The 288358-nt window shown below is 36.1% G+C and overlaps 1 protein-coding gene across 6 annotated transcripts; it reads left to right on the top strand.

Annotated features, from left to right (window-relative positions):
* The first annotated feature begins 55370 nt into the window (after positions 1-55370).
* On the top strand, positions 55371-273861 carry Tp63 (tumor protein p63). 6 transcript variants are annotated; one of them, XM_058585060.1, is made up of 14 exons: positions 55371-55632; positions 142461-142589; positions 143356-143488; positions 198067-198321; positions 242740-242926; positions 245148-245263; positions 246307-246416; positions 247073-247197; positions 248912-248994; positions 251980-252116; positions 264002-264159; positions 266330-266474; positions 267741-267834; positions 270784-273861. In XM_058585060.1, exons 1-14 carry the CDS (start codon positions 55622-55624, stop codon positions 271078-271080), a joined length of 1980 nt encoding a protein of 659 aa, XP_058441043.1. In that variant the 5' UTR covers positions 55371-55621; the 3' UTR covers positions 271081-273861. The 6 variants fall into 6 exon arrangements, with proteins under 6 accessions (XP_058441043.1, XP_046318595.1, XP_058441044.1 ...); XM_046462639.2 differs by having other exon boundaries at positions 247073-247209; XM_058585061.1 differs by lacking the exon at positions 267741-267834 and having other exon boundaries at positions 55373-55632; positions 247073-247209; positions 270784-270948.
* Positions 273862-288358: the final 14497 nt, after the last annotated feature.

Raw genomic sequence — 288358 nt, 5'->3', positions numbered from 1 at the left:
ATTACTATATATGAGGCACTGGGCTATGTATTTGGAAAGTAATCTTCATAAGCACCCTATGAATTATGTACTTGTAATACATATTAATATTATCAGAAAATACATTAATTTATATGCATTATTTTATTTCATCCTTATACTATTCTAGAATTAGGTTTGACCCTATCCATTTTACAGACAAGGACACCAAGTCAAATCAAATCTTTATTTATTTATTTATTTTTTTGGTACCAGGAATTGAACTCAAGGGCACTCAACCACTGAGCTACATCCCCAGCCCTATTTTCTATTTTATTTAGAGACAGGGTCTCACCGATTTGCTTAGCACCTCTCTTTTGCTGAGGCTGGCTTTGAACTTGCAATCCTCCAGTCTCAGCCTCCTGAGCTGCTGGGATGACAGGTGTGGGCCGCTGTGCCTGGTTAGAACCATCTCATTTGTATTTGTCAGAGGTGAGATTTGACTGTAGGTCTCTCCAATTCCAAGTCTATGCTTCTCCTATGTATCTATAGATTCTCACATTTCTGTAATTAACTGGAAATAACTAAAAATATCAACAGGTAGCTATTGATGGTGCCAAATATAGGAAATATGCATACAGACTATGTTGGATTTGACCATAGACACAGTTGCATTGGTAGTTTGGTAGTTTTTAAACCCCGAATCTCCTAAATATTCACCAAAGGGGCTCTTGGTAAATACCTGTTTTTTGTTTTTGTTTTTGTTTTCCCTGAATTCTGTAAACTAGGTTGCACCTGTTTCTAAAGAATCTCATTCTTTCTGGAGAAAAATAAAACAAAAGAGCCTCAGTTACTAAGCATGTTCCCTTTTTCCTTCCACTCAGAAATGAACAAGTAGAACCTTTGTCCATCCTGACATGACCTATGCCCTACACCTCAGCACCTCTGTGTTTGCTTCAGATACCTCAGATGCTTTCTGCTTCTTGTCCAAAGCTAAGGTGGATTCTCATTTCAGACCTATTGCAAGCCTCACTTACCTGGTAATGCTCGCTATCCCCTTAGTGCTGAAGTACCCCAGGTACACTGCCATTACAGCTCAGCCAAACATATCCTTCCTCATTATCTGTAGGTCACAATTCAGAATCTCTTCAGGGAAGGAAAATGGGATGCAACTAAATTTTCAGGGAAAAAAAAGTGACATAAGCCTTTTTGCCAAATGGTTCCAGGGTATTTGAGGATGTTTTTTAAGCCTCAGATGAGGAACTAATTTAAGAAGTTTCTGAACAAGATTACTGTTTGTCTGATGAATTGGAGTTGTCATCACTATGTCATAATTCTTCCACAGCCTAATTCAGTAAAATGGCCAAATCTTAATTAGAATAAAGAGATATTACACATGTAAGAGTAAGTGAAGGATCAGAGGCAATTGCCATCAAAAGGTATATTTGCAGCTTCTAGCAAATTTTTATTTCTATCTTGTCATAAGAAGAAATCAGCATGAGTTTTTTTTATCTTTCTTTTCTACACAGAAATTAGACTCCTTTACTTACTTTAATTCTCATAGTAACTCTCTGAGATAGATATTATCTCAGTTCTCAGATAGATAATATTGCTCTTCTGGTAAAAATCTGCATGTAATGCCAAATCTAACTCAGAGTGAAAGAGGAAATCCTCATGATGGCCTCTGAGACCTGATGCAGTCCTATTCTCTCCTTCACATTACTTCACTGACCTCTGGTCCTTCCATCCTACTTCCTACTGCTTGCTTCATTGGGCTTTAGCAACATTAGCATTCTTGCTGCTCTTCTAACACTCCAGGCAAACACTAGTCCTGAGGACCTTGCACTGACTGTTCTTTCAACCTGGAACAGTCTTTCCCTGTTATCTTCATGGATCACTCTATCATCAGTCTTGGCTCAAATTTCCCTTTCTGATTTAGCCCAGAGAGATCATCTTATTCAAAAGATCTTCGTTACCTAATTTAGTTTTCCTTAGCATTTATTATTACCTTCTAGCATTCTATAAAATTAATTTATATATTTTGTTTGCTGAACTAATTATCTATTGGCTTTCTGCTCTGTCCCTGCCTTCTGACCTACTGCAAGCCTCACTTCCCTGGTAATGATCCCTATCCCCTTAGTGCTGAAGCACCCCATGTATACTGTCATTACAGCTGACCATGCAAACTCACATTGCATCTTTGGTTTTCTTTGAATCAACAAATACCTCATTAACACCTTGTTTGTTTGAATCATCTTACATTTATGTCTTGTGTGTGTGTGTGTGTGTGTGTGTGTGTGCTGGGGATTGAACCCAGGGCCTTGTGCATGCAAAGCAAACACTCTACCAATTGAGCTATAGCCTCAGCCCACATTTGTGTCTTTTCTAACAACAACAAAATTCACAAGTGAAGAGATTTTGACTGTTTTGTTCACTATTGTTTTCTTAGCACCAAAGCTAAACCTAATAATTTATCAAGTCTTTATTTGATTAGTTATCACCATATTAGGTATGTGAAGAATTTACTTCATTGAGAGATCAAGGAATTGCCTGAATAACAAGACAGAATCAACTCAGGTCCAGTTGATATCAAGCTGTATACATTTTCATTTGAATGGGAGATCTACCATGCCAAAGTTCTACTGCTGATAAGACAGAATGGTAAAATAGTAAAATAGAAAGAGCATTGAACAACAGCTAAGGAACCTGGGTTCGACATTGAGCTCCTGATCATGCAACCTCACATTGCCTCTTTGGTTTTCTTTGAATCAACAAATACCTCATTAACACCTTGTTTGAATCATCTTACATAGATATGGTGATACATAGCAGAAGTCATCTTCTCTAGTGATTCACCAAATACATACCCAAAGTCTTCATAACTCTACATCCTCTCTACCGTGACCCAAGGTCTTCAGGATCCTCCATCTCCTATGCAACGGCGTCAGTCCAAACCTCTTGCCTCTCCCTACCAGACTCCATGAAGTAACCAGAGTAGCAAATCATGTTTGCTGAAAATTTCATCAGAGTGCTCTCATGATAAAAAAAAACAAAAACAAAAAAAAAAACTCTTCTTTAAATGTCCATCTTTAATATAATCATCAGATCTTTCATGTTCTGGCTGCAGTTTGACTTACTAACCTCATTTTACACAGCTTTTTCCTCACCCTGTCACTCTGTACTAGGTTTCTAGAAGGAGATTTCTTTTCCTCCTGAAGACTTTTTAATATTTAGTTATCCCTTCTTCCTCATGTATTCCTACCCTGTTCTTTGCCTCGGAAATCTCTACTCATCCTCTGATCATATCTTAAGTCCTCCATGCCTGCCAGTCATGATTCACCCTTATTTTACACACTCCTCTGTTTGTTCTTTGTGGCACTTTTGAAAGTTTATAACTATTTTTAATTCATTTGTTAAATGCTTTACATTCCCCACCAGAATGAAAGCTTGATAAAAGAAGAAAAAGTACGCTTTGTACAGCAATAAATCAGCAGTGTACACCCCAGATGCTACAGAAACATCTGTTGAGTCAATAAATGACAAGGAAGTCATTGAAACATTATAAACAGAGAAGTGACTTGATCTGATGTTATTGTTTTGGGGTCATTCTGAGTTTTATTTCCTCAATGTGAAATGATGATTAGAAGATATATATATATATATATATATATATATATATATATATATATATATATAGTAACTAGCATTTCCACATCCAATATATATATATATATATATATATATATATATATATATATATATATATTGTAACTAGCATTTCCACATCCCATGATTTTGTTCTCTTGAATCTGTAGCAGAATTCTCAAAATTTATCTGGTATTTGGTTTATTATGCCTTGCTTGTGACATGGGTAAAATACTGGTGTTTGAGCTTACTTGTTGTATAAGAGAGCAATGGAGGTGAACTGACTTAGTAACTCATGGCAAATAAGACATAGTCCATATTACCAAAAAGAATTATGGCTGTAAGATTAAGGAGTTCATGAATATGATCTTGATTATTTCCAAAATGGACTCATTTTCTCCTCTGGGATTCCTTTGAGTCTGAATGAATGGAAAGTTAAGAGATATCTCAAACCCTTCAACAATGCCCTTGAATGTGGGCCCACACTTGCTTGATTTAGATGACTAGAACTCTTTGCATATTTGTTTAATCTCATTAGCATGGGGACATGCAAAATTCATGATTTATAGAGGTCTGGAGATAAATTTAACTCCCTGGATTAGTTGACATTTTAAAGAGAATATTAGATTTGGATGTAAACTGTCAGCCATTGTGCCAAAGTCTATCAGCAAGTTATGCATGTGTTGACCCAGCAAACCATAAAATTTACCATGCCTCAGACACTGTGCTAGGGCTGTGAATACAAGGATATGATACAAATGGGAATAATGAGGACTATTCAGGAAAAGGCAAAGTGACATTTGGTTGATTAGAAGAGTTAAAAATAGGAATCATGATCAGAAATTATTATCCTTTTCCACTATATCAAGAATAGGCAATCTGTGGCCCATACAGCTAAAGATTTCCCTCTACCTGTTTTATGAATAAAGTTTTATTGGAAACACACATGTCTATTTGCTTACATATTGTCTAAGGCTGTTTCCATGCTACAATGACTGAGTTGGTATTTGCAACAGAGACCATATGTCCTGCAAATCTGAAAACATTCTCTCTCTGACCCTTCATAGAAAGAATTGCTAAATCCTACACTAAAGCACAAATACTATTCATGAACTCCTTCTGGAAATTATTTTCAAGTCATAAACTTGAAAGCAGGGAAAAACAACACCTTTCTTTTTTAGACTAAAACTCCCACAAGGCATTTTCTTGACTTGTATGCCAATAATGAAGACAAAGAATGAAGTTGAGTTAGATTCATGTATTGCTTAGAACAAACGTAGGTAATAGTGGAGTTCCATCAACAAATATGAAAAAATTCATATTGAGTCAGCACTTAAAGTCATAGTGTGTTAATTGTGATTTGGTAACTGTCTCTGAATTCAATTCACTTTGAAAAAATATTTAACCATAAGACACAATTTGGGAGTTTTATTCCTAACTGTAGAGAACATAGCTGACATAGGCTTTAGTTGTGTGCTCTGACATGCATTGTAGCATTAGCACTGAGACTATACTTCTTAGCTTCTTCTCCTTAATGACTGAGAACTTTCAGTACACAAAGGGAGCTATTCCAGGATCCTTGAGGAAAGACTTTTTGCTCAAGAATTCTTTACAGCTTTAACTTGTCTTACACTTAGCCTTCTTTCCCTCTCTTCTTCATTTGGGCTTGGTTAGATTATACAAAAAAGTCTCTAAAAGAAAATTTGCTGTCTCTTATAACCTACAAAGAAAAAGCATGATGCCTGGTGGTCTTCTTGGCAATGGGCACATAATATTACACACTTAGGAATAGTATTCTGGCCTATATTTTGAGTCATTGAATGACTGGCAGACTTGAGTGGAACTAGGAGCAGAAAAGAGTTTTGCAGCCATCCATCTATAGTCCAATCTGCTGGGACACTTGGGTGAAATTATCCAGTAGACACTATGGATAATTTCCCAACTATGTCAGTGTTGGGAAAAGATACAGTATAAAGCCTATGGGAAACTCAGGTTGAAGATTTATAATATATCCCCCTGAGACTCTAGAACATGGTTGTTTTCAGCATTAGAAAATTACATCTTTTGTGACAAAGTTCTTGGCATACTACTGATCCATGGTAGAGAAACATGTTTTAATATGGAATAGCAACTGACTCTGAGTCTGGAAACATTTATTATGACTTGGATTCTGAAATACCCATAAAATAATAAAGTTATATGTGCCCAATTGTTGTCCATTATAAGATGAAAAGGGTATTTGAACCTGAGAATAATCAGAAGACATGATAAACTGGTAAGCTGGGATTGACTCTGAGCAGCACCAGAGAGCATGATAAACTGCATGAGTATGTAGTCCAAACCTCCATGTCATCTACCAGGGTTGTACCAGCAACCTTCCCTAGCTGAACCTTTGACCGTTCCTCAAAGGGGAGGAAAAGATTCAAAATAATATTACAGATGCATCATCTTTATTTTAAAATGCAATCTAAAGAGTGATAGTGTTTCACTCAGTGGTAACCCCTACACTTGAGAAGAAAAAAATCTTCCCAATGCATGGAACTGAACAATGAAATCTGTTTAAAAAACATTTTATGTGGAAGCAGATGTGTTACAAGGAAAGAGCATAGAGATATCTATAAACAGGTTTACAGACAGGTTGATTGATTTTTAGGTAGTGGCTAATGGCCTTGATGTCCAATCAAGAAAATCAGAGAAAATAGATCTGGGATGATGCTATGTGGATATATGTGTAAGGATAAGCAGAGATGTGAATATACTGTATCCCATACTTACATGCAACAGAAATCTTCTACCACTAAAGAAGTACTGAACAAAGAAGTAGAAAAATGACTCAGTTTAAGTTGGGCACAAAGAGTGCACAGCTTGGTCATGGTGGCAGAGCTGAAGGCTAGGCATCGGCTTAATGACATGGATTCCCACTTGCTGAGAATGGCTTAGCTCTTGCTGCCTCTGAATGTCTATTGTGTCAGCAAGAGAGACCAACACTGATCCTCTAATATGATTCTGTTCTTCCAGGAGACCAATTGATCGCCTGTGGCAGTTTGACTCAGGTCCCTTTCATACTGGAAAGGGTAGCAATTTGTCACACAAGCAGAGATACCTATTTCAGGCATGGATTTACATTCAAACACTTAGCTACATTATTCCAGAAGTCACCTGCCTTCAATGTGGCCAAGTGTCCTTCCTTGATGCTGTACTATTGTTTCTGTGTGCCCTAATTGTGTGGCAATTATTTACATGAATAATAATTTATACTAATAATTATTATATGCCTTATCTCATTTAATCCTCAACATAATTCTCTAAGATAGTTCCTGACAGTATTTTGGAGCTAAAGAAAATGACTGTGTAAGAGGCTTAAAGCAAATTCCATCAACTAAAAAGTGTAGAAATCACTTTTGCCATAGTCTAACTCTAGAACCCATATACTTAAACTCTGTATCTATTATTTCTCTTGAAATTATTGATTAATTTTTTTCATACGAGGCTTCCATTCATTGGCACTACTTGGTATAGAGTCTGGCACATGGTACTTCCAGATTTCTTGAATTCATAGAGGAAAAAAGGACCTACCCTTGGGCAATAGCATTTGACTTCTGAACTTTTGGGGGAGAAGAAGGAGATACAGTGCCATGACTTATAAGTTTCAGTTTCTAATTTTACTGTAGAAATAAACAACATATTAAGACATATCATGATTACTTCCTTCCCCACTCCTCTGTAGTTTCGTATTCCAGTTACCTAGGGCTAACTCACAAACCATGCCAAAGTCTATGACTTAAAATAACCATTTTATTATATCTCATAATTTTGTGGGTCAAGAAATCTGGATAGACTCAATCAAGCAATATTTTTGCTCCACGTGGCATTGATTGAAGTCATTTGAGAGTATTTAGATGGCTGGTCTAGATGGCTGATGACTGGTCTAGAGTGTCACAGACAACTTCATTCACATGTTTTATGTCTTGGCAGAGATGGCTGGGAGATTGGGACTGGTTGGAACTGTTGACAAGGGCACCTACATATGGCCTTTTAAGCATGGCAATCTCAGATCCCAGGGCAGTTAATGTTACATGACAACTCAGCACTCCCTGGGAATTACATTCCTGCAGGACCACTTGCAAGACTTCCTTCTTCTTATTCTTGCAAGTCCCAGGATTTCACTTTGGCTACACTCTATTAGCCAGACAAATTTTGAGACCAGCCCAGGGGAGTAAATGGGGATTAGTCTCTACTTTTTAAAGGAGAAGCAGTGTTTTGTGGACATTTTTAGTCAAAAAAACTTGGTTATATATTTGGGGGGGGATATTATTTTTTTAAATTGCACTATTTCTCATTTTGTTTTTCTTTTGACTACTTCTTTAAGGTCTTGGCATTGACTGCTTATGTGGAGCACCAACAAAGAAGAGCCAACTTGTGTAGTCCTAAATTTCTATGCTCCTTGGAGGACTTATGAAAAGGAAGAACACAATTTTCCATCTTTTCATTTGATGTTACTGAATTCCCGCTACATGCAGAGTAGTGCCCAGAGACAGAGAGTAGCAGGTCTAGATCTGTGATGTTGGGGGAACTGTTTAAATGCTTTGAAATTCAAGTTTCTTATCTATAAAAAAAGAAACAATGACACTTGTGTTAAAAGGTTCTTGTGAGGCTTTTAAAAATTTTATTTTTAACCAATACATAGAAATATAAAAATTGCACCTATTAATAGGGTACCATGTGAATTTTTGATACATGTATACATCATATAACCATTAAATCAGATTAAATATATTTATCTCCTCAAACATTTATCATTTCTTTATAGTGGAAATTATCTTTGCTCATGCTGCTGCAACAAAACACTATAGAATGGGTAGCTTATGAATAGAAATTTATTTCTCAGGGTTCTGGAAAATAAGAAGTCCATAATCAAGTCCCTGGCAGACTTGGTGTTCCGTGAGTGCCCATGTTTCATAGTCAGCTTTTCCTCCCTGTGTTCCCACATTGTGGAAAAAGTGCAAATGAGCTCTTTGAGCCTTTTTATTAGGTCACTAATCCCATACCTGAGAGCTCTTCCATCATGACCTAGTCACTTGTGAAAAGGACTCGCCTCCTAGTACCATCACTTTGTGGGTTAGAATTTTAGCATTTGAATTTTTGATCATAGACTCTAAAGTATGAATGCATACTGTAGAACCTTAGACATTACTTTTTTCAAAGCAAACTTGATCAATATGTCTATTAAGTCATGAAAATAAGCTATACTAGAAATGCCATATGATGCAATTACATATGAAACTAAAATTGAACACAGTATATGCAGCTGACATAAACTAGCTGAAACCAAAATCATGTCATTTTAAAGGAGAGAAAGAATAAGTCTGATCACAACAGCAAGGAGGGTTTTATGATTATTATTTAATAATTTTAATCATGCAGGAATCTAAATGAGTAATATCACTCTAATGTTCAGAGAAGTCCAAAAATCTCTTTTGTGCAGCCATAACTGAAATTTTCTGGAGGAATGCTAGACTAGGCAAAATGGCTTGGCTTCTGGAAAACTCAGCACTGTTATTAGATTTTTCTCTGTGTCTTTAATGCTAATAATAAGACAAGCAAAATAATATGATGAAGAAAGCTAAGGTATGCAGGATTTCATCAGAGAGGGCTGCACCCATGGCCTCTGGTAATTTTTGTGCTGTGGTTTGGAGCCCTGAGTGTCTATCTGGAAATCAGGAGCCCCAACACCTCAGTCATCAACCCAGCTCCACATGGCCAAGGAGCATGTTTCCTGCATTAACTACACCTTACCGCAGCACATGGACTCAGATGTGGTATTTTAATTGGCGTTAAACAGGATTATTATTTAATTAAAGCAAGAGCTAATTAATTTTCTGAGTCATTGTCTGTGCAAAAGATGCTAAATTCCAGTCAAAACCGATTTAATTGAATAATATCAAATATTCATTTTGGTGCCTTCAGGAGGCCTATTTTGTTTCCTTTATTTTATTATTGAAAGGGATATGTTTGTTAGAAATAATTTAAGACAGAATATTTAGATTCATAAATGTCACATTGCAGAGGGACTTGGGAGAGCCTCTCTAGCTTGTTCATTTTTCGATGGGAAAACTGAAACCCAGGAAGTGAAAAGCAGTTACCCAAGATCACACACCTCATTAGGGCTGGGCCAATAACTCCTGACACTCATTCCAGAGCTCATTCCCCTATATTTAGAAGCATGAGCTTTTTGTGAGAAGACCTATGGCAAGCCAGCACTAGAAGCCCCTTCACAGATCAGCCTTCCAATGTTTCCATTTCTACTTTAATTCAGAGTCCACTGAGGATCAGCAAAGAAAAAACTACCAGTCAGCCCACAAAACAAACAAACAAAAAATTGTAAGGATCTCATAGCTGGACCAGGCAGGTTAGGACCAAATTTCTACCCTAGTAATCTGTACACCAAAGCATAGTCTCTGGAGCAAGTCCTGCAGAGTGGGTCAGCCTTTTGTGTTAAAGCATCAGGATGTGAGGCTATGTCCTGCAAACCATCACTGTGGTCACTGAGCATTCTAAAACAAAGACTTTGGAAAGAAATTTATCTTTTCTCTTGGAGGGGAAAAAAGCTAACTGATGCATAAGGCTGACCCTCAATCTCCCAGACCCCACCCCTCTGCTCTAGATAAGTTTCACTCTTTCAGAGATCAGTTCTTCAATGAAGACTTCCCGGGTGTATTTTATCCTTCCCTCACTTAGTACCCCCTTGTCACTTATGTGCAGTTTGTCCCTTGTCATACAATTCTAAACCTTCTTATAAATTCCTGGATCTACCTCTCGGTGGTCATCCACAAGGAGGAGATCTCAGCTATATTATGTTTTTTCTTCACAAGTACTGGTATTCTGACATAGATATTCCATATGAACCCACTACAGTGATTTCCAAAGGACCCAGAGTGCAACCAGAAAACTAGAAAGTGGAAGTTACTTATTAAGCATGGAAGAACAGAAGTATATCTATAGTAGAGAGAGCAGAGTTTGAATATAAACTCATGCTCCTATTCACTTCTGGTAGCCTGACACTCCATTTTCTCATCTGAAAATGGTCATTTAATACCTACTTCACCATGTTTCCATAGCAATGATAGAAAACAAGTACACAAGCCACTTGCACAATGCTTGATAAATAGTAGGTACAAAGCAATAAATCCTAGTTTCCCCATTGCCTTGGAGTGTGGAGGTAAAAAGTCCACTGATGTTAGGAATGCAATGGCCCTAACATTCCCGATGCTATGTAAATTCTTGACAATGTTGCTGAGAATATGAAATAGGTATTAAGAACCATGTCTGACATCTCTGTTCCATCATGCTCTCTTCAAAATATCTTCATTACTGTGCAATTCTCAGAGTTTAATATGAAGAAGTGAATCTGTCAAAATCCATGCAATTTGTCTCAGTTCTATTTTAGGTAGCCATGTTTCAAGAAAGAGAGGAAGGAAGGTTGTTGTGTTCCCATTGAAGCTAGCACAGATCCAATAGTTATGAATTTAGCCAGAATGAGGAAAATATCCATACCCTGAAATGGTTGTCTTTGTGTGAGGCATCCTTAGTGCTGGGTTATAGGTTGCATGTAAACCCCAGCCATGCCCAGAGGAAGGAAGGGCTAGTGCCCAGCTCTGCCTTCAGAAGTATATTTATCACTCTGAACTATATATCAAGGTGAGTTGGGGCAAGCAGAGTATGTGGAAAAGGAAGGTAGGTGAAATATGTTGGCAACTGTTTCATCAAGAGTTTTATGGTGTTTCCTGTACCCAGATGCCCCATATTTGAGATTAGTAAATTGCTGGTACCTATTTCAATGCTCTGCCTTGATCTGTGAGTCTCAGCCAAAAGCTTCTGGGACTTCTTAGCTGATGTGTTAGGGTGAACTTCAGGGACAACTCCTATTTCTCAAAAGGCCTGAGGGTGATTGCAAAATCCAGGGATGGGAAGCACAGAGTGAGCTATGGATCTATGTAGAAACAAGCAAGGGCAAAGCTGAAAAAGGAAAAAACTCTCCCAGAGAAGTTTCACATCTCAGACAGAGATTTTGAGTGTGAGGAAGGAGCATAGATACTCCCACAGAATGGGGCCATAAATCTTGGTGTTTTGCAGTAACTTACCAGGAAAGATTCCCACAGGTGAAAAAAAGACTACATCAGGCTATTTCCTGCAGGATCAGGATACTTCTCTTAGTCTTCTGATGTGGAGTGAGATCTCACCTCCTCTTCCCCAGTATTCACACCAAATGGAAGCATTTTACTCTTCCATGAGCTGAAACAAACAAAATAAAGTGCACTTAACTAGTAACACAAAGTAGAAAAGTCTTGAGTTCTAAAATAAGAAAGGACCAATTTTGAATCTCAGTTCCTCTCCAACTAGAGAGTGACTTTGAGTTAAGTACTTAATAATTCACCTGGGTTTTCTCAGCTATCAGTAAAAGAGCAATGTCTTCCACAGGGTGTTGCTATGAGAATCAAATCAGATTAGATAAGTAAACACAAGCTCTATAAAACATTGCTAATGAAAGAGATAATACACTTTCTTCTTTACTTATTCAATTTCTCTCTCTCTCTTTCTGTCTGTCTGTCTCTCTCTCTCTCTCTCCATTTCACTATTATGAATATTGAGTGATGATGGAGTCAAAGGAAAATAGGGAGCAGAGATAACCAAGTCATAAAAGTAGGAAGCTCTTACCCAAAGAAGTGTTTAAATTTCCTTTCACCCAGGCAAAAGGAAAGAATGGATGGGGTTAATCTCAAGGCTTTTTCTTTGTGCTCTATGTTTTGCATGAATTATCTCATTTAATCTTTGCAAAGACCCTCTTCATTGTGCAAGCCCACTCCTGCTCTACAAACAAGGAAACTGAGGCTCAAAGAAGTTAAGTTACTTTCCCAAGGTGACATTATTGGCAAGTTAGAGAAGCTACCACTCCTAATTTCAAGCACTTTTCATTATGCTGTCTCTGAGATACAAAACAAACATATGCAATGTAGTGTTCCAAGAGATGGCAAAGGAATGGGAAGTGGGGCAGGTTTAGGAAATTTTTTTTCTGGAGGAAATTTGAGCTTTGTTTTGAAATGTATATAGTACTTGGGCCTATATAAAACTTGGGAAGATATTCTAGTCCTAAGAAAATTAATTGACAGAGGCTCAGAAATAGTAGGATACTGAGTACGTTTAGGGGGTTATACTCGAATGGTGTTAAATACCTCAATTACTAACTTTCCTGATGACCTTCAAAATCCCAATTTCTTTTCCTGATTCTATGAGATAGGAAGTGCTGGATGATACATAGAGCATCCAGCATCCTCGTAGGATCCCAGGGATCATGGGGACATGATGCACAATGCTGCTTGGAGTCTCCGAGGAATGTGAGAAGCCCCTTCAGAAGCTGCCTTCAGAAGCCTCAGACAGAAAAGAGAACCCATCCCTACTTCCTTCAACTCAGGTATAAATATTTAACTTATTTTCATTTTTTATGTTTCTGGGTAAGATTTAACATTTGAAAATCACTCACCCAAGGTCAGATTTCTAACTTTTGTAAAAGAAATAAACAAGCCCAAAGATAAAAACAATTTGCTTAAAGTCAAAATTGTTTAGTGCAAAGCTCTTATTAGAACTTAGGCTTCTAATGTGGATCCCTTTCTCCTACCTCAGTGATGTTTGTCTTAAAACTCGAGAAAATTCGAATCTCAAAATTCTGTCTTCTTCTGAGGTTTGATAGTTTAAGGACTTAGTGAGCTGGGATGTTCATCAACTGCCTGAACTTCCCCGGAAGCATCCTCAGCCATGAACTCAAGATTCAGTTTCTTGACTGGGAGGTCCAACTTCACAGTTGAAGAGTCCTCTCTGTTCATAAAGTCAACTTTATGTCGCCTTCTAATTCCCCCCGCCCCTTGTTCTAATTCTTCTTCATCATAAGAGCTTTGACATTTCTCCATGAGCTTTTTCTGATTTAAGCCGAACATCCTCAAATGCCTTCATTTCTTTTTCTTAAGACACTCTTCTGTTACTTTCAAAAGCCTAACCAAATTCTTCCCAAAATAATCCAGAATGTTTGAATTTCTTGAGAGCCTTGGTAGTTAGAACCATATCCTCGGCTTGGCCTGAACATCAGTAATCTGTATGGATACACACTTCCATGGATCTAGCCTTTTATTTGAACTTTTTTTTTTCTAATAGCCACACTACTCTGGTTGAAAATAAATTTAAAAAACATTTTAATTCTTACAACTGCATTCTGCGGATTACAGCATCCTGCACCCTCATTTTGTCCTTTGACATTTCTGTGCAGAGTGAAATGCAGACCAGTTCAGTTGTCCCTTTTCACTTTTGAAGTATTAAATGTGGGGTTGTTCTCCTACCTGGAAAATGATCCTTTGTACCCTGAATGTGTCATCTTCTGTGTCACCCCCCATGTCTCTCTGAGCTTGGCTTTAGTAACTTTATCAGTTTATCTCTTGCTTTCTTTTTCTAATCATTGGTAAGCTTGCAGCAATACTTTCATAGTAGATAATTAGCAACAGAGGGAGTCTGAGGAGATAGGAGTAGAAAGGGGGAATGTGACAGCTTTCCTCCTGCCAAGTTGGAGCTCTGACTTGCTGTTTTTGATAAATCTGACTGATTCATCAATTCATTATTTGAGATTTGAGGACGTGAGGGTTTCATTTGTCTTCTGCTACCTAATTTCCACTTCGTCTCTACTGATGATGATAATAATAATATTGTGATCACCTGGAAATCATTTCATATCCCTATAATTATCATTTCTTCTCTAAACCAATTTTTTGACTCGACTTCCTTCTTTGGGAGAATTCAAGAAACTTCATCTCAGAAACTGTGATAGCGGCCTTCAAAGATTTTAAAAGCTATTAAGGATTAGCAGAATAATCGGTGACCCCAAAAGGCAGAATGAAAAATTTCATTAGGTAGAAATTGAAGCGAAGCATATTTTACTCCAATATACAGAGAAGAATTCAAAGTTGATGCTGTGCAGAAATGGAGCTGACTTCTCCCTCCTGAGGAAGTGAGTTCTTTACCAAAGGAAAGGTTCAGGCAGAAATCAACTCTCACTTGGAAAAGGTGTGGAAGGGTCTGCAGCAGAGGAAACACTTGCTAAAATTTCTGACAGTTTTCATTAATCTGAGATTTCAGTACTTCATGAAGGCAGAGTAAATAGAAAGGAGAAAAAAAAAAGAACTTTGAATATGTGACATCAAGGGACATGACCATTTCTACCTCTAAACCCTATGAGTTCATGGTAAGCTTGGGGACAGTCCCTGGTAAATTCTCTCCAAAGAGTTACAGGCAAAATGCCCAGTGTTGCTTTATGAGCAGGGTAAATCCAGCAATCCCAAATTATGTACTTTGAATTCACCCTTCCACCCTCCCACTACCTAGGGATGATGAAAGGCCAGGAGAATCAAGAGTAGGAGGAAGCCGGGTTAACAATAGGTGATATTTAAAATATGTTTATTCATGTGTTTTTTAGGAACTTAATGCTAGTATATTTTTTCTCAGTATGTGCACAAAGGAAGAGACCTACGGAGCAATACACATCCCAGGGACTCAAGAACAAAGGTTGGTGGAAGGTATGTTTTGATACATGCTTCTATGGTCACAGATGAAAAACAGTGAATCCTTTCCTGAGGCTGGAAACATCTGTCTGGATTCCGGGAACAAAAGTGAAATCATACCACGTAGTTTTGTAATTCTCTGCTCTTTTTTCCTTCTAAGGGATTATTAAGAATCCCAGAGATAATTTCTTTTATATTGAAAGAAAATTTTGTTTTGTTTTGTTTTGGGTACCAGAAATTGAACACTGGGGTGCCTACCACTCAGCTATATTCCCAGCCCCTTTTACTTTTGATTTTGACACAGAGTTGCACTAAGTTGCCCAGGCTGGCCTTGAACTTGTAATGGTACTGCCTCAGCCTCCTGAGTTGCTGGGATTAGAGGCATGCACCATCAAGCCCAGTAAAAGAGAAATATTGTCATAGAAATTTGTTTTCTTTTGTGACTTAAGTCATAAAACAGATCAGCCAAAACATGTATTTTCAATTCTCCAAACTCTTGGAGAGAGTCACAGGTGTCCAGTTGTACTTTTGAATTCCAGAAAGCTAGGTCTGGAAACATTATTAGAGGTCACCAAACTTCTTGTTTTAGAATGTGGGAATGGAACAAAGCTCAGCAAAAATGAATTACTTAGGAGTTGGTAGTGATTCAACAATGAAGGCTTCATGACTTAGATCACACAGAAGTCTACCTAGCTCTCCCTAAAGCCTTTGTTATCCATCCCTTGCACTATTGGCAGATGTGATGTTATACTGTGTGGTAACTAGTTGCATAAATATATAGTACCTCAGAACTAGCCAAGGTCCATCAGGGGAGCCACACAGGAATAGTTATCCACAGGAAACCCCACCTTTTAAAAACTATGATAGGGAACCATAAGTAAGTAAAGAACAGTAAGGCAACTTGAGTGGGAGCAGATATGGCCATTAAATGTCAAGAGAGATCAGAAAAAAAAAGCCAAGAGGAGAGAACAAACTAAATAATGCCATGGGCATTCTGAGATCAGCCGTATTGACTGTGTGTGCCAATGGGAGTTAAGCACAACAGTGTTTGCCATGTGCACACATGCAGTTTAATTAGAACATTGTCACTGAGTAGAATGACACATGGTAGCATGCTTTGCATGTTTATGAGCTATTGTCAATGCTGCCAACTTGATTATAAAGGAGCTTTGTTCCAAAGGCTGTGTTAATTGAGGTATCACTGCAATGTTACAGATGGCTTATAAAAGATGCTGATGAAATTGGAAAGTGGAGTACTGAGCTGTCTGGTTCATCACCCACTGAGCCCTCCAAATTCCACAGCTGGGGTTACTTAATGCTGTCTGTGAGGGGAGTACTATCCTAAACTCTATAGCCAAAATTCATTCATTTTTTTTCATTTATTCATTCATTTATACATAAATACTTTTGTTAAAATATCAGCTGCATCTACTAATGGGACAGTCTTATGATAGTATGCAGTAAGACCAAACCTCCTCTATAAAACCTTTTATTAGCACTAAATTGATGACAGCGTACTGATATACTTATGTCTAGGTTTTTCAGACTGGTGATATATAAATGAAATTTCCACAATGCCTAAGTGCCTTTAGATATTGTTGCTAAAATGTAAATGGACAATGAAGTAAATTTGGATTTCAAATCTTTGTTTATACTTTATTGATATTTATAAACATGTAAGAAAGAAAATATAGCAAAAAAAATCATAGCAGAAAGAACAGTAAGCAAGATGATAGAATAGAAATTCTCACATATATCTCCTGACAGAAATATCAGTTTGATGGACCATCCATGTGGGAAAATAACTTCCCAAGAGTGAACAAATCCAAGTAAGAGATGACAACACCTGTGGGACACAGACATGGGGACAGACCAGGATGGTTTTGTCACCACCCTCCAAGCCTTTGCAGCATGGTGTAGAAAGATATTCCTTCCTGCTGCATTTCGGACATGAAATGCCCCCTAAAAACGCATGTGGTAAAGGCTTGTTCCCCAGCCTGATGCTTCATGACTTAGATCATGCAGAAGTCTACCTAGCTCAAGGTGCAATCCTTAAGCAGTGGGACCCAGTAGAAGGTCTTAGGTCACTATAGACATGCCCTCAAAGGGCGAGACTCTTTCTCTCTATCTTTGGCTTCTAGACTGCCATGAGGTTAGCAGCTTACTTCACCATGCACTCCTAGCCATGAGGTAGTGCCCCCAAACCAACAAGGCTGAGGGACTAGGTACTGAAATCTTTAATACTAAGATATGAAATAAACCTTTCCTCTGTTTAAGTTGATTATCTCAGGTATTTTGTTATGGCAGTGAAGAGTTGACTCACACTACCACAAGGAGGAAAGAGAGCAAAGTGAGCATCTAATTGTGCCATGGACCCTGGCATTAGACTTACCACATTGGTGCCACTCAAACTCCAGGTCAGACTCTGAGGACCCAGTTTCTAGTCCCACTCCAAAGCCAGGCCAGCCCCCACAGACCAAGGTGCTAGGTCAGCCTCTGTGAATCCAGGTATTAGGCCTGCCTGCAAGATGACCTAGGTACCAGGTCAGCCCACAGGAGGACTCAAACAACAAGCATGTCCACAGATCCACCAGTCACCCACACAGAACTTTTGAATCAGCTGACTGAGTGAGGGGCTTATTTTGTCCTTTAAGACTATAAAAGCTAAAATGGTGCTTATTTATTTTATTGTTGTCATTGTTCTGGGGATTAAACCCCTGGGGCTCTCACACTAAGCTATTTCCACAGCACCCCCCCCCTCCTTTTTTTAGTTTGAGACAGAGTCTCACCATGTTACTTAGGGTCTTACTACACTGCCCAGGCTGGCTTTGAACTTGTGATTCCTCTTCCTCAGACTCTGAAGTTGCTGGGATAACAGGCATGTGCCACCACATCTGGCAGGTGCTTACTTCTTAAAATACCAATGCAAGATATCTAACAGATGAAGAGAAAGGCATCAAAATATATCACTACAAAAATTAATCAATCACCAAAGAAGACAAGAAGAAAGGGAAAAAATGAACTGCAGTCAGAAAAAGTTAACAAAATAGGAATAGTAATTCTTTTCTATCAATACCTACTTTAAAAGTAGGTGAATTAAATTTTGTAATGAAAAATTTACATAGGCCAAATTAGAAGAAAAAAAATTCAAACACATGTTGCCTGCAAAAGAATAACTTTAAAGGTACAGATAGGCTGAAAATGAAGGAATGAATGGAAAAGATATTCCACACAAATGGTAGCAAAAAAGAAAGCCAGTCTGATTACAACTGTATCACACAAGGTAGACTTAGTCAAAAACTGTCACAAGAGATAAAGAAGGTCCTAATGATAAATAATCAATTTATCAAGTGACTATAAAATTATAAATATATATGTGCTCAACTTTGAGGAATCTAAATATATAAAACAAATATTGACATTAATAAGGGGAAATTAATTAAAGAGCAATATGATAACTGTAGAGGATTTCAATAACCCACTTTCAGCAATGGGTAGATTTCCAGAAAAACAATCAATAATAAAATGGCAGCCCTGAAGAACACTATAGTCAGGTGAGACTAATAGACATATACAAATCATTCCAGCTAACAGCAACAGTACAAGCATTCTTTTCAAGCACACATGGACCACTCTCCTGGGGCATGTCAGATAGTAGTCTGCAAAACAAGTCTTAAAAGTTTAATGAGATTTAAATAATATCAATATTTTTCCTACCACAATGTTATGAAACAAGAAATTAATAAGAAATAGAAAATTGGAAAATTCAAATATATATAAAGATTAAACAATCCGTACTTGATCATCTAATGGGTAAAAGTAGAAATCAAAAGGAAAATTCTTTTTAAAAATTCTTGAGGCAAATAAAAGAAGAAACATTATACCAAAATTTATGAGTCTCAGCAAAATCACATCTAAATGAAGATCATAGTGATAAATTCTTAGTTAAGGAAAAAAGAAAGATATAAACAATCTAACTTTACAGCTCAAGGAACTAGAAAAAGAAGAACAAACTAAGTCCACGCTAGCATAAGAAAGGAAATAATAAAGACCAGAGAATAAATAAATGAAATTTAGAGACTAGAAGAAGAAGAGGATAGATCAATGAAAGTAAGAGTCAGTTTGAAAAGATAAATAAAATTTTCAAACCTTTAATTAGACTAAGAAAACAGAAAAGATTCTAATAAGTAAAATTACAAATGAAAGAGGAAATATTTCAACTGTACCACAGAAAAATAAAGGGTCATATAAGAATAATATGAATAAAATTACATGTCAAAATTGAATAATTTATAAGAAACAGATAAATTCCTAGGAATATGCAACTCATCAATACCAAATTATAAAGAAATTGGAAGTCTAAAAAGACCAATAATAAGTACAAAGATTGAATCAATACTCAAAACTTACGACAAAGAAAATCCAGCATCTCATGGATTTACTGCTAAATTCTGCCCAGTACAAAAAGAATGGATATAAATTCTCTTTTTCCCAAAATTGAAGAGGAGGGAACACTTCCAAACCTGTAATGAGACTAGCATAACTTATCACAGTCAAACAAGGAAACTACAAGAGAAGATAATGTCAAGCCAATGTTCCTAATTTACATAGATGCAAAAAAAAAATCCTATACAAACTACTAGCAGATGAAATTTAATAGCTCATTAAAAGGAATATGTACAACAATCAAGTGGCATTGATTCCTGGTTTGCAAGTATGGTTCAATGCATGCAAATCAATAAATACGCTACACCATATTAAGAGAATGAAAGATAAAATCATACGACTCAATAGATGCAGCAAAAGCATTGACAATATCTTTCATGACAGACCCTCTCAACAAATGGAATGTAACTTAGTGTGATAAACACCATATATAAGAGCCCAAAGTAAACACCATACTTAATGTTTAAAAACTTTCAACTTTTGTTTTTTCCTTTAGACCAGGACCAATGCAAGGATCCTCACTTTTATCAGTTTTATGTAATAGAGTACTGGAAATCCAAGCCAAAGAATAAGCCAAGGACAATCAACTGGTATCCAAATCAGAAAGTAAGGTAAAATTGTCTGTGTTTGAACATGACATGATCTATATATATAAAACAATAAAAACTCCAAAAAAAAATTTTAAAGCTGTTAGTAAATTTAGTAAAATTGTACAATAAAGAATTATCTCACAAAAGTCAATTGAGTTTCTTCTACACACTAAAAATGAATGGTTCAACAAATTAATCAACAGCACCCAGTTACAATAAAATCAAAAATACTTAGGAATATATTTAAACAAGGGGGTGAATGATTGATACACTGAAAACAATAAAATATTGATAAAAATAATTGAAGAATATAAAAGTAAATGGATAATTATTTGTGCACATAAATTTAAAGAAGGACTGCTCTAGAATGTCCATAACATCTAAAGAAATCTACAGATTCAACATATCTCCATCAAATTTCATTGGTATTGTTTCACAAAATAGAAATAAAAAACAAAGTGGCAGGATATAAAATCAACACGCATAAATCAAAGGCATTTCTGTATATCATCGACAAAACTTCTGAAACAGAAATGAGGAAAAACACTCCATTCACAATATCCTCAAAAAAAATAAAATACTTGGGAATCAACCTAACAAAAGAGGTGAAAGATTTATATAATGAAAACTACAAAACCCTAAAAAGAGAAGTAGAAGAAGATCTTAGAAGATGGAAAAATATACCCTGTTCATGGATAGGCAGAACTAACATCATCAAAATGGCGATATTACCAAAAGTTCTCTATAGGTTTAATGCAATGCCAATCAAAATCCCAACGGCATTTCTTGTAGAAATGGATAAAGCAATCATGAAATTCATATGGAAAAATAAAAGACCCAGAATAGCAAAAGCAATTCTAAGCAGGAAGTGCGAATCAGGCGGTATAGCGATACTAGACTTAAAACTATATTACAGAGCAATAGTAACAAAAGCAGCATGGTACTGGTACCAAAACAGGCGGGTGGACCAATGGTACAGAATAGAGGACACAGAGACTAATCCACAAAGCTACAACTATCTTATATTTGATAAAGGAGCTAAAAGCATGCAATGGAGGGAGGATAGCATCTTCAACAAATGGTGCTGGGAAAACTGGAAATCCATATGCAACAAAATGAAACTGAATCCCCTCCTCTCGCCATGCACAAAAGTTAACTCAAAGTGGATCAAGGAGCTAGATATCAAATCAGAGACTCTGCGTCTGATAGAAGAAAAAGTTGGCTCCGATCTACATATTGTAGGGTCGGGCTCCAAATTCCTTAATAGGACACCCATAGCACAAAAGTTGATAACAAAAATCAACAAATGGGACTTACTTAAACTGAAAAGTTTTCTCTCAGCAAGAGAAACAATAAAAGAGGTAAATAGGGAGCCTACATCATGGGAACAAATTTTTACTCCTCACACTTCAGATAGAGCCCTAATATCCAGAGTATACAAAGAACTCAAAAAATTAAACAATAAGAAAACAAATAACCCAATCAACAAATGGGCCAAAGACCTGAACAGACACTTCTCAGAGGAGGACATACAATCAATCAACAAGTACATGAAAAAATGCTCACCATCTCTAGCAGTCAGAGAAATGCAAATCAAAACCACCCTAAGATACCATCTCACTCCAGTAAGATTGGCAGCCATTATGAAGTCAAACAACAACAAGTGCTGGAGAGGATGTGGGGAAAAGGGTACTCTTGTACATTGCTGGTGGGACTGCAAACTGGTGCGGCCAATCTGGAAAGCAGTATGGAGATTCCTGGGAAAGCTGGGAATGGAACCACCATTTGACCCAGCTATTGCCCTTCTTGGACTTTTCCCTGAAGACCTTAAAAGAGCGTACTACAGGGATACTGCTACATCGATGTTCATAGCAGCACAATTCACAATTGCTAGACTGTGGAACCAACCCAGATTCCCTTCAATAGATGAATGGATTAAAAAAAAGTGGCATTTATACACCATGGAGTATTACGCAGCACTAAAAAATGACAAAATCATGGAATTTGCAGGGAAATGGATGGCACTAGAGCAGATTATGCTTAGTGAAGCTAGCCAATCCCTAAAAAACAAATACCAAATGTCTTCTTTGATATAATGAGAGCAACTAAGAACAGAGCAGGGAGGAAGAGCAGGAAGAAAAGATTAACATTAAACAGATACATGAGGTGGGATGGAAAGGGAGAGAAAAGGGAAATTGCATGGTAATGGAGGGAGACCCTCATTGTTATACAAAATTACATATAAGAGGTTGTGAGGGGAATGGGAAAATAAACAAGGAGAGATATGAATTACAGTGGATGGGGTAGAGAGAGAAGATGGGAGGGGAGGGAGGGGGGATGGTAGAGGATAGGAAAGGTAGCATAATACAACAGTTACTAATAGGGCATTATGTAAAAATGTGGATGTGTAACCGATGTGATTCTGCAATCTGTATTTGGGGTAAAATTGGGAGTTCATAACCAACTTGAATCTAATGTATGAAATATGATATGTCAAGAGCTTTATAATGTTTTGAACAACCAATAAAAAAAAATTAAAAAAAAAAGAAACTGGAAAAACACAGTTATAATAAACTTTTTTCTTATATAACTGGCAATGTCTTGACCACAATTATGCATGATCTCCATGCATTTATGTATATCATCTCTTTTAATTTTTAACAGCAGAAAAAATTAGATAATGGTTATCTTTCTGGGTATCTAACCAAAATCTCTAGCATCTTCTGCTAATTAATGCTTTATTTTCAGTAGTGAAAGAGTCAAGAAACCTGTTGACTTTTTTTTTCTTTTTCTTTTTTGGTTGGGTCTTTATTGCTGCCAATTACAGAAAGGTGTTCTTTGGCTAACTTATACATGTTTGTTTGTATCATGTTGGAAGTTGATATTCTATTATTCTATCCATGTAGAAAGTTGTTTAGAAAGTGTGAATGCATGAAATAATGCCACAAAATAAAGCTTCACCTCAAGTTAAAAAAAAAAAGAAATAAAAAACACTAAAATTCATATAAAAGCACAAACCCCCAAATATCTGAAACAACCATGAAGAAGAAGAAGAAGAAAACTGAAGATATCACACTTACTGATTCCAAGATATGCTATAAACCTACAGCAAACAAAATGGCATGGGACTGGCATACAAACTGAGATACAGACTCATGGGAAAGAATAGAGATCCTAGAAATGAATCAAGGCATTTATAATCAGTTGGGTTTCCACAAAGGTGGAAAGAACACACAGTGGCAAAAAAGATAGTCTCTTCAATAAATGATAATAGGAAAAACAAATATCCACATGCAGAAGAAAGAAACTGGACTCATCTCTTGCAATATATAAAAATTATCTGAAAATGATTGAGAGTTTTTAAGTCAATCAACTTAAGAAGAGGAGATGTTTATTTTGGTTCTGTTTTTGAGGTTTCACATTCATGACTAATTAGCACTATTGCTTTGTGTCTATGATAGCACAGTGCCTTATGATAAGGTTGTACGGCAGAGGAAGTCCATTCACCTTATGGCAGGGAAGTGAAAAAAGAGAGTAAGAGGATAGGGCCTTACAATCCTTTCTGGGGACACACAGCTAATTACCTAAGACCTTTAATTAGGCCCCAACTCTTAAAGTGCCACTACCTCCCAATAGTGTCATAGGCTAGAACAAATTCTATACCACAGGGGCCTTTAGGAGGGCATTCCAAATTTGAAATGTAGCAGATTCTTAAACATAAGACCTGAAACTATAAAACCACTAGAATAAAACAGTGAAAATTTTCTTTATGCTAGTTTAGGCAATGCTATTTTTTGGATATTATCCCAATAGATCTCCCCACAAAAGTAAAAGCAGACAAATGGGATTATATCACACTAAAATGTTTTTATAACACAAAGGAAATGATTAAAAGTGAAAGATAACCTACATAGTAGAAGAAAATATTTTTGATTTGTATATTTCATTAGGAGTTATAATATATAAAGAACAAAATACATATAGAACACAACTCAATAGCAAGATAGCATATAACTTGATTATCAAAAGGATGTAAGATCTAAATAGACATTTCTCAGTAGAAGACATAAAATGATCCACAGTTACACCACTAACTATCAGGAAAACATAATGCAAAATGACAATATTACTTAGAGCTGATAGAATAGCTACCATCAAAAATTCAAAAGATAGCAAGTGTTGGTCATGATGTGGAGAAAAGGACACCCTTGTACACTGTTAGTGGGAATGTAAATTAGTACAACTATTATGGAGAACAGTGTGGTAGTTCCCAGTTTAAAAATAAAACTACCATATAATCTGGAAATTTAACCCCCCACTAGGGTATATATCCAAAGGAAATGAAATCAATAAGTTGAAGAGATTTCTGCACTCCCACATTCCAGGGGTCACATTTATAATATCCATGATGTGGATTCAACTTGTGTCCATCCATGAATGACCAGATAAGGAAAATGGGATAATACCCATTCACAACAGAATATTATTCAGCCTTTACAAATCAGGAAATCTGTCATCTGTGACAACAAGAATAAACCTAGAAGAAATTATACTAAATGAAATAAGCCAGATACAGAAAAAGACAAATGCTGCATGATCTCACTTGTGTGTGAAATCTTAAAAAGCTAAATTCATGAAAACAAAGAGTGGAATGGTGGTTGCGAGGCCTGAGGGTGTATGAAGTAGGGAAATGTTGGAGAAAGGGTACCAAGTTTGAGTTATGTAAGCGGAGAAAGCTCTGGAGATCTCATGTAGAGTGTAGTGACTGTAGTTAATAACAAGGTGTTGCATACTTGCAGTTGGCTGAATGAGTAGATCTTGGTTCTTAACACACAGACACATGCAGAAGGAGACAATGTGAGTTGATGGATATGTAAATCAGCTAGGTTGTGGTAATCATTTCAGAACACAAATATCAACATCATGTTCTATACTTTTAATGTTACAACTTCTATTTACAATTGTACCTTAATAAAGTAGGAGGGGAAAGGAGAAACAACAAAAGTTCATGCTATCCTTAAGGTTTTGATAAAGCTCTGGCTATTGTCATCTGGTGTCAATGAAAACAAATACATACTTATTTCATTTTCATGTAATGACATTGACTTAGCATTTCAATAGTCAACTGCTTTAGTATTTCAGATACTCAATAGGATATTTTGCATAAAATATTTTTATTCAAAAAATTTTGTAGTATGATAAACAGTTTCTGTGTAAAAACTGTCATATACCTCCTCTCCTTTTGATAATGAAATTTATCAATTAAATAATATTTCATTTTTGTATTGGTGATTTAGAAACTCAGATCCAAATATAAAGATCATTCATATTAACTCTTATAGTTTATATGTTTGCTTAATTCGCTTTTGCTTGACACTGAATTTTTTGTTTGTATTTAATTAATAAATTTCATAAATGGCCCTTTTTCTAAGCTGTCTCAAAATCTAAAATTAATGTTTAATTAATTTTAATTTAAAAATCTAAAGCAGATTAAATTGTGTATAGATTATTAATAAATTTAATTGTATATGAATTGTGAAATAATAGTCATTTACATATTGAAACTCATATAATATGCTTGGAATTTGAGTCATGATAGACTGTTTTGCATCATGTTAACCTTCCTTCTGAAGACATTTCAAACACTTTTATATCAATCATGGCATCTTTTCTGCTATTGTTGTTATAACAATAATTTTCCTGTTTCAGAAATTAATAATAAACTCTTCTAAAAGCTCATACTGTGAATGTTGAATAGGTTAAATAAATCTACCTATGATCAAAAGATCTTGTCAGAGAATTCAATCTGTTGAATTGAATTTTAATAGTAAAAATCACTATTTTACTGGAGAAATCCTTTTGAGTACCTTCAATCACCTGAAGGATTTGATAAAATTTGTTAAATTGGATAAATGCAAGTAATCTAATAATCACTGTTGGGGAAGGGAGGGGGACAAGGGGAAAGGGTCAAATTGATGCCAAAAGATTGGTCCTTGTCTCTGTTGAAAATCCTGTGGGCAGTGACACTCTTGTAGGCAGTGAAGGACAAGATAGAGATATGGTAGTCTATATTTTCCCCCACTGTTAGGGAAAGGGAGATTGGGAGGAAAAAGAAAAGGAAAAAAATGTCAATTTTAAAATAAGCCACTTGTGCTCCAGGAGTAAAGTTTGTACTCAAAGCATAAAGTAGACCCCAGCTGCATTTCCCCACTGTTAATTTCTACTTTCCCTTTCTATGGAAAGATGAGTGATGATGACTGTCTCACTGCTGAAAACAGGTGAAGAGAGGGATCCTACAATAGAAGGGTTTACCTGGTATCCTCACTTCTGGGCTTTTACTGGAAGGAATCAAGAAGTGATTCCACTCTTGGTAAGAACCTGGAAGAAGCACACTCATGTATAGCAGCTAATATTTGACTGATTTGTTGTAATACTGTTTTAATGTAGGCATTTTTTAATGCTAGAGTTATATTTCACTTTTCTTGACCTGGGGGAGCAGGAAGAGTGTCCCATATACTATTTTATAGGAGCTCAATCTAAGTACAGTTCTGGATACCATCCATATTCTGAGATCAATTAGCAACACCTTATCCCATTATAAATGAGTTTGGGGGCATAACTTAGCCACCATTTTTGTTAAGGTCTGATTCATCTTTTCCATTTTCCTTCCTGGGTCTCCAGGAAGCAGGTCATTTCCATTGAAGGTCTAATGCTTTGCTTTGCTCACTTGTTCAGTCACTGAATGGAAGAGGGGAATCTATATCTTGGGATTGGTTCATTAGGAATGTTTTAATTATTTCTGAAACTTTTTTGGCTTTGTTGGATAAGCCTTAATATATCCCGAGAAGGTATTTATCAGTACAAGCAAGTATCTTAAATTTCCCATGATATGAGGCATTTGGGAAGAATCTGTCAGTCATCCAAAGCCTGTATTTTCACATATTTTACAGTAGACTGTAACACCTGTTATTAGCTCTCCACTGGCCACTGGCCATAAAGCCGTTACCATCAGTGAAGAGGTCTCAGTCCAGCTCTGTGAGAGGATGATCAAACAAATCCAACCTACAAAATTAAACAGTCTCCAAGATTTTCAGGCAATCATGTTGTATTGACCCATGATCATCTGCTAGCAACAGGGTTTCTGTGTTTAAGCTAGACTCAATTTTAAGGTTCACAGTGAGGAACAAATACAGTAATGTTTGTCCTAGAGTAAAGCTTTTATCATCTTGGAGTATATCACAAGTGGCAGCTGCCACCCAAAGCCAGGGGTACATCCTTTTGCTGTGTGGCCAAGCTATTGTACAAATGCTCTATTGGTTGCAGTATATTTCCAAATATATTTATGAGGACTTCAAGGGCTATACCTGGTTTGCATATATCATCCCTTTTTAAGTCAGATAGATCTTGGGCAGGATCTATTATGAGGCTTTGTTTTAAATTTTCAAAGGCAGCTTGACATTGTGGGATCCAAATCAAGGGTTTTATTTTGGTTTCTTTTAAGTTCTCATACAGGGGTTTGGCTATTAGGACAAAATTAGGGATCCACATATGGTAGAATCCTGCCATTTGTAAGAACCCACAAAACTGTATCTGCTTCCTGGGTTTTCTGAGCCTCAAGATAGCCTGCTTATGATCTGGAAGATTTCTTGGCTAATCTGGAATCCCAGATAAATGACTTGTTTATAAATCTGAGCCTTTTTGACAGACACCTCATATGCACAATAAGGTTAGGTGGTTCAGTACAGTTAGAGTGTTTGAAAGCCAATGTTCATAGTTAGGGATGGTTATAAGCAGGTCATCCACACATTGCAAAAGGATTCCTTTATCCTGCTTTCACCCTTGCAGGGCTTTTGCTAGAATCTCATGAAACCATGTGGGAGAGTTTCTAAATCCCTAAGGTAGGACACTCCAGAAATACCTGGTGGATACTTTAGTATTATGGTCCTATTATCCCAAAACAAATAGTAATTGGAACTTCCTTTCCAGTGGGATACAGAAAAATGCATCCTTTAAATTGAGCACCATGAACTAACCAGATTCACTTGGCATCAAAGCAGTCAGCAGAGTGTAGGGATTTGATAGTGTGGGGTGAATATCAAGAGTGTCATTTATAGCTCTCCAGTCTTATACAAATCAGTACTCATTAATGTGAGGTTTATTATCAGGCAGGAGTAGAGTATTGTGAGGAACCAGTAGGGCCAAGGTGATCTATGTTTTAAAACATGGGTGTGGAAGAGGCTATTAATGCCTATGAAGTGGAGGTATTCTTTCTTCTTAGGGCAAGTCTCTTTCCCTCCTTAAATAAAACCTTGGTAGACACAACACTGATTGCCCTTCCCAGCGTCCCATTGGCCCGTATGGCCTTACTTACTATTTTTAGCAGACCTTAACCATAGTAGGCTTAGTTTCCTTCTCTGGTTGGTCATTTGAGTATTTAATTTACACAACAAATCTCATCTTAGAAGAGAGCTGAACAATCTGTCATGTGCAAAATGCTATGCCTTAATATTTGCTCTTCCAGCTTGAATTCAAGGGATTGGAGCATAGAAGCTGTTGATCATGACTTGTCACTCCTAGCATAGCCATAGTGTTAATTGCAGTTGGGTCCCCATTATTATTTGTACCCAGGGTTCCTCTGGGGCCATAATTTCATCCTCATATCTGCCACCGTTTTTCCTCTGGTTTGTCCCATTCTCCTGAAAGTCTCCAAGGGTGCCCCCTAACTACCTTTGCCTGGGGCCCACAAAGCCTAATAGAAGAGGTAGCACTTTGGGAGACTCTAGTCCTTTTCCCCCACCCCCAGCTTCTTGTAGGTGCATGCCCTATTGTTCTGCCTGTGCATTCATGCCAATAAGGTACTGCATGATTGATTTGCCCTAGGAGCAATTGTCCCCTGGCCAAATGGGGTGTCCTGTCGTGTCTTAAAAGTGGTGACCATTCCTGTCCCCAGGTCATAATTTACCAGTGCTGACAGTAGGGAACTTGGTGTTGCATGTTCTTCTCAGCTGGTGAGCCTTCCCAACCATACACAGGCAAAGAAAGGACTATTGAAGCTGAAAGAAGTGCCAGACCAACCAGCGCTGGGTTAAAATTAAGAAAAGGATTTAAATTTCTCTCAACATTTTTTTTTTCTGGTGACCTGCTATCCTTGCATATCAGAGGTTGTGAATTTTTCTGCACCATTAACTTGGCTTCTGGCTGTTCAGACTCTTTATAATGTAACTTCATAAATGTCAACACATACAGAATTTCTTCCATTTCTTTGACCTCTGACAGACCAACTTCAAAAACAAGATTGCATAATAATTCTGAACACCATTCAATGGCCAGAGTGTGTTACAGTAAAACACCACCTTTTTCTCAATCATAGGCTTATAATTATATATGGTTCATTCAGCCAAGATCTTTCCTAAGAGTCTACTGGTGTGGATTAATGCAGCATTGTGATATGTCATACGATCAGTAACAGATATAAACAAGACACCTAGAGAGACATACAACTAGAGGGAATTCCCCAAAACAAGTCTTGTGGACAGATAGAAGCTTTTAAGCAGACAGACCAGATAGGGGAAAATGTTCTAGGTTCCCTAGTCCCACTAAACAATGATTCCTAACCATTGGCATCCCAGAAGACCCCCCCACCACAGAGAAAAATTATATATTCCCCCAAAAGAGATCCAGATGTCTCCACAAAGGGAACCAAATGTTCCCATGGAGGGGAACCAGATGTCCTTACAAAAAGAATCAGATATGTAGAATTGGGCATCTTGGCATGCACACTAGGGGACTTACCAGATGGCCAAGTTGTTACAACTTTACTGTATTTAGTTTCCTTTTTCTGAAAGTAGACCAAATGGTAGAGCAAACCATACTCAGAGAGTGAAAGCAGGAGTTCCCTGAAGAAAAGGAGACTTGGCAATTGCTGGGAATATCCCTCAGTCTTTCCTTCTTCTTGCAGAATGGAACTTCTGTCAAAATCGTCTAACCCAAGGGGAACTCATTCCATCTCTGACTTCTCAAATGGTTGGCTCGAAGAGCTTGGCCACCTTGAATACTGAGCATGGAAAGGGCAGGCTCTCTTAGAATACCAGACCTGCTGGAGAAGGCTGATTTGAGGACTGCTCTTAGGCCCCCATATCGCATACCCATTTGATAGCCAAAACTTGGTCCTTGTCTCTATTGCCTGTCTAAAGAGGAAGCCAAGGTTTTGAGATAAAATAAAACCTTTTCAATTACTTTTCTAGCAAAGGAGAAACACCTGTCCCAGAGGTTAGGATTCTCTTTGCCAAGGGGAACAGTAGGCTTTTAAATGAGGAATACAAGGGCTGGGATTCAAACATTATCACTAAATATAATGATTATTGCCCATCTGGTGGTCTTGAAAGAGTCATTGTTCCAGTTCCAAGGTTTGGAGTCACTTTATTCTTGAGAGCAGTGATCTCTTCCAGGCAGTGGGGATAAAATACTTAGCTTAGGACAGAAAAAACACGTGAGCCTAATTTTCCTTGAGATTAGGAACATGGAAAAGGGGAAGAAGAAGGAAAGGAAAAATAAAAATGTAAGTTTTAAAATAGGTCCCTTGTGGTGAAGCAACAAAACTTCAAGAATAAAGCAGACCCCCATTTAATATGTCTTAATCTTAATTCTACCCCTTATTTGCCATATACACTTGAGTAGTGCATTTAAACTCTCACAGATTTTTTTGAACCTTGTAAATCAAAGAGGTGTATCAGTCTAAAAATTAACTCAAAATTAATACTTGCTACATGTTAAAAACTTTTTAAGAATTTTACCAGGATAATTCTTTAATTATTAGACTAACCTGAAGAGGAATGCAGATCTGTTATTATACCTATCCAGCAGATGGAAAAACAAAGGCATATAAGGCATAAGTAGTTGCCTGTAGTCTGACAGTAAGTAGCAGAAGTGGGAGTTGAATCCAGTAGATCCACTTTTCGTTATTGCAACCTACTGCCTCTTTATACTATCCCCTGCTGCTTTAGATGCTCTCAAAAGCACTTTTTCTCATTGATGTTAGATCTAAGACTACTAAAACTCCTGACTACTAGGCTAATGTCCTATTAACTGAATTAACTTGCCCTTGAGGGACTTTCCAAAGGTAGATCCAGTAAGAGTTGCAAAAAGACATCTGCAGAATGTGGCAATTGCATATTAGCACTTAATCTTCCTATCAGCTTTGACTAAATACTTCTGAGGTCACCACAAATAAATTTTTTGAGATCAGCACATATATAAATTTGAATGTCCATTAGGAAGCATACATACCATCTGATGCAGCTGTCTTTGCTATATAGAGAACCTAATTGAACCTCTAATCATGTGCTGAATTTTAGTGTTGTGTTTCTATTACCTTGTGATTTGATATTTTCACTAGATGTTGGGTAAAAAGCTTATACTTCATTTTCTGTCTAGAAAGTCACTGCTTATTTTTGGTCTCATCAGTGATGTTGCAGACCTTTCTTTGGTTCAGGTTGGATATGTTTGTTTTTTTTTTTATAACTTTATTGTTGGACTCGAACTTTAATCTTGTTAATAGCTAAAACTTGTGCTTTTAGAAAGCTCAAGATATAGGAGGAAGAAGGAACTTGAATTTATAAATTGTTTCCCCTTTTGTACTCTTCAATAAGGCCACATATACTCATTTACGCTTCTTCAGAAATATCCAAATCTAACTTCCAGAAAGGCATTCATTCACATGCCAGTGTCTGGTTGGAGTGAAGTTGGATGGCAAGAACTGGTTATCTTACTAGATTCTTTGGTTTTGGAACTCCTTGGCATCACCTTCAGCTACCATAGACACCAAATTCCTAATTTGCAGGCTACTTTAGAAACCATGGAAACTTAAAGCCAAAAATGCAGAACTTAGCACTTGGAGAAAAAGCCTTCATTCTCTCTGGTTAGTATCCTATCTTTAGAATATTGAAAGCATAACTTGTCTAATTTAAGTACATTTTTTCCTCTTTGGTGAGTTGTGTTTATATTCACATTATTCAAGTTCAGAGATAAAGAGGGCTCTGTGATTCAAATGCCTTTTTTTCTCTAAGAAAAAATAGATCTATTTCCCATATTTACTGGTATTCTAGTAACTTATTAGCAGGTATCACCCAGGGAAGCAGGAAAAATTCTGATTTGTAGTGGGTGTCTATTTCCTGCTCCCACCATGGACAACTTTAATATACCAACGGGAGGTCCCTGAAAATGGGGAGGTAAAGAGGTTGTACCCAAAATTATCTCTTGTGAGGCAGTGTGAGCTGGCTCCAGTATACCTCTGCTCCCCAAATGGGAATTTGAATGACACTTAAAATGATGCATGAAAGTAATAAGTGAGAAACGGTGGCTTTCAGCCTGATTTTGACACTGACCTAATGTATCACTTTGAAGAAAACGTTTATAAACTGTGTGAATCTCTCCTCTCCACTGAAAAATGAGGACATCTTCATTACAAAATTCTCAGGAGTTAGAGAGATGCTTGAAGTGATTTCACTGCAAATAAAATGGCTAATAAAAAAAAAAATCAGTGGTGCGGGGGGATGCATGCAGAAAAGTATATGTGAACAGGAAGTTACATGTGACCATGGCATAGGAAGGGCTGGCCAGAGTGCATATGCCAAAATGTATGTAATAATGGTAGAGGAGAATCATTAATGGATGGAACAAGCTCAGACACCTCAGACCTTATGGAGTGATCAGTGCATCACAAACATTTTCCTGGTCTGTTTAGATGTACCGTTGGAGGGAGAGTCCACAGGCCAAGAAAGAAGGGAGGAGCTCAGAGCAAGCCTGCCATGAAATCCCTCAGATCTTTTTTATGGGTGGGAGTTGTGAAATGCTTTTTGCATCTATAATTAGGGAATGAAGTGGAGCAGATGGCTACAGCGCAGTTATAATTAAAGTATAATGCACAGTAAAATCACCTTGTGCAGCCACTGATGCATCCAAGCCAGAAAATATTAATTCTCTTTGACTGCACTTTCAAGCCTCTTCCCTGGGCTGCAGGGAATGGCTGTTGCATCATGACACTGATTTCACACACTCTTTTTGTACCAGAAGTTCTGTTTGTAAATTCTGGATTGCCCCCCGTGTTAAATTATATAGCTCATAGAGTCTGCTATTTAACAGGGAACCCTCCATCATTAATACAGAGGCACATGCTTCACTTTAATAGCACAGAATTGGTGGGCTGCAATAGATACTCTCCTGGGTTGAGAATTTGTTTATAAATTTTCGGATGCACCAGTAAATAAGCTTTGAAGGATAAATATCTATTGCAAAAGAACAGAATCTCTTGCCCAGGGCTCAGTTGTTAGGTTGAAAATTAGTTTACAGTGAAACAGGTACTCATGATGTTGCCTAAAACACTAAAGATATATTTCTCTTGTCTATATATAAGCACTGGGCTAAAAGCTGATGGCTGTGGTCTTAGTCCCAAATGCCTGTTTATTCCTAGAATAGTAACTTCCTGTCTCTGGGCTTCACTTTCCTAACCTCTAAGGTGAAAAAATTTGAATTACATGATAAATGTGAACATTTTAGGTTATGTTTTCTTTTTCTCCTTGTCTTCCTCTAACACTCTTTTTTCCCCCGCCTTTCCTTGAGTTGCTTATTCCTGCAATTTCCTTTGTAGTGACAAAACTCTAGTTAATTTTACTTCCTGTTAAGATGAACATGGAAAGCATTTATATTTCTTCTTCTTTAAGTAGTTACTTTGTTTGTCAAGGAAGGTGAAGGATTGATAGGCTCATGCTGATTTCTGCCTTTTTTTTTTTCACCAGACACACCAGACAGCCATACAAGCTGCCCATAGTCACTCTTTGAAGTTTGTTGTATCCTAGTTATTATTACTGTCACAGAAATCAAAGAAGCACCATCCTGGACTCAGAAAATTTTTTTCACCAGATTATTTTTTCCTTTAAATATTAAACTACTGTCTGATTAATATAAGGAAAATATACACATTACTCAGAACCCCAGGCTCTCAGCCCTCATCTGGAAAAGAAAATTCTTTCCTTTTCATTCATCTTTCAGAAAAACCAAACAAAATAAATAAACAACAGCAAAAAACCAAAAAAAAAGTCTTTTCCTTTTCCAAGATTGGCCCAAAAGTTAATACTCCAGGCAAGTCTCTAATGATAATTTATCTTAAATAAATGATCAGCAACTGAATGAATGTGTTAGCAGAGAACTGAAAAGAAACAAATCTATTTTCTTAAGAAATAATTAGTAGAGAAGGGAAAATTGGTTTACTATTGTACAAAGACATTATCTATGAATTTAGACAGTCCTAAGTCTGAATTTTAGATCTACCACATCCTTGTGATGTAACCTTGGACAAGGTTTTTCTAGTTTCACCTTCCTCACCTGTAAAATAAAAAAAAACATTAAAAATTAAGAATAAACTGCAAGGTAGATGGAAGAATTATAAATGATAAGTATAATATGCTTGGTAGAGAAATACTTCTTAAATTCTCTCTGCTGTTTAGCTAACATCCATTTTTCTGATAGATATTTTTAATATGCCTTAATTCTCCTCCACCATCTCCCACAAAATGCTTACCTACCTAGCTAAATTGAGAGTCCTCTCAATAAAAATTATAAAGTAAAATTAGGGTTGCAAATTTCCCACACAAATTCTAATGGAAAAAAAGAGAATCAGGTTTCTTCTTCCCTTCCTTTTTCCTTTTTCCCTTCCTTTATTCTTTCCCTCTTTCCTTCTCTCCTTTTATTCCCCACCCCCTTGGCTGAAGATAACCTCTATGGACATGTAAATAAGTCTTCACTGAAAGTATGGTGGTCCAGGACCTCTAGACTGCCAGAGGTCCAAACTTTATCCTAAACTGTAAAGGCTTAGGTTGATTTAGGGGGAGGAGGGCTGAAATTCAGTTTGAGAAATGAGCCTTTTAACTCAACATATCGTATTCTCTTATCTGTTAGGTAAAAATAGGGAAAATTTTGAGAAAGCCACCTTTCAAGTATGTAGAGCTATTTGAAAGCTTTCACATTAATTATCTTACCTTATGTGATTCTCTAAGATTCTCTAAAAGTCATGTCATAAGTTCAACTTCATGTTTTAGTTACGTAGAAATCATAGAGAATACGTACATTTCCTGATCCACCAAAGAAGACAGTAGAGGGCTTTTGGAACACATAACTCCTTGCCATCCTATTTCCTATTTCCATTACCAATCTGGCTGATGGCCAGGTTCTGATATGACATTCCTTACCCAGTGACTCCTTCTGAGAATCCTGGAGCTCTCTGGCAGCTTGATTTTCTTCTAATGGTGTCTTTTCCTCCTGAGACCTCACACAAAGTGGAAAGAAAGAGGCCATGACCTCCCAGGGGCTCAATTTCCTACAAGTAAACAAAGATGTCTTCATGCCTACAGATATTATTAAAGCCAAGAAGGAAACTCAGGTTTCTGATGTTAGAACACTGAGGACTCCAAGACAATAAATGATTTAAACTTGACCAGAAGTTTAACATTAGTAAACAGTTCATCAGAAGTCTGATTTTGTCAAACATCTGTGTATGGGTTACTGCTGTTTGAAGAAAATGCAAAATTATCTCAGTTATCTTTCAAACTGTGAAAGCTAGACAAATACCATGGAGTTTTATTGTGCTAAGTTGTTTGTGCCTTTCTCTGTGCCCCCAGAGTGTTCAACCATGGGATTTATATTGTGTTATATCACAATTTGCACAATTGCCTCGCTATCAAACAGTGAGGTCTTTGAAGAACAGTGTCTGACTTCCAATGCTCAATGTACATTCTAGTACTGATATCTGGTTACTTCATATTTATCAAAAAAAATAAATCATTAAAGACCCTCAAATTTTCTACTTCGAGTAATATGGTAGTCTAGAAAATAAGATCAAATATCAGTGAAACAAAAAGTCTCTTATCTTTTTTCAAAGTTAGGTGCAATAATGAATATATCACATTGAATTTCACCATTGTGTTCATCCACAAGAAATTGATTAAAAAAAAAACTATGGGCAAATTACAGAAAGGTCAGTAGAGGGAAGAGAATAAGGGTTATGGGGAGGAAAGTGGCAGGAGGGGTACTGGGGACTGAATTAGAACAAGTTATATTCCATGCTTTTATAATGATGTCAAAATAGGTCCTATTTTTATATATAATTAAAAAGACTAATAAATAAAAAACAAAAGAGATAAAAGAAGGATTAATATGAACATGAACCTTGTCATCTTCTCCCTAACTTAATCTATACATTAAATGTAATTGCAATAAAATTGTCAAAAGAAGTAGACAATAAATTTTATCAATGGGGCAAGAAAACTTAGAAATAAAATGGGCAGTTTCTTAAATATAAAACTACAGCATTTTAGTGAATACAATAATTATAAAAGATTGAATTAACATTTTAACAAACAGAATATAAAATAATCTATATATCTAAAAATAAATAAGTAAATAAAGTTGGACACATCAGTGAACTAGGGAAAAAGTGACATATCCTCTAGATGAAGAGCAAATTAAGGTAGTAATCATGGGATGTGGTGGAATACCAAAAGCAAATTTTATTCTGATGGTGTTTATTGACCTAGGCCAATTTGACCTTTGGTGTTCATGGTTTCAAAGTGCATAAAAAAACATGAAACAAAATATCTACTCAGCCTAAGGGGTCTACTAGGATCTCTTCCTGCCATAAAACTGAGATGTCAAAGACTGTACACAATATAAAATATTGAAACAAAAGTAAACCCATGCTCTCTCTCATTTAGGAGACACTAAGGCAGGGGAAAAAGATGTTACAAGACTGAACAAACATGATAGAGGAAGAAAGCTTCACTATGTATAATTTTGACACTTGACCTAACTCTAATTGAAGTTTTCAGTGTAAATTCATACTACCTTATTCATCCAAACATCTCAAGATGAGAATTTATCAGATACTGATTAAAGATTTCTATAGGTACCTGGTAGGAACAAATAAAAATCTTCCCTATAGAAACTCACCTTCAGATCTCAAAAACAGAAAAACTCCATATATAAAACTGATTAAAATAAACAATTCACTGTCAAAAATAATAAAACACGACGTGAAGAAATAAGACCTTGTGAGTAAAAAGCAATGAAAACAACAAAGCAGAACTGGGCTTACAGAGACATCAAATATTATAATAGATACAATGTATAAAATAACTGGTTAACTAATGGCAGTTTTCTAAGATGAATCCCAGTGAACCCACCCTTAGTGTTCACTTCCTTGTGGGATTCTATCCTCTTTATTGGAGGGCTGGATGTGGTGGATTGCTTTAATTAATATGATGAAATAATTTTCATGATTACATATAACTGTGATTTCTGTCCTGTTTGTACTTTCTCTTCCATGTTCCCTTGTCTTGCTTTGATGAAATGAGCAACGATGTTGGCGAGGTCCATGTGGCAAGGAAGTTAGTGTGACTTCCAGTCAAGTGCCAGGGAGAAGTGGCAAGGAACTTAATCTAGCACAGAATTCATGAGTTAAGCCTTAACATACAGATACAGCCCTAACTGATACCATGACCACCACCTTTAAGAACTTCTGAAGCAGAGAATGCCACTATACTGTGTCTGGATTTCTGACCCATAGGAAACTGCAAATAATTAATGAGTATTGTTTAAAGCCACTATGTTTTCAGGTAACTTGTAATAGATAATTCATAAATTAGTATATTAAATAAATGGAATCAAGCAAGAAAAATACATATAAAAATTTAAAAACTATAAAGAACAACTATTTTTGGAAAAGTACCAAATAAATCTTTTCAGAAATTAAAAGAATAATAATAATAATGAAACAAACCTCAGTGGATAAGTTGAGTGGCAAATTGATGCAGCAAATGAGAGATAAATTAGAGAACAAACTTGAAGAAATGACCCAACGTGCAACATAGAAGATCAGAAGTGAAAAATGTGAAAAAAAAATTCAAAGAAAAGCAGAATAGGGAATAGACAATATTTTAAAGGATACTGGCTAATCATTTCTGGTACTGATGAAAAATAGACAATACTTTCAAAATGCTGAATAATACAAAATTGGCTGAATAAAAAAATAATTCAACTTCTAGATACATAGTAATAAAACTTCAGAGAGACAGTTGTGGATTAAAAATCACCATTATCTTTAAAAATCACTGTCATCAAATGGTACAATTTGCAGCAGAAAATTTAGGATAATTGTGGAAACTTTATTCATAGGGAAAAATATATACAAACATTATCATTCATGAAGTAAAGATTATAAGGTAAAATACCTATCACATTCTAAAATGCTGATGTATATAAAGAATACATTTTGGTCTTCCCATTCTTTGAAGACTAGCTTTATGCTATGCAAAGTATGGCAAGAATATCTTGGAATATTTAAGCTTTGCCTCCACTGGATTCTGCAAACCATTTTCTGCTACCTTAACAATTAAGTATTAGTGTAAGTTTTCCTACCCATGTCCAAAAGTTACAAGGGTCAACTTACCATTGTCGCCAATATTCATAAAGAAAATAAAAGTCAAATCCAGTTTGAAAGATGGTTAACTAAATACCTGAGGAGGATTATTCAAAAGTTTGAAGGTCATGAAATGTTAGAGACTTTGAGGAGCTGACACAGGTCACAGCTAACAAAGAGGGTCTGGGGACAGATGCATTGTGATACGCAAAACCTGGTGAAATCTGTGTAGAATCTGTAGTTGAGCTGATGTTAATTTTTAAAATTCTGAACATCAAAATTTATTTCAAACTTAGAGAGTTTATTTTTAAAAAGGTTAACAGAATAGAAAAAGGGATATTGGTAAGCATTTGTAGCATTATATGTTATTATAAATAACAATTTTCCCAATTTTGAAAATTGAAAACAAAGTTTAACATAGTAAAATAACAAAGATGAATCATTTCAAGTCAATAGGCATAAAGAAGTTTAAAAAATAATAATTTTGACTATTGGGGATATAAAAACATTTTTTTCTAGTATAAGGTTAAATAAAGAGAACATACAATAACACTGTACATATCATGAGTTTTCTAGGGATTAATTCCTTAGCTCATGGACCTGAATTTTTTTAAATTAATTTATATATGATAGCAGAATGCATTACAATTCATATTACATATACAGAACACAATTTTTCATATTCTTGAATACATGATAAGCCGGGGTTTCTGAGGCCAGGGTATCTTTTACAGTTCAAAACAGAGAAGCATGGCAATCATCAGGATATTAGATCATGGTGAATACAGATTTCACAAAGATAAAATTTGCAGGTGATGTAAAAATTTTTACATATTTACTTTTTGGCTGTTTAATGAACTTTGTTCATTTGATATCTCATTTCCAAATAACTGGGGGCATGGCTGGCTTGAATATGTTATAAAGTATTCACATTAAATTTTCCCTGAAGTTTTTTACCCTATTTATTTTTAAATTTTGACTCTAAGCAAGAGCTCCAATCAGCAATATCTAATTTGTTACCAAAATATTAATTCCTCATTATTTTGCCTGAAGTATAATTAAGAGTATTTTAATATTTTTACATAGAAATCCACACAGCATCTCAATGTTAAAATAAAAAAAGTGTACTTTAAAAACTTGATAAATTTCCTGCTTCACTGATATGTAAGTCTTCTCTCCAAGATAAGAAACATCAAGTATAAATTTATTTACTTATTTATTCATCTTACAGTGCTGGAGATCAAACCCAGTTCCCTGTGTCAAGCTAGGCAAGTGCTCTACTACTGAGCCACATCCCTAGCCCATCAAGTATAAATTTAATGAATGAGTACTAATAGTTTCAAACTTAGGACTCAAGGGGGTAAATACTGGGGCTTCATATAATGGTATTTTTTTCCTTTGTCTTCCTCTTACTATCTAGTCAAGATGTTGCCAAGCTCATTATACCACTGAGTTCTCCTATTTTCTGAATTTATAACCATTTAGGGCAGGTTTCTGACAAAAATCCATTCTATAAATTAGAAATAATTTTAGCATAAATTTTCATTATCTCTTTAAAACTCATTTTAGATGTCTTTCTATACAAGGATGCCAGGTGAATTTCACATAGCATAGAGCAAATTCTGAAGTCAGTTTCTTTAAGGAAATGCTTTTCCTTTTCACTCTTGGAAAATACTAATATTCAATGTATTGAAACTCTTAATAGAACATAAGAGTGAATTTAGTTATCATGCTACCAATGAAGATAGGATGTCATTATCACCCCTTGATGGTCTCTTAGAAAAGCAATCTGATGGACTATGTTCAGGGTAACACATGTTCTTGAGGGCTCTGTGTGCCTTTGGGCAGTATTGCCCTGTACTAACAGAACCCCAGGAAACTCTGCCTGGTTTATGTGGGAACTTACTCCTTTTCTTTTTTATTGCTTTCATTTCCTTGTAGGAAACCATATGTATATAGAATATGTGATTATACAGGTTTAATTACCCACCATTGTTTGGTTCTCTTGCTTTGCTTCAGTACCAGATTAGGAACAGAAGTTCATGTAGAATACATTAATCCGAAATTGACCGTTAGAAGTTGAATTTTTAAAAATAAGATATGGGGCAGATATTTAAGCAATGTGGTTCAGGGGGGTATCTCCTAGTATTATCTCAGTACCCGATCCTGCTGAACTCTAGGTATACCATGCCACATATGTTCTGGGAATTGAGTAGGTCAGAATGTCAGGTGCTGGAATGTCAGTGAGAGAAAGGCTGTGTCACCCACCTACACGGCTACTCCCCACTTATGGCAGACAATGTAACCTATTCACGGGATAGGTGAGGTCCTGTCTTGATTTAGGTTGTTGTTAAGCCAAATGATGATCTTAGTAGCTACCTAACTGATCCTCCTATGCCACTCTTGACCTACAGACAGGCTGGAGTAATCTCTTTAAAGCATAATTGGGTCATATCCCAGCCATGAGTAAAGACTTTCCAAAATTCCCCATTTCTCTTTGAATGTATCCCTGGCCTGGTTTAATCTGGCTCCTAAACATGTCAGTCTCCTCTTTGCCATCTCCCCCTCACTCACTCTGGCCCATATGTACTGTCTTCTTCTGGTTTCTCGTACACCCTTAGCCCTTCCCCACCTTGTGCCCCACACCCAGCATGCCCTGCTCCTCCCTCTTCACATGGCTCCTTCTTTCTCATTCTCTGGATCTCTTCTTCACAAAGACCTTTCCTGTTTAAACTGGGTTTATCTCTACCTCTTATTTTCACATCATGTTGGGTCTTCTTTAGGTTCTGTGAATGGCACTTGTCACATTGACGTGGTTTTATGTGTTTAGTTGTTTGGTCTCTTTTCCTGGGTCCTGATAAGAGTGAACTGGTGACACAAAAATCCTAATTCTACTCCCACTCTCATATGTCCATGCTCTGGACCTCCTTGCCTTCATGTTCCCCATCCCTTTCTTTCTTGGCCTCTGACAATCGAGCATACCACTGGCAACTGTTCAAGAATCTATTTATTTTAATCACCTCAGGCCATTTCTCCTTCCTCATTAAGGGATGGCCAGGTTCACCATGCACAGCTCTACCCTTTGGGAAGATCTCCTTTCTCCAGTGTCTTTCAAAGTCATCCTCAAATGTTCCTGAAGGGTGCTGCTGTCCATTCTAAGCCATCATCCACTGACCAAGTCAACTTGTCTATAACCAAGTTTGCCCTTGAGAAGGAGAAGAGTAGCCCATGACAGTTAGAAAGGTCTGCTGTCAGCTGAACCTGGCAGTGCAGAAGCCAACCTGGAACTTACCCTAGCCCTTGGTGTTCTCCAAATGATCATAATTACATTTTGATACAATCAGTATCAGACAAGAACTCTCCATGACTGTGATGAATGGAGACAAGATTAAGGCCAGTTTGTAATCTTTGATTTATACAGTCAAAAAGATTAATGTTCTTCAAATCACAAAATGACCATATACCCCTAAATTTAGCTAATATGAATTACTGCTGCCTTGTTACCACATTACAAATTTTGCTTTACTTCATGCAGCCTACCTTATGTATATGACATAAAAAGATACCCAGTCACAGAATTGCCTAATTTTATAATACTCAGTATACACACAAAAAAAAAGTCCCAATCCTTGAAACCTTCCCCAAACAAGGTAACCCAAGCCTAAACCCTATAGTAAGTCCTTTATCACAGCTTATTGAAATGCTCCATATATCCTCATGTTGCATATTGATTGTTGTTATAATAAATAATAAATCCAACTTGTTTTGATACTGGCTGTCTTTGGCTGAAGGCTTTTTTTTTTAAAGAGAGGGGGGGGGGAGAGAGAGAGAGAGAGAGAGAGAGAGAGAGAGAATTTTTTTTAATATTTATTTTTTAGTTTTTCAGCGGACTCAACATCTTTGTTTGTATGTGGTGCTGAGGATAGAACCCGTGCTGCACGCATGCCAGGCGAGCGCGCTACCTCTTGAGCCACATCCCCAGCCCAAAGGCTATTTTTTTGTTTCCTCCTTCATTTGTTAAAGGTTTCTGTTTTTTTGTTTTTTTTTTTTTAGACCCAGAAACCTCTTCAGTCAATGGATTCTAGATTTTCTAGATTTAAAGATACAATGAAGTCCAAGAATGCATTAAGAGATTGTGACTGTGTATTTGGATGACCACCCTTAACCTATCATTCCCCTATTCTTGATTTTTTTCTGGATATGGATGTTTTGCAGCATTCTTGATTGCTGTCCATTTATTCTACTCCTAGGGATACTTTGTTCTATTGACCATCTCTACAATTCCCAGCAGGTCAAGCCCCATTGACTGTGCCTCCAACCTTGTTTGATGGTCATTATAGTAATTATAATTTTCTGGTATCTGATGGGTAAGCCACCACTTGGCTTCTGTTACTTGAAGGCCATATGGATATTAATGAGTCCACCTCTGTGATCACCTCTTCTACCACCATCCTTGAGCTGCAGAGTATAACCAGAACTGTACTTCTTAGGGCATTAAAACCTATACCATGAGAAAATGCACCTAAGTCAATGAACTTTATATTATGTCTTCTTATTTCTCCAGTTCCCTCCATGGATTACCCTCAAAATCCTCTTCTGGATATTTCTTTGGATTCTACTGGTACATGCTACTTAATTCCGGTAACTCCTTTGAAATATTATTTGTGTTTTTCCTTCTTTTGACCTGCACATTTCTTTCTGGATTCTGGTGGAATGGAACCCAAGTTAGGAGTCTGACAGCCAAGAGAGGAGGTGAAGGCACTCCTGAAGTGGTATACCCGTGTGTCAGGGAGAACGGCCTCTACAAAATTGTTCAATATGAGGGAAGTGCTAGCTTCTGCTAGGAAAGGGTGCATCATCAGTACAATCTCTGAAAGGGCAGGAGAGCCTGGATAGACAATTTACCAGAGGAATCTTCTCAATGTCACTATCCTATATAACAGGATAACAGGTGTTTCCAACTAGCCTTAGCTGAGCACTCAAATGTTTCTGGAGCGCTGTGACTCTAACTACCAGGTTCTCAGTCTGGTGCTTAGTTTTGTTTGTTTTTGTAAAGAGGCCCTTGTCTCTTTGTAAGCTAAAAAGAGACCATCTGGCTCTGACACTTAACCTTTAATTGCAACTTAAGAGCCCTCAGGTTCTCAATATCTCTCTGCAGGGTGTCAATACGGTTCAGGAATAACCATACTGCACTGCTGTCCTTGTACGCACTGCTGCTCCTCTATTTCACAAAGTGTGTGTGAATCTTAGCACATACTAGATCCAACCCCTCTGACTGATGTTTTCCCAGGTCAGTGTCAGTGGAATCTATAGCAATCGGGTCCCACACTTAGCCAGGAGCTGTCCACATTCCACACACTTCAAGTGGGCATCCTAACTGCTAAATGGGTGAGAACACTTTGTGTTCTCTGGAAGCAGACCTAAACAAGGGAATGGATACGCAAAAGATACATGAGGGAGAATGTGGTGAATAAAGAAGGAGGCAGCAGAAGAGGATAGTGAAAGCTCCCCCTGACAGCCTTGGAAAGGAGAAAATGGTTCAATAAAAAGAGTTTCAATCCAAAATGCACTTTCTAGAAATGTTTGGCCAGGCTGGTGAGACATTCTTGAGTCAAGAGGGGGTATTCCAGGTAGGTTGCAATGGGTCTGGTTTAGCAGCCCCACCAGGTTCAGTTACCAGTTGGGAGTAGATCAGAGGAGTGTGGCCTAGGTATGGAAGCAGAGTGGCCCAGGAGCAGCGGTGTGACTGCAGTCATTTATGTCTCCACCTTAGGAGAGCCAGACTGTACACATCCACACTCTACATCACTCATGTTTTAACAAGGCTGTATTTTCTTTGGAGCCTGTGGTTGTCAGTAGAGAGAACTCAGTGTAAAATACTGCACCCTGACCTGGTGACCTGAGGTCACACAGTTCCACGCTCATCCACCAGCCCATCGTGGATGGGAGGTTACTGGGGATTGAACTCAGGGGCACTAAAACACTGAGCCACATCCCCAGCCCTATTTTGTATTTTATTTAGAGACAGGGTCTCACTAAGTTGCTTAGTGCCTCACTTTTTGCTGAGGCTGGCTTTGAACTCACAATCCTCTCGTCTCAGACTCCCAAACCCCGGCATTATAGGTGCGCACCACTGTGCCTGGCAGCTTTCCTATTTCTTAGTATGAACACATCTTGTAGATCCCAAGGCAGTTTATCAGGAATTTGAGATACATTCTTCTAGACTCTGTTAGAGTCTGTAAACAAGTCAGGATGGTGCCTGGCAAATGTTAGAGTCTATAAACAAGTCTAGATGGTGTCTGGCAAAATGCCAGAGGGAGTGGTTTGAGAAGTAACAAAAGCGAGCCATTAAGTGTGGAGATTCCTTATTGGTTGACTGATGTATCTAGTTTATGTTAATTAGATAACCTGTGTGGAATGTATAAATACTGCTCCTGTCCTGCAATAAACGGCTTCCACTCCTGCTGTATCAACGCACACAAGTTATTCGTCACACCCCCCCCCCCCCCGGTTATTTTGCTGCAGCCGGACTGCGGCAAGAGTCCATTCATCTTGATATAATTTTTGTCACCAGTCAATCATGCACACCTTCCAAAGACAATGACTTTCAGTTTCATAGCTTCTTATAGATTGAAACAAAGACACACTTTTTCTCTTCACACACATTTACTCCATGACTAAAAATTCCCCAGGAAGACCATTTTTAATATTTATTTCTTGTAGATTATTTGTTGATATAAAAATTATGCCTATACACTCTGTAAAATTCAAAAACAACAGAAAGTATAAATAAGAAAAGACCTGTACTGGGGCTGTGGCTCAGTGGTAGGGTGCTTGCTTTGCATGTGTGAGGCACTGGGTTTAATTCTCAGCACCACATATAAATAAATGAATAAAATAAAGGTCCATCAACATCTAAAAACATTAAAAAAAAAAGAGAGAGACTTTTTGTCCTCTATTACCTAGACTTAATTATTAAGAGTTTGTGAATTTCCTTTCCTTTGCTTTGCCTTTGTGGTAAAGTGTGCATATTCCTGCTTTGCACCATAAGAATGTTTTGTACCTTCCATTATATTTATTTTTATTTTTAAAAATCATTTTTAAATATTTTTTTATTTAAAATACAGAAAGAAAAAATAGAGAAGAAACTTGGCTAATGAGTTCTCTCTCTGTCCTTGTACATATGTTTACATATATTTATTATATATATGTAACCATTGTATAATATGTTATACATATAAGTAAATATGCATACTCTATATACATACACATATGTATACTTTATGTGATACATAAACATGTATGTGTACATGTTTTTATAAGCAAACATATTTGTACATGTATATTCATATTTATACACATATGTGTATATATGCATGCATGTCTGTCATCTATTTACTCTTCCCATTTTTCTGTGCACATAGTGTCAGAGTTTTATGATACAAAAAAGAAGAATGATTTTTACTTTGAAAATAATTTCCTTACAATCATTATCATAATATTAATGGTAGTCAGGTCCATAGGGAAAATTATTTCTTTGTTTCACAAGAATAATGTCAGAAATAATTGAACAGGAATCCAGATGGGTTGAACAGATCAGCAGCTGAGTAGCCAAACAATGTTTATTACCAGAAGGTGGCAAAGAACAGTTGTGTTTTCAGAGAGAGGTTATTCTTCCAAGGTAGTGCTTTAAATTTACCCCTCGGAAAATTGGCACAGAGATACTGTTGTAAACAAGATGCACTCAGGGGTCATCCCACAGGGATTCCCCTGTATGGAGGCCCTATAAGGATTTCCATCCCACAGAAGCATTTTATCAGTGCATCCACCCACACATGCTTTAACAGTGTGCACGACCCACATTTCAAAACAAGCAGAGTTAACATTCTTGACTCTGGGCCCAAATGTGGGTGCTCACCATGAGCTCATGCGTTCCTTTGGGGGCTGGCATTTGTGGAGCTTTTGTTATCATGGGCTAATTGGTCCAAGAAGATCTTGAGGGACGTGTGCTAGACACCATGCATAGACTGCAAGATTTAAAATGTTTATGATTGTATTCTGAGCCTTTCGGGGGTGGGTGTTCTAAGTTTGGTAATAACTTCAGGGAAATAGGTTTATTTGTGTTCAGAGGCTGCCTTAATATTATCTGGCTGAATGAATCCTGCAGACATGCCACTGTCACTTCCTGAGTAAAAGGAGAAAAGAATACCTAATTTAAATACCTCCCTGGGATTTTAGTGGTTATCTACAGAGGTAATGGACATAAAGTATTTAGTAAATGGCAAACACTATAAAAATCCTGGCTTTGAAAAATACTACATAAGAAGGGGAAGGACTGTATTTTATTTACCCTTATTTTCCGGGAGCACTGAACAATACCAAGCATATCAAAGGCACTTAATTATGTTTTATTGAGTGGATGGTTTCAATCCCTGTTAGAGCTCGGTCCACAACAGGCCACAGCTACTGATGGTTATCCAGTCTTGTGACTGAATTTGTTCTCTATGCTGCCTTGAGTCTTGCTTCTTCACACACAAATGGCAGTAATGACACCACTTGTCCCAGCCATCGACTTCACATGACAGTTGTAAGGCTGAGATGAGATAATGCCTGTGAAAGTATTCTATAAAACCTAAACCATTACAGAAAGACTTGCTAGTTTTAAGTCATTCTGCTTGCTGGGATTTTTTTCTAAGTAAATGATCTCTAAATTCCTTTTTAACTTTGAGTATAGTTCAGTTTTTTAAATGCATTTATAAATGTCTCTTTAGCCCTCTTTTGAAAGATGGGCTCAACAGGTAAACACTATATTTAAGGATGGTACACACACCAAAAAGAGATTGTCTTGCCATAGTCTTTGCAATATACAGATCTTGGCTCTCAGCCACATCCCTTCCTGCCAGAAATTGGGTCTTTTATAATTTCCTGATGAGAAGTACCTAAACAACAAGGCACAAATTTGTGAATGTGTATTTGTGACTTGTTCAGCCACAGCTGTCTCTCATGGGCTCAAACTAACCATAGAAAAGCAAATAAGAATTCAACATTCTCTTCTCTCCCACCTACACATGTACATTATGAATGCTAGTAAACATCTTATCTCATCAGTTTTAATCAGGCACCTGATACCCCAAACTAAAAGCCCAGCAGGTCTGCTGGTCATCTGTATCTCAGGGGTACACCTCAGGGTCTTTGAAACTCAAGTAGCAAAGAGGAAAAGAAAATCATTTGGAACCCTCCTGGGAGCTATCCGAACATAAGGATTGGTTCTTATTGATCTGCTTGTTACCAGCAACTCCCCGCCCATTGACTAGCACAGAGAGGAGCCCTCAAGAAATATTTGTTGCTCTTATTAATCATCCATTAAGTAAATGAGTGTTAAATAGCCCTGTGAGCAAATGATACCAGAAACCCATTAGAAATCTGGGTCTTGTCACAACATCCTCCATGGCCAGTTAGTTATTTGCAATGAGCAATCAAACAAATGCATCAGAATAAGAAACTAAAAGCTAAAGGTCAATTTATTTGGAAGATTCAGCTCATGTTATCATCTTTAAAATATTACTTCAATAAATATTTATTTTATGCCTAGCAAGTGTTAAATTTAACCAATTCTAAGCTATTACTGTGGATTTAAAAATCACATAAAAATCCACCTTAGATGTTCACAAATTTGTGGCCCTTTAACACAAGTGAGAACTTCATGTTATACATTTGTGAACAAATTCTCTCCATATTTTCTTCTTATTTTTCTTACCCTTGATATTTATTCTGATTATTGTTTTCCTCATTTATTCTACTTACGTTCTTACAATTTTTAAAAAGAATAGCAAAGATATTTACCCTCTTAATTATTTTTATGTATATGGTTCAGTAGTGTTAAGTATATTCATATTGTCATGCAACAGATCTCCAGAAGTTTTTCATGTTACAAAACTGAAACTCTTTTAAACTACCAATAAATTACCAGTCTCCATCACCCATTATCCTTATAACTCTGCTTGTGTATTTTTAATCTTACAAGTACTTTATAAACTACATTAACATGAGAAGTATTGTTGGAAGCTCTTCCTACACCAAATGAGTAACTATAATTATTCACAAACATAACTGCAAACTACCTCAATGTATTCTCTCAAACTCAAGCTAAAATCATCCCTGATTCAACTAACTTTAGGCTGGCTCCTAAAAATCTTGCAGCTGATCTTCCACTGTAGTGGCATACCCTTCTCCACAGAAAATCTTAACTGGGCTTCTCCAGAAATCTTCAGCAAGGCTGATTTTAGGACTCTTCAGCAAAAGAGTCTCTACAAAAGAGTTCAATGTAGATAAACTTCCTATTTTTGTGTTGCCATATTTTACTTGGGGGCTAGCCTGGAAGAAATCAGCACTCCAGGTGCTGGCCACCCCCTTAGTACTTTTTCACAAACATGTATCCAGTATAGTAGTTTGTAGAAATGTATGAACAAGGCCTCTGGCCTTGAGCTCCAGCTTCACAGAGATGTCTACATTTCTAAGATAAGAGAAGTTAGCAATTGGGCTTCATGGTAACAGCTGGCAAGGGGAGAAGAAGCTCTCCCCTTCTCAGGTGTTGTCTTTGAAGGATTAACTTGCCCAAAACAATGAAAGAAAAAGCTGCTTTTATGTGAACTTCTACAGACTGCAAACTCCTGAGCCCCTCCTCTTACATGCTTGGGTAGAAAATTCTGAAACTACCTGAACTCGGGGTTCAGAGGATTGACTGCTTACAGCAAAAGCTGTGCCCTCTGAGCCTGGCTGCAGCCAAATAAAACTGTTTCCTGCTATCTTCGGTGCCTTGCCTCGTCTGTCCCTACAATACCACCACAACTCATTCAGAGATTAAAAATGAGGAAGAAGAAATTGGAGTATAAAGGGATAACAAGGGTAAACAATTATGGTGAAAACATTTCACATGTGTACATTTCACAAAATCAAATGACAATGTAAAACTAAGATACCCAGAATCTTGGAAGGGAGTGTGTAAATTTTGACATTTAAATTTTTAGGTTCACGGTAAATCTGCTTTCTGAAAGGAGCCCTGGGGAAAACCCATTGGTGGGTTTTAAAAACAAAACAATTCCTGATATGATACACTGAGGCAGGACACAGCATTGCTTTTGTGATGTTTCTACCAAAAGAATATAACTAAACCTGTAACCATGAGGAAATATTAGTCAAACCAAAACTAAGGTATATTTCAAAACAACTGGCCTGTACTCTTCAAAAATATCTGTGTCATGAAATGTCATGAAACATAGACTCGAGGACTGTCCCTAAGTAAAAGAGACTAAAGAAACAGACCAACTGCATGCAAAACATCCAGGATTTTCTCTTCCTATAAAGACCTTATAGGGACAACAGACAAATCTGTGGAAGTCCTATAGAGGAGATATTTTATGGATGTTAATTTCCTGATTTTATGATTAAACTGTGATGATGTAAGATATTTCCTCATATTCAGAAATACACACTGAAACATTTAGAGCAAAGGTACATCACATCTGCAACTGACAAATGGTTCAGGAAAAAAAATCTGGGCAACTCCAAATAAGGACTTCCTGTGTTTCCCTATTTATCTCCCACTCACATGGGCTTCTAGCAAAGGAGGGGTGGGAGTGAGGAGCAGCCCACACACAGCTGTTCAGGGATGTCTGGTAAAGAAGCCCACCCACATTGCTTTTGGATACTGGGTGTGACTTAGAGGGTATCAGGTTTGTCTATTAGAGAAACTGCCAACCTCTTCCCTACCCAATTGGCCTCTGTTTCCTTGAGTGTCCTCCAAATAGAAAAGTGTCCCTTTCCTTGGGACATGCCCCCGAAGCATCTTTCTTCTCAGTAGATTCTAAGACATTAGTTTAACGATACATTTTTCCATGTGATGTATTCCAGGACCTGAAAGAAGGTGGAGGTGAAAGCAGAAGAAGCAGATGACTAAGTTTACACTGAATTTGCTTTTTCATTGAATTTTTTAAAAAAGAAAAGGCCACCATCCAGTACACTTAATTTCTAGGTCTGGCTTTACTACTATGTGTAGACTGTAGCAAATATTAGATCACTAAGTTGGAAGGATAGTAGGATCCCACCTAAAGCAGAGCTTTGTTTTCTACTTTTATAAAATATTAGGTGGTTAAACTGAAGTTATGTCAGAAAAGTATTAAGAACTAAAAAAAATTATCGAACTCTGCAGTCCTTTCAGTTTGGGCAATATCTAGAGAATTTACTCCACTCCCTTGTGTGGTTCCTATATTGTAAAGTGGTGCAGGTTTGGATGCCCTGGAGAGAACCAAGGTTCAGTTATCCCTACACAAAGGAGTTCAGCTTCTCTGATCATGCAGAGATCATATAGTCACTGAGTGCCAAGGCTGTAGGGAAGGTGCAAGGTCAACTGCTTTCAGCCTTTCTGATGGCATCTGTCCTTTTCTATCACCCTATATCTATTGCCCTCTCTTTGGTTAACAGAACCTCCATCTATTTCCTTTTCAAAACTCTTTGTTCCATCTTGGTAGACTGTTCAGACTTTTCTTGAACAAATATGGTATCTCCCTTCTGGGAATTTGAATCTTACATTGAGAAATTTGAGTTAAAAAAAAACAAAAACCTGTTCAATCTGACTTTACCCTATAGTGCTAGTGAGATTTGCACTGCTTGGGATGGTAACCACTAGTTACATGTGGTCAATGTTATTGAAGAACTAAATTTGTATTTTTATTCAATTTTAATCAATCTAATGTAGATGGTCACATGAAGTCACTCTACTTATTCCTATTAATTCAATCTTTAAAACAATCCTGGTTCCAGCCCTTTGTGAAACCAAGCTTTCCAACTTTTTCTCTTCCAGTCTGAATTTTCATGTTTCTTTTTTCCTGTTTTAATATTTTTGATTTTACTGAGGCAGTGTCTATTTCCACTATTTATGTCAAAAGAATCTGCATTGATACATACCTCCTTCTTTGAAGATAGAATCAAAAATTTGAAGAGTCTGCTAAGTTCTGCGAGTAAGTTAGGACCAGAGTCCAGATGAACCCAGGTTAACCAACTGCTTTTCAGTATATATGCTTCCTTCTTTAGAGTTGTGTGGCAGAAGTCTTACCGGGAAGGAAATACTACATTTCTGGGAAACTCAGTAGGATCAAGAAAAAGTTCTGGGATTTCTTATCACTGAGATCTTAACGCCTTATTGGACTTTGAACTCTGTGGCCATAATTAAGTATCTGAGACCAGACTGCCAGATTGTTCTTAATTGTAGGTTAAAAAAAAAAAAAAGGAATTTACATGCTGAACAGCTATAGAAAGAATGGGTCACTGATGTAGTTAACACAATTATACACATCTCAAAAGCAAAAGCATCATTAAGCAAAAAAACCTAAACAGCAAAGAATATATACTGTGTGCCTCAATTTATGTGCAGTTTAGCATTGTTTATCCAAAATGGTGGTCACTAGCCACATGTGAACATTTACATTTAGATTGAGTAAAATTGAATAAAAATACAAATCTAGTTCCTCAATAACATTGACCATGTGTACTAGTGGTTACCATCCCAGGCAATGCAAATATCAAATATAGACTATTTTCTTCTTCACAAATAGTTCTACTGGATAACATGTTACTAGAAAATGTGTACTTAAATTATAATGACAAAAAAAGGCAAGACAGTGCTTGCCTAAGGACCTCAGTGAGGGAAGATGGACTGCAAAGGAGTCTGGGGGGTCATGGAAATATTTCATATCTTGATTATGATGGTAGATAATGTTGTATAATGTATCAAAACTCCTTAAATTGAGCACTTTAAATCAGTGATTTTTCTTTTTTTAAATTTTTTTTGTAGTTGTAGATGGACAAAATGCCTTTATTTTATTTGTTTATTTTTATGTAGGATCAAACCCACTGCTTCACACATGCTAGGCAAGTGCTCTGCCACTGAGATACAGCCCCAGCCCAAATGGATGAATTTTATTATATACAAACTGTGTATCATAAGGCTAAATCTAAAAAGTCAAGTGTTTTATGGAAATTAATTTTAATCATCTGTAAAACTTATTGCTAGGTGAATTTTACAAACCTATAATCAGGTTATTCATCTACTGTGCAATATGTTGCTGGTCCTTAGATGAATCAGACAGAAAGCCTGGCTTCAAGTTGTTTGTGGTCTAGTACTAAGATGAATCATACTCAAAAATAGCTAGAATCAACGAGGAAAGTTGTAGGATCCCTGACCAAACACAAGTGTGGATATGATGATTTCAGACATTACAGGTAGGGATTTCTTTTACCTGGAGGGATGAGGGACATTTTTTTCAGTTTTTGAAGGACGTGCATTTGAGGTTTTAAAAATCTTTGGTGGAGAACAAAATATGATTTAAGGCAGGAGATCAACCAGAAAAGTACACAACCTGGAAGAGAGACTGCATAAAATAGAGCAGTAGTGAAACATTTCATGGCTATAATCGAGAAGAGCTTGCAGTATGAATCTCTCTGAGTGTGGCAGAGTGCACATTCTTAGCTGCTGGAAGTTGAGAGGGAAGAAGCACTGAATCTGGTGTTCCAGACCCTAAATGATGCTGCTTCCCTGAGCCCTTTCTCCTTGTCTTTATATAGATCAAACATGTTCACAGACATCCATCAGACAGTTCAAAAGGACAATTACCTTCTCCTAGGCTTCTATGTCACAGTCTATTACAACCTCTGCCTAAAAAACTTACAGTCTCAAAAGAGTATCTAACTTGCGTACCAAGAAAATAATTCATACATTTAAGTAGTAACCTGAGTCTCCTGGGGGGAAAAGGATGCAAATAAATATAAGAGGCAGTTATGATAATTATAGTATAATTGTCACTTATTTTCCCAGGTTGTGGATGGTTGTGTGATATTAATATGGTGTTGAAATCTAAAGAGTTTGTTATTTTTTTTCCTCCTTAGTCAAAGTAACTCTGCCCATTTATTTCTATTATGTAGTATGAACCAATATTTTTCATAATTACTTATATAAAATTGGTCCTTCTAAGTCAAGTAAATTTAGAATTTTTTATAACAACTATTGATGTCATGGCATATATTTTAAATATTTTAATATGAGTTAAGCTGTAAGTCTTTTAAAATTTAAAAAAAAACAGGAGGAATATTTGAAAATTGATTATTTGGGAGTCCACAGTTTTAGATGGTAATTTAGAATGTTTAAAATAGTCCTTTCTTACTTCCTAGAAACTTTGGATTATATATTTCAGACCTGGAAAGATCACTAGACACTGCTACTCCCAAGGGTGGTCCAAGGGCCAGCCATATAGGACTCCTCGGAAGGTGTTAAGAGATGCAGAGCCTCAGGCCCCACCCCAGACCTATTGAACCAGAATTTGCACTAACAAGATTTCCAGGTAACTCACAGGTACACTAAAATTTGAGACCTCTGCACTTGAAGCTATCATCTCCCTTGTTTTATAAATGGGAAAACCGATGACCTGTGTGACAGACCCACTTGGCCTGGTCACAGGATATTGATTATCCTCAATTTAAGAACTTTGTATTCAGGTCATTTGTAATTGCCAATAGGAGGAAAGAAAACCAAGCCCTTTAATTCCAATTAACTATCTAATTAATTAGTAAAATGATCTTCCTTTCAAGTTTCACATTTTGTAGAACAAGCTGTTTGATTTGGCTTGGGCTCAGGCCGGCATGTTTGTGAATTTCACAATTCACAGATGTTAGACACACTCGGGCTAAGTAAAGGAAGAGAATGTCAAGTTTTAAATAGCTTCTCCCTTCAATCCTGGCTGAAGCAACAAATAAAACATCTTTATGAAACACATTTTGAACCAGAATTTCTTATAGGGAAATGTCAAATTTCTTTGCAAATGACTTTAGATTGTCTCACAACTTGGACATCTTCTGATGTCACTAGTTTACAGGTGTCCTATAATTAGAAGACAAATGGAAGATGTGAACTTGCCATGTTAGTAATACTTGGGCATACTTTTTTTTTCAGTTCGAGTCTATTCTAATTTAGCTTTTGAATCATATTTCATTCAACTTCCAAATCTACAGAACCAAGATAAGTTTACAACACATATTCCAACAGGAAGGAAATTATTCTGTATGTATACTTTTCCTGATATTAATTATTAAATGCATGGATGATTTCATGGTTTTATTTCAAAGTAGGTCAAGTCAAAGCAAAACCAAAAATGAATCGGTAAAAACAGTGAACTACACTGAAATAAACTAGAACATTTTCATTAGCAGGCAATTTGAAATACTTCTGTTAAGCTTCAAAAAATGTTCTGAAATAAAATATGATTTCCCATTTTAATATCACTTTAAGAAAATTATTATATATACATGTATTGGTGTGTTTGAGGTAGAAGATTTAAACAGATCAGTGAAAGCTGTTTTATTTTATTGGGGGCAGGCAAAATTTCTAAAGAGATATGAATGGATATCTCTCTCTCTCTCTCTCAGTTGAGACTGAAGAGTGCGTTCTAGGTTAAATATAATCAAGGAATTTCCCTGTCTTTGCTATTTGAGATTGTGACCACAACAGGCGGTTGGCAGAAAGGAAGGCTGAAGGGGGGAGGAGGGGAAGAGATTTAAAAAGAAAAAAACACTTCCCTAAGCAGCCCTGCAAAACATTTTAGCCCTAGACGCAGTCACAGAAGTCCTCAAATCAAGTCAGAATCCAGATACAAGGGAAAGATATTTAGCTGGAGCGAGGTGGACACTCCTCAGCTCAGTTCTATCACAAAAGTCCAGGCTGCTGAAATTAAACTCTGATGCCATTCATGCCGACATCCAATCAGGAGAGAGAGCAGAAGTTCAGAGATGCCTCCAAGTTGCCAACAAGAGTGGCTACCATACATCAAGGACTCTAAAGCCGTGATAGAAGGGGAAGAACAACTTTAGAGAGGATGCCCAGTTGGTAAGAATCAACTGTTTATGATGTTTTAGTCACTCGATGGATTTCATTGGCTAAAACGAAGAAATGCTCCGCCTCTTTGCAAATATGTGTGAAGGGGGGAAGTGTCTAAACTTCTATGTCTGATGGCATTTGACCCTATTGCTTTTAGCCTTCTGGCTAAATATCTATATATACACAGGTATATGTGTATATTTTATATAGTTGCTCTCCGTTGGTTGATATCAAGGAGAGTTGAAGGAAATGAATTTTGAAACTTCACGGTGTGCCACCCTACAGTACCGCCCCGACCCTTACATCCAGCGGTGAGTTTAAATGTGACATAACTTCTATCAAAACTTAATTTCAGTGCCTTGTGTATTATGAGTGTTTTTGCTGTGTACAAAGAGGAACCCCTCCTTGTTTGGTCTGCACAGTGATATTATTTTGGATTTTATGTAGACTTAAAATGATCTGTGGGCATCTTTTCTAAATTTGTCATTTAATTTTATCTCCAGATCTACAAAATGACAAAGTTTGAAAACAATTCATTTTTTTTTAAATTATCATACCACTTTAAGATGTTTAAAATATATTATTTGCCTTGCCCAGCACCCACCCACTCAATAAAATGAAATTGAACTGGACAGGGATATAATAATCTATGAATAATCTTCAAGTCAAAATAAATACCGACTAGTTTTGATTTATATATTAAAAATAGATAAATAGCCATTGTTATACAAAACAGACTGTGGCTTGTCATTTTAGCTTTAAGTAATATTTTCTTTTTGATTTGTTTCATAACAAACATCATCTTTCAACATATTTGACTTTAAAAACCTGTAATTATACTGAATCTTATTTGTGTTTGTACTAAGAAATACTTGCCTAGTACTGAGAGGAAATATTATTGATAGTGCACAATTGTGTGTGTGTGTGTGTGTGTGTGTGTGTGTGTAAGAGAGAGAGAAAGGGAGAGGGAGAGAGTGTGTTTCAAATTAGAGTTTGCTATTTTTAAACTGGTAAATGAAATCTGAACAGTGTTTTTCCAGTCATAAAGTTATGGGAAATATTCAAGTCATATGGAGCGGTGTGATGTTGTTAATTTAACAGCATGAGATTTGATGTTGGAATTTCGTACTTTATTTTAAAGACGAATGAGAGAGATCCTCTGAGTGTTAAAAACGGCAGGGTTAGAAAGGGGTTAACTTGACATTTGCCACCTGTGCCTATTGGAGCCTCTACTAGAAGTGGCATCGGATGGCTCTGGACAGGACTTAGTTACAGCATATTATGAAAGATGTGTGATCTGCTTTCATTAATATGATGATGTGCCACCATGTAGAACACTGATATGGACTATGCAGACTCTTGTTTCTCTTCTTGTGAGGTTTCTATTGGGATGTATGAGAAAGTGGAAGAGGCAGAATAAGGCAGAAAGGGAATGGCACAAACAGGAAGAAGAGGGAGAAAAAGGAAAAAGTAGCTGGTCTCCCAGACTCAATTGGGAAATGTGAATGGTGACTTGATTCCTGCCTTGCTCTCTGTGGGCCACAAACAGAATGACAGCACAAACGAGTCATCCTGCAGTTAATCTTCTGAGATGACTTGAACATTAGATTTAGTTACAGATGGGTTGATTAAAAAGGCAAAACACCCCAAATTTTCTATTTCTCAGAGATTTTTTTTCATCTCAAAATTATCAACTTCATTGTTCATCTTTCAAAATAATATTTCTAAGAACATAATTTTGATGAAACATCAACCCCTTAATGTTTCCCTTGAAGACATCTTTCCTAAAGTAGGTACCTGGACCTCTAGCAGCTTTAGAAGACATTTTCTTCTACTGACTAGCACCTCACACTTCAAATATGCACATGTCTTTATAGAGACATTTCTAATGACTATCAAGAGAAGCTGATAAATATAAATAAAAAAGGAAATGGCTTTTCATATTGCCCTGACAATTTGTGAGTTCATGGAATAAATATTGTCTCAGTTTTTAACTTACTATAAAATTCTAAGGAGTAATAGAATTTTAAAATACTTTTAAATTTTCCTAGAATACCCTGAGCTTCCATCAGGGTGAGTGTCATTTTGGGGGAAAGGTCATGAACATGTGGCAATCTCTGAGATTGCAGTTCAGAATGGTCAGGGAACATTTATTTGCATAATAAATTGTTTTAGGCTAAAATATGTACTTCTCATTTGTGATGAAAACTGTATCATCAAATAAAGAGGAGAAATATTTGTTACTAAGCATCTGCTGTGTGTAAGGCACTGCAAGTACAAGATGAATAAGATGTGAATAAAGTTCATTTATGTAACTCTAAAGAATTATATGATTAATGTAAGATATTTTCTTCAATTAAACTATTTGTCAAAAAGTTTAAGGACTGAATTGTTACTATTATCCATCCTCGTTGAATAAATAATGAATAAATGAAATATCACTATAAAAAATTTAGATACTATGTATTGTCAAAGTAAGTATCATACAATATTCTCTTTGATGCTCAATAAGTGAATGGTTTTGAGTTGGTTTTTATAAGCAGACAACCCTTGCAGTTCTCAGTTTACAAAATCTATTTTAAGAAAGACCAAATTTAATCATTCCATAATCATAGTCATCTACATACTTAAATTTGTCTTTCCTGACCTTGTCTTTAGAAAGAAGTCATGAAAGAATTTCTTAAAAAAAGAAAGGGCAGGATATCTTGATATTCTTAACTACAAGCTACCTTAATTCATGAATTTCCTTTTATCACAATATAGAATAAAAACATGTTATTATTGTTAATTATGGAATATTAATGCCATTTTAAAAAGCCAGTTTTAATACACATTTAATCTAATGTGTATGCTAATCATTCTCTCAGTTAAATGAGATTTCCCCCTGTTTTTTTTTTTTGCTTTCCACCTGAACATATTAATATATATTATACATTTAATTATGCTCAGGATTGAGTCCATTTACTTAGGTCTTTGCAAAAACTTTTCTGAAAATCAAAAAGGCAATCAAAACTATGGTGATTATTAGATTTTCTTTTGGTGATATGGCTAAAATCATACATGTTATCATACCATTACTAACTTAATTTTCACAATAATATCAAAACATGGATGAAATTATGCAATATCAATAAGTAAGCAGTGGATTAGTTAACATTTCATTATACACAAAAACTGTACACAGTGAGTTCGTTTTGTTTTATTTTGTTTAATTATGTGAATTCTCAAAATGAATCTAAAATTCAGCAGATTTTGGAGCTAAATCTTTATTAATTTACTTTTGGGGATATTATTTTGATCTTTTGGTTTTTGCAAACTTGAGTTTTTAGAATTGCCATCTAGTTTGTGAAAACAGATCATTTGAACCAAGTATTTCTGAGACAGATTAAATTCTTTCCAAATATCTTTTCAAAAACTAAATCAGTTGAAATGACAAGGATGAATTAAGATTAAACTTTGAAATAATGTGATAACCAAGGTATAAGAATAAAGTAAAAGGAAACACCATTACAATGTGATCCACTCGTAAAATACTGTGTATTATTTTTCACAGTCACCCTTTACTTAAAAGCAGCAACAAACTGATAAAGTACTCTACTACGAGTTAGAAGAGTTTCTTGTGTGAATTACTTATTTGCTGTGAATTTTGTGCTTTGCTAAAGGCCAACTTGATTAATTGTGTTTCTAAATGCATCCTGAAAGGCAGCAAGGTGACAATGAACTTGTAGTTTCTAATAAAATAACATGCAGGCAGATGTAGCTCTGTGTTAGGTGTCCTCCACACACCCTCCACATCTACCTGCATCCTTCTTTGTATTCTGTGTCCAGCAAGCTGACATCTAAAGATTGCATTAAACATTTCCTCTTTCCTCCCATTTCCTGTTGAGTTCAACAAATGGCAAAGTGAAGTTGGGATACCCGTTTCCCTGAATGACTTCCTATTGGGTTATCATTAAAGACTGTAGATCCTGTCAAGGGGCCTTGTCACAGTTCGGGTCTCTTGACTTGGAGCAACTACTCCCCACCTCCCTTTCCTACGATCTCAGGGTCAGTAGCCGTTTCTAGCCACTGATAATTCTAGAGAGCCACGTCATATCCCTTACCTTTAATATCCTTTTTATCTGCCAGGATCATTGCAAGACAAACAAAAAGTTTGCCCTTATAGTGGTTTATGTGCTTTATTAAGACTTTCTAAATAATTGAGATAGCATATACTAATATAATTTCTAATGTGAGATAAATGTTAAATTCCTCTAGTTCAATGTGAAAACCAGGTATTAGCTATCACCACGATGACCAGATTTCTCTATCTGAAGGGAAGAAATGAGCCACCATGTACAATCTGTATGTTTTTATTTAGTACTTGAAATGAACCAAGGCTGAGCACAGGGAGAATATTAGATATTTCTTTAAGTAAATGAATATTGTTATGCTCTATCTGCAGGGTCTAACATATCCATTAGTCTTAAGCAGAAAAAAAAAGTGCTTCAAACTTCAATTTGCACAAGAAAAAATATTTCAAAATACCTTTATGACCAACTGTAGTTAACTAATACTACAATGCTGTTCTAATCCTGTGTGCTACTGCCAAGCTTCACATGCATTTTATCTCAGAGAAAAAGGGATGGTAGCAGAGTATGCACAGAACTTGTCAAAGATCTGGATTGTGGTCTTAACTCCACTATTAACTGGTTAGATGACCTTCATGAAATCACTTAAGCTATCTAAACCAAAGTTGCTCATAAGTTAAGTAGGGATAATCTCTGATCTGCCATTCATAACAAGGACCTCGAGAATTAAACAAACCAATGCAACTAAGAAATGCAACTATGAAAACCTTAGTGTATTGCTCAGTTCTATTGTGTGCTAATGGGCTGAGGCTTCATTCCCACAAATAATTGTTACCTCATATATGCATATCTTGAGTTCCACTATTCTGTTTATCAACTTTAAATTAAGAACAAAGATCATCTTGGCTTGTCTCTCTTAATTCTTAAACTTCAGAATTAGGGACTCTGAATCCCAGAGGAGTTCAGTGGGTTGCCAAAGATCGCCCAGCAACATACTACCAAAATTGGGGTAAGAATTTAAATCTCTTGACTCCAGTTTAATATTATGTTTACCATAGAACAGAAAATGTTATTTGATTTGTGTAAAATTTTACAGTGGAAAAAAAAATGTTTCCCTGTGGATTACATAACTGATGTACCTGGGATGTGAGCAAGTATGGTGTGCAGAATAATGGCCTAGAAAGACAGCGTCATTCTAATGCCAGGAACAATATAGCAGAGGAGAATTAAGGCTATTGATGAAATTTAGGCTAAAAATCAACTGACATTAGAATAGGTAGATTAATTTAGATTATTCCTGTGGGCATAGTACAATCATAAGATTCTTTAAAAGTAGGAGGTAGAAGAATCCAAGCTATGTGGTGTGAAAAAGAGACTTTACAAACAATTGTTGGCTTTTGGAGATGGAAGGGATTCATGAGCCAAGAAAGATGAGCAGCCTCTAAAAGTTAGAAAAGGCAAAGAAACAGATTTCCCCCTATATCCTCCAAAGGGAACACAGCCCTGTTATCCTCATGATTTCAGCTCATTGAACCTGCATAGTCTTCTGACCTGCAGAGCTGTAAGATAATACATTAGTGTCGGTTTAAACCATTAAGTTTGTAATAATTTTGTTATTTCGGCCAAAGGAGGCTAATCTACCAACTTCATAGATAGAGAAACCAAAACTAGGCCTTGCTGGTTTAATAAACTACTTCATGAATTTATTACTATTTTTATGGTGTGACCTGGGGAAGATTGAAAATACAAATAAGATACATTCCTAGACTTCAGGAAATCCAAAGTAAAATTACCTGTGTAGAACTAAATCAAAATGCAAGGAAGTTAGGAGGACTCCAGAGAAGCCATCTGAGGATAGCAGGTGCAAGCACCTGCTGTCCAAGCAGCAAATTGGAAGAGTGACTTTTGTTAGTAAATTTTGTTAAAGCTCTTCAAACTGTGTTGTGTGGAGATATTATATTTGACTGTTTGACGATACCTCTAATATTTGGGAGCCCAAATTTTGATTTGGGAAGCATAGGGATACACTTCTGATGTGGTCAGGTATGAAGACAGATGTTATATCAAGTCTTTGAGACAATGATTTCATAAATTATGTTGGAGCCTTGGAATTACACTGCAAATAAACACACAAAAAATTTTGATTGGAGTAACTATCAGACCACACTTGGAGAAAGAACTCCAGTCCTTCTTATGCTGTAAGATTTTCTCTCGATTTTAGTTTGAGATTGATGTCTTCCTCCAAGAAAATGGAGATCAAGGGAAGAAATGCAAAATCAGTGTTTTAAGCAGGTACTCTGGATGAGTGCTTGTTTGTACACCCAATTTTGAAAACCACTACCTACACTGAGACAGGCTCCCAGGCCTCAACAGAAGCTCATAAAAAGGTACCTGGAGATAATGTATAACAGAGACACATGTCTTCTCAAAGCGAGACTTCATGTTCTCACTTCACTTAAAAGCCAAATGGGTTGTCAGATTAAAGTGGCAATTTTCAATCTCTATTTCAGGACAAGAAAGTCAAGTTTCTGATTAGCTGTTTTGAAGCTCAAATTTGTCCTGACAGGGTTTCTATCTCCTTTAAAGAACTCATGAAGGACTAGTCCTCAAGCAACAAGTGATGGATGGATAAAGCACTGTAATTATGATCAAAGTCCAAAGTCTCCATTCTATGTAATTATGCACTTCCCAGCCTCTGAAAGTCACTTTGTTCCATTTAAGATAGGATGAGAAATGGGCATGAGTGATGTGTATTTATTGGTTAGTCAGGGTTTTAGAAATGACAGTTATTAACATTTCTTTTTTTCCTTAAGCCATAATATTTGGGAGATAATTTAAATGGAGAAAATTAATTGTCACTCCATTCTAATCCTTATTCTTATTGTCTGCTTTCCATTCTCCACTTATATCTGACTCTCTTATTATGAATTAGACTCTTTGAAGAATAGAATGAAATGATTAAGGTTAACAGCAGAAATGCAAGGGCTCCAAATCTCTTGCTACTTTCAAATTCCCATTATCTTTTCCTTTTGTTTCAAATGAGCAAGCATAATCTGTCACGTTGGACAGCAAACACCTATTCTCAAATTCCATTAACTTAGGCAGTTTCTCATAATTAAGGGTAAAACCAGCCTCATAATAATATTAAGACTGAGAAAGTCTTTGGTGTCAAAAGACAGAATGAAAGCTGGTGTGATAATTTAATCAGCCACATGCTTACCTAGAGTAGCTTCATAATGTAAGCTTTTTCTTTACTATAGATGTTGGCATAAATTGGAATAAATAACAACACATACAAATTTATGACAGGAAGAACACTTTGATAGAGACTCTTGCTTTTGAGGTTATGTAGATTAATCTCTCAAATTTATTGATTATATTTAACATAACTACCTGGAACATCCTGACATTTCATTGAGGTAGTCATTATTTAAAGCTTCCTTAAAAATATCAAACTTTAAATATTTTATTTTAAATTAATAATTAGATTTTTTCCTTTTTAATATTTTTCTTTTTTATATTTTTCTTTTTTTGCAGTTTATTTTTTTATTGGTTGTTCAAAACATTACAAAGCTCTTGACATATCATATTTCATACATTAGATTCAAGTGGGTTATGAACTCCCATTTTTACCCCAAATACAGATTGCAGAATCACATCAGTTACACATCCACATTTTTACATAATGCCATATTAGTAACTGTTGTATTCTGCTACCTTTCCTATCCTCTACTGTCGCCCCTCCCCTCCCCTCCCATCTTCTCTCTCTACCCCATCTACTGTAATTCATTTCTCTCCTTGTTTTTTTCCCCATTCCCCTCACAACCTCTTATATGTAATTTTGTATAACAATGAGGGTCTCCTTCCATTTCCATGCAATTTCCCTTTTCTCTCCCTTTCCCTCCCACCTCATGTCTCTGTTTAATGTTAATCTTTTCCTCCTGCTCTTCCTCCCTGCTCTGTTCTTAGTTGCTCTCATTATATCAAAGAAGACATTTGGCACTTGTTTTTTAGGGATTGGCTAGCTTCACTTAGCATAATCTGCTCTAATGCCATCCATTTCCCTGCAAATTCCATGATTTTTTCATTTTTTAGTGCTGCGTAATACTCCACTGTGTATAAATGCCACTTTTTTTTTTTTATCCATTCATCTATTGAAGGGCAACTGGGTTGGTTCCACAGTCTTGCTATTGTGAATTGTGCTTCTATGAACATCGATGTGGCAGTATCCCTGTAGTACGCTCTTTTAAGGTCTTCAGGGAATAGTCCGAGAAGGGCAATAGCTGGGTCAAATGGTGGTTCCATTCCCAGCTTTCCCAGGAATCTCCATACTGCTTTCCAAATTGGTCACACCAATTTGCAGTCCCACCAGCAATGTACAAGAGTACCCTTTTCCCCACATACTCGCCAGCACTTGTTGTTGTTTGACTTCATAATGGCTGCCAATCTTACTGGAGTGAGATGGTATCTTAGGGTGGTTTTGATTTGCATTTCTCTGACTGCTAGAGATGGTGAGCATGTTTTTAATGTACTTGTTTCTGGCTCAGTTAAACTTCTATTTTTATGCTTGAATTTAATGGCATCATTTACTTCTTAACTACATAAATAATTAGAGTATATTCATTAGAGCTTTCAGTGAGGAAACCTGCTTTCTTCAAATTTTTCCATAATACTGCATCTGCCTGTAAATAAAGAATGCTAATAAGATGTATGGTTACATTTTATTGTTCTTTTTTGAATACTTTTGTCATCTCGGACAATGAATGAAGTTTCTAGTTGACAGGATTTTTCCAACAAAATTATGAGCAATTTAAAAAGTTCTAGTTACAATGAGCTTTTTCTAGCTACTTAATTGATGCTATCTGATATGATAAATCTTTGTACCTGCCTAAGCTGTGTTTTAGTTTTCTGTAGCGGCTAATGTGACTTTGATTGAATTCCTCACTAAAACTTGACAATTAATGCATGACTTATTTTCTAGTTAGTGTGGAGTGCACACGGGTCACCCTAGATGTTCGCACTGGAAGTTTCTGCAGTTTCATATTGAGGGATGGGGAGGGATGGGGCTCCCCCTCTCGGGGGTTGCCCCTCCTCCAGGGGGATGGGGCTCCCTCTCATATATGCTCATTGAGAGAAAGCATGCAGTGTCACCCTCCCTATGACTGCTATGCTGGCCTTTCTATTGGACATGTGAGGTCCCAGCTTATCTTCCTACATAAAACTCAAATACAGTTTTACCTCTAAGTCTTAAATCCTTCAGAGGAATGAATTAAAAAGCTTGTTTTTTCTTAATACTGTCTATTCTCCCTGCCTTCCTTTTTATTTTTTTTTTCTTTCTTTCCCTGAAGCTCTGCATTTCTTTGCTTCTTGGTAATACAGAAGATTCCTGAAAAAGCTCAAAATATCACAGAGTACTTTAAAAAAAAATCAGATCAAGCTCTGCTTTGCAAAATCGAAATTGCCCCAATTTGGAAAACAAAGTAAGATATTGTAACAATAATGTACCAAAAATAAAAACACATAAACTAGGTATGGTGGCATAAAGATGTAATTCCAGCTTCTCTGGAGACTGAGGCAGAAAGATTGCAAGTATCTGAGACCAGTCCAGGCAAATCTTAAAAAATAAAAATTAAATAGAAGAGCTGGTATGTATTTTAGTGGTAGAGTGCTTGCCTAGCATGTGAAGGCCCTGGATTCAAACACAAGTACCACAAAAAATAAAATCAGATAAAATTTTAAAAATAAATAAAGCATATATACGGCTGATAAAAATATTTGCCTTTTTGATGTTACAGGAATGAATTTTTTTAGTACCTGAGTTATTAAGTAAATTTTAAAGAAGATTTGTATGCTAGTTAATATTTAAATAAACTGATAAACATTGTCTGGTTGGTGAGACAAGGGGAGATAGGAAAAGGGAAACGAGAATGCCCTGAATAGTTCAACTTCACTGTAGAGTACAAACTATTCAATAATGTTAAACAAAGATTTATGAAGTGATAGATGGTGAATATAGGATAAGAAATTTAAAAATTTGAAGTTTTTAAGTATTTGTTTTTTCTGTAGTAAATCTGGTTCCAGAATTGTCTAACTTAAGTACGAGGTAAAGGAAGATCTTTGAATCCCAGGTAGAAACATAAGTATCAGAGAACTTTATGTATTCTTAGATGAAACATATTCATATAAAAATCTGCATAACTCAATATTAATTATATCTCAATATGTATTTTTAGACAAATTATATATTTTAATAATCATGGAAGCCAATGAGGAAAAATCTAGTACAACAGTTGTTCATGTCTCCTTCTAGGTCCAAAAATTTTTTATACAGAGAAGTTATAATCATAAACAATTTCATTGTATTATTCATTATAAAAATATTATAATAAGCATTTTCCAGTTGTCATGTGTGTTTACATTTATCATACCAGTTACAGCATTCGGATCTTATCATATCAATGCAACTTCATATATTTATTATTTTCTTTATTTAGAACATTATAGTTGGTTGCAATTTTTATTATACATTAAAAATGTTATGCAATCAACTTTCTTTTCAGTTATTTCCTTGCTTGTACAAAGGAACAAATATTTGAGGAAAGTAACTCAAGCATGTTCAACCCATACAAGTTGCTATGCAATTTACCTGAGAATATAATGTTTTAGCTAATTAGTAGCTATGGTTTGCAGATGAGGGAAATGGTGCTCAGAGATAACTAACTTTACCAAGGTGACCTAACTAGTAAGTGGATAACTTCCTTGTACTTTCATTCTCACCCGAGCTGGGCCTATCTGATCCAAAATTTTGCTGCTTCCTCTGTGACATGCTGTTGCCTGAGAAGGGACAGCATTGGCCAGTAAAAGGGTAAAGGCTTGAAAGTTACTGGAAAATATTACTATTTAAATGAGTGAGCCCATATATTTTGGCAAAGAGTTCCAGTTTGGATATTATTATTTTTAAATTTTGTTAATTTAATAAAAGTAAAATGACATATGGTTCAAATTATTTTTTTTAATTAACTAGGGCAACTACAAAAACCACAATTACTAATTTTAAAATACCTCAATTTGGGATTCTATATTTTTAGAAAGTGGGGATGAGAACTGAATAGCTAAAAATCTGGTGTTTTTTGAATTCTGAATTTGTGCTCTGCATAGACTTTTCACATTTACTCCTTAAACCATTTCAGGTGTGGTTACTGGTATTATCTGCTGCTAATCAAGAGACAGGATGTGTGGTGGGGCCAGTATTCCTATTTTCACTCTAGTGAATGTTAGAGCTCCTAGCTTAATCTATTTTCTCATGTATAGATGAGCACAATAATAGTATTACCTAACTTATCAGGTTGCTTTGAGAATTAAATGAGTTAATTTTAGAAATAGCTAAAGAAAATATCTAAATATTAAACCTTATATATACATGTTAGCACTTATTATCCTAATTGTATTGATGAAGAAATTGAGGCACCCAGAGGCTATGAAATTTACCCAGGGTAGAATAGCTAGACACTGGTGATTTCTCCTACATTTTCATTTTTATGGTCAGTGCCTTAACTCTTCGGAAATTGTAGGTAGGAATGATTTTTATGATTTTGAAGCATAACACTTATGACAGGGACCCTAAAAATGAATAATTTAACGTTCTAGAGAAATGGTCTGAATCTAAAGAAGGCATGTGTTTCCAACCATCATTCTTACCATTTATGTAACCCCAGAGAGGATCATTTTTTTTCTACCTGGAAAGTAAACATTTCCAATAGAATAATGAGCACCTTACTTCAACCTTGAGGACTTGAATTTGCTCCGTTTGGAAACTTAGGGATGATTATTTCAAAAGCTACCCTTTAACTATTTTTTTTACTTAATATTTTTGCTCCCTCACCTGTAGATATTTCACAAATCTCCTTTACTAATCTCTATTATTGAAATTTGCTGACTTACATAGAGCCCTTTGAGCCTACTCTCAACCCTTTTGGATTAATCCTACCTACATTTTTATTCTGTGTCCCCTTTATTGATGTGATATCTTTCCCCCAGTGTGGTAATTTGACTCACCACCAGTTTGAACAAACTTTTCTTTCCATCTTCATCCTTTTTCTCCTTTCATTTGTTTGCCTGCCCATCTTATCTGGAAGCTGTTTTCTCTCTGAAAATACTTGTTGCCCCTCACCCCTCAGTAGAGGCCAGGACTTCCACAAGTTCTCCTTTTCATTCAGGAGGCCAAGAGAAGAAATGAGCATATTTCTTGGCCAATGCTACTGTTTTCAGATCATCCTTTACCTCTTCACTCAACAATCTCATGTTGTCTGAGATCTCTGCATCCGAATGATTCTCTGAACTTGATGACAGTGTGCTGACCTTTGGAAAACCCTCCTCTGTTAGGTGGCTAAGTTTCCCTCTTTATTGTGGCTTCTGCTGACTCTGGGAACTTCATTTTCCTTTGACAACCATCCCATAATATTTTCTACAGTTCTACTGCTTCTTCGGCTTGAGGAGCTCCCATTTCCTCTCCATTTGAGTCACCAACCCACACAACCTTCCAGTCCTAGATCTCACCATCTTACACTTTCCTGTCTATCACTATCTCTTGTACCTTCCATCTCTCTCCCATCTTTCATCACCCCTCTTCCCTCTGAACACCTTCACCAGCTTCCTGGTGGAAATTCCGTCTCTTTTTCAACACTTATCTTAATTTATATATTTCTATTTATAATGTATTTTGTGCATATTTACTTATAAGTTTTTTTTCACCTTTACCACTCAAAATGAAACATAGGGAATAATGCAAAACTGGGGGCCCACATCAATACTACTAAGTGAGAATCTGTATTTTAACAAGGAAATGCAAAGTGAATCGTGAATTTGATCAGCTTGAGAAATAGCACTAGAACCTATTTGTTCCCAAGGTGGGATCCTAAGAACATAGCAGAGGGGGCACCCAGGAATATGTTAGAAATGCAAATTCTCAGACCCATCTGAGTCCTGATGAATCAAAAATCTGAAGCTACGGCCTAGCCAATTCGTATTTTGACATACACCCTGAAGTTTGAGGCATCCTAAAGTTTGAGAAATTGACTATATATCTGATAATGGAATGGTTTGTATGGATATTTCCTGTAGGCATAGAGGAGGTATTTTATAGATTCATAGTAATCAAATAGGTGTATAGATGAACAAATGGATCAATGAAGGTTTCATTTATCTTAACAAATAAGGTGTTCTTTTCTTTCTCTAGTAACCATAGAACTTTACTTATGTTTCTTTTATGGTATGTATATTTACTGACTTCAGTGACTAATTGATTAATTATTTCTGAATATATACTTATCTCACATTGAGCCTTTCACATATAAGTAGGAAATCATTAAGTGTTCAATTCGATTGAAATGATTTTATTTTATAATTTTCTACACACACACACACACACACACACACACACACGTTTTTGTCCCATGACACATTGTTTCAGATCAAGTGAAACACCAAATAGAAAATATAAGAAAGGTGGGAACCTGAGCTGGAATCTGTCTCCTCATAACAACAGTGAAAGTGAGGAAGTGAATGAATCTGGATTGAGTTAGAGATGGTTTCTAGAAATGCTTGGTCTCCATGTTGAAACTTGTAAGCAGTGTGATGCAGCATTGTTGGAAGCTTAGGCCACCTTGGGTCATGAATGGGCTTCCTCATCACAAAGCAGTGCCAAGATTGATTGCCATTGACCAAAGAATGTCATTTAGTTTCAACCGGTTGAAACCCTGACATGAAATTGCCAGGCTAGATAACCAATTTTACTCTTGTTATCAACCTCTCATGGATCCCTTTCATTGAATAGGAACAGAATGTAAATAATATTTTCTAGCATTTTGTCAGCTTCAATAACTCCCAACAGCCTGGCAATAGATACCAATATTCTTTATCAGTTTGCAGGTGGATAGTGTGTAACACACAATGAGGAGAGTCAATATAACCTGGACTGTAACATAAATTTAAAAAGGAGCCCATGAGCCCCTTCAGTTTAGGATTTTAGGCTATGATTTTACTTTTGTTCTAGACTTTTTCTTACTGACTCCTGCCCTAAAAAGTAGGTCTTTATTGAAGTACCAAAAGTTTCTAAAAATGTGAATATCTGAGCTAAGACAATAACTTGCTCTTTATTTAAATTCCCTGGTGAAGAGTTCACTAAAATAATTAAATATGGTTTGTATGTTAGCAGCCTTTCCTAGAGATGGCCCAACTCACAGATTTTCTTGTGCTGCCCTCTTTAGTCACACAGTACAATCTAGATTGTCAATAGTGGATCAATTTATTGCACTTTCTTGTAAAACAAGTTCTGTGTGGCTTGTTCTTAGGGGTTATGGTGTCTTTTAGGAAGCCTGTCATCCTTTTTTATTCTTTTTCTTTTCATTTATCTCTTTCTGCAAGGTACAGTGGCTTGGTCATTGTATATTTTTCAGTCATCCTAGAAAGGCTTATGCTAAGTAAAGGATTATTGTTAAAAATTTTAAAAAAGAAAGAAAAGAAAAAGAGGCCTCAAATTTGCATCTCTTTACTTGCTATAGTGCTTTCTAAGAATAGAAAAGTCAGTAATAAAATCATGAGTTTCAAAACAAGTGGACTAAAAAGTATGCATTTATTTTTAAAGATACTGCTATTTATTTCATTTGCCTCGGAAATATAGCTTCTTTGAAAAAAATAGGTATTAGGGCACCTTATGAGTTCAATCAGATTTCATAATTAGGAAGCTCAAACATTTTTTCATGGAAAGAGTAAACAAACTAATTTCAAAAAATTTTTTACAGTAATATCTGTTAAAAGTATGTTACTGTAATCACCTACTCCAACAGAAATGTGTGTTAGCCAGTTTTTTCATCACTGTGACCAAGACCTCATAAGAATAATATAGAGGAGGAAAAGTTTATTTTGGCTCCTGGTTTTGGAGGTTTAGTCTATGATTGGATGATTGCACAGCTCTGGCCTAGGATGGGGCAGAATATCATAGTAGAAGGAATCATGGCCAAGAAGCATAGAGAGAACTCCACTCACCAAGGACAACATATGAATCCCAAAAGCACACACTCAGTGACCTACTTCCTCCAGCTCCACCCTACCTGCCTATAATTACCACCCAGTTAATCCATCAGTGGTTTAATCCATTGATTGTGTTACACTTTTCACAAGCTAATCATTTTACCCCTGAATATTCTTATATCATCTCATACAGGAGCTTTGCAGGAGCACTTCATATTCAAACCATAACAGAGTATAAAGTTTCCTTAATTTTAGGAAAAATATATTTATAATATAATTTCAGATTTTTAAGAAAACCTAAGAGAAAGAAAAGGAGTGTTAGTGTTCTATGATTCAGATAGCCCATGTGTTACAGTCTGAGACCCCAATTTGGTGCTTTTGGGAGGTGGTGAAAATTTTTTAGAGGTACAGCCTAGTGGCAGGTCTTCAGGTCATTTGGGGTGTGCCCTTGAAGTGGCTTATGGAACTCTAATGCTGATCTCATCTTCTTTTGCTCCCTGGCCATGAGGTAAGCAGGTTTGCTCCACAATATGCTGTTTCACCACAGGTCCCCAAATCAACAGTTCCAGTTTTGAACTGGAACTTCCAAAACTATGAGCCAGAATAAACCATTTAAAAATTGTTTAAAATTTTTATATTAAAATAAAATCTTTATAAATCTTTAAAAATTGATTGTCTCAGGTATGTGTTATAGTGAAGGAAAGCTGACTAACATAGAGGAGAGGAAGAGGAAAAAGAGGGGAAAGGAAAGCTTTTGAATGACACTGTGTGCTCAAATATCATGACACCAAATTTTATTGCAACTTGACATCCCCTTCTTTTCCAGAGCCCCTCTTCCTTATCATGCTATCTCTTCCGTATAACACACATGACCTTTCAAAATACTAGTTATTTATTTCTTTATTAAGTTTATTTTTTTTCCTATCTGTCTCTTTACACTGGAAAGTAAACACCATGAGGCAGAGTATTTGTATACTTTGTGCCAGTTTAATCCCAAGTACCCAGAACGGAGCCTGTCATACACCGGTATTCAACACAAATAACTGTTGGCTGAATGAATTATGGAGAAATAGTTATTAAAATTTGTAGTCACCATTGATTATATTGCTTTGCCTGATGATTAAGATATAATTTTTTTAAACGTTACTGAAAAACAATCTTATTGAGAAAGAAAAAGTGCTTTCCCTCTCACCATAAAAATGAGGCTTAAAAGGGTTGGGTAGTACTCCTAAGTCTTACAGTGGTTAGTAGGAGAAACAATACTAATAGTTAATATGTCATCTTTAAAATATCATGTTCTCACTAAGTCTTCCCATTTATGCTATTTGAAAGTTTAGACATCTTATTGGCCCACATTCCTCATAGATGTGTAAGATTTTGTCTTGAGAAAACACAGTGTTTGTACCCTAATCTACCATCATTTTCATTTTCTGTATAAACAAGAGGTTAGAGAGTTAGTGACTTGCTGAAGATCATACAAATGCCTAACTAATGGCAAAGGTAGAATCGAATCAACTAGGCTTAAATATTGAATATTTCTCTTTTGCTAATGTTCATTTTAAAAGGTACTGAAGAATCCCATCTCTGTGCTAAGCTGTATTCCAGGCTCTAGTGAATAAATTCTAACCCATGCTACCATGGAAATCATATTTTTATTCCACAAAGAAGCATATCATTTGATAAGCCATGAGAAGTTTCTGCATAAAAATGAAGCAAGGGATATCAAGAAAGAAGGACAGGATTAGAAAGAGTGCTACATAAAATATGATGGTCATCTAACAATTCCTCTCAACAAAAGTGAACTTTGACCTTTGGGTAAAGATCTGAAGGGAATGAGTATGTTAAGCTTGTAGAGGTGGAGCATTCTAGAGAGGGAATACAAGGTCAGAGTGGATGGAATCAAGTGAGCAAGATCAGAAAGATAGGAAAAGAGGTCCATTGTTAGGGATCAACAGTGTGGAGGGTGGTTATAAAGGAGGATTGATTTTCCTTGATAAGGGATTTTATTATCTAATATTTCAAAGAGTCACTTTATCTATGTGGTGAAAAAATGCAAAGACCCTGTCTGGGGGCTATTATTCTTTATGAAAGTCAACAGTACTATGTACTAAGGTGGTGAAGAGTGGTAATATCAGGGACATGTTTCACAATTTCAACAAAAGATTGTTGAAATTTGTGGAGATGGGCCTTATTCCAGGTGTGGGTGTCATGTGAAGAAGGGCATGTGGTTCCCACAGCTGGGCATTATCTGAACAGATGTATCAACCCAAAACTGGTCCTCATCCTTGAAAGCTTAGAAGCCTGATGAGCCACCAGGAATTTTTCTGGTTTAATAAAACATTCAGAGATTAATGTACAAAAATGAAGGGGACAGTGCATTATATCTTAGGTGAGAAATATGGCTATCTTAAATAAGTTTCTGCTGGATTCTATGGATCTCCTGGAGATATATTGTAGGAGACACCAAAATAGATTCAGTCTGTTGCTGTTTGAGTATGGCAAGGAAGAAAACCTGTAAGATAGATGGGTAACATAGTAGCTGGGTGTATCCGTCTTCCTACAGAGTGGAAAGATGTACACATTAAGGGATCCATGTAGACATCTACTCATGCTCTTGTTCCACAGTATACATATGCAGCATAGGACTGGAGTCCCTACAGTCAGAATGGGCTTCTCTCTTGTGTTTCCTTTACCTTGCCAATGACAAACACAACCTCCACTGACCTAGCTAGCACATTCTTCCTTTCGATATGTTAATATATTTTGTAGGTTTTGCTGTAGTTTGACCTGAGATCATTTCATCTCTTTAATGATTTTTCTCCACTATATTTTTTGTTTTACTTACAAAGAACAATCACCTTATTTCTCAGTTTCTGAGTTATACTGATTATACATCATTATTAGGAGTTATTGTATATTATCCTTCTAAAACTCTACTCAATAGAGTTATCTGCTAAATTTATACTAAGTGAATAAAAAAAAAGGTACAGTTATGTTTTCAAATCATTTATATGCAGGTCACTTTTTTTTTCAATCACTGTACTCAAATAAACTAACTTTATTGATGTCTCAGTTGAGTCTACTCAAGACTAAACCTTTTTAGGTATATGATAGTTAAGCTTTTCATGAGCTATAATTGGTAAGTAAAAATTCCTTAAGTGTTTAGTTTTCTTAAAGGTTTGTTCTAAACCATGTTTAATTTATAATAAGATACTTGTCTAGTTTTCTATAATCTTTATATTTTCAAGGGATTAAATCTAAATAGATTCTTATTCTTTTGTTATTTTAGCAACAATACAGTGAGGTAGGGAGAAGCATTGCAAATCTTTCATGTAGTCCTTTGTGCTTGGGGGAGAAATGGTTGAATTTCAGCCCACCCTCCAGTAGGGCTAAAGAGATTAAAGAATCAAATGATGATTAGACCCTCCTTTTAATGTGTGTTTATATTATTCATAACAAATGCCATATTCCTAATCTTCCATTTATTTGTGAGACAATTTTGTTCTTATTAGCTAAAGCTGGGAAAGCATTTGTCCCCTTTGCCAGTAAAATGTCTTCAACTATAAAACCATTTGAAATATCCTCTAAACATGAAATAAATATTTACCTAAGTAAAAGAATGTTAATACCAAACATTTTCTAAAAAAAAATTGTCTTCACTCCAAAAAATCAAAACAACAGGGATTATATATATATATATATATATATATATACTTAAACTGAAATGTGTGTCAAAGAATATAACATATTTTGCTCCACATGCTATAGGACGAGAAAATAGTTTAATCCTAGATTAAATAATTATTTTGTTCACTGACTTTGATATTAGAACACTGAGTAGCTTAATGTAATTTTGGAAATTTTCTAAGAGGTTAAAAAGTAAGAAAGTTTTCAGCTCATATATGTTCTTGGTTTTGTATAAATTAATTTTAAGAATATTTTTCATCTGTTTCTTTTTAGGGGGGTAAATGATCAATATTTATCTTTGGAGAAATTGAGATTCTCAGATACACCAATGCTCTAAAAGCTACAAAACAAACTAAAGAAATGATCAATAGAATAAATAAACTGAAAAATCTAGAAATTACAAGACATTTTTATGTGTGTTCTAATGACTTAGTAATTTAGAATTTCCAGTGTATCATGATACCCTGCACTCAAATTTCAACAAGAAATTTCCTGGCCCAAGTCTTTCATGCTATGTCATTCTATTTTCCATTGTCCCATGCCTTCTATGTAATTTCTTGTCCAGCTTGGTGAGCTGGAAGGGTTCTTAATTGGGTTAGTGGAGGGAAGCCAAATTTTAGCTTTTGCATTTCCCTGAGAACACCTGGGTGGGAAGATCATGAGACAAGCTCTTGAACTATCACTGTGCAGTAAACTTTGTAGTAGTTTAGTCTCAAAATCAATAGAGAAATCAGTAGGCAGAGATGCCAGAGCTAATCTATTCATGGACACAGAATTGGGAGAGTGAAAAAATGTTAATCATCACTTTTTAGCTACTTTAAACTATGGGAAATTGAGAGACCTGCTTTTATAAATGTCTTCAAAAATTGTTTAGAGTGAATTCTGGTTTACCTACAAAACATAAGGATCATTGAGGTTGTCACTCTCCCTCTTATAACAAGGAAAAGCTGAACAAATCAATAGCTTTTTTTCTGGAAAAGCTGAACAAATTAATAGATTTTTCTGGGTTAATCAGAGAACTGATATAATTTCTGTAGCTGGGTATTCATTCTTTGGAAACCTGAAAGTTGATGTTCCTGACTAGTGTTTAAATATATCATCATCAATATGCTTTTTTTCTCTTTTTAGTTGTAGATGGACACAATAACTTTATTTTATTTATTTATATGTGGTGCTGAGGATTGAACCCAGTGCCTCACACATGCTAGCAAATGCTCTACCACTGAGCTACCACCCCTGCCCACAGCATCAATGTGTTTTAAAAAATTATTTGAGGGCTGGGGTTGTGGCTCAGTGGTAGAGTGCTTGTCTAGCATGTGTGAGGCACTGGGTTCAATTCTCAGCACTGCATATAAATAAGTAAATAAAATAAAGGTCCATGAACAACTAATAAAAATATTTTCAAAAAATTTATTTGAGTTCTGTACAATAGGGATTATAGTTACAAGTAAAGAACAAGGTCTGGAAGGGTCTTAGAGCTGTCAAGAACCACAGAATTTGTGTCCTTGAATCCCTGTGTCTTCAATGAAGGTCACTGAGATGAGAACTGGAAGAAGAGATCTAAAGGAATAGCATCTTAAAGCATCTTAGAGAATAGTATCTCAAAGTGGTTACACTATCCTATTCATGGACCCATAGGCAGTTCATGAAGATGAGTTCCTACAGAACTAGAAGAATATCAGCACTAATTTCAGCAAAATGAACAATATTTTGTTCAAATTTGTAATTTGAATGTTTTATTTCATTGTTTATTTTCATTCTTTCATTTGCTTATGCATTTTGGGAAAATAAGATTCTAATATGTGCCAGGCACACTATTAGGTGCTTTGGATAAAAGAAACAAATACATAGCTATAATTTTTTGAATGCTTACTAAGTGTGTTTTAGCTCAATGAGTTTTAAATACATTTTAAAAGCCCCCCACAAACCTGGAGATTTAATGACATGAGAGATTAAGTCACATGTCTAAAATCTGTATGGTTTTAGAAAAGTACCGATTTGAGCTTCTAACTTAGGTCTAACTGCCACCTAAGAGCAGATTCTTTCACCTCACCTATACCCCTTAAGACCTGTCCTTAAAGAACTTAGGAGTATATAGGGAAAATAAGCATGTAAAACAACAATAAAATGTAAATAACAACTATAACACAATACTTAGCAATATTATTCAACATACATTTGACATCATTTATTGAGGACCTATCTCATTCACTAAGGCTTGAGGATGAGGTATATATGATGTTTGCAGCCATTGTAATATGCTTGCAACTATGAGGAGACTATGCCAAAGGTCTCATAGAATCTATTTATTTATTTGCAGTTCTAGGAATTGAACATAGGGCCTCACATATACTAGGCAAGTGCTCTGCCACTGAGCTACATCCTAAGCACTAGAATTTTATTTTAACTTAAAATGACAAACTGTATAGCTAGCATAGACATTCAGTATTATCTGGAACCTCCTACCTAGTTTTCAGTTGAGGATGATGTCCCTGTGGTGTGATATGCCTTGACTAGACTCACACAGGACCCATAGCCTAAGGCAAGAAACAATGACACAGAATTTGAGATTTGTGCCCATATTGCATTCAAAATGCCGTTTTCCAGTTAAAGTTTTCTCTTCATCAAATTTCAGTAAAATGTGACAGACTTACTCTTTATGTCTTTATTTTTCTCTTATTTCATAAAATATTTTGGTGAACTCAGGCTATTGTGCAATCTTACACTTGAATATTCAATATGAAAAAGTTTTGTCAACTTTTATAGTGAACAAAATGGTACTATTTATTTTCTGTAATGTTTGGTTAAGATCTGTAATCTTTTGGATGCGCATATAGTATAAAGCTTTGATGTTAATAAAGTCAGGTAGGAGATAGCTGGTGAGGGGTCAGTGGTGTGCTAGAGATAGCTCACACCTGCTCCAGGGAACTGGATATTAAATTTTTAGGAAATTCTAAAAATCATTGTGAAACATAGATGTTAATTAAAAAATAAGATATATAGTCTTAATATTAAAATGAAGATATCTATAATCAAAATAAAAATATATCACTCCTTAATTGTTTTACTATTATCTGAGCTGTTCAGTAATTTTTTACATGGATCACATTTTTACGGTAGAACTCTCCCTTATTAAGAGTATGCTTCTGTTCTTTCTCTACTTTGCATTAAGTGACATCATTTTCATAGTTTAAAGTTGGCCCCAGGGGAATATTTATGCTACAGAAGTGAATTATGATACAATCTCCCTTCATCAGAAATCCACTTAGTAAATATGTGTCAGAATGCTACTGGGAGCAGAGGATATCACAATATTGGTCAGTTCTTGCTACCTACAGAGTTGATCTTGGTTTGAGTTATACTCTGTTGTGTGTCCGCTTGTTAAACTGCTTTTGCATAGCATCAGGTTCCCATGTAGTATGTTCTACAAAAAAATCTGAGATGAATTCTAGTACAAAAGGCTTGAGGATGAGGTATATCCGATGTTTGCAGCCATTGTAATTTGCTTGCAACTATGAGGAGACATGTCTGAGGACAAAAGTCAGCATGTTGAGAATGGCAGAGCAGAAAGAATGGAAGAACCCAAGTCCTTGGTGATGATACTGAACCACTGGATTAATTAATTTTGGAATCACACTTCAGGCCTCTTGTCATGTGAAAAAAATATATTTTAAAGCCACTTTTAATTGGGATATCTATTACTTGCAGCAGAGAGTAACCTAACTAATATACCAATTACCCTTTTTATAGATAAAAGTCAGCTAATTTCTACAGCCAAGACAGTTATGAAAGTTCATTTAAGGTCTTATTAGCACTTCTATTTTAAAGGCTTGTCTTTTTATTTTTAATTTTAAGTACAACTTTGACTTAATTATAGCTTCCAGTATATGAAAGTGTTATTTGAACCTAGGTCCTTTATGTGAAATGCAACCCAGCCAGAAAGGAACTTTTAAAAAGTGTGAACATTCCAAATATGTGTTCATATAATTATGAGTACTAATGACTATGATGAATATCTAATACCTAACTTAAAGTAGTTTTCCTTAGCAAAGGAAGTGACATCAGAATCCAGTTATTCAAATATTTATAAAGCCTCTATTATTTATAGCCATACCATACTTATCAAACACATCATCAGTAAGCTTGTATACAATTATAAACTTAAGAGAGGCTTTTAATTAAACACAATTCTTATGCTTCCTTGGAAATTCTAATAATGACAGAAACAACACAAAATGTCCTAATTTTATACTATTAGAAATGTGATCATTTAATAGAGAAGCTGTATTTTGGCTGAATAATAATAAGGAAGTTATCATACTGTAACTCAAAACTCCTAAGGATTGTTTCACAAAACTAATACAAATAATACAAAAATAATGATTATAGAGTATTATTCTTTCTATGCAAGGAAGGGCAGATGTTTCATATTCTAGCAGAAACTATAGAATTGGAAGTCTGCAAAGACAACCTACAGTCTGAATTCTAATATTAATTTAATTAAACTAGAAAAAGAGGAGATGAGAGATGTGCATATTAATAAATGAAGTGGAATGGGTAAACCATATAAAATAATAATAGATAATACAATGTTGGTAAATTGGTTGTTGATTTACCTAGTGAGATGTCAGCTCCCATATGAAAGGCAGCTGAAGACATTCTTTGCAGCTTCTTAGATGAAAAACTGTTGATGCAGTCTCCTAAATTCAAATTTCCTCTATAGTTTGGTAATTATATATGAGTATCTATCAAGTAATATAAGTATAATCCCATCACTCTCATAGTTATCTATTAAAAGGTAAAAGGTTTCATGTGTAACTGTGTTTATTACATGCATTTGCCAAAAAAATGAATTTGGTATTTTAAAATGACAGTAGGGGAATTCCATTTGAGACCATATAGAAAGACGCCAATATTGGACAAAAGTAGGAAAAAAATATATTAAACAAGCCTGAAATTCTCTTAAATGAAGAAACGCTCCTGGAGTTGACCCATGATTGTCCCAACTGTCTTCCTGAGAACCATTCCTCGACTATGAGAGGGAGCCTAAGCCCCAGCAGAGCTCAACACTACAGTTACAGCAAAGGTTAGAATTAGGAGTTACTGAAGGAGCTGAAATTCAGGGGGGTAGGGCACTAGAAAGTAGGCAGTTGAACTAAATGGAGACCCCAGAATTTGTATAGGTTTTTCTGTCAAGAGTCTGGCTGAGCTTCTTAAGTTCAAAAAGAGATTGTGGGAGGGTAAACTGTAAGCAGATAACTACAGACTTGAGAAAAGAACGGAGACACTGGAGAGTGCACAGTGCTGGGTGGCCTTGATGCCACAACTCAGCCAGAGTGGAGAAATCTTGTTAGTATCCTGAACCTCCAGCTGAAACATCAGAAAGGCCATTCTCGTGTGTGCCCCTCTCACAGACCAGGGGTAAGCAAACATGTTTCTGTAAAGGGCTAAAGTATAAATATTATAAAATCTCTGATCCTGCTGGGTGTGATGGTGCATGCCTGTAATCCCAGCTGTTCGGGTGGCTGAAACAGAAAGATCTCAAGTTCCAAGCCAGCCTCAGCAAAGGCAGGACACTAAGCAACTCAGTGAGACCCTGTCTCTAAAAAAAATACAAGAAAGGCTGGGGATGTGGCTCAGTGGTTGAGTGCCCCTGAATTCAATCTCAGATAACTCCCACCCCAAAAAAAACATCTCTGATCCATATGGACTCTGTTGCATCTACTTTAACTCTGATTTTATGATGTGAAAACATCTATAGACAATCCATAAATGAATGGGTGTGGCTCTGTTCTAATAAAGCCTTAATTATAAAATTACCAGGTGTTGATCTATATTTGACCTGCAGGCCATGGTTTGCTGACTCTTGTTGTAGAGTAAGGTCTATGCTATACCTGCTTATTAAACCTAAAACTCAGCCTTGATAAGACCCACAGAAGAGAAGCTTAGAGTCTAAATACCACTAAGTTAGAAGGACTTGAGAAACACTTTAGGTATGACACTCATAGGTCCTAACAAAGCATAAAACTAAGCTAATACAAGTACAGAGCAAATAATCAATGATTGAGCTGCTTGCTTGGGCAAAATCTACAATTTAAAAAAATGCAGTATATTTAAGTCAGATCTTAAATCATTAAGTGCCCAGTATAAATCCTAAAAAATTACTACACAAAGAGAAAAACAATTAATAAAAAACAAACTTAGAGATAGCTCTGAAATTTATGTAGAAAGCAAAAACTAAGAGGGATTTATTATGAATAATCTCAAGGAATAAAATAAAAATATGTCCTTTATATGAGACACATGAGGAATCTAAGCAAAAAAAAAAAATGAAAAGCGTAAAAGGAAATGAAACAAAATCTACAACATAAATGAAGTAACTGAAAAGTTTTAAAATCCATTACATGTACTTGTATGACTAGAGATAAAAGAAGAAAGCGTCAATGAAAAAAAAAAAAGCCAGTAGAGAAAACAAAATAGAATACTTTTAAAAGTATGTAATCAAACCAAAAAAGGCAAGAAAGGAACAAGAAAACCAGAAAGGTCACGTTGAAAACACACAGAAAAATGCAAGCACATCAACATGTGCACTGAATGCTGATAAACCCTCCAGTTAAAAAGGAGATCAGTATATTGAATTAACAAATTAGGCTGGCATGCTTCACAAAATAGATTTATCAGAAATCTGGAATAAGCAAAGTAGAAATCAAGAAGAGTATTATTAAAAATGAAAACACATATAATTATAAATAGGCAATTAACCAAGAAAAAATAATAAGCTACATACTTATGTACTTAATAACTGAGATCTGAAAGAGAAGCAGAACCCAGCATATCTAGAGATGGAGCTATCCATAGTCATGTTGGTTGTTTTCATGCTCACACTGTAATTGACAGAACAACTAATAAAGGTTCAGCACAGCTACAAAAGATCTTGACCCAATGGGCATTAGAAGTGCATAACATATAATAACTGCATGATGCATGTTATTTAAAATGTTCATTGAATATTCACCAAAATAGATCATATGATGGGCTATAAAATGTCTCAAAAGATTTTTTTGTTCTTTTTAGTTATACATGACAGTTGAATGTATTTTGACATATCATATATACATAGATAACTTCCCATTCTTGTGCTTGTACATGATGTGGAGTTATGCTGGTTGTGTATTCATCTATGAACATAGGAGAGTTATATTTGATTCATTTTACTATCTTTTTCATTCCCTTTCATCTCCCTTCCCGCCATTCCTCCCTGTCCAATCCAGTGAACCTGCACTCCTCCCTCTCCCCCAGCCTATTGTGAGTCACCATCCACATATCAGATAGAACATTGATCTTTGGTTTGGGGGATTGACTCATTTCATGTAGCCTCCAGTTTCATCTATTTACTGTCAAATGCCAAAATTTCATTCTTCTTTATGGCTGAGTAATATTTAGTTATGTATATGTGCCACATTTTCTTTATCCATTCTTATATTGAAGGGCACCTAGGGTTGTTCTATAGCTTAGCTATTGTAAATTAGCTTAACTGCTATGAACATTGAGGTGGCCACATCTCTATAGTTGCTGATTTTAAGTGTTAAACACAATATTTAAAAATTACCCAAATATCTGGAATTTATTATCATCTAAATAACAAATAAATGAAAAAAATCATAAATGAAAATGTATTGAAGTAAAAGAAAATAGAAGCAGATGAAAATATATAGAGTGGAGTCAAAACAGTGCAAAGGGAAATTGTAGCTTTTAAATATCTATTTTAAAGATAAAAGTTTAAAACAAATGATGTAAGTTTCTACCCTAAACAGTAGCAAAAGAAGAAGAACAACAACAACAACAAAAACTAAGTAAGTAAAAGGAAAGAATATTAAGGTACAACCAAAAATCAATATTAGAGAAACTGAACAAAGCCAATAGTCTATTCTTTTGATACAATTAATAAAAATGATTTAAAAATACCACAAAAGCCAAAGCCAAGAGTCAGAGAAGCAATACCACTATAAAGGATTCTACAAACAATAAAGGATAATACCATAATATCATGAAAAACCTTGTCAATAAATCAAACAGCCTACATGAAATTGACCTATTCCTTAGAAACTGTAACTTACCAAATTTGACTCACAGAGAGAGAAATTTTCAGTGTTTCTAAATTTATTAGATAAGGGCCTTTGTTACCAATGACCTTTCATCACAAAATTCTTTGACCCAGATAATTTCAACTGAAGTGTTAAGCAAGAATAAATACTGATCTTACATTCATTTCTTTCAAAATATAGAGGATGAAGGAACAAGCACACCATAATTCATTATAAAAAGCAGCATATTCCTGGTGACCAGCATATTCCTGGTTTTTCATGATATTATGATGATGGAATGTGATGGACATTATTATCCAAAGTACATGTATGAAGACACGAATTGATGTGAATATAATTTGTAAATGACCAAAATATGGCAAAACCATTACAAAGGAAGAAAGAAAATCACCTTAATAACTCTTTTTTTTCCTTCTTTTAATTATTTTTTTTAAATTTACATATGACAGAAGACTGCATTACAATTCTTATTACACATATAGAGCACATTCCATCATCATTTCTAATCCCATGCCCACTCCCTTCCCCTCCCACCCCTCTAGAGCTTGCCTATTCCTCTCATGCTCCCCCTCTCTATCCCACTATGTGCTCTATTCTACTTCAGCACTGGGGAGCTCTCCTAGCATTGGGAAGAAGGAAAGTTTACGCTTGACAATTTCATCTAGTGTTACTTGGTAAGCTCTAGTCAGGGTAATAAGACAAATAAGTAAATAAACATAAATCAAAAGTATTGGAAATACACAAAGCAAATCAAAGAAATTCCTAAGAAAATTATAAAACCAAATAATCCATCAAAATTAGTCAGTAAATTTAGCAAGTAATTTAGCACATAATTTAAACATTAAAAAGTCTATTTTATTTTTGAATAAAAGTAATTAATAATTGGGAAAAACAATATTACTTACTATACCATAAAAATAACATCACAAATATTTAGCAATAAATATGATAAAATACAGGAAAGATACTATACTGAAACACTGATGAGAGAAATTTAAGCACATGTTTTAATGCCTGACATACCTGGGTAAACATTACATCACAGTTCTGTTTTCTGTAGTTGTTTTGCTTCTACAACTTTGTTAGTCTAAATTCAGTTTTCTAAATTTCTTACATCATTGCCAAAGTTCACTTTGCAGTTGGGTTGCTAATAGAATGAAAATGATAATATTGAAGTAATTGGCACAGAACTTGGGTCTTACAGAAGTTCAGTATCATATGGCTCAGGAATATGTCAGTACAAGAAAATATTTTCCTAAGAAAAGGAGATAGTATTCCAAAACCTCTGATGATGATCCATTCAATCCTGAACCATTTCACTTTAATCTGCATAACTCAGACAAAAAACATAATGGTCATTATTATTTGGAACATTCATCTCAAAATGTCTTAATTCGGGTTCCTTCAAAAGCACAGCTTACGACAAGGACTTGGGTGCTGGTTACCTTACTTAGGTGATGATCTCAAGGTGCAAGAATGAAGGAGCAGAGGAAGTAGAATAGGGAAACAGAAGAGTCATTATGAAGTGACTTATTGAGGTTACTGCTGTGGGCCATGACGGCTTGTTTCCCAAAGAATCTCTTGAGGAACATACAGAATACCTCCCACAACTTTTCCTTAGCACCCCAGAAGGCTAGAGCTTTACACACAGGCTTCATTGGTTGTAGATTGCATTAGGACATTAATGACCTGAACACTCTGTGCCTATCCTGGCTGCCTTGCACTAGGCTGAGCAAATTTCTACAGCATCAGAGAAGGCAATGAAGCAGAATATAGATGTACACATGAAGTGAATTTGAGATGAGGCTCTACCCATGTGTGGTAGATTGGAACTGGCACAGACCTGCCTTCCACAGCTGAGGTTGAAATCAGAGATGAACTGAGTTGATAATGACATTAAATAGAAGAATCTAGTACACCAAGTCTAAAAACAGGTTAAGTTTTGTTCACTCTACTAATGCTGGGAAGTGGATAATGTGTTTTGGAAGATGTCTTAATCTGCGCTGGCTGTTATAACAAAGCCCATAAACTAGATAGCTTGTAGACAACAGAGGGTTTTTTCTGCCTGGAGGCACAAGCAGATTCAATGTCCAGTGACTGCCTATTTCCTAGTTCATAGATGTGAGCTTTCTCACTGTGTCTTCACATGGTGGAAGAGGCTAGATAGCTGTGGAATCACTTTTTGTGGGGGAACTAAGCCCAATCATGACAGCAAATCCCTGATGACCCATTACCTTGCAAAGGTCCCATCTCCGAATTCCATCAACTGGGGTGTTAGGATTTCAACATCAGTTTGTGGGGGAGGGAGCCCATATGAGAAGGACTTTCCTCAAAAGATAATTACTGAATTATAATATATAATTTTCATGCTAAGTAGAAAAAAATTGCTATGCCCATAGGTCATTTTTCAAAAGAATATAAAACCAGGGAATGCAAAAGAAATTTTGATTGTATTTAGGAATATCATCTAAAATTATATTTTGATAAATTCTAGATTGGCAGTGCTAATTTGTACCAGGTCACATAGCTAATTTAGGTATCAGAAATATTACCCATATTCCAGCCCATAGATTTTTCCACTAGTCTACTCAGCCTGTCTTCATATCACCTGCCTTGACATCTAAATCAATTTTTACACATAAAAAGGTTTACATGGAAGAATGCTATCACGTAGATTTGTTCTGCTCCCCCTCACCCACCAAATGGCTGGGTTGCCTGCAATTAAAAAAAAAAAAATGCAACTACAACCTATACCTTCAGATCTCCTAAATGTCACCCCATTTAAGAGGCTGAAGAGGGAGCTTTAGTGGCTATGAAACATGCTTCACTGACTAAGAACTAGTTCTTCTGAGGAACAAAATTGGAAAATCCTGCCAGAACTTTTCTTTTCCAGTGTAGCCAGACTTTCCTGTGCCCATTAACATGTTCACCCAAAAGAATTCTGCACTTTATCAAAATTCATTATTTTATTATAAAAAAATACAAAATTTTATTTTATTGTCTTTTTTACAGATTTATTAAAGTATAATTGAAAACTAAAATTACACATATGTCTGGTATACAATGTGATATTTCATATAAGTATATGTTATTAAATGAGTACCACAATCAAAATAAAATATCCCTCACCTCACATAGTTACCATTTGTGTGTGTGTATGTGTATGTATGTGTGAATGTGTGTGTGTGTGTGTGTGTGTTAAGAAGATTTAAGATTTACTCTCTTGGGAAATTTCAAGTATACAATAGAGAATTATTAGCATTAGCCACTATGTTGTACCTTAAATCTTCTGTACTTATTCATTCTGCATAACTGAAACTTTGTAACCTTTCACTAATATCTCCCCATTCCCCTCATCCCTTACCAAGCACTATTATCTGTAGGTGTCTGGTTTATATCACTTATCATATTATTTTCCAGTTTCATCCATGTTGCCAAGTGACAGGGTCGCCTTCTTTTTAAAGTGATATAATTTTATATAGACAACAGACTTTTTTTTTGTCAGTTCAGGAGGCACCAGCAGATTCAATGTCCATCTCTGTATTATTTTCCTTAATGGCTCTGTCAATTTATATTCCCATTAACATGTACAAGGGCTGTCTTTTCTGCACATCCTTTCCAAAACTCACTGTCTCATGTATTTTTAAGAGAGAGAGAGAGAAAAGAGAGAGAAAAAAAATTTTTAATATTTATTTTTCAGTTTTTGGTGGACACAACATCTTTATTTTATTTTTTATGTAGAGCTGAGCATCGAACCCAGGGCCCCATGCATGCCAGGTGAGCACGTTACCACTTGAGCCACATCCCCAGCCCTGTCTCATGTATTTTTAATATTAGCTATTCTGTAAGGTGTAAGATAACTCCTTGTGGGTTTTCTTTGCATTTTCTTAATTATTAGTGGTATTTAACATTTTTTGTGTACCTAGTGACCATTCACAAATTTCCTGTTAAAATAAAGTCTATTTAGAATCTTTTCCCTTTTTTTTTTTAAACAGGGTATTTGTTTCCATGGTATAGAATTGTTTTAAATTCTTCTACACAGATGCTCCTCAAGTTATCAGGGCTTATGTCCCAATAACCCCCTTGTAAGTTGAAGAGGTTATTGCATCAGAAGAAAATAGCCCAACCACAAAAGAAATACAAAAAACCTAAGCAGAAAGGAATAGATAAAATTTTGTTTGTTTGCTGATGACTCATTTTAGTAGAACAGTGTTATGCTAATAACAAAGCAAGACAAAGATACTAAAAGAAAATAAAACTATAAATCAATATTCCTGTTGCATTTAGTTGCAGAAATCCTCAACAAAATAATAGTCAAATTTAACAGTACGTTAAAAGAATAATAAACCATGATTTGGTGGAGTTAGCCGTAAGATGCAAGTAGGATTCAACATATATGAATCAATAAATATGATATGCTATATTAACAGAATGGAGTATAAAATCATGATCACTTTAATTGAAGAAGAAAAAGCATTTGACAATAATATCCTTTTATGTTAAAAAACATTTCAACAAATTTGGGTATAGAAGGAATATACCTCAGCATAATAAAAGCCTGTGTATTACAAATGCACAGATAACTTCTTACTTGGTGAAAAGCTGAAAGATTTTTCTTGAAAATAAGGAATAAGTCAAGGATGACCTCTTTACCAATTCTATTCGATACAGTACTCTAGATGTGTCAGCTCATATATTTGCTATCCATGAACAAACTATTGCAATTATAATTATTTTAAATTCTTTTCACAAGGTAGTTAAAAGTGATTTAGACACCACCATTACAGCATTAGAATATTCTGAATTTGACTCTATTATTACCTTTGTGGTGAATGTATACTTTTGTAAGTTCTTATGCTTTTAGTTAATATCTTTTCTTTCAACTTTCAGCCTTTCATGTAAAGCAAATCTAGCTGTACCATTCTTTGGAATTCATCTGACTACTCATTTCCATTTCCAGTTTTGGGGAGTGTTCTGTCATCATTTCTTTGAGTATTTTTTTTTTGTCTTTTTCCTCTTTTTTGCTCCTTTTGGTACTTCATATACTTATAGTGGTTCACTTCATCGTGTTCCTAAAATTCCATTACATTTCTTCATTCTTTTTTATTCTCTTTTTTTCCCTCTGAGTTCCCCATTGGTTCTGATTGGTTCTGTCTAGTGTTGAAGGTCTCTGGAATTTTTCAGTTTTGCATTTGTCAGCATTAGTGTCTCTGGTTCTTTTTTCAATCTCTTTCTTTAACTTTTTCATGTTTTGTTTATCTGACATCATTTAGTTGTTTATCTGTGTTTTCTTGGTAGCTGAGTTTCTTTACAATGATTATTTTGAATTTTTGTCAGTCAGTTCATATTTCTTCAACTTTGTTTTTTGTTGTTGTGGTGATGGTGGCTTTCTTTCTTTTAGTTCAGATACCAGTGCTCTGTTTTATTCTTTTGATGGTGTCAGGTTCTCCTGATTATTTGTGATTATTGGTGTCTGCACACTTGAAGATGTAGGCACTTTTTTCCAGCTTTTGTGGATTGATTTTGCCAAGGAAAGCCCTTTACCAGTAAGACTATATGAATGGGCCTGCTAGTGGGGTCTGCATTGGGCTTATTGTTGGAGTCTTTGGGCAGATTAGCTTGGTGAATGTGTCAGAAAGTGGGCTGGCCTTGTTTCTGGGTCCACAGAGATCTTCCTGGTGTCTGAGTTCAGAGGAGCAGGCAGGCCTACGATCTGGTCTTGTTCCACAGGGAAAGACTTGTAGCCCGGTTCCATCATGGCAAACCTGGAGCTGGGGTTCACTGGAGTGGGCCTGGTGACTAATGTTTTTGAAAGTGGTCCTGGAGCTTTTGTATTGTGGGGATATTCTGAAGCCTGAGTCCAGGGGATCCAAATTGTAGTCTTTTGGCCTGAGTCTGTATAGCCAGACTGGTGCTGAGTTAGTCTTGTAGCCTCTGCCCATAGTGTGGGCCTGGTGTCTGAGTCTTCAGGGGATGATGGCCTAGTGCTAGGGTATATATAATAGGGCAGGCCTAGTACTTGAGTCCACAGCAAAGCTGAATGCTGGCTTCACTGTCCTTCCCCTATGTGAGTAGTGTCACTTTCCACACTGCCTTGCCCAGGCATGGGGGATAAGGGACACTGTTATTGTGAAATTGCCCTTCATAATCTTTGGAATGCAAATTTTTTCTTATTTTTGTGCTCCACTATGTTACTATGATCTGTCACCTGGATTCATTAGCCCCTATGAAGGTATTTTTCTGTATGATATTATTCAAATTTTGAGGGCCATGAGTTGGAATCTCCTATTCCATCATCTTGCTGATGTCACTCCCATTAGTATAAATTTTGAAGCTTATAATTATTTAAGTTAAAAAATTAAATATTTATACATTAACAATTTTCTCATATGTTAGCAAAATTACATGAAATTTTTAATAAGAAAATATGTTATTTAGAACAATAACATGAACATGAATTACTTGAAAATAAGGTAACAAGAAAAGTACCATTTATGTATGAGGAAGATCTCAAGAAGAAACATGTGAGCACCTGAACATATGTAGAGAGAGCATTTTCTGAATTGAAATATTTGATAGTGTAAAGACTCCATGCTATTTCTCTCTAATAAAATGAAATTCCAAGTCTAACAAATTTTATTTTGTTGTTAGAATTTGAAGGATAAAAAAGATCTAGAGACAGGCTAGGGTTATGGCTCAGTGGCAGAATACTTGCCTAGTATATGTGAGGCGCTGGGTTTGATTCTCAGCACCTCATATAAATAAATGAATAAAATAAATGTTCATCAACATCTAATTTTTTTAAAAAAAATCTATAGATGTAATTAACCTATAAAAAATTGAAAAATATAAATTAGATTTTTATGACCAGATATGAAAACACATTACAACCTTATACACAGTTGCATAGTAAATAAGAATGAAAGAATAGACAAGGAAATCAGTCAATATAATAGGAATCCAAGGAGTAGACTCTGCTATTTGTTATTATAAAGAAGAGTGCTATTGAGAGATTATTAGTGCTCATTGCTGGTGAGAAGGAAGAAAAGGTTAAACAGTCAAGAACCCAAACCAAACACACTAAAAACCAGTGCCTATAATTGTACATTTATCAAACTTTGAAGTGTTCTTTAAGTATAAAAGCAAAGTTAGATAGGGCATGGTGATGCACACCTATAATCCCAGTACAGGGAGGCTGAAGCAGGAGAATAACAAGTTCAAAGCTAGGCTCAGCAATTTAGCATTTCAGTAACTTAGCAAGACCCTGTCTCAAATAAATAAATAAATATAAAAAGGGCTGAGGATGTGGCTCAGTGGTTAGGCACTGCTGGATTTAATCTCTGTTATATATATATATATATATATATATATATATATATATATATATATATATATATATATATGAAAGAAAGGAAGGAAGGAAGGAAGGAAGGAAGAGAAAGAAAATAAAATGTAGAAGCCATTAAAAAGAAATAATTGATTTGGTCATATAAAACTCAAATTGTCTATAATTTGAAATAATACTATCGTGTAAATTGAATATATAAATTTAAAGGCATGTAGGAAAAATATTTCACTTTGTGACAGTGTTGATGTTCTTAATATGTACATTCATATACCAATGCAAAACAGAAGTTGCATATGAAAATTTAAAAAGGCATTAATAGGTAATTCCCTAAAGAAAGACTGCAGATGCCCAATGCATTATGTGAAAAATGTTTAGTTTTGCAAGAGAGAAAAATTAAGAACAAGCTGTCATTTCCTGATAAATGATTGGACACCTTTTTTTTTTTGTTTTAAAGGTAATATCTTGTGTTGTAAAGGCTTCTAGGAAGTGGGTATTATTACTATATTGCTAGTTTACAATTGTCACATCATCCTGGGGGAAACTAGAATAGTACTTTGGAAAAAACATAATAATGTTTGCCATTTGACCTAGTAGTTTCACTTCTAGCAATTGGCCCTAAGGGGGAAAAATCAATATAGGTTATGTATAAGGTTGAAGTATGTGTTATAGTAGCCAAGAATAACCCAAGGAAATCAATAATAGCTTTTAGCTAATTTACGTTATATAGAAAGCCTTAACTCTTTTTGTTTGTTTATCCTGCTCTGAAAACTCCTACTCCTCCCTCTGCGACCTCAGGGTCGTCTTTCTATACTGCTAGACATCTCTTGGCCCTATTGTTCCTCCTCTATACTGGGACTCTTAAGAGATGGAATCTTTGGATCTTTGGAGCCTCAGTTACTGCATGACTCAGGAGGATTAGAAATGATACTTGGGAGAACTTTAATGCACCAAGGATCCTCTTAGGCACTTTCCATATGTTATTTCCTCTGATATTCACAAAAACATAATGATTTAGAGACTTCAATGATCTCCATGTACAGATGAGAAAATTTGGGTTTAGTAGTTAATGAACTTGCCAGGTTCATGTAGCTATTAAGCGGTGAAGCTGAGATATAAGCCCAGGTTTATATTTTTCCATAATTCAAGCCCTTAATGAATATAAAGACATTACTACGATTAACAGCAACATCTAACATATAAACTACGTATCCGAGTAAGTGCTTTATATGTACCTATTCATTTAAAGTTTGCAACAACTCCGTGAGATACGCTATTATTATATTCATTGTACAGATGAGAAACTCAACACAAAGCAACTATGTGCACTGCCCATGGCCTTTGTCCAGTAAGTTACAAAGCCAGAATGAAGTCACACCCATTAGCCTTTACTGCTTTGTGATGACCCTGTTATCTGTGTGATGTTTCAATGACAATTTATACCATATATTTAATTTATTCACTTCCTTTTAGAAACAAATCTCTCTTTGACAACTCAGTTGTTGAAATATAAGATGCCAGAGAAGCAGAAAGACAGCAGGGGGAAAAAAATGCCCTTTCCAAAACATGAAGAGCTGTATTTCTTCCCTAGCATCCGGTGAGTCAGTTCCATCCCCTATCATATTTAGCATATTGAATGTCCCACCATATAGTTGAACAATCTCAGTTCCCAAACACAGCCAAGATGATGATTTCATCCTCTGTTCCTTTGTTGGGAACTCGGTCTCCTCTTTATACTTGAACATGAAGTCATCACAGTAGCCTGCCAGCAGTACCCTCTGCTCACTACTTCTGAATTTGTAGAATCTCTGTCTTGCATGACCTGGAATAACAACAACTCAGCACCTGCTCTCAAAGTGTTAAAGCGCCCAATGTTCTCACCAGACGGAAATCTGCAGAATTCAGACATGTCACCTAGGATGAAAAATAGGTTTAGTAAAGTTTTACATTCGAAGTTTGAGTCTAACAAGATTTGATTACATCCTAGACATTTGCAGCTTCAGCAACTGCAGGAAGGCAGTACAAGGTGTCACTGGGTGGAAGAAAACCCATAACATGGTGTAGATTTTCTATAGATTTATGACCACACCTCAAGATGGTGGAGTTATATTTTCCCTCAAAAAAATCTTCTTTTACTCCTTTATTCTTCCATTCAGTAATTCAACATTTATTTGGTATCTGTGGCATTGCTGGCTACTTTGCTGGGTGCCAGGAATACCTAGTTCAGCAAGATACTTTCATTGTTTCGAAACTTAACATCCTGTAGGGAAAAGAGATATTTATAAATTGCCAAACATATTGTAAATATTGTAGTGGACAACAGAATACTTTGAGGTTAAGCTCAAAGAGTGACTAATTTTATATTACAAAGTCAAGAAAATGGTGGGAAAGGGAATTTCAGAAAAGGAGAATTTCATGAAGGCAGAAAAACATGAACAGGGCAATCTTTTCAAAAGGGTGACACACTTTAGTGTGTCTGAAAGTAAGAACAGACATAGGAACAGAGTAAGACAAAAGGAAAATGTGGGTGATGGGAAAGGCTATATAATTAATCTGTGCCTAAGATGTTTCACAATTATTTACACTGAGGAAATGGAATTATAAAAAATGTGTATGTAAAGGTGAAAAAGAAACAGTTATTAACAATGCTAACCTGGGAATGCAGGAAAATGGAAGATTCTCATGACTTATTCTATAATCTTTCATATTATTCTGATTTTATAATGAGAATATATTCATAGATCTGTAGTAGAGATAATTAATCTAATAAATACAGAATAGAATAATTTGGGGAAAGGTGGAAGAAATAAGGAAAACTGTGAAATATAACAGGCCCTGGGGAAAGGAGAAACAACCATTTCCCAAATGTGGACGATTATTTTAATGTAATCAAAGATAGGAAGTAGTGAGTAGATTGTCATAGTGCAGAGGGACTTCAGAAAGGAGAGGAGATTACAAGGAGGTGGCCCATGAATAGGGAGTGGGACAGATGCTAATGGCTTTGGCAGAGTTAGAGACCAAGAGCCAAGTGGATTGGAGATGCTGGCTTTTGCTTTTGCTTGAGTTTGTCTTCCTGTTTTTGTCCCCAGCATCTTATCTCTTCCTGGGTTTCACTTTGTTTTGAAACCTTCCAGCATTTTCCTTCTTTGTCTTCAGTCTGTCTCTCCTTTCACCCCTCCTGCCTTTACTCTTTTCACTCCAGCTCCTCCTATTCTTTTTTTTAAAAAATATTTATTTTTTAGTTGTAGTTGAACACAATACCTTTATTTTATTTTTATTTTTATGTGTTGCTAAGGATCGAACCCCAGGGCCTTGCACATGCTAGGTGAGTGCTCTACCACTGAGCCACAACCCCAGCCCCAGCTCCTCCTATTCTTAAGGCACAGGTTTGAGGTCTCCTTCCTCTACATTCCTGTAGCATTTGCTTTGAATCCTCTCAAAGTGCCTGGCTTCCTGTGAACTCCAGTTAGTTTCATCTGTGTATTTCCAGGGGTGCTTCACAAGTAAGCCTCCAGTAACTGTGTTCATTGGAAGAAAATAAGAAGGTTAGGAAGGCAGAAAGGAAAAGCTATCTCAGCTTGTTTTTCTATAGAAATCTGATAAAATTTAATGCATTTGTATCTTCCCAACGGTCTTACCTTTAAAAGGATAACAGCATGAGTCAGAGGTCACGTATTTCTCCATCATAAAACAACAACCCTGAGAGAATATCAGCTTAAAAACTAGCTGAAAAATAAACACACAGGGAGGAGGGTTGAGCACTGAGATCAGTGCTTTGAGAAGTGGAAACTCAGTGTGCCTGTCTGGACCAGGTACCAAGCAGCCCTAGCACTTTGAATACTATACGTCACACTTCTGAGTGGCAGCTCCTTCCCCTGTGAGATGAGGAGCTTGGCTAGAAGTTCTCTAAATTGTTTGACTTTGTGGTAGAGGGACAAGGAAAGGGTGCAAAGCTCTGACTCATGATTCCAGGAAAGGAAAGTAAGAGGAGGAGGAATGTGTGTTCTGAGGCCAGGGCCAGGCCTCCATCCTGGGCGCTGATTTCTTAGTTTGTCCTCTGTACTTTTGCGTGTTTCTTTAATGAGGCAAAGAGAAAATATTTAGAATTAGTCTTGCAGCTTTTCCTCCTCAGTACCGAGGCTGGGAATAAAAACAGCGAGTGAGAAATATTCTAAACATAATCGCTAGGAACCGAACGCTCTCAGAGGTAGTGATCATATTGTCTACAGAAGTGAGATATGGCAATGCATGGCATCCATAGTTTTTCTTTCCTTTTTTTTTTTAAGTCACATTTTCATTTTTATTAACTTTGTGAACATTTTCTTCTGTAATGAGATATTACATTGTAAATTGTCTAATCTTCCTGTCCATTGCTTTCCTATGAGTTGGAAATACAGTTGGCTCTCTGTATTCATCTGTATTCTGTATCCCTCTGTATTCTGCATCCATAGATTTAACCAACCGTGAATTGAAAATATTCAGGGAAAAAAAAAACTGCACCTGTATTGAACATGTTAAGTCTTTTTCTTCTTGTCATTATTCCCTAAATAATACAATACAACAACTATTTGCATAACATTTACATTGCATTAGGTATTCTAAGTAATCCAGAGATGATTTAAAGTATATGAAAGTGTGGGCATAGCATCCTCAGTTCTTTAGGACCAAAGATTTTCACAACATTGCCCTCAAAAATTGAATGACAGGTGGTGTTTACTGTGGCTTCCTCAGAAACATAGATGACTGGGCTACTAGAGCTTAATAAGAATAAATTTTTTAAAATACCCAAGAAATAAAAATAATAATACAGTTTGCTATGTTTCTGAGTAAGGGGATACTTTACCAGTGAAACATTGCACTGAGAAGTTGGCTGAGGGAAAAGAATCAGGGTTTTAGTGGTAGAAACAGGAGGTTCAATGTGGTTGGGGTAATGAAGAAATGAAACTAGCACTCTAGATAATGGAGAAGTAGTCTATAGATAAACACAGTTGAGTGGACTAAGTCTTCTTGTTTATTGATTAGGAAGGAGTCTCAAGAGTCATTAGAATCTGGTGAACCAGGATCACTCCCTTATCAGTGTCACTTGATTTAACTCAGTTGTGATAAAACTTTAGATAGATTTTATATTTCCTAGGCCAGTATTCACATGAACACAAAGCTTTCCTTTTACATAATTCAACCTCTTCCTTTTAGAAATGGGACAACCAAGCAAGAAATGGGTAAGCACTTTCCTGTTTGGATAATCTCAGCTGTGTCAGAAACCAACTCTTATTTGACTCTTGATGCCAGAATGTTGCATGACCTCAATGACCCTGAACTCTCCCTCAGTTGAACTGTTTACTTCCTTCGTATTATGGGAACCTGGCCTGTGCTCCAAGTAATTTGAAAGGAATGTAAAGTTATAAAGGAAAATGAAATGGGCTGCTACAAGAAATAGAGACTCCCGGTAATCTAGGTTGATCAAAGGGCAGCGAGACAGTCACATGGAAAACCACTGTAAAGAAATATCAAGCTTCAGATCAGTGCTTGGATGAGATACCCCTTGTAAGCTGCCATCTAATTCTACAGCTCTGTGGTGAGTAACTTTGGGCCCTATGTTATCATTACCCGATTGTCTTCTCCTCCACCATGAGCAAAAATAATGTCTGATTCACAAAGTTCTGGAATGTAGCAGATGTTCAATAAATACCTATTAAATAACTGAATAAGCCTAACAACTGTGAAGCATTCAATTGGAGATCTCTTTGGAACGCTAGATTGTATTATGGCTCTTTATTTCAAAGAAACCCTCGTATACTGTGGTCTAAACAAACCTAACAACTAACATCTTCTATTATAGTCAGTGTGTGACTCTCTACACTGATCTGGGGGTTGGGGAGCTGAGTTTAAAGAAATATTTTAGTTGCAAGAAAAATGCACTAAAATTAAAGTCTTCATACTCTAAAATGCCTCAGAGATAATTTTGTCTAATCCCCCTAGTACACACTTTTTAGAGACAAGTAACTTGAAACCCACACAAAGGATACAGTTTAACTTAAGTCCCCAGATCACCAGGTCACAAAAAATTCAGAAACTTTTTCAGTGAATGGGACTACAAGGTGTGATCTTTCCTAAGATAAGAAAGATTTATTCCAGTCCTTTTGGTGCCTGGGGAAAGCTCCGTGATTACAAACAGACACTCAGCTGCTCAAGAGGAAGCAGTTCACACACATTTCTGACACTGAGAGTATTGACTACAACGCCCCTGTGTCCCAGAAACAGCTGTTTAGTCTCCTCTGCTTCTGAAGCTACTTCCTGACTCATTCTCTCAAAACCCAATTGAGTCCTTATCACCATGCTCTATTGCAAGTGAAGATGGGGCTTCTGATATGGTTCAACCCTTCAAAGGTTTATGGCCACTAACCTTGGTAAGGTAGCTGATGGAAAAACTGATATCCTCTGCTCCTGCATCCCTCCTGTCCTGCAGTACCCTGAGACTTTGCCAGGAGCTGTATGGTGTCTGGTCTATGGAAGTGTGGTTTGAGAGGCCCCATCAGAGCAGGTGAATCTAACCCTAACTGCTTATTAGGGAGATAAAATGATTTCCTTTACCATTTACTCTTCCTTGAATGAGGAATCTCAAAATGCTAGAGCCAAAGGGAACTCACACATCATCTTGTATTTGTTGCTCACTTCACAATTGTAGACATGAGGCTCCAGACACACACCTTGAGGCAGAGACAGGGGGGTTTTCTGACTCCTGAAATATCTTCTCCATGCTCTTCCACTTCCATTAGCAACATAAGATTATGAAGTCGCCAAGGTCCAAGTTCACCTTCATATGGGTTGAGAAACTGAGACCCTGAGGCTCATTTAATGTGTTCAGAATCACACATATCTTAGACAGTAACCCATTCACTGACAAAAATGTGTTACCTTATCAATTTGGGGTCCATCAATGGGCTTCTGGGATTGTCATGAATTGTGTGTGTGTGTGAATAGTACATCCAGATTATATGCAAAAAGTGTGCAGTTTTCTAGCTGGACATGGTGGCACATGCCTGTCATTCCAGTGGCTTGAGAGGCTGAGGTATGAGGATCGCAAGCTGAAAGCCAGCCTCAGCAAAAGTGATGTGCTAAGCAACTCAGTGAGACCCTGTCTCTAAACGAAATACAAAATAGGGCTAGGGGTGTGGCTCAGTGTTTGAGTGCCTCTGAGTTCAATCCCTAGTACCCCTCCCCAAACAATGTGTAGTGTTCTGAGGGTGTTGAAATATGGAAAGCAGTTTGGAGATTACTTGGAAAACTGGGAATAGAACCACCATTTGACCCAGCTATCCCTCACCTCAGTATATACCCAAAGGACTTAAAAACAGCATACTACAGGGACACAGCCACATCAATGTTTATAGCAGCACAATTCACAATAGCTAAACTGTGGAGCCAAACCTAGATGCCCTTCAATGGATGAATGGATTAAAAAATGTGGCATATATACACAATGGAATTTTACTTAGCAATAAAAGAGAATAAAATCATGGCATTTGCAGGTAAATGGATGGTATTGGAGAAGATAATGCTAAGTGAAGTTAGCCAATTCCCAAACTAACAAATGCCAAATGTTTTCTCTGATATAAGGAGGCTGACTCATAGTAGGGTAGGGAGGGGAAGCATGAGAGGAATCGATGAATTCTAGATAGGGCAGAGGGGTGAGAGGGAAAGGGAGAGGGCAGGGGATTAGCAAGGATGGTGGAATGTGATGGACATCATTATCCAAAGTACATGTATGAAGGCATGAATTGGGTGTCAACATACTTTATATACAAACAGATATATGAAAAATTGTGGTATATATGTGTAATAAGAAGTGTAATGCAAAAAAAAAAAACAAAGTACATATATGAAGACATGAATTGGTGTGAACATACTTTATATACAAATATATGAAAAAATATGCTTTATATGTGTAATAAGAATTGTAATGCATTCCGCTGTCATGTATTTAAAAAAATAAAATCAATTAAACAATTTTTTTTTCAAAAAATAAAGGACTTTGCTGTTACAATTTACCTGATCCTTAAGGGCCACCAGAGCATATTTTTTCAATGTCTGAAGAACATACACAGGAGCAGTGTCTTAAATTGTTGGGGAAATTTTTCCTTGAGAAAATAATATTTATATGAAAGACTCCACTTGAGATGTTGTCAGCCACTTTATGGGGAAGAGAATTGAAGGAGAAGAGAGTGGATATTGAGACCAGATAAGACAGTTTACTATTCTGATTTATTTATATATTGTATCTTTATATTTTTAGCAGGAAAAGTCCTTGAGTTGTCCATCTCCAGAATAATAGAATCCTTGCCTCCTTGTCCTCATCAATCTCTGTACCATATTGAGTCCCAAAGAGTTAAATTTGGGGACCAGATATGAAATGACCTGGTTTAAATTCATACTCTGCTACTTGCTAATTTAGTGACCTGCTTTAGGTTGCTATTTCTTTTCAAACCCCAATCTCCTAGAAAACTTTTTCAGTAGATTGTAATAAAATGTTTTCTTAGTATTGTCAGTTTAAGTCATCTATGTTATGAAGAACTCAATAAAGTAAATATAAAGGAAGTAGATTATATATTTACTTAATCTATAGAGCTCTTGTCAGTTGTGCAGGTTCTTTGGGGACCAGGATTCTGGCTGGGATATTAACTTTCTGTTTGGTATTGAACCAGTCAGCCTCCTCTGCCCCCATCTCAGGATTTACCTTTCCTTGTCTGAAAGTCCTTGCTCCTGTATTTCTAGCTCTGACATTGGGTTGTCTCTGCATCTGTCTCAGAAGTCTCATGGGGATCTGTTGAAATCATTGCCATTTCATGATTGCCCTACAGCAACACCTCGAAGAACTTTCTGCACAGTTCTTTGGCTTAATCTCAAGCAAAACGCTCACGGGCCAAGAACTGAGTTGTTTTGTTGTTGTTGTTGTTGTTGTTGTTGTTGTTTTAGAAAGAACTCAATCCCAACTAGACTGAGGGAGACAGAGGAATGATGAGTTGGGCTATGATCATCATGCTTCACTGTTTTGTAATCTGCTTCTGGTTTTTATCCTGACCAGCTCTATGAGGGTATGAATCATTTTTGTGAAATCCCTCTATTGATGCAGTTCCTGATAATTACAGAATTGTTTGTAGAAACGTATTTAATTCTTCTATTTGAACCTTGCATTTTCAACTAGCATTGCAATAACTCTTTCTCATGTGCTTAAAGTTTATCCTGAAGGTGCTTATTTGATTGGACTCTTGACCCCAGTGTGCTAATATAACAGAAAATTAGTTGAAGTTGTCACTATCGTGAGTTTTTAGTCTTTGTATCATCATGACCACCAAGATACAGAGTGACTTAAATTATTCATGGTATATTTAGTAGCATAACTTTTTATATTACTGCCAGACATACAGAAAGGTAATTCATTGTATGTGGCAACTCCATTTCTTGACCTTGGCAACTCCATTTGGGGATTTTATTCTTTGTTGTGGAGGTGGGGAACTTTCCTGTGCATTTTTACATGTTTAGCACTGTCTCTGGTCTCTTCACGCTAGATGCCAGTAACATCCCTTTTGCCCAAGATGAGTCAAACAACAATGCCTTCTGCCTCCACACATTTCCAAATGCCTAGTTAAAAACAAACAAACAAACAACAACAACAACAACAAAAAAACCCACTGCCTTAAATAATCCCTTTTTCTGTTTAAGTTTTACGGTTCCTATCTGGAAGAGAAAGTATATGCTTTACTCTAGGTGTCCTAAGGGTCTGAATTGCTGTCCACTAATATCTATAGTGCCAAAAGATTCCTCTTATTTTGTTAATATAATAGAAAAGTATTATTTTTTTCTGTTAGAACTATTTTGTTCTGCTACTATTGCCCTTTGGGTTTTTAAAATGTAAACTGTATAAAATGTATTTAAAATGTAAACTGGCCAGTTTTTGTTTTTTAATTGGTGAGTAATAAAAGCACAGACCATCATAGCTAGAACCAAACCATCACATAGATCATCAGGTCATCTGGTGACAGACACTCACATATAAGAACGGAAAGAAAATAAGCTTCTCAATGTTAAAGTAACGAATGGCAAGGACAAAACCTCATGATTTTTAACCATTGTTGCCACAGTTCAAATCTTGGTATTATTGTGGACTGTGGTTTCTGAAAGCAACTATGATCCTATTATTATTTCTAGCCTCATTTTACTTACATACAGCAATTGAGAGTTGACACCAATATGGCTGATTATTCAAACTCACCTAAGTTCATTCACATACTAGTGTTATCTTCTTAAACGCTCTTTTTGGGGATTTCAACAAATACAAAACTTCTATGGATTTTACTTTCATAATGCATGCCTCTTGGTTTTTCGTTTTCCCTTTCTTATTTCCCTTACTTCTGTTCTCTGTTTATTTATCCCTGCCTTTCTTTCCTTCTCCTATCCCCTCCCCCAGCCTTTTTTGTTTTTATCTTTCCTTTCTTCTTCTTCTCCTTCTTTTCATTTTAAATGTAGGTTATGTCTCATTCCAAAGAAATGTGACATAACTTACACTCAATAGGCTAAAAACAGGCATAGTTAGAAAACAGAGCCTTTCCTCCTTGTGTAAGTGAAAGCGAATTCTGCATTATTTTAAACTGCAAAGTAAGAAAAGCATAAACAGTATTATATGCATGCACTTCATTCCTGAACTTGAGAGGAGAAATAGAATAGTGGGGGCAGGAGCAGGGTTAGTACAGAATCATTGATTCAGAATCCATCTAGAACTGGGAGAGGGAAAAATACTAAAATGCTGGGAGCAATGACCACCAAAGCCACTCAAGCTGAATGGCTGGTCTTTCTGCTGAAATCCATCTCAGTGTGTGTCCTCTCCACCTCCTTTAGGCAGACAGAACATGGATTAAATCGCCATGGAGATTTAATTAGCAAGTGCATTGCACTCTATTTAATATGATCTCAAGGCCAGTACAAAAGACTGATGTCCTTCCTGTAAAGGGGAAAGTTTCAGAAGAGTTTTCAGAAAAGAACTTATTTGAACTACTTCTCCCCTAAACAAACAAACAACCCTCATTATTTTCAGAATAACTATGTCATAGGTATTCATTACATACAATGTTTGATTTATAGCCTCTCTGCAACATTCTCTCGTTTTAAGGCTTCACTGGTAAAGTAACAGGAATAGACAAGATGATAGTTCCTCAGACTCCAGAAGTTTATATTTTATTGCTGTTTAAAGAAAGGTGATACAGTAAATCAAATAAAGTGAGGCTCTAAGTGTATGCATTTTAGAATTCAAACTAACTCTTCCAATTCCTTATAATAACCCACTAAATGTTAGTTACTCATCCCTGCATTCATGAATACCCAGGAAATATTTTCCCTCAAAGGACACATTAATTGAAAACAAGGGAGAGAAGAACAAGGTGTGACCGTTTTTCTCTTTGAAGTAAACATGGTAAAAAGCCTGAAGTATCTGTCTTTGTTTGGGGAATGATAATAGCTAAATCCACATGTGGTTTTGCATTAGTAACCAACTACTTATTTCACAAAGGACAGAATACCATGTCTGCTAAAAAGGAATCATTGAATAAATTTGGAAAGAGGCAATTTATTTGTATTTGTACTAATCTACAAGGCAAGAGAATTGTGATAGAAATTAGGTTTTTGCTTTTGGCTTACTTGAATGGATGAGGTCATATAGTCAAATGGAAAGCCATGCAAGGTAGTGATCAAGAGCAGAGAATGTAATTGATAGGTTTGTGGTCCTTAGCTCTGTAATCTTAAATCAGATTGAGTTCCCTCCCAGTACTGGTTTTCTTAACTATAAAATATGGGTGACAGATATGGATAATATATACCTCTAGGCCTCACAAGGTTGTTGGGAAGGTCCACTGAATTTACTTAATTCCAATATACCTGTATAGTGTTCAGAATTGTTAAAAAGAAACCTGTGGAAAACAATTTTATCAACTAAATATTGGGCTTATGTACAGTTCCTTTTGCCTTAAGTCTTATGGACTCTACTAATTTCCAGAGTTTCTTAGATTAAGACCTTTCCCCCTCCATCTCTATAGTGAAGTTGTTTCATAAGTTTGTAATACAGTGACATTGTTTAGTCACATTCAGTATCACCTTCCAGAATGTCATATAATCGTAATCATACACTATATATTGTTTTTAGATCTGTTCCTTCACTTTGCAATATACATTTAAGATTCCTTCATATCTTTTTATGGTTTTTATGATCATGCATTTCTTTTTTTGGAGGGAGGGAGCGGGTACCAGGGATTGAACTCAGAGGCACTCAATCACTAAGCCACATTCCCAGCTCTATTTATTTGGAGATAGGGTCTTACTGAGTTGTTTAGTACCTTGCATTTTGCTGAAGCTGGCTTTGAACTCGCGATCCTTTTGTCTCAGCTGCCTGAGCCACCACACCCAGCCATAGGTTTCTTTTTATTGCTGAAAAATGCACTATAATATATTCTGTAGAATGAATAACAGCATAATGAATATGGCATTCATTCACCTATTGAAAGACACCTTGGTTGCTTTAAATTTGGGGAATAAATTGCTCCAAACATTTCCATGCACATTCTTATGTATAAATAGTTTTCAAATCATTTGGGTAATATTTAGAAGCAGGATGGCTGGATCTTATAGTAAGGCAACATTTAGCTTACTAAGAATACTGTCAAACTGTTTTCAAGAGTGCATGTACCATTTTGCATTCCCACCACCAATGAATGAGTGTTCCTACCGCTTCACATCTTCACCAGCAATCAGATGGCAGTTTGGGCAGTCATGCTTTGTTTAGATTTTAACCATTATAGTATAGTATAGTGTAGAGTGGTATCTTCCTGTTTTAATTTGAATTTTTCTAATGAGGGAGGATGTTAGGCATTTTTTCATATGCTTATTTTTCTTCTGTATGTAGACCTTGTTGAGGTATCTGTTCTCATCTTTTGCCCATTTAAAAATTTGGTTTTACATTGTTGAGTTTTAGTTCTAGATTGCTTTATATTGAATTGTATATTTTGGATAAAGATCTTTTATCCACTGCATTAGTAGTAGTAGTACTAGTACCAGTGATTGAACCGAGGGGTGCTTCACCACTGAGCTACATTCCCAGCTCTTTTTTTATATTTTATTTAGATACAGGGTCTTGCTGTTTTGCTTAGGGCCTCACTAAGTTGCTGAAGACAGCTTTGAACTCCAATCCTCCTGCCTCAACCTCACGAGCCACTGAGATATCCGTTGTATTTTTTTGCAAGCACTTTCTCTCAGCCTGTGGCCATTAACAGTTTCCTTCATAAAGCAGTATTAATTTTAGTAAAATTTACCTTGCAGTTATTTTCTTTTAGAGATTACTATTAGATGTTTACCTAAAAATTCATTTCCAAACTCCAAATCGTCTACATTTTTTTCCATATTTTCTTCTATAAATTTTGTACATATTTTTAAAAATTACTTTTAGTTCTACCATCCATTTTGAGATAATTTTGTGGAAGTTGTAAGGCCTATGTTAAAGTTCATTTTTTGGCATTTGGATGTCAAATGTTACAATGCTATTTGTTGAAACAGTAATTTTTCCATTGAAGATGTTCTACTTCTTCCTCTAAAGTTAATTAATGATATTTGTATTAGTCTATATTTGAACCCTTTATTCTGCTACTTTGATCTAATATGTGAATTATTTTGCCAATATCACACATCTTAATTATTGTAGCTTTACAAAATGTTTTGAAGTCAAGTAGAGTGAATCCTCTAATTTTGTTCTTCAGTATTGTGTGGATTGTTATTAATCTTTCATCTTTCCACGTGTTTTAGAATCAATATACCAATATCTAAATAATAACTTTACAGGATTTTAGTTTGGAATATGTTAAGTTTATATATCCAGTTAAGAAGAACTAACGTGTAGAGAATATTCAGTCTTCTAGTTCATAAAAACAAAATCTCCAGATTTATTTAGATCTTTCTTGATTTTTTTTATCAGTTTGGAATTTTGTTGCATGTGGATTCTGTATTTTGTTAGTTTTACACTTAAATATTTCTCTCTTTTTTTTAGGGCTGTCATAGAACTTTATAAATTTTAACTCTCAATTGCTTATTACTGATACAAAGGGAAACAACTTTTATATACCAACTTTGTCTTTTATGATCTTATTGTAGTGGCTTATTAAATGAAGTTTTTCACAGATTCTTTAGGACTTTTTATATAAACAATCAAGTCATTTGTGAATATAAGCAGCTTTATTTCTTTCTTCCAAATTTCAGGGTTTTTTTCTATGTTTTGCTGATCTTACTCCATTTTTCAGGGTTTCCAGAGCAGCATTGGATAGGATTGATGCCTGCATACATTCTTGCTTTTGTCCCAATCTTAGCATCTTAGGGTACATCTAATTTCTTGCCATCACATGGGTTAGCTGTGTGTGTTTTGTAGATGTTATTTGTCAAATTGAGGCAGTTCCCTATATTCCTAGTTTCCTGAGACTTTTTATCATACTGGGGTATTAGATGTTGTTAAATGTTTTTTTTCTCCCTCAATTAACATGATCATATAATGTTTCTTCTTTAGCCTGTTTGTGGTCAAATTTCTAAAAGTTTAAATTGAAACATCCCTAGAGCTACAATAACTGGTCCTTTCAGTATTTTCCTCAGTTCGTCTCACCTCAATTGGAGGTGAAATCATTTCTTCATTAAGACATAGGCTCTAGGTTATTCCTCAAAAGGGGAACATAGAGTAGTTCATGATAATTTCTAAAACCAAAATGCCTGAGTTTCCAGTAAGCTTTACTTTTTAAAAATATATACAAAATGAATATATATGTATATTATATATATTTCAGTTGTAGATGAACACAATACCTTTATTTTATTTATTTATTTTTATGTGGTCCCAGTATCTCATACGTGCTAGGCAAGTGCTATACTACTGAGCCACAAACCTGGCCCAGCTTTACATTTGAATTAGATATGAAACCATACAAAGATTATTCTTTCCTTGACCTATCTATAAATAGATTAGTAATAGAACTTGCTTTATGAGGATTAAATATGCTAATGCACATAATGTTCTTAGAAGAGTATATGAATGGTAGTAAATTTTATTTAAAAAATTATTACTGTGTCTCTATATTGCTTGGCACATTATCTTTCGTATTTGATAATGATCTATAGATTTTATTAAAATAAAATTATATTTAAATTGCTACTCAAGATAGTTTTACAAAATATTTCAATAATTGATACCACTTTTTTTGATGGAGTACTACTACATTGTGAAAGTGATAGTGTCTAATACAAAGGGCAGTATCTATTATATGTGTCTCATAAAAATTCTGTTGGAATAAAAAGGAATAATAGACATTAATGCAAGTGAATGAAAGCAAACTGTTTTTGAACACTTATCAAGTGCTAACCATGGTTAGCTCCCAGGCACACCATGATGAAATATTTAGCCTGGTTCTTGCTCACAGAGCTCACATTCTTGTGGGAATGGAAGGTATCAGTTTTCTTGTCAATTCTTTCCTCTATCAGTAGATAAAGCATCCTCTCTATCCCAAGTGCTGCAAATTCACTGCCTCATTTTAACACTTAACAATCACCTTTAGCAGTTACTTTTATTTATTTATTCGTTTATTTATTTAGCCATACTGAGAATTGAACCTGGGCCTTGCACTTGCTAAGGAAGTGCTCTATCATTGAGCTAAATCTCTAGCCCTTTTAAAAAAATTTTTTTTGTTTTGAGAGAAGGCTTTACTAAATTGCAAGAGGCTAGCCTTGAACTTGGAATCCTGCTGTCTCAGCCTCCTGAGTGTTTGATATTATAGCTGTGTACTACCTCATCCAGCTGAAAGGTGCTATTAGCACTCATTTTGCTGATGAGAAAACTAAGACACTGGTTGAGATTTGCTTCCAGTCACAAAATTAATGAATGATCTACAATCACTTCTCCTCACGCAATGTCATTGCTCTTTATATGCAATTCTCCACCTTCTACCCCCCAACATGATGTATGGCGAAATTATTTTTTTTTAACTTTTTACCTATTAAATGTGAACTAAAAACTCAAATTAAAAGTTTGGACATGAGGTTGGGTGTGAAATTCAGTGATAGTGCATGTGATTGGTATGTATGGGGTCCTGATTCAAATAAAAATAATAGCATCAAATAATAATAAGATAATAATAAGATACTTTGCATGGGGTTGAAGAGGCACCTAGAGACTTCATTCAAATGATGATAAAACATCAAATTTGAATGCAAGTATTATCAATTAAAAATCTAGTTGTAAATTGTTTTGTCCAAACCAGTGATATAAAGATTCTAGAGTGACTAAATTTTAGAAAATAGAAATTACCTGAACTTTATCAACTTAGGTTTGAGGTCTTTGGGTATAAAATGGCATCAGATATGTGTTTTTAACAAAACTCCTGGAGTTTTGCAAAACTATAAATCTACATCTCCTGACAAAGCTTTATGCATAGCAGCATTGATTTTTGTTGAAAGTTGACTCTGTTATTATAGAGAAGTTAAATTCATCTGTTGACTTGAAAGGAAAAGAATAAGAAAGTAATCTTCATATTTAAATTATAATATTAAGTAATTAATGAAGCTTGAGTTATAATTCCTTACGCAAATATTTACCAATTCAGATTTTAACTACTAGAGGAATGGCTTTTAGGTTATCTCAGCTTTGGCCATATCTTGTTTTAGAAACAGACAGGTTATATGTGCTGACGTTGTTTGGTGACGAGGGAACACTTGTCTGATTGTGGTGCTGAGTAGATAAATCCCCTTGTACCTTTTAGAAGTCTTAGACGCTTAATCTGCATGGACATTTGAAGTGTCTGGAGTGAGCCTCGCTAAAAGCTAGACGAACAGGTTGTGCAATAACTTGAGGTTAAATGTCTTCCCAGAGGCTCCTGAAGATGATCCTTTTGATTTTTCTAATTGATGTTGTTAAACAGCAGCTGTAGGGCAGCACTATGAAGAGCAAGAAGACTAGTAGGAAGGTTTTCTGATATATAGCTGCATCTTAAATTGTTCAGGCATTAAGAAGAAATGGTGCCGTCCTGCAGAGATTCATTTCGACAGGCATTTCTTCACTACTGCACTATGAGCCAGGCCCAATGTTTGGGGCTCCTCTGGGCTTGGTCTCATTTGACTCTCACCCTAACACTGCCTTATAAGAGTTTATTATTATCTCAGAATTACAGATAAGAAATGGAAGCCCCATGGGATGAGGGCCAATAAATGACATGTCAAATTTCTAGTTGCAAGTTCAGGAACTTTAATATGAGGCAGATAGACACCATAGCAAGAAAGTGGCATTTTCAGGATCATAGGTGCACAGGAACAACTGCCTGGGGCAGTTCTGACACACTAACAGTCTCTGTCCTTTGCTGTGACAGGTAAAACCTTAAAACCAATGTGCTCTAATGAAAGAAGTGATACACAGAGATCTGGAGACAGGAATGTCTAGTAGCACCACCTACTCCACTTCTTGAAGTCAAGATAGTGAGTTCTTTTATATCACCTAACAATTACAGGGACAATTTTAGGGGTGATTGTGGTACTGGAAACAATCCCAGCATTCTATGCTAGGAGTGTAAGACTTGAGTCATATTACTATCACACAAATCTTTTTGAAAGTTAATATATCACAGAACTTATGCTAATATATCCTCGTTAGGCAGATTACTAAAGCCTATCCAAACTAGAACATATGTGATATGTGATTTCTGAAGGGGTAAGTAATATTGGTTTCCACATTTTCTAAAATAAATGACTTTGAAGCTAGGAATTGGAATTGGTTACTTATAGTGACAAGATGAAATTTGGGACTCTTCTATTTCCATGGCTTATGATGAAGGAGTTTGAATAACAAAAGACCTTGAAAATTGTCAGGTTTAAAGCATCCTTTTGCTGCTAGCTTATTGGCTCCTTAGGGTAAGTTATAAAAACATTTTAGGTCTCAGTTTCCTAATTTGAAAAAGAAGAAAATAAATTATGCCTGTTTCATGGTTAATAAATATTAAATAATATTAATAATAATATTTATTATTTAATATATATGAAAATATATATTAAATAATAAATATTATTGAAATATATATGAAACTATTTTGAGTCTAGTACAGAATCAGCTTCAATGTTATTGAGTATTATTTTTATTTCTATCATTGCTATTCCTATTATTGCATTACATTTGAACAAAACCCTCGTATTTCGAAGATACCATTCCACTTGTTGCTCCTCACCAGTTATGTATAGCATAATTGTGAAGATATAAAGGTTATAAAAATGCTTCTTTTTAGTGTTCTTAAGGACCATAATAGATGGAAAGAGTACTAATAGAGTAGAAATGTAAGTGAGGTGTACCCCACATGAATGAGCAGTCAGAAGACAAAAGTCCAACTGAGTATTAGCAACCACCTTTTAGGAACCTGGAGATAAGGGTAAGTGAGAACTGATTGGCAGTAACTTAAGGATGTATACCACCTTTAAGCTCACCAGAAATGTGAGAGGAATGTAAAACAGAAATGATTTGGATAATATTCACTCCGCAGAAAATGGAAGCAAAAATTTCATAGATTCAGCAGGTCCTGTAGAAAGAGACCTAGACTTGAACTTGCATACAGAATTCAAACCCTTTTCTGTCATTTACTAGTTAAGTGATCCTGGATGGCTTACTCATTGTCTCTGTACTCTGGTTTTGTGAAATCAGGGGCAATAATGCCTGACACTCAGTCGTTTTCATGAATATTACTTGAATCACCCATGAATCTGAAGTACTTCCAATTTGTTTCTAGTTCTTCCTCCTTTTTCTTCTTTTCCTATGTAGATGAATACCATGTGCACAATTTAGCCTTAATAGATTAATAGATTTAAGTGCGTGCCTTTCTTGCAAGTTTGAAATTTTTGAGGACAAGTGCATTATTTGGAGGAGACCTGGGACCTCCCTAATAGTATTGGATTGGCCAAAGAACTCCTCAAATTAGCACCGAAGGGCCTATGCTTGACACTGGTCCTGCTGAATTGGCCTTTGGGGGTTCCTTGGTTCTGGAACTACATTAGTGGGTTATTCACTAAGCTTCCAGTGGGTTCTTGTTGTTTTAGTAGCTTCCCGGGGGAATTAAAGGTTTTAACTGAATGTGAAACATCAGACAGAAACTGTGGGGAAGATTTATTGAATGAATCTCAACTTTCCAAAGGTTCATTTGAAACCAACTTCCTTGTAAGCCAAAATGATTCAGATTTGAAACCCTCCAGGGGCCTCTCTGGAACTTGAGGGCATTAGGGAGCTTTTGCTGGCTGTCATAGATTATCTCTCCATTGTTTCTTGACTTGTAGAAGGGGAAGTTTGATTGGTAAGTCGCCTCTTCCCTAAGGCCTGAAATTCTTTACTCATTCAGAAGTTAAGTAGGACTCTGACAGTGCATTCCACAAAGCTTTCTACCCTGCCTTGGTCCCAAGGCAACCAGTGGGGGCCCTGCCAAGGGTGTGATGAGCAGGGCAGATGCCACAGGAAAGAGCCAAAGGAGAAAGCCACAGCTGAACAGTGCAGAAGGTTACTATGTCCACCACACTGTCTTTAACAAGGTAATAATATGGGGACTCAGTGAACCACAAAACACAGACTTGAATTTGAGTCTTAAGCTCTGTTTTTCCAAAGTAATCTTGGGAAAGCTCTCTAATGTTCATTTTTCTTTTCTGTAAAGTTTCTGAAATAATTCCTATCTTAAACTGTTACTGATATTATTGGAAATGAAGCAAGTATAAATAGCAGGAAGCTAATAAATTACATCCTTAAGACAGCTGCTAGGCACTGACTTGGATAATGCTTGCCAGGCATCATACTCTGTACTTCACGTGCATTATATCACATGTGTTCCTCCAGAGATGTATACAATAGGTGTCATTATCATTTCCATTTTGTAGATGAGGAAAACAAGTTTTGATGAGGCTAAGTCATTTTTTTCCCAACTTGCTGGTGGGACCCAAAGCCCACCCCATGTTCTTAAGCCCTTGTCACTGATGCCATGTTATGACTACTCAACCAGAAGGTTTGTCTAAATGAAAGTAAAAGAAATGGCAACCAACTGCCAGTGCATTAGGGTTTGCATGTGATGGGCTTAAGAGAAAAGGTGAAGAGGGGCAGGTTTTTCAGATTTTACATAAAAGTAGTTTTCCAAATCCAGATCCTTAAATCCTAAAACAAACAGGCAGGAGGTACAGTAACACTCCATATTTTGATCCTGCATTGTCATTGCTGGACAAGGGAATTTTTAACTCTGATACTTTATCTTTTTCTCTAAGAAGGCAATAGAAGCCCAGAAAAAAAGGTCAGGACTTACCCAGAGTCCCAAGATGAGCTGTTGGGAAAACTGAGCCAGAACAAAAACCTCTCCCGCCCTGGTCCTCCCCACCTCTGAAGGAGGAAGTGCAGTCACTGAGATAGAGTCCAGATCTGTAATAAAAATCCATCCACTGCAAAGGACCACACATTACTGTGAATAAAAGGCATTTTGTCTTTAACTCTCCCAGAGAACATTTCTCTGTGTTCACGTTTGGACAACCAACCTATATTCATCCCCTTTCCAACTACCATCTTGATTTTCCTTACACTTCATTCCAGTTCTGTGCAGTTGGCTGGATGATAAAAGTCACAGTGGTGGCAAAAGAGTCCTTTGATGCATGTGTCTGTGCATGTAGGGTGCCTCATGGGGTGTCTGTCCTGCTCTGACTTAAAAGATTAAGTGGTGAGGTCAGATTGGCTGGTGTTATTTTTCTTTGCCAAATGTTCTTTTTCTGGTTCTCTGCACGATAATATTGAATTGTCTTTGCAAACCTCAATTTCCATTACTTCCCTTGTGAAGCCACCCATAACTTACAAGTGGTTCCTTTAGCTTTCTGGAGAGTCTGATAGTTACATAACATCTACCTGTTATTCAGCTCTCAGTTTAAATGTCTGCCTCTCAGGGAAATGTACCTGATATCAGCCCCGCTAACCCATACTTTCATTGTACCCTCTGTTCTTTTCTTCATGAATTTCATGATAGTAATTACTGTGCTTGACCCAAGTCTGTCCTGCCTCACAAGGCTACAAGTCCAAGGAAGAACAAGACCTTATTTTTTTTCCTGAGGCTCTGTTTTTTCATAGCACAGAACAGACTCTTGATAAATATTCCTTGACTGTATGAGTAGTGTGTATCACTTTGCGTTTATCACTTAGTATTTTATGTAACTTCCCACACATTTGGAACTCTCCCCAAATTTTGTTTTCTTAGAGTTAAACAAAATGGTGGGGACAACTAGAAAACACACACACACAAAAAAAAATTATAGAAAGGTTTGAAAGTATAAAATAAATAAAAAATGCTAAATTCCCTTGCCATTAGAAGTTTCATAAAATCTGATAAATCCAGCCAACTAGCAAAAAAAGATTTCCTAGGAGTGGCTTATCACTTCTCCTTAGAGGAAAAGTATAAAAGTCATAGTAATCTAGTGTTCAAAATATTTGTAAAATACTGTGATTTTTAAACTATATTTTCCAAGAAATATGACTGCCCTCAAGTACTTTCCATTTTTATACTTATTGTTATCATGACAAATTTGATTTAGTGATTAGTAGCTTGGGCTTTTCAATGCCCTATCTTTTTGGAAAGCTGATAACATAGGCACAAAAGCTTGGACTTTTCTATCAGAATGAGTTATGTCTCAGCTTCTCTTACCAGATGTGTCCTTCAGGCAAGCCAGCCTGAGCCTCAGCTTCCTTAAGTGATAAATGAGGATAATAATAAAACCTTGTTTGCAGGATTAGTGTAAGGGTAAATGAGATAAAGCACAGTGTTTAGCATAACGTGGTAAGTGGTGAGTATCTGTGAACCAAAAGCAAACCAAAAAAGACTATCTTATAATCTGAATTTCTCAAGAAAATGATCTCACAGTAGCAGATATTTTATTCTTTGAAAAGTTTAGGACTTGTAGCTGCTCATCAAAAGAAACAATCAATGAAGTGAACAGAGGGCCCCCTTTTGGGGAGCAAATTTTTGCCACACACATGTCAGATAGAGCACTAATCTCCAGTATATATAAGTAATTAAAAAAACTTAACATAAAAAAACCAAATAACCCAATCAATAAATGGGCTAAGGAGCTGAACAGACACTTCTCAGAAGAAGATATACATACATTCAGTTAACAAATATATGAAAAAATGTTCAACATCTCTAGTAATTAGAGAAATGCAAATCAAAACTACTCTAAGATTTCCTCTCACGCCAGTCAGAATAGCAGTTATCAAACATACACACAACAATAAATGTTGGTGAGGATGTGGGGGAAAGGCACACTCATACATTGCTGGTGGGACTTCAAATTGGTTCAACCAATCTGGAAAACAATATGGAGATTCCTTAGAAAACTTGGAATGAAACCACCATTTGACCCAGCTATCTCACTCCTCGGTCTATACTTTAAAGACTTAAGAACAGCATACTACAGTAACACAACCACTTCAATGTTTATAGCAGCACAATTCACAATAGCTAAACTGTGGAAGCAACCTAGACACCTTTTAATAGATGAATGAATAAAGAAATTCTGGTGCATATACACAATAGAATATTACTCAGTATTAAAAGATAATAAAATGATGACATTTGCAGGTAAATGGATGGAGCTGGAGAATATCATGCTAAGCTAAATAAGCCAAACGCAAAAAAACAGGAGGTGAATGTTTTCTCTGATAAGTGGATGCTTATCCATATGGGGGGGGGGTATGGGATAAGTGGATTGGACAAATGGGGGAATGGGGGCAAAGAGGAAGGAAAGATAATGGAATGAGATGTAGTGAGATGGAGGTCATTACTCTAGGTATATGTATGATTGCATGAATGGAGTGACTCTACTTCATGTACAACTAAAGAAGTGAGAAATTCTGCTCCATTTGTGTGCAATAAATCAAAGAGCTTTCTACTGTCATGTATAAAACTAATAAAAATTTGTTTAGGACTTGTATGTAGCTCAAGGGTAGAGTCGGTGGTTAGTCCAAAGGCCAGGGTTCAATCCCCAGCACCAAAATAAATAAATAAATAGATAGAACCAGCAACAACAAAAGCATTTAAAACTGTGTGTGTGTGTGTGTGCATGTGTGTGTGTTTAAGGATTATTTAGCAGGTAAAAATGAAATTATGTAGATGTAAGTCATCTATCTTGACTGATGTTTGGAACATTAATTCTATTCAGTGTGCAATATATACACCTTCAAATAATTAATATTATGTCAAATACCAAGTTATTCCATAAAATTATTCCATACTGTAAAATCCTAATCTGTATTAGGAATATCATGACCACATAGGTGGCATCCTCGCTGCAAGGTAGTTGAATTTATGAATTGCTACATATTTTTACAGACCAGAAATATCAAGGCACTGCTAGGAGTGAACATAAGGAATATAGAAAGCAAGGACTGGGGCTGGGGATGTGGCTCAAGCGGTAGTGCGCTCGCCTGGCATGCGTGTGGCCCTCAGCACCACATACAAACAAAGATGTTGTGTCTGCCCAAAACTGAAAAATAAATACTGAAATTCTCTCTCTCTCTATCTCTCTCTTTAAAAAAAAAAAGAAAGCAAGGACTTACTTTTGTTCTGACATGGAATCCTTGAGCAAAGAAATGTCACTATGTGAGTCTTGGTTTTCTTATTAAGGAAAAGAGAGAGTTGTCCTGTGTTTTTCATCTTTCTTCCCCTTACTTTTAAGATTTTGCTTCCAATAAATTTTACTAAGAAACAAATACAGCTTAAATGAATAAAATCCTGGCTGATGATCTTGATGGGGATAGATTAAAAAAAAAGAAAGAAAGAAACAGAGGAAAAGGCACTGGACAAGCTTATCTCTAAGGCTCCTCTTCTATCTTAACATTCTACAATCTGCTAACCTGGGAGTTTCACTCTTGATTACACATTAGAAATCACGCAGGGAGTTTGTGATAAATATTGATGTTCTAACCCAACCCCTCAATATTATGAATTAATGAATATGGGTTGCAGCCTAGCCCTGGTTAAAAAAAAAATTTTTTTTACAGCTTTTCAATTGATTCTAACATGCATCCAGGGAGTTAAATAAATGTATTCATACTCAGACACACCCCTTCTCCCCACCCTCCCATATGAATCTAAAGATGGAACACTGCAATGACTAATATAGTTCAGTGAGATGATTGGAAATATTTAAACATACATGTAATTTTAAAAGATGTTGCTATAGAATAAATGACTAGATCACATAAAAATGGTGATCATGTTGTCTCTTCTGTCTTTTAAGTTTCAGTGTTGTTCATTCTTAGATATGGTTGGTGATATCTGCTACAAGTCCTTTCTACATGAATTATGATACCTTAGCTCATTGCCACCTTTCTTTCCTGGAGCAGGCAGTCTCTCTTTCCCAAGTTAAACCAGAACCTTTAGGAGGTGGAAGAGCATGTGGAGTTTTTAAAAACATGTGCTTTATAATATACAAATTTGCATTTGGAAAATCAAAATGGGATCTGTTGCTTTCAAGATGTATAGAAGAAAAATCCTCTTGGGAATAAATTGGATTATCCAGATTTTTTGTATGTCAAAAAGTAGAAAAGACCACTGGTTTAGACCTGAAAAGATACAACTGCCTCCTTAAATTGCTCATATTAGGGAGAAAATACCCATGAATCATGAATTAATAATACTACCACTTTTTTTTAACAATAGCAATGACACTTTAGGGTCTTCAGACATCCAAATGGAAGGCTAAGATTATTGTGACTTACAGAACTAAAAAATAATTTATTAATTCTGTATTGCTACTCCAAATATAATGTCCACCAGGGCATGGACCTCTCCCACCATGTCACATTGTAATATTTCACAAATGCTTCTTTGCTTTAGCTCATCAGTCCCCTCATCCTTATAAATAGCACACAGAATGACAATTATGTCAACCATTATCTTGCACAAAAAATATATATTTATGTATATATTTTATATATAGTTTTATATATGATGTGTGGGGGGGGGGTAGGTGTGTGTGAGAGAGAGAAAAAAAAATGGATTGGCAGACCCTAGTTCTTAATTCTGCTTTTCCCTGTACTGGAGACCATTCCTCTTGTCTGCCAGTGAGCTCTTAGCATCTTGTGACATTCAACTATACATCTGACACTGGGGTACCTATTCTCCATCCAACACCAATAAATCAGAATTAGCTAGCTCCTACGTATCAGTCAGGTGAAAGACAAAACTCTGTAAGACCAAAAAACACAGGTTATCACCAGCCTTGGTAGATAAGGACCAGAGAGAAGTCTTGCAACATAACAATGTAGAAGCAGTTCAGACACTACACTCCTGCTATTTCAATGGAAAACCAAATAGGCATCCAGAACTGAGGAGGAACCATCCTCAACCTCTTACATGTAATTTATTTAATGTATAAAAAGACTCCCACACTGTATAGTAGATTTTACTTTATTTTGTTTTGGTGGTTTGAAAGCATTATTTCTAGCTCACGTAAGATTTCTGTAGTATGTGTGCAGATTCAGCATTTTAGTTTTGTTGATAATTGTTCTCAACATTGATTGCATTTAGAACCATATGATTATGTTTTATAATACTATTTTATGATAACGTTATCTAAAAATATTATCTTTTAAAAAGCATCTGTTAGTTTTATAACTGAAATTAAACATTTCTATTTTCCTATGCCCTTTCAAAAATCTAACTAGATGCCTGCATAATATTTACATATATGTAATCACAGCACAGATAAAATAATATTTCTTAAATTTATTCTATATGCATTTTTTAAATGTGCGACAGTGTGATCACTTTAATAACATTGTATTATGTAGATTTGCCGGGATTTACTAAAACCAATATTTTATGTTCACTTTTAGGTGTTACATATTTTTACTATTATTAAAAAAAATCTACAGTCACCATCTATGTACATTTGTGATTTTTGTTTTTTAAAAATTTACTTTAGTGATAATTCTAGACATAGGTTTGCTGTGTCAGAGGCTATACATTTATAGCTATAGCATAATCAAATTTTCATTCTCTTACATATTTCATGATATAACCTTACTAAGTAGAATAACACTAATTAAAACTTTAGATCATTATCCTAGAAAATGATTACTTTAAAAAGCATAATAGTATTATAAATGTTGTTGTTGTTATTATTATTATTATTATTATTACCACTAGTATAATAAATTATAAGTTTGTAAGGCAAATTTAGAACCCATATTTAGAACTGTAAATATTTTACTTATGTAAACTTATTTACATTTATATGTGGATTTAAAGGATGTAGTGGTGCACAGTGGCTGTAATCACAGTGGCTTGGAAGGCTGAGGCAGAAGGATTATAAGTTCAAAGCCAGCCTCACCAAAAGCAAGGCAGGAAGCAACTCAGTGAGACCCTGTCTCTAAATAAAATACAAAATAGGGCTTGGGATGTGGCTCAGTGGTCAAGTGCCTCTGAGTTTAATTCCCAGGACCAAAAAAAAAAAAAAAGTCAATTTAACTATTATTTAGAGTGGATTTTAAAAATTTTTGACCACTAGCTATAATGAAGATGCTGCTTATGTAGCTTGTGTGCACTGTGCACACACACACACACACACACAAATATCTATCTTTACAAATTAAACAGCAAGTTTTTTAAACATTGCTTTCCATATTATATACAATGGGATGTGATCTATTCCATTTTGTTCCATTGCATTTTATTCCATTTCAGGCTCATCTATTATTTCTTTTGTTATTTCTTCTTTATTTGCTTAAGCTGCTGAGTTGCTTTCAAGATCTGGATCAGCAGATTGAAAAAGAATCCTAAAGCAGCCTTGACAATATCCAGAGCTTAAAAAGTGTTTACTAACATTGAATCCAAATAGCTATATGTACTTATCTTTTAACTTCAAATTTGGAACTGCTTACAGCAAACATTTTCTCTGCCAGTTGTAGTTGTCATGAGAAATATATTCACTTAAGGAAACCAACCTGTTGTTTTTTGAAACAAAGTATAAAAAAAAAAAACAAAAAAAAAAACACAATCTATTTTTCCTTAGTTCATTAACTGCGCCTGATTTTTGGTTCTGTCATTTGATGTTTTATTCCAAAATCTAAATTCTGGTGAATACAATGACATTCAGTTTAGTTGATAAATTTCTTCTTCTCTGGCCTGGATAAATCTAATTTCTAGGGAAGAACACAAATGGCATATCCTCATTGAGAAATAGCATGCCGATGTGTCTTGTTGTGCCTTGCATAAATTGAGCCAATGATGCATGTTTGCTGATCACACATGAACAGATTATGGAGGGGAGCATGAATATATGTGTTTAAAAAAGATATATCATGGGCTTAAACACCCCAGGCTGCTTGGCACTCTTTTATCATCTGCTATTTTACTATACTCAACAATGAACGTGCCTAAACTTCTAGAAAATAATATAATATGCAAAAGAAGGAGAACTTTTACTTTCTATAATTCTTAAAATATGATTACTCTTCGTAGACTTCTTTATCCCCACACATTGCTCCATGGTTCAGAGACACCAATAGAACAGTAGTGTTAAGAACCATTATGTTGTTTAAGAAATTTTTAGAGTGCCTGTTTATTTTCTCACGGTCCCTACAAAAAGTAATCCTCTTATATATCTGAAATGTAAGTTACTATAATATATCTTAACTTTCCCTATGTGGTAATGTAGATTTCATCTCTTTTTCTTTCATATTTGTCCTCACTTAACCTATTAGCCTATGTAACATTATCAATAAGTAAATTATTAATACATATTTGGTTATATTATTTATCTTCTACATAGTTTAAGTGTATGTCAGCTGCAATGTGGATTTTTTTCACTTACCAATTAATACTCAGTAATTAATACTAAGCTTTATTGACAACAAGGATAATATGATATCAAATAAACTATTACATTTCTCTTTTGGTATGATTTGAAATTTGCTTTTATAATTATTATGATGTTTTCCTGCTTTTATTAAACTGAATTAGAATTGCTTTTAAAATTTATGCTGTCTAATAAATGGTCCTATGGATCATTAGTCCTGTTTATGACTTATAACCCTCAAGAGAAGGCACAGGTGTGAGACAGTTTAACATGGGAAGGCTACTCTAAGGGATTGCAGAACTCGGGGTCGTAGCTCTCCTTGGAGGCGTGGGTCATACAGCTTAACCTTTGTTCCCATTTCCTCTATCCACAATACAGACACCTTTTACCATGTTTACGTTTTATAAGTATATTCTGGAAAGGTTTAAGTATGTATACATGTATCAATAAATGCTTTGAATTATTTGAAATCAAGATACTGTAATTATATCATTTTCTCTGTAATATCAAAACCAATGTGCCATGTGACACCCCAGTTGTCAAATACTTATTTGAATCTATTATGTTTTCAAAAGCAGCTTATTTTTTACTAGACTTATACAATTAAGTCGTGAAGATCTGTGTATGTGTTGGGAGAAGGAGTGGGGAGAGGAAAGAAAGAGGAAAAAATATATTTTAATTTGAGTGTCCTTTCTAAATATACTTTTTGAGGGGATCTTCCTAATAAGCCTATGGAGCAGATGCTATTATCTCCATGGGGTGAAAGAGGAAAATATAGCTCAAAGAAGCTAAAATAACTTGCCCAGTTCTCAGACTCAATAGGTTCCTAAGCTAGGATTCGAACTCAGCTACAAATTTCAACTTTACAGGACGCCAGAAACTCTCTCAGCTTTCAGATCACTGCTTTGGAAACTTCTGTTTGCAGCTAAAATAGGAAAGGGCAGGGCTAATTTAATTAAAAGACATAATTTATAACATTCACCAAAGAAATTTCTTTTTTAGCTTCCCTCAATGTTTCCATTACCATTTTAGCTGAAGATTTGGATCATTTCTTATTTTATCCTGCTGGTTTGTCCAACTCTAGTTCTTGGACTTACAAAAATACACTTGCTAAAGATGAGATAAAGGGAAGGAGTTATTCTGCAATCTCTCGGCTCAGTTATGTGTTTTATTAAAATGGTCTTCTCAGAGAGTGCCTGAAGGTTGAGGAGGGCCATGGAAGGAGGGGTGACTTGACAGAGTTAGGGAAATTCCAGATGACAAGGATTGCCAGATTTCCTGCTGGCTCTTAATTGCCAAACCCTGCCTCCTGCTCTTCTTGCACAGCTGTGTGCTTCATTAAATAGTGATGTCTACAAATCACAGCAGTGTTAAAATGCAGAGCAGGGGGAATTCCTGTATGCTGGCTGCTGCCAAGTTCCTAGAGTTTTAACAGCACACTCATCAAACTGCCTCTCTCTCCTCCAAAAACTATAAATAAGTTCAATATCAAGAGTGTTTTCATCAATTGTAATGCCTCTCTGCTGTCTTTGGAAGTTTGAAATAGCATGTAGAGACATTGGTAACAGTGCCCATGGCCAGGGCAACACGGCCTGGGTCATGTGCTGTCAGAGGTAAAGCTGGGTGTTGCCACTGTTTTTCTAATTGAGTGAGGGACTGTTAATCATTGGAAGCAGAGCCTTTTCTCATCCAGAGTTAGCTTTTCAGAAACTTTCTTGTAAAATTTAGAGTCAAGAGCCCATTTGTTATTTTGCTGAAGAGGTAGAACAGGGGTGTGCAATTAATTCAACAAGCTATGCATTTTTTTGTGCAAGGTCCCGTGCTGGATGAAGTAAAGAATGACAACATCAAGACAGGGCTCACATACAGGATCAGAGCTAAAGTGAGGGGAGCTCTGGGGATTGGCGTACTAGAGTTGCTTAAAAGATGCAATTGGAACACAGGAGTTGGGAGGATGCAAAGTCCATCTGAAGGGATGAGGGAAATTTCAAGGTGGAAGTAACATTGCTCCAGGCTTTGAAAGATGGGGAGTTTAATAGGAAAAGATGGAGATACTCCAGGTAGAGGGGAAAAGATGAAATGGAAATTACAGAGAATGGAGAAGTTTAGTGGATTGTCAGAACTCAGTGTTGCCTTGTACTGAAGTTCTACCATGCTAACTGGAAGCCCACCATCCTTTGGGCTGTCCACTAACAAAAAATTAAATAACCTGTTTATCTTCAAATGGGTACAATTTTTTTTCCCAATTAGGTCTATCACTTCTTATTATCTTCTACCAGCTGGATTCTTACACTGCTGTTATATGTCTTGTAAAGTTTTAAGTAAAGGATTGCCAGATCCTTTACTTAAAGAAGTGAAGAGAGGGAGAGAGAAGTGGACTGATGGAGCTTCCATAATAGGAAGCTGTAACATTGGGTAGTCATTGGTAGATGGACAGAGGAAGAGCAGAGGGTATGAAGGACCAAACCAGAGAGAGTCCGGAGGCCCCTGGAAGACAAGTAGTAACTGGCTGGTAGACATCTTGAGTTTCTCTTTTTCTGGAGATTTTCAGTTCTCAAGTCTAGAGAAAGAAAATAGAACAGTTTGAACTGATATGTATTTTATTGAGCACATACTTTGAGGCACAGTGATGGAGAAGATACAGCATATTTCCCCAACTATGAGGAAGGGAGATGAGCATATGAGCAACTAACTATTGCACAAGGCAGAATTCAGTAAGAGAATGTGGGGAAAGAGATTTATTTTGATCTGGGAGGAATGTTTTTGAAAAATACTGTTAAGGGGAGCTACCGGGTTATTGATAAGTATCTTAGCTCGTGCAGGCTGTTGTAACCAAATACCAAAAATTTGAGTGGATGTAAACAGCAAAATTTTATTTCTCACAGAGCTGGAGGCTAGAAAGTCTTAAGATCAAAGCAACAGCAGATTCTCTGCCTGATGAGGGCTATCCTTTGGGTAGATGGCACATTTTTGTTCTGCCTTCTCATAGTGATAAGACAAAGCAACTCTCCTAGGCCTGCTTTATAAGGGCATTAATCCTCATGATCTAATCACCCTCATCTCCAACTCTACCCACCACCCTTGGGCTCTGGCAGCATTCTACTTATTCTTTGTATTTCTGATGCTTAACATACTGCCTGGAAAGTCAGAGGTGCTCAGCAAATGTTTTTTTGAATGAACAGACAACTCCTCACTTGTTCCTAGCATGGGTTAGACTATCATTATTAGCACTTGAGTAAATAATTTACAAGTGACTATCTGGTATTTGCCCAGGAGAGAAAACTAACCTTTGATACTTTCCTTTTGGTCTTCTGGTTCTTGAATAAAAAGCTCCTCTTCCTGGGATGAGTTCCCTTAATTTAAAACAAGTCCATCTTACTCAAACCTTTAGGGAGCAGTCTTGAAGGTACATGGCCCCCAGTGGACTGATCCAGTGTTAACTGCAGAAAGCGAAGCTTCACATACCCTGATTTATTTACTCTTTGAATTGTGAAAAGACCAGAGATTGAAGACTGGCATAAAATAATAAAGTCTTTTTCCTAAAAATATTTTATAAGAGAGTATAAAATATTCTCTTATATATACCGCAATTAAGCAATTAACTTGCAAGTTCATATCTATTATTGATTGAGTCAATGGTTAAAAATCTTATATTAATTGTGGATGATGCTTTTGCAACACTTATAATTGCTTATTAGATTAATGAACAAGGCAATAATAATAATATAATTAGAAACAAGTTAGTTTCTAATTCTTTTGAGAGATTTTAAAAACCACAAATCAGAAAGAATTTGATCAAGCAAAAGTTTTTTTTTTTTTTTTTTTAAGTCTAATCTTGTTAGGGTGGTTTAACCTTGGTCTTTATTCTCCACAGTATGTTTTTAATAGTTCTCATTTATCCTTAATACCTAAACACCAAAAGCAACCTGGAAAGGTTGGATTTCCCACTCTCCATATCATATGGTTAATTCACAGGTACCCAGTGCTGTATTGTCACCTGAAAGTGAATTAAAGATACCCTTTGAATGGAAATGTGTATGCATGTATTTGTGTGGGGATGCAGGGGAAGAGGGAGAGATGAAACTCAGGCCACTCACAAGGTGGAATTTGGAAAAAGCACTATTCAGGTTTAAATATTCTCTCTTTAAGTCCTGGGCTTAAACACTCTCTGCCATGTACTTTGGGGAGGTGGTCATGTGCCCAGTGCTCCCTGATAACCTTGGTGTTGTGTTTGGTCTGAAAGCTTACAGAGACAAATACAAAGAGATGAATACTTAGAATTGTCCCAGAAGTATTTCCTTTAAGTAGTACAGGATCACTGCCCAAGCATAGATCAGAAAAGTGAATAATGCAGAGATGTCAACATCAGTACAGAAAATGACAGAGATGTGTTAAGGTGTGTGCATACCACCAATTTCCTGGACATCCTGAGAAGTTACTCTGCACATTGGTGATGTTTAATCACTTAGTAGTGTCATAGGGACCTCCCTGTAAAGATTTCAAGTCCTCTTGGTTGGAAATCAACCTTATATTTCTCCAAGTTTCTGTCAAGAATGAGAGGTCTCTGGTTTCTTAAAAAGGAATATGAAAGGAGGAGATAAATAAATGACAAAGAGTTTGGCATCCTTCCTAGTCATTTTACACACAAATTTGCACACACACACACACACACACAAAGGCATTTTTTCTAAAAAAAAAAAAAGAAAGAAAAAGAAAAAATTCAGTCTAAATACAAAATCTATAACACAACAAAACAAAAATCCAAGAACTCAACAATTCTTCCACCATGGGAGAGGCACGGAAAGAAAGACAATCCTTTATGTTTAACAAAGTATTTAATTTCCTCTTGGGCACAGTTACATATGTTTTCCAGCTTCCTTTAAAGTCAGGCATCACCATGTGACTTGGTTATAACCAATGAAATATGGACAGGAGTGCTTTATGCTGCTTCCTGATGTGGCCCTAAAATTAACATAACATCCTCCATGTGCTCTCTATTTCCTCTCCTCTTCCTATCACCCTGTTCCCTTTTCTGTACTTAGTCCTCTCTTCACCCACAGACTGGATAGAGAAGACCCATCAGAAATATCTGAGACTGGAGGGGGCAGCTGAGCCATAGATAGAAGGATTCTAGATCTTTGAGCCACTGCTTTTGAGAAAACCTCACTGGAAAGCTGCCAGCAGGGAAATATCCTCATAAGATTTGGTGTGAGAAAGAAGTAAAATTTTATGGTGCCATTTATTTGGATTATAGCATTCACTTTTTACTATAGTTAGTGTTTCATTTAAAACAGGCTCATGGAGGATATGTTCTCATCTGCTAGAAGATGAAGTCATCAGGAAAAGCACCTTTGGTCTATGAATGTGCTACCTCTGTTCTTGTAGGCAATATGCCTTAATAAATCCTAGGGCCTATTAGGTATATACATGCCAACAAAATGTGATTCTAATTACATACTGACAGTGATGGTAAATGCTTCTATTTACTTAGTATTACGTCATGGGTACTGAGTCTGAGACCAAACCTTTTATGGTATATAAATCAAATACCAAAAAATTGGAGGCAGTAACTCTGAAGAATTCAGGTACCATACATAAACTGAAATGAATCTTACTGGGAAATAGTAAAGGCTTATCATTTCATTAAAAAAATCTCAAGAGACCATACAGTTATCTGAGAAGTAATTATAAGTCTACATGAATACTGAGGCTCCGAGGAATGGAACCACATTCTTCATTGTAAGTCCTGCTCACTATTCTTGTGGCTAACTCAGCTTAGAATAATGATGACTATTACTGACAGTCTGTTCAGTTCTCACAAGTTTCTGTACTAGACACGTTATATAAACCTCATTTACTCTTTCAATAGCATAATGTATTATATATATATATATATATATATATATATATATATATATATATATATATCCTTCCTCCCCATATGAAGAAACTGAGATTTAGAAAGTTTAAGTCACTTGCTGAAGATCAGACATCTGCAGTGAATCAAAATGTGGAGTCTAAAATTCATGTTCTTAACCAATATTAAATGCTTCTGTTATTGACCTGAATAGTTCATATCTTTAATCATATTAAACCTCCCCTTTTTAATAAAATGTATTTCTATCCACTTTTTAAAAAATGAGATCACACCCCAAGGAATAGCATATCTACATATGACCATTTTGTTTTAATGAATTTACATTATACAAGTTCCTTGAGATTATTTCTCACTGGACTTAGAAGACATTATGGAAACAAGGTGATAATTTATAGTTTATGTTATCTTTTATTTATTTGGAATTTCAGTTTCAAAAAATCCTGGAAAAGTGACTTCCACGGTCCTTTCAAAGACATAAAATTTGCTAATCCTTTTCCTAATTCAGTTTCTGACTTGCAATGTAAAGGAACTTTTCAGCTTCACATTGCTAAACACAGTAAAGATGCAAGAAATTTATAACTCTTACTCTGACAAGACTGAAGAATTTTATGATAGCCTGAGTTTTATAGCCCAATCTTTTATTTCTTTCTTTATTTAGGGGTACCAGGGATTGAACTCAGGGACACTCAACTACTGAGCCACATCCCCAGCCCTATTTTGTATTTTATTTAGAGACAGGGTCTCATTGAGTTGCTTAGCGCCTCGCTTTTTGCTGAGGCTGGCTTTGAACTCTCGATCCTCCTACCTCAGCCTCTGGAGCTTCTGGGATTACAGGCGTGCACCACCATGCCAGCCCAATCTTTTTAAAGGACCCCAAATAAAATAACAGTTCTGTCCTCTAAATTGTTTTCCCTCTGTAGCCCTCATCTCTTTCTGCATCTTTTCTTCTGTCCATCTTCCTAACACAACATGTGTCTCCTCCAAGAAAGGATGGGGCAGAATCTCTTTGAGTCTTTAGACCTAATTCATACTATTGATTGAAACACCTTCCTAAAATTGTCAGTGTGTACATTTACAAAACTAAGCTGTTGGAGTGCACATGCGCACACGCGCGTGCACACATGTGCGTGTGTACACACACACACATACACACACACACATACACACACTGTTGTCTGTCCCAAATCTGCTCCTATGTTTCCACATCTCTAAAATAGTATCTACAACTAGACATTAAAACACCACACAAACACACATGCTCATCTAGATCAATCATAGATTGATGGATATTTGTTCTGCATTAGACGGTATTTGTTCTGCATTGGGATATGAAATATCTTTCACACGGATGAAGAGATCTGTTTGAGAAAGTTTTTGTCATTTGCTTTCCACAAACATAACACCTTTGAAAAATAAATGGATATAAAGTTTTATGTAATAACTAAGATGTGGAGAGCCGATATCTCCTAGAAGCAGCTGGATGGGAAGAGAAAGCAGCTGTAGGATTTTTACACAGCTCTACTGAATTTTAATTCTTCTAAGCTCTTTACCCTCGTAACATGACCTCAAAACCCTACAGGTTATAGAGAAAAATCCAAAATCAGGGATGTAGACATCTTGTTTAAATGAGGTTGCTCTCCTCATTGAAAATTAATCATGCTTTTTCAATTCCTAAGCTGTGTATTGCTTTTGTAAAATCTGAGATTTAGGCTAGACGATATTTGTTCTGCATTCGGTTAGCCTTTTCCCTTAGAGAAATGTTTATTTTCTTTTAAGCTTGAAATCAAACCCAACTTTCAAAAATCAGTCTTTACCTTGAGCTTAGGAAGAGGAGACATAAAATTAGTAGTAATAGGAATATATGTGCAAGGCATAGAATTAAAGGAATGTGTTCATGTGGGAAAAGGAAAGAAAGCTTGCCATGAAAACTGCTATTTCAGACTTTAAGAAGCTGGCACATGGGGCTGGGGATGTGGCTCAAGCAGTAGTACATTCCCCTGGCATGCGTGCGGCCCGGGTTCGATCCTCAGCCCCACATACAAACAAAGATGTTGTGTCCGCCGAAAACTAAAAAATAAACAAAAATTCTCTCTCTCTTTAAAAAAAAAAAGAAGCTGGCACTGAAAATCAGTGAGGACAGATAACAACTGAGAGGATGCTCTGGTAGACAAAGGACATATAGAAAAACAGAAAGTGCTCATTTTTTTAATATTTATTTTTTAGTTGTAATTGGACACCATACCCTTATTCATTTATTTTTATGTGGTGCTAAGGATCGAACCCAGGGCCTCAGATGTGCTAGGTGAGTGCTCTACCACTGAGCCACAACCGCAACCCAAAAGTGCTCATTTTAAGAGGATAAACTACAAGGATACTACAAAAGAATCTGTGCATAATGGACTTTGATTAATAAATAACATAGCCAATTCTCAGGGACAGCTTTGCAATGACCAGGGAATGATGATGAAATAAGAGAATGAGGCTCTTAGGATAGGAGTGATCTGTATTTATCTTTCAAATGAATTTTTTAAAGAGAAAAAAATAAACCTGAGAATACTATATTAATAACATTAAACTGACTAAGGATGAAAACCCTTGTCATGTTATTTAAAAATTTCATGGTTACTATGGGAGAGTGTTGTATTGTTAAATAAATATATAAGCATAGAACACTGTAAATTTAGCCAATAATGATAAATATTCAGTTTGCCATGGGGGCAGAGAAATTATGAATATAAGATGAGTTTGGAGACTTGGAAAAGGTGGTAGAAATAATTTTTGAAGTTTACTATGAATTATTTATGTATAAAAACTAAACCAAAAAACCACACTCTAACAATTATTTATAGAGAGAAAAGACATGTGTGTGTGTGAGTGTGTGTGTGCGCGCGCGCTGGGGATTCAACCCAGAGCCTTGTTCATGTGCTCTGTCACCAGCCTGAGAAAGGTATATTTAACAAAAATTTGGAATTAGAGAGCCTACATCCTGGGACCACATTTTTACCCCTCTCACATCAGATAGAGCACTAATCTCTAGGGTATATAAAGAGCTCAAAAAGCTAAGCACCAAAAAAACAAATAACCCAATCAATAAACTGGCCAAGGACCTGAACAGACACTTCTCAGAAGAGGATATACAATCAATCAACAAATATATGAAAAAATGTTCATTATCTCTAGCAATTAGAGAAATGCAAATCAAAACTACTCTATCATCTCACATGTGTCAGAATGGCAGCCATTATGAAGACAAACAACAATAATTAGGCGAGGATGGGGGAAAAAGGTACATTCATACATTGCTAGTGGGACTGCAAATTGGTACAACCAATATGGAAAGCAATATGGAGATTCCTTGGATATCTGGGAATGGAACCACCATTTGACCCAGCTATCCTTCTCCTCAGATTGTATCCAAAGGACTTAAAAACAGCATACTACAGGGACACAGCCACATCAATATTTATAGCAGCACAATTCACAATAGCTAAACTTGGAGCCAAAGTAGATTCCCTTCAGTGGATGAATGGATAAAAAAAAATGTGGCATATATACACAATGGAATTTTACTCAGCAATAAAAGAGAATAAAATCATGGCATTTGCAGGTAAATGGAAGGCATTGGAGAAGATAATGCTAAGTGAAGTTAACCAATCCACAAAAAAACAAATGCCGAATGTTTTCTCTGATATAAGGAGGCTGACTCATAGTGGGATAGGGTGGGGGAGCATGGAGGAATAGATGAATTCTAGATAGGGCAGAGGAGTGAGAGGGGAAGGGAGCGGGCAGGGGATTTGCAAAGATGGTGGAATGTGATAGACATTATTATCCAAAGTACATGTATGAACACATGAATTGGTGTAATCATACTTTATATACAATCAGAGATATGAAAAGTTGTGCTGTATATGTGTAATAAGAATTATAATGCATTCTGCTGTCATTTTTTTTAAATCAATAAAAAAAAGAATAAAGTGTTTGAATGCATGAATGTCTCCAGGTTAAGTGGTCTATGTGAAGAGCTCTGATGGCTGCAAGAAAATGCATTGACTTCATTGACAAATTGAAGAGCATGGTAAGAAGAAAACAGAAGCAAGACAAAAGCTACCAGTCCATGGAAAATGGTGCTCCCCATTAGTTTGGTGGGAGTGAGAAGATTTGTTCTTCAGGAAGCCAGGCTGCCCTTGGCAATTGCAACTTCCTTTTATACAGCGGTGTATGTTTCTACTTAAAGATGATCTTTGGTCATTTTTGAAAACTCCAACCCACTCTTCAGCTATAAGCTTCCTGATAAGTTCTGGAAAGATAATTTATGCTATTCAGCTTGTTCTCAGTGATTGTCCATCCTTTAGGCTTTACGGCTGACCCTTTTGTATCCAGTTTATCAGAAATCATTTTCTATCCCCCAGTTCTCTGACCAGAAAGCACACTTACCAAGTCCCTCCTTTATAATTTAAAATATTCACGACAGACAACACAGTTAAAATTTTAGTTTTTAGTCAGGGTCAACACATTTTTCCATAAAACAGAGAGTCATATGTTCAGTTTTGTAGGCTGGGCTCTGTCACAACTACTGAAAACCATCAACTATATCTATGCAAACTAGCATTTCTTAAAAACCTTCCAAAAACAGTTTGTGTGGCTAGAGCTCTATTTTAAAAAGAGTGCTTTTCTTGAGCCAATCTTTCTGTGAAACCCTTTTTCTATGGAAGCATACCCTCTCCTCTCTCTAAACTTAAAAAAACAAACAAACAAACAACACAACAACAAAACTTCTTTTCTTTTCTTGAAATATAGATAAATGTCTTTAATAATATAATGCTTTGGGAACTGTGAATGTAGCTCAGTGGCAGAGTGTTTGCCTAGCATGCATGAGACTGGGTTCAAGCCCCAGGACTGGATGAATGAATATATATATATATATATATATATATATATATGAAATGCTTTAGACACCATTGAATCTGTGGCCATCATGGGTTTGTTCTCTAAGTGGTATTACATATAACAAGCACTATAAAAGAAAGTGGAAAAAAAAACACAAAGAGATTTTTTTTAAGTCACGTAATTCCATTCTTTTAACATTTTAATTTGTTCTTAGTCTCCAGGACATTAAAGACCCACTCCATAACCTTGGGTAACACTTTCTTTTTCTTCATCTTTCTCTCCTGTTTTCATAAGCTACAATCCTTTTATCTTTCCTCCTTTAAACCCTGCCCCAAATTCCTGCCCCCAGCATATTTAGCCCACAAGGTTTTCATTTTTTCCCTTCCACCTTTGTCTCAGAACACTTTATTTAGTAGATGGACTAAAATACCCTTGCTTCTTCTGTTTGTTCTTCCCTCTTTTCCCTCTTCCATTCTTAGATACAAAATCAGGGCATCAGGCCAAGCTGGGAGATTATAGTTCACTGATGGGAAGGCCAAACCCCATGAACACTCCTGGTTTTACTTTTTTTAAAAAAATCATGTTAAATATTCTTTTTATTATCATTGTTGGCTTAAGCATATTTTATTGACTTGTGGAAAAAATACAGAGTATATAGAATGTGGTCACGGCACATGGCCTGAGAGGCCAACCTGTCCCCAGCCTCTTTACGGAGTGCATCTCAAGTCAACAAGAGAGACAGGAAGCTGGTGGGGAAGGCCCCACCATAGCCACTCCTTCTTTGCTTCACCTCTGTCATCCAACCCTTCCTGGCAGATTGAGCCATCTCTCAGTGAAACAAAGCTGACAATCAGAAGGCTATGGCAGCTGCTCTATGGTCACTCTGGTAACCACCTCCTGCCCGCAGCTGACAGCTGGAAGGCTGAGAGCCCAGGGCTGTGTGTGTTCACCCTAAGGTTCTGGAGCCACCCTCATAGGTATCTTCCTGCAGGAGGTGGAAGCCCAGAAAAGAAAGAGGTGATCACCATCAGATGACATTGCCCTCAGACAGCACTGACACGGAAGATCTCCCTGGATATTCAGAGGCCTGATCTCAAGTTTGGGCAGAGAGTTGGTATAATAAAGAAGTCCGAAGAAGTCTCAGCTGTGGTATCAGCTTACAGGGGGCCTTTGGTCCCAGGTGTGGGGAATAAATAGGTCTGCCCAGATGAGTTGCCTGTTGTCAGCTGAGTGTAGAAAGAATTGGGGCTGCTTGTGTAATCATGAGCAACAATAGACTGTGGACCTTAAAGTTATAGAATAATAAAATAGGAAGGAAGTTTAGTGACTGTATAATAATCCAATACCCTTCCTTTACACATAGGAGGAAAGAAACCTAGGGGAAAAGAGACTCCCCATAGTGATCAGGCCAGCTAGCTCAAACAAAGAATATGGCCCTGTCAAGTATTTTTATCTCTGCACAGCTCTTTATAATTAGAAATACTAAATTGGCACAGGACAAAATCAGAAGCCTGGAGCTTTTTGCAAAGACATCTAAGAGGAGGGTACAGTGATCCCTAGGGCTTTAGAGGTTCAGCTAGAAACTTGGTGGTGTTTTGTTGTTGTTGTTGTTGTTGTTTTGTACTGAGAAGTAAACCCAGGGTGCTTTACCACTGAACTACATCCCAAATCCTTTTTATTAATTTTTTTTTTATTTTGAGACAGGGTCTTGCTAAGTTGCTAAGGCTTTCCTGAAACTTGTAACCCTCCTGCCTCAGTCTTGCAAGTTGCTGGGATTATAGGTGTGCACAACCATGTCTGCCTAGAATCTCATTTCCTAAAGCAGCTTCTTCAAACCACCTGGGAGGTGTTAGGCTTCACATGCCCAGACTTCTTTCCCTGGAGTGAGGTATATCTAGCTGCCCAGGTGATTTTGATCTGTTTCTTTTCTCTCCTTGGGAATCACAGGGATAGATAGCAATGGCTCTTTGTTGTACCACACTTAGAACCTCGTGGAACTTCCAACCTTTAAAATAATACTTACTCCCTTATTCTACTCTTCAAAATTCTCATTTAATTGAACTGGAGTCATGCTCAGTCATGTGTATTTTAAGTATCCCAGGTATTCTAAAGCATTCCCAGGTTTGAAAAATGCAGGCTAAGGGAAGCCTGAGAGGTCAAGCCTGGGAGGGGACTACAGCAAGAAAGTGGAGAGGTCAGCAGAGATAGAGCAGAGATCACTGAGGATGAATTAGCTGTGAGGAAGTCCATTGCTGGGGAAGACATTGGGAAAGGAGGGGCTAACAGCTGATGGGCCTCCCGAGGAGAGACATAGGGCTCAAATAGGCTCAGGTGGAAGTACTCTGGGAGTCAGATTAAACAGAGGTTAGAAGGAGATCGGGGAAGACAGAGCTACCTTCTCTAGGCTGCAGTACTCTTGGCTTTCCTCAGCAAGAAGGAAGGACAAAGGACGATTGACCCAGAAGGAAGTGTTTTGAATTGGTAGGTAAAGAAAAATAATAATGGAGCTCTTCTAGAAGAGGGAGTACATTTTTGCTGATAGCAACCCTTGGGCCTTAGTCTTCTGTAAAATGAATGATATAATCTTTGGACCAGAGGGTCTTAGAGTTTATCAGAGTCAACCGCCTCTCTTCACAGAGGAGGAATTTGAGCCCTGAGAGGGGAGGCACTTGCCTAAGATCCCATCCAGCGATGGTATCAGGCCCCAAGCCCCTAAGGCAGGACTCTCACCTCCACCCATAGCCCTGACCTCTCTGACCTATATCCATTCCCAGGAGAGTGACCACAATGTGACAGTTAAAGGTGCCGGCTTTGGCCGAGCTCAGTGTCACATGCCCTAATTCCAGCAACTCCTGAGTCTGAGGCAGGAGGATCACAAGTTCAAGGCCAATCTGGGCAATTTAGCAAGACCTTTCTTAAAATTAAAAAATAAAAATAAAAAGGGCTGGGGATGTAACACAATGATACAATCCCCTAGTTGATGGGAGGATCAAAAATTCAAGCCTGGCAGGCTGACTGCTGAGCCTGCATTTTTTTTTTCTTTGATACGGGGAATTGCTTTGGGAAATTTATTTAGCTCTCTGTGCCATACTGTTTTATTATAAAGTGAAGATTATAATAGTAAAAATTTATGATGGGATATTGAAAGGATTAAATGAGTTAATCCAGTAAGCATTTAGAACAATGTCCAGCATGTGGTATGTGTTCTATAATATTAATTGTAATTATTACACTGAACTCTTTTATTCAAGTGTTAACTTGATATCTGAATATTGGGGAGTGTAGCTTAGTGGTAGAGTGTGCACCAACCCTGGGTTCAATCCCGAGCACTGCCTCCCCCCCCCCAAAAAAAAAAAAAGAAAGAAAGAAAAGATATCTGAATGAACAAGACTCTGATACTTTCTATTTAATGATGGTTATTTAGAGAACATACAGATTTATCAAGGCATTCTAATTTTAAAAAGTAAACAATTCCAAATAGATTGAGATTTAGGCAAATCCTGAAGCCAAGTGTAATTCTTGAAAGTGCAGAATTGTGGGTCTCGCACCAGATCATTAGAAAAATAATCTCTTGGAGGTAGGGACAGGGAATTTACATTTTGCACATGTACTCAAATGATTCGATTGACCTATAAAGTGTGATGCCTGTTGCCACATAGTGGGGAAGTGAGTAACCATCTAAGGTAATGATGCAAGGCCTCCCCTCCCCCTATTGGAAAGGTGCTGTTCTCATTCTCATGATGTCAATGTGAAAATTAAGATTTAAAGAAGTCAAATAGCTAATCCAAAGTCATTAACCTTGAAAATGGCAGAGCAGGGACTCTGAAGCTATATCCTTACATACAGACGTTCCCATTCTCATTCTCATTTTGTGTGTGTGTGTGTGTGTGTGTGTGTGTGTGATCTTGAGCATCGTCTCCTCTGTATAATGGAATAATGTTGGCATCCACCTCACAGGATGTTGTGCAATTAATCAGTGACTGTCAGGCAGATTGCAGGGTGCCCTGCTCATGGAGGCAATTAGATGGCAGCTGCTGTTTCTGCTACAGATGTTGGTTTTGCTATATGTAGTCTTTTTTTTTTTAATTTTCCTTAACAAGCAACTATTTTACACCTACTCTGTGCCAGATACTGTGCTAGAATGTAAAGCTGCAAAGGATAGAAACTAAAAGATAGTTCTTCCCTCTGAGAACTGGCAAGTTCCGTGGATAGTATGGATTAAAAAAAAATGGACCATAAGACAAAAAAGGAAAGCAACAAAAAGTGCTGTAATGATTTAAATTAAAACTTATCCTACAAAGAGTTGTAAAGAAATATGACATTCTGGATAGCCAAGTTTTCTAGAAAATTGAAAAATACACTTTTTAAATAGCAGTTTCTTTCTTTCTTTTTTAGTATTGCAGAGTAGATATTTCTCAGAATACTGCATACTTTCCTGCTTTTTGGAACCAAAAATAGCATGCACTTGTACATTTCTCTTGATCCCCCAGGATCAATCACTTAATGGGTTGTGGTATCATACATGAGTCCTTAGGCACTTCTGAGAAGTACCTACTTCTTTTCTCTTGTGTTTGGTTTTCATTTTTTTTCTGTCTCATTTCAAAATATGCACTTATTTTTTTTAACTGAAGCTATTATGATGTAACATAAAGAAATCTAGGGAGTTGGGTTGATGAAAGAGCACTTGCCTAGCAGGAACAAGGTTCGATCCCCAGCACCACGAAAATCAAAGAGAGTAGAAGTTGGTTGAATTTATATTTCTACACCAACCCTAAGGCCATTCTTTATGACTCTAAGGTCATTCATTCAACAAGTGTTCATAAATGCTCTGTTATTATGTCAGGGATTCTGTTTCATGTAGGAATGCAAAGATACATTCATGTATGTCTCTGTCTGCCTTCTAGTTTTCTTCATTCTATAGTTCTGTCGTAGAAAGGCCTAGGAAAATAATGTTTCTTCACTGCTAGTTCCTTACTTGTTAGAGCAATAGACCTGTATATACAAAAAGAAAATACCATTTCAACATGGTTAAATTACAATAGAATTAACTAAGGACAAGAACACTCAAACAGCAAAAAATAAAAATATTGCACCTTTTCTCTCTAAGTTTTGATCTGGGCATTGGCAAATGTAGAGAATTAAAGAATTGGAAATGCTGGTGGAGACTAAGAGGTCACAGTTTGAAAAAGATACAGGGTGAAAAACAACCTGTAGGCTAAATCTGGCTGAATAATTGGGACAAATAGATTTGCCTAAAGCAATAAGGAGCAAAGACCTGACTATTTTGTCAAGGGCACAAAGTAAATGACTGTGAATTCTGAGTCAGGGAAGGAATAACCTAAAGAAATGCTTTTTAAGGGAAGACTGAGCATCCCATAGGTACATAGTTTGGGAGAGAATTCTAACCAAAGGCTTAGTGGGATGGGGAGTATGAGAGAAGGAAGCTAGAGTTATATAGTTATTCTATTTCTCTCTGAATAGAGAGAAATCTGGGTCATGGTAGAGTCAAGCTGAGAGCAATCAAATCTTAAGGAAGGTCATGGTGGGGGAAATGTGTTCTGAAGATGAAAAGGAGGTCCACTAACTATGAGGAGCAGTAAGTAGAGCAGAGGAGAAATGGGTATAGAAAGGAGATTCTTTTAAGAATCTATCAATTCAGTGATAAGTAAAAAAGACTTCATTGGCTGCAATACTTTGTTGTTTAAATTGTAATACATTGAAATTTTAAGACATAACATGTGCTGTAAATGCATTTTGACCTTTAAAGTTTTGGTTACTAAGAGTGAGGTTGATATATAGGTTTGAGTTAGGATGGATGGAGAGAGAAAAAAACTACCTGGTCATTTTTCAACAGGAAATTGAAAGTGAAATTTTCCATATAAGGAAGGAAAGATATTAATAGGTCTGATTTAGAGCAGGTGAGTGATTTGGGAAGATGGATTTAAATCAAGCTTATGAATAAATTTAGTCCTCCAGGGCCCATGGAGACTATTGGGTGCTATGAAGTGATAATGCACTAAAATACATCAAGGTATTCTTTGGCATCTTTAAAACACAATATGAGAATATCAATAATGATTATAATAGAGAAAACTCAAAGATGTGAATGGTTTTGAACTAAAAATGTAAAGGAATTATATGATCTAGAATGTGCCTAAGGTCAATTAAAAAACACATTTTATCTAGAGGTTGGTGAGAAAGGCTTAACTAATAATTCCATGAATTGATAAGATTGGACGAATGAATGGATGCATGGGTGGCTGATGAATGGATGGATGATACATGGATGGATGTGTGAATGAACAGAAGAAGCAAAAGTCATATTTATTTTTATTTATATATGACAGCAAAATGCATTATAATTCTTATTATACATATATAGCACAATTTTTCATATCTCTGGGTGTACACAAAGTATATTCACACCAATTCGTGTCTTCATACATGTACTTTCGATAATAATGTCCATCACATTCCACCATCATTAATAACCCCATGCCCCCTCCCCTCCCCTCCAATCCCTCGGCCCTATCTAGAGTTTGTCTATTCCTCCCATGCTCCCTATCCCTATCCCACTCTAAATCAGCCTCCTTATATCAAAGAAAACATTTGACATTTGGTTTTTTGGGTATTGACTAACTTTATTTAGAATTATGAAGCACTTTCATCTAAGGATTAGGATGCTATCAGAGTATTTGGTCAAGTTCCCTTGAGTAATAGTAAAATCAGGTGTTTTCTTTCGCTGCATTTGTAAATCAGCTCCTTCTGGTGATATTGAGAATCTGAAAAAGAACTAGACTCTCTAAATAGTTTTCAACTACCACTACTTGTTTCCTATGCCATTTTATGCTCATCTTGTAGAAAAGGGAAGGCTATTGTGATGAGACAAAATTAATAGATTATTTTTTATAGAAAACATCCTCCTTAAAAAAGCTTATGTTCCAAGTTCTATAATGAATGAAAATTAGAAATCATAAAATCATATAAGTCATTTGATTAAGCATGAATTTGAAGTAGTATAATCTTGAATCTAAATCCCAACTTTATCATTACTAGCTGAGTCATATTCATTACTTGTTTCACATAGTTGTCCAGATAATACTCAATATCATGTTGAATCATTTACACATAAAACCTTTATTTGAAATATATTATCAGAGAAAGGCAGCATTGAATTCACAGATGAATTTTTTATTTTTTTAATCTGAGGAATTACATTACTTTTCCAAATGGCTTTCAGAAGCACCTATGATAGAAAAAAACAATTAGGCATAGATGAATTTTGAAAAACTTATTAAAATCTTTGTATTTTAATACAATTTAATTTTAAATTTTAACAACTGGTTTAGAAAATTCCAGAGAATTTAACATTCTCTTTCTGCTTATATAACATTTCTGCTTTCATTAGCTGACACCCCGAGACAATAGTGAATCTAGGACAAGTATTCTGACCTCAGCTTCTCTATGAAATGTAGGAGCAAGACTAGAAAAGCACTATCTAAGGGTGCTACCAACTTTGACACACTATGAGATACTCAAAGGTATAGACTCAAGCATGACTGCATCTTTCCTATGGGAATGTGAGCAGCAGTGTGAGCCCAGCTTGCAAGGAGACTCCTGCAAGAGACTGGGATTCCTGATGCCATATTTTCCCTCTATCAGAATGACTAATAGCCTGTCAAGGGGACTGAGGCAGGAAATCTAGTAGCAGCCATGAGCTTCTGACTCTATTTACTACTAAATGCTGTCCTATTTTGTTAGATCAATAAGGGCATGTTTGTATAGAATCAATATATCTCTAGTTTTGAAAAAGGGAATAGATACTTTTTATATATATATAAAACCTGTGTTCTCTCATTTATCATATCCAGATACCAAAGTTTGGGCAATCATGCTGAGACTTAGCTTCTGATGAAAAAAATTTATTCTTATTGTACTGTGTGTTGGGGGGAAAACAGATTTAAGAATAACAGATATGGGATGAATTGACTTTTCTTTGTTTCAGCTTTTCTATGTGTTAAATATGAAAAACTGAACTAGAGGATCTCTGTGAATCATTGGCTCTAAAATCCATCTATAAACTCAAGATTGTTCAGGACTGTGAAATTTTATTTATTTATCTATCTATTTATTTATTGGTGCTGGTGATCAAACCCAGGGCCTTGTGCATGCAAGCCAAACATTCTACTACATGAGCTATATCTCCAGCCCTTAGGACTCTAAAATTTTAAAGATCTTGATATTTGTAGGAGCTCTGGAAGAAACTCAAATTGGGACAGATGTGTGTGTGATGACTTCTAGGAAGAATAGAAAAGGCAGGAGGGGATGCAGACTATGAAAATAGTTCCCTAGCTGTTTTCCAATACCTTCTGCAGAGAACAGGGTTCTTTCCTGAATTAATACAGAAAGAGGATAGTTCATATAGGAAAAATAAGCTGAAATGGAAAAAAAATTACTTCACGCTTTCTAACTTTGGATGAGACTGGTTTGACAAAAGGCTTTCAACAGTCATTATTCCACAAGTGAATTGATGCTGAGATTCATCAAAGGCAAAGACTTGGAGATAGATGGGGTTTGCTTCACTTTTCCTGCCCAATGGCACTATTTGACCTCTTCCCTATCACTATTTGATCTCTATCCCTGTTTGCATGGTGATCCAGGGAGTAGGAAAATTAGCACTTGTTTGCAAAGGAGAGACCTTGAATCTCTCCTAACCTAGACCATTGGTCTTTCCTTTTCTTTCAAAAAAAATTTTTTTAATAAAATCATGCTCAGAGCTCTAGTGTGCATAAGAGAAGTAAAACCCAAACTTCTTGTTAATAGGAAGGGGTATCTGGAATCCCCTCCCCATTGATGACTGTTTTATGAAATATAATATGGATCAATTCCAAACTCTACCCTTGTTTTTTGTTGTTGTTGCTTGTTTTGTTGTTTTGGGGTTTTGTTTTTGTTTTTGTTTGTTTGTTTGTTTGTTTGTAATAAATCCTCTTTGAGAACTTAAGGCCCTAAGGGGAAAGTTGCCAGTTGATGTGGCAAGTCTGAGACAAAGATGATCTAGAATAAAGAGAGGCAATGGGAGCATCATTTTTGGCTCAAGGCCATAGATGGAGGATGGTTTGACTGACGAGAAATGAAGGATGATACAAGTTTTCTAATACAATTACTTTCATATGGCATGATTACAACCTTAACAGACCTTTTTAAATAAATCCTTATTAGTTTAATTTATCAGGTACAAATTATGTAGCACTTGATCTAAGAGAACCAATGCCTTTGTGACCAGACACTATATAAAAAATGAATAGCACATTATTTTAAGTCAGCCTCTCAACCACCCTCTGCAGGAAGCAGAGTTGAAGACACCAAGGTTCAAATACATTAACTAACTTGGTCATGCCAGTAGAGCCTCAAGCAGCCATAAAACTACAAGACGGATTTGAGAGGGATTTTATTGTCGAATTACTTAAAATCCTCTACAGTAGACTAATTGTCATACAAGCAAAATAGAATAAACTAGCATTGATGAGGTAAAGCAAAAGTTTGGGAAAGTTCAAAGGAGAAAGAGTATAGTTCAAATAAGGGTCTATAAAGTACTTTTGGAGAAGAGGGCACTGAGGATGGGGTAGAGTGGAAACATAGCAGGGTACAGATGCTCACCCTGTGTCGCTTTCTAGGAAGCTGAGGTTGGAAGAGTGTAGGGGGATCACCCAAGGTTTCATAGCTGGCTAGAAGCGATATTAAATACAAGGAAGGTCTTTGGGAGTCAGACAGAAATGGGGTGGGAGCCACATAAATTAATGCCATAGGGAGAAACCAGAACTTTGCTGTGGAGATCTGTGTAAGAAGTGGCATGTGGCTGTGGAATCGAGACTTTCTCTCTTCTACTCTAGAAAACACTACAGTGTCTTCTGTTTGCCTCTTTTTGAATCTGTTCCATGCTTTTTTGTTATGTAAGACCTAGGTCACAGTTACTATCAATCTCTTTAGAAACTACAATTAAATATCTGCCAACTTAAAAACTCTTATATTTGTCATATGGAATCACACACTGGATAATGCGATTGCTGAGAATCCAATTTGTGTTGCTCCATTTATTTTCGACTGCTTGCCTGGATGCTAGGCTGCAAGGTCCTGGATGCTTTGGGTACTTAGGTCTTTGGGTGTTGGAAATGGACTTGGGAGTCATGTACATAACTTCTCACATGAAAGTTGATTTGCATTCTGGGGTTTGGATAATTCATTTTTACCATTGCTTAGGAACAGTCTTTACTTTTATTTTTCCTATTTATTTCTACTTCAGTTTAGTCTAAAGATAAATGTTAGTGCAAATCAAACACATTTGAAAGTGTCATCTAAGTATTTTATAATTTTCATTTCTGTAAATTATTTTCCACTTCCATTATTTTCCACTTCCTTTCTACTTACTAATTGCAATACATAAATCAAGTCTGCCCTTCTTCTAAAAATAAAATAAAATTAACTTACCCTTTAATTTAAAGATAGTGGATTTCAAGATGCTCTTCTAATTATAGGTACATTTTCTAGATGTGGTCTTGAGAGGGACACTAACTTCCATTTTCATCATTTGACTTTCTCGTTTCATTCTCTTATGTATCTGTTCTTTAACCTCATAAAACCTTCTAGTTCCCTTTCATCCATTTCTGTCCTCATTTCTCTTCCCCTCCCCCCAAGTCTGGACCCCATACTAGATTTCAGTTTCCTGACAACCTATTCAGAGGAATAATAGGTATGGTGCTTTCTCCTGTGTCTTTCCCTACTTCAATAGCTGATAGAAACCAGAGAGAAACACAGAACTGAGAACATTGAGGCCATGAAAAAGTCACATTTCCTAATCAACTCCACCCTAAACCCTTACCTTTCTCTTCCAACCACTCAGTGACTGACCCTGCCATTTCAACTAACTTTGCCTACCTTCTGCCTCATCAAGAAACTGAAGGCATCAGCCATGACTTCTATTTGTCTTCTATAAAAACATATAAATCCACATGTCATCTTGTCTTTTTTCCTTCCTCTTGGAATGAGGGAGCCAGGGGTTTTCATTCAATACCATATTCTCCACTTAAGCCATCAACTCCTTCCTGCCCACCTCTTCAAAGATCCTTCTCCACAACATTCCTTTTCTTTCCAATATCTTTTAATTTTTCATTCTTTTTGATTTACCTTTTTGGGCATAATAACTCTATATCAAAAGAACATTTCTTTGGGCTGGGACTATAGCTCAGTGGCAGAGCACTTGCCTAGCATATATGAGTCACGGGGTTTTATCCTCAACACCACATAAAAATAAACAAATAAAGGCATTCTGTCCATTCATAATAACAAACAAAAATTGAAAAAAAAAGAACATTTTCTTCATATCTTTGTATATCCCTCAAATCACTGAAATTTTTGTGCCATCATTAATAAACAGAAAGTACTAATACCAACGTGGCTAATGGTCTTTTCATGTCAAATCTGTTTTTCAGGTCTTATCTTCTTAAATCCCTTGGTAGTGTTGATAACTTTATTACTGTTTTAGACCCTACACTTCTTAGTTAGCCAGGTCGTAGATTCTCCAAATGGTGTCCCTCCTCTCCTCATTGGATATTCTGCCTAGATCACTGTGTCCACCTTCATGGATTCGTTTTCATCCTGTGATAAGGACTTCTGTTTCTAAACATCAGGCCCATTCTTCTGCCTAAAGTTTAAGATTTATTAAACAGGCAAATTTACTTTTTATATATCCATAGGTACCTCAAACTCCACATGCAACTCAGCATCTCCTTCCTCTCCAAGCCAAATTTTCAAACTGTCTTCAGTGGAATCATCAGTCCCTCTGTTCAAAAAAGCTGGAAACATGCTTGACTATTTCATTTCTCTCCAACAGTAATAAACCCATACTTATTTAACCCTTTTCACTAATGATTTAATTTGTCTCCAACTTCTCCACCCATGCTGATTCTGTGCTACTATTGTCTTAGTTCGATTGGTAAAACAACCTCCTAAATAACCCACTTTAACTTTGAACTATCATGCTATATAAATCATTCCTCCATAGGTCTTCCACATGGATCAATGCAGAGCATATTCTAAATGTGTGTCCATCTCATGTATTAAATCCTTTAATTAATAGCATGGGGGTAGATATACTACCCTACATATGTGATAAAATTATATAGAATGAAATTCACACCATACAATGAGTATAAGACTAAGAATTTCTAAATAAGACTGGTGGATTTTATCAATGTCATTATCATGTAATGATATGTACAATAGTTTTACAAGATGCTGCCCTTGGGAAAACTGGCTAAATGATACAAGACACCTCTCTGTGTTTTTATTTATTATAACTACATGCAAATATACAGCTATCTCAAAAAGTTCATTTAAAAATCTTTCAATACAAGTATTGAATTATACAAACACTTTTTAAGATAGCATCTGTTTCTACGTTTCTCTGTTGCTCCATCCTGCAACATTATCTGTTCCAAACTTTTGTACCTTACTAACATAGTCACTTGCCATTTTCTCACATTCACCAAACTATTTTCCATTTTAGTATTTTGTTTATGCTATTGCTACACAATGCCCACTCCATACCTTTGGTTTTTACCTGGCCTGGCTAGTTTCTCCTCATCATCTGTTAATTTCCTTGGTCCTACAGATAAGGTTATATATTCAATTTTTATGTTTTCCCAGTACTGGCTATACTGTTAACCATTTTATCAGAGGCTTGTTTTCCTGCCTTATTTCTACACTGTGACTTCCCGGAGGTGTGAGACATTCCTGATTCACTTTTTATTTCTAATATCCATTATGCTCCCTGGAAAATAATAGGTGTTCTCTATATATGTAATTTGAGCAGATTAATGTACTGTTTCAGGTAGCTTAGAAATCATTATTAATAAATCCAATATTATTATCTTCTCTTACTAGACCGTAACATATATTTGAAAATTTAAGATGATGATTAACTGTCTTAGGATACTATGACTCTTTATAATATGAGCAATAATGATTAAAAGCTTAGCCAATTTTGTCCTGGGGTAAAAATCAGTCCACTGATCATTACAGTTAATCACTACTAAGATGATTTGCACATAAATATTCAGATGTAAATATTCAGATTTGGAGACTGCGTTACCTGAGAAACCTGGTGTTTCACTTCAGATGTGTGGGGGTGAGAGTTTAAAAAAAAAATACTTAAGTAAAAAAATATGAAGATCCAGGAGCAAAATGAAGCAAACAAAAATGTTATTAATTTGCAAAGTGTTCAATTGCTTGCTTATCCCTTAGTCTAACATAGAATTCTAAACTCCAATTTAGAAATACCACCTACACACACACACACTCACACACACACATCAAAGGAGCTAGTGATTAAAAATGAAAGTTTAGGTCCAGAAGTTTGAGTTTATTGTCCTTGAGTGTGATGCTAAGATTTTAGTTATGAGAGAGATGATTAACCTGAAGGTGAAGTTCTCTGAGCTCTTTTCTATTTTCTGATTCTACTTCTTACCTGCTGGAGGCAGGATAAGCAGTTGAGACACTTATAAAATGGGTTTAATGATAGGTCAGATTTGCTGTCAAATTTAATGAGGGAATGTTTATTTTCTTTTTGAAATCTGCAGAACACAGATGTTGGATCGGGGAACGATAGCACATAATAACATTATTAATTAAGAAAGATGAATTTGATAAAAGGCTTGATTGTCTAGCATGGGAAGTCTGTCTGATTTTATAGCCAAATGGATCCACAGTGCTTCCTAAAGAAACATCATTATGCAACTTGAAAAATGTACTATATATACCTGTGTGATTTTATAGACTTCCTTGATGTTTTGATACAATATGCTTTAATTTAAATATCCTGTATCATAAATGCAGAAATATAATCCTAGCTTCATTTTTGTCCTTTTAAGCTTTGTAGAAACCCCAGCGCATTTCTCTTGGAAAGAAAGTTATTACCGATCCACCATGTCCCAGAGCACACAGACAAGTGAATTCCTTAGTCCAGAGGTTTTCCAGCATATCTGGGATTTTCTGGAACAGTAAGTATCAAATAAGCAAGAGTACATTGTATTCGAACCATTAAATATAGGTAAATGTGGATAGTGCAAACATAACTCACTAGGGTGTGTTTCTAGAATTAGTAAAAAATTAATGTTGTCAGGAAAATTGCTTGCCTCCAATATTATCTCTGTGTTCAAACCCTGTGGTTGTTTGTTCAGTTTCCAATACCAAAAGATCATTATTATTCTAAAGAGAGAAATTTTTGGAAAATCTAAAAGAATCTCCTGAATTACCCCTTTCTGGTGCTCAAAATCTACTCCTTTGTCTTGAAGACTTATCCAATGTTATAAAGCAGTTATTGCCTGAAAAGGTAAAACACCCAATTTTGTTGATCATTAATATATTGCTATGAAAAATATTACTAGTTTTTTATTAAAAGTAGGTTTGAATAAGTGGAATAAAATAAGGAGGTAGTTGAGGAGAATATCAGAGCACTGAGGACATGCAGGATAGGGTATAAAATGCTTTATCATTGATCCATCTCTTCTGTTCTTCATTCCATCCAGCAATTCTTTGAAGAGTGCAGGGGTCATGATTCCCATTTAACAAATAAAATTTAGATTTGAACTGCTTGAAATTATATATCTGGTAAAGGTTGAGCCAGGATTCAAACTCTCCTGACTCTCAGCAAGTAGTGAGCCTTGCAAACTTTGAAATAGAAAGCACTCATTCTTACCAGCCTAGTGATTATATTTTAGTCCCTTCCCATTGGCTAACACACATTTTTTCTTTCCATTATATTAGGCCTATATGTTCAGTTCAGCCCATTGACTTGAACTTTGTGGATGAACCATCAGAAAATGGTGCAACAAACAAGATTGAGATTAGCATGGACTGTATCCGCATGCAAGACTCGGACCTCAGTGACCCCATGTGGGTGAGTGGCCTGGGTTTCCTCTTTAATCAGTAGACCATGCTCTACTCAATTCTATAAATCCTGTTTTTTTTAAGGTATCTAAAGAAGCAGGTGGATCTGAATAGAACATTGGAAAGAACTTATCTATTCAGCCAAGGCATGATTAGTAGTAGTTTGTGGATTTTGGGTCTGCATAACTCTCTACAATATGTGGGGAAGAGGTTGGAAAGAATCCTTTGTATATTTTATGAGTTGTTCCTAATGTCAATCCCAACTTAGAGCAGATGACACTACTCAAGATTTTCCAGATGGTAGAGACAGCATCTAGATCTAATTTGAGGGTACTTTCCACTATAGCAAACAACCCTTCTCATTGGACTTTTTTTTTTTTTTGGTATTGGGGATTGAGTGATAAAAAAGGAGAAAGTCAATTCTAGGCATATACAAATGTTTAATTACCTGGTATCAGAATAAGAAGAAAGAAGATAACTGAGATAAAGATAGGCCTTTCCTGGATTTACAACTGAGTCACTCATAACCTTAGGCCTCAGTTTCTTATTTATGAAATGGTTATCTTATATGTCACATAACTCCCAGACAAGGTAAGGAATATAATGAGTTAATTATAACAAAATACTTTTCTGAGATGTGTAGGTGACTTAGATAAAATTGACTGCATTTATGCAGTAGATAGTGCTAGTGGATTTTCTTCTCTTTTAAAAATCATTTATTTATAATATAAATCTTGCTCTTAAAATTTCTATAAAAACAGGGGAAAGAACTAGGAAAGAGTGTGGGGTGTCCTAAAGTGCCTATTGACATAATTAATGATAATGTCTTAGAAAATGCCTTGTATTTTTTTACTCAATATAAGATTTTATTGGAATACACCTTTTTTGGCATAAAATGTACTTCTTAATATTGGGAAAAAGTGAAGGGGGAAAAGGATAGAGGAAACAACCAAACATAGAAAGCAGTAACTCTGCAAATACAGTGGTGTTTTGTTGCTAAATTGAGTAGGAAAAATACATTATGTCATTGGCCCTTTTCATTTCAATACAGATTTGTTCCCAGTTATCTTTGAACTACTGAAGTTGTCAGATAATTCCAAGTGTTGGGTCATTCAGGGTCTTGGATGCATTATAAGTGAACATGAAGATGTGTAAACTCTTATTTGACTGACAGTAACTTAAAATTAGGATATTCCCAGTTCACATAAAATATTGCATTTTGATGGGTAGTACCTACTTTGGCAAAACTGTCTTTGTATTTTCTGTAGAGATTTTTCCACTGTTACTGTTGGATTTATAGAAGTAGGTAAAGACTTATAAGTTTAAAGTGGAGGATCACAAGCTTTTAAAGTTCTATTTCTATTATTATTATCTTTTTACATACTGAATCATGTGGTTTCTTAAAGTGTCATGCTGTTTTTAACTTCTTTGTATTCTTGGAAATGTTCTCCCTGAAAATACCATTTCCATTTTTTTCTCCTCTCTATCCAATTCTTATCTGTCCTTCATTGTCCTATTCGTCCTCCTTCTATGTGAATCCCTTTCATATACATTCCAACCAGTCTGAATTGTTTATTTCTCTGTTTCTAAAGGTCAGGGGCCATATTTTTCATCATGACTACTGCTTGAGGTTATATAGTAGGTCCCTATAATAGGGGATTCAGAAACAGCTGGAAAAAATGGAATAGGATGAAGGAAACAAAATAGGGCCCTTGGAGCAATGGTATGGAAAGGTATATAAAATTAGAGCAAGAATGAACTTGACTGAAAAGAGGAGCTTGCCTATCTGTGGTGGCCCTGATTTTGTCTCCAAAGAACTGAGACATTTATTCTATGTGAATCCTGGGTCTTCCCTTGACTCAGAATTCTTCCAGTATCTTCATATCGTATGTGTCTACATGTTACCATCACAGAGATGGGACTAGGTCATAATAGTCCTCAGCAGCAGAAGAAGTAAAAGGCTAGACTTGCTCAGGATACTATTAATTGGTTTTACTGTTTGTATATTAAAAGCCACCTTTTTCCTCATCATTCTAGCCTGTTGCTACAAAGGATGTGAGGATTTTTTCTTCCATTACTTAATAGCAGATTTTCACTTTTGTGTGTACAACCCATTTGCTAAATAGTTTCCAAAGTCTGCACATGAATTAATTTCCTCATCAGTATAATATTTTATTAAGTTGGGAATCTCAGCCAAGCATTCTCTTCCTATGCAAGAAATTCAACCCTTGGACATGAAAAGACGTGTCAGCTTATTAATGACAGAAATATTGACATTGGGAAATTCATTCCATTTTGTGTTGATTTTTCATGTAAACTTTACCTTAATAACTAGTTGTGATGGAATCACAAATGTTTTATTCTGATTAACAGGGGAGAGTTGAAATGAATTACAGGGAATTGTCTTTGTGTCTTGTTCTATATCACTGAAAACGAAATTCTTTGGGACAGTAAACGAAGGTGTCTCAAACAATCCTATTTTAACTATCTTTTCAAGACCTTGTTGGTTTTTGAGTCTGTCACTTAATAAATTACTTTATATTTCAGCTTTATATTATTTGTGAAATGTGTAAGCCTGCCTATCCTATCTTCAAAAGGTGAACAACTTGAAATGATTGGTACTGGCCACATTACTCTTAATTTTTGCATTTGCATATTTCCTGCACATGGAGGAAAACCCTTTAAAACTGTTAGATTTTTTCCCTAGGAAAATGAGTGGTAATTATCTAACATGATCTGTTTTTGCAAATTCTTGTTGCATGATTCCAGATAAATGTGAAGGGCCTTCACTTCTACATATTAACAGGTCAATAACCAGATATCTGGAAAGGCTTAGGCTGTAGCACCTAGCATAATACCCTGCCTCTTAAATGACACAAAATTTACATGATTTCAGTCATGCATACTGGTGTAACCACAGTAACTATTTAGCACCTACTATATGCTGTGATGTTTATGATGTGGATGAAAAAAATCATAAAGTCTCTTACTTTACAAAGGCAGGAATGCAGCATTAAAGGCAAATGTGAATAAAATTCCCTACAAAAGCTACTCAGATATATGTGTATTTTAAAAAGTTGCATTAAAAAGTAATAATTTAGTCTACCAGACAAAGAATGGCAATAGTTTAAAGAGATGGTGATTTGTATTTAGACCTTGAAGAATGACTAGAATTGATCAAAACTGGGAAGGGGAAAAGTAGTCCAAATGTGGTAACTATTGTTATAAAAATATAATGTGAAGCTTGGAAGTTTTAAAAGATAAGACTGAAAAAAATCTGGCTAAAAATTTTATATATAAAATAATATAAATTTTAAAAATTACAATTAATGATAAAGGTTTAACAACCCTAATAAAATGAATGCTTAAAAATTAATGAGGAATTTGAATCCCCCCCATAGGCAACGGGTATAGGTAATTCACACATGATGAATATACAAATGTTAAATGGACATAATATTTCCAACTTCTCAACTAATAAAAATTGTATGGGTTGAAACAATGACATATTTATCATATCTCTCTGATCAAAAAAGGTTTAAATCATAATAGTTAATGCTGGTGAGATTGCTGAAAAATAGTCTTTTCAATTCTTGGTGGGAGCATAAATTGATATATTGGAGGGTAATTTGCCCATTCTAATCTATTTAATTTTTAAGAAACTTCATTTGGCCATCAAGTTCCAGACATAGGTATTTATTCCATAAAACAACTAAGATATAAAGGACACACTCAAACACACACATGCTTATGTGCCTGGACACAAATGAGCATGCCACACACACAGAGAAATGAAAGTTTTGCTGCAGCACCATCTGTAGTAACTAAAATGATGTGACAGAATTCTGTAGATTCCAGAGCTTCAGACTTTGAAAGATAGGGAAAAAAAAAAAAAACATGGTTCAAAGCAAGTGTCAATCCCACCATTGAGAGATGATATTAGTAATGATTTATAGTCATTTTAATCCTAGAGATCCTATTCTTCATGTTCTACAGTGTGATTTCTGTATTTCTATCTTTTCTTTCTTTCTTTTTTTAGATTGTGTAATGTTGATTTTTATTTATATATTTATTTTCACATTTGATGAAATTCACCAAACAGTCTGGGCATAAGATTCCTTTTGGGGGAGCTCAGTTTCCTTTTTTGTTGTTGTTTGTTTGGTACTGGGAATTGAACACAGGGGTGCTTAACCAGTAAGCAACATCCCTAGCCTTTTTTTATATTTTATTTAGAGACAGGGTTTTGCTAGGTTGCTAAGTGCCTCACTAATCTGCTGAGGCTGGCTTTGAACTCATGATTCTCCTGCCCCAGCCTCCTGCGTTGCTGGGACTCACCATTGTACCTGGCATGAATTCAGTTTCTTTAATAGTATAGGACTGTATTGAGATTATTTATCTTAGGTGAGTTTTCATAACTTGTGACTTTTGAGAAATCAATTAATCAGAGTTGTTAATTCGTTCCCATATACTTATTTGGAATTTTCCTTTCTGATTCCTTTAATGTCTGTAAGATTTATAATGATATTATCTATTTTCATTTCTTACCTGCCTTTTCTTTGCCAGTCTTACCAGAGATTCATCAATTTCATTTATCTTTTAAGCATATCTCAGATTTTTATTTCACTTTTCTTCTCTGTTGTTTTTCTTTTTTCAACTTCATTATTTCTGATCAGATTTCCTAACTTCTCCTTTGGACTTATTGTGATCTTCTTTTTCAACTTCTTAAATTAGAATGTTATATTTTTGAGATTTTTCTTCTTTCTCACAAAGTTTAACATTGATTTCAAGAAAGTTCCCATTAGACACTGCTTTAGCTGTTTCAAATAAATATTAATACTCTGAATTTTCAGTTTTGTTCATTTTAAAATATTTTCTAATTTTTGGTCAGAATTCCATTTTGACCATTAATATTTAGAAGCATGTCATTTAATTTCTGAGCATTTGGACATTTTTCTCTTATCTTTCCATACTAACATAATTTTCTTTCATTATGATCAGAAAGCATAATTCCTATGATTTCAATTTGTCAATGTGTTAAAGTTTGTTTCATAAATCAGGATGTAGATTATTTTAGGAAATGATGGCAGGCACTTGAAAAGACTATACTTTGCTTATATTGAATGGAAAGTTCTATAAATCTCAATTGGATTCAGTAAGTTGATGCCATTGTGCAGTTTTTCTATATCCTTTTTTATTTTATGTCTATTCATTTTATTCGCTACTGAGAAAAGAGTGTTGAAGATTTTGACTATAATTATGGATCTTCTCTTTCTTCTTTCAAGCCTTTTAGTTTTTTCTACATGTATATCCAAGCTTTCTCATTGGATATATCATGTTTAAGCTCATATCTTAATGATGAATTGACCCTGCTATTATTTCATAGTATTTTCATTTATTTATGATAATGTGCTTTTCTCCCAAATTGACTTTGTCTTTGTTAATACTAATAGAGCAAATCTTTCTTTTGATTTTTTTCATGATAAATCTTGTCTCCATGTTTTTAATTTTAATGTGCTTTTATCATTATAATTTAAATGATTTCTTTACAAAATATATATTTGGATCATTTTCATGTATTCTGGCAATCATTGTCTTTTAATTTAATGTATTTACATCATTTATATATAATGTAATTATCAATATTGGGTATTTTAGGACTATCATTTGTTTGTTTTTTATTAATTGCCTCTGTTATTCTTCTGTTTCCATTTATTCTGCCTTTTTAAATTACTTGATCTATGTTTAATATTTAATTTTAATTTACCTACTCTGTTTTTTGGCTATATCATTATTCATATTCTTAGTGATTACTCTAGTGATCTCAAAACTAATACTTTTATAATATTTATTATCAATATTCCATAATCTATTGAAAATTAATCTTACCACATCAAATGAAATGTGGAAATCTTAGCATAATGTCATTTTCATCATTCTTTTCCCTTTGTATTATAGCTGTCATTCATATTACATTTGCATACATTGAAAAATCACACCAGCCACTGTTATAATTTTTACTTTCAACTGTTAAAGTAATGAACTCAAGTGAAGAATTATAGTCTATTTTACTGAGTAAGGTATTTATCAGTGTCATTGCTCTTTCCTTGTACCAAGAAAAATATGCAGCCTCATTTATTCTTTTGCTTATCAAAGTGAAATTTTTCTTTCAAAGAAAATAATGCTATATTTTCTCAGCAGGACCATAAACCAAGCCAAAGCTCTCTTTTGCCGAAATTTGAAGTGATCCAAATTTTATTAACAACACCTCCAATATCTCTCTTCTCTCCCTCTATTATGATTTGAATGTGAGGTCCCCCAAAAGCTCATGTGTGAGGCAATGGAAAAATTTAGAGGAGAAATAATTGGGTTATGAAAGCCTTAACACAATCAGTGAGTTAATCCCCTGATGAGATTAACTAAGAGGTAACTAAAGATGGGTAGGATATGGCTGGAGGAGTTGGGTCCCTGAAAGTATGCTTTGGGGTATGCATTTTGTATCAGGTGAGTGGAATCTCTTTCTGCTGTCTGATCATCAAGTGAGCCACTTCCCTCTGACACATTCTTCTGCCATAATATTCTGCCTTTCCTTGAGCCCTAAGGAGTGGAGCCATCTGTCTATGGATTGAGACCTCTGAAACCATGAGCCCCCAAATAAACTTTCCTCCTCCAACATTGTTCTGGCAGGACTTTAAGTCACAGGAGCAAAAAAGAGCTGACTAAATCACCTTCCCTCTGTCTGCATGTATGTGTACATATACACACACACACACACACACAAATTCAGTCACATACAACTCAACTGAACCACACCTATAGATACATTCTAATATTAGAGATACAGATCATAATAGCTATAAATCTTCACTTGATACATTGCAGCCTTCAAATATATATTAAGCAAATGCTCTAAAAACATAAAGTATTTTTCAGTAATTCACTAAACATTATTTTAACTTAACCACAGAAGCACAGGGGCTGATTCTGACCTTGCATCCTCTTAAAAACTGATCAGAATGAAATCCTAGCACACTGGATTAACAAGAAGCTAGTTAACCATACCACTGCGTGAGTCACTAAAACATCCTAAATCTCTTTCTCCACATGTCTACCCCTGGTTCCCCCACATATAATACATACAGTAGCCATTTTCTGTGATAAGTATCCTGGCTTCTGAGATGTGCAGTATTAGCCAGCTGTAAGTCTGACACCAATATCAAGAGCTCACTCGAAGGAGGGCATCTCTGTTTTTCCTTTTCTTCCTACCATGGTCTCCATCAAGCTTCCAGAGCTACACTTGTACCACCAAGGTCACCCTCCCTTTGTTCCTCCTGTACCTTCTCTCATTCCTCTTCACATTCTCTATTTCTCCCTCATGATTCATGCCAAACATTTCTGACAATCCAGGCAACCACTAGAATTCAGTGTAGGTAGAATTAATTAAACTTAAAATTTTTGATGAATACCTTACATTTAATATGAGGCTCATGGAATTTGTTGTTAGACACACTGGAATTAGACATAATAGAGTTAGACTCACAGTTTTAGCTGAGAAACATTAATAATCTCTGTGAAATTGTCTTTCCTCATTTGTACAGATCAATATAATATCTACCTTAAATATTATGAAAAAATTTTGATTTTTTTATTGATTTATTTTATTCAAAGCTCCCGCCAGAATATAAATATGTAGTCAAGAAAAAAAATGTTATTTTTGTTATCAGTTATCTGTTTGTGTTAATTCTATACAAATTCTTTAAAAAAGGTAATAGGTATTTTTTTAAATGAAATACAGATTAACAAAGTTTTCTGATTATAAAAGCAGTACAATTAAAACGAACTTTCAAAGTATGCAAAGCATTTTCACTTCACTATATAAAAACAATTATGGACACTAGTTTTTCTCCAGAATTTTTCCTAAAAGAGATTTTACAAAATATAATTGGAATTATGTCATATAAATTTTGCAAATATGCTCCTTTTAATTAGCATTATATGATAGACATCTTTTTCTCATTTACTAATCTTCCACTTTAATTTTAATGTGTTTTAAATTTTAACTGATCTACATAGATGTGTAAGAGAAGTATTTAAGTACAGAGCATTTGCTTACACTGGATACTTAAAGGTATAAATATCGGGTAAAATTATATGAACACCAATCATACCAAATTTTTTTTCCGTAAGTTTTTTTGTCTTTAATTATTATTGTCTATTTACACTTCCACATACTGTGCAACAATGTTCACAGACTTGACATCAGTTTTGATTCTACAGTGTCTTTTTTAAAGAGGCAAATACTCCAGATGTGTGGTGCACACATGTAGTCCCAGTAGTAGGAGACCAGCCTCAGCAACTTAGCAAGTCCCTAAGCAACTTATGAGATCCTCTTTCGAGATGAAAAATAAAAAGAGCTGGGAATGTTGCTTAGTGGTAAAGCATCTTTGGTTCAATCCCCAGTACCAAAAACTTACTTCTAGGTTATTGGATAATTCAACTGGTCATTTGCTCATCAAGATAAAATTATCCCTTTAGACATACCTTTTATTGAAATCAAAGATGTGTCTAAAGAACTAATATGGATAGTATTTTTGGTTGAAAATGTGTAAGACCTCTTGGCAATGTAACATCTAGTTGCAGAGTGAACAAACTTATCTGGGATGGGAATATTATGAGAAAAGAGATGGTAAAGGGGACAAAGGGTATTTCCAAGCTTTCACCTCAAAGTAATCTTGAACATTGGAATGGGTATAACATTTTCCTCTTTTCCTCCTAGCATTTCTTAAACCTTGTTTTTAGCACCCTTACTCCTTGACTAGTATCATTTAAACATAATTTGCCCTACGTAGGCTTTGTTATTTATTCTATAAATATAAATAAAACATGCAAACAAGAAAACATTTTCCACATAGCAAAAGCCCTCTGCTTCTTTGTGAAATGGAATTGTAATTACCTATTCCCCTTATGAGATAGCTCACTATATACTGTTTAGACTAAGTTCAGTGTCTCCTTAAGAGCAGACTTTTTCTGTTCTGTTCTTTGTATAGCATAGCCAATAGAAAAGCATCACTTTGTTCAAGAGTGCCAACTCAGGGACTTTACCTTAAACACAGGTATGCATTTCCAACCTTGAACAAACAGACTGCTTAATAAAATAAGGGAAAGGGTTTTCTTTTTTTCTTTTCTCTAGAAATTCACAAATGCGACTTGACAGGTGACAGCTCTTCCCGTACAAAAGGGGCTGTTTGCTTTTTGCTTTGGTGTTTGGGTAAACTGTAGCACACACTGGCAGAGAATTTATTGCCTAGGGGAAGGTGTTTGCAGTCCCTGTGTTTAATCTGAAAAGCAACCCCTTTCCTTCTGTCCCCTCCCTCTCTTTTTGAGGAGGGAGAATTGGAAATGATAGCCCCAGGGAAATAGTTCCCCAAACACCTGTCTCTAGTGTAACCACAGCAGTGTTACTTAAGACACTGGGCTCAGTGCGTATGCATCCAGATTGACAAAGTTGAAGAGGGCAGATAAACAGAAAGGGATTTCAGCAGAAGCACAGGGGCTGATTCTGACCTTGCATCCTCTTAAAAACTGATCAGAATGAAATCCTAGCACACTGGATTAAAAAGAATACGATTTGTTTGAAGTGGTACTACTCCTATTAGTCACATGTTCTTTCCTTCAGCAAGGAAATGTAGTTTCAATCTACAAAACTTGGAAAACTCTACAATTTTATATTTAAGAACTCCATACCTATTCTAGTTCTAGCCCAGCCTTTCTTTAAAGTCAGGAAAATCAAGATTACTGGTGAGTTTTCCAACACTTCTGATAAAATTTGTAAGAAACCCAGAGTTAAACCCAATTCTCTGGTTTTTCTAGACCTGTATTCTATAGGTAGATGGCAGACTGCCTATGTCCAAATCCAAACTTAACATTCACTATTTTGCTGATGTTGTAAAAATGACAAGATATTTCTGAGCCTTGGTCTCCTCATCTGCAAAATAAAAATGATGATGCTGGTTACATCCTGTATAAGAGTTATTTTGAGAATTGAGATAAGGCTGGTAAAGCAGCACAATATCTTACATGAGGCCAAGTCCTCGGTGGTAATGATTGCTGTCCCTTTAGAATATGAATATTTAGAAATAGTGAATTATTAGTTCTAAGTGTGATAATTACTAATATATGAATAAAAATGAAAATTTTATAGATTTTCATTTGGAGTTTTGTAAATAATAAAGTACTATTTGAAGATGTGTTGGCATGTGATAAAATAGAACTTGGCCCTCCTTTCCCACTTGAAACTAGATGAAATTGAGTTTTCTTCAAACTGCAATCAGTTTTGAAGTAGACATACTTCTTTTGAAAATCAGTATAATCTTGTGTTTGTTCAGATCTCATAGAACTCACAAAAACTTATATATAATTATGATGGTGATGATGATGTTATTTAGTTATTGTTGATATCATAACATAAGGAAGCATATATATTTTTTTTCTGATTAAGATCATAAGCTTTGGAATTGGATGTGCCTATATACCTGGCTTTAAATCTTAGCATGATAATAAAAGCAAAGTTGCATAGACCTCTACCCAGTTTAATTCAGTGGTTATCAAAATGTGGCCTCAGAACCAGCGGCAGTAACATTAATTATCCTCTTGGGTACTATTTTAGATTTGGAATCATCAACTGGAGAAAGAGTAGAGAAGCAGTCTTTCTGCAAGCCCTCCAGGTTATTATGGTATTGTAGAATCACTAAGACAATCATTATTTAGTGCCAATTTTTATAGGTAAGACAATCAGGCTTTGAGAAGTAAGTAGGACAAGGACATGCAGCTGTGATGACAAAAAAGAAACTTTTGGCCAGTTTCTACTTTAAATATTTCTATCTGTGATTCATTTAAAAACATGTGCAAGGACTCACTGGGTTACGCCACTTAGACAATAAATAAGTAAAGCTAGGTAGCAAGCACCTGTAGTCCCAACTATTCAGGAGACTGAGGAGGAGAAAACACTTAAGCTCAGGAGTTCATGACCAGCCTAGGCCATATAATAAGACCCTTGTCTCAAAAGGAAAAAAGAAAGAAAGAAAATTAAAAGGTAAATGTAATTAGGAGAAATATTTATATGTGTTTCTTAAGTGTTTGAAGTATTTGGCTATACATGTCTTTGTAAGCAAGTTTTGATATTTTTAGTGTAGTGCTGGATAGCGATTGAACCCAGGTCTTGAACAAAAAGAATGAACAAGGGGTTCTTTTAGGGAGAGAAAATCATTTAAGGCTGTAGGAAAAACTAAGGGTAAGAGAACAAGAAATAGTAATGCTTAGAAAGAATTGAAAAAATATTTGACTCCTTTAGAGCAATTTAAAGTTTCCTGGACACACAGAACACATAATGTAGGCTATCAGTTTGAGGCCCCAGCCAATATATAGACACGAATATGATAAATTGTGTAAGGAATTGAGGATTGGCTTGGGTTGGCTTGAACTCTATATGCATGACAAAGAGTGTGGGCATAGACAAAGTCCGGTTAGATGTCAGTCTAAGGAAAATGGTAATATCTTCCAACCTGATATTCTTGCTGAGCTGATCATCGTGTGGAGGAGCTTGTATGTGCTCTGCTCTCTCTCATGCTTTCCTATGAAGAGAAGTGGGTGTCCTGAGATTAGGGTTAAGTCCCTCTGGCTGACTGTTCTTTTCGGATAAGGCCCTATTGTCTATTTTTTCTTCCCCGACATTTGTCTAGAATAGACGTGTGATTTCTTAGAGAAGGAATCAAAGTGGTGTTCAATCTGATGAAGATACAGGTGTGTATCTCATTAGCTAGGAAACAATAACCATATTGGTAAAATGCTAAGATAGAGATATAAAACAAGGCTGATGAAACTAGCAGCTATGATATTATTCCCGATTGGAAGGATTATAGAAGTCATCCCCAGGTTAAAAGAAATTATTTAAAAACATGCACATGTACATGGATATCATACTTTTCCTCTGTGCAGCATTCATCTCTCATTGGGAGGGACATTGAAGATGCTCCCTTGGTTCTGCACCTTACTGGTAGACATGGAGTGCCCATCAGAAATATCTTCTCTGCAGTGATGTGAACTTAATTCTTTCCTGTCTTTTAAAACTTTCTTTGAGTTTGGGAAAGACCTATAATTCACTTATAGATAACAAAAGTGCTCATTTCCTTGCATTTATTTACCATCCTCCCAAGAAGGTAGGAGCTCTTGACAGATATTATTTAAGTCATTTTTTTGGCACATCTTCTTAAAGAGGTGGAAAAAGAGAAAGTGTTTTAACATTTGAATTTTGTACTCATTTGAATTTTGTACTCTGTAGTACAGAATAATGAAACAGAATCTAAATTAAAAATAAAACCCATATGATTCATCTGGGAAATCGAGAACTCTTTGTTCTAGTGAATGCTGCTACCTGCTTTCCTTCAAATTAAGACTAGATGGCCTTACAACATGTGTCTTTTTAAAGTGGACCTCTCTTTTAAATGTCTGGGTGGAATATGGGACCATTTTTCACTAGATAGAGCTTTACTGGTACATTATAGATTTAGTGATGTTATCTATGCTAGATGAAAGGAATCAGTATAAACCATCTCTGCTACTGCATTAAATAGATGAAACCAACTTTCAATTTAACTAAGATGTTTTATTTGCTTTTCAACAGTAAGCCTATTTAGCAAAAGAAACAAATTGGCTATTTGGAACTGACCTGATAGAAAAATAAAAAGTAAAGATATGGAGGGGGAAAAATCTTTCTAGAAACAAATATCCCAGTATGTTATCTCCTTCTCTTGAAATTCAAGGATTAACACATCATGTAGGAGATCAAGCTCTTTGGTGATCCTTTGGCCTGGGAAAGAAACATTTTTCACTTTGGATCTTTTTTTCTCTCTTTCTCTTTCCTTTCAGTTTGGATCTTTATGTTTTATACTGTCTCTGTGTTTTTAAAGGTATTCAAACTTTATCAGTTGCAAAGTGTCATAAAGTATAGTGAGGGAGCACTGGCCTAAGACTTCCAGGCTCCACACTGCTGTCCCCAGAAGGTTTTCTACTGAAAGACATGTACTTTCTCCCTCTGGTCTTTTTCTTTATGGTAAAAGCAGAGAGTTGGGGTAGGTGAAGACTCAGTTCTTTCCTACTCTGTAATGATCAATTGTCGATCCCATCTTACTAGAACTCCTCCTATGTTTCAGTGGCAATGACTGGTACCTAGTACATCTAAACACATTTTCAAGGATTATGAGTAATGTAATCCCAGCAATTTGGGAGAATGAAGCAGGAGGATCACAAGTTTGAGGCCAGCATCAGCAATTTAGTGAGTACCTAACTAACCTAGCAAGACCATTGTCTCAAAAAAAAAAAAAATAAATAAAAAATAAAAGGTTTGGAGATGTATCTCTGTGGTAAAGCACCCCTGAGTTCAATTCTCAATCCAAAAAGAAAAAAAAAAAAAATGGACATGTAAACCAGTGTAACCTGTATGAAACATTGTAAAACATAACCTTTTCTAAGTAAGACCTGTGAGGCATGGAATCTAAAGAGTTGGTGACTGTGTTGCTCTTTTCTTCCTATCCTTGGGGTGGGAGTGAGGAAGAGTATTGCAAAAACTTAAATACAAAAGCAACATTTTTATATCTGAGAAAATGAGCCTTCCTCATCTGTGCCTTTTGTGGAGGTAGGGTGGGTGGCAAAGGATTACCCCAATGAAGATTAGTCACAGCCTTGAATACTGTCTGGGGCTAGTGAAAGGAGAAGTAACCAACTCCTTCGGTTGCTCTCCCAACCTGCTGCCTCCATCTACCTGGCAAGCCCCAGGCACTGTTCCTTCCAAACAACTACTTGCCTAACCAGTTCAATGGAATGTCTTTCTACAGACTGTCTCCTCATTCAGAGTTCTGAAAATGAACCTCCCTAAAAGCATAAATCATGTTTAAAAAAAAAGGTGATAAATGTTGCACACCAAAATTTCTTCTTTGACTTAAAACAAAAATGCCCAAACCTACTTACCACTTTGAAACAACAAAAACAAAAGCAAAAGCAATTAGGACATCAGATACCTTGTTCCTTTTAAAGAGAAAACTTTTTATCTGGGTTGCATTTGTTCTTTGGGTTAAGAGGGATTAAAATCTCTTATTGTAATCTTTTCTCCTCGTGCACACCTCTTTCGATCCTTCTCCTTGAAGCCTAGGGTGATTTTATGAAAATATTAAGTATATGTTGTCTTTCCTGGTGTCTTTAGATGAATAAATTATAAAATGTGAACCAAAAGATATAAATTGCAGATGGACACAAATCTTGCCACATCAAGTTTTGCTTTTATACAAATATAAAATCATTCTTAATCGTGCTGATAAATTTAATGATTATGAAGTATATATGCTTCAAAATTTATCTTCACTGTATAATAGCATCTTGGGCAATAACTGAGGTGTCAGCGAATTTTTCTTCTCTTTTTCTAAGCCAGTTGTTCATCCAGTCCAACCAAAAAAAAAAAAAAAAAAACCACTTGAATAGTAATGACTCATATTTTCTTATTCTGGGTATGTGTAGTTGCTAACTAAATAGGGATAGTTTATGATTTAAATTCAGTGAAGAAAAAAGTAAAAATGCATCAATCTCAATTTGTACAGTACAAATGGGAAAAATTAATTGTTGAATTTCTTTCTCGGCTTAATATCTGAATGGCAATGGATGAAATCTTATTCAATAATTTTCTTTTTGGAAAAATTCTCAGCATCTTTTAAATCAATGTGAAGTTGGGTTTTCATTTCTAGCTCCTTTCCTAACAGTATCAAAAAACCAACCATATTCATCTATGAAACAGTTCAGTTAAATATTAGCTAATGTTTGGAAAACTATTAGCATCCATGCTTACTATAGATATACTTGGAGACAATAAATTGTTTGCCGGGCAATAGAAACAAACCAACATCTCATAACTGAATTACACCTGGAGAGGATATTCTGATTCAAATATTCTTATGAGCAGATTGTTGTATAGAAAAGGAGCTTTAAAAGTTTTAGGACCTAGATTCTGGTCATGAATTCTATATCATTTAATTGTATGACCTGACATATATGATTAACCTCTCCAGTTTAGTTTTATCAGTTATAAAATAATCTATATAATAAATATTCAAATCTAGATGAGAGGGTTTTTTTTTAGAATAACCCATAAATGTGAAAATCCATACACTATGCCAATGCATAAAACAAAATCAAGTAGTATTGTACTATCAGAGAATCATTTTAAAGACTAAATACTTTAGGCTCTGTTGAAATACCTGAGTGTAGAAGTAACTATTCCTTTCTCACTTTATATTTTTTTCTTTTGTTAAAATGGGATTGATACAATTATTGTGAAAACTAAATGAAATAATGAATATAAAGAGCTTATCAATGCTGTGGAGGGAGGTGTGCACCTGTAGTGCTAGCTACTTGAGAGGCTGGGGCAGGAGGATCCCTGGAACCCAGGATTTTGAAGTCAGCCTTGCAACAAGAGTGAGAGCCAGTCTCAAAAAAAAAAAAAAAAAAAAGACAGGAGAGAAATAAAATGACATCACAATAGCAAGCATAACCACTGTTGTCTTTTCTTTTAGATTTTCTTCTTCTTTGGTCAGTCACTGAACACAATAGGTGGTTTTAAGTAAACACAATTTAAGGAGTAGTTCTGTATAGATGTTAAAATGTTTTACAAGCCTCAAATTCCAATTCCCCTTTATTTTGGTAGCAGTGTTATTTCTATCATTGAGAAATAACAAAAGAAATTCTTTTAAAATATCTTGAATCACAAATGTAAATCTTGGCAAATTGCTTTTTAAAAATTTATTTGCAATTTGTGGAGGGATAATCATTGAAAACTACTCCAAAATTGTGAATGACAAATAGTAAAAAATGATTTTAAAGTCTAACACAGTTATCCAACAATTGTTTTTTCCTTCTTTATCATAAGCAATTCTGACTAAAACATCCAAAACTCAGCATACACACTAAAACTACTTCTGATGTAATGTCACCTATTGTGCATGAGGGTTGACTTGTTGAATCAATTTGACTTAACATTAGGTTGTGGCAAGAGCATATTGTTTGTCAGGGGCGTATGGATGTCATAGTGAAACTGTGTGTACAGGTTTCAATGCATGTAACAAACACAAATCAACATATGGATAAAAAAACATTGTTTCATTCTAAGGTCAGCACAAAAGCAAGTCAGTGTGGCTGCAGAAGACTTCTTCACTTACTAGTGGTGTAATATCAGGCAACCCATTGCATCTCCTTATGTTTCTTCTTCCACACTCACAGGCTGATGTACTGAATCAGAACGTGTATATAAAGTGCTAAGAACCATGCCTTGCCTTAGAAGTACTTAACTAATATATACTATTTGTTCTTCCCATCCTTGATTGCATTTATGCAAATACGTAGTTGTTTTTTTGTATCAGGGGTTGAACCTAGGGGAGCTTAACCACTAAGCCACATCGCCAGCCCTTTTTTATTTTTTTAATTTTGAGACAGAGTCTCATTAAATTGCTTGGGGATTCACAAAGTTGCTAAGGCTGGATTTGAACTTGTGATTTTCTTGTCTCAGCTTTTCCCAAGCCACTGGGATTTCAGGCATGCACCACTGCACTCAGTGCAAATATGTAGTTCTAAAAATATTTAACATGAAGGGCATTAATAAGTTCTGTCTTCCAAGACTTTGATTCCATCTAATGAACAAGCTGAATAACACAGTAGAAATTTATTCTGGGTCAAAATGAAAGTCAAATTTTATTTCCTATAATAATAGCACTGCAGATTTTCTTATTTATACACATTTTTGTTTTGATTTATAACTGAGAAGCCAGCCTCACCATCTGTTTGGATCAGAAATTATGTGTGTGGTGTATGGAGGTGTTGACTGGTCTTTACTTGGTATTCTTCTCTTTAGGTGATATTTATTTCAAGCAAAAATTTGCTCATAATTTATCTAATATATAGCATTAATATTGTCTCTGATTAAGATTATGATTATAATAAATATACTATATAAGATTTAAGTACCCTAAAAGAGTACATCAAAAGATGAATAAAACTTTAAATGCCTACATACCTTTACGCTTTCAAACATGTTTGCAAGAGTCCAGCTTGGGCAATTATGTTACTTTGGCTTCTCCTGTCACTAAGCTTATTAGGCACACACACACAAAAAGTACTCTTACTTTAATGAGAATTTTTCTATATTAGAATCATCTTACCCAATTTTTTTTTTTTTTAGAGAGAGAGAGAATTTTTTTTTAATATTTATTTTTCAGTTTTTGGCAGACACAACATCTTTGTTTGTATGTGGTGCTGAGGATCCAACCCGGGCCGCACACATGCCAGGCGAGCGCGCTACCACTTGAGCCACATCCCCAGCCCCATCTTACCCAATCTGATCACTTACTTTATACACTGACTGTGGCTGAAGGCATATTTTAAAGGATAAAAATTTGTCACCATTGATTATTTTCCAATAATGAGTCACAGATTGATTCAAAAGTTCCAACAGATTGTTCCCCAGGCTCACAGCTCCGTCAAAGCAAAAATCATATTTTTCTTTTCAATTAAACACATTACAAAGCTTGGCACCTATTAGTGCTCAGCAAATGTTTGTGGAATGGTGTGGGGGTTAGTAGACTCATCTCTTTAAATTTGCTAACTCCTTCCGGAAAGTGATGTAATCTGCCTGTCCTGTTTTTACTTTTTTGGTGCTGGGGGTTGAACCCATGGGGACTTGCACATGGTGAGCATGTGCTCTACCATTAACCTCTACCCTCAGCCTCTCCACAACATCTTGATGTAAGTTTTGAAAACTCAACAATCCTTACAGTGCTTCCTTGTCTTTCTTGTTGGATTTTATGCCATTCCCGTATGCTATCTGTTGCTTTTCTGTTTATCTGGTACGTGTAAATATTAATTTAAAATGCTTCTTTGAAATCTATTAAGCAATTTTTAATAGAATCAAGCAGCAGAAGTTGAGCATTTGGGGACTTATCAAAAATTATTGTGCCCAAAAGGCTGTTCTTTTTTTTTTTATTTTGAAGAACATTTTTCTCTGATTTTATGCAAATTCAAAGACTGATCCAAGTCATCCCTGCAGATTGCTGGGACAAAATGTTTAATGTTGCAAGTTTTTTCTTGAAATTAATGAGTCACTTCCACTGTATAATCATGTAATATGTCAAAGATTTTCCATTGAATGAACCAAAGCTAATTGCAGTAAGGGTTTTAAAAATGATGCCTATTCATCAAAAACAAACAAATATTTTATGTTTGCATTACTCTCTGCAGTTTAGTAAGTTATTTCATATCTATTATCACCCTTGATCTTCACAACAACATACAATGTATATCCAACACTATTCCAAGGGCATTACTTCTTTGGATTTTGGGTTTAATTAAATGTTATTAAAAGCTACTTAACTTCATTAATGTCAAGTTAGTATGTATGACTAAGTAAAAAGCATCCATCATATTTTACATTACTGTTAAACAAATGAAAATATGGTTCTTGTTCCAGACCTCCAAGTTAAAAAGGTTAGGATCTCACAGATAACGTGTTCTCCACCTTTGTCACGTTAGTCTACCTGGGAATAACATAATGGAAAAAAAAAAAAGGCAAATTGAGGGAGAAAGGTATTTTGGGGATTAGTTGTCTAGTTAGCTTTGAGGTTATCTTCATTTTCTTTAATTACTATTCATTGCCTTCACATCAGTAATGTTACAAATGTGTTTGTAAACCTCCCTAGTTGAATAGCTATGCATATTTGGTAGTAGCAGTACCAAAATATGATTGAATGAAGCTGTGTTTGGGTGATTATTTGATTTTCTGAGAGTGAGGCCCTGGCTCCTCTCATTTGGCAGAAGTCTGGACAGTTTCTTATGTTAAGGTTGATCAATAGTCACTTCACATCAAAATTCAGCAGATTTCTTGATTGATGCATTTCCTTTTAGAATGTGTTGGAACTTTCTATGTATAAACCCTGATTCATATGTCTATGCCCAGCCTAATGGGTTTAGTATGAATATTAGCCTCAGTAGGATTTGATAGCATATCAGAAAACTTGTTTCTTGAATATGGCAAAGTGATAAGTTGTGCTATTATTTACATGGCTAATTGTGAGGCTTGGATACATTCCTTTGATGTAGTAAGAGCATTTAATGAAGACAGTTAAATAAACAAACCATTATAGTGAGTCTAGGAGTTCATACAGATGTTTTGCTAATTTGCTTCTCATCCCTGGCCCAAACATTCATGTGTATTTTCCCATACAACCTATTTTGAATTTAATGGAAAGCTAGCTTATTTTTCTTCATAACCTAATGCTCCACTCACTCATTTAGATTGTCAGTGCTGGAGAACTGATTTAATGATCATCAAGTAGCCAGTTTTTGTTGTTGTTGTTTGTTTTGTTTTGTTTGGTTTTTTAACCCATGAGGAAACTGAAGCACAGAGACTTGGAATGACAAACCCTAGATCATGCAACCAGTTTGTGAAGGAGCCAGCCATGAACTAAATTTGCCTGAGTATAGGGTTCTTCCTATAAAAAATTAAGTACCCAAATATTATCTCGGGAAACTAACTCTGTATTTCAGCAATCAAAACTTACCAACTTGAGATTACCGAACTTTTCAGGGTAATGTTATATTTGCCCTAAAATGGTCATTTTGTGTAACTAGAGCTCCTAACTACATAGAGAAGATATCAAGACTTTTCCTCTGTTTTTTTTTTTTTTTTTTTTTTTGGTACCTACTTAGTGCCAAATTCAGTGCCTAGACTGTGTTGTGTTTGGTGAGAAAGCAGATTGAATTTTTGCCTCATTTTCAAGAATTGACTATAAGAGTGTGCTATTTCCGCCTGGACAACTTGCCCTACAGCCTTGGTGGTGTAATGAATTAGTTTTGCACAAGTCTGAGACTTCTAGAGGGCTCAGCAGGGGATCAAATCCTCCCTTTGTAGTAAGACAAGCTGCCAGAGACCTGATTGATATTGCAGACAGAAGTAGGACTTCAAGGAAGGCATAAGCAGATAAGTGGGGGTAATAAGTAGATAATACTACTACTTTGCACTTAGGGTCTTTTATCTAAGCATCTGAAAGCAGCTATATCCTCAGACATCAAGGGGAGGATAGGGGTCTCTTCTTTTACTCTGTGGCCTTCTCTATGATCAATAAATCAGTGAGAAAGTTTCCAAAAGATGATTACTGGTAAAGAGTTCTTTCTTTCTTTCTTTTTTCCTGTCTCTATGGAGTTAAGTCACTAGGATGTGAAGCAATCACTCTAAAAGTTATTTTTATCTTAATGTAATGTTTTATATGCACTTTCCCCTATAATGTTTGCATCTGAAAAAAAGAAACTTCACTATACCAAGTAAGGCATTTCCTGTATTAGTTAATCCCTTCTGATTGTGTGGAACTTCATTCCTCAGAGTAATTCTCAGTCTTGCATTTATTTTACTCCTCAAAAATTTCCCTTGTAAATCTTCTTTTAGGCCAAAGTCCTTAGATAGTAAATCTAAAAGACAGCTTCAGGCCATTATGGCTCCAAGAAACCATTGTGAACTGGATTTGTTTAATAAGGTTGATGGGCCCTGTTAGAGATCTCTGTGGGCATGCCTTCATTAATTTTGAACATATTGTGTTAATTTAGACAAAGAAGGTAAGCTGCCAAGCAAAAATTGTTTCCTTATAGCAGACCATGATTCAAAATTCAGAAGCCAGTTCCTTGGCCAGTTAGAGAATAGTCGCTACGACATGTTTTCAGGTAACTTTACTCCTTATTTATCAGAGAAGAGAATGATTTTTCTGGACGTTAAAACATAAAACACAAATGCTAAGTGACATTTAAAAATATTGTTTAGTCATCCTTTCCACTTATGGCTTTTTTTTTTCTGTTTTAACTATGTTGTGTGAGGATTCTTGTCTATATGTTTTTTTCTTTTTTCTTTTTCTTGTAGAAATCTTTGGGTTAGAAGAGATCTTAAAGGTCATCAATCTAACCACCCAAGCAGTCTGGCCTTTAACTCCATAATTACAATATGGAAGTTACTGGCCTCTAATTTCCTTAGGAGGTAAGAGGACACACATTCATGTAGTCTATCCCCTGAAGATTTAAAAAAAAAAAAATCACTGGATACTTGGGGGAAAAAAACACAAATATATCCAAAGGAAAAACAACACCACCAAAAAAAAAAAAAAAAAAAGTTAAAGATAAAATGTGGTGTGCCTGTATCTGGAGAATACAAAAACACCTATATTATTGCTTTGACAACTCAGTGTACCATTGCTAGTTCTAATTTCTATTTTTCCCTTTCAGTTTATAATTTATAAAACAGTATGTCTCTCATCTGACAACTGTTGTGGTTACTTGTGAGGTAGTATAATCCTCATTTGATAAATGTAAACATCAATTTCTGGTTTTTCCTAAGGGCTACAGACCTAGTATGTATCATAACTCAGAATTTCAGGCTGACCTGTTTTTTTCCCCTCCAAGCCAAGTCAGGCATGCTATCAAATATAGTATCAGATATAGCAAATAAATCTGTGAAGACGCAGTGCTGTACAAAATGTTAATAAATACTGTTATCAAATATATCCTTAAGACCTGGGTACTCAGTGGCCATTTTGGGTGCATATTTTCCTTCAGAGAGGATAGGAACTTATAACCTACATATAAAGATTCCATTTGCCATGATACTGAGTCCTCTTCTGACAAGGTCTTTACAACTCCAAAATCATTCTTCCCCACATCAGTATCAGTTCGCCTTTTTTAACCCCAAATGTAGACTCTAGTTCTTCCTGCTAGATTTCAGGTACTACCCCTTCAATATAAGATGAAAACTACTTTCTGCATACCTACTGAGGGCCTAATGTATCATATTTTCTTTCTTTTCTTGCTTTCCTTTAATTTGATGTTTTTGCTTGATGTTACTGTTTGTTTCTGGTTTTTAATAAGGTGCCTTCCAATGTGCTTGGGCTCTGTTTTACTCCTTTGACTGAAGCATCATCTTTTTTTCCTCTTATAGCTTACCGTTTCCCATTTGATTCAGACATTTCCTTTATCTTTTATAAGGCCCAAACTTAGAATGGGGGGAAAAAAAACAACTTTTTTTTCCCCCAGAGAACAACAGAGGTTGTCTTTTATTAGAGACTATGTTTATTACAAAACCTTTTATTGTCACGAAAATAGGTTTTAAAACAGAACTTGAGGCATCTGATTGGGGTGTGTGATATTCACTTTCAGTACATCTAGAATATTAGCCATAGGCCACATATGGAAATAAAGTATTTCTAATAGTTATGTGTCATGGGGTAATGCTAGTCTTTCAAATCGGGCATACAATACTAAGAATAAGAAGATAAGGAAAACCACTTGATGTGCATAAAATTGTTACAAAGCATTAGAACATTCCTTTTCAATCTTTGGGTTTCATATTGTTTCTAAAATGAAAAGGATTGATTATAAGATTTCTGAAGAATTTAAGGATTTAGAAAAATCCTCTAGAAAAAACCTGGAAATTGGTGTTTACATTTATTTGAGGATTTAAAATTCTGAAACAATATTCTTCAGTTCTACTTTTTAGCAGTGCTTAGCATTGCTACTCATATTATTATCACCATGAACTGTTCTTTTTCTTATTTTATATTTGGAATTGTACGTTTCCCTCCAGAGACGGTATCAGAGCCCTCTATGCCTTCCCTGCTCTTATTGCTAGGGTATAAGAAGACAACGTGACACTATCATAGATGTGTCCATTTATAGTCCTAGGAAACAGTGAGAAAAGAATTTATAAGTGAATGCTTAATTGAAAACTAACTGCTAAAGACTCATAGTCTTTCAGAAAAGTAATAAAGAAATGGTCCTTGCATTTGGATAGCTTAAATTTATCTTGAGAACATGGGTCAGCCCCAACTGAGTTAGAATCCTCCAAGTCTAGGGATCTGTTAGGAGGCCTGGTTTTGTTTTATGGGTCTAAATGTAAATGTTAGTCCCAGATAGGCAGAGTTTACCTCTCTAATTAGTCCTGCAGGTCAGTCTTTAAAAAAACAAGAGTATAGCATCCTGCAGTATAGGAAAGGCATCCTGTGTAATTGTTTGCCAAAGGTCAGAGGGCAAACACTGTTGTGACAGTTGGGTGGGTTTGGCACACTTCTTTGGGGGAAAATGAGAGGGAAAAGGGGAGTTGACGTTGATCTTTTGAGATAGCAGTAGCAGAAGACAGTCCCCAAATTTCTAGCGTCTTTTTGATATTCCTTCAGTCCACATGAAGAGTTTCCATTTTTAATCTCAGGTGTTAGAAACATAGTCATAGAAAATAAGAGTTGATCTAGCCCTTATTTTTATATTCAAGAAAGTTAAGTCATAAAGCCTTCTGGAAGCCCGAGGTTACCTTGAGGAAGATACAAAGACTCCAGGTCTCCCACAGTCTTATTCTAACGTAAGTCTTTCCTATCTAGCTTTCATCCCCCATGTCCCTCCAAGCCTCACCAGATTCTACCTTCTTGTTCTTAATATGTAGTTTTATGTCTTTGCTGTGCTGTTGCTTTAAATTAGGAAAGTCTTTTTCTCTTCTTCTTCCCTCCATATCATTCTCCATCTTAAAGATTTAACTCCTTACTTCTCCAAAGGGAATTAATTCTTCCTCTGTTTTCCCAAAGAACTATAATTTATAGCTTAACACTTAGCATTTATTTTGGTCACTATTTCACATATTTTTTTTTCAATTTTGTAAACATATCAATTTAAGTCTATATCCATAGATAACTATCTGTAATTATAGATTAATTAACTCTATCTGTAATTAAGATTCAGTACCTGTCCTTGGACTTCATCTTCCTCATATGCACATATACCTCCTCCTCTATCTGCATAGGTCTTATTGCAGGAACACATACAATAAAGTATATAATTACTGATGAAAGGAAACATGCATGTGCATAAGTGTATTGTGAGATGAAATTAAATGGTCTCTAATTGAGGGTCTTTAGTACACTTTCCAGTCTTAACAGCTTTTAAATAGATCTATGGTTTAATATTAGAATCAAATCAAATCAGCTAATTTAAACCAGCTACTATTTACATTAACCTTAACTTTGATTTTTCTGTCTAACTAGGGACCATGACTAAGAAATGTCTGAGGATTTTGCATAAGTTTTACTTTACTGAAGTCATCTTCTAACTATTGACCATGACCAAGAACTCATCATGGTTGCTAAATAAAAATTCTAAAAATGACATTTTGGGGAATCAGTAAGGAGAGAAGAAGCTGAATATGTCTTTTAAAGAGATGCTAATTATGAACCCCTATGTGCTGGTTTGATCATAATCCTGCAACCTCAGGCCATACCACTTATTCTGTTGCCACTTAGCTCTTTGACAATGTAGCTTAAAATCCTTAACCCACAGAGAATCTGTCTGAATTACAAAACTTAGTGAATTAAAAGGGAATGAGAAGAGAATGTAAGTTCTGAATTAAGATGAGAGCGATATTGCTATTTTATCTACTTAACAACTGAATTATCAATAATTCCTCAGGATTGTGTATGTGTGTATGTGTGTGGGGGGTAGCTGGGCATCAAACTCAGGGGCCCTGTGCATACTAGGCAAGAGCTCTATCACTGATCTATGTACCTGGCCCTTAGTTGGCTCCAACTGCCACTTAGCTCCTGTGTGCTTGTGTATGTGTGGACATTTGTCTTTAAATTATTTATAATGAAGCCTTGCTTTGCTACTTATTTCTTTCTGTAATTGTAACACACTATACTAGACTTCATTTGAATAAGTGATTTAATCTCATTATTTGTCTATTAGGATAAGAAGATATAATCTTTAGTTTTGCTATATTTTCTTTTCTTTCTTTTTTTTTGTGGGGGGGGGGAGGTACAGGGGATCAAATTCTTGGCCTCACATTTGCTAAAGCAAAAAACTCAGCCACTGAGTTGCCTCCCCTACCCTCATTTTCCTTTACCTTTAAGTGACATATATATTAATCCTATAGTAAATTTCAGTCTTTGCTGGAAATCACCTATTTTTTATATGCCTCACTCTTCTTGTGATGTTTTAAAATCTCTGCTGACAGAGTTGTCCAGTTTGATTGATGCAGATAATGTTTTCTTACAAAATCAAACCAGCAGCTTCTATGGGCCAGAATATCTGGCTTAACCACTTGGGTCACAGAGACACACCTACTTGGTTGCACCACTTTTTAATCGAGTTGTGAATCAGGATTGGGAAGCTGGAGTTAAACGGTTATTGTGTCTGTAACAGTAGGAAACTCAGGAGACTAAGATTGAGGAAAAAGGTTGCTAAAGGAGAAAGTCTATCTGTGGGGGTCATTTGTACCAACAAAACCTCTCATTTCCCCTTGCAGAGCATGCAAACCAAAAAATTGATTTACTCTAAGACTAGATCCCCACTCATTGTTGGCACATGCATGAGACAGCAAGCTCTTCTGTGACAAGCAACTTTTGCACATAGAAAGCACGTGGTTTAGAGTCAGCAGACCTGTGTTCTAAGGCCCAGCCTTAAGCATAATTTATGTGTGAACCTCATTATATTATTCATCCCTTGCATCCTGATTTCTTTATCAGAACTCGGAGTAATGATGCCATGTGTGCTTCACAGACTTACTCTGTGGATCAAACCAGAAGAGTCCTGTAGCTAAGAGTTTGACTGTTTACTCTTCACACTCTCCAATGCAGGAAATATAGAACTAAACTGGGCACAACCTTTGCTCTCAAGTTCTTATTTTCTTGTGGGACTCATGAAAACATGATTAAAAAATGAGATCTATAATGATCTAGGCAACCAAGAATAGGGTGAAAATTTGAAGGAGAGAGCAGCTGTCTACCTAGAAAAGACAAGAAATGACCAAGGATAGGGGGAGGGGACAAAAGATAGATCTGAACACAATGCTAAGTACATATTAGACAATCAACAAGTGTTGAGTAAGTGGTAATGTGTTATGTGGGTGTTGAAGAATGCACTTGAATCTGCCTGTTGGAGAAAATAAAGAAACTAATATATGCAGAGCTGCAAAATTGTGAAATATAGGGTATGTGTACTCTATAAACCATAATATACAGTACACATCCTAATGTTATTATACATCTCCAAATCTTGGCATCCTCTTTGCCAATTAATGTGATTTTTCCAATAGAAGTACTCAAGACTATCCTGGGGAGAAATATAGAATGTTATAAAGCTAGACTCAATCATGGAATTCTTATAAAACATTTTCATATATTCTTGAAGTTGGGTTTGCTTTTCCATTGGGAAAAACAATGCCCAGTGGTAAATTCCAAAGCTTACATTATTCACCCCTTTTTATAACTTCACATAAGTTTCACTCTCTTCTGTACTTGGGGTCCCTTTGACAAAAAGGACACTAGGAAGTCACTTAGTATTTATATCTGTGTGACAAGTTTTCCTATAACATATATTTATAGTGAGTGGAAATGGTTATCAGAGACAGGTGCTTTTCCTCCCATGATCTGTTGTCACAAACAGAAGATTACACCAGCCTGGTGATATTTGTGCCTGAGAGAGTGGCCAGTGCATACTGCCTCCCCAGTTCTAACAAACACCATGTTTCGACCTGTCTAGTTTACCTCAATCCTTCTGCAGGAGGTAGTAGGGAAGTCAGCTATTCTGGATCCAGCTAAGGTTTCAGTCTTTTTCTTTTTTAATCATTTTGATTCTCTTATTATTATTTTTTACCTGTGATTTTGTTTCATGTGCTTTTTCTGGCAGAGGGTTGTTTTCTTCTATAATAGACATTATGAAAGCATTTGCATAGTAAGAAAATCATGTCCCTTAGAAGTGTGTAGACCCTGACAGTGTCAGTCCTAGTTAAGGACTCTAGAAATCACAGGGGATTTAGCAGATCAGGTCCTTTGTTGTGTTTACAGTGAGTTAGGAAACAGGCTAGGTAGCAATGTCAAGGACAGTTGGCAAATCACGGAGTGAGTAAAGTGGAACTTGAAAACAATAGTTAAGTCACTTTGCACATCATTCAAAAATGATATTTAGTATCTAGGGGTAGTACAGTTTTGAGCAGTATAGGAGAATGCATAATAAGTGGAAATGGAGGTCTCCGAGTGGATTAATTCAACTCCTGTAGTCTATGACACACAGGTGGTATGCACACTGGGTATGAGATTTGCAGATGGGATTATTCAAGCATCCTCAAAGTCACAAAGCTGTGACTTCTCTTATTTTGGGGAGCTGAACTGTGGCAACCAGTAGACACATCACCTACAAGAAAGGTACAGCCCAGCAGGAGCTGAAACTGGAGAAGGATGTTGGAACTCTCTGAGGAAATGTAAGTGAAGCCTAAAATTGCCAGGGCTCAAAGCTTGATAGACATCAAAAAGTCCACAGAATCAAGTGCCTCATAGGCTCCTAAAGGAAGGAAATTCCACAAGAGACAGATGTCTGGTATCAGCTAATAGGGGAGTTGTCTGTCTTCATCAATAGCAAAATTCAGATCGTGGTTAAACAGACACATGCAAAGACCAAAAAAAAAAAAAAAAAATGGAATCAGAGTTATACAGGATATATAACCTGTTAATTAGACTTGTCTAATTAACAGGTTGAAAAACTGAGGCATGGACAAGGGACATACTGTGCTTCAGTTTACCAATTTAAGAGCAAGAACTTAAAACCTAAGTCTATGACTCTTAGGGCAATGATCTTTCTTGTACCATCCATACAGGCAAGAAGGGTTGCCTTCCCTGTGGTTTTAGGTAGTATAGATCATTAAAATCTGGAATTGCATTGGGCAATACCTCAGTACGTAACTAGAAGGAAAGATGATATATTATATAATTAGCTTGAACAAATATTTGTGGTCCACTTAACAAAAAGAACTGAAAATGATGTAAATGAGACCTGGACCCCAGGATTCTAGAGCTTTTTACTATTCCTTGTAATAGACTGTGTCATTTATGACCACTCACCATAGAGAATTCACATATAGAGAATGTGACAGTAAATAGGAATGTCAAGGACAGAAATACAGTCTTAATTAGGCATTAAGCACAAAACAATCTAACGTTTAAAAAATAATTTGTTGAAGATATTCAATAGCCAAGTTCGTAACTAAAGACCTGAATAAATAAAATAACTAAAAGTATACTGAAATTTATTTGGAATCTGTCATATAAACTACTGTGATAAAGTTGGGTGGGAAAGTTAAATATTATAATATGGGGGATGGGATTATTCAAGCATCCCCAAAGTCATAAAGCTGTGACTTCTCTTACTTTTGCAAGCTGAAATGTGGCTACAGTTTTTGATTTATAAGATAATGGATAAAAAAAATAACACAACAGTATGAAAACACAAATAGGTCGGGTCTGGTGGCACACACCTGTAATCCCAGCAGCTCAGGAGGCTGAGGCAGGAGGATCTTGAGTTCAAAGCCAGCCTCAGCAAAAGCAAGGTACTAAGCAACTCAGTGGGATCCTGTCTCTAAATAAAAAGTACAAAATAGGGCTGGGAGTGTGGCTCAGTGGTTGAGTTCCCTGAGTTCAATCCCAGTATCCCCACCCCTGCCCCAAATAAAAGAACAAAAACAAAACACAAATGGGCTTGATTTAAAGACATGCTCTTTCCAAAGTAGACCAATCAATGGGGGTAGAGATGAGTATGTTTATTAAGATGAAAAATGTAACATAGCAATAGGCAGAAGGTAATTTTTTCATAAGTTTTATACAAAATATTAATCTTATTTTAAATAATATCAGCTATTAGTGCTATTGTGGTAAGGTGAATTACAGGGCAGATTGTTGATCTAAACATAAACTGGTATAATGTCTGGAAATCAATGTAGTGTTATTTATCAATGGAATGTTGTCTGTTAATTGAATAATTCAGCTTATGTTAATTAGTAGCATAGTACTTTTTGTTTTACCCTTAGAGTGTTAAAGAAAACTGGAAGCAAAATGAATATTCGATTAATGGGAAATGGCTAATTCAATGAGACTAAGTAGCAATTCAAAATCATAATGTTGTTCTGAAAATATGGTTAATGACCTGAAAATATGCTCATATTAGCAGGTTAATTTTAAAAAGTAGGTATATTCATGAATATATACAAATAAATAGTAAACGTGTGTGTGTGAGTGTGTGTGTGTGTGTGTGTGTTTATATATATATATATATATATATATATATACACATATAAATATACATTTAACAAAATATGTGTGTAATATTTAATAGTATATGCTCAGTTTATAAAACATACATACTTGTATAGTACGTATCTCTGGCAGAGAATATATCAAAATTTTAACAGTGGTTACCTACAGGTTTTGGAACACATGACTGTATTATATTCCATATACTTTATGTTTTCTATGCTTCCAATAATATTTATAGTATAAACAAATAATACATGTGTTAAATAAATCATTTAGGCAATAAAGTAATCAGAGTTCTTATTTGCATTTATAATAAAAAGAAAATAACCTAGAAATATTTGACAAACTTTTCAAAGTCTTAATATCTTTAATAATAAAACACTACTAATCCAATGGGACAGAGATGGGGGGGAAGGCAAAGGATATTAGCAGATTATTTAAAAAAGAAATGCAAAGAGCCAATGAATACATTGAAACACAGTTGTTCTTGCTAGTAATCAAGGGAATTCATATAAAATAAGACTTTTTCATTTATAAAGTTGGAAAAGATAATCCTCAGTGCTATAATAATATCCTTATGCAAATGTATTTTTTAGTATCTTGGGATTGAACTCATCTAGTGATTTAAGTCCATAATATTCGAACCAGTATCTTTAGTTGCATAAATGTTTTAAAAAGGAAGTGGCCATAATACTGTGAAAACTAACAAAAAATTATATACCACGTGATCTTAATTTTTTACATACATAAACACAGAGGATGCCAAAGAAAACTTTTTGACAATAATTCTGATTGGTATGCTTATAGTTAGCTGGTTTTTAATTTCAATTTTTCTTTTTTTCTTCTAAATATCACATTGTTTTGTAATCTAATTCTTTTTAAATGCATAATGAAAGTCAATGTGAAGAAATGTGATTGTGTCTCTGTACATTTCTGCATTTATTTACTCAGCCTGTTTTAGAAATCTTCAAAAGCAAAGCATTATCTAAATCCATGGGAGTAGTAAAAATATTGTTACTATTATAATCATAGAGTGAGTTCTCTGGGAAATGAGCTGCTGGGCTGCTCTGGACCTAACAAAGAGACAGGGATAAATACAGGATCAGAGGGATATGAAGGTGCCATCTAACCAAACAGCACAGTCTGTGTGTGGATTCTGGAACCTAAATGTATGGATTCTCATATTGACTCCACTGCTTGGTATCACCCTACATAGAAATGTCTCTGTCTGTAAAGGATAATACAAATAGCCCCTTAATCATAATTTTTATGAGAATTAAATGAGCTCAATGTATGTAAATGTTTTGAAGAGCACTCGACTCATAAAAAGTTCAGAGAGAGAAAATATAAACCCTGTCCGCTATTTTATTTTTTATTGAATGTTTACACAAATAAAACACTGTTATCTTGAGTACAGCTGTCAGACTTGGGACTGAACTCATTTTCCTTTCCTAGCCAGTGACCCTAAAAATGGTATGGTATTATATCTTGTTTTGGAATTTAGCTTTAGACTAGAGAGAAAATTGATCTGGTGAATTAATTTAGTGGCTTTCAGTAGCTTCTACAAATGTTTATTCTTGTCACCTATGTGAGGTAAGAGAAACTTGGCTCAGGGAAGATCAGTACTTCAAAAGTTACTCAGTGTGCTCTGTTGATCATCCTTTTTCTTAATGGTAGCTGACGTTAAAAGGACCTAATTGATTTTATTCTGCAGCAGCTTGGAAAGTCCCCACATTTCTGATGTTTCATATATGTTTTAAAAACCCCAACCTTTTTTTTTTTTTTTGACAATTACAGGTTTATCATGCTGGCAAGTTTCTCTTTTGACAAACAATTATTGATATTTGAAATACTGAGCTTGGATTGATTGAGAGCATCATTTTTTCCTCTTCTATTTTAATTAGATAGCATGCTTAGTTTCTTACAGGAAAGACATCTTTAAAATAAGTGTCAGTCTCATAATAAACTCTGGGAAAGAATTTACAGTTCAACTTTCTAGTTCTTTCTTATAAGAATTAAACTGCTTTAATTGAACTTATATTCATTGGGCTTTAGAGGCTAAGCATGATATGAAATCTACTCTCACTTCAATAAGGCTCATAGTCTAATGAAGGAGACAAACAAGTATACAATCTTTTGTGCTGAAAGGTAGAATTTTATGAATGCTTTTATAAACATTCGTGTGGGCTAAGATTTAACTTCAGATAGGGAATTGAAAAAGTCCTTATGAAGGTAGCATTAAAAGAATCTAAAAATGTCTTAATATATCAGGTAAAGAGAATGGTGGCATTCAAAACAGAGGAACTAGATAGAGCAGAGGGACAGAAATGGTCGGGTGAGACCAGCATACAGTCCACAGATAGGAATATAGGGGAGATGATGCTGAGAAGATAGTTTGGGGAGAGATTTTGAAGGATTTTGAATGCCTCTCTAAATAGCCAGTTTCCTCCCCCTGGCATTGGGGTATCCTGGGGAGAGAGATGATCAGAGTTGCTCTTTAGAAAAGACAAGGTCATGGGGAGGGAGCTCCAGAAGGCAGGAGGGAAGAGACATTGTGATGCATTCTTTCTTCTACCTCCCTCAGGTAGATTTTTGGTTAAAGAATCAAAGGAATGATCTATTTAGAACTAGATACACATTATTTCTTAGAGTTTCAACTGTTGCTATAAAAACCAGTCATCAATTTTTTTTTATTTCCTTTAATATCTACCTAATCCTAGCCAAATTTACCCAAACCCTTGGCCTCTTCTAATCTCACCTCCCCTTCAATTCAATAGAACTAATCTCATCATGAGGGTGTACATTACTTGAGTTCACAAAACCTTAGCATTTCCCTTCCTCCACCTGAGTGCATGCACAAAAAGGTAAGAGCACAAAAATCGCTTCCATCCCTTTCTAAAATATCATATGTGTAATGTTGTTCTCTATCCAACCTTACATTGTATGAGTTAGGAGCTTTAGATAAATGCTTTGTGTATCAAGGGCTCTTATACTTGTTTAGCTTCCTCAGGGGGATATGTTATAGAGCCTTTGACATTGGTACATTCGGAAGATGGCATTTCAAATTAGAGAAAAATACATACTATTCAATAAATGATAAAAATCATTTATTTTATGGATAGTATTTGTATGTTTCTTATACAAGCATGACTTCTGGAAAGTTAGAAAATTTGCCTGTAAAAATATTTGGACAAGATTCTCTAACACTCAATCTATTTGTAGTATTTTATAACACTGGGTTAGGGAAGGCCTTTCAGACCTATCTTAAAACCAGCAAGTCATATAAAAAGAAAAATAATACATTTGATTATGGAAAATAATTAGAGTTCTTCTGTACCAAAAAGCAAACCACAAAAACATGTGCAAGAAAAGTCAGATATATGCAAAGAGAAAAAAATATTCAAACATTTATGATAAAGAATTGAATAACTGTTAAGAAGCATACTCAATAAAATACTGACATTTTTCTATTTCTGGAAAATACATGATGATCCCACCTGTAAGAAATCTGTTCCCAAAGCTGTGGGTTTATATCAATGATATTTTCATCCAGAGGACAGTACTGACCCTTAATTCTGAGGCCATGAAACTTCAACTCATCTGGAGAAATACCTGAGAATGGAAAGTTATGAACTCTAAAGAGAGTTTTTTTGACTCCTGAGGGCTTGGGACATTCACTGAAGGTATTTTATTTTTTTATGTGTTTTCAAAGTGTGCATAATAGTACTTACCTACATCATCTAGGTTATTGCGAAAATGAATACACATTACTAAATCTTTGAGATCCATGGATAAGCATTGTTGTGTGGTGAGCACAGAGAATTGTTACTTTATTTGTAAGCTTGTGCTCAAATAAATGCATGATACTTACATAAAATACTCACACTAATTCAGAAATCATACATTATAAGAAATAGTTTAATTAGCTCTTAGGGAAATGTTGTGCGAAGTTCAAATTTATATGGCCTGTCAGCTGATTTTTCATTTTAAGGCAAAACAGACAACAACAACAGCAAAAAACATGCATTTTGTCCCAACATATTGCTCCTTTTTGCTTTGTGGCATTTAGTTATCTTATTATCTATACAACTTGACTATTTTATTTGTATAATATGAAGATGAGCAAATTGAGGGGGAAAATGTCAAAGTAAAATAAGAGAAACATAAGTAATCCTCCAAGTCACTTCTTTGAATTTTGGACAAGGATATAGACCCTTATCTTAGTAATGATCTTAAGAAATAATTTAGTTCTGCCCCTCATTTCACAAATAAGGAATTTGAATCCAGAGTGGTTAAGTAACTTGCCCCTAGGGCACAGACCTAGCTGAAGGCAGAACTGGGAACACAGCCCACATCTTCTAACTCCCAGTCCAGTGCTCTTCTCCTCAACTACCAGAGGTCCTCAAGGAGTCACAGTACCTATATTGTCTGAGATTTTGTCTGGAATCTTGGTAGATTTATGCTAGATCAAGACCATAGGCAGATTTTTTTCATGCTGTGCTGATACACAGAAGAAATTTGACCATTTTTTACTTGCTGGAAATCTTTGGACTTTGTGAAAACTAAAGTTTAACATTTTGATTGTATATTATCAACACTTAAGACCTTCAGTTCTAGATTTAGGGGTTCAAATGGTTACACTATCCCATGAGTAAAAAATAATGATAATAATAATGCAATGCAGTAACCACCTTCTGGGCAGCTGTGCTAACAGCATCTACTCTAGAGCACTGACCCCAAAGCCTGACTTATTCAGGACTACCTAGAAGGCTATATAAAGCCAGTTGTTGGGCCTGCAAATCTGGAGAATTTGATTCAGTCAGACTGCGCTGAGACCAGATCCCTGTTTTTACAAAGAACCTTGGGTGATTCTTGGGTCATCCAAGTTTTCCAGACACTGTAATAGAGCACAGTTTTAAGGAAGCAGGCATCTGCTTTCCACTATTGCCCTATAGCTGCCAGTGGGTATAAAACTGAAATACATAGTATAAATGATTATGCTGCATTTTTTAATTATTTTTTTTCTTTATAGCTAGTGCTCATTTGTTTAATTACAGGTAAAAGAGATGTCATTCTTCTTAATGTTTGAGTGAAGAAATGAATGTTTTATGTGATATAAATGTGTAGCCTTATATGATTTTCATGTTCTTGGATACTTGAGATCAAATTATACTATAGAAAATAGTTCATTAAAAAAAAAGCAGCAGCAGGATTATTGATAGTAATTCAGGAACCTTAAAATAACCTTTATCCTAATGATCACATCATCCTTTATATGCATGCATTTTATGGATGCCAAAGTAGAATTAAGGAGGAGGCAAATCCAACATTATAAACATATTTACAAACTTTATTTCTGAAAGCTATATACTAATATATTATGATTACTAATTTTCATCTAATCTTCTTCTACATTTTGGAAGACATTTAAATATGCATAATAATCTTAGCCAGTTGTAAGTTTCAGGCAGAACAGAGGAAATTGGCTTCCTGATTAGAGGGTAGAGGACAGATATAAATCTAACTGAATCCAAACACTGAGCATAATGAAAGAGTATTTTAGAAAATCATATAACTATCAGTATATATTTCATCTTTACTAAATCATGATGACCACGGCCAGATCCTACATGTGTTATATGTATTTATGTAAATACATTTTTAAAGCAAAAGTTTAATAGATCTGTCATGCTTTAGAATACATTCTATTAATCATTTCAATAGAAGCATCATGTAAATACTCAATTTTATTATCCATTCACATGAAATAATATTGTCTTTGAGTGTTAATAAAATCTAGGTGTAATAAAGTGGATAAAGTAAATATTCAATTAGAGAAGATTTTTTTTAAACTGGACATATTTCCAAGGATTTATATTTCCTATATGTAATATGGATAATTATTTGTTTTTACAAGGCAATGGGACCAATGGTTTGAATTGTGATCAACACCTAGTCAGAAAAATGAAGTGACTTTATCAGCATTGCTCCGTATGAAACCACTGGCATGTCTCAGGAGAGAATAGGTGGAAATTTTTCAGCTTTCAGGCAGCACATTTTGATTTTTTTTTTTTAATTTAGGAAGTATAACAATGGATTTTAGTATTTGCCCCTAATTTCTAAATTTGTATAATCATTCATGAAACCTTAAATCTAGGATTTAAACTCAAAAAAAGAAAAAAAAAAAAAACTTCAAAAACTTTCCCTGACATTTTACTCTCCAGTTTTAAAGTACAAAATAACTTTTTGAAATGCCTCCTGTAAGTCCTGGTGGTGGTCGGTTTCTTTGGAAGACTCTGTTTTGCTTTGGGGAGAGAGTGCACTTTCTTATGAAAGAGACAGGGAAAGTTTTACCTGTCTGTCTCTTTCCTGTTTTTTTTTTTTTTTCTTCTTTCTTTTTTCTTTTAAAGATTGGTGATAAGGAATTCTAACTACTTAATGAGATGGGAGAGGCCTCACTCCATTGGAGTGGAGGAGTCCAGGTGGAAGTTGATGGATTGGACAGGTAAAGAGAAGAGTCCCGCCCCTCATGCCTATAGTTGGGTATATATTAGGGAACCTAAAAGTATGTAGAGAGAGTGAGAAAGTGAGAGAGGAACCTGAGTTCTGTTATCTTCTTAGTAGATTTATACTGTGAGGGTCTCAGAGGGGGTGGGGGGGGTTGGCAAAACCCTGGAACCAGAAGAGAGGACAGCAGCATTGATCAAACTTACAGCTAACATGTTGTACCTGGAAAACAATGCCCAGACTCAATTTAGTGAGGTAAGGATTTAAGATTTTAGCACTTCATTTAGAGATGCTTTCTCAGTTTTGGTTTTTAAAATAAAAAGATGTTTGGGGTTCTCGGTTACCCAATGTAATGTTTTTGCAGATTGTGTATGGGAATCTCCTTTTCTTGGTTAATGTTTTCTGTAGTAGCTCTAAGATTATTATTATTTTTTCTTTAAAGTAGGAGATGAAACTTTTGGAGAAAAGGGAAAAGAAAAATTTCTGGTTAACATTGCGTATTTGAAGAAATCCAATATTCAGGAATTTATAAAATCACTCTTTTTAAGAACAGGCTGCTGTAGCAGATCGCACTTTGTTGCATACATTGAGTTGATTGTTCTGATGGATATTCATGTGTCAGGGAGATAAATTAGTTGGCTATGTTGTCCTTAGTTCTATAGCCAGAGTTCATCTTAAAAGCAAATGAAGTTTGTCTCAAAATGATCAGGTGATGAGATTGGTTTTTTTTTTTTTTTTTCTGAAAGCCATCTTCATTTTTAATTTTATCAATCCAGAGACCCACTTAAATCCTGAAGAGATTTTAGTAATGTACCTATTGTCTGGTGATTGACTTGGATGTTTGCTGTGTAATGACAGAGGTTTCTAAGAGCAAATACATTATTAAATATTATGCATGCATACATGTAAATGTCTATCATAGCAGGCAAGATTTTGTTTAATGAATTGATGATTCTCTGATTTCTTAACAAGTTTGACTTAGGGATTTAAATTACCGGGCAAAGAGGATAAGGAGGGGGGAAAAAAAAAATCCTGAAGAGACCTTAAGACTTTGAGGAAGTTTCCTAAGGTTGAGGGAGGTCTAACAACAATATTAGTTTACATTCCTCAGAATAGGGCAGCTGTGTTGACACTAATCAGATTGGGGGGGCTGGTTGTGGAGAGTTCAGTGTTTCGGATGAAAATGCTTGCAGGTGAATGCTTGGAAAAGTAGGCTGGAGTCCTCAAACTGAGCTCCTTAAAAATCAAAACAAAATGCATAGTACTCCAGGCAGACCGCAAAGGGAAGAGGCGAACAGAGGGCAATGGAGCCGGCACTGTCACATTGACCATGCTATTGTCTAGACACCTGAACTGTGTAAATATAACAGGGGAAATATCGAGTTATCAGAAGAAGGAAAAGGAAGTGTCTATTTTCCTTTAAAACATTCAGGCAGTCCTACTTGTCCTCAGTAGAGAAACTTGAGTTTCTTGTTTTGCTTTAATATTGAAAGTTACCTTAAAATTGAGTTGAGAGCTTTAACGCATCAACAATTCTTTTTAAACGGTGATAACTTTTTATGATCATCTTGTTGTGTTCTATCGGATCCCATTTTGCTCAGTCGAAATCTCTATGATCCGTCTGTTATACATATATGCCTTTGTTCACGAGCGATTTCACATAGTATTTATAATCAGTGTAAGATCTGTGTAGCTAAGTTTTATAAAACAGAAGAAAAGTTGGTTCAGAGATATCTTTAAGAAAAGCTCAGGATGTACAGAGTGGAAAAAATATTATTTTAAAATGAATGTAATGTCATGAAAAAAAACTGCATAAACACTGTGATTAGAAGATCTTTGTAGGGATTACTTTTAGGTAGAGGCCAAAGAGTCAGCCTTTTAGGAAAATATGACATCCTTATGATGAAAGAAAATACCTTTACACAGGTCTGTGTTTTTCAAAAACGTTAGGTAAATGTGTGGTCAGGAGCTCAAAAGGCGGCATTTGTCTGTTTCCTGTTGGAATGCTGCTTAGGTGCACAGAGGAATCTATGAAAAAAAAAATATGGCTGAACTTTTCCTCCCTCCCTATGTTTTCTGGTGTATTTACTTCATGATTTTCATATCCTTCCGCCGGCATATTGTGGGATTGTTTCATGGTCAGGGTTCTGTTCTAGTTCTTAGGGGCAGCTTTCTTTCCATGCACAGTGTACTTTCATAACCAGTCCTCTACAAAAATGCAGCTCTACATTATAGACTATGAAATGCCTGGGCCACCTGGTCCCAAGAATCCTGAAATTCAGTGCAAAAGTTATAATGTTTTGGGATTCATATTTATTAGCAACATCAATAGAGAAATAGCACTCTACTGTTATTCCACAATAATTTTTTAAATAGCCAGGTTATGAATAAAAAAGAGGCTTAGAAGTTTCCGCAAAAAAAAAAAAAAAAAAAATCAAAATTACTTGAGAACTATAGTGTACTCTCCAACTTCAAATAATTGGTTGGTTTAATTTACAGGCAATTTCTTTGAGTTGATGAGTAAAAAGTGACGAAACAGCCGTATTCCTTCTCGATTCCCTTTTTTCACAACTTTCCAGTTATTATCACTTCAGCAGAGCTAGATTGGGTTTGCTGTAATGAACAGGAAAAGTTCCGGAAGGGAGGGGAACCTGGGCAGGATGTAACAAGCTGGGCTTGAGGTTCTACCCTGGGGTTACAGTGGTTTTACCCTGGACTCCGCTACCCACTGACTGTCTTGAGACCCAGCTCAGACTTGGAGAAAGATAGGCTCAAAATAAAGGAGCTTCTTCACTGATTAAGTTTTAGTTCCACTTTCTTGCTCTCCCCCACCCCCCAAAAAACCTAGGCTGCATAGATGTGTGCATATGTGAATATGTGTGCAAGCACATGCATGTGTAAATGTGAGCAACAGAGACCCACACTCCATTTTAGAAAAGATCTTTATCAGAAGTCCTCATCTGGGATTTTAAATGAAGGAGGAAAGTTTTGTCTAATGAATTAGGATCTTAACAAGAATGCAAAGTTCATACACCAACACGCTTCATTTAACAAATCAGAGTTAGTGATTTTTTCTTTCCATATTTGAGAGTACTCTAGGAATATGATTGAGTTCTGCTTGTTAAGACTTCTTTTCTCAATATCAAGGAGAAATTGAAGACCCTAAAGAGGGCTGTTGCAATTCATAGTATATGTTCCAAAATAGCTTTTGTGAAAAACCCATTGTGAAAACCTAATTGAATGCAAGAGCAAAAGTGCTGAGGTAGCAGTGTGAGCTCTGAGTCCAGGTCATTGTCATTTAATTGACCTCTGGGCCTCCATGGTCAAGGGGAATAGTCTCTCCTACCTCAGTACTGTTCAGACAGGCTGAACCATTTTGTTTTAAGAGGGAGTGATTTTTCTTTTAATACTGTTGTTTGCTAACTAAATGCATTGTCTTAAGCTTTCCCATGTTGTGCTTCTGGGATATTTAGCCTCCTGTAAAAATAGCAGTGGGCAAGAAGCAGAAACTGCAGGCTTAATTCAGGTGTCAGTCAGGCTGCATCCCTAAGTCCAGGCTGTGGCATTGGATTGCACTACTTGTTTTCCAATTGGGTGCCCTCAAGCAGAGAGGGGACTGGGAGAAAGAGATCTAAGATTGCAGATCATAGATCGTACCTTCCTTCATTACTACTGGAAAAATGATTTGGTGATAATGAATCACTTATCCTTTATCTCGATTAAGGAAAGTATGTTTGGTTTGTTCTTTAGGAGAGCAGTGATCCTCAACGGGGGTATGGGGAGTACACCATAAATGAATGAATGCTGGATCATCTGTAGCAACCAAAAAAAAAAAAAATACTGGCTGCTTTATTTTTTTATCATATTACATTCATTTTCTGAACATACCTGTTAACATTTTTTTAGACGATGTGCCTGTAGAGAATTTAGATTCTCTATTGTGCTTATTAAGGGTATATATATTTAAGGTCACAAGATTTGTTTATCAAGGACGGATTTGGATCAAATGGTTGAGAAATATGTTGCCACAAATGCACTCTAGCTTTCTTTGATGTGCATGTGATTGCTTTGAGCGGGACCTGACCTGGTAGGAGAAACAGAAATAGGTAAAAATCTTCTCTTCAGATTATGATGATAAAATCAAACTTTTTTTGTCCTATTGAATATTTTTTAACTTCTAATTAATTTTTTCTCAAACTTTTTTTTTGTTTGTTGATAGACATTTTATTTATTTACTTATTTTTATGTCATACTGAGGATTGAAACCAGTGCCTCACACAAGCTAGGCAAGCGCTCTACCACTGAGCCACAGCCACAGCCCTAACTTCTAATTGTTTTATATTAAGGAAGAATGAGCACAGGTAACCAAAATATATCTCAGTGAAAAGCAACTTATTCTTATCATTTCTATTAAAATTTCACTGTTTTGAAGATTAAAAATTGTCCAAGCCCATGGACTGCCAGTTTTCATTTGATGTGTAATGAGAGAAAGGTTAGGTTACTGATAACAGTGTCATTGTCTAGTGCCAGTTTAGGAGCTCCTACATAAGGTACTCAGTAGGGTTGGACATTTTGGTCTAGAAGATAATAGGTTGAATTTTTAAGAAGTAAATTAATCCCAAGATTAATCTTATTTCTAATCTTTTCAAACATACCTCAGAGGCACAAGAAAATAATAAAGTGTAATTTTTTAATGTGTCCATTCTCTGAACATTTTATAATTTGCACTTATGGTTTTTAGTTGAGTTGTACTTTGTCATTATTCATTTAAAGTAGTATTGAGAAAACTACAGATTAGAAAAAGAACTGCTCTTTCTTTTCAAATAAATGTTTAAAATCAGTTATGTATATAATGTTAGGCTCTAAAAATGAGTTAATAAAATACTTCTACACTGAGAAGTTTATAATTCATTGGCAGAGTGAGCCAATTATACATACACATACAATTATAACATAGGGAAGATCCTAAGTGTCATGTGAGAAGTGTGAGCCATATAAAGTAAGCAAGCAAGAAAGTCCCAAAGTAGGAAGATCAAGAAAATCCACAAAAATATGTAAGATGCCACTGCACTTGGAAGGAGAGGTAGAAATTTCTGTTTCCTTGAAATGTAAGAGGGAAGGAGAGGTAAAGTAATAAACAATAGAGGCACAGGGGTGGGGTGATGGCTGGTGCACTTAGAAATGTCCAGTAGTTCCTATGCATTTTGAAAGCATAAGATGATTATGAAATACAGTCAGGAAAATATAAGATAAGAGCATCTCCATGAGGACCCTAACACTGAGAGAGTGTTTAATATAGTGACAATGACAAGCCACAGAAGGACTGCAGAGAGGAGGGGTGTGTTTGATCTCTTTTAGGGAGCTCTTGGGAAGATAAATAAGTTCACTCTAGAAATGCCTAGAAGTATAAAAATGCATTTCTCCACCTGATACTTTGGCTGCCATTTTTGTAAGAACATCCATCACTTTTCTAGAACTTTTGGAAAAGTAGAAATGGATTGTTTCTAAGATCCCATACAACTCATGTGTTCTCTGCCCATAGCTCTCTTTAACTGTGGCCTCTGCCATAGATAAATTAGGAAACATTGGTCTTAGTTTGTCTTTATTTACACCAGCTGTTCCAGCATAACTCTTAATAACACCCCTTTTCACTGTCAAAAGTACCCCAGTTCAGACAAATTACTTGGTTACTTTAAAAATAAAGACCCCATTTTTGTTTCAGTCTTTTCCCCAATACACCACTCCAAAATGAAAAAGTAGTCTAACTTTGCCTGTCACTAGATGCAATGATTTTGATATACCAGCCATAAACCATTTAGATTATTTCTCCCACTGTAAGAAATCATTAGGAAAGTAGAAAAGAGCACCTTTTAGCCGTGAACCCTGGAGAATCCACCAATCAAAGGAGGATTTTAGATGCTAATAGATGACTCCAGTATAAAATAGGACTAGTAAGAGACACCACAAGTTCTAAAAAGAGGAACAGAGTTTAAGGTGTTCATGATGAAGGTACAATTTCACATGGTCAGAAGACCAGAATTCATCTGAGAATGGGGAGGACCAAGGTTATTCTGTGTAGCATGTAGAAAATGAATGAAGACAAAAAGAACTGTACCAGATCCCATGAAGGAGCATAGTATATTGATTTAAAAAGGGAATGTGTTGATTTTAATGCTGGTCTGCATTTAATATGTCAAAAAGGGAAGCTTCCATTGAAACAGCAAGACAAGATCGTAGGGGCTGTTATCTCACTAAGAGCCAGGACCTTCATGTTTTTAAAGTATGAACAGTGTTCAGAATTCAGGATTCTAAACTTGCACTGCACTTTGTTGGCATAGTACAGTGAGAGTAAAGAATAAGACCAAATGATTGCTTGGGTTGGGAGAAGTAGAGGATTTCCTGCTCAGTTCCTTAGACTTTGCCAGAGACTGATAAGGCATCTTACCTTTTTTGAATCTTGGTTTATGTTTTAAAGTTAATCAAAATTAGGAACAAAATTCAGACTGATTCTCTATGTTAATTAGGAATTAAATTTTATTCGTTAAATATTCATCTTAGATATAGGATAAAAAAAAACTTTTTCTCTGGTCACTGTTGTAAATGCAAGTAGTAATGCTAAAGCTGAAGTATGGCATTTGTTTGAAATGAGAATCCCAACTGGGAAGTAATACTGTGACAGAAATACTAATGACTTATTAAATAACAACAACAAAAAAAAATTCCACCCTATTAAATCATCATCAACAACAAAAACTTCAGTATCACAAATGAAAAATCTTTGTCATAAAATTTTCAAATTTCATTTTGAAACAATAAAACATATTTAGGACTTTATATTTGAAGGGAAATATCAGGAGAACACATATCTTTACCCACATTAATATCCTCTCCTGCCACAGCCTCCTTCACCACTTCCATCTCACCCAGGAAGAAAACAGGCAACTTGAGAAGGCATTAATAGGCTAAGGCAGGAAAGATGAGGGGGGCCACAGCTAGGTGGCGGCAGTGATGTTGGGGCCACTGACTTGATTTAAAGCCAGGGAAGGGGTAGGAGGAAGAAGGTGATTAATAGGGAGACATCCAAGCTTGTACCTCATTTTTTTCTCTTCCTTACCAACCTGTTCCTCCACTTATAGGAACAGATTCTGAAAGTATCCAGTTTTAGCATGTGATTGTCCTTCTTTCCGCTTCTTTCAGACATTATGGAAACCACGAGGTTTTACCAAATGCCACATTGCTCTTCAGCCTCATTTGAATAAGTAGTGAGACTGAATTGTCTACAAAGGCTTTTCAGAAGCAGTACTTTAGACATCTCCACCTTTGATTCTCTTATTTAGGATGATAATGTAGCACATCTGCACTACACAAAACACATTCCTTTCTGGGGAAAAAGAAAAAAGAAAAAAAATTCTTTGAGATTTGTTTCTAAATTTATTCTGTTTGATAAAGCATAGCTTTATACACTATGATTTATAAATAAAAATTTTTAAGTTTCTTTACCAAAGACAATGTGAAATTGGACTGCTATGGAGATTTGCGCTAAGATGGCTTCACCAGATAATGCTCACCTGTCCATTTAAAATTCAGCAACTATTGCTAAGATAAAGCACATGTTCTAGGTGAGGGAATAACTGGCAAGAATAAAGCATTTGGGGTATGTTAGTGAATGTGTGTACATAAATGGATAAATTAATATTTCATGCAAAACTTGTAGTCAGGATTGCATCTTGCCTGGGTTTCTTAAATGGGGAAAAAATTATTTTTAAAAGCTGAAAGAGGGAATTTTGAATCAAGCTATGGTGTGTTGCCAGAGGCAGAAATTTATAAAACTCTCTTGTCAGCCATTCTGGAAACACTACAAAAGAAATAGTTCTACTTTCTTATTGGTGCTAAAGCCACTAATAGGTGCAGTTTAGTATAATACCCCTATGAGAATTACCACCCTCAAAAGTGAGCTCGCTTTGGACAGAACTCTGCACAGGCATTTTCTTTTTCCTTTTAAGCTTGCGCAAAACACCCAAAGGGGCCATTTCCAATCCAGGCAGTGATCTTTTTCAAGTTTATTCTTTCTCAGATCACAGAGACAATGGGAAATGTGCCCTGTTTACTCAAATCAGTCTGGATTAGTGTCACCCTATTGATGGAATCAGAATTAAAAGGAAAACCATTACCCTCTCAGAGCAGGACATCAGATGTTTTGGGAATGGCTTGATTACTTTCAAATAGACTATATGAAACTTTGTTACCAGACTAAGGTGGAGGACTCCACAGGCACACAGAGAGAAATGGTCATACTGGGTGAGGTATGAGTTCTTACAAGCCTTAGTAATTCCTAGGGAATTACTTCAACAATGTCCAGTGCTAGAAAGGCAAATTCAGAATAGTGAGATTTCAGAAAAGACTCTTTTCTAAACCTTTTTTATTCCCTCAACATTGCCACATCCAAGTATGTATCTACAGGTCCTTTCCAGTCATTAAGGTTCTGCCTTAAAGATTTCTCAGATCCCTCCCTTTTGAATGAGGCCTCCACCCTGTACACATTCTACTTCTCTGTATACCAGATGCCCTCTCCCTAGACTAAGGCTGTTGTAGAGTAGAGGATATGTCTATTTATCTCTGTATCCTATAATGTTCCCTGGATGTCTTGGGGACAAACATGGACTGCTGTGGCTTGAAATGGTATCTTCAGAAAGAAATATATCATAAGATATATGATATACACTAAGGAGAGACTATAACTAACCTATGCAAAAGAAGTAACGTGCTCCCATACATTACATAAGCTTTGTTCACCTGCCTGTTTTGCAGACAACAGAATTATATGGTTTTCCAAAGGCCAAATGATTTCTGTGAAATGCAGATGCTAATTCATCATAAGGGCAGGGGGAATAGAAATACTTTGGATTAGACAAAGGGGAATTAGGGAAGGGAGGGGGATGAAAACAGGAAAGATAGGATAATAATGTCCAATTCATTTTACTATGTGCATATGTGATTATGTGATCAATGTAATTCTACATAATGTACAACCATAAGAAAGAGAAGTTATACTCCATATATGTATGATATGTCAAAATACATTCTACTCTCATGTATAACTAGAACAAATTAATATATATATATATATATTGTTTTCATCAGCACATTGCAAGTCTTTTTTTTTTTCTTTTTGTTGATCCCAGTGTTATTTTCATTATACTTCCAGTGGGAAAATTTTACAGGGTAGTTTCCTAAGTATGAAAGAACTTGTACCCTAATAGGTAAAAAAAACTGTGAAATGTATGCTGCTTTCACATAATTGATTACCCATGAGGACAGAGAATGTGTTTGATTTAAAAAAAAAAAAAAAAAAAAAGCTGAACAGATTAGATTTTTATCATGCATTGCAATCACTTTTTAAAAGTGTTTACCTGAGTCAGTTTGTTCCCTGCATGTCTCCTGATCATCACCAGAGATGTGGGTGGTTTGATCTGGGTGAATAAGCTTGATGATTTGCAAACACTCTCCCCTTTTTATTTTCTATGGTGTTATTACTAATGGATGCCTGTGAAGTCTTGAAGTAAGTTTGCTCTTAAACATAGTGGCCCAGCCTTTTGTTTTTTCTTGAAGACACTAATGAGTTGTTATAATTATTAAACTGATTGATGGATTGTTGCTTTCATAGTGGGGTAAATAGATTGAAATGAATACTTAAGTGCCCTTTCAGAGTAGGAAATACCTTCCACATAGCTACAAACTTCAGTTTTACTTTGCTGTTAAAAGAGCTTAAAGGAACACTCCAATGATATGTAAGTCTCCATGTCTAATTACGAAGCATATTAAATAATTGAGAACTGTGTCTCTAATATAATAAAAAAGTATCAATCAGCAAAGCATTTGAATAGCAAACACTAATCAGAACTCTTGAAGCTTCGACCCTCAATTGAATACACTTAGAATAGTGTATACCCAGTAATATACTCCTTGTTTCATGCTTCAGTATTCTTGCAAATAAAAGCTCCTGTTTTGGACTCTGAGGATGTATTTTAAAGTCTGGAAAATGATGTCATGAATTTATATCATTTCCGAGAAATAGTTTTGAGTTGGATAAACTATAATCTTAGTTCCTCAAAACATACATTTGTAAGCCATTAATTAAGTCATTATTCTAAGCTAAATTCTGGCTAACTGGGCAGAAATCATGGAAATTAGATAGGGAGGAACCAATTTTGTGGCCTATATACGAGAAACTAAGTGTCACTCTTAAGTGTGTTTCCAGGTGATTTCTTTCCAAAGCAACCTGCATTGGTCATAATGGCCAGCAGTAGGAAATGAAAAATGATATGACCACAAAGTTTTGGATTCTTATTGCTGACCTAGATGCATTAGAAACAAAATCTAGATCATCAGGTAGAAAACACTGCCTTGGCACCAAAGTGTGTATGTGTTCTTTTTAAGGAAGTGGAAGCTCATTAGTAAACTTCTCAGCTAGGTGTGAGCTACCAGGTGTTACTCACTGTATTGTGAGTGACAGGACTGGCTATTCTGCTACTAGTTCCCATAAAAGCTGAAGGTAAAAGCACCATTCCCACCTACCAAGACAAGGTAAAACACAAAGGAAATGTCTTGGAGAGATTATTTGATGATACTCTATAATGTTCACCTGGCAATAATATATGAAGAGATAAATTTCATTTGGACACTTTTTTTCAAGATAAAAAAAAAAGCAACACTTAGTTGTTCTAGAACAAAAGGGATACTTTCTGAAAGTGATTTTATTTTGTAGTGTTTTTACATTTATTCTTTTTAAAATTATTTCCTGAGCATCTACTATGTCTCAGAAAGTCCAGGTACTAGGGATTTAGCACTAAATATGCCAAATATGGTCTTCTTAAATTGTGTATTAGAGAAGACCAACATCAGAAAATAATTTAGACAGATAGCCGATTTTAAGTATAATCATGTGATACACAGAGAATGTGCTAGGAAATGTGAAACACAGGAGCATAATCCACCTGGGCAGTAAAAGAAGGCTCCTGAGAGATGATGTTGAAGCCAAGAGTTGAAGGATGAATTGGGAAACAGTCAGGATCTGTGAAAGACTTGAGGATTGAAGGAGTTTACCTTCAGAAAACTGAAGGAAGGCCTATTTGTTGAAGGGGAGTTCCAAACAGCACCATTAAAAGACTGAATATGTCCATCTTGAGAGTCACATGACCAGAGTTGTTTGTTTCTGGTGGTGGGTTGGAGGAGCTGGGTCTCTAACTCTACAGATATATCCACTTTAACCCTGGTTAAAATTTTATACCCTGTGTTTAATGGGCAGGGAAAAAAAAAATCTGTAGATAGAAAAGAAATGTGCTTTCCTTGAATGTAACTTTTAGATAAAAATTCTAGGCAGACGTTCACATGTAATCAGAAATGAGGCTGCTAAAGCGGGTAATTGAGCCGGATTTACTGGTTTCACATTCTGGCTCTTGTTACTACCTTGGGCAAATTACTTAATCTTGTGGCGCTTCAGTTTCCTCATCTGTAAAAATATATGTAAAACATGGGATGATAATGATACCTATCTCCTGAATATTAAATAAATAAATACAGTTGAAAATGCAGTGCATTTCAATATTATGAGGCACATAGTAAGGACTCAGTAAGAATAATGATAATTGTAGCAGTAGTAGCTAATAAAGCAAATATTCTTCTCATAGAAAAGCTTGAATGTAGGTGCTAAATATGTGCCAGCTTTTGTTTGTTTGTTTTTATCCTTCATGTTCATCATGATTTTATTAGAATTGATATATTTTCAACTTCATATCACATTCACATTGTGTTAACTCACAATTTCTGAAATAGATTAGACAGATACACTAACAAAATTATTATTATTAGTTTTGGGGCTATTTTAAACTCACTTTAAAAATGGGCAAAGCAGTGGGCTGGAGTTGTAGCTCAGTGGTAGAGTACTTGCCTAGCACATGTGACGTACTGGGTTTGATCCTCAACACCACATATACATAAATAAAATATTGGTATTATGTCCATCCATCCACAACTAAACATATTTTTTTTAAAAAAAATGAGCAAAGTATTATTGCTGAGCTTCTAAAGCCATGGGAGATTTCTCCATATAGATGGCTGAGCTTTCACTGAAGATTTTGTTATTGTGTGCTTTCTTCTGACATTTACCATGTGTGCAAAATAAAGCCAGTAAAACAATTGATGGATATGGATTAAAAAAATGCCCTCAAAACACAAAATAGAGAAATGCATTTTTGCTTCTGCTTCAAGAAATAACTTCTTGTTTGAGTAAACTGAAACACTAAACATTTTTCTCTAAAATCTGGATCAAGAATTATTGAATATTAAAATGATAGGCTTCTGCTTTCTGTTAAGACTGTACTAGATTGGCAAATAATAATGTGTGTCAGATTTGAGGTTCCTCATGATTTTTATTTTGTTCATTTATTGTGGTTACTGAAAAGGAATACTTCTCAAATTTATTTTTCCTTAATTGAGCTCTAGACATTGTAATTTAGCTATACTTGCATCATGTTTTATCTTCAATACTTTTCCTACTTCCTGTCTTTTCAGATGCTATGTGTAATAATTGTGGACACATTTGTCCACCCAATTAGCCAACTTTGTCTGGCTTGCCAGTTAAGACTTTAGGGGATCTCTCTCCTAAATTAAGGAATCTTGACAGTTTATATAAGAACATAACACATTCTCATAACCCCTCTGCCTACTCTCTTTCGAGATATACGTATACTTAAATGCTTTTTATTCTAACATTTTGTTCATTATTAGGTGTGAGTCTATTGACTTTCCAAGCATTCACTATTTAGGATCATTTTACAAGACAAAAGCAGTGAAATACTTCATTTTTAACAAAATCTGGTTTTGAGAAAAATGTGATGGTAGATGCATTTGTAAGGTGGAAAGTTGGTGCTTTTGCTTGACATAATACAAATATCTTCTTGACCTCAAAGGGAGTGCTTCATGTTAATTGTGTTTAATTCTAGCATAAAACAAACCATCTTTCTTTGAGATGGGGCAGGTGGTTGAAGACTTAAAAATGACAAATATTTCTCCCTTAGGCAATACTTGTTGAAAATCACTATCCTGCTAATATTAGGGGAGGAAAATGTAGTACTGTCTGCTTAAGTATTATCAAATTAACACTTTGTAAAGCCAGGGTCCCAAAGAAAACTGTTTTCCCAGGAGGGACTACAGAATGTTCACAAAAGCTCCTCCATGATGCCTGAGGTGAAAGGTTATACCAGCATTCTAAAACAGGAGATTTAGTTTTGTTCAGGGAATTATTTATAAAGAGAAAAAAATCAGTTATGTTATGAACCTGTTTTCAAAGTGGTCTTATGGCGCTTTTTAAAAGTAGCCTCACAGAGATGAGCAAACAGCGTGTTAGAACTGATATATTATTTACATTGCATCATCAGATTCAGTCTCCTCAATTTTACATTGGTTTTACCTTTTAGGAAACTAAGGTCCAAAGTGTTAAACTATAGTGCCCTGGGGGACTCAGCCCATTAGTGGCAGTGTTGGGTCTTGGACCCCATGTCATTCCAAGTCTAAGTTCAGAGTTCTCTTGCATTATCAGGATCCACAGAGAAATGTAGGATTACTGAAACCGGTTCCATTCCCTAGCCTCATCTAACAGTCACTCCAGGATTATAAATACAGTTTCTTCCTAATGAAATTAGTAGTACAAGGAATTGTTTCCTGTATCAAGGATCTGTATGAATTGAGATAAATGATGATTATAAATCCCAATAGTAAACTCTCCTATAACTTTTCCGGTTCCTATTCCCATTTCAGTTAACCTTTTACCATTTGCTGTTGGCTTTGTTGCCATAAACTAGTTAGTGCAGATAGTAATATCTGGCCAAAAGGACTTATAATCTCTCTCTAATATTGATAAATTGGTGGAGAGATTTTCAGGAATACAAATTATACATAAGTACCTGTTTCTACTGTATTCTTCAAATGATTTGATTGGAATCCCTTTTTGGTGTTCAATCCTTTTATAAGTAATTAAGCCACAACTTTAAGAATAAATCTAGTTATTTAATATTGAGCACTGTTTATAACAATATATACCAACACATTATTGTTGCACTTATGAGAAGAAATATCAGGCTTATAATATATTCGAATTTGAAATCATTACAAAGACATAATGCAGGAAAAAAAATAAAATGAGCTGGATACAGTGTAGCACACCCATAATCCCAGTGATTCCAGAGCCTGAGGCAGGAAGATTGCAAGTTTGAGAACAGCCTGGGCAACTTAAGGAAGACCCTGTCTCAAAGTAAAAAGTAAAGGACTGGGATGTAGCTCACCAGTAAAAGTGCCCCTGGGTTCAATTTCCATACTACAATAATAATGGTGATGATGATAATGATGACAACAATAAATAAAATAAAATTAGAGAAACTGTATTTATAGGACATTTTAAAAGATCAAACAGAGAAAATCATGTCCTCTCTATTGCTATTTTAATTTCCAGCATCTGAACTGAAATTTAGTGAACAGATCAGTCTGTAAAATATTGAGAATGTAAAAGAACTTATGAACAAAAAATTAAAACAACCAAAAATAATGAATAAAACACTCTTCATTATATTAGGGAACTGATGCTTATATTTGTTCTTTTTCATGGTGAAAACAAACAGCTTTAATATTCAGACCTGGGTGCACCCATGTTTCAGAACACTCTGAGAGTACTCTGTGATGCCTGGGATATGCTAAGTCCCTGCAACCAAAGTATGCTTCTGCCTTCCTATTAAAGTTGCCTAGTCTGTGATGAACTTGAATATATTCCAGTTCTAAACACTTCTGATAGTAGACTTGCTGCCTGGACCTAAACTATTTCAAAGTTCTTTCATAGGAAATAAGTTACCTTTTAAAATTAGAGAAAATAATTTTCTTTTTTTTTTTCCACTTTATTGGGATTACAGAAACTATTAGACAAATTGTATTCATTTTCTTCTCCCATACTTTGTGGAAGAAGATTGCCTCCTCTTTTGGATATGATGGGATAGATATCTAATATTGTCATGCATTCATATTTGTATGCCTGTAAAGTGTGTTTAGGTTATTCTGAGATCAAAGTACCTTATAGTTAGAGAGGGAGAATTTACTTACTTTTTACTTCAAATGTTCTAATAAACTTTGTTTAGATAAGAAACACATGGGACATATGGGGCCAAACAGTGTTCTTCCAAGGGCAGTTTTTATGGCCGATGTGAAAATGTTATGTTCTAATCCCTGATACTCTTACTTGTCTTTGTCAATAAGCATTGCCTTAATATCCCATAAATGCATTTTTCCCTCTGTGTTTATAAAATTAATGGCAATTAAGAAGGGGCCCAGGCATTGCTGCCTTCCCCCTACCAACTTCACTGTGGTGGAAAAACGAGAAGTAGATATTATTCACTGACCTGGGTGAGGGCTAGCTTCATATGCATGCAAACCATGGAGTTAGTCAAACAGGGACTGTCCCCTGAAGAGTGATGTGCTTTGCTTAAAGCCCTACTATCACTGTTTCAACATTCTTAATAATTGATGAACAAGAGATCCTGCATGCTCATTTAGCATTGTACACTTCAGGTTATTTTCTTGGTCCTATCACGTGTTCTTCTTTACTATGTTGCTGGGCCCTTGGCCTACAATCATACTCTGTCAACACATGCAATCTCTCATTTAATCAAAGAAATAAGCAAATGAAAACCTTTTTACAAAACTAGATATTTAAATGATTAACTTCCAAAGAACTGTTTCCTATGGTGGGCTTTTGACTTATTGATTTTTGGTACATTGAGAAAAGTATCCAAGTAGATTTCCAGTCGCACAGTTCTTACTTGGATGTTTTTGTTAATTTTGAACTAAGTAGTGCTGGTTTTATGTTTAAAAAAAAGAATTGAGTATAATGCTCAGGTTCTGTCTTTAAAGTGTTAATTTGGAAACATTTCAATTGAAATGTGTTTTCTCACTTTTATTTTGGATAATATGCTATTTTTTTTTTTTTGCAATATTGAGAAATGTAGCTTTATCATATGAATTGAAGCATTAGCATTAGGAAAAAGTTCCATTGTTTTTTAAGAATAATATGTTACTTGGAATTATAAAGAATTTTAAAACATGGCATTTAAAAGTAGACCCATCAACCCCCGCTCTCACTGAGCTTTGGATACAGTTTCTGCCTCTTTGGTGCCACCCAGTATGTTCAGTTTTGTTGTGGTTGCAGGGGTCTTCTTTGTGACTCTTTGGTAAATGGAATTTCCCTTTCTCTTAAGTCTTTGGAGAATGGGTTAGTGTTTACTCACTGTCTTTTAAAGCTGGGCCCCAAACTTTTCCCTTTATACATATTGGGGAAAAACATTCCAAGGGCCCCTGCTTCTTTGTTCTCATCGGAGCCCACAATTAGCTGTAGTTCCTTCCTGTAGCAAGGAGGCGGAGGAAGGGGTGGTCCAACAGTCATTTACTGCCTGCGAGAAAGTGCTCAGCCAGTTTCTTTGTCCTTTTTGTCAGGGACGGCTGCCTCCCTAATTGTACTGCTGTAGGGAAGCACGTGCCTTTGGGTGCATTATCTGATTCCTACAGGAGGTTAGGGAGTGCTTTGTATACTGACCCTTAACTTGAACACAAATAATATCTTTTCAACCCCCTTTCCAGGCGGTTGCCTCAGGCTTGGATACCTAAGAGCTTTAGTTCAGCCAGGGGCGTGGACACATCTGTACCAGACTGGGCCTCAGGTTTTATTTTCCTTCTGTAGTTGCTTTACCTATAGTTCTGCCACACCTGTCAGGAGGGGAAGCCCAAGATGGAGGATAGGAGAGGGGCAGGAGCTATAGAAGTCAGAGGGGAGAGAAGGCGAGACCAACAGCTGCTCTTGTCAGCAAGGGGATAAGTGTAAAGAGATTAATAGTTATTTGCAGAGCAAATGGGGAGGTGGCATTCAGCAGTGGAATGCGAATGCATGAATGTCATGGAATGGGCGTGCAACTATTAACATTTAGACAGATGCTCTCTGGACTGAATGGAATGGCTGAGTTCCTTTCTCCTCCTCATGTAAAAAGAATTAAAGTTAAATAGAATAATTTTATTATACTTAGAGTTTAAAATTTAAAAAGAATTCCAAGCCCCTCTTTCTTAGTGAGTTTGTTCTTCATGGTTTTCCTCAGCTTGAAGAGGTATTCCAATGGAAGAGCCAGCTTTCTTGCTTCTTTAACAAATGCGTAATGATAGGGCTGCCTTCTTCTTGCTTTTGATCTCTCCCTATTTCAATAACCTGAAGAAAATATGAGATTCCCATGTGTCAAAGGGCTTTACAAAGGGAAAACTGTTGCTTCTTCTGGAAATGTGCTCAATTAAACTAGGCTTAGGACCCTGACTCAGCTGATCAGGCCCTGGATGTGATGGCCTGGTGTGACAGAGCCCTGGACTCAAAGCAGGTTTAGTCTCTAAATTTCTACTCTACTGATTAGCTGATGCTTCTTACCTCCCCTCTCTGGTAGTCATATAATAAGTTGTTCTGTAGGTGAAATGGGAAGAAATTAATCTGTTCTTTTCACAAACATCTTACTGAGTCCTTGACACTAATGCTCAGGCCCATTCACATAGAAGACATGAAAGAAGCTGGCAGATGGAGTGACAGGAGCTGATGCACTTCTGAACCATATTGAGCAGAGGATTTTATTCATGATTAAATTGTGATTCCCTTGTACATGTTCTACTCTAGTAAAATACAAAGAGCTGCAAAGAAAAAAAAATATTTTTTATTTTAAAATTTAGACCAGGTTTAGATGATACAGTAGAACTTTACTTTAAAACATATAGTTGAAGTTGGGCACAGTGGTGCAGGCCTTTAGTCCCAGCTACTGCAGAAGCTGAGGCAGGAGGAGCACCTTAGCCCGGTAGTTCCACACCAGTCTGGGCAACGTGGCTGGAAACTCATCTCTAAATAAATTAACTAATTAAAAATATTTACATAAGATTTTCCTTTACCTGCTAGCTACCCATTCCCCCCCAGTCTTTGTGACACTAGTTTGTGGGATGGGATTGAGGGAACATTATTGGTGCTCTGGGATAGAATTTGGAAGTATAAGAGCAAGAAAAAACTTGAAGATTATTTCATTTTGTCACATATGGATACACACACACTCGAATATATATATCTCACTTGCCCAGTTTGATGGTCTTCCTCACCCACTGGGGTTTCTCCCAATTCCAAATTGAGATGTTTCCTGTTCTTTTTACCACCTTCCCCGTGTGTGTGTGTACATACATGAATGTCATGGAATGGGCGTGCAGCTATTAACATTTAGACAGATGCTCTCTGGATTGAATGGAATAGCTGAGTTTGCTTCTGCTCCTCATGTAAAATAATTAAAGTTGAATAGAATAATTTTATATAATACAATATATTATTATATTAACCATATAATAATACATGCATATATATAGTTTTACATATATATAAAACAATATGATGCTTAAATCCCTTAAATGTATCAAGTGGTCTTTCTCATTCTGAATACTATATGCCCCCTCCCTAGGGGAAGTCACAGCTCTGGTATAGTGCTTCTTTGTTTTGAAGTATCCCTAAGCATCTTCTGAGCACAGTGCACTTTTTTTGCCTAGTCTGTGAATAAGCATGTATTCTACTTGCAACACTCTTGAGGATACCCAAAGGCATCATAAGAAACCTGTGAACTGTGAAGATCATTACAAACATAGGCCTCCAACTCCTCTTGACATTTCTGTGCATCACAGATTGCCTGTTTTACTTTTCATGTGAAATCTTTGCTTCTTTAGAAATACGCACCACATGACGCCTGTTTTGGAGTATACTGATCTTGGCTTAGATGGCTGATGTTAGGGTTTCTGGGTGTTCTTGCAGCCACAGTACACGAACCTGGGGCTCCTAAACAGCATGGACCAGCAGATTCAGAACGGCTCCTCGTCCACCAGCCCCTACAACACAGACCATGCGCAGAACAGCGTGACAGCGCCCTCGCCCTATGCGCAGCCCAGCTCCACCTTCGATGCCCTGTCACCGTCGCCGGCCATCCCCTCCAACACTGACTACCCGGGACCGCACAGCTTCGATGTGTCCTTCCAACAGTCGAGCACTGCCAAGTCTGCCACCTGGACGGTAAGATCCCCGGCATACATTGCCATCTCGCCTTGCCCAGTACCAGGGTCTTCCTCATCCACTGGGGTTTCTCCCAATTCCAAATTGAGACATTTCCTGTTCGATTTACTAAGTTGCCCCAAACCTACCTCTACAGCTGCACACAGCACCCTGAGTTAGTTCAAATGAATACTAATTTAAAATGTTGAAAGAAAAAGAAAGAAAACCTTTCTTTATATAACTTTTCTAAGAATACATATTCTTTCAAAAATTAAAAATGATTTATTCTATTTTACAGTTTATAATGCATTCTAACACAATAATGGCTCAAATATAAGGGAGAAACTTACAAAGCTGGTTTTAACAGGCTGATCAAAGAATGCTCCAGACCAAAATGGCATGCATGTTTATAAAAAAAAAAAAATTAACATTTACATGGATTATACAAATCTTCCAAATATACTATCTTATTGAAAAATAACTTTAGAATTATTTTCACAATTCTTTTTCTCTGTGGAAAAATATGATTCTTTGAAATTTTTTTTTTCATTTTTACCCTTTATATAGTATCTTGTTCACTATAGACTGGATTCCAGTGGTACAGAGTTTATTAAATTATCTACACTCATAATGTTGACGACATTCCAGCACAATTTCACATCTGTTCCCTCATTTTGATCTCACATCTTTGTGAAGTAGGTAGGACCATTTTATAATTCCTGTTGTGCTAGTGAGGAAAGCTGAAGAACAAGGAGATTAAGTTGGATAAAAATCCTGAAATTTACAGAGGCTTTTGTGTACCTGGGTGGATTTCTGATGTCCGCCCTCCCCATTGTATCCTTTCCTTTTCCACTATTTCACATCAGGGTATCTGTCACAAAATTGTCCTAAAACTTATTTTATTTTACTGTGTTCCTTTTATGGTGTGCAAAGTGGTTCTGTCACAGCTCATATTTCAACCATGAAGTCTAAGTAGCAGCTTAAAACTCTGTCTTTGCTCCACATGTTGCTAATCAATTGTGTGATAATCTTTAGTCTATTTTGTATTTATAATCCTGGAGATGGATACTGCAGGTGAGTAACTTAAGAGTTACAGGCCTCATATGGATGGTTGATTGATCTAAGTAAGATTCTGAGACCAGGATGACCATTTTGTAAAGGGGACACATGTGGCTTAAGATGGTGATCACTAGTTGGACATTTATAATCACAGCTCTTCAAAGCTAACCGCTACTTGCTTGCTTTACTGAGTCAGGACTCCACTGTATTATGAATGGACTTGTCTGAGAGGATGATGGGCATATTGAGGCCACTAAAAGAATAACTTCTTCCCTTCTAAAATCATGTAAGAACCATGGGGATGAAGCTTGCTACAAGTACATCAGATCAATCCCATCTCCTCACAAAGAAATCTTAAGGTCTTTCTGCAGTTAGCACATTCCCCAGCCATCTTCATTCAAAGTTCTTCTCTGAGAGAGTGTATTGTCTCACAAAAAGCATTGGGGATCTCCACCTAAATAACATAATAGAAAGAAGATAAAGAAATTTTGTGTAATGCATTGGTACAGTTTCCTTCCAAATAACAGCAGTAATGTCAGTACCATGAAAAAAAGCATAGGCACTTGGGTGTTGAGAAAAGAGTAAAAATTAAGAGCTGGAAAACATGGATTCTAGTCTTGATCTTCTGTGTGACCTTAATTAATCACTTCATCTTTCTGGCATTCAGCGTGTGCATCAAATTGGGATGAAAACAGTGAACGTACTATGTTTTCTGATAGTCTTAATAATCAGCACAGGAAGTTCTGAGAAAGAATTTGATTATAATCAAGTATTTTGTCTGCCATTCATGAGCAACCTTTGCTAAGTAATTTGCGTCTTTTGGATTTCTGTTTGTCTACTGCCTACTTTGTAGATTTTAGAGAAGATGCTTCATACTAGTACATTGCATGGTGTTTACATTTTAATTAAGTTTCTTTCTTGCTTACAAGTAAGCAATTATTTAGGCTTAGTTGCATTTCTTATTTTAGGCTTAGTTGCATTTCTTATTTTAGGCTTAGTTGCATTTCTTCTAAATCTAGGACACTTGAACCCTTGTCTGAGTAGCTGCACCTAAGAAGATATTCTCTTCTTAGTCATGGATACCTGTATATACCATAGCATCATGTAGCACTTTGGGCCAGTTTATATATCCTTACATATATACAAAGTCCTCAAATTTTTGAAAATATTTTCTCATATATTTATCTCAGCTGAGCCTTATGACAACGTCTCTTATCGCCAGTTTTATAAACGAGGAATTCAAGGAGTAAAACTTGCAAGGCTAATCACCAGCCAAGGAGGAAGATGAATATAAGGCCTACCTCTTAAGTTCAGGTTTCTCCTCCATCCTGCCTGGACTCTCTTTTTGGTTGATGGAAGGGTGGGGACACAATGGAGCAGACAGGCCCTGTGTAGTGTGGTGCTGTCCTCTTGTATCCTTAAGCCCAACTGCTGGAGGATATGTTTTTGGTGCTATATTGCACATCTATTTTTCTAGCCATCTGTACTTTTAAAGCAACTTTTTAAAATAAAATGATACATTTTAGAATTGCTCACATACTGTTATTTGGGTGACACCATACTTACTGTATAGTCTTCTGATAATTATTCAAGAATCTTTCTTCTACCCTTCATCACTTGTTATCCAGTCCTGTTGAATTTGCCCTTTGAATTTTCTGGTTTTTCTCTCAGAATTGCTGTCAAAATATAACTAACATATTTAAAGCATATACGCATTTTTCCTTTGCTTTTTTCGAATTAAAATCATAAATGTGATTATGGTTCCAGTTCAATAAAAATATGATATTTATTTTAAACTTCCTTCAATGAAATAAAGTAAAACGATAACTTTATTCCATAGTATCTATTTTATATACACATATACTTACAAAGTAGTACTCAATTTAAGATTTAATTTCAGATTTTATTTTTCCACAATTTATCACTAGTCATAGAGGCCTATCACTTAATACCGTGTGCACTGCTTATCTTGTATTTTAGTTGGAAATCATCAGCCTTAGGACAGTTGAAAAAATGATGGTTTGGACATGGCAAGAAAACCAAGTGTAGATAGACTTCAACTTTCGAATTTTCTAGTAGTGTATGGACTTTCCCTTCAAATTCAATCTCTCTAAACCTTACTTTTCTCACCTACAAATGGGTATGTTAATATTTTCTTTTTCATGACAATTTCACAACCAGTAAATTTGTCTCTCAGTGCCTGGCTAGTCACAGGCATACAGGTATTCATTGAGTCTGAATTTGAATCCTGTTATTTCATGAGTTTATTATAGTTTCCTTGAGGGGTCCATTGCACCACAGGTGATAATCTGAGAGAATGTGAAGTAAAATGTCCACTACCTTATTTTTTCTTAAATGTTTTTGGTCCATTAACATGTATACTCCAGCCCCAAGGAGCTGTGATACCATCCACTATACATATACATGGCCAGGTGATAACCTGCTCTCCTGAATACAGGGCTGAAGCTGGCTGCACTGCCTTCTGAGCCAGCCCAAGTGGGGCCTCCTTGCCAGCACTAGGAAGGACCCTTCCCAGATTTAAATACCAGTTAACTTCAGGCATCTATTCCTTGCTCTTAATTTTGCTTTATTTATGGGGATATCTTTCGTATTCTTCTGTATTAAATAAAAAATAACAATCGGCTTCACTTATTTAAGAGTATGCATATTAATCTACAGTGACAAACTTGTAGAATAACCTAAACACCATGGCAGGACCAATTCAATAAACTGTAGCCTATCCATATATCAATATGCTGTGAGGCCATTAAACAGAAGCATACTGATTTGAAATGCTTTTGGAGGAGCTGGAAGGTCTTTCCATGGCACCTAATTGAAAACTCAGAGCCGGGGAGAAGAACCCCACTCCTGTGGCAGAGTGCTTTGTATTGGACTCCAGTGGCAAAGCTTTGTGTCAGTCTGTCTGTCTTGATTACTAGCCTCACACACCTTTAATAGTTTGAGAATTATTTTTGCACAGCCCATGGCTCACAATACTCTTTGTACATACTGTGGAAACCCTCAAAGTATTTTGTTATTGTTAGTTTTTTTTATATATATATTTTGTTGTGCTCAGACTGAGGTAATGAGCCTGCATTTAGGGTGAAAGATCACTTTTTCCTCTTCTGTCTTTATCTTGTCATGGACTTCAAGTTCTTTAAGGTAGATGCTCTGACCCAGGGTGGAGCACCATGTCAGATATAGGGTAGACCCTTTAATGAAGATTTAAAAACGTTTCCTTGTCTCTTCATGGTTAAAGGAAACAATTGTAGTTTCAAAGAGGAGCCTTCAGTTCTGACCCTGACTCTTAATTGTCCATGAATTTGGTCCCTTCTGCCTCTGCCCATGATTTATAGAGAGCATTCTCCCTTTGCACATCCTAATGATGCCAGACTCCTGACAAGTTCAGAGCATTGAAGAATCTGCCTTGAGCAAGTGGAGAGATTAGGGAGGTGTCCTTTGAAAGGGGGAACAGCCAGTTCCAGGGAGAGTTCCATTGATCCCAGCATATTGTTGCATTCTTGCAAACTTGTTCCCTTTGGCTCTGCAGACAGGCAGCTGAGATGTGTGGCCCACCCTCCCTGTCATCAGGTTACCTGTAATGTAAGACTTTTAGAAAAAGGCTGCCAGCTTGGCCGAAATCTAATGCAAGCCAGCGCATTGCATGGTCCTCTGGAATGTAGACTCTTAAGCATAGTCCATCAAAGGACGTGATGTACATACAAACTTTTCAACGGTAAATATGATTTATCAGCTTCCTTTCACAAAGGAAGCACTTCTGGCCTGGGGATGTAGCTCAGTGGTAAATGGCAGGCTTAGCATATATGAGGCCCTGAGTTCAATTCCTAGCACCACCAAAAAATAAAATTTTTTAAAAAAAAGAAAGAAAAAGAAAACAGGAGCACACTCCCCTCAAAAAATCTGAGCCTTAATTGGGGCTTTATCTAACGTAGTTGAGTGGCTCTTAGATTGTACTGGTGAAGGACAGGAGAGAAATTAGTAGCTTGTGTCAGTGATACATTTGTTCATAATGAGGCTTTTTTTCACTCTTTGCCCTAGCTGTTTTGTAAAGCACCTGAGGTATGTATAGAGATGAATTTTTGTAATCCTCTCATGATGATGAAAATGGTGACATTGAACATGTTGAGCCAGTATCCACGCTGTTCCTCACTCAAATTCACAGAATACTGAGGAAGAATGTCTATGTGGTGATTCTTGGTGATGGTTCACGTCACTTATTTCTAGGGTTGGGATTTATAAATGTTGATGGTAAGGCCTGCTACTGCTGTTCTGGTCCAGAACAAGATACCTATCTGCACACTTGCCTGAATTCACTTAGATCAATTAGAGAAGTCAGTTTCATTTAATGTTTATCTCCCTCCCACACTGTTCTAAGTGATTTGTTGACTACACCATGGGATTTCTCTTTAAAAGAAAATTTTTATATTGAGTTACTATATATGAATATTATGAGGACTGACTACTTATTCAACAAATAAATTTTAAAAATTAAATAAAGCTTCTATTAGTTTTTTTTGTTTACTACAAAAGTTCTTTTTGGTTTTTCTCTTACCTTTTCATTGTTCTTTTTTCTTAAGTTCTCTATCCCTTCTTTCCTGTCTCCTATTCCTTCCCACCTTCTCCTCTTTTCCTCATTTACATTATTAGTAGTGGCCAATTTGGTATTTGTCGGTATCAGCAACTGCTTGGTATCTTGTTTTTCTACTTTCCTGGAATGATGGAATAATATGGAGAAGATTATCATATGAATTAATCATCATAGACATTTTCCTCAAGATCAGGATTCAGATCATCAGGCCCTTTGCATTCAACAGATCATTTTGACTAATGATAGGCTGCCTCAGAGGTAGAAAGCTCAGATGCCATTGGGGAAACAGGATGGCAAAAATGAGCCAAATGGTGAATTCAGGGACTGTGGCAGGAGGAACTTGCATACCCTGCTTATAGAGTCATCTGCTTGACAGTTCCAGACTATTATGTGGGGGAAAGTTGGCTTAGCTTTAAAGACCGATTTTTAAAGAGCAGCTAGAAACTCGGGTTTTTATGTGATTTCCCCAGATCTTTAAATAACAGTAAAGAACTTTTTTTTAAGCTTTAATACACTCCAGGACTAACAAAAACAGTAGGCAAGCTGAATGCCATCCTGTGCAATGTGTTAACAGTGACTAAGGACGGTTGAAGTTCAAACAAAATAACTGTAAGCTAAAGCCAGCATCCTAGGAAGGCTTACTAGTAGTTGTATTTCATTCAGAAATAATAATTTCATACTCCTTTCAAAAGAAATGTGAACTATCCTCTTGCAACATTTAGCTAAGCAATGAATTATCAGAATATTTTTTTTCTCAGTTTATTCTTAGAGTAAATGTCCTCCCTAATTTCCCATTACTAAAATTTTATTTTATAAAAAAAGGTCTGATATGCAGTATTGAATACTTGACATAGATTATTTCGTTTGTTTTTGTTCTTATCATTAGAGAATTTACAGAAACTCCATAATTTAACCATCTTGACCAAAGCTATAATCAGAAAAGGTCACTGAGATTTAAAAGGGCTTCAAATCAATTTTCTCAGCTTACTAACTGTTTATTTTTAATTGGTGTAATGTGCTATAACAAAAATCACCTGAAAATTGATGTATAAATAGAATAATGTCATAAGAGTTTTTTTTTTTTAAATGACTCAGGAAAAATATGATGTATCATTAAGGTCAACAGATATCCCTTAAAATGAATGTGTACTTAAAATCATTTCTGAGTGTTATGAGCCATTTATTATGGGATTGTTGCTCCTGGTGCATTCTCATATATGAGCTTTGTACCTTCTCCTGTTTTCACCCCCCCCCCCAATTTAGCCATTTCCACAGTGTGGCCAAGTCTTCAAGAGTTCCCACATCTTCTGGTGAAGGGCAGATGCTCAATTCTCATGAAGGCATTTAGCATTCGGTTGTCAGTTAATGAGCAAAAGCAATTCCATATAAAGTGAAACCTTGAATTTTATATCAGCAGCAATTAATATATTTACTTGGATCACTGTGGCTGAGAGGAGACGTGAAATAGCTTTTCTGCCCAACACCTTCCAATCCTTCTAGATTAAAGGGTTTGTTGTAGAATAGAAAGGTACTTTGAAGCCCTGCAGATGTGTTGTTGATATGGAATGTTTTTCAGAATAAGGGGTCCTGTAATTAGGCAGACAGAGGTCTAAAGGTACTGATCTTAGCAGATGTCTCTCCTGTGCTGTTTAATAATGATCTTGACACCAATATCAGGCTCTTCTTGGCTGAAATTTAAAACAACATTTGATAGTAGATATAGACTCTAGATTTAGTTTATTCTGAGGTAAATTAGGGAAAGAATCTTACTTTACAAATAGAATTTGCCTTCTTATTATTTGTTTGATCTAATAATGAAGATTTATGTGAAAAAGACTTTTTAACTTACCACCTTGTTATTATACTTGAAAGGTCTGAACATAGACAACATAAATTCTATGTGCTTTATGCAGAATAAATACTGAAATATCAAGTTCTTCCATCAAATAGGAGCTCCTTCCTGGGTTATGTTCTAAATTTTTATTTTTGCTTTTCTTTTTATGCTGTTTGACCAGTATCATCTGCGAAAATATAAATCTTGTTTTCCCGTGAAACTTGTGAAAAATATAATGACTAGGTTGAGAAGACTATTTCAAAAGAATTTTTATTTAAATGGTTTCCAAAGTTCAGTAAAAAGGAAGAACAATGATTATTTAATTGTTCTTATTTGAAGTTGAGGAGGCTTCTGACAGACTACTGAAGATTATGACTCAGTAAGTAGAACACAGCATTCAGAAAGACCAATTATGGGTACTGATCGGCAATGTGAACTAGGGCATGTGGTCTTGTCTCTGCATTTATTAAGTAGATGTTATAATACTTATTTTGCATGATGTCTGGAGGCTTAAGTAAAGTTTATAAAGTGCTTTAGGAGCCTGAGAGATGAAGCTCTAAGAATCCAATGTGTTATTCACTCACCTGGATTTTTGTTACTAAGACTTACCATCTCAAATACTATATCATATCGGTATTTATAATTCAGCCAGTTTTCTGAGGTTTTCCATTTTATACAAAAAATTGACATGAAACAATATAGATGTAAAGTTCCTAGACATAAATATTGGATTAAAAATATTTTTTTCTAATGTAAAAACATTACTTCTTTAAACATGAATAATTATATACTATTACCTGTTAATCAGTTATTTTTTTATTTCCTCAGTGTTTTATTGGCAACATTTTAGCAGAAAAAAAATAAAATTAAATGTGATTACTGTTACTGGATCATGAAAAGAAAAAATTAGGGCTGGGATTGTGGCTCAGTAGTAGAGTGCTTGCCTAGCGCGCGTGACCCAGGTTTGATTCTCAGCACTACATAAAAAATAAAGGCATTGTGTTGTGTCCATCGACAAAAAAAAAATCTCTCTCTCTCTTTACAAAACAGAAAAAATTACTTTTTTTAATACAAAAATAAATATCCTTAGTATATATATATATATATATATATATATATATATATATATATATATATATATTTTCACACACATGAATACTGGTTATAAATTGATAATTTGGGCCATAAAGATACTTCTTCCTTCTACCTTCCACCCTTCTTGCTTTTTCCTTCTACCTTGTTCACTAATTTAGGATTTTTATGTTTGTGAATATAGAGCTGTGGAGATAATATATAGGACCTCTACTCTTTTTGTTTTGTTTTCCTTCTCTGTATTCTTGGGAGAGATAATCACACTTTATCATTAGAACAATGTAATTATGGATTACACTTTTGACCAAAGAATTGTCATCAAGCAAGTCACAGATATGATTAACTGTATGTGGTAAATGCAAGGCTAGAGCTACTGAAAGCCCCTGAAGTCACCTAAAACAGCAAAATGATTCTCATAGTCCTATAAACTTTGCTTAGTATCTTATATTCCTTGACTTATGTGTTGTTTATTTATAACACAACTATAATGGTTATTTTTATAAAATTGACTTACGTAAAATGAATTACTGATATCTATCATAAATATTTTAATTGACATTTTGACATGCCAGAATTTCGGTGCATTTAATATGGAATAATTTTAGAAGTGTACATTTCTCCAAATTTTCTATAGGAACATTAGAGTGAATATTTATATAATGTATTCCTATTGCCGGAAATGATACTAAAAAAATTTTTCCATAGTGTAGACTATTCTTTATTCTAAGAAGTTGAATTATTTTTTATGATATTACCAAGGATTTAGCTTTTAAGAAAAAAAATGTATTTAAATTATTTCAAAAATATAGTTTGTGTATTTATTATTCTTGCCTGCCCATTCCCCAACATAGAGTGGTCTTGAGAAGGCAATAGGTCTGACAAGGGCTTAGAGTGTTAGTTAGTGGGGAGATTTATAGTCCTTTACCATGGTGATAGAGGAGGATATATATATATAATATATATATATATATAATATAATACAAGCTCCCAGGGCTTGTTTTACCCACTGTTATTAAAACTCACCTATACTTATTCTTTTAACCTTTCTATACAAAATCATGGAATTAACAGATAGTACCTTTTAGAAATTATTTATAGTTTATCATTTGATAAAGTAGATTGATAAACAGGTTAAAAAAAGAATTTTTCTTAAGAAGAATTTGTAATAACTTTTTCTATACTTTCCGAGTTTGAATGGATGGTTAGAAAATGTGTTCCCATTGTGATGATTAATGGTATCTTTTTGAACTAACCCACATCAGAAATAACCTCTTCCTTTTCGCTTATTCTCCCACCCAGACTGTGTGGAAATTATACAATTATAAATAAATACACAATGTTTTAAAATGTCTTTTGTCTAACTTTGTTCCCTTTGAGTTTAGGAAGATACATGGTAAATAACTGTTTTTAATATTGCCTAAGTCCATCTTTTAAAAATAGAATTGACAGTTTCTACCAGTTATCACAAGACAACTCATTATTTACGTTGTTTTATTCTCCCATAATACTCATGGTAATGGGTTATATTTTATTTTTATGTATCTTCAAAGATTTTAGCCTATGTTTTTGTGTGTAAAAGTCACAAAGCATATTTTGCAGATATTTATACTTTATGTCTGAGAAGCATGATATAATTTAATAAGCATTAATCATCTCTATACCTTTTCTTGTTGTTAAAAGAATAAAGGAATCACATAGGAAGTGATGTAGATGAGAAAGACTTATCATTCTGCATCAGAACCAGAAGGAATTATAGACTTCCTGTTTAGTTTCTACTCAAAAACAAATATATGGCCATTTGTGTAAGTTTCTGTAACATATTCATATGTCAGAATGGATATTTTATCTACCACATCATTTTCAGTCATAATGCTTATCTTCTCTTTGCACAAGTATGGAGGTCCAAGGGTAAGAATTGTGGTGAGTTAGGATGCTTCTGGTGCCAAACCTTGTTCTCCTCTCTGGGCTTGTGTGCCCTTGCCCACCCTGGACACCACTGAGCATCTGGAAGAAAGATGGTGCCTTGTGAACATGTGAAGGAAGCAGGAGTGGGTTAGTGCAGAGCATAGGTACAGTGGCCCAATCAGGTAGTGTCATCACATGTAATGGCCAAAACCTCATCATGAAAATTGAAAGCACTTTGGAACACAGCTTTCTTATACCCTGGAAAAGGAATTTGACTAAACTACAGCTAACTGCAGAAAAACTCAGTCTGCCGCTTTCCAGTGGCACATTGGTTCACCATCAGAAACAGGGATGTAAGGAAAGCACATTAGCAAGAAAGATTGAAGAATGGGAAATTGGTGGTGGACTGCATTGTGAACTTCATCTGTATTTAGATCTATGAAAAAGTAGAATAAAAAATTCCATCCTTCCAATTTGCTTCAAGAATGATCGAGCTGAGTTTATTGAGCAAATTTCCATTCTGCTTTTTTTTTTTCAGCCCAGTGTTCAACTATATTTATCCCAAATATTTTATATACAGCTATTTCAGAGTATTGGTTTAACTAGGATCATCCCTCTAGTTAGTAAATAAATATGTTTCTACTGTTAAAAAAATGAAAAAAAGAAAGAAAGAATTGTTAGGAACAGTCTTTCAAGACTTTATAGACTTTTTTCTCACCCCTCACCCAAGAGTAATCATCTGCTTAGACACTTTGGGATGAGGAGTAGAGATGGGAAAGGATAACCAGAAGGAAAAATAGAAAAGAGGGGAAGTGAAATGGTTTATTAACAGATTTTAACCAAGCGTTTTACAAAGAGCTTAAAAAAAACACACTTTAAATTGGCTAGTGAGTTGTTTTAGACTCTGTAGCTCTGATGATATATTTTTATGGATATAGACATCTAATTTGAGGAAGAGACCCAAACCAATTTAAAAGATTGTAAAACAAACCTAAACTCTTCACTTTCTTGATCACTGTGTTCTGTGGTCTCCTGGATGTATGTGAGGACATGCCCTCTCCTTTCCTTCAGTTGTCTTCCTGGGGGAGTTGACAGCTCTTTCAGGAAAGCAGAAGAAGGGACATTTCTTACTTTTGCCTAGCAAGCCTGTTTCTTTTTGAGAACTGTTCATTTTCTTCAAAATATATTTTAGGTAGTCTTCATGAATAGATAAAAATTTTTGTATGCTTTTCTAAAATGCTTTGAAATTTCTAAAAAAGAAGATCTCTGTCAATATCCATCAATATCTGCCTGTATTTTATTGAGGAAAAAAATAAAAATTTATCAATAAAATTTTTAAGACCTTTTCTCCATGAAAACTACTGGTAGTTGTATTTCAGTGGTTAATGTCATTGTGTAATTGAAGCAGTATTTTCATGTAGCATATTTTTATTTATATGACCTTTAAATGTTAGAACTATTATTTTATTATAATCATTTTGGAATGTAGGTTTTTCTTTCTAATGACTCAGGCAGAACATAGCCCAACCTCAAGGAGTTTAGATCTGGTGCTTAGGCTTATGCTGTCTGCCTTCTATGTTCTTCTTGACCACAGTGATGTCTGCCTCCTAGAGACAGTGAGCCCTCATGTAAGGAAGAAATGGCCAGAGCTGTGTCATCATCTTTTCATGCTGGTCACATAGAGAGTCAACTTTGGTCATCATATGAAGCATCTTTCTGGACAAAGTAAATTGGAAAAGGAAGAAAGAGAATGGCCATTTTTTTTTCTTGGTTACTGCCCACACAATAATATGACTAGTAAGAGGTTATATCCTTTTAAGGCTTGTTTACAAGCATTTCAAGTTAGCATGTTTTCCTTTTGCAAATGGTTTAAAAATTTGTTTTGAAATTGTCACTTGAGCATGTGGTCGCAGGGCATAGATTAACTCTTTATGGCCTTCTTATATTGGTTGCCATTAGAATTTAGACTTCAGAAACAGAAAAAGAAATATTGGTATGATCTTCTTTCCACAAATTCCTGATTTAAAACAAAAATGTTCTCTTCTAAATTTCAATGAGGTTTCATAAAGCATGCAATCCTGTAAGATATAAAAGATTCTTTCAATGTATCCTTTTAATTTATTTTCAAGACTGATGATTACAGATACTGTATCTAGCACATCCTTTCCATTTTGTGAAAGTAGGGACTTCAGTTCTTTTACTAGTGGATTAAAAAAAGTGCCTGAGGAGACAGGTGATATACATACAGGACAGAATTCACCTTTGTGGTAAGATAGACCTGGGATTGAATTCCACCTCTTTCTCTTTATTTGGCCTGCTATACAACACTTTCCTTAGGGTAGTTTCCTTATCCAGAAAGTTGGATTATGCTCCTTTTGGTTGCAGTGTTATTGGTCGAATTTTATAATGAATAGAAAGTGTTTAAAGCAGGGTCTGGTAAATGCTGACTTTCATTAGAATGGGTTGTGGATTTAGGATTAGAATACTGAATATGCCTACTCACAGATATGTTGGGAACCATAGCAGAGAATTTACTCCATGGAGAAGCTCTGGCTTGTGATGACGAGCCTTCTACTATATGGTAGAAGCAAGATTAGAACAATACTTTTAATTTTTACCTCAATTAATAACAGAGTAAAGTGAAAGTCTGCATATCCTGAGGGTATAATCTGAAGTAGTCCATAGAAGACAAGTAATCATTGTTTTTTTTGCAAAATATATTTCAGTTTTGCATTTTAATAATTTAGTGGTTGTTTAAGAAGCACAACTTTGAGATAAATTCAACTGTTCTGGAAGAAAACAGTGCAGGGGAGTCACTTTTATAGTCTTAATTGCAAACAGACGAGGCCCTGTGCTAAGGAATGGGGACCCTGTCCATCTGTTAGGCAGGGCTCTTTCCTTATCCCCAGCTTTCCTGAAACTAGCCACATTCTGGGCTTGTGTGGATAGCTGTGAAGGTCACAATGATCATGTGAGTGGAGAAGTCACAGGGAGGTGGATTCTGGCTCATCGTGAAGAATTGTCAGGGTACTTGAGTGGAACACACAGCCTGTAGTGGTAGTGATCTTTTGTCTCTGGAGAATGTGAAGATGGAGGTAAGATCTTTGACTCAAGGTTTAGATGAGAAGTGAATCAAGTGTTCTCTGAAATTCCATCTGAGTTAGAGTTCTGTGCATGCTGAGAGGAGTCTTTTGTGGCTGGAAAGAGAGAAGGACTGTCATCAACCTGTTGTGCATGGCTATTGGTTAAGTGAGGAAAAGACTAGACTGTCAACAGAAGCAGTGGAAGCAGCCAAGGAAAAAAACGCAGGACAAACCCATGCTTTTCCCAAGCTAGTGACTTTATTATTCTGCCTGAAGCTGTGCTCCAGTATAGGAGCTGTCAGCATTAGGTTAAGACATTTGACCATGTCCTAAGGGCAGTGTGCTGACTCTGAATAGCTTTGAGAACAGGAATCATTGTGCTCAGATCTGTATATAAAACAGATTAATCTGATGGTGTCTGCAGGTCACTGGGGGAGACCAGAGTAAAAAAGAGTGCTTTGGAAAATGCCAAGATAGGGCAGACACACAGTACAGAGTCTGAGCACACATTTGTGACATGGCTTCCTGACATTGGAAAGATGGATCAGAGAAGGCAAGAGTTAGTTGCTAAAGTCACTGCTTCTAGGGGCTGGATAAGAAGATAGGAGAAATCGAGAGCCAGGAAAGGAGGCAAAATGATTAGATCATTTTTCTAGAGCAGAGCTGCTAGTAAAAAATGGGCTGCCATTCTCTAGCTGGGACCTTGGCAAATTTCCTTACCTCCCTGGTGCCTCAGTTTTCTCATCTTAAAATGATGATAATGATGCCTACCCTCCAGGGCTGCTGTGAGGATCAAATGAGATAATGAGGTAAAAGTGGTTTCTGAACTAGGAAGCCTATCCTCATGCAAACTGCTACTGCTGCCTTGGGATACAAGCAGCAGGTAAGCCTTGTAGCTTCCTGTCTTGCAAAATGAACTTCACATCCTTTCACCTAGGGTCCAGGCTGAAGGTAATGGTTGAACAAGATGATTCTTATCCAACCTATTTCAAAACTTCCTACCACGTTCTCTCTCACCCCTGGTAATAAAAGCCAAAAGCCTACCAACTGCCCAAAACTTGACCCTTCTACCTTTCCTCTCTCCCTAAGGAGAAGCATAAGCAGTCTAGACAATAGATTTTACACTTTTTTTCCTAGACGGATTGGAAGGGCTGGCTGTGGGAGAGAAGAGCCTTTTCATGAGACTCTCCTATCTGGGGCGTGCTGTGGATGCTGTTAAACTATCTGCTTCCCTAGAGAGACTGCTGTTTTCTTGCGGCCCCTTACTCATAGTATATGTCCACAGGTACATGAATGACTGTACCTAGATCAGAAGCCATACCTGCTAGGGATGGATTTTCCTCCTGAAGCACCAGTGAGGGGAGAGGCCTGGTCAGAATTCTCATGACTGAATCATTTCATGAGCTAATGTCTCCAGCTTTCTGAGTCAGTGATAGCCCAGGCATTGGTTTTGTAGGTTTAAGAAAGAGAGAGAGGATACAGGTTAGACTCCCTTCTTGGCACTAGCTCATACAGAGGGAAAGCAAGCTTGATGTTTCAAAAATCTGGTATTTGGTCCCCTCTCCTCTATCAGAAAGTAGATGAATAGAATAGGTTAAGAGTTAAGAATAATAAAACTCTGTGGTGTGTGTGTGTGTGTGTGTGTGTGTGTGTGTTGTTTTGCTTCAGGCAAAGTAGGTGAAATGATGTGTTTGGGAGATGAATGTTCTTGTAATAGGCAAGACGTAGCTTGCAGGAAAACATCTGTAACCAACCCATTCTGTATGAGATAGGGCCAAGACTTGTTTGTGCTTCAGTGCCTGTTCAAACACGTCTAACTTTAAGAAGATTTATAAAGTTTTAGAGGATTACTTTTAAAGTATTATTTCCTCATGTAACAGGCATATGTATTGATAGTCTGGTTAAAATATACATCTTGATAAAATTCAGACAGTGTGAGTATTGAACTAAGTGGTACAAAAACATGGTTATCAATGTGAAGTGGATATAATATTATTAGGAATATCAGGAGTAGAACAAATATATATTTTGCTTTCCAAGTTTTTAAATGTTCATGGCAGATATTTTGTAAAAAAAAAAAAAAAAAAAAAAAAAAAAAAAATCAGAAGTACCTGAATATTTGCTCTCAAATACACTGAGATATTGCTTAAAATTTGATTAAGAAGAAAATAGCAGAAATCAGGGGGAATAGTCTTTAATAATAATAATAATAATAATAATAAATAACAGAATTTTTCATTGTATCTACCACTCTTTGTCCTTTTATTTATCTTTATAAGAGCAAATCTCTTATGGGAAAGATGGAGGAGGTCTTAGTTTTTTTTTTTTTTCCTCCCAAATAGACATTACTATCTACATGCTTTAATAAACAGTGATATTTTATGGCAGTGATGTACTTTCTCAAAACATACTTTGAGAACAAAATTACAGGTATGTGTTGTAGTTTGTATCAAATGTCCAGAGTTCATAAGAAAGACTGCTCTTGTTAAAGATTTAAAATACTTAGGAAACTTAAAGTTCAGTAGTTTTTAGTAAAATGAATCATTTAAGCCTCCACAGAGTGAGCTGATGTAATAAAACTTTTCTAGATTACAAATGCGAATCTTTCCATACTCTCTGAGCCAATTGTAAATATTGTATATGTCAAGGACAAATGCTGTCCTCTGGCTTGGAAAATTCAGAAGTTACTTAAGGGAAGCCAAATTGAATATATTTGATCAACTTCTTGGAAAAGGCATTATTACTCACATCCAGACATTGAATTTCCCTTTCATTCATACATAATTTGAAAATTATTTCATGGATAACAAAATTTTAATAATGGGTCTCTCAACCAAGCAAGATGACACATATTTTCCACCTTATTTTGAACATTTAGGCATTCTAAAACAAATACAATTTTTATTTGAGGGAAAAATTTATAAAACGCAGTATGAAAGAACTATACTGAAATCTAGATCTAAGGGCAATTCCCCACTAAAAACCTTTCTTTAAAAATATGAGTAAGTTTCAAGAAATAACAGCAGGGCTGATGTTGTGGCTCAGTGGTAGAGTGCTTGCCTAACATGTGTGAGGCACTGGGTTGGGTTCTCAGCACCATATATAAATAAAAAAATAAAGGTACATTGACAACTAAAAAATTATTTTAAAAAAATAACAGCAATGCGTTGAGCTCCATAATTACACACACAAAAAAATACATTGTTAAGAATTTTGCCTGAAATATTTTAATTTTTTCAAAAGCCTTAAAATTCCTAGTCACCCAAACTGACATGACCAAGTGGACATTCATAATGGCTCTCACAGGATTTGCCCAACTGCCACCTTGAAGGGTTCACACCCTAAGCACATGCACAGCCTTGCCAAGATGGCTTTGCTGAAGCTAACTTGAAGGCCTCATGTTAGGTCTCAGTTGTTGCTACTCACCGAATAGAACTGTTAATTTTAGAGTCTATTTCTTGAGCTCCAGAAAGCATACTTTGAAGAAAAGCAGCTAGAACTCCATAGTTTACTAGCTGGTGTAAGAAGCAAATGACCAGATTCAATATCCTCCTCTGTCAGATGGAAATAATATCCCTTGGAGGTTATTGAGAGTTCAGTATAGGAAGCACGTAGTCCAGGGCCAGCCTAGATAAATCATGCTAGTTATTATTAAGGCTAAATGCTGTAGAGCAATCATATTAATAGATAACGTTAGCCTTTCTTCAAAGAGCTTGCACCCATTTGGGGCAAACTGATAAACCTAGTTGTAATTCAGCATGACAGGTGCTATAATCTGTTTGGAATGTCCCTCTATTCACTACTACCTTTGTCTTCCAAGCAGACTCCAGCTCATGCATTTAAACTGGAAGCATTAATTATGGATAAAATCTTCCCCTAGTACACTGCCAACACCACCACCACCACCACACATACATAATGCAGAAGATCAGAGGCAGTAGCTTTTTGTCTTTTCACTTCCCTGTCTTAGTGCTGACACTTATAGCTGGTCACAACACACCGTTCTCAGATGATATTTGTTGTTGAACAAAATGTGGAGCCACATAGAAAGCAGACTAATTTACCTAGTTTCACAGAGGATTTAACATTTAGTGGTGTTTCTTAATGGTCTTGCATTGGGGAAAACAGAAAGGATGTTCCAGGTGGGGGAATCAGAGGGAGTAAAGGCATGGAGATAGAAGTATGTCACACATGTCCAGGAGTAGGAAGCAGTCTTATTATAACACCTGGGGCACAGAACACGTGGAGGAAAGAGATGAAGCTGGAGAGAAGTTCATAGACATATGCAGAAGTCTATTTCTTGAGCTGAGAAAGACTGAGAATTCCATCCTAAGGAGTTTGAACCCTGATCTCACAAGCATTGAGAAAATGACAGTAGGGGAATGATGTCATGTTCTGCTGTGGGAAGATAACTGGCAGTATTCAGAGGCTGGAAGATGGAGGGTAGGCAGGCTGACTGGGAGGTGGTGGTAGAATTCAGAGAAGAGATAAGCATGGGGAGGAGTAAGTGTGCAGCTGGGGATAGAATGGCCGGAGTTTAAAACCCACTTCTCCTGACTGAAGTTGTTCTGACTCCTACAATAGTAGCATCTCCTACGCATTTGTTTGGGGTTTACTTCTTATCAGGACTATACTAACAAACAGGTCAAAGGATATTTTCCTCAAGCATTGGGGTATTTTTTAGCACCATGTTTTACAGTCATCATTTAGGATTCACCTTGGTTATTTATTCTTCTGCTTTGTGTATGACAGGACCCATGGGTGTATAGTTGGCCAAATAAGACAGCATCTTATCTCTATGGCTGTAAATTACATTGGAAATGTTTGGGAGGAAGTTTTGTTGATTGAAGAAGGGAGAGATCTGGCCAAGGACCTAGTGACAGGCTTGAAGGGCTTTTGCTAGATCATTCTGCTAGTTTGGGCTTTAGTTTTCTTGTCTATAAAAGAAGTTTATATTAGGCTAAAACGGTTAAGCCTTCTTCCTTTTTCTCATCCTAATAGAAATGTACACTTTTGGCAAAAATAGCGTTCCTAATAATTGTTGTGAAAATAGAAACATCTCTCACTTCAGTTTTTGGGCATAATGAAAAAAAATGCATGATATTAAATACAATGCTATTTTATAAAATCAGTCACTGGAAAATTGTATATGTCTTTTTGCCCATGTTTGGTTTCCAATGAATATTCAGTAAGTTGAATTATAAAATCTTTCCTTTTTGCTGAATAATTATGAATTATTAAGAGATCATGAATTTATAAAAAAGAATATTTACTCTTAATAATCTACTTTTATTTTGACTGGTTCCCAAAGATAGATTTAGAATTCTTGACAAATATAATATTCCTAAACCTAGCTATCATTGCCAGAACAAGAGAGATGATTTTGTAAATCATCTGATTAGGGACTCAAGGTTCTGAAAAGAGAATTCAAGAAATCAGTTAATTCTTTCTTCAGAATACCTAGAACATCTTATTTCTGAGAAATATAGTATAGAGCTTGCTCTAATTGCCACTAAGTATAATATGATTAAGAGCTTTAATCAGTAATTCTCAAAGTTAGATCCATGCAAACAAGTTAGAGTCCACTGTTAATTTCAGGAGAATTAGCTTCTCCTTCTTCCTTACCTAATTATTTGGCCCAATGTTATAGAAAGAATGAAAGAGTTGGAAAAGAGCTTCATGGTTATTTTATAGTTATAACTAGAAAGTATTTGGGACAGCTTCTTTAGAAATTAGATCAGATGACTTCTAACTAAATTTAGCTTCAGATACTTCTATACTGCTCTTTGCTTTACTTGCCCTTTAATTCTTTAGTCATAAACCAAAAATGTAACTTTAATTTCTTTAAACCAAGATAAGCTATTTTTCTGTAGTACATTTGTACATTTGTATTTATCTCATGGACACATCTCACCAGATATATAATAATGTTATGCAATTTAGGAATTAATAATTCTTATTAAACGTTAGCCACACCTTCAGCCTGCCTTTATTATATTCTGGAAAGAGGCTCCTGGCCATTTACTGGGATTATAATAGGATGGAGAAGGGGATTTGCTGAGAGAGTATTAGACTATTGATTGCAGAAAGATAGTTGAAACATATCTGGAATTCAGATTCTAGATCTGACCTGGAAGGTGAAAGTGCAGTTGCTAAATAAAGATTTTTTTTTTTTTTTTTACAAATTGTAGTTAAGAGCTACCCATGTAAGAGTCTATTGCTATTCCTCATACAAGAGATCAAAAACTTGTAGTTTTGAAAAAGAAAACAAAAACCATCTAGGCTACAATTTGATTTGTGGATATGGACAGAGCTAATTCTATAAAATTAAACTTTGAGAGTTGAAAATCAGCATTTATTTCACCAGAGTAAAAAAGAACTTCCAGTTTTGTAGCAGGAGTGAAAATCATGATTCCTGTTATGTTAGTGAATTTGAATTTTAGATCTTAGCAATATTAATCTGAAATATAGCTTTTCACTTGTTTTCTACAAGTGTCATTTCTCTTTACCTAGTATGCATATAACTTTGTTGTTGCTATAATTTATTATACCTGCCCTTGAGTGAAAAATAGATAAAGTAAGGTCTCCATTGAGAAATCTGGAGTTTTGGTAGGGGAGACAAATAAAGGCCAATGGTTACAATAAGAGACAAATCAGTAAGAAAAAATAAAGATAAATTCTTCTGGGACTTTGAAAGAAGAAAGGAGTATCTAGTCATTCAGTTGATATTGACTGAATAAAGGAACGAGTGTATGAAGTGAAATAAGCATCATATATAAATTCTAGAGTAATTTGAACATAGAATTCCATGAGGTTTTAAAATGTTCAAAAGTGGTCATGTATATTACGAGAAAAATGAAAAAAAAAAAGTTTCTGCATCAGCCTTTGCTGTTTAAGATGGTCTAGAAAAGGCTACCTGAAAGGAGTAGCTGTATTTCTCTTGTCTGTTTTCCCCCATGTAATAGCTACCTGCCACCTTTCCAGCCAGTACCAGGGGTTCAGAGTCACTAGACTCTGAGCTGAGATCAGGCTGTGCCATCTGTGACAACACAAATCCTTATAATTCTGGTGCAGAGGAGAATCTGCTGGTGAGGTTCCTTGGGTTCTGACTTCTTTTTGTAACTATTAAATATTTCTACTTGAATGGGTTGTTTTTCTTTATTTTCAATTCAGTTGATTGACTTAAATATAAGTGTGTATTATAGAGGAAGATTAAATAGGCAGGAAATTCCCCAGTTATTTTTGAGGGCATTTCTTAGATAATTCTTAAGTAATGGTTCTATCTATTATACATTTATAATGCACTGGACATTCTCACTTCCAAATTGTTTGAGCTTTATACACTCTGAGCTCAGTGTTCTTCTCATTGTCTTCATGTTGAGGATAGGGACACAGAACTGCACAGATCAAGTGTCAAAGTGAGTCTCAAGGCTACCTGGTGGTAAAGTTTGGATCCCGGTTTTCTTGTTAGGTGCTCATTTTACAATAGCAGCATGAATCTCTTTCCAGTCTATCTGTTCAAACTTTCCCTCCAATCTTATTTCTCTGTTACAGGAGCACTATAATTAAAGAAGTGGCATTTGACTGATAAGTACTAGGTTGATTTACAATATATAGGGCTAGCATTATAATTTGGCCTGGAACTTGGTGTGCTAGGAAAGCAATCATGCTCTCATTAGAGGGAAATGAATCTTCAGACGATGTGAGCATCTTAATTTCTTTACCCCTCTGGGTTTTGCTAAATGAATGGCTAATGGAAAACATGACAGTTAACTGGGACTTCCCTGCATAGGACTTGATGGACTACCCTTTCCTTCATATAAGCAACCCCAGGGACTGGCGGGTGGATAACTGTTAAATGGTTTGAGGACAATTTTTCTAAGTATATAGTACCCATGTAGAATGGCTCCAGTGTAGCTCAAGGTCAGCAGCTATAACTGGAGATATCTCACCAGCTAAACTAAAAGTTCATTAATAACATAGCTAGAAAGGGTAAAAAAAGCTCTTTGCTCTTTCCCTCATTTTTCTAATATAATGTGATATTTGACCTATCTTTTAAACTCTAGCACCAAAATCAATTGTGTTTATTCTTCTGTATATATTATTCCAGTGTCAGGAGTTGGCAACTAATAACAGATTCTGAAATTTAGATGGTAGAACTGCAATTGGTAGTCCCCACCAATTGAGTGTGAAGTCAGGAACTTCATGAGGCATTTTGCATTGTGGTAACTGGTTTATACAATAATTCACCAAGGTAGGTATTTAATATTTCCATTGCACTGTTGCAGAATTACTTACCTTTTTAGGGTAAATTCACCTACCAAATAAATACAGAACTAGCTTTAATCCAGAAGTGAATGACCCTGGAATGAGGGTTCTTCCTGCTAGTATCCTGACTTTCACCCTTGTGAACCTAATACTGTTTAACGGCTCTCATTTTCACCTGTTCAAATTTAAGCACTTAACAATGAGATAAAGAGAGCAAGGGCAAGGGTGGGACTAGATCTTCTCTTGCTCCCCACTGGTGAACAGCGAATAGGATCAGCTTTGCTAAGTCTCTCCTTCCTGCTTCCTTTACTTTGCCTCTGCCACCCTGGGGTTGGGAAGCAACATGAGCTTCTACTTAGTTTAAGACTGTGTCACTCATTATTTAATTTCCTTGCCATTTTCCTGTTCTACCTAAACAAATTATGTGTGGTGGGGGAAGAAGCAGTGATGACAGAGATGGCACCAAGAAGGAAATAGGGAGAATGCTAAGAGCAAATAAGTACTGCAGACCAGGGTGTAAACTGATCTCTATTGTAAAAATCCCTGTGCCTTTGGCTTGAAAGCTGCCTTCCCAAATCAAGAGCATGTCTAGGATTATGTAAGTGAATTGTCTTCATACAAATTCAATAAGAGTGCAGAACTCTTTGCAAAAAAACAGAACTCGCCATCCCTCTGTAACAGAGGGACAAAACTTTTCATGCCCTATTTTATAGATCAGGAAATAAACTCAAGGAGACTTACTGATCTGACTACGTTTACAAAATAGACCAAAGACTAAACTCTAACTCCAGCTTCCTGTCTCCTTAGAGGTAGACCACACTGAAAGACTAATCTTACATTAAAGGTAGCAATTTTCTCTCTCAATCTCTCTCCTTTTTTTTTCTTTTAAGAAGGCAAATACAAATTACATGGGAGATATATTTGCATAAAGATATATCTTCAAAACAGTAACTGTTTCTATGAGAAATTTGAGAAGTAAGTTCTTCCCTGTACTGGATTTCAAAGTGGAACAGTTTAGCAATGAGAAAAGATCTTTCTTGCACTCTGCTGTCTTCATGTGAAGAATGCAGGAATTCAGAGTCAAAAATATTTGAATTTGAAAGGTGCACAAGAAAGAGACAGTTGTTACAAAGCAGATTTGTTGTACATACATATTAATGGCAAGTAAAAGTAAAAAAAATAAGTGGGACGTGTGTGCGCATGTGTGCTGCCGATAAAGCCGCCGAGTTGGAAGGTTGGGAGACATGACGCTACTTGTAAGGTATGAGGGAGACAAGACCAGAGGCGCCGGGAAGCTTGACTACCGTGGAGTGCTCAGTTGAGACTTGTCTTTGCCCCATGGCCTGCAGCGTTTATGTAGAAATTGGGGACGCTTTTACTCGTTCCAAGGCATTACCTGATCAGACCTGCCCAGGTTGGAGTTTGGGAAAAAAAGTGTTTGAAGTAAACAGGAAAATTACTCACCTTAATGATGTGTTTTACTGGCACTAGCAATGCTTTGATAGTCTGACAGATTTTTTTTTCCTCTAAGTTTTAGAAGGAGAGACATGGGGGGGGAAGACTAGTATATGATTTGAACAACAGATTTTTAGGCTTGCCTTCTTATCAATCAAAGTAAAAAAAAAATGGGTTTTGTATCATTTAAATGTATGGGCTTGTCCCCGCTTTAATAAGGTCTAAATCAGGAATTTTCCAAGAGGAATTCTGAATGAACATCAACAAAAACAGGAGACCAGCGTTCATTCTGTGTACTTCTGTGTGCAACGGGTCTCCACCATGGTACTGCAGCTGTTTTCACAGATCACACCATTCCAGTACGGGGCTGTAGGTCCCTGAACTTGTGGGTTGCTTCCTCTTTGTGCTGATTGTGACTGTGAAGCCGCTGGTGTGGTGAAAGCACTGGCTGCCCTAGACACAGCAGGCACACCCTTTTCTTTGTGGGAAACACAATTCTTTCTTCTCTGAATCTGCATTTTTGCTTGGACTCAGTCAGTGTTTGGAAGAAAACTTCAAGTACATTTGATATTTTGTTAAAATATAATGTTGATTTTATAAGTTTTTCTCTTCCTTTTGTTGTTGTTTTTGCAAAATTGTTTAAGGATATACATTTGTTTACTTTTCTATCTGTGAGAACAGGTCCTGCACTAAATGTTTTCATCTGCATTGGGACAGAGGGAGGGTATCCTGGACCTATGAAACTCCTGTGAGACTAAAATCTGTGTTTTAATCTGTCCCTAGTTTACTGTGACCTCGATGGAGTCATATTCTATACCTACAGTGGGATGCTTCACATGTAAAATTTTAAGGTTTTAGGATTAAATTCCTTCCATCTTTATATCTCAGATTCTCCATAGAGCTTTTAAACTAGTTAGACAGTGATTTATATAACCTGAAAAAAATATAGATAGCTCATTATATTTGATAAAAATTAAACCTCAAGTGCTAAAAGACTAAATGAGGGGGAAATAAATTATAGATTATGAAGACATTTAAAACAAGTTATCTCTGCCGTTTACTTCTAAATTCTTGAGCTTTTTCGTTTTTTCTTTCTTCTTTTTTTTGGGTGTGTGTGTGTGTGTGTGTGTGTGTTAATCCTATTTGGAAAGACTCTAGTGGCCAATACGATAAATAAGTGGAAAAATTGACTCTAGTATGTGTACTAGACTCTGGTATCTCAGATGTAATTAGCATAATGAAAGCCCTGCAGTCCATTCTTACTCTGTGCTGAGTCCCCACCTTAACAACAGCTACTTTGCTGCCACAGTATATGTCTGGGTTTAAACCATCCTAAGGAGTTCCACAGAAGCAAGTGAAGAAAGATGTGGCTCACTAGTTAGGTGCTGCCATTGTTGGGTCTGTCTTTGAAGCAGGTGCTCAGAATGCCTGTCCCTTTGATTGAATGGAGAATGGTTTATGTCCATGGGTATTGGGTGTTTTCAAGAGATTTCGCTCTTGTTTCTGTCAGCATTCCACATTCAGGAAAATGTCCATTTTGAAAGAATAGATCATTTTTACTTGATTTTTCTAAGGAGATGAAGCAAATGTATATGTGCAACTAAGAATGTCAGTGTCTCCATTTTAAGAGTTGACATTTCTTGCCGGGCGTGGTGGTGCATACCTATAATCCCAGAGGTTTGGGAGGCTGAGACAGGAGAACTGCAAATTCAAAGCCAGCCTCCACAATTTAGTGAGGCACTAAGCAATTCAGTGAGACCCTGTCTAAATAAAATACAAAATAGGGTTGGGAATGTGTCTTGGTGGTCGAGTGCCCCTGAGTTCAATCCCCAATACATTCCCCCTGCCAAAAATAAAAAGAGTTGACTTTTCTTAACCATTGGAATAAGATGTAAAACTGAATGTAGGTGGTATTTGAGCTTCCTAGGAATAGTCAGCACTTTAGTAATGATAATCTTCACCTTAGGAAAATGGAATCATTTAGCAGATACCTTCTAGCATTAGGTCTGTGTTTGCTATGTTTGGTAGCATTGAAAAGTATAGCTCTTCTAGGACTGGGCAAACCAAAATGTTTTGTCCTGTGACTTGAGAAATAATGATATTGATTAGCCAAATTATGCTACCATCCCTCATCTCGTGCCCAAGAAACAGAATCATTGGTATCCTGCTGAGTAGATTTTGGCAATATTCCTCATCTTGTTCTCACTGTCTCTGTTCATAGCAAGCCCTTCCATGTACCCACCTCTGATACACTTGGTTCAAATAGCCCCATCAATGCTCCTGGACTTTTTTCCCCAAAACTCTTTTCTACAGTGGCAGGTAGAAGTAACTTCTTACTACACAACTCAGATCAAATATAGGCCATTGTTGGTGACTGCACACTGACCTCTAACGATGTCACACTCTGATGAGAGTATTCCTTTTGGACCAATCCTGGACTATGAATGATAATCCCTTTCTGTTTGTAAAATACTTTATAGTTTTCAAAACACACATCTATATGTTATCACATTTAATCCTTATAACAAACATGTTATATTGGCAGGTATAACCCTCACTTTTCAGATGGAGGGTTATATTACTTTTCTTGAGATTATACATCAGTTTGGAGAGTGGGGGTGTGAGCTTCTGCCTATGTGAGCACTGTGTCCTTCACAGTGTGCTGGGTTTCCAGATACTCTGGTTGAGAACTGAAGAGGTATATCACAGTCATCACAAGATGAGTTTTGTTTTCCCACTCCATTCATGGTTTCTTGCTGTTGCCTCTGCCAGAAACATCTCTCTCCCCTTTCAACTTGCCTGTCAACCCACTTGACTGGAAACAGAATGGGAAATATTACAAATATTGAATATAAATGACAGATACATAGAGTGCATAAATTTGACCTTTTCAATGCAGGTCATAAAAATTTAAGAAAGTTTTTATCTTTTTCAACCTAGTGTTGCTAGATTTAGCAAATAGAAAACTACAGAGAGTTGGTTAAAAATAAATTTCAGATAAACAATGAGAGAAATATTTAGCATAAGTATAATTCATGCAGTATTTGATACTTAGGGTAAAATCAGATCCATTTTTATTTTTTTTTTAAATGGAACTGTAGGCTGGGGATATAGCTTAGTTGGTAGAGTATTTGCCTCACATGCACAAGGCTCTGGGTTCAATCCCCGGCACCATAAAAAAAAATGGAACTATAACTGTGTGTGTTAGATATTATCTGGCATCCCCATACCCATTTCAAAAAACAGTTCTCGAAGGATAAGGGAATATTTTATCTCTCTCATCATCCTGGGTTCAGCATTAGCGAGCTATCAAAGGTAGCACATGAGTTTTAAGTTTGGTACAAACTAAGCTATCTCATTTTCCATAGCCTCATGCGTCTCCCATCTCCCTCTCTCCTTGCTTCCATTTTTCATTGCAACCGTCTTATTCTGTTTCCTTCCTCTCTTATCCTTCCTTGTAATGTTTCCTTCTGTTATTTTGTTTTGACTTGTTTTTGGAGTTAGTCTCAGTATATTGTCCACGCTGATCTTGAACTCCTAGGCTTAAGTGATCCTCCTTCCTCTGCCTCCCAAATAGCTAGAACTGTATATAGGAGTGCACAGCTGTGCCTGGCTCAGTGTTTCAAAATTGTTGGTATAGGCAACCAATCCTTAAGGGTTTGCTTTATTAATTTTCTTGTTACTACTAAAAAGTTGCAATAAATATACTCTAACTGCATAACATGACCAACATGAGTATGTTGCTTTCTGTTCCCTGTTGGGGCCAATTAGAATATTAAGTTTATAGAGAATAAAGAAATAGCAAGCAAGATGAAGCATGTTTCCATCTTAAACAAGTGAACTATAAAGAAGTAGGAAGTAACATTATGATAAGCTTTTAAGAGGTGTTGCAAGCAGAGGAAAGGGTTTGTTTAAATCACTGCTCCACCACCCCAGCCCCCACATGCAGCTCACACAAACACTTACATAATAGTGGCCTACATAGTGCCTAATTAACAACCATGGAAATAGACATCACAAAATCATTTTAGTTCTTAAGGATTTATTTAAAAAGAGAGAGGAGAGCAAAAGTTTAAGAGTTGGCTTGAAGGCATTAAAGAGCAAATCTGATCTAATTTATTAAGTTACACCTTTCCTTTTTGGCAATATCTTAACAATAACCCCTCGGATCTAGGCATTTCAGCATGTTAGCTTCCTGTACTTATCTGAAATAAAGAAACTCAGCAACCTGCCTGCAAGATGGTATAGCCTTCAAAGAAATCTACCTCAGCATTGTTCACATGGAAACGTGGGGACAGCTGTAGTTGAAGGGACCTTAAAGTCCCTTAGACTTTTCTTAGCATTTGTAAGTTCACTTTCACAGAACACAAAAAAGCACCCAGTATCATTAAGTTTGAAAAGAAATACAGTTAAGTTAATGGAGATCAACAAGCATCGCCTCTGTTTGTGTTTTGAAATCCATTTGCTACTCATTTCCCTCATTTTTAAATCCTATTATATTTACACATGGGCAGCCATTTCTCTGAAGTAAAAAGAATAAAGGATATAAAATATCAGAGTAATAGTGATTCTCAACAATTATTGTTGGAACTCTTTCATGGAGAGATTTAAAACTCTTTGCCTGTCTTAGTTCCTGTCAGAAGGACATTGCATTAGGATTAGAGTTGATATATTATAAGTAGAAGCAGAAAGTGGAATCTCTATTTCTACCCACCCTGGGGAAAAAAAATGAAACATGGTGCATTATGGGAACTGCAGAAATGGAATGGAGAGTCCAGTTAACTGATTTCATCTGTAGTGCTGGAACTAATCTTCTAATTTTTTTCATTGTCCCTATTTTCTTTTCTTAGTTTTCTAAATTATCAAAGAAACATATCTTCCCATACAATAATATTAGCTAGTGCCGAGGTAAAGAAGGATACCTAGAAGTTTGTTTTGAAAATAATAGCTGGTTACTGATCTGGTAATAAAAATGCATAGTGAGAATAATTACTGAGACTAAACAACGTGATGCAAAAATGATAGCTCCATTCATCAGGCGTTGACACTAAGCAAGGTAAGATCAGGATGGCATGAACTTCTCTCATCTGACACAACAAGCTTGTAGTGGCTAATACTAGCATCTTCATCTTAAAGATTAAGACTCAGGCTCAGTAGTCGCATCACTTGGCTAAATCCACATAGGGGCTTGAGGCCAGCAGGAGGATTTTCTTCCCCAGTACCCTCCGCTGTTGCCTATACAGGTGAGGAACAAGGGCATTGTGAACCAGAGACTGGATTTGAGCCTTGCCCTGGCACACAGTAGCTATGAAAGTTCGGAAAACTTCTTTAACCCATTGACCTCTCAGTTTAAAAAATTGGCAAATGAGAGTTGATGCATCTACCTCACAGGTAACTATGAAGATCACATAAGACATAAAAGAACTTATCAAAGTGTGGATACTGTACATCATATTCAATAGGGGTTAGCTTTTTATATTTCATATATCAAAACATGATCCCTATTTTCTGTATCTTTCCTTATAAACAGAATACTTGAGGATACACCTAGGGGTGGGAGATGCTGAGACTTGTGAAAGGGTGCAGATATTAATGTTTTTATTATCATATTAAAATCTTAAAAAATGAGATGTCTATCCATAATTCAGTTTATAAATTAAAACCTGAATTAGTAAGCTAAACAGTTAAGGAATTAATTGCTTGTTTTTTCTTCTCCAAATTCAGACTAATTTTGTTAAACAATTGTTGTTTTAAAAAGAGCTTACCTGTGAACACTTGTTGGAAGGATGAGGAAAGAAAGAGACAGAGATGAAGAGATGGGGGAGGGTGAACACATGCAGTAAAGGCTTGGAAGATGTTCATTGCAGTGTTTGCAAGCCCAGCATCTAGGAGCAATGTTAAACGTTTTTCAAGTCTTCTCAATGATCTTGGGTTTTAAATCTACAAAGCACTTTGAAATGCAAACTCTGATTTGTCTGTGTCATAATTCTATATTTATATTTTATATTCTAAAAATAAATATGTATGTTGGTCTTTTCCAAATGGAGGGTAGAGACTTGGTCCCACCTCTTGCCATCTTTACATGTAGTACAATAACTCGAACACAGCAGGGACTCCATCACCCACAGGAAAACATCATATAATGTGCATGTATGGTATGGAAATATGTACAATTAAGGGCCTGGATTTGAATTTAAAACCTAGATTGGAGGTTTAAACTGGTCTTCTACCATTGTGTTATTGTCAGCAAACTAATATACCTACTTAAGCCTTTGATTTTGATTCTTTGTTGACAAAAAAGAGAAGATGATTTTCTCAGAGTAGCTGAGAATTAAATGAATGGGATATATGAAAATGCTCTATAATTATTAAGGGTGCTACATATTGGTGAGTTATAGTGTAATTTATGGAAATCAATAGATGCTGTTATCTTCAACACTGTCAATATACACTGTTCCATTTCTTCTTTAGGCCTACCTAGCCTTCCCATAAAAAGTGCCTTGCAGATACAAAATAAATTACATTATTTGAGCTGAGGGCTCACTTTGAGAATGAACATACAAAAAAACTTTGTGACAGATCTACAAGAAAAAAGCATGTGTGTTTTGTGTTATCTTGCCAAGGATGTATGGGCCATGACATAGGAATAAGGCTGTAAATGCCTTCAGCAATGAATGATTTCTGAATGTTTCTATCAGGAATCGTGTGGCCCTCTTTAGGGACTAGAGATTGAAGAGTTATTTACCATGAGTCATTTTATAAGAGAGTGAAAGAGTGTGTGGAAGTATAGACAGTAACCTTCATCTCTAGCATCTGGAGGTTGAAGAAGTATGGCTATAGGGGAAATGACGGCACAGGGACTCCAACTAATTTGAGTGCAAGGCTTCATCTTAAACCAGAGGATAAGACATATCCCTGTGGGCAGTTAGTGGCCTGAACTCTGAGCAGAGTTCTTGCCTTTGTAACCAAAGGCTGTCTTCTTGGTATGCCAAGGTGAGGCTGAGGAAGGAACAGGAGCTACAAGTTTGGGCCCCGAAGGAACAGAAACAGTAGTTGTAGTAGCCTATGATTTTTGTAGACTCTTGGGAACAGTGAGTCACCCTGAGGGGGAGAGATGACAGTTTCTCTACCTTAAGGGCAAATGATTACTAAAATGCATAGCAGTTCCCCTAGTTGGACTACTGCTTCCACAGTGGAAGGGTAGCTGGAGGGTTGGCATATACTGTCTGCTGCTATGAGAAAGAGAGAAGCACACACATCTATCCAAAAAAACTCTCTTATCTGCCTATCAACCATGTCCCCCAGATAGCATCTCTTTGAAGAGCAGAAGTCCAGATACATTTACAGTGAAATGATGGCAGGATTAGAAATTAGAAGTCACAGTTGTATCTTCCTACTAACTCCTGGTGGAATCTTTTCCTTGGGTCTTATTTAATAAAAATAAATATGTACTATGAAGGTGAGGAGTAAAAGTCCTTTATTCTACCAGGACTCCTGCTAAAAGAGTTTTTATTCAACAGATATTTGTGTCTTCCCAAGTTTGTTTACATAGGGACAGGGAGCCCATGTGTGTCAGGTAGTAAGGAAAGTGTTGTGAAGGTGTTTGATCAGCACTGAGAAGACAACTACCTCTAGTTCAATTCACTGTACCATTTATTGGAGTGTTGCTTCACACTCTTTCTGTTTTACATGTACAAAACAGCAGTCATCTCACTCTGACCTTAGGCTCATATTGATATGACTGTAGGAGACATGTGAAGGTAAGCTAACATTTTCTGAGCACCGTCTGTATACCAGTTCCTCTGAAAAATGCCTTCCAGGATCTACTTTGTGGAGGTAACTGAATGGTATTACTGGTCAGGCAGGGTTAACAGGGGTGGCAGTGGCAGGAGACTTTACATGAAAGGTCCTTTTACTCTCCTGGGGAGATAAAGTTGCAAAATTACCAATCAAGTCTGTCACATTTTTTTTTTTAAACTGGCTTACCAAATTCATAACCTCAGGCAACCAGAATGAGGCTAACAGACTCCACCCCCACCCCTTCCCAAGGTTGGTGCCAGCATGCTGTCCTCCCACAGGGAGGCCCAAGCTGCCTCCTCAGCTGATGCCCAGGGCCAGCCACAGAACTGGCTGTGGTCTCCTGGAGAGGCCCCAGTGCACATTCCTCAACCACAGAGGTGTGCTGCTTTATGGTACAATGAAAGTGTCCCTTGGAACCCCCACCTGCCAGGCCCCATCCGCTGGTCTTCATGGTGAGCGAGTAGCAGACAGCCCACCTGCTTGATGTCAACATCTGTGGGTGAGGCCTCAGGAAGAATGTGCCGCTCCCAGCCTCAGCTCAGGTAATTAATCCCCACAACTGACAGGTGGCAACAGGCGGCCCTTTGGCTGGGGCTGTCAGGAAAAGTGCTTGGAGGAAGGATTTTTTTTAAACTATGAAGAGCACAATTCGTACATGTCTGGCAGCTAGACGGCTGTGGCAGGAAGGGAGGTGGGGAGGAGAATACCTTGCCAGATGACTCTGGGGCCAGTTTTGGGATCTGCTTCTGCCTGATTCTTACTGTAGATCCAAAAGGATATGGTGGCCTAGGACCTGTTTGCAAGTTCATTTGACATAGAGTCTTGAGGTGGAATGCCTGGTATATGAATCAGGGAGCTGGGACTCAAGAGGGGACATAGTTTGCCCATGAAGATGCAGCAATTCATGGACAGTTTGAAGACTAGAATCCTGTCTCCTTGTCTTCCTGTTCCTAATTCACCAAGCTATTACTGCCCAGTTAACTACATGCAGTTTAGAGATAGGGTATTATTGCTGTGGGTATATACGTGACTGCGTGACCAATGTGATTCTGCAACCTGTACACTCAGAAAAATGAGAAATTATATCCCATCTGATTCAAATGTATAATATGTCAAGATCATTGTACTGTTATGTGTAACTAATTAAAACAAATTTTAAAAAAAAAGAAATAGGATGATAAAACCATGTTCCTAGTCACAGGAAGGAAAATCAGTTGCCTCTTAAATGATATTTTGCTTTTTAACCCAACCCCTTAAGTCTGGCTTGTTAAAAGAAAGTCTTGCCCCATTCCCAAACTGCATATACCCCTTCACTCCCCCCTTTTCAGTTTCTGATATTTAGGTATACTGTCCATTACAGAGCATTTAACTGAAGTTTGTTTAGAATAGATATACTTAAACTTTGAAGTGAGCAATTTTTAATCATTAAAATTTAAAAAATATATTTTTCTATATGCAAAATTTGTAGTGTTTCTCAAGTACGTTTATTTGTAGAGAACAAATCCAGAGTTTGGTATATAATTATCCCAATACAATTCAATGGGATGGTTATTTAATATGTTAGAAGCAGACCAAATAGCAGCTGTGTCTACCTCTTTCTGAATAGGACTCTTTCTGTATTTTAATGAATTAGATGTTTGGGTCTAGTTTTCCAAGGCCTCCTCTACCAATTACAATTATTGACTTTACTATCCTCATACCTTTTGAAAGGGAAATTTTAATTTGGCAATTCCCGGGAAAACAGTTTAGAAAAGGCAAAAAAAAAAAAAAATCTGTGAATGTTTTAGTATAACACTAACATCCATTAGGACAGGCTTTGTACTTGATAATTGCTAAACTGAGATTCATGGAAATGTCATGACAACTTTTGGGCTTGACATTTTTCCCATGTACTTTAGATTATTTAAAGTATCACAGACCACATTTTACTTCTTGCATTCTTTTGAACTGTCTTAAAATAGGAACCATAAATTAGAAGTACATCTAGCATTTTCTGTTAGTGAATGGTAGTTATCTTTAAGATTATTGGCAAATCTTGTTAATTTTTTCTCTCCTATTTTTTAAAAATATTTGTTTTTTAGTTGTATTTGGACACAATACCTTTATTTCATTCATTTATTTTTTTATGTGGTGCTGAGGATCAAACCCAGGGCCCCACTCGTGCTGGGTAAGCACTCTACCGCTGAGCCACAACCCCAGCCCTTATTTTCTATTTTAAATGAACTCAGATTCATTCAGAAAGCCAGAAAGAAAATGAGACTAATATGTTTATTGATGTATTTAAGCACATCTAGATTTTTCTTTTTTTTTCAGACCAGCCATTCTCTCTGGATAGGTAATTTTCCCTAAGTGTTAATGGGTCACAACTGCATTTGGTTTTATAAGCTAACTCTAATTTTTTTAGTGGGTTCACTCAATAGACATAATGTACATTTTATTTAAACTTTTCCTTTTAGTATAATAGAATGTCATATGCGGATCAATCTGGAATTGTAGTATCAGGCTTTGGCACTGGCCTATATAACTGCTTCCCATAAAAAAGTGTTGAGTAACAAGATGATTTATATAATTATTGATTTATTCATTCCCTGGGAGTTCATTTTATCCATATTTAGTCTGAAATTTACATACAATATTGGCACTTTTTCTGGAATAAGTTTAGAGAAGTAAAGTTGTGTGTGTGTGTGTATCTGTGGTTTAATGTAGTGGAGAGGGAGGGTCTTGCTTGTACCTTCAGGAAAGGGAGCTGTTCAAAAATTATGCAGGTGTGTGCTGATATCAGCTGGCATCTCTATGAATTGTTGTACTGAATTACTAGTCTGGCAGCCGGGAGTATGTAATATAGTATGTCACTGAGGCAGGTGGTGATGGTGGTGTCCTAATCACAGGAATGCTTTCCCCCCCTTCCTTCTCTTTGCAACATATTATTAGTAAAGGAGCAGAATTTGCTCTTGTTTTCCAAAATCCCCTGGAATTATTTTTATTTGAACATGATATTTGGCTTTAAGCAGCTCACCCCTTAGTATGCCAAACCTCCTCCCCTCCTTTGCAAAACAAAACAAAATGTAGGCGGAGATTGCTTTTCCATTTTGTCAGGGATATTGGATAACAAGAAAGAGTTGAGTTCATTTGTTAGTTTTCAGGCACTTCTCTTCCATGGCATTAAAGAAATATTTTGTTCATACTGATGTTCAAAACTGTCATGTCTTCGATGAGGAAATTTGGTTGAGTGCAACAAATAATTAGGTTCTTCAGTCTTATCATGGGTTAGCACTTCCTTGGAATGAACAACATATTGAATTTGCAAACATGTACATGTGAAAATATATTGATTCCTATTCTTTTTATTTATGTCTGATCAGATTTCAGAAAGATGGTCACAACTTTGTTTTGCACATTCTTTTTTCCCCTCATTTAAAAAAAAATTATTAGTTCTTCTTAGTTATACATAAGAGTAGGATCCCTTTTGATAAAGTTATACAAGCATAGGATATATCTTATTCTAATTAGCACCCCATTCTTGTGGGTGGTCACTGTGATGGGGTTCACTAAGGTATTTTTATATATGTTCATAGGAAAATTATGTTAGATTTATTCTACTGTCTTTTCCATTTCTACATTCTTTTTAAAGACTCACTTGGGCGTTGTGAACTTGGAAACAGGGTTCTTCAAATGGTTTGCACCAAACTGTGAACTATTCAAACTAAAACACTATAACTTTCTAATTTTTGCACCAATGAGTAATTAGCTCAAGATTCAGGGGGGTTGTGGGAGTTGACCGAAATGCCTCTGTGGCTGTCAGATGTTCAGGACTACTTTGGAGAGGTCAGTCACTCTCATCCTTGGAAGCAAATTCATTCAAATGTGCTTTCTTTATTTTTTTTTCTTTATCAAAATATTTTATTTCTAATTTCACATTAGGATGTGCATGGTTTAAAGAGCCACAGCTGCACCTGGTGTCTTAACTAAGTATGTAAAAAAGATTAGTGGAACCTGGGGCTGGGGATGTGGCTCAAGCAATAGCGCGCTCGCCTGGCACGCGTATGGCCTGGGTTCGATCCTCAGCACCACATACAAATAAAGATGTTGTGTCCACTGAAAACTAAAAATAAATATTAAAATTCTCTCTCTCTCTCTCTCTCTCTCTCTCTCTCTCTCTCTCTCTTTAAAAAAAAATAGATTAGTAGAACCCGTTGCAGACTTATCTAGCCCAAGGTCTGATGGAGCAGAGCTAGTTCTTAAAACAATTATTGGACATTTTATGTTTTATTTACTTTTGCGCTCCCATTCAGAGAATAAGGTTACCATTTAGGAAGAAAATCTCAATTCCTAAACAAACTTATTTATTAAACTAAAATGGATGTGACCCTGAGGCAAAAAGCAGTACCCTTATAATCCTTTAGGAAGTTGGTAATCACATTTTTTTTAAAGATGAACTCTGAAATTGACACTTTTTGTCTCTTCGTGTGTTTTTCCAGTTGTGTATTTGTGTAAATTCACTGGTACCAAATATACCAGGCCCACCATAGCCCAGTGTTATGAACGTTAAGACCACGTTGTACATAAGGAAGAACACTGGTCCTGGCTGATGAGTGTTTTTAAGCATATCTCACCTCTTCTCTGGAGCTTAGCTTTTGTAAATGAAGTACCTAAACCAAATGATCCGGAAGCTCAAATTCTCCTGATTTCACTTTTTAAGAAAATTTTAACAAAGTTATCTTCAACTAAAAAAGCCTTGAATTAGGATGACTCAATAATGGAAACATAGAATCAAGGCCTTGGTTTAAAATGCAGGTTGGTTTTCTGTGGAAACTCTGTAATTAGAGTATGATAGAGTACAGAAGCATTACCTTTACAGAAGTAAGAAAGTCTCAGTCCATCCCTGCATTGCCTGGATTTAGTGGTGCAGGTTTTAAAAAACATTTTTTTTCATGGATGACTTCTTGACCCTTATATTAAGTAGACCTTTGTCACCTTTTCTATCTCTGCCTTTTCTACAGAACTTGTATCACAGTTTTAGATGTGATCGATTGAATATCAGTGTTCCTTTAGACCATGTTCTCTAGGAAAAGGAGCACTAGGGTTTCCTAGGACCCATGACAAAGCCTGGCGTGAAGCATGAGCTCAATAAATATTTGTTGAATTAATGAACACATTTCCCCTCTGTGAGTCTTAGCTGTATATCTGAAAATTGGAGGGAGAGTAAGACTTGGCAAGATATTATGCCGTGTTCCTTCTGGATTCTAACATCTTCTGTGTGTTCTGAAATCATAGGTCTGTAACAGTTTTAAAGGTTGGTGCTGCTCATGCTGAATTTATTCATTAAAAATTTAAATTAGGAAATATTTAAAACATACACAATAAATGCATGTAAATGAAGACACCTAAGTAGTATCTGTTAGTATCAACTGTTTAACTGAGTATCCTTTAGTAGTTACCTGAGTAGCAGCTGTTAGTATTAACAGTTGAGCATACTAAACTGTTAGTAGTTTTGGTTCAACTCTTTTTATTAAATAAAGTATAGGTGAAGAAAAATGTTCCTTGCCATCTTATCTCATTTGCCTCCCTCCTTCCAGCTATTAGTATGAATGTAAAGTATCTGTGTGTATGAAATGGATAAATCTTGAAAACATGAGAAGCAAAAATAGATTGCTAAGGATAAATATAGAAAAATGTAATTTAGGTACATTTTAAAGGCACAAAATTATATTATGTATGCTTATAGATATATGGATGTGTATTAAAAAGTATAGAAGTGGGTAAACCAAATTAATTCATTTTTCAAAAAAATGAATCTCATTCTTTAACATGATTCAGAATTTGATGACTGCTAGCAGATATATAGATAAATGCAGTCATGATTAATCATTAATGGTTAATATTCAGACCTCAGCAGACTTTTGTTATTTGGTAACAACCACATTCTCTTTAAGTGGAAATGAAGTTTGCATAATAGTCTCAAAATTACTTAAGCTACATTAAACATTCTGTATGGAGGATCTTATAAAGGATGAGGCTTCTATGATAATAAAAATACATGACTTGTGTTGGTCTTCTCAGTTGACTAAGGATTTTCATATCCATTACTTTTTTCTTCCACTTTAAGAGATACATATCATACATTTTTCCTATCTGTCAAAAGCAAAGTGACAGCATAAAGACACAGGGAATAAGTAGAAGAGGCAGATTTATATCTGGTCTTTTGACTCCTAATCTAGTAAGTGTTGCCCCCAGTTATAGACTATGGTAACAGTCGCTTTCCTGGCTTTGAGAACTGAGCCCTTTCCTCCTTCACAAGGAAACTAATCTATTAATTACAGGATTACCTTATGTTATTTTATTTGTCCAGAATTAAAACTCTCTTCTCTATTTGTTAGTGAGTCCATTGACTAAGCCAGGTCTTAGCTGACTGTTGAATAGTAGGAGCCCTATGTTAAAAATAACTCACTCATTCCACTTTGATTTCAGAGAAGAGTTAAGCAAATAACTGGCATTGTTTTTGTAAGCAAATTTTGCTTTAAATAACAATGTTTCTTGGTGTGTTTTGGTGCATGCATGCACATCTTTTATGATAACAAGAACACTGAATTTGGGGTAGAAAGTTTACTCTCATTTCTCTACGTTTTCATTCTTTTTCAACAGTCTAGGTCAATTTCTTGCTTGACTAATTCATGTTGGGTCTCCCTGCTTCTTCTTTGCTTCAGCTTTGTATTTCTTAATAATATTATGAGTCATTCGTTCTCCTACCTTACAGTGTTCACTGATTCTTCTTTGATAGTTTCTCAAGATATCCATGGCTCCTTAGAATCTGGTCCTGCTCTCCTTCCTTAATCTCATTGCTGTCTGCTTTGCTTCTCGGTCTCCTTCCCCAGCCCACTGATACTTCCCACAGTAAATATCCCTTTGCTTTCACTCACGATGTGCTTTCCTCATAGAAAGCCTGCTGCCTGCCTCTTGGTTCTTCCAACCTCCCCTTCTTGGGGTACATAATCCAGTGATGAATGATAACTTGAGTTGTAAAGCCTAGTTTAAATATCACTGCTACTATGACATTTTTCTTCCCTGCTTTAGTTGAATACATTGTCTTCCCTTTCTTTCCCATCCCAACCTATCCACTGGCAAATCTGGTGAAAATATACCTAGAAAACAGATACTTCTCACCACCTCCTCTCCACCAGCAGTCTTTCATCTTTTGCTTGGATTATTTGATAGGAACTTTCCTACGTCCATGTCCATCTTTGCTTCATAAGTCTTCTTCTTTTTATGTGTCTTTTTTATTTGTTCTAATTAGATACACATGACAGCAGAACAAGCAATTTTATGGAAAAAAATTCAGATTGGACTTTTCTGCAACACTGTTTTTTGTTTTGTTTTGTTTTTTGTCAATTACCGTTTCAAGAGATCTAACTAAAACTTATTTATGTACCAAAGATTTATGTATTAAAATGTCCTGACTGGTATTATTTTTAAACTGGTTTATTCTGTAAGAATTATATGATTAAATACTTTAATAGCAACCCCTTAATACTGTATTTTTAAACTATAAAATAGTCACCTTATGTTAAATAAAGAATACTCAATTTTTTATCTTATGCCCTCAGTTTACATAAGGGTGTTGTGTGTATGTATGTTTGAGTAGACAGAGAAAAGTTCAAAATGATAATGTTATATAGCTATAGGTTAATGAATATAATTTTTTTGCCAGAGCTTCTATGTGCACATTATTATACTTTTCAAAAAAAAAAAAAGCACATAATATATAGAAATAGAAGTTGGAAAGAGGTTAATAAAAGTCTTTAATCCTTCATAACTTTTCTCATAGTGAAAACGTTATGGGGTGAGATACTTCTAGCCTTCAAATATAAGGTTTTGAAGTGTTTAATATCCATCCAAAGAGCTATTGGAAATTCAATATAATGGACTTGTGAAAACAAAGAAGTTCTTAGCTTTAAAATATTCCGTCTTTGTATAAAATTATATATAAATTAACTGAATTTATATAAAAATTATATAAATTTTTCAGTTATAAAATTAACTGAATACTTTACTTAATGCTTGTGTGCAGTAGAAACCTACCTAGAGATATAAGAACCCTAGGGATAGCAATGAAAAAAATCTGTATTAAATGGTAAAAGAAAATCAAAGGGTGAAATAAATATGTTAGAAATGGACCTATGGTACAAGCATGAGATGTAGAGAATTATTTTTCTCCAAAAATGTTAAATATTGTCACTTATTATATTGGATATGAGAGGGAACTAAAAGAATACCCAAAAGGAATGATTCATATGCTCCTCATTATTTAAATTTAGATCTATCAAAATTTTATGGATATAGCTAAAGTGTGCTTAGAAGGAACTTTGTAGAATCAAATGTTTATATTAAAAAAACAAGACCAGCTGAAATCAATGATCTAAGATTCTAATTTGAAAAAAGAAACTATAGCAGATTGAACCCTTGATCAATTCTTGCAGTGAGGTAAGAATTAAAATTAAAAGGCACATAGATTTGAAAGAAGTAAAACTCTATTTGCAGTTGATGTATAGAAAATCATAAGGCATCTATCTACATGAAGCCACTAGAACAAATAAATACACTTGTCAAAGTAACAGAATACATGCTACATATATAAAAAGCAGACATGCTTCTATATACTAGAAATGAACAACTAGAAATTCAATTTAAAAAGAGTTCTATTTTTAAGCTGGGTACAATGGCACATGCCTGTAATCCCAGCAACTCAGGAGGCTGAGGCAGGAGGATCACAAATTGAAAACCAGCCTCAGCAAAAGTGAGACACTAAGCAACTCAGTGAAACCTGTCTCTAAATAAAATACAAAATAGGGCTGGGGATGTGGCTGAGTGGTGGAGTGCCCTTGAGTTCAATCCCTGGTACCTCCACCCTCCCTGCCCTCAAAAAAAAAAAAAGAACTAAAACGTATGAAATATTTAATATAAAATGAATATCTAAACTTACATAAAATGAATATAAATGTATTTTTATTTTATGTAATTATAAATGAAATAAGTACATGAAGAGATGCTCAACATAATAATCATCATGGAAATGTTAATTTAAGCCAAAATGAAATCTGCTATATACATATTAAAATGGTTTGAATTAAAACACACACACACACACACACACACAACCATATGTTGGCAAGACTTTGAAACCCAGCAATGTAGAATGGCATAGCCTCTTTGTCAAACATTAAAACATTTCAGAAATTTCTCATAAAGTTAAGTATACACTTACCCAAAAATCATACATCTAGGTACTTATTCAAGAAAAATGAAAATACATGTCTTTATAAAGATTTGTGCATGCCTGTTCATAATAGTTTTATTCATAATAGAGAAAACTAAAAATAATTTGTAAATTGCTAACTAACAGCTTTCTGCTCAGATAAAATAGAATGATGATACAAAACCATGGACAAATCTCAAAAGTATCATCACATAAGATTATATACTGTATTATTCCAATTATAGAATATTTTAGAAAAAGTAAAAGTATGGTTTGAGAAAGCAGGCACAGGGGTTGAAGAAGGATTACCAGCAAAGAGGAAAGGATAATTTGAGAGGGAGTGGAAGCATTGTGTATCTTGATTGTGGTGGTTATTCTACAATTGTGCACTTTTGTCCAAAGTCATCAACTTATATAGTTAAAAATTGGTGTTTTTACAGGAAATTTATACATCAGTAAAGTTGATTAAAACAAAATCCCCATGCAAGAAAGCAAATGAGGCTTTAGAAATAAAGGATCTTAGGTCAATCTTAGGAAGCAATTTTGAGATGAGTTTGGAAATCCCAGAGAGAAAGACAGATATTACAAGAATTCATAGGTGTTCCAATTCACAGTTTTTTGTCAACTTGAATCAACAAAGCATTTAAAAATTTTGATGTAAATCAATTTCCAGTTTTTGTAATCTCAAGGAAGCCTAGAAAATTAGAAAATATATAAAGGGCTTTTGTTAAGGAATAAATGATATGACCCAAGTCTAAGGAGTTATTAATATAGCATAGGTCAAGGAGACTGAATTTCATACTGGAAAAAATGTAAAATGTCATCACAAAACCACCTTGCCACAAAAAGCAAATTGTGGGGCAGAGACTCGATTTTGCAAAGAACAGATCCTGGCAGATCACTTCACTCCCTCTAGTTTAATAAATAGCAGCACACTTAAGGCATCTTGGCCCTGGTCAGGTATTTTGATTTTTTCAAATATGAAACCCTCATCACTAACATTGGAAAATACGGCCTGCAGCATGAGATGCATTCCTCACTGGGTTTAATATGTACATTGCCCTGACATGGATAGAGAACCGAGGGAAAACAGGAATATTCTACAGGGTGGCACACTTGAATTGTGGGTGGCAAACGTATGACATGTTTAAAAAGCTTGTGATAAAAATTTGTAGAGGTAGTACAAGCGATGGAAAGTAGAGGAGAAGGGGTTTGAAGGGATGGGGATACCTTATAAAGTTCTTACTAAACCTTGCTAAAAGGAGGCTCTTACTCTCAAATTCCCCAGAGTCATACTAGAAGTCACTAGAGCCCAGGTAGACTTCCACCCAGCCCAGGTTTTTTTCAATTGTGTTACTTGCTTCCTCTTCCTGAAATTAAACAAGCAAACATTTTACTGATAAAGAGAGCAAAATTATTGATGTTCAGTGGAATACTTTTAAGCTCCATTTTAACATTAGAGAAGATCGTATATGTTTGAAGTTCAGTTTTCGAAGAGCCACAATATTGTAAATTAGAAAAAATGTACAAGTACAAAAATTTGCACTGCTGAGCTGAAAGAATAGAGAGGTAACCTACTGTTGTTACATGACAAGGACAGAGTAGATCTTCTTTGTGACCTCAGGCATGTCTTCTCTATGCCTTGATTTTCTTATCTATAGAATGGAGATAATAATACAGGTTCATTATCTGTTATCTGCAATTCTGAAATTCAAAGAGCTTTGAAAACTCAAAATTGTTTTGTTTTAATTTTCTGACTTTGTGGCATTGTGATTTGGTAGTGAAATCTAGCCTGAACTGTGAGTCTTTATCATGGTTTCCCTCTCCAAGTGAATATTTATGAATCCTACAGAAATGTTAATGTTGGGTATGATGAAGTACTGCTTTAATTGCTGATGGAGGTATTTATCATATTTGATATATGAACTTTACTCCCCTTCCAACTGCTAAGCAATTCTGAATTCTGAAACTTCTGGCCCCAAGGGTTTCAGCTAAGTCATTGTATACCTGTAATATGTTCCTCGTAGTGCAGTTGTGAGGATTGAATTTCTAATAACAGAACTCAATAATTAGTGAATCTATTATTGGTAGTTAACTTATAACTTAGATTACCTAACTTAGGTTACCATTACCCTGAGAATGAGCAAGGATTTGTTTTTGATGATGCCTAACCTTATTCTTGGTACTTCTGTACTTTAGACTGTCAAATTTGATTTATAGTATATTAATTATTGCTATGGAATGTTTCTCCTAAGAAACTGTCCTACTCTGAACATTACTCTTTTTTTGCAATCTTTACATACTTGAAAGAATGCCTTATTTGCCTTCAGGTGATAGCTGTCAGACTGATTTTTCAGTCATTTTTTGTTAGGTTCATTTGATAAAAACTCATAGTTAGAATTATGTATCCTTTATCTCCTAACTGAAATGCTGATGGATGTACTTACTGCCTTAGAATTCTCCATAAAAGTGAACTCTTAATATGTCTGAAACTTACTGCCTTAGACTTCTCCATAAAAGTGAACTCTTAATATGTCTGAAAACAATGCCTTTGTAATGATTTGAAAACACAAGGGCAAAACACATATATCTACATTTTATTCAGTGTTTCCCAAGTAGAATTTTATTTCTGTGGTTGATTTTTTTTTTTGGAATGTTTCCTGTATCTCCCAGCTATGTAAAACCCTTTTGCTGCATTTAATCCTTAGCCTGTGGGCATGGGGGACTGATTTCACAATACTCTTCTAGCACTAGGAAGTCTTTAACTGAAAAATCAATATGTCTGAAATGGTTGAGAGAAAAAGAAATATTGTTTAAATAAACATTATATTTCAAAAGGAAGAGATAAATTGATCATTTAAAATGTGCTCTTTGCTAGGCTGTTTGCCTATAGGTTGAGTTAGGGTGAGTTGGGGTGAGACTATCAATAACGAATCTTTTTGCCACTCTGGCTGCTGCTCCCCTGTGTCCCTCCCCTGGAAGGATGTTGCTGCCGACTGATGACAGCAGCTTGTAAGTGTGTTTACCCTTTGTTTGGTTACATGTTACTAGGTGCCCCACTTTTGGCCAGGATTTCCAGTGCCTGGGTGGTTTCATCCCAGCATCTGAGTGAGTCAGAATGAAGACCCAGAGAGCAAGGTTTAGTACAGTGAAAGATTAGCATGAAGGCTTTCTGTTCTGGCTCAGAGAGGAGAAAGGGTAGCAATGCAGGACGCAGGATGGGACTCATGCTGTCCTTGTTCTAGGTCTCATGCTTTCTTCACTCTTTTTTTTTGTTTGTTTTTTTCAGTTTTCCAACTAACTAACCTCCACTGAACTTCCTTTCCTTGAAGAAGGAAGAGTGGGGAGGAAACTTCAGTCACTGTGAGGCAAAAGAGCTACATCTGGCTCCTTTCATTGCTGTGATCAGCTGTGTTACACGATGCCTGTCATTTTGAGGAGCATAGAAACAAAAGCCTTCTCCCAGCTCTTGCTTTCTCTTTTGCTTATGACATCAGAAGATCAGTGCAATAGTTTGCCGGTGCTCATGCTTAACAGTATTCTAGCTGCTTGACATCAGATAAATTACCTTCATTCTCTGCCAGATATTCTGTCTTCAAAAAGCATTCTACAAACACCAATTCCTGTGAATATCTCTAGAGTTATAAGGGCAGAATTAATTATAATTTATTAAGCACAAAGCTATCTTTATAGTTTTGTTGGTCAGTATCACTCTGCATATGAAAGTATTATATTTCTGTTCATTTTTTGGTGAGCAGTGAAGTTACTCATGGCATAATTTTTTTTAACTCCTCTGAACCTAAATTTCTTCATTCTAAAGACAGTATAGTAGGAAATAATGGCACAAATGTGCTACTTTTAGCAACATAATATTTTCTTTACAGAGAAAAAAAGTTTTGATTTGGTTAATGAATATAACTTCCTCTAATAAGATTGCCAAATATCATGTATATTGTAACAGTAATATCATGCAGCTATAAAGCCTATAAAAAGTGGGCATGCTTTGACTGTTGTGATTTGGAATGTAACAATATCTCCTGTTGGCTCTCTCCTTCCCTGCACCTCTGGCCCCGTCTCCAAGCAGTATTCCACCGAGCTGAAGAAACTGTACTGCCAAATAGCAAAGACATGCCCCATCCAGATCAAGGTGATGACCCCACCTCCTCAGGGAGCTGTCATCCGTGCCATGCCTGTCTACAAGAAAGCTGAACACGTCACTGAAGTGGTGAAGCGTTGCCCCAACCATGAGCTGAGCCGTGAATTCAATGAGGGTAAGGGTGATTAGAATCTGTGTCTCTTTAAATGAGCTCCTTGAAGGTAAAAATCCTGGGAGCCTTTTATTTGGTTCCTGTCTACCTGGTTCAGGCTTCTGCAATCCAATGTCAGCTCAGCCTCCTTTTTGACTGAGTATCTGAGTATAATGACAAATAAATTTGTGGTCTTGCCAGGTGTGGTGGTGCACACCTGAAATCCCAGCAGCTTAGGTGGCTGAGGCAGGGAGAATCAAGAGTTCAAAGCCAATCTCAGCAAAAGCGAGGCACTAAGCATCTCAGACACTTTCTCTAAACAAAATACAAAGTAGGGCTGGGGATGTGGTTCAGTGGCCCAGTGCCCTGAGTTCAATCCCTGGTAACAAAAAAAAAAAAAAAAAAAAAAAAAAAAAAAAAGTGGCTTTTACAGTGTTTAAACTATTTAATTTAATATTAGTGGTTACTGAATTACCTAGACTGGTCTCTCTGCTCCTTACTGCTTCCTTCCTTTTGTTTTATTTTGTTCTGCTTTGTTTTTCTTGCTGTTTTTGTTTTATGAGAGGGTGTAAGCAGAACAGTGTGATAGTTATTCTGCTCAGCCCAGGCTATAGTGTTCTTTAATGTTTGTGCTTTTCCCAGAGTGACTTTCAAGTCTAGATGAGTGGAGAGCTGGAAGGGCAAGAGGGGGCAGGGGGATGGGGAGAAATAATGAACAAAATTAAAGAGAAAATGGGGAAGAAAAAGAAATGAGAAGGAAAATAATGGGTAAGAGGAGTAAGGAGAGGAAACGGAAGATTTAGAACCTAAGATGGGGTAGTCAGATGGAGGACCAGGAGTCAAGGACAAGTTTCTGGAGGACTTCACTTAAGCTCTATGTCCATGTATGCACCACCCCCATCTTCTGAGCACCACAGCTTTGTAGAACCTCTAAGGGTTCCCTTGGATCTGACTTGTGGGAAACTTATTGGAGAAGTAGAAAAGAAAATGGGAGAAAACATAATGAATCATCAAAGCCTAGTGATGGTGCAGAAAGGGTTGGGAGTTGGGATACTTCATGTAAAAATATTAGAAACCAATATTGGCAGGTAGTTAGAATACGTCAATATAGAGCAGGTAATAGAGTAAAATTGCTAAAGGAAGAAAGAGAATGGATAAATTTAAAAGAAGAAAATAAACCCAAAATTCTCTTTCACACAACTCTTCTTCACACATTAGTTCTTAGTTCTTGCCCACATGGCTGCCTTAGCCATGCCTTCACATCTTGCCTTTCGCTTAACAATTTGCATAAAGAACATTCCATGTAGATAGGCTTCATTATCAGTTTACCTAAAATGCTTGTGTTCCATCAAAATGACGATTTAAAAAATATTTTCTCAATTTTTTCACATAATAGTTGTTTTGTTTGGATCAAGATAAATGATGCTGAAGAGCACTTCTTGACCTAGCTTTTTACTTTTATTCAGTAGTTTTCATAGAACAGAACTACAGAGGCAGAAGTTAAGAACAGCTTTGTAGCTGCTAATTCTTGGAGCAGTTTCTTTCTTTTGGAGACTTGCCAACTATTACAATTTTGTAAGACTTTGCCTAGGCTCCTTTTAAAACTTGCTTGCTTTTTCTTGTCTCCAACCTGGGACTCTTTCAACACAGTCTTTCCAGCAAGTTTCTTATCTTTTTAACCAAAGCAAGGCCTAAGATGGAAAAGGAGAAAGAAATAAGCAAAGTGAAGGTCAAGCGTGTCCTTCCAATCTTCTGCTTCTTATTTAGATTTTTTGTTTGATTTCTTGTCCATGCTGGAGATTGAACTCTGGGCATTGCATATACCAAGTAGACGCTCTACCATTGAACTATATCTCCAGTCCTCTTACTTAGTATCTTTGCTATTCAGACTTCGGGATAGCATTGCTTGGTTTTCTTCCATTTTCTATGGAATATGGCAAAATCCCCTCCATGGATGAGGTAATTGATGTGGTCATACAATTTCATAACAGTTTGAATAGTTAACCTTAAACTTCAAAGCAAGGACTGTTCCCTCAGTTAGAGAAGAGCATTACAGCCCTTCCTTCTGCCATCAAGATTGAGATATCCACCTGTGTTAGATATCTAGCAACAGGATCGTTCCTTTTTCAAGCATATATTTTTCCTTTTTCTTTTGGCCACCAGAATGCTATCTATGTGGTTTTGTTTTGTCTTCTTTCTTGTGAGAGTAAGCAAACTAACTGTTTTGTATTTTGTTGTTCTGTAGGACAGATTGCCCCTCCTAGTCATTTGATTCGAGTGGAAGGGAACAGCCATGCCCAATATGTAGAAGACCCCATCACAGGAAGACAGAGTGTGCTGGTACCTTATGAACCACCCCAGGTAAAAAAGAAAAGAAAAAATGATTAACCAACTGACTAAGGTAGTTCTGAAGTGTTAGTTTTGATGACAGAGTATTTCTGGCACTAATTATTTTCTTAGTCCTTATCATCAAATATGCAACTTTTTGTATTCCTTCTGTCTCTCTTTTCCATGTTCCTCCCCTTCATAACTCCTAAATACGTACTGAATTAATTTGGGAACATGGCTCCATACCCGTGTTCCCATTCATGTTCCCATCCAGATAACGATTGAACTGGAAAATGGGTTTACAAATGATATTGTTTTATCCAACTGGCAATTGGTAGTGGACATGCCCCAGTAATGAATGTAAGTATTCTTACACTAGTATATAAATGGGAGTCCCTAAAAGGAATCTCTTAGCTGAAATTCAACTCACCAGAAGGGCAAGTTTATAAATCTGTTGTGTAGAGCAGAGTAGTGGAGTGGAAAGCAACAGGAGGAACTAGACCAAAGTTCTTTGGTTTGCTGTGAGGATCTTTGGCATATGATTCTCTATTCTGGGCTTCAGTTGCCTTAACCGTGAATGAGCACTTTAGACACTTCAGACTATTTTATTTAATTTGGAGGACCTTTGAAGCTCCAGGGTTTTTAGTTATGGGACTGTATAATCAAATCTGTGTCATACTGTTTTGTCTACATAAGAAAAATATCCTTGGAGCAGTGCTGCTGTTTGTGGTGATTTTCTTTTTAGCTCTTCCCTTTCGGGAATATTATTGTATTGAGTATAGCCTATTTGAATTGGGTGATTTGGTTCTGTTTGTATATGAATGGGATTAAAGATCAAAGAGCTGTTAAAGCTTATCTTACCTATGTCTTGTCCAATGTTGCCAACATTAGCTTGCAGCTTTCTAGAAGGCAAAGCCTAGAGGAATTTACAATGGATTTTCAGAGTTTTCCTTCCTAGAAGGAAGCTTCTCCCTTCTTTAGAAATAGAGTTCTTTCAAGAAAGGGAAAACCTGAGAAAAAAAGAACATCAGTTTGAACTACCATTAATACAGATTTTTTCTTTCTCCTGTTCTCAGGTTGGCACTGAATTCACGACAGTCTTATACAATTTCATGTGTAACAGCAGTTGTGTTGGAGGGATGAACCGCCGTCCAATCTTAATCATTGTTACTCTAGAAACCAGAGAGTAAGTGGCATGTGTAGAGCTGTCATTTTACAAACGATCACAGGCAGAGGACAGAGTGAAATTGTCTGTTTTATGATTAACTTTGCATGCGCAGTGGAGAGCTGCCCTTAATTTTGTCCTTTGTGCTTTAGATTCTTGCTGTAAACACTAACTATAAAAGATCACAGAAGGTGAAGACAGAAGAGGGTGGGTAAAAGTAGAAGGGAAAGAAGAGCTGGGAAGGTGTATAAGTTGCTTTATACCTGAATTCTTGACATTTGACTGGAATTGTTTTTGATTAGACAGTGTTTGTTTTCATGTGGCCCCAAGGCATTTAACAGTTTCTTTGAGTAAGTCTGGGCTGCCTAAGGGGATTTTATCCTAAGACATCCACTGGCTTAACTCAAGTTTCCTTCAAAATATGTAGCTAAATACAGCTGTTCTGCTAATGGCTTGGAGGTTCTTTGCAGAACAAATGGAATGTTATTTACTAATATTGCTTGTGGCATAGAAGCACTTTCGTGTTCTGCCAAGTGCTCCAGGTCCTTCCTCAGAGCAGCCACGCGGAACGGGTGGTGAGGGTGCCCATGTGCAGTGGGGACAGAAATGGGAGGACTCCAGGAGGCCTTCAAATTCTCTGACTTTAACCCCTTCCTCTTCTCTTCTCTGATTCCTAGTGGGCAGGTCCTGGGCCGCCGTTGCTTCGAGGCCCGGATCTGTGCTTGCCCAGGAAGAGACAGGAAGGCAGACGAAGACAGCATCAGGAAGCAGCAAGTTTCGGACAGCACAAAGAACGGCGATGGTACGAAGCGCCGTAAGTAGATGTAGTGGCCCGTGGGGTAGGACTGAGTCTTCTCCAGATGTAAGGGTTGGGGTGATGTTGGAGAAGCTGTAGGGTGAGACCTGTGCATGTCAGCAGCAAATATGACTTGAGAGTCGGTGAGAGAAGGCCTAACCTATTGGAGTCACTGAGGTGAATCCCAGGTCTAACACTGTGGCTTTACAAACACAGTCTGTGCCCAGATTTCTTAGTACAAAAGTCCTTAGAAGGTGACCAACACACAGGTAGCAGCAACATCATCTGGAAACTGGAAGGAAATGCAAATTTCTAGGCCTCAGACTTGCTCTATCAACAATTTTGGGTGTGCAGCCTGGCAATTCAAGTGATTCTAATGATATCAAAAGTTTGAGATCCAGTATCTAGCCTGTTGGTATCAATTTATCTTCCTACTATTAAGCATGAAGCCTAAAATAGCACTGCCCATGTCATGACTATGAGAACAATAATATTTGTGGACAAATTTTGCCAAGCATAGTATGGGGCTCTGTAGATTTCGGTCACATTGAGTCTTGACTTCACATATATGACCCTCTTGGGGCCTCAGTAATTTCACGTTTTCAAACTTGTTTTTTAATCATTGGAAGCTTTTTAACAAATAAATATTTCAAGGAACCTATAATGTAGAATCAATGAAAGCAGAGCTATTCAGGCTGAAGGGATGGTCGACAGCTCCATGGTCTACCTGCAGCCACTGCATAGAGTCCTAGAACTCAAAATGACAGGGTTTGAAAACCAATGACCCCCATGTGTTTGTCACTTGTGGTAAAATTTGATTCTAGAAGGTATGCTTGCATAAGCTGGATAGCACTACAAGTATTTTAAAGTATACCAGTACACTATGACTTATTTTATTAAAAAGGGTTTAATCATCACTGATTAGTATCTGAAAAAATTTAAAAATTGTATTATACTTTACAAACAAATTCACCACCATCAACTTCTGTTTAGTATGATATGCTTTTTCTATGGAGCTCTCCCTTTTTCTGCTCTTTCCTCAAAAAATCGTATATATGATATAGATAGATAAATATTTCCATTCTAAATGTACTCTTTAGCCTGCCTGATGGCATAGTTCCTAACTCTTCCCTAAGTACTCTATCTATAAATTAATGATTTCAAGTAAGAATAGACTGATTTTTGGTAGAAGGATAGTCTCTGTCCACTGGATCCTGGATGGGTATCACTTTTAATTTTGGGAAACTTAGGAATTGATCACCCATTAATTCCCTCACTTTACCATTAGCAAGACAGTCTATGTAACATTCATTTGCCTCTTTAGGAAATAAATGACCTAAAATATGAAATGCAGAAGTGATTCTTCTTTTTTTTCCTAATAACTCTTTACAGACACACACAAATGAGCAAAGCAGAGGTTTCTTGCCTCATAACTTAAGCTAAAGGACATTTCCCAGCATCCTGAATTTCCTTCTTTCACTTATTGCTTCCAACCTTTCCCTACCCCATTATTGGTAAAATTTCATTTAATGTAAAAGTAACCATCACCAATTAAATGGATGCTTAGGACCAATGTCATGGGTGTTGCTGGAGCTACATGTTTGTTCAGCATGTGTTATTAAATGTTATGAATATTAATATTAATAACTCAATATGTTTAATGTATGTCATTTGCTTCACAAATGTTCCCAGGATGAAATTTGCCTTTTTCTTCCACCAGCTTTTCGTCAGAACACACATGGCATCCAGATGACATCCATCAAGAAACGAAGATCCCCAGATGATGAGCTGTTATATCTACCAGTGAGTCTCCTGTGGATGTTCATGATTGCCTTATTTTACCAATCTCCTACCGAGATTTTACTAATGATAGTCGTCCAATTATCTATGGTGGTGAGATAGAAGCTATCTTAGTCAATTTGGAGCTGCAACAAGGTAACATAGCTGAGATGGCTTATGAATAACAGAAATTTATTACTCACTCTTTTGGAGATCAGAAGTCTAAAATCAAAGTGCCAGCCTGTCAAGCTCTGGAAAGGGCCCTCTTGAGTTGCAAACTGCCTTCATCTCATGGCCCACAGGTGTACAGAAGGCCAGAGAGCTCTCCAGAGTCTCTTTCATGAGGGCACTAATCTTCATGAAGGTTCCACTTAAGTGATCTATATACCCTACCAAAGACCCCACATCTTAATATCACTTTGAGGGTTAGGGTATGAAGTTTATGGACAGACATAAATGTTCAGTCCATAATGTGTAGGGGGAGGTATCAAAATAAAGCAAAAAGAATATATCTATTTTTTTAAAATTCAAGAAATTACCCTTCTCCTTCATAGTTGAAATATTTTAATAGCATGAGCTTCTCTACTTATCTTCTCTCCCAAACAATGATACCCTCCTAACAATATTTTTGTATCCCAAGTATTTAAAATAAACTTGTACTTTATTGTCTGTGAATGATAAGACAAGACAGTGTGGACATAACAATTTAGTATGCAAATTTTGTCAGAAAAAGTTCACAAAGTTGAAATATAGCAATTATAGAATTAAGAAATCACATATTGAATGTGATTCCTTATTTTTTATTGAGACATAATATTTGTACTTCTTTAAGGGGTACATTATAATTGGATACATTGTGTACAATGCATAATGTTCAAATCAGGGTAATAAGCACTCCATTTCCTCAAGCATTAATCATTTCTAGGTGTTGGGAACTTTCGTTTTCTTTTTGGGGAGTGTAATATTGAAAGCCAAGCAACTAGGTACAGTGAGTACACACATGTAATCCCAGATACTGGGGAAGCTCAGGCAGGAGGATCACAAGTTCAAAGCCAGCCTGGGCAATTTAGCAAGATTGTTCAAAATAAAATGAAAAGAACCACGGATATGGCTCAGTGGTATGGTACCTCTGAGTTTAATCACTAGTACCAGAAAAAAACAAACAAACAAACAAAAAAACACAAAACAGTCTAGCAAGGCAGAATCTTCAATTATATGTGAATAGTCAGAGGCTTGGCCCAGTTCTCAGGGTCACTAATAACCTTACTTAATTAGATTATGGTTGTAGTTCATTGAATTTCTACTATCTTAGGTCTTTGTCATCTAGAGTGGCAATAAATTTTGGTGCTCACTATAATCCTAAATGCCATCTAAGTGACATGAGACAGGCAAGCTGGGCCAAGAGAGCCTCTGCGAGCTGCCGCCCTGGGATCTAAGCTAAAGCCACTCAACAGGTTTAGGTGTGTCACATCTTGCTCCACACCTTCCCTGGGTCCTGGCCCTTGGGCAACAGACAACCAGTCAACCAATCAACCAGTCAAACATCGAATCAGCTGAGCTTCTCAGTGTCTTGTTTCTCAAGCTACTTATGGCAATGGATTTGTGACTTTTAGGTAAAGCATTACCCTGATATACTAAATATCCCAAAATACTTACTATTTTCAGCCTATAACATGGGAATTCTCTGAAAAGTTAGTGAAATTTTAATTTAGGAAGTACCCTGTAATGGATTACATGTTGAAATTTGGGAAAATAAGCAAAATTTAAGTGCATGTGTGGGTGGGGGTAACAAGTCTATCAATTCAGCATGTGTTTCGTGGTATTCATTAAGGGAGAAATGGGCCAGACCTTGGGCAATTAGAGAGCAGGAGGACACAGTTCTTGCCTTCAGAGAGCTAGTCTTCCACTGAGCACATGGGCAGTTACAAAGTAATGAGATACATGCCTCAGTGGAGTGAGGCTGGAGCTATGGATGCACAGGAAGAAATCAGGTTGCAGACCAAAAGAGGAAGGGCAGGCAAAGCTGCTCAGTGAAGGGCCCCCAGGGCTGGGATTTAACCCAGCACAAGGGAGAGAGCCTCCTTCCATTTTCAAATTCTGGTCAATTCTGCACTGTGTGCTCAGGTTCCCCAACCTGAGTTGAAGCAGGCAAAGTACCTAGCAATGTCAATTGAAATAGGCACTCACACTCAGGACCCCGCTCACCTCGTCCTGTTCCTGGCCTTTGTCTTAACATTTTTAAGCTTTAAGAGCTTCTTTTAAAAGGAAGCACATTTTGTCTCTGCTGAAAACTTTTCGTTCTTCCAGAGTTGATTCTTATTTCTTGTGGTAGTTATGTTTTATGAAGTTGTTATGAAAACTATATTTATGAATAGTTAACCATTGCTCCTAGGGGAAATAAAAGATTAGGTTCCTGTGAATCTCTGGTCCCAACATCACATCAACAGATCAGTACATAACCAGGTGTTACATGTGTTTCTGTATAAAGACATCCTATTTAATATATACTTTGACTCATTAACATTGAATTCCTGGCCCCCAGCACTATAATTGATGCCTGGAATGAAGTTTATCTAACACAAGTATTTTCTCCATAAAGCACAGCATGGCCTTGCACATAGGGACATAAAACAGCCCTTTAGCATTGTATTAGGGACATTTAATACAGCAAAATTACCAACAAAAAGAACAAAAATGTGAAATCTATGCTACTAAACAGACCACGAAAAGGACACTGTTTGCAACATGAGAGCAGCAACAAGAAGGCAGTCCTTCTCCTTGTTCACCCCCAGCTGGGAACAAGCACAGGTGACGCAAGTTTTTCATCACCATGCGTGTCTGTGAATGACCAGTGCAAGTGCCAAGAGTATTGATTTTCATGTCACACATAAATGTTAATAAGCAGGTGAAGTTACAAATACAGAATCCATGCATAAGGAAAACTGACTGCATTTCTAACAGTTCTACAGTTCTTCATTGTCCCATCTTTCCTTCTTCTCCCTTACATAGGTGAGGGGCCGAGAGACTTATGAAATGCTGTTGAAGATCAAAGAGTCCCTGGAGCTGATGCAGTACCTTCCTCAGCACACGATTGAAACATACAGGCAGCAGCAGCAGCAACAGCACCAACACTTACTTCAGAAACAGTGAGTATGTCCATCTGTCATTCAAGGAGGCATGGGCAAGCGTGACTGCTTATGTACACCAGCAATAGAATGTTGATGGGCAGTGTAGCAGATCATAATAGCTTCAGATGAGGTGTTGTGGCACTTATTTTTCAGTTTGAGCTTTCTGTGTGCCTTATCGTAACCTTCTCTTTGACAAGTTTTGTCTATGTTTTGAAATTAAAAACAGAAACTCATACTAACAGAGTTACTAATGCTTGATTATAGTAATAACATGTATATTTAAAAACATAAAATCTTATTTCATCCTGATGGATTTTTTGTTCATCTCCTGAAATGCACAATCCATTTTTAGGAACACTACCATAGACTTTAGAGAGTGAAGAACTTTTAGTACACCATGACTTGTATGAATGGATTGTGGAGAAGGATTCTGAGACCCACTGTATGTTCCTTGGGAAAATGTCCCAAGTGCAGAAGGACAGTGTAATACCATGTGGCCATGTTTGAGCATCCTTGCTCTAGACTGTCTTCTAGCACCACGTTTTTATATGAGCAGGAGAGATTAGCATATACACATAGCCAATTTATGTATTAAGTTCCACCTTGACTCTTGGATCTTTGATGATGTTAATTTTTTATGACTAACAAGAATAGAATAACTCTTATGAAAAGTTGACCAATCAGGACTCTCTTTACACTTACCTTTTAGTGATTAAGAATAATCACTTAATTGAATGTGTGCTAGAAGTATTGACAGAGTTTCTATAGATAAATGAACATAGATAGATAGATAGAATATATATATTCTAACTAAAACTTTATGGGTCCTGAATTTTTGAATTTCATATTTTTACCACATGACATATATATATGCACATTTGAGAAACCCAAACATTTAATGTTTTAGGCAAAAATAAATGAAGCCAAAATTACCTTTTTAAGGCAAAGATGACCTTTTAAATAAAGGGTAAATGAACAATCAATAATAGTTTTCTCTGATGTTATTAGCTATTACAGGAATATGATAAGTATAATGAAAAGGACTCCTTATTCTTTCTTTAATAAATATGAATGTGGTTGAGGTGTCTGGAGTACAGCTCTGATAGACAGGAGGCACTTGCTGAGTATCCATTGTCTTCAGTGTGTGGGGAACAGCAGGAGGATAAGAAACACTCATGCTCTCTCTTCAAAGGACTTTAAGCTATTTGAGCATTTAATACACTTTCTGGCTGGAAGGGATTTCATCATTTACTTTCAGTATGAAAGTTTTGCATTTCATAGCTATATGGTGTTTTACATAAGGCTGATCAGGATGTTTAATCAGGTGGTTCCTTGGAGACTATATTCCAATGGAGAATTAGAGCTTGGGGTTGCAAACAGAATTCCTATTGCCAATCATATGGCTTTTGGGGGTATCAGATGGAAATATATGTTAATATATTCAAGTGCAAAATCAGTTTAGTTCTTATAAAATCATACAACAGGGATCAAATAAACAGAGAACTGAAACATCATTTACAGACCCAGAAGGGATAAGTCCCTTCCCCAAGACACATGTATCTTGGAATTATAAAATGTCCCAAATTGCTTTTGGTTCACTCTGGAACAGAGTATAGTGACATGTCATGCTGTACTAGTTGTTTTGTGCTACCGTTTCCTTTTTGTTTCTTTGTTTGTTTACTCCAGATAATAGGGAAGGTTCTGACCATTTAGCACAGGGATTGGTAAACATTATTTATGTAGAGCACTGTTAGGAGTTAGTTCATATAGTTTAGTTTATATAGTTTAGTTCATATAGTCTCTTGCAACTGCTTGGTTTTGCTCTTGTAGCAGAAAAGTAGCTACAAATAATACATGAATGAATGAGATGGCTGTTACCATAAAACTTTATTTATGGGTCTTGAATTTTGAATTTCATATTTTTACTACATGACATGAAGAGTACTCTTTAAATATTACCCAGTTGAAAAATCTAAAATCCATTGTTACCTTATGCGCCAGATTTGACCCATTTTCTATAGTTTGCCAAGCACTCTGATAGATAAATAAGTGGCCCCTCTTCCATTGCTTCTTGAAGTGCAGTTTTTATTGCATATGTGTATTCAGGAGCTAGTATGTATATTGTCAGCTATTAAAAGGTTTTAGAAAATCCTAATGTGAGTTTTAAAATGACATTACCTTAACTAACAAAAACTACAGTAGCCTATAACTGAGATCTCTGTGTGTGTATGTACATACGTATGTGTATATGTATGTGTGTGTGTGTGTGTGTGTGTGTGATCTTAGAAAGTGAGGCCTGTCTATCCAAATATAAAATGGGTAATAACACCGGTTCCTTTATCAGATAAGACTATAATAGTTGACTTGATCACACAAGTGTTTGCTGAAGATCTGCTACGTGAAAGCATTAAGATAGAAATGAGAAAAATGGAGCTCATGCCTTCTCGTGGTTTACAATTCAGTGGTGCCTTCCAAACCAAAATTCCTTTTGAATTTGAAGAGAGCTCTGGAAATTTATTCTCAGCATTGTGTAAATTAATATGACAATTTAAAATAGCCTGTATAGATTATACAAGAGAAGGGATAGTAGAATGTCTTTATTTTAGAGATTTCACAATCCAGTAGGATTGACATCAATCAGGGACAGATGCTATTTGTGTTGTTTACATGGTATACTTGAAAATACATAGCCTGTATCCCTACACAATGAGTTTTCCCCATGATTGTTGTCTGATTGGCTTGCTCCAAAGGGAACTTTTTTTATTATATATGTTTTATAAAATGATCTATTTCATCAGAGAAGAAAATGCATTGTGCCCATAAAATTAGCTCAAAAGATTTTAGGAACATATTTGCACCTTTTTGCACACATAACCACAGATAATAGTGGGGAATTAATAGCTTGTAGTTTTCCGGGTTGTTCATTTGAAAGTATGATACGCATGGTTTTGAGTTGTTATCTTATAGCTGTGATAACTTATGCATGGAAATCTAACTACAAAATGAAATCTTTGCAAAATATAGACATTTGGTCTAATTATTCCTTTGTAACATTATACATACTTGGGTCCCAGTGACTGATAGGCATCTATATAAATTCTCCAGTTGCTTTATTTTTCAGCTCTTTAATTTTCATGCAAATCTTCATGAAAGACCATGAATGACTAGACAAAGAAAAATGGAAATCTAATTTTCTGGCAATAAAGTTAAAAGAGTAAATCAGCTTGGAAAATGCCTGTCATAGCTCAACATTTCCTTTCCAAAACATAGTATCAATTTTATTCTGGTAAGGAATCAATTTTATATTTTTCTTTATACTAGAAAGAAAATTTGTGGAAAGGGAATACACTTTCTACAAGGTGGCAGTAAAATATTTCCACTTTAATTACTTCTATTGCTTTCCCACTGTGTATTTTCTCTCTGCTTGCTTTTCATTTGTGCATGGTTTTCCTTTTTTATAAATTCCTTCACAATTACCTTCATGATCATAGGTTTTAGGAAAGATAGATTTTATACTGAGTTGCTGTGAGTCAAATTGTTACAGACAGATAAAAGTAGGCTTTCCATTTTTTAAGAAGAAATTTGATTTTCGTTAACTTGCCCATATTGGTATAAATACAGGCCATTATGTTTATAGAAGACTGATTCTAATGAGAGGACAAAGTGGAGCCCATTTTTGTGCTAGACTCCTTGTCTTTGTATTTCTAAGGGGCATTAACTCATAGCAAAACAGCTCACAAGCTGCTTGACACCTATTCGGCAGTCTTTTGACTTTTATATCTCAGACTTGTGCTATTTCTTTTTTATTCTTTTCTGTAGCTGACCTTCCTTCTTAGCTTCCACTGTTCTCAGGACAACGTGACTGTTAGAGCTTTGCTTAGCCTAACTCTTGCTTTCCTCTGGAAAATTTCTTTTCTAGTTTCTATGGGATAAATTCCATTTAAATCTAAATACAAATCTGAGACATCCTGAGGTGCACTTTGAGTTTCCTTCTCTTTCAGGGTCACTCAATGATGGTGCCTCATTAGTAACACAAGTCAGAGTATATTGCAACAGAGCAGGATTGGCCAGAGCCCAGTTCCACCCCTTTGCAGCACAAGTAGGAAAACTGAGGCCCAATAAACTACATCTGTGATTTCATAGCCAATTCATAATACAGTTAAGACTGAATCAAATTTAGAACATAGAGCTCTTTATAATGGTTTGGTCTGTTTCACTAGTTCAGTGAGTTGTAATACTATAACTAAAGCAAGTATCAATTCCCATTTTGGAGTCTCTGTTATATGTCAGTTGAGATTTTATTCGTGCGGTTTTGATTTAAAGGTGTAACTCTTTAAGCTCATTTGTCTATGGTTATCTTCAAGAGTACTAATATTTTTTTCTACAGCTCCATGTATCCATGTTGTGAGAAGTAAGAAATATTTTAAAGGCTATTAACATGAGTGAAAACCAAAGACATAAATATGTAAATAAATAGAAGTTATTAGTGCTATGTTTCTATATTTGGCTAGACATCCCCCACATTCACAGAATATTTGTTTGAAATTGCTATCCTTACAGATGAAAAAAAAAAAAAAACATAAATATTGGCAGTTTCACATGGCTCAACCTGATAGCTGTAGTGAAAATGCACAGGATTTTACAGAATACGCAGTGTTACTTTTGAACTTCATAACTATGCTTTCAAGGCTGAGGTTTATTAGCTCTGAATTGGTTATGAAGAAAAAAACTCAAAGATTAATAAAATGCAGATTACATCACTCCTCTGCATTGCACATCCCATCCTAGGATGCTCTCAGTTCTAGGTCTTAAGGTTGAAACTCCTATGGTCTATAATCTCTTATCATGATTGCATACCACCTTGATTGTTGCTTGCTGTCCCATGCTGCTGCATGCTGTTTGCTGAGAGAGAAGCACCAAACCTTAATATCCAAACAAGGAGTCAGAGCTCTGGTTCTTTAGTTGGCAATAAGTTGCTTCCACGCCAATTTGTATTTTGGCAGATTTTGTTGAGATAGTACCGGGTTTTGATGGTTTACTAGTTCTCAGTGCTAACTAAGTAAAAATGGCTTTGTTCCTCTGAAAGGAGTAAACAAGTAGGATTCAAAAAGCCAGTCTGGGAAATAGTTCCCGAACAGTTCATGGAGTTGCACAACCTTTAGTAAAATAAAAGACCTTGTTCCTGGCATCCTTGTGGCACAATTGATTTCTTAATTATGCAAAAGTTGCTGTCATGAATTTGATATACGCATTTATAGGCCAAGTTTGTGACTGAAAGGATTAAGGTATTTATCCATCTCAATCTGGGCACCATACAAAATTCTCATTAATAGTTCACAAACGGATGACGACACAACCCCCATACTGAGATAAGATCACATTTCTTCATACTTCATCGTTTGGCTAGACATGAACAGTAATGAAGTATAATAATTGGGCAGATGACATTTTGTGAAAGCTTAAAGTTTATTCTTGTTTCTGCACTCCCTTTTTCAATTAGTTGAGTCCAGTAACCCTTATGCCAAGCATTGTATGAAGCACTGTGACCTACCCTGTATCCAGAACTCTCAAATGAATCCGCTTTTGGAACCCGTTAAAAATACATATGCCTGGATCCCAACTTGGTCTCAGAAATGATCTGAGAAATGCAGTTTTTTTTTTAATAAGTTCCACAGATGATTCAGACATATACGCATGGCTACCTACTACAGCCCTACCTCATTTCTTCTTCATAAAATTCTTGAAAAGGAGAAATTTCTGGATAATATAAAGGAGGAAAATTAGGAAGGAACAAAAATCCCTTTGCAGGCATTCTATCCTGTCTGTACTGTGATCATGAAGGTGTGAGGAGAGTGTTTCTGCATTCATTGGATTTGGATATGTGAAGTTTTAAGCCTTCATCTTTTCTTTTCTCTGGTTCCTCTCTGCAGTCTCCTTTCAGCCTGCCTCAGGAATGAACTTGTGGAGCCCCGGAGAGAAACTCCGAAACAATCTGACGTCTTCTTTAGACATTCCAACCCCCAAAACCGATCAGTGTACCCATAGAGCTGTGTCTCTGTATTTCAATTGTGTGTTTGTTGGGTTTCCATGTGTGTATATGTGTTTGTATCCAGCCTTTGAAAACAGAACTTGAAGACACTTTGGCTTAGAGACCCAACTGCTCAAAGGCACACAGCCACTAGTGAGAAAATCTTTTGAAGGGACTCAAAACTTTAAAGAAAGGACGCTTTCTGCAGATTTTGTATCCTTAGATCTGACATTGGTCAGACAGGAACCACTGTGTATGTCCGTGAGATTTCTGTTGTTTCCTGGGAGGGAGGGGTTAAGCCGAAGAGGGGCCATTAGGATGTTTATTGGAACCCTTTTCTTTTCCCTTCCCTTGTGTTTCTCAAACTCATTATGAAGCTTTTGAGCAGGTCTCAAACTTAAGATGTCTTTTTAAGAAAAGGAGACAAAAATTGTTATTGTCTGTACATAGGTAATGCATTGGCGGCTGAGGGACTCAGTCAGGCCCTTTTAATGCTGGTCATGCAGTTATATTGCAAATAGTAACAATTTAGGGCACCATGTGCACTGCTGGGCAGAGAGGTGATGATCACCTTAAGTAGCCTACGTTGAGGGCAAGGTGGGTGCTCTTTTCCTCTTTTTGAGAACTTGCATTTTTAGTATCCTCTCCTCATGTACAGGTAGAAAGTTCCTCAGTGCTCTGTCAGAGTTTTCTCTGCACCGTAGGTCACCATCTGATACGATAGTGTTGTTTGCACACGAAACCCTAAAGACTTAACCCCTGAATTGTTGTTTAGACCCATGGCAGGTAAACTAGCTTTGTGGTTGGTTTTAATAGGAAGGTAAAGCCACCCAGAAATATTGCCCCAAGTACTTGTTTACCATTATGCAATGTCCAAAATGGAATTCAGATTCCTCTTACCAAATCTAAGATTCATTTATTTAACTGGGGCTCCTGGTTCTCAATCCTACCCACTATAAAATCTGCCAGGGTACTGACTATGCTCAGTGTCATTTATCCAGGAGAGAGATGTTTTGTTTAACAGATGTCCAAGCAGACATGTTAAAATCAATATTTCTGGTCTATAAGTTACAGAGAAAAAAATAGATGATTTTTTTTGCTTTCATTATTTGTTTTCTGACTCAAAGAGTTGAGAATCTGTTTCTTTCCATATTAAGATATAGTGTAAAGGCTTTACCCATCCTCCCCCATCTTCCCACAGGTCACTAGCACTTCAATCTGTCACCAAGACAATGATTTCTTGTTATTGAGGTTGTTGCTTTATGGATGTGTGATTTTAATTTTCAATAAACTTTTGCATCTTGGTTTATCTTGCAGTTTTTGTTTCTGTCTCTCTTGACTTTTTTTCCCTTAAATACTAGAATACATAAAAGCTTGAAGTACCATGAGTTAGGGCCAAAGAATGAGTGTAATAGAACCATCACTTTGGTCCTGTCTATAATTCTTGCATATGTATTTAGTATTTTTACTTAAGGTACTCTGTATTAAAGTCATCAACCTGAAAAATTAATTACAATGTCTAAAGTAGCTTAAAAATATTTCGGTCCTCTAAATGTTTAATTTCATTCTGGTGGGTCCACAGTATTGTTTATTGACATCTCTGAACAAGCCTCAAATTGTCTTCCATTGGCAAATTTTCTAAAATGAATTTAAATTAAGACCCAGCGTGACATAAGCATTAGCAAATATTTGGCCAGAAATCTGTTGTAGGACCTATTGTCTTTGCTTTGAGTAATTGCTTTTAAAACTACAAAAGAAGTTGTTCTAAATGAAACTAATCTAGTAGATTAGATAAATTCTTGAGAAATTATAGCTTTATGTTTGAGATAAAAGTATGTTACTAAAAGCAGATGTTACATTTGCAAAGAGTTTTCAGTTTGTCTTATAACTTCAATTCACAAATCCCTTAAAAGATTGGTAAGTATGTTTGCCTTTTTTTTAACATTTGCTTTTTCTTTTAATTTTATGTAAGTTTTTGATATGTTTTTAGTCAATTTTATATAAATGCACATATTTAAAACCATGAAACATATTTGAAAGAAACGTTGACCAGCTAGGGAATCAATTTTGCACTTGTCTGTACAAGAGGGGTTGCTGGGTTAGAGGGGTCACCGGCAGGACAATACTGGGGCAAATGTAGAGAGGTCCCATTCCTTTTCTGAGGGCATATCTCCCCCATATCTTCCTCAAATTATATGGGGTATTCTTCTCAACATTTGTTATTTCCCTCCCTTCTCATATTATAAGAAATAGTTTAGAAAAAAATAAATTTTCCCCAAGGTATCATCAAACTGTTCTACTGAGACGCTTTTTTTTTCCCATTAGTAATGGAAAGTCAAAAGAAAAAAATCTTGTATAATTCTCGGCTTCTTTTGAAAGTTAAAAAAAATGTAGCTGTGGCTTATCAGGAGTTTTGACATTCACCACATAGACAATCACTAGAGTTGGAATGAGGAAATATAATCCTGAGTGATGGAAAACCAAAAGTTCTGAAATTCTGAATTTTATTCTTAGCACAGAAGCTGATTTTGTCAGAGTAAAGAACTGGGGTGAGGCTTCACTAGGATTTTTCCTCAAAACTAGACATATATGAGATATAACTTTCAATATCTCCATAACACTGAGTTCTTAGAAATATTTAGTGAGATCCCAGAGAAAACAATGTCAGGCCTAAACCATGTTATTTTTTCTGACATGTTATTTTTTCTCACTTTATTTTATTTTTTGCTTTTGGTTGGAATGATGGGAACACAGTGAAGTAGACGTGAGAAAACTAACACTGCACAGGTCCTATTTTCTCAAATGCTTTTCTTTCTCTTTAATTTTTCCAGAAATTTGGGGGACTATTTGACAAGGACCATGACATCATATTTATAGTGGAAAAAAATATGGTTGTTCTTTCATGCCCTGTAAATTAACCATGAATTTATTCAGACTCGCTCCTTTTTCCTGAGTATGCAGTGGTTATTAACGAGATCCTTCTATTTCAGACACTGTGAGTTTGTTAATAAACAGATTATCCTGATAGTCTGTGGTTTTAAAGCTCACTTGTACATTATAGGGAATGCATTCAGAATTTCCCTCAATCATTTGCTCACCCTGATTTCTGAATTTGTTCAATGAAAAAATTCTCTGTGACCTCTGGCCAGTTCTATTAATTCCTAAATTGTTCCCTTCCATTATTACAGGGTTCACCATTTAGGGTTAAAGTGACTTTTCACTTCTTAGAGTGAAAAGAACCAGTGTTCCTTGAGTGCCAACAAATCACTGCACACCTTACCTGACCTCCTTCAATCTTAATAATAAACCTTCCAGAGTGAGTCTCGTGCCTCTTCTAAAGACTAAGAAAATGCAACTTGGGAGACACTTGTGTAACCTCCAAAGTCAATTCACCTGTGTCAGATCCAGGTGACCTAGATATTTCGACAGACTCCAAAATCCACCTTCCTTCTTTTTCACCTGTGGTTTCTGATCTACCTTTGTCAAATTAAGTATATTATGACAATAAATCACAAATGTACTAATAAAATACTAAAAAATAATTAAAACAAGGGAGAGGGATTTGTAACAGGATGTAGAAAGTGGCATTTACTACAGGGTGAATGCAAATCTTATAAATATGCTTTTATTTTCCTAATTGTGGTTCAAACAAGGTTTCTGTAAGTTCTTGTTGTACATAAGTTCTTGGATGTTTTGGAGAAGGGGAGACAGAAGGAGGTCTCTTTTGGTTAGAGAGGCCCAACCTGCATCTGGGAAAATGGGTCACCTAACATCTTAGGTACTTTATAGTGAGCAAAGACAGTGAAGAAGCAACTGGCAAAAGTTCTCTTCACTTCCCTGCCCTGTGCTTTTCTATACTTTAGTGTGGACTTACAGAAGTTCCTGCATAGGTTTAAATGTGCTGGTTCTTCTGCCAGGCTCCTGCACAGGCATGGAGTGGATTAGGAAGTACTTGGTGGCAGTTGGAGTGGCTCTGTTGTAGTAACCTGCTTTGGTCCCTGTCTATGTTAGTCTCCCACATTTCTCTTACCACTTAACCCATTTCTTGATCCTGTAACCTATTGCCCATACTTCTCAGGGAGGTGTCATAGAATGAAAACAAACAAAAGCTCTTGAACAAGACTCCAGGAGACCTACTTTACCTGTAACCCATCCATTCAGCAATGTGCAACCTTGCCACATTTTTTTTCCTCTTAAATCCTCACACTTGCTTTTCTCTGTTAAAAAGTAATAATCATTTCTGCCCATCCCTGCCCGCCATATGTGACGTGTATCCACAGGAATGTTGTCATAGTCATTGAGAACGTGTATGAAAGAGAGCAATCTGAAGTAGCATGAATTAAGAGGACTTATTACATCAAGACCTGTTTATACAATTTGGACCTATAATTGTGGGTACAAGAGAAGAGCTAAAGAAAAAAAATTAGTGTCTTCCTACCTTAAAGTCAGTGATTGTAAAATGTAGTGGATTTGTTAATTTTTCATGAGAATGCTAATTTAATGCAAATGAATGTATAGCATATTGTTTACATTACCCTGGCTGTGGCTCTTCAGCAATAGGGAATGGGGGCTTTCTTGGTTACACATAATTGTAGAGGACACATGATGGGATTTTCAAAGACTACCACCCCCCTATTACACTGAAGTGCTTAGAGACATTTTTTAAATTTTTTTTTCAAACATTGTGCTCTGCTTGTTTGAAACCTGGTTTCATTTACAAAGCCTCTAAATTTTGTATCACGTATTTATGCAGTATACCTCAGAGACATTTTTAAAAATTTGTCCTTTAATATAAATATGGCTAATGCAAGAAGGAGGAAAATAGGAACCAAATAATACATATTGTTTGAGGAATGTTAAAGGGGAATTTTTCCAACTACAGGTTAGAAATATGCTTTAAGTCAAACTTTGTTGTATAGTCAAAATAATTACTTGCTATAAATGCTGTGATCTAAATAACTGTTTTTCTATTCTTTTTCAGTTCTTTTCATAGCCCTCCATGGTAGGATGGATTATTTTCCCCATGTAACTGCTATTTTATGAGCATCTCAGAAATGAAGCCTGTTTCTCTTTAGCTTTCCAAGCTTTAACATCTAATGCAGACATTAGATGTTAGCATGGGTACACACATGTGATTGTAGTTTATAGTTTTCCGTTAAAGAAACAAAGTCTAGGTTGTTAATTAGTAGCTTGCATAGGGACTATAGCTTCCTAATGTATCTGAAGGGGGCTAAAATTTGGATTATCTGATCCTCATTCTATACCTCCTGCATAGAAAGGCTGTTGGCATTGCAGCAGGTCCTCACATGGCCCATGAACCTCTCGGCTGAGAAAGCATGCTTCCAACCTGGGGCCTGGGTATGCTGGTAGGATGTGCTTCCAAATGTCCTATTTGATTGGCTTTGCAGTTATATTCTGTATATCCCAATAGACCTACAAAGCTACAGATGAAGTGCCTGAGCTACAATCTGAGCTTTGCATCTCCATGTCTTTCATCAGCCTTTGTATCTTTTCTGAATTCTTTTCCCTTACTGTTTTTCAAACTTGTTTGAGTTGAAGACAGATAGAGAAGGAGAATGGAGGAAATACTAAGGACAAAAGGAGGATGCTGTTATTTTCCCTCTCACAAAGGAGATACTTCATAAAGATATTACACTTTATACCCTCCACATTCAGGGAAAACATAATTTGGTGGGAGCTTTGCATTCCTTCCCTTGTCTTGGAAATATTCTCTTCTGGAAACACAAATAACTTCTTATCATCAGTCTTGGAAGAACAATTTTCAAGCATATGGTTTGCGGCCATGTTTTAATCTAAGACCTGTTGGAAATGACCAGTCCCATGCTGACCATGGTTCCCATGTTTGTGTTCCTAGGACCTCGATGCAGTCTCAGACTTCATATGGTAACAGCTCCCCACCTCTGAACAAAATGAACAGCATGAACAAGCTGCCTTCTGTGAGCCAGCTGATCAATCCCCAGCAGCGCAACGCCCTAACCCCCACCACCATTCCAGATGGCATGGGAGCCAACAGTAAGCATCTTCTATTGCTGTAGCTGAAGGACCAAAGGGCTAGTACAGGGGAAGACTGCTCCGGTTGGGGAAGAGGCTTTCTCCTAAGCCAAGCCAGAGGCACAGTGGGACAGGTCAGACCAAAGTTGAGTAACATGACTTTTCTGCAGAATCACCTCTCACTTGGAGATATATATTACATAACACACTGGTAGAGATGCAGGAGGCTAATCCTTCAGTAGGGATGAAGATCTCTATGAGGGATACAGTGCACTTCCTGCCAACATGGATGGAAATCCATCTTCCCGCCATCTTTGAGCTTGAATGTGTCCCGTATGTGGGAAGTAGCATGATGTGGTAGACTTAAAATTCAAAGAAAGGGATTCTGGTCTGGATTCTTATTATAAAATTATGAACAAATCACTTCTCTATGCTAATGTTCATCTTTCCATCCATAAAAATATCACTCTGCATATTTAACATTTTATAAGTCTGTATCCTGATAATCAGCCTTCTCAACTCATCAACTCCATCCCCAAAACAGTCAGTAGGAAGTTGATCTACAAAAGGCTCTGACTTTTCTTTATTCACATGTAAATTCACATATTGACTAAGTATAAATATAAAAGGCAATGATAAATTGTCTCTAATTGGATAATGATTGGCATATAGCTTTGCTATAATTATCTTGCCCAGTAGAACTAAATATAATAAAATGGATACACAGACTTGAAAGAAAAAATGATAGTGAAAATACAGAAGGATACATAATATCTTCAGAGATGCAGAAGACCAAACATTGCAAAAGTACCCTATAATCCTTACTCTACCAAACAAACAAACAAAAAAACACTTCCCATTATTCTTTGAAACCCCTAATTATTTGGATGGAGGCTTTAAACTTGTATTTCAGTGTTGCCTTAAATAATGGATTTTCTGGGGGGAATAAAAACAGAAAAAAAAAGTGCTAAGGCTTGGATTGTGACCAGATATGGTTATCATGGCCCCTGTTCGTATTTAGTGAGAGAGAGGTGAGTGTGGTGTGATTTTCTAGAACAGCAACACAGACTTTAGAGCCAGACTGCGCACCCACTAGTGATAACTGCATGAGTCAAAACCTGACCTGCTGCTGTGACAGCAAAAGAGAATAGGAAGCATTCATTTCCTAATTTATTTTACATGTTATGACAATCCCAACTTATTTCTTGGAAAGATAAAACAGTGGGTTTGGGAATGATGATTCACATTTGTACAACTTTCATTTTGCCTGCTTTTTCTTATTTATAGTTCATAGTTATCCTCTGATGTAATTAGGAAAATCAGGGGGAAAACAGAATGAGATGCAATAGGGTCATGTGCTAGTAGTTAGCTAGTTAGTGGCCTTTCCCCTTGGGTACACTTCTATTTACTTAAGGAAACAAATTACACTCATCTTTTTATAGATATAGTATTTTTGCTCTTTTGGGGGTCTGAAAGTAATATTTGTTTCAAATTTATCATTATTTGTGTTTTACAAATATTAAATATTCCTTATCAGTGAGTTCATGGCTAAGTAAAATATCAGCAAGTATTGGTAATATTCCTGTATAGAAGGCTGACAGACCATCAGAAAATAGTTAGAATCTTTAATTATTTCCTTCCTTTTTAGGAATTTGGTTTCTTACAAATATTTAAATAAGTCCTTCTGTTCACAAATGAATATCCCAAAGGTCTCTCTCTTATTCACATGTTTGTTCATTTGTTAACCTAAGTTTATTGAGCATCTTACTGTGCCAGGCACTGTGCTAGGGTCTGTGGAGATCTAAACATGTATAAGATCTGATTTCTCTGCTTGAGGAGATTCGTCAATTGAGGGAGAGAGAAATATAGCCCATTAAGGCCAATACAAGGAGGAATCTGTTCACATTCAGAGAAATGAGCCATTTGGCAGAGAATTTGGAGCAGAGAAAGGGATGGGAAGAAATTGTCCTAGGAGAACAAAGATCAAGAAGTGTGTAATTAGTTTGGAGTCTGGTGATTATTCTGTTTGACAAGATATAATTTATTTGAATGAGTGTAGTGAGAGATGAGAAATAAAAACAAGACTGGTAGTTTAGGCCCTTGGTAACATTAAACCAGGCAAGATGGACCACTAGGGTGCTGGTATATGATTACAGCAGTAACCCTCTCTGTTCCTCCTGCTTCTGTTCAGTTCCTATGATGAGCACCCACATGCCAATGGCTGGAGACATGAATGGACTCAGCCCCACCCAGGCCCTCCCTCCCCCACTGTCCATGCCATCCACCTCCCACTGCACCCCCCCACCTCCGTATCCCACAGATTGCAGCATTGTCAGGTGAGTCCACAGCATGTGCTCCTGGGGACCTGTCCTCAGCATTGCTGGGGGTGGAGGGTGGACACTGTCAAAGTTGATTAAAAAAAAAAACTTTTGAAAAGCAAGAAAACAGCCCAGTGGCTGAGTTCAGCCACTATTCTCTGATCTGTGGAGTGGTCAGCATAGTTCAGTCAAGAAGAGCTACTCTAGTCAGCCTGGGAGAAAGTGAATGTGTGTATTTCTATGCATACAGGTTCATTCCTGTTCTCTCATCTTCACTTACTCCCTTCTCCTCCCTCACGTTTGTAGATTGTTAGTTGACTCCAAATTGGTGCTCAGGGCTGGGTTTCCCAAAAAGGGCAGTACTTGCTATCTTGCTCCCTTTCCTGCTCTCTAGGCCTCATATCTCTCAGATACCACTGAACTGTTGTTTTGGAGTTGAATGTCCATAAGAAAATTAAATGTTAACCAAAATGACAGAGTCAAGAATCACATCACCCCTCCCACTCTGCATACAGAACACGGCAAGGGGAGTGCAAATGGCAGAAAACATAAATGCATGAAGCCTGAAAGATCTGTTTCTCACAGAGACAAGAGTCAGCTCCTAGATTTCCTGCCAGTACTTGTCTCCTGCCTCTGCTTCTTGTGCAGAATGGTTCTTTCTTGTGGCTGCTAGAATGATACGTGTTAGTCTCCATGAAGTGTTCATCAGAGATGGCAAAATGCAAGGCTCATCTCACCCAGACATTGGCTCTGTGATGATGGTGGCACCATCACTCTCAGCATCACAAAGGGAAGGATTGGTGTTTTGTGGAAGAAGTAAATCCTAAAGTGTTAATGATTTTCTAAAATTGTGGCCTACAATTTCTTTATGTTTTTCATATGAACCATTCTCAGAAATCCAAGTATAAAACAATTACTGTGGAGATACTCATTTTGAAGTGAAGAGCCAGGAGGCAAGAGGGCTGCGAACCTGACCACTAGACTTCTTCCTTTCACCCCCTGCAATGGCTCCTAACACATTTAGAACCCTGGAATACCACAGATCACCATTTGAAAATTTTGATCTGTGCAATCCACATAGTTGGTTTTATTTTCTGTAGACATAAAACCCAAGTTATAATTCCTAAACCTCCAATTTGAGGCCCACATATATTTTATCTTCCCCTAGTCTCTTATGTAGGACATCCAAGGGCAACATGTTGGGTTTTCCTTTATCTCGCCAATGCAGTTGGGGTGAACTCTCTTTTTCTGTTTCCTCCTTCCTCTTCCCTCCTCCCTCTGCAGTTTCTTAGCAAGGTTGGGCTGTTCATCATGTCTGGACTATTTCACGACCCAGGGGCTGACCACCATCTATCAGATTGAGCATTACTCCATGGATGTAAGTAACTGTTAGACTTTTCTCTTGAGTTTTATTTCTTCACTTTCTCCCTCTGGTGACACATGCCTTGTAGTTCAATCCTTAGTAGTTTTAAATTTTGTTTTTTCCATGCCCCTAATCTTCAATTCTGAAAGAACCCCTAATCACAGTAGGAACATTCCCAGGCCTTAGGCTGAAATTGTAGCTCAGTGGTAGAGCACTTGCTTTGCAAGTGTGAGGCACTGGGTTCAATCCTAGCACCACATAAAAACGAGTAAAGGCATTGAGTCCATATACAAAAATTTTTAAAAAGATTCCTAGGCCTCCACCTCCACCTAGACATATTAAAACTCAGCACTCTGATCTTCCTCAGCTTGTCTGATCTGCCAACAGTTGGCTATTGCGCCCATACTATATTCAAAGTAGGAAAAAAGAGATCATTCCCACCATCAAGAGATCATCTCCAGCCAGGTGTCATGGTACATACCTGTAAATCCCAGCACTTGGGAGACTTTGGCAGAAAGATCATATTCGCTTTCCTTTGCAACATAGCAACATTTACTTTAAAAATGTTAAACAAGGGAGGGGGGGGAATAAATTTAATCTGAAGAATTGAGAGAAATTTTCAAATGTTCTTATTAATCTCTACAAGTCCCCAGGGAGGACAGTAGAAAGCAGGCCATGTTATTCTTGCTTAAAATCATGGCATGGAGAGATGATAGAACAGTGAGTGATGACTGAACCAGGAACAGAGCCAGGGGCGTAAGCCTCAGTCTCTAACTCTATTAACTGGCCTTTCCTCCCTCTCCTTAAAGTAGGACTTAAGGAAGATTCAGCCATTCCTCTCAATTCAAACTAAGTTACTTCATTCATCAACTCATCTGAATAGGCCCAGCCATCCCTGATCATTGAGAATGATTATTGGTCATGGGTTCAAATCCTAGACATGCTTTTTAGTAGCAACAAGAATTTAGGATTATCCTCTTGTTTCTCTGGGTCTCAGCTAATCCAATTGAGTTCAAAATCTTTCTTTACTTTGATTTGGCTTTTGAAAGAATCTGGAGGTGAGGGGACTTTCTCTGGCTTCCTACCTCATTTCCTGAATTACTGCTCACTCCAAAGCTGGTATTCTGGTCCCAGCAATCTGATTTTTCTTCCAGGCTGCTCTTCATGCTGCTCTCTTTGGGGTTCTCTGTCCTTTCTTCTAGCTTCTGGAGAGCACTTTGCACTATTGGGTGAAGACAGTCTCTGCCTCTGCCCCTGCTTCTGCAGTTGGGACCTCTCTTTACCCCCTCCTTGAGCACCGATGCTAGATATGTCCCTGTAGCATGAGAGCCCAAGCCCCATGGTGACAAGTACCTGCTATGCTGCCTTTCCACCCACCCCTAGCCATCCCATAAATCACCCCTGGATGCTGCCCAAAAGAATAGAAATGAAAACTATAGAGAGAACTTTAAAAGTACCTTCCAACAGGATTTGCATCACTTTATACCAGCTTCCACCCACTCAACAAAGCTGCCCTATATTTGAGAGTCTTCTGTAGTAGAGCCCTCCTTGAGGAAACAGGGAATCTGCCCTTTCCTATATTTTTCAATACATGCTTATCATTTGCTCATTTGCCCCCACTGAGGAGTATGGCAGGAGGCTCCACTCAATCTGCAGATGTTCTGCGCAAGTCCATCTCAGCTGGTGTTGACTAGTTGATGGAGTCTAGTTTACAAGGAACTTCGGGCTAATTGAGAGCTTAAAAAGCATAAAAAGTACAAGAAGCATAAAGACCATACTAGCTTATCTATTTGTGGATTCTCTTCATTACACTGTTCCTCTGCTATAGTAGGAAGTTGGAGTACTTCTAATGGCCTGAAAATTCACATCATAGGAAGATGTAACACTATGTTGCAAATTTCTGAATTGGCAAATGTTGAAAACCTATAGAATTTTCTCATCCTTGCCTCAGCTTCTCCCTGCTCATTTCTGGAAATAATTACCTCTTTTTCAGCTTTTCTCTTAGCACCAATCAAGTTATTTGGCATCTTTTCCTAGAAGAGGAATGTGATTAAAATAATGGTCTTCATTAGTATCTTCTGTGAGGTACAAAGTTGAATTAATATAATAACAATATAAATGGTTAACATTTTATAGAGTGCTTAGTAATTTATATAATACTTTTATAATAGTTGCCTGAGTCCACAATATATGGATACCTAAAAAAAGCAATTAATTATACCCTGTTTTACCAATGAAGAAACTGAGACCAGAGCTTTTACCTAAGACTGACACAATTTGAAATGACTTCTACCCACATCTATAGAACATGGACACAATTTTGCTGTATCTTGATACTCTGTTTTATCCAAACATCAAGAGACCCTTTGACCAATAGGTCAATTTTAGGTTGAGGAGCTATCCTGAGCCTACAGTTTATTTACCTAGATGTATAACGTTAGACTTGACATCCTTACTGATCTTCAGATTTTCTATCTATAAAAAGGTGTAAGAATATTTACCACTAAACAGAGGATTAAATGAGATCATGAATATAAAATAGTTACTTCAGTGCCTGGCACATGGAATGTGCTCAATCTCCATCAGTAATCTTTTCTTCTCATCTACTCCCCAGTTGTAGTGATATCCCATTAACATCTTTCTTCTAATTACTAGAGCCGAGTAGACAGGAAGTCAGAAGGTACATGATATTTCTCTTTAGAATTTTGCCCTCTCATACTACTGCTAACTCCTCTATTTACCAATGAAGAAACTAAGGTTAACAGAGAATAAGTGAATTGTTATCCATAAGCCAATTCTATGCCTTTGTGCTTAGCTACATACATGAAACCATCAGAAAGATATTTTATTTTCTAGGTTACAGATCAGTAAATTGAGTTCAATTAAATAAGGATGGTAAAATGGTATGGAATAAATGTCAGTTTGCATCTATTCTCATTTCTCTTGGACCTCCCTGTGGCACAGGATCTGGCAAGTCTAAAAATCCCTGAGCAATTCCGACATGCCATCTGGAAGGGCATTCTGGACCACAGGCAGCTGCACGACTTCTCCTCTCCTCCCCATCTTCTGCGGACCCCAAGTGGTGCCTCTACAGTCAGCGTGGGCTCCAGTGAGACCCGTGGCGAGCGTGTGATTGATGCCGTGCGCTTTACCCTCCGCCAGACCATCTCCTTCCCACCGCGTGACGAGTGGAATGACTTCAACTTCGACATGGATGCTCGTCGCAATAAGCAGCAGCGCATCAAAGAGGAGGGGGAGTAAACCCCATTTTGTGGGCTCTTCCTACACTCTTCCCGCCAGCCCACCCCTTAAAAGGCACCCTTGCTTGATCTTCACAACATTGTCTCTAGCTCCTCCCCTTCCTCTTCTCTGATTTCTTAAGAAAAGAAGTAGTAGGAGGCTACCTCTTAGCTAACCTCTGACCTGGCATCTGATTCTGATTCTGGCTTCAAGCCTTCAAATCTCTTGCTTGCAGGACTGAGTGGTCAGGGCTAGATAGAAGTGAGAAAAAAAAAAAAAAAAAAAAAAAAAAAGCAGTGGCTGTCTCCTTAAGCTGTAGAGGTCTCTCATTGACTTTTATAAAGCATTTTCACTCTTATAGTCTAAGACTATATACATATATACATATATAAATATATATAAATATATAAATATACAATATATATTTTTGGGTGGGGGCACTGAATGTTGTTTAAAATATAACTTAAAGGAATAGATATTGAGTTGCACTTATCAACCTTTTAAAAATTTACTTGTTTGGGATGGCTTACCTTGGCCCCTTTTATCAGGGGCATCATGTATGATGAAAGGTGTCTAGAGCTTGATTGTGCGTGTGAGTGACAATGGTGTGAGGTCCTTCCAGTTTTTTGGATGCTAAACACATGCCATATCAAAACTTTGGATAGATTCAGTTGTCTTTACCATTACTTATTAATATGGTAAGACTATATATGTACATGGTTCTCTGTGTTGGCCCCTTTTATGTTGGTGGCATCCCTTCTAATGCCATTGCTCAAGTAGGGATGTTTGTGTTCACTTTGTGAAACACTAAAGGAAAATACATCTCCTCTTTTGCTTCTTTTGGGAACAAGGAATGTAGGTACAACTAAATTTCTTTAAAGGTCCTTACAGCCAGCTTAAAGCTGGATCTATCAATAATCTCCTCAAATTTAATACCAGATACCGTAGTATTTATTGAGGAAACATTTGCTGCCATTATAGGAGTCTTAAAACTAAATTTGACTTCTGAATTGACTAACTCAATACACATTTGCTACTCCTTGTTACAATTCAGGTTGACTCAGTTGGGATGAATGCCATCTATCTAGTTGTTACAGCATAGTTGTATTCTCTATTAATAATACCCAGGAATAACAGGACTGATTCAGAATACTGAGTCTCTAATAAGTAGATATATCATCAAGCAATAAATTGAAATTCCTTAATGGTCTTTTGAAACATAAGTAATAGAAAGTAAATGTTTCTTTTAAAGACCTTACTGTTCTATAAAACTGCACATGCAGGCATGTTTATCTTTTTCTTTTCAAGTTTTAAAATAGAAATGGTGATTTGGAAAATATAGAATTGTGAAATCAGTTTTCCTATGGCATCGGTTGCATCACTGTGTTATTTTTCTTTTTTGATCAATAAGTGTTTGTTAGAAAGTAACCACGGGGACCAAGTTTCCCTCAGTCCCTTGGGGAATGTGCACATACTTAACCATGTTTCACAGATTGGAGGGGTAACCCTTTCATGGAAGCTGTTGCTTCAACAAAGACTTGTTTTAGAACTTTGGGGAAACATGTAAATGACAATATTCCCCCTAGATGTTTTGGAAACAAACTTTGTAACAAATATATATATTTTTTTTTTCAAAATATAAAACAAATATTTTGTATATATGCTAATAAGCGCTAAAATCTGTCCATGCATTCTGGTAGAGGGTTATCATTGCACAGAAGCTTCCATTTTTATTTTAAAGTGCAAAAGGGCTAATAGAGCTCTAAAATGTATGAATTGCATTTGAGAAGTGTATATATGTTTTGTGTGTGAAATTGCATACTTTGTATTTTCTTTCTTCTTGGGATAGTGGGTTTTCTAGAACCACAGTTAAAAGATTTTTTGTATTTTTTTTTTTTTACATTTTAATGGAAATGTTATTCAGTAATAATGCAGTGTCAAGTAAGAACACCATAATTGTAAGATGGGGGGAAGGGAAAGTTATCGTTTTTTATTATTTTTTTATTTTGCGTGTTAAAGAAAGAGAGTCCTTGATTTCAACATTTTGTGCTTAAATGATTGTAAGCACTATTAGTTTCTGGAATGAGCATGAAGATTTGAAAACTCATTTGGGGAAAATCAAAAGCTGTGCTTTGGCCGTTATTAGGAAGACAAATAGCTTCCTCTACTGTCCTTAGATTTTTAATGAACCTAGGACTTCTGATCTATTCAAGTGGCACTAGGGACTCAGAAATGCCTGTAACTGTATCTCAAGAGTTTGGTGTACCCATACATTGGCACAATTACATATAGGTGTCAACTTTTATTCCTTGGGTATATGACTAGCTAGGATAAGAAGAAAAGGCATGGCATACAGACAACTGGAGTGGAGGGTAAGTGACCTTCTGTGACCTCAACTCAGTGCAGTTAGCTGAAAAACAGGATGATCTTTGCTGGGAGAAACTTATAAAGAGGAACAGAGAGCAGAATTCTCTTCCTTAAATCCATTTAACTTTTGTTTTCTTATATTCCCCTAAAATACAGTATGTGGGATGTTGAATGTTAAAGAGATTTTGGATTTTTTTTATTATTTTTATAATTATACAAAATTAAGCACATGTCAAAAGTTTTATATGCTTTATTAATGTTTTCAAATGTTTCTTTCTTATAGATGTAATACTTTTTTTAAAGCTTCAATTGCTTGTCTCTTGGTATTTTTGTGTTCTGGGCTTTTGGTGAGCCATAGGCAAATCTATAAGCCACCTATGTTTGCCAAGACATGCAATAAAATTTAAAAATAAATAAAAATGCATTGAGAAATTGTATTAGTGTATGTGAGTTTATGTCTGGGTCTTCCATATTTCTAAACTTTATCTTTATTTATATACATGGGGAGAGGAAGAGACACCGAGGAAAGCAATAAAGAAGTACACATATTGATGTTTTCTCATTTCAGCACAAACAATCATTGTTTTCTTTTTTTCCAATCTATAAAAGAGAAAATACCAGAAAGGTATCCTTATTTGATACATGATACGTTTACAGGTATAGTTTATTTGACTAAAGACCAGAAGGGGCTAAACTGCAGAACTTCCTAATGTGTGTAACTGCGGTAACTGCCCCATTTTGCTTAGTACTTGCAAATGTGATGCGGATCACCCTGGTTGTACATGGGAATAATTTCAGACAGTGGGCTCTGATTTGGCCATGTTACCTTTTAAACTCAAGGATATCTCCTTTCAATTTAGTCAGTAAATTATCTACTGTCCCTAACAAAATAATTCAATGATTTTTATTAAAGAAATGAAAAAATATTCTTTCATTGACTAATATTAGATGGCTTGAAAACAATATGTTACCTTAGACTTACAGAGGATTTTACAGAAAATACATAGCACATATACATGTTATGTGTATAGACATTATACACATATTCCACATTACATATGTAATATTTGGTGATATCAATTTGTTTTCCTAGTTATAGATATAATCACATTATTAAGACATTGTGAATATAAATGATACCAAAATTTTAATTTCTTGAATCCTAGGTGATAGATTATCCAAAATAAAATGATTGATGTGGTAGTGTCAGTATGAGGCAAGGAAAACTAAACATCTATGAAAATCACCAATATTTGATATACAATCATAGACTTCTGGGCAGCTCAATTTTAGTTTTTTATTTCTTTTTTGAGAAATGCTAACCATTTATATGGATTGGTATTCAATGCTTTTATTATCTCAGGTTTTCTGAAGTACAAGGAAAAATAAGTTAAAAAATAAGAATAAAATTTATTTTTTCCTATTATCATAGGCTCCATTAATCCTTTTTACAAACCTAAAATACATTTTGGAAAGATAATGATCTTTGTTCTACACATCTTGAGACATTTAATTTTTTTTCTTTTATGCATTTTAGGCATTATTTTATCTTCATTGTGCAATTCCAGTGAGATAAAAATGAGTATTTTTTTAAAGGAAGAAAGGTAAAAGGATGTGATGAAAATGTTAAAATCCTATAGAAAACATGTAACTGAATATGAATTCATATTCATTTATTGTCAATAAAATTTGTTTAGTTAACTGTAAAATAAACTCTAAGAGCCCATTTTTATTTAAAAAAAAGAATGAGAACTTAAAACTGTGCTAATATATTAGCCACTAATTACATATGTGACTCTTGAGCACTTACATAGGACTAGTCAAAATTAAGTTGCACTATGTGTGCAAAATACACATAAGATTCCATTAATATAAAATAGTTACTTGATAATTTTTATGTTGATTATCTATAAAAAAGAGGATATTTTGGATTAAATAAAACATTTCATTTTACCTGGCTTTTTATGTATTGTCAAATGTTTAAAATTATATGACTTTTATTATAATTGACAAATGACCTTGAAAGATGATACAATAAGAAACATGGAAAGATGATAAAGTAAACTTACTATTGTACAATTATGCAATTTTTCCATAAGTATTGCATCATCTTTTAAGGAGATACAGAAGAATATAGGATACAATATTTTTGTAATCGGAATTTTTCAGTTTCTCCCCATACTGGCAAAAATGTTAAAATTAATGGAGGAAAATATTTCAAAGGGGTTAAATATGAGGTGACTATATAGAGACAGTGGCACTTTAGACTGTGATGATGGTGAAGTTATTGTTTAGGTCTCAGACTGAGTCTTCTGATGGTATTCTAAAATAAATTATCCAAACACAAGGCCCAATGGCTAAACAATGTGGTTCAAAGGACATATGGTACTGTCATCCACAGTAGTCATTCAAAAAGAAGAATTTGACCATGTAATACATTTTGCAGCAAAAACCCAGCCACTGTATTTTTGTAAAAGGATATATAATAGTGTTCTTTCAACTCTAATGATTCTTGTGCCCCAAAATGTATAATATTCTTCACAAATGGAAAGATGCTAAAGGTAGGTGTGTTATCAAAGATTGTTGGAAGTAAATATATGAAGTAGAAATTAAACGCATGAATTGACCATTCTAATTAGTGTTTACAAATCTAAAAAATATTTGAAATTTTGGAGCAAAGAACATAGTCATCTTTCTTCAAAAAACTATGAGCCATCTAGGGCTGGGAACACAGCTCAGTGATAGAGGGCCTGCCTAGCATACATGAGGCACTGGATTTGATCCCAAGTACAAAACACAAACAAAAAACATTATGAGCCATGAAATGCTCAAAAAACATTTGGGGTATTATATTCATATGTTGCAAATACAAGATAAGTAATTAGAAGCCTGTTAGTGATGCAATTGAAATCAACATTTGTAAGATTGATATGTACCACATTGCATGCCAGTTCATGAGCAGTTAGTTGCATTCAGAAGATATTTCCAATTTTGTGTGTATATACCACTAAAATCTTGAAAAGGGGAAAAAAAGTTTCTTGTGAAACTATCTTTGGCTATCTCTTCATTCTATTTCATTCATAAAGTTACTGAGATATGGAAAATTAGAAAAAAATAATGGATGATGACAATGTTTTGTTATTATGCTGGGAGCTTTTTGATTACCTTAACGGCTGTTAATAGTTATGAAATACCAAAGACCTAATGTTGAATAAACAGGCTTGGGTTATCTAAAATTTGCCCAGGATATTTGAGATCCAGGGGCTACATTTCTACATTTTGTGGCAGCATTTGCATTATTTAAGGAGGTGACACAGGGATCCTCTTTGGTGTAGAAGGCATTTCTGTTAGTAAAATAAAAATATGCAAAAATGTACTGCATAAGAATGGTGGGTACACACTGGTGTCTTCCTAGACCTGAGGAATGCAGTCTTAATTATGAGTCAGTCATCCACAGTCTAACAGAAGCCAGTGTCCATTCTCCTGTCGGCCCGTCTTCCACATTTGTGTTCTAAGTTCTCCTATTAGTAGGCAAGCACATGGGGCACTCAAACCCTGAGTATAGATTTCCAGCATCTTATTTGTACCCACAGAAGGCTTAGTGTCCACTATCATTTTTAATAACTCGATTGACACTACCATTTTTCTTATGCTTTAGATTTATTCCAAACAAGTTATGTTGATTTATAGATTTTAATGTACATATCAAGAGAGGAAAGACCACTGGACGGAAAGAAGTCTGTTGACTGGATTCAGTCTGCAGTTCAGATTTAATATCTATAAAATGAGGGGCTTGGACCCACAACTTGTCAGTAATATTCTTTGGAAAATAGCAGGATAGTAGCATTAAAAAACACCCTGCCAGTATAGGAAAGAGGTCATAATTTTACAACAAAATCACAGTCTAAAGCTACACTCTACATTAAATACAGATCTGGAAACTTCTTCCCTCTCTAGAGAAACTTCATGGAGCCCTCAACATTAGACACACACATACATATTTCAGATACACGTAGTTCATTAGTTTGGTGCTTTTAGAGTTACGCTGGGTGTGTCTTCGAAATTTATGAGATTCGTTACTCCTCATTCTAATCCTGAATCTGTGTGTGTGTGCCAAGTGGGTGGCAAGTACTAGTAAGCAAACTTCTTTTTTTGCGGTTTTGATCAGAATTCTAGGTCTAGGACCTTGGAAGACCAGCATTTGGGAATTTAAATAAAAATTAGATATAGGGAGACAAGAGACAGGAAGTACTAGAAGAGTTTGGAATAAGGAACAAAGGAAAATGATGAATTTTATGAGCCCTTTAACTCATCTGACATTCTCTCTATAATCTGGGAAGATAAATTATTATGATTTTAAGTAATGGTTGGATATTCTTAAACTCCAGGTACTACCTTCTATAAGCTGAGCATTCTGCTCTTCCATTTTTTAGTTAAGTTTTTATCCAGTATTTCTCCAATTTATCAATGTCTTCCTAATGTGACTCTGCCCCATTAATAATCAAGAGTTAGAGAAAGCTCCTGAAAGCACTCACAATGCCTAGGGTACAGAATGCTGAAATTTCAAAAGAAAGTGAAAGGAGAAAACACAAAAGATCTACCCACTGTCAGATTCTGGGCTGTAAAATGAATAGAAAATTCTGCTGTGTCATTCCATAGGGCCTCCTGCCAAAAGCATTTTGGAAATGTTCAGAAAGTTTGTTCTCAAGTATTCTGGAACTATAGTGGCATCTAGGTACCAACACATTTGGTGTATTAGACAAATGCTGACTAACAATACCTGTTGTTAAAAAGGGTTCTCAGGCCACTGAGAAGTGTTTGTGTGTGTGTGTGTGTGTGTGTGTGTGTGTGGCATTCCCTTTCCTTTTGCTTTTTTGGGGACCCCTAAGGTGTTGTCACCCTAAGTAATTTTCTCAAAAATAGAACAAACTATCAGAAAAAACACATCAAAATTATCTTTGGATCATTCAGTTTCCCTGTTTCCTTTTTTCCTCTCTGCAGAAGACATCTACATTGTATTCCATTCTCTACTCAAACCTTATGCCCCTAACTTCTTTTTATGGTGGAAAGGCTCATAGTTTTTTTGCACTTTGCCAGGCATTTCAAACCATTCCTTGGAGGCGGTGGCCTGCCCCCTCACTCTTATGGACCCTTGCCCTCAGGCCCATGATACTTTCAAGAGTCACATGTAAGGCAGGAAGTCATGTCTAAGCCTGGTCTCCTCAAAGGCTCACCAGAAGGCATCACACTGTCCCTTGGCTGGCTAGTGTTCAGTCGGCATTTAGCAATCAATGGGAGTTCTGTCTCCTCAGATACTGCCCCTCTTCTTCCCTGGTATAATATCCTATTCATAAGAATGTCGCTTGGCTGGCTTTCGCTCTGTCTTTCATCTCCTTGCCTCATTACTTCTTGTCTTGTGGTACAATACCACAGTCTTTGCTCATCATCACAGCCTCCATAACACTTTGACCTCCCCTGGTGAGGGTGGCGGGAGTGGTGAAGGCCTGCCTCCTCTCCCATGATTGTAATGTACTGTTTCCTTCCCCGAGGAAAAGAGCTTCCCTGTCTTTTGGCTAAGGGACTAATTTCTTGTAAACTTCATTCCAATTATTTCCATGGTACTCTTGTGTAATACCAGGCTCTCTTCCTCATGTTGAATGGATTGAGTGCATTCAAGAGGAAACCAGGTATGATAAACATTGGTAAGTGTGAAAATCTGATTGGGTAGGTGGGTAGGTGGAGCCAGCAAAGGTCTGCACAGAAGTGGCACATGGTCTTTGGTTGTTTTCAAAGTTGTTTTTGTACTTCCTGTCCAAAGGGTTCCTCAGCTTCTTTTGATACTCTGATATATGTGAGTATATGTAGAAATTCGGAGTTGAGAAAGATGCAGCTCTGATTGTGGAAGGATAATCCAAGAATCGAGGAATCATTTAGTTTAAACACTTCATTGTATGCAGTAGGAAACTGAGACTCAGCCAGGAAAAGGAATTGGAGTCTTACAGGAAGGCTGCATTCAACTAGCCAATAGCAAGCAAGGTCCAGCCAATGCAGACCTTCCTTTCTCACTTCATCACAACCAACATAACCTCAACTTAGAAAAGTCCTCTTCCATGAGAAAGCTATGCTATTATCATTGTTCCCATTCTCTTTCTCAACTGAATGTGTCAGTGGATACTTTAGAGTTCTGCTTACAAGTGGGTGCCTACTGCTAACTTTTTCTACCCCCATACTAGTTTTTAACCACAAACACCCATGACATGAAGAACACTGGTATCCACACAATGTGGGTAGCAGAACCAATTACAGATTTTAAGACCTTGGAGCTATGTAAATCGTCTCCTGCTGTGTCTTCCACTAGTCTTGACATTTTGGTTTTTCACTTTTGTTTTTGAATGAAGAAAAAAAGCTCATTGTGGTGCCTGAATTAATGATGAATATCTCTGGCTACAATGAAATAAAACAAACAAAATTATCTATCTATCTATCTATAACACTACATATATTTGTACCTGTGTACACACACACACACACACACACACACACACACATATATATATATATATATATATATATATTGCACAGTGATGGCACTATTTCTCTGTATCTATATCTATATATCTATATCTATATCTATATCTATATCTATATATATATATCCTGTCAAAAGAAGCCAGTTTTGTTTTTAAGCCTGGAACCCCTTAGAAGGACTAGAGCAAGTATTCTCCTCCAATGAATAATCTGCAGAATCCAGAAAAGACACTGGGCTTTGTGATTTTTATCACATCTCTCATGCTATAGGGCAACCAGTGCTTACATGGAAGAGAATGCATAGGCAATATGTGTTGAACAAAACAGTAATTGAGAATTTAGATTTTGCAGTATGATCCCCTATGTTTCTAGCCCAGTTTCTAGCTGGTCATCTTGGAAAAATTATTTAAATTTTCAAGGGCTGGCTTCTCTCATAATGGAGATAATTGTATAACTTATAACTCCATTCTGGGGTCTAGATTAGCTTGCAAACTATTTTAAATAGTCCTAAAGTTCCTTCATGTCAATTTAACTCTTTTAAACAGAAGACTTTTGTATTTCTATCTTGGATGAATCCTGCCACCCTACCATGTTAAAGCTCCTACTCTGTGTTCCAAAGACTTGAAGAAAGTGTTTCTGTGAGAAAGCCCCTTCTTTGCATGATACTGCCGAAATCAGTCTTTTCCTGGTACATTTCTCACTTTAAATGGTACCCAAAATTTGCAAGAGAGACATTAGGCTTTCTTTCTTCATTCTTTTCTTCCTTTGCAGAAGCAACAGAGAGCCCAAGGTGAGGTATAGAGGAGATAATGGGTATAGAAGTGGGAAGACGTGTGCACAGGAGTGGGAGGGACATAGGCTGGAGAGCAGAGAGCCTAGCATCTCATCCTCCCTCTCCTAGGAACTCATATGTATCCTCAGACAAGACAGAGGGGGGCCTTGGTTTTCTGATCTCTAAGATGAAATACAGAGTAGAGGAGCTCAAAGTTCTCTTCTAGCTTCAGTCTCCTGGACACTTGTAGCTCTATGTCAAGTAGCCCACCACTTGAGGAAGACAAGAGAGCTTGCTTACTTCCTGACACTAGGTAGCTAAAATTAGGAGGCCATAAGAATTAATAACATCCAAGGAAAAACTGTGCTAAGTGCTAAAAGGAATTGCTGGAAGAAAAGCAAAGATCTATGTACCACCTCAAGGTATTTTCCATGACAATATCCCTTCACACTAATCTCTCAGGAAATTGAACAGGCGATGTCACCACAGGGGAAAAGAAGTGGAAAATCTCTAAATTATCTTTATTAAAAAAAGAAGAATATTAGCAAGAAAAACAAGTTACAGAAAATCTAGTAAGAGGCCTAATAATTATATACACTGCATAAATAAATGCTCATTCTTTGTATTCTTTGTGTATACTAATTTGATTTTCTCAGGAAATTTCATATAAATTGTCTCTTTGACTTCCATAATGCTATGAAGCAGAAAAAGTGAACATTATTGGTACAGAAATTTGAGTAAAAACATTGTCTCAGAAATAAAATGCATGTCCAAGTTCATAAAGCTAGTTAGTGGTAGAGTCAAGGGTGCAACATGCCTTTCTATTATATTGTAGATTTCTTTTTCATGGCACTATGGTTCCCAATCAGCAAATAAATTTTAAATGGTACACCCCCTTAGGCTGAACACATATACCCACAGGAATCTAAAGCTATGCTATTGTGCTACATGAAGATAGAGTGATTCTTCCAGAATCTGTGTTCTTTAGATTACATCCAACAAGTGCTGGCTCCTCGGGTTCTTTGTGACTGGGATAACCCTTCACTAGCTGGCCATTGCCATCAAGATAAAGCCTCTCTAACTCTTTCAATTATTAACTCAAAGTCTGATGTCTTCAGATGCTCTAACCAATTCTGACTACTCAACATTCCCTGCTAGAATGTGAATCCTTACAGGGAAAGAAGATTCTTTGCGTAGTTCACTGATGAATCCCAATGTAATAGTCATCCAATAACTATTTGTAGAATGAACAAACAATTCTTGGGTCTTCATGCTTCTGTGTGTTTGTTATGCTAGTCTCTTCAACAGAATGCCTTGACCCTAACTCCCCCTACTTAATCTGCCTCTTTCTACCTATCTTTCAAGAATAAACTCAACTACCACCTCCATAACAAAGCTTCTTTGATCATTCACCAGTGAAGTGACTCCGTAGCACTTAGTTCTGTTCCTGTTTCCATGATAGAGTATGGATGACCCCTGTCATCCAGTTTGGCCTATTTCTGAATAATAAAAAGTATTTTCACTGTTGTGAGGAAAAATATGACAGCACTTTCTTCATAATCTAGGGAGGAAGAAATAGAAGGGGAAAAAAAAGAAGAAAAGAAAAAAAAATATGTTTGTCCCTAGCTACTTCCAATTAGACTTCTTATCCATCGAAAAGTCTTGCAAAATACCAGGGGCTCCTTGACACAGGGAAACCCACTGTGACTGATCAACATCTGCATTCTATGTTGTATATGCCCATTTCACATGAGTTGTTAAATAGTTTGAATATAACTATTTATATAGTTATATAAATATATAACATATTATTTATTAAGTTATAATAAATAATATATGTATTATGTACTCATATAATAATAAGTATATAAATAATATATATTTATATATTAATATAATTATATACTTATATGATTATATAAGTACATAATTATATAAATAGTTATATTTATATATAACTATATAAGGGGGGGAGGGTATCAGGGATGAACACAGGGGTACTTGGCCACTGAGCCACATCCCGAGTCCTATTTTTTTTTTTTTTTTGTATTTCATTTAGAGACAGGGTCTCACTGAGTTGCTTAGTGCCTCACTTTTGCTGAGGCTGGCTTTGAACTTGTGATCCTCCTGCCTCAGCCTCATGAGGGGCTGGGATTACAGGAGTATGCCACTTCACCCAGCTTGAATATAATTCCTGTTCTTATGCATGTCATCACAATTTGCTTTGTGTTTTTGTTTTATGGCCATGTATCTTAAAAGTTCCTCCTGCACAGTGACTTGACCATTTAATATATCGTTTTCTATCCCAATCCCTAAAGTAAAATGCTTAAAATATATTAAATGTTTAAAGGCTTGGTGGATTCCTTTATTAAGTTATAATAAATCATGTGCAAACAGGAAAAATAGGTAATATGTTTTTCTTTATCTGAAGAACTTTCAATATAAAGATATAATCAGGTGAGAAGATACTAGTGGGGTATATTCAAAATTAATCTTCACATGCATCTATATTTTTTTCCTTGAAGACTGCATTCTCATACTATATATAGCATCATCTGTGGTTCAAGCTACTATCTGTCACTGAAGGGACAGAGCTGTGGCAAAAGGGTGACTCCTAATTCCCAGCTGGGAAATAATGCTTTAGGAGACTGGAGAACTCACCTGCTATTTCCATTTTTATCTGTATTTCTTTCTGGGGCTCAGGCTCCAGTAATATATGCTTCTGTTTCTCCTGGATAACCCATTTGCTTGACAGTGACATCTTTCCTATTGAAGAAAAAAGGATTTAGTATCTAAAAGCATACCTTAAGCTCTATAGATGTTTCTCTGGTTACATATAATTTTAAAGATAAACAAGGTTTAAAAATTAATACATGTCCATATATGAACTACTCAGAAATTTTGATTGCTAACATTTTTTTTTGGTATTTACTACAAATACATGAGTGTTTTTCATATAAATCAAACAAAACAAAGTAAAAGCCCCCACCTCCACAGGCCTACACATCTTTACCTGTCCTTGCCCTGTATAAGTTTAGAGTATTTCCTCTTTTAGGTTGATCTTCGTAGTAGGAACAGATAAGATTTATGATATAATAATAATCATAAATATAATCATAATAACTTCTACATAAACATAATAACTTCTACATTGAAGGGTTTATTTGATTTTTTTCATCCAGTTTTTCTACCCCTGTACAGTCCTATGAGTAAAGAGATAAAACTGCCATGTTTCAGATTGAGTTAGTGTTCTCTAGAGAAACCAAACCAGAAATTGGGTCATGTGACTGGAGAATAGCAGTTCCATGGCTGCTCTGTATGAGCTGGCAGACCAGGAAAGTTGGAGGTGAAATTCAGACTGAGCCTAAAATCCTAAAAATTGGTTGAGGTGTTTGTGTGTAGGTGGATATTGCAAATTTCCCTCAATATCTGCGAGCAGGAAAAGTCCCACCTCCACCTCAATGGATGATGCCCACCCATGCTGGGGAGGTTAATCTTCTTTACTCAGTCCAGTGACGCAAATGCTAATCCTTTCTAGAAATACCCTCACAAACACATCAGAAATGATACTTTAGCAGCTATCTGGGCATGTCTTTGTCCATTCAAATTGACACATACAATTAGCCATCACGCAGATGAAAAAATAAAGATTTGAGTATTTGGAATGACTTGCCCAAAGCTACTCAGAAATTAAAGTAGAAAAAGCAAGATTGAAATTGATTTTTCTGCTTCCAAAGCCTTGCATCTTGTTGACCCTTCTAAAATGATAGAATAAAATATATGCCAGTGCTACAGAGTTTTTAAAGTCCATAATTTTTAATTTATGCCAGTCTCCACACAGTATCTTTAGGGCAAGATGGTTGTTGGATCTGAATTTGCTTTTTAGGTGAAGTAATCTAAAGTTCAGAGAGAAGGTAGTAGAAGATACAAACACATAATATCAGTAAACTCTTTCAGAGTAAGACTGCAGTATGCACTACTTGGGAGAGTCCAAAGGTAGAAAAGATGCTTTTGATTACAGAGATACCTAGCCATGCTACAGAAAGGCAGCAATTGCAATTATCTAATGTAATGAACATTACAAGTGACACCAGAATGGCAGGTCAATATGAACACATTAATAAATGGCTTCATTGGACTAGAGACATGAATGGGAACCTATATCTTCCCATATAGCTAAAGCCAGAAAATACATACCATGGGATCTAGATTGGGGACTTTTCCCTCTAAAAGGATTACATAATTTTAGAAAAGACTGTTTTCTTCATACTTGACATCTCAGCTAAAATCTAAAAATTGCTAGAGGGACTTGCCACCCCTCAGGTAATTTGGATAGCAGCTTAGTTTTACCCTGCAAGTAACTTACAGTTTTAACTCTAAGACATGTATCAGAAAGGCTCCAATGTGTTGGTGTGAATGCCATATGGAAATTTTCCCAGTCTTCTGTGAGAGGCTCGGTGATCCCAGAACAATTCACTGTCCATAGAAACACTGAATACTATGAGATAGTGGTGAATCGTAGAATATTGACAACATGAACTCATAGGGACCACCTCAAACACATGCAAACACTATTACCCAGAAAATTTGAGATTATCTCCCAAGGCCAGGAAGCTAGTCAATAATTGGTCTGGGATGACTCACCAGGTCTCTTCTTTATACTCTACAATATTCTTTCATCACTCCTGACAATTATATTACCAAATATTTCTCTGATTTCTCTGGCAAAACATGTTCCATTTCAGCTTGAGCCAAGCAAATAGCATACTAGCAAGATTCTGAGAGTAACATCTACCCATAGTTATTAGATGAGGCCTGAAACTTCTGTTTGGGTCTTATATGGATAAGGCAAGGCTGGTCTTCCCTAAACCTCATTAATGTTTGTGATGACTACCTTGGCCCCAGGAAGGAGGGCTGTTCTGGTCACCTGACATGACTGTCTTGTGCCATTGTACCTCGATGCTGCTATTCCTAAAAGAGTTTTAATGCAGAGCAGAGATGGCACAGGAGGGGGTGATGTTGTTGAGCCTAGTTGGAGAGCCAGCCCCATCAGAATTTGAAAATACCTGCATTCTTCAAAGACCTTAAGTATTCATGCTGTTCCAATACAGCCAAAGCCTTCCTTGAAAGGAGACCCAGCATGCTTTCTTGCAGCAAAGTTAATCCCACTGAAAGCTTCTTCAATTAAACCAAGCTCTAGGGGCCAAGAAATAGACAAATGAATTAAGCTTCCATGACTCAGCTCCTCCTTCCTCCCTGCCCTTGTCTACCAGCCAGAAATGTGGTGAGGAAATGAGTTAGGTCAAATCTATGCATGCATGAACTCCATGAAGCAAAGAACCAGGATCTATGTACACCCAGGGTGAATTTCCTGCAAAATGCTTTTCCTTAACTGTAAGTCTCCCTTACAACTTGGTTCCAGTGAACAATAATCTCCCATTTAGAATCTGGAAAGAACATTAGTGGAGAAAAAGGACTGCATGCCCATGGGAAGACACTGTTCTCCTTGGTATCAATTAATTAACATGGGATCAGAAACAAAAATTATAATGTACAAATTATTTATTTACAAAGTGCGCTAATGGAAAGCAATAAGTGGAAAAAGCAGGAGAGCAGAGAGCAAGAAGCCATCCAAGCAAGGGTACAGTGTCAGCCAGAGTCCTGGAGAGAGGACACTTCAGCCTGAACTTGAAACTGAACTCTGAAAGATCAAGTTATTTCAAAAAGGTCCCAACCTGAGGTCAGGGAGCTTGAGATTTCATAATCCTATGAGTATCAATCTTTGGAAAAAGGGTCTCCCAGGCACTTCTAGCTTTCTGTGTGCCAATAAAACCAGGTAAGTGAGCATGGTATTAAGTACTCTCCCAGCAGGAACCAAAATAAGATTATAGAAGAACATACCAGACCTCGTCCTCACCCTGAGAAATTCACAAGCTGATTTATGAAATAAAACAAAATCAAATCATTAATAGTACAGCTGCAACTATTGAAGGCACCCAGTGCTGAGGAAACAGCACCAAGGAAGCAACTAAGTCTACCTTAGAGGGTAGGAGAAAGTTTCAGTGACAAAGTTACATTTGACCAGAACTGTGATTTTTCCAGGCAAAGAAGGAAAGGGATGCTTCCCAGGAACAGGAAACTGTGCATGCTTCTTTCAGGAAAGTGAATGATTTTGCTACAAAATATTAACTGAGTTTCTAACTCAGGGTGTATGGAGTGTGGAGAGGAGTGATGAAAGACAAATCTGGTAAGGCTGGTTGGAGTCTGGGAAGATTATGTCATGTCTGCTGCCAGAACAACGTTGAGCCTGATTTTATATAAACATGGAGCATGGAAATGCGACCATGTACAGGAGAAATGTCAGGTGTGGAGGAGGAGTGAGGCAGTCTAGAAGTCAAGTTTTGGAAATGTCACTCTGGAAGCACTGTGGAGATGTACCGGATGAATTCAAAGGACTAGTGAAGGGACTGGTCCAGGAGGAGAAAGACAAATCTAACTTCAGGAACCTCATAGGAAACTTCAGCCTTGCAGATCTTCAAGGAAAAGACATAAATGTCCAGAGAACAAGAATCTATCTCTAAGTTTTTGTTCGTCCTACAGAATCAAGGAGTTGATAGCTCCAAATCCCTCTATACCATTCAGGTCTGAGGTCAGCAAACAATGAGGGTTTTGTTTTGTTTTTTTACAATCCTTTTATTATCAGTGCTCATAAAATTGTGCTTTTTTTTTCTTTTCTTTTTTTTTTTTGTCCAAAGTGTTTTCTTAATCTGGAATTATCCTTTCATATGCAGATTATTTGACAAATATCTGCAGATTCTAACTAGAGTCTAATCTCTGAAACATTAAGAACAGTGCCTGTATTTTAATCGTTAAGGTCTCTTGAGTCTAACAAAGAAGGTGGCATGTAGTATACAGTCAATAAGTGTTGGCTGAAGGAGGATTAAATGCAATATTGAGACACATATGAAGTGATAGCATACTGATTGGAAAAAAATGCTTGTTTTTTTTTCTTTCAAAGTGATAAAGAAAATATTCTGTTGGTGATTTAGCTACTGTTTAAAATATTTTTTTTTACACTTTATATCCATATTTTCTCTCCAACATGGCAAGATGGACACTGGTTCTATGCATATTAAATCCTGTATCTAAAGTACCCTTAAAATAGGAAGCAAATTTGTCCAAATTATTTTATTGTGTGGAAGTTAAATCCCAAAATAAAATAGTGCCAACTGCTAAGTCTGGCTTTGATTAATAGTATTTCTTCTCTCTCTCTCTCTCTCTCTAACAAATTAACTAAAGAGGACTTCTTTAACCTAAGGCAAACAATTTTTCAATCATGACTTTAAATTTGATGAGGTTCCATTAAGAAACTCCATGATGTCCCACTTCTAACAGGCACACACATAAAGAGACAGTCAAAGCACTTCATTAAAGGCAGAAAGATTAAGGCCAAAGATTACACAACAAAACCACCCACATTCAGTTTTGCAAGTCTAACAGTCATCCTGAATCATCACCCTAGAGCGGCCTGCATTCCGTTCCAACTAGTGGCTTCAGCTTACCATTCAAGATGCAAGAAAGTAAAATATTAGTATTAGTGACCAAAAAGGCAGGTGTGTTTCTTTTTCCTTG

The sequence above is a fragment of the Marmota monax genome, unplaced genomic scaffold (genome assembly GCF_021218885.2).
Source record: "Marmota monax isolate L192 unplaced genomic scaffold, Marmota_monax_Labrador192_F-V1.1 WCK01_AAM20220418_F8-fsc00100, whole genome shotgun sequence".
Lineage (NCBI taxonomy): Eukaryota > Metazoa > Chordata > Mammalia > Rodentia > Sciuridae > Marmota > Marmota monax.
This window is presented reverse-complemented; position numbering and strand designations above follow the sequence as displayed.

Excerpts from the sequence above, each read along its gene's own strand:
- Tp63 (XM_046462639.2), top strand. Across the intron at positions 198,322-242,739 it reads CCAAGTCTGCCACCTGGACG|TATTCCACCGAGCTGAAGAA; the intron begins GTAAGATCCCCG and ends GTCTCCAAGCAG. Across the intron at positions 252,117-264,001 it reads CAACACTTACTTCAGAAACA|GACCTCGATGCAGTCTCAGA; the intron begins GTGAGTATGTCC and ends TTGTGTTCCTAG.